This window comes from Podarcis raffonei, chromosome 2 (genome assembly GCF_027172205.1).
Source record: "Podarcis raffonei isolate rPodRaf1 chromosome 2, rPodRaf1.pri, whole genome shotgun sequence".
In the NCBI taxonomy this organism is placed as follows: domain Eukaryota; kingdom Metazoa; phylum Chordata; class Lepidosauria; order Squamata; family Lacertidae; genus Podarcis; species Podarcis raffonei.
In genome coordinates, this window is record NC_070603.1 from 54,594,529 (window position 1) to 54,882,886 (window position 288,358).

A 288,358-nucleotide genomic window follows, 5' to 3' on the forward strand; every position below is an offset into this window, starting at 1 on the left:
TTAATAAATAAAAGCAATAAAATTTGAATTATTTTTTTAAATGAACTGCGAAATTATTTTCACCATTAGTGGGCTCTGTAGGCTTTACCACAAGAAAGTTTTAAGATTTTGGCAAGGGATGTTGTTATATTAGAGTACTTCTCTCTCTCTCTCTCCAAAACATTGACCATCCAATAAAAAAGTTTGCACGTGGGAACAGCGGCAAGAAATGCATCAAAACAAAAATACGTCAGATGTAGGGATGAGAATTAAGTGTTATCATTAACAGTCAAACTATGATATAATGTGAAGAAAGAACTGGTTTTCTAGGAAGAAGATGGGGGCCGAAATTAGGTATAACGTAATACAGTACATACAATAATCTTAAGGAACGGCTTGACCCTTATCGCTGCAACCCTGTAACGCTTTTCCGATGAGTTAGCCCCTCTGAACTCGGAGTACATCGTATAGGAAAATATTTGGAAAATATTTGGAAAATCTAGTTCAGCAATACTTATATTGGGGTCAACCACAATGTCACAAAAGATGTCAGGCAAAGATGTGACACTCTCTTTTCTGATACAAATATCACTCGCTTCACAGAAACATTTTAGCGCGCCTAAAAATGTTTCTCTCTGCCCCCCCCCCCCACTTCTCTATCTAAACAGAAAACAAGATGAACCACAAGATCAACCCACAAAACAGTCGTGGGGGCGGGGGAGGGAGAAAAAAAACTTCAGTTCAGGTTCAAAAATAAAGCATCATTTATTTGAGAAATTTCAGAATGTCTTTCCAGGGAGGCGGGGGCAGAAAGTTAGTGACAAAGAGAAAGGTGTAGAGATGACAGGAGTGGACAAAATGCCCCAATTACAGGGAGGAAATATAAATTTTCCAAGGAGAGGGGCGGATACAAATACAGACAAGACATTTTGCAAAAAGAACTCTTTACTTAGTGCAGAAACATGTTTAGATCAAAGCCCGGACGAGGACTGACAGCTATATTTTAAAAACTCCTGCGGGACTGTCTTCAGTTCAAAATGGGTTCCGCAGTGGGCCAAAAGTAAACGCTTTTCGGAGGTGCAATAAAAAGTCTCACATCTGTTGTTGTTGTTTTTCTTTTAAAGTGACTCAGACTCAACAGACTCAAGTGAAAGAGCTCGGATTTCAAGCCCGCTAGACCCAGTAAACTCCAGTTCCAATGAGCTTTTATGCAGTTAGTGTTGCAGATCGTCCTGTGCGGGTGAAAGTTTTCCTTACTAGAAGGGGAGTTTTACTTTTTGACCGGGATGAGGTGCCTTTTGGCCGGCGGGGGGTGGGGGTGGGCAGACACGTTACGCCATGTGGATGCAGTGGCTCACCTCAGGCAAAAATCTATTACTTGTTGCTGGCTCAGTATGATCTTTCAACACGTGTTTGGAAATAAGACCCATGGAAATAAAAAAGTAAACGCATCCACGAGTCGTTGATGGGGGGTGGGGAATGCAAGCTCCCCCACTCCCCAACAAAGATTTCCATTCGGCATGGTTTTATTTCAGATAACCCCCTCTTCCTTCCTCTCTCCTCACCCAAGAAACAACGAACTATACTGCATCTGGAGATAGGCATGCGTGTGTGTGTGTCTGAAAAAGAAGACCAAGTCATTTCGCTGTTAAAAATAAAGCTCGGCCCACCTCCGCTTTTTAAGAAGGAATCGGGTTTTGTTTTTTCGTTTTTTTAAGTTATCCACAGCATGCAATTGACCAAGCATGTAAAAGGCGGTGGAGCAACAAAAACTACCCAAACCTGGCTTCAAATTACAATAGCGGACTCTCAGAAAATAGCCTCCCCCTGCCCACCGATACAAATCCACAAAATCTGAATAAATCTTCATTCTCTTCTCTCCCGGTCTTCTCTCTCCCCCCCCACCTCTCTCTGCATAAATCCAGATGCGGTTTATTCCCCCTCCGAACTGCATCTACCACTGCCGTTCTTATTGCGTCATTAAAAAAAAATTTTTTTTTTTAAAAAAAGAAATCAGTACCTCTCGAGTTTAAACTCTTCCAACAAAAATGACAAGTTTCATACACTCTCTGGGACGCCGGAAGACACACACTCGGGTGAGAAGAGAAACCCAGAAGGATGAAACGGGGAAAGATGGCTTGGAAGTTGGGGGGAGAAACAAACTTTTTGTGTGTGCGCGCGTTTTATTTTGGATGGTTAGTAGTTTTGATTTGCAGCCGCTCCCGCAGGGAGGAACAACAGTAAGCTGTGCCAACTGAATGATGATGATGAAAATAATTAATAAGCAATAAATAGTAATAATAATAATAATAATAATAATAATAAATAAATAAAATAAATAAACCAGGCGGCCGATGGCCAGAGGAAAAGAAGGAAGCGTTTGTTGGTTGGTTAAGGTCCATGGCTTTGTGGCTCGGTAGGGCTGTCCTTGCAGAGATCCATTTATTCCCCTCCCTGTTGCCGTCCAGCAACATCTATAGAGATCTATATAGATATAGCTATAGATATACGTATGTGATCTGTGGTCTTTGGTGCCCCTGGCGTTCTCAGTGCCCCGCCGAGTACTTCATGCGCTTCTGCTTCTGCCTCTGGTTGCAGAACCAGACGCGCACGACGTTCTTCTTGAGCTCCAGCTTGTCGGCGATGGCGGCGATCTTCTCGGACGACGGGCGCGGCTGCAGCGCGAAGTAAGCTTCCAGCGAGCGCTTCTCGGGCGCCGCGATGGACGTGCGCTTGCGCTTGCGCTCGGCGCCGCGCAGCAGCTCGGCCTGCGCGCTCCTCTCGCGACAGGCGGCCTCGGCCTCGTCGAGCCACGCTTGCAAGACGGGCTTGAGCGCGATCATGTTGTTGTGCGACAGCGTGAGCGACTCGAAGCGGCAGATGGTGCTCTGGCTCAGAGAGCCGACGCCGGGCAGCTTCAGGCTGGCCAGCGCCGCGCCCACATCGGCTTGGGTCACGCCCAGCTTGATGCGCCGCTGCTTGAAGCGCTCGGCGAACGCCTCCAGCTCGCGAGGGTCCGACTCCACGTCGCCCAGGCAAGGCAAACCCGCGTGGGGAGCCGGCACCGGGGCCGTCGAGGGAGGCGGCGGCGGAGGAGCGTGCGCCATGCTCGCCATGGCTTGGTGGAGGTGGCCCATGGCTGCGCCCAGGTGTGGGTGCGCGTGAGGGTGCATGGGGCCGGCCATCACCGCGCCGGGCTCGGGGCCGCCCAGCAGCGCGGGAGAGAGGTGCTCCAGGAGGTCTCCGCCGTCGAGGCTTTGGTGCTGCGCCCCGGCGTGGTGGTGCGGGTGGGGATGGTGCGGGTGATGGTGAGGATGTTGCGCGTGGTGATGGTGGTGGTGGTGCGAGGGCGCCGAGATGGCCACGGGGGGCGAGGAGCTGGACGCCGCCGACGTGCAGGGGACGCTGCTCATGGTATGGTAGGTGGCGTCGGGCTTGAAAGGATGGCTCTTGCCGTGCGAGACCAGGTCCACCGCCGCCAGAGCTTCCGCGCGGGCCAGCAGACTCTCATCAAAGCTCCCGAATATATTGCCCTGCAGCTGCAAGCAAGAACGCGCAGAGCGCCGTCAGTGGGGAATACCGTCAAGTCGGCATTCAAACACATTTTCTCTCTCTCAAGCACAGAGATTCCTCTTCTCAAAGCTCAGGTCATAAAAATTAATATGAAGGCGCAAGATGCTTTGCTGGAACAGACATGTGGATCAGAGAGAGGGAGGGGGAGAGGCAGAGAGAGAGAGGGAGAGAGATTGTGCAGGAGACATGAAAAAAACATTAAGCCGGGCCTGTCAGAAAATGTGCCTTCGAGCAGTCGCTAGGCTCCGTCTACGTACCTGCGGGGCTGGCAGGCACACGCGGCGCATCGCCTCCGAGCTGGAGTGCAGGCTGGCGAACTTGGCTTCCTGCAGGGCAGGGTGCACGCCGAAAGGCGCCTTGGCGTTCATGCCCAGCATCTTGGCGCACCTGGCCGGGACGCGGCGTCGGGCATCGAGGCCGCCCTGGTTCTCTGGCGGGCGCCTGTCAAAGTGAGCGGTGCTCAAGGACAACGCTTCCCTTGCCACGGCGCTGCGCCTCGGCCCCCCCGCCCCGCGCCTGCTTCCACCTCGGCTTCTTCACTCATCTTACAAGCCTTGCCTGCCATGGGACCAGCACCCTTTGCGCACGCGTGCTGCTGCTGCTGCTGGTGCCGGCCAAGAGGGAAGGGGGGGAGCCCCAGGGATGGGAGCCAAGCAGGGGGTCCCCAGCTAAGGCGCTGGGAAGGATCCTGCCAAAAGCCATTTTTTAAAAAGGCCGCCCCGTCGACTGTGATAGGGATTCCTTTCTGGCAGCACGTTAAGAGGCCGGAGAACTGGCCAGGACGAAAAAAGCAGCCAAATGCGCACCGTCCCAAGGCGACAAACCTGGCCAGTTGTGGCGCTCCGTGCGTTTTTTCCAGCTCCCGAGGGGCCCGGGTTTCAAATCATAGAATTGTAGAGTTGGGATCCTGAGGATCATCTAGTCCAACCCCCTGCAATGCCGGAATATGCAACTGTCCCATACAGAGATCCAACCTGCAACTTTGGCGTTATCATCACTTCGTAGTCTAGCCAACTGAGCTATCCATTTTTTATTTTTTTTTACAACAGCAGAATACGTAATAATTTGGAGGCTTGGAAAAGAACCGTGTCTTTTCGCTGTGCTGCACATTGCAGATCTGCTGGATATATTATAACATAGCTTTCCTCCCTGGCAACATACATAGGTTACCTCTCTCTTTTGTTTTCACAGCTACAACAGCCTAGTGAGGTAAGGTTCGGCAGAGAGACAGACAGACACCAGTCCAGGATCAAATTCTGGCCTAGTGGGGATTTGAAACCTCCCCAAGTCTACTCTGATACTCTAATCACTACACACAGAAGAGAATTTATCCTGGAATAACGAACACCCCCTTTGTTAAATGACGTGCACACACACCCATTGCCTCTGCATGCATACCTTGGCTCTGCACCCCAAGTCCTAATAAATAAACACTTTCTCTTGTTCCTCTACCTACCAGTCATGGGTGTAGCCAATATTCTTGAGGGGGGGCAGGACTTTGTTGGGGGGCAGAACTCATGCGATTGGTCAGTCAGTTAAATATTTCTATTGTTTTACTTGATCTAGGGGGGCAGCTGCCCCCCTTCCCCCCACACTACCCATATTTCTTTCATGAAGGTGGAACCTGTTTGCACAAAATTTGATTCAGGTCCAAGGAAATCTCCACTCATCTAGGGCACTGCCGGTTCTTCTCCCCAGCCGCAAAAAAATGCCTATGGGTTCCAGATGTTTTCTATCTCCTGGGTGTCATAATCTGAATCTATTAAAGGCGTTGGTCTTAAATGCTTTTTTTTGTTTCTTTTTTCTTTTTCTTTTTTGACAGCTGCACAAATCTCTGGTTCTTTTAATGAAGGATAAAGTATGTTTAGTGCTTCTCTTCGGTCGGCTTCTAAAAACCTAGCAGTGCAGAAACTCTTTCCTTGAACGGTACGTAGACTTTCCTGTGATGACTTGTGTGGCTACTTAGCCGGGGAAACAACTCGCAGAGAGAAACACCTCCTGAAAATGGGCCAATGGGAGAGACCTGTTACTGGGGGTTGGTTAACAAGGGTTGTTGACCGATCATGGGGAACTTATGCAACTGTGTACACAAGCACTGCGGGACAGGTTAGGTCAACCTAGAAAAGAGCTCGTCTGCTCTTCCTTCCCCCTGACCACGCATCATTGTCCCACCACCAATACCTTGGCTCTGAGCCTTCTTCCTCTGGGGGTTCCCATGGGATTCCCAACTGGTGCTTCCCAGCCAGTCCCTGACACACATAGCCATCATAGCTAGGAGTCATGGATAACCTTATACACGAGGATTTGTATAATCCTCTCTTAAAACCATCCCAGTGGGTATCCAGCCAACTGCTACTACTTGTGGGAACCTGTTTCGCCCAGGAACTTCTAGGCTCTGCCCCATTAGAGTTTGGGGGCAGGGAGGGAGAATCTTCATTGCCTCTTTTTTGTGAAGGGGATCTAGCTCTCTCTCCTGGCTAACTAAAGCTGTCCAAATTTTCTCTCATCTGTCTCACTCCTGGAACTGTGTGGCAAGCAAGCACAGCAGAGTAACGCAACAGGTGCCCCACGTTAGAGCCGCCACATGTTCAGAGCTGCCGCCAGGGCAAAGGGAAGCAGCTCAGAGCCAGCACAGGGCACCACAAGGGAAGGAACCACAAAGTATTTGGAGCAGGGGGGGGGGAGGAGAAGAGGAACAAAGTCTGATTCCAGGCTGGAGGAATTCATGTGGTTTGTAAGGGGGCACTCTCAGGCGCCCCATCTCAGTTGTGAACTCCCAGATGTACAGCCAGGATCAGCTACTGGAGGCCACACAGCCAAACCCAACTCTTTACCACACAATTCCTAGGAGTATCAGCTGCCCCTGCAGTTGCCATCCTGGAGGCAAAAACAGTGCTTGGTGAAGAGCAGTGATGGGGGGGGGGAATCCACCTTTGGGATCCATGAGTACAGTTCTTGCCACTTGCCCTCTGTCTGAGGTGAGGGTAGCCAATGGTTCTCAAACCCTCAGTGAGTTTGGGAATATCCCCTGCTTGTGAAGACAGGCTCCAGCAGATTGAGAAGATGAGACCAATAGCGGGTCTAATGGTAAGGAAGGAGGTTTCTAGGGGGAAGTGAGAGGCAGATGGGCCTTGTCAATCTGAGAGGTTAGCCTATCTAGAAGAATGAAAAATCAGATACCAAACCTCTGCTGCCTTGAGAGATATCTTCAGGAGAAGAAAAGTCTAAGGAGTAAACCCTACACAAATTTGGAGTGGAGTCAGTGGCGGAGAAAGAGGAATGCGGGGGGAGCGTACAGCCCCCGGCAGTGCGATCCCGGTGGGGTGCCATCGTGGATGCACCCCTACCCGCACTGGGCACCACGCCCCTGCAGGCGGCATGCCACATCCCCAGGACGCGCGTCAAGCCCTTGTGGGCAGCATGCCATGCTCCCGGGACGTGTGCCAGCCCCGCCCCCACCTGCTCTCTGCCCCCCTGCCCGGTGCTGGAGCACAAAGCTCCGCCACTGAGTGGAGTCCCTAAGATGGTTGGATGACATCTTGTACACCTCCCTCTGGCAACTCCTGCAGCCAAGTTGGTGCTAAATATGTTGCTCTGGTTTCCTTTGGACCGAGCAGCCCAGGACCTCCATACACACTGCCCAGGCTTGCACCCTGGGGAGGTCACTTAGGTGCTGCTAATGCAGCGGTTTGACTTCATCCCCAGAGGTGCACTCCATTGTCTCTAGAGACAAACGGATGCCAATAATGAATGAAGCATCTTTGGTTAATGTAAGAGTGTACAATCTCCTCTCTCCTCCCCCTGCACACTGTTCTGGAGGTTCTCCTGAGCCAGTTTTGGGGGTGGGGTGGAAAACAGGCATGTGGAAGGCAGAGAGGGCAAAATCCCCATTGCACTTTCACTTTCACTGACAGCACTCATTAGTTGAATCCTGCCCCATGTATGCCACCTTGGTTGTCATGCTATAGAAACAAAGAAATAAAACAATCCATTCATACTAATTGATCCCAGAGGTTTTTTTTAATGTTCTTGTAGTGGGCTTGCCCAATCTTAAATTGTCACCACCAGCAACAAAAACAGGGGAACATGTGTCTCTCCAGATATTCCAGGAGTACAATTCTCATCATTTCTGACCATGCTGGCCAAGGCTGATGGGAGCAGGAGTCCTACAACATCTGGAGATTCCCTGAAATAGCATTTCCAGTTACTAAAAACTGGAGGAATATCTAGCGGTCCATTCTCCATCCCAGTTCTCACTCTGTTGCCTGCTCAGGCCTCTGTGGAGACAGGACATGGATCACAACCAGCCATGCTATCCAGCAAAATCCAGGAAGGAGCTGAGTATAATTGGCCGCCTGCCTGCCTTCTTTCCAGAAACATATTAGCCGCTCTTCAACTGAAGCTCTTGGAGAAGCTTACCAAATGTGGAATCATGTACAGTAAAATATACTGAAACAGGAAACAACAGCAATAAAATTCCAGCATAAAATTAATGTAACTAACGTAGAGTTAAAAGACCCAGGCAATCTTAAAACGCTATTTGCCTGGTGCTGTTAACAGAGGGGTGGGGGATATTTTTCACCCTGAGGGCCACATTCCCTTATGGAGGCCACATACCAGTTGTGAGAGGAGCCAGTGGCAAAAGTGGACAGAGCCACAAAGGTAAAGTTTATCTTGCTTACAGTAGGCTAGTTTCTACACACACACACACACACACACAGAGAGAGAGAGAGAGAGAGAGAGAGAGAGAGAGAGAGAGAGCTCTCTATTCTCTATCCAAGAGGCCTAAACCTTCATCAGTTTTTACTGCTCAACCAAATACAGGTTATAGCCCCCCATCATCACAAGGAAACAAACAGGCCTCAAAAACATATTATGACACATATGATCAAATCATAATACACAAAGAGGCCTTATCAGAGTTCAAGGAGACATTCAAACCAGGCAAAAGACACCCAGGGTGGGAAGCAGGACCAGTGAGGGGTCTGGGGAGATTTTCAAAAGCCAGACAAAGAGGCCTTGGTAAAGATTACGGGATGGGGCGGTCACCTCTCCACAGTGAGTCCAGCAGCATCTCTCTGTTCTCTGCTGGTACAGGGCCATTAAAGCGCTACCTCCCTGCCCCCCTTCTTTCCCCCTTTAAATTCCTTAGATCTGCTGGCAACATGACAAGGCAGCCCAAGGAGCAGAGGGCCTGATGACAAGACTGCAGCACGCCATCACTTCCCATCAAGCCTTAGAACCAGGCAATTGGAAGTGGAACATGAACTAGGCTTTGAAAGGCAAAAGGCAGAGAGAGAGAGAGAGAGAGAGAGAGAGAGAGAGAGAGAGAGAGCGCTTCCTCCCAACAGGGGGGGAATCGGTGTGTTGTCGCATAGCTCCATGCCTTGATTTATGATAAAAAATTTAAAGGAAATCATTTATATTTCAAAGGGCCTAAATAGCTGCATGAAAGTTTTATCTAAAGTAGCACTGTATTTACAGACGGCCCTACCATGCTAGAGGTAATTAATAGATGGATAAATGGCAGGCCTTTGTCTTTTTGCTTAACCCTCCTGCTATTTGGAACTTGTGAGTTAAAGTAAATAGATAAAAGGGGAAATGTTTGATTGCATACAAGAGCCTTAGCAATGGGTTTCTCCTGCTCATCCAGCCGCTGCCAGCTATTCAGATAATGAAACTGACACTTGATCTTCAGTTTCATGCACAAGGACTTAAAATGTCCCTTTAACTAAGATTACTGGGGCCGGGGCATAAGATGAGATGCCATTTTAATAAAGCATATTTTTATAGGGGTCTCAAAAACAAGGCACTGTTTTAAAGACACATTCCAGATAAACACTGAAAGCTCAGGTATGATATTCAGTTGGAACAAATCTCTTGTCAGACACTCTTTGTTTTCTGATAAGAATTCCACCCAAGTGCTTCCTGCCTCCTGAATGAATGAATGAATGAATTTATGAATTTTGGCTTGACTGATTTTCTTTTTAGGCATGGACTGCTCCATCTAACTGAGCTGACTTTTTATTGCATGGGGTTTAAAAAATAAAATAAAATCAAACCTTTCAGGCCCCGTCTGGTTTGTCTAAACCCCACAAACAGGAAAGTTGAAAACCATAAACAGGAACAAGTTAAAGACCCAGATGGCTAGCCATCAAGCAACTCTGTTCACATGAATAAAAGGAAAGCTGCAACCAACTTGAGAGATCATTCTCCTCCCAGTAAATTATTGATGGTCTTTCTGGAGGGAGGAGATGGAGAAGGAGGAGGAAATAAACAACACCCTGACAATGCTCCAGTGAACTCACTCTGAACACAAAATTATATGAAAAGTTTATGGATCTATCTTTTCACGTGAATCATTTTATTATCTGACCCAGTTCAGAGATTAGGAGGAAACAGGCAGTTGTATAATGGAAGACTCTCTTTACAGTTAAACTGTATACAACTAAGGAAACAACAGAACGTGGGACCCAGAATATTTTGCCTCATAGTTCAAAGTGTATAGCATTGACATGATTTCTCTTTCCATGTGTCAGGCACACATTATACATCCTGTTCAAGCAGTCAGATGCATCAAATCACCTTAGTTGTTTTGCCTGACCCAATATCCTATTGCTCTTGATGTGCTCTAGGGGCCAGTTTGGTTCCTAAACTGGGTACTATGGTACTGTTGCAGGTAACTGAATACACACTGGCAAACACACTGAATTTTATCCTTTCTTTCCTACCCAGTGGGCAACCTCAGTGATAGGGCCCAGCCCCAAAGAAGAAAAGTAATGGCAAGGTTTCTTTCTTTCTTTTTTACCAGTGATGACCCCACAGCTAGTTATCACAATTTGGAGTGCAGGCAAAGGTTACCAATACTGTATAGATGATGAAACTTTGAGACAGTTTAACCCCATGTAGAATACATTTTAGTAATGAGCTATTTGCAGGCATTTCATACATGGATATCAAGATTTGAGTGGGAGTTAAGGTATTTTGCAGAAAACTGGATATTGTCCTTTTGCATTACATTTGGAAGATGGAATCATATGTGTTAATTATATATTTTGACGCTGTTTGGAGTTGTTTTAAATTGATATTTAAATTGTGATTATTGTTTAACTTGTGTATTATGTAGAAAAGCAGGATCAAGAATGACTTTTGTACACTGAGTCTTGTTTCACATCTGTATTGATATCTAGATTGTAGTGATAATGTTTTAATGGTAACATTCCTTAGCTAAAACAAGTAGTAATTCTCATCAAATCATATTCATTTTCATCTCCTGCCTAGTTTCAGTAATTTTGTTTTAATTTAATTTAACTTTTTGTTTGATCTCTTCTCATTGTATGGAATTATTGCAAGTCTTTTTCTAATGTATTTTTTTAACATTATCTCTGTACTTCGGGGAAATATTGTTACTGTTTTCTTAGCTTTAATATACTCAAAAATCAATAATATATATATTAAAATAGTTCCAGCAATTAAAAGACTATTTCACATACAACTGACAAATTGTTCTTTTTCTCAGGTTAAAAACATATAACTTTTTATTTTAAAAATCTAGTGGGTTCCCCTCTCGTTTTTCTACATTTACTCATGTGCTGCCCTTTGGAAAGAAGATCACAATGCTTCAAAGTGCAAGGCAGTAGCATGAAATTACACCACAAATAAATAGTGCACACCTTGAACTGAGGAAACATAGCACTCAGTTTGGTGGATCTGAACAAAATGCTGTAGTAGTAGTAGTAGTAGAAATAATTTTTTCTCCATACCCTGCCCTTCTCGGCCAGGGTTGGGCTCACGGCGGCTAACATCAAATATAAATTACAATAAAACGTAATAGAAAACAACAAACAAACAAACCAACAGTTAATTAAAATATGGCTTAAAATGCAGCCTCATTTTAGTAGTAGCCCATAAATCAAGACCATAAGGGGAGGAAACATCAGATATTCACTTGAGCCAACTATCCATGCTGGTCCTACCTGGGCCAGCAAAAAAGCAAAGGGAAAATTTATATGCCAAATCCCATTTAAGGGGTCAGAGTGAGTCTAAGCTGAAGGCCAGGCGGAACAGCTTTGTCTTGCAGGCCCTAGTCTCTTGTGGCAGAGCATTCCACCAAGTCGGGGCCAGGGCTGAAAAGGCCCTGGCCCTAGCTGAAACCAATCTAACCTCCTTGAGGCTCGGGACCTCCAAAATGTTGTTATTTATGGACCTTAAGGTCCTCCGTGGGGCATACCAGGAGAGGCGGTCCTATCTTTCCTAACCTAAAGAATTTTACTTCGCCTTGCCACCTTACAGATTCTCTGCAACCAGCTGCATGAGTAGAATTTTCAAGCAATTAAAAGCAGATAAAATTTCATTATGAACTTTGGATCAATTGGTTTGCTGGTGGTATGGTGCACTTGGGCAGGTTTGCTCAGAGTAATTCCAAAAGATTTCAATGAGGCTTACTTCCAAGCAAGTATGCATAGGATTCGAGCCTAAAAAAACACTTTCTCCCCAAGAAATATCTAGTGGCTTTTTAAAAAAGCCATTGCAATGTCTTTTACCACTGTATTTGAAAAGCACTTTCCTTGACACTAGAGAGAAGCTCCGCACAGGAGATGACATGGCTCTTCCATTGTCCAATCTGATCGAGGAAATGTCTAGTGTTACCCAGACGGTCAATTATTCATCAGCTAAATAGCCAAGCATCAATTACCTGGCTTGATTCTCTTATTCATTAAGGAGATTGAACAGCCTAGTTTAACAAAGCAAGAGGAAAGTTGCTAAGCTACAGGGGATACCTGACCAAGCTGCCCACACATGGCGAAACTTCACAGTCCAGGAGAAGGAAAAGTTAGACAAACGGCAGAGTCCTGTGGATGGAACTTAGGGAATGCTTATGAAAAGCCACATCTACCAGCAAACAGTCACATTATAATTCAACCTGAATATCTTTCCTGAGAAACTGGGGCAGGGGAAATCAGGGAAAAAGTAAAAATGCAATTAGTAGGCATACTGAAGGGTTATTCAGAGCATGAAACAGATACTAAATGGATACTAAGGGGGCACCCATTAATTATGTAACACCTTTGCAGGTGCTTTTTTCAGGACCAACCCCCACATGATCTGGAAGACACACCAGAAGTAAGGTACTCCAGTGGTAATGGAAGATATCCCATGGCTAAGGTGAGCCCTGGAGGTGTCAATTCAGAATATTCAGGGAAATCTCCCAGGAAGGAGAATCCAAGGTGGTTGGATGTGTTTCTGAATAGGGTTTTCACCCTTGAATGGGTAACTCACAGAGTAATCCAACTCCTAATACATCCAGCTGAACAAGTTTTGGATGGAGTGGAGGTATGCCTTTGCCACTGGTAGGGAAGCCCCACTATGGAGAAGCACTCCAATGTGCCTGCCCAAGAAGTAGGTGGGAGGAAGCTACCAAAGGTGACTTTCCTCACCAGTAGTAGCAAGTAGAACTCCCCTAAACAGGGCACTTTGTAGACAGGGAGAGGCAAGGCCGAACTGGCACAGGATCCACCGAGGGTGCCGACTTGCCCCCCACATTGCAGGGTGACGCGTCACATTACACATCATGTGATGCATCCTGCCCCCACCTAGTGTGCTCACTCACTCGCCAGGTCAGGACACACAGGTGTCCTGGTGCTCGTACACCGGGTGGGGAGTGGGGGGCACAGAGCTGGGCTCTGCACCCTGCCTCCTCCTCCCCATGTGATATTGGTGGATAGGAGGCAGAGCGGGCCTAGATCCTGTGTCAAGTCCACTGCCTGGCAGTTTATTTCCTGCCTCCTTACCTCCCACTCTCTCTGGCACAAGTGGCAGGGCTGTAGAAGTGGTTTGGAAAAAACCTCAAAGCAGAAAATCTATCTACGATTGGCATTAAAAAATTGAAACTACGGGTGGTGCAAACTTAGAAGTCCTGGATGACCATGTGTATTGGAAGAAGTTGATAGTGTTTGCACAGCCATTCGATGAAGCCCAGGAAAATCAACGCGGAGAATGAGTTGCATTTGGGCAGAAATGGATTACGGGTTTGATATGTGTTGTGTGACAAAGGGTGCACACATAGAACATCTGTGACTGTTTCTAAAAAAACTTTAAACCTTCCCCTACAGTTCTGTTACAGGTAACATAAGACATATTACATTCTTCTTTTTTATAGTGCGTTGAAACTGTATACTTCATTATGAATCACCCTATATATATGAAGGCACCAGAAACATACACATTTGTGGAAGAATAATTTTTGGAGGCTACTTAGGTCATTTCTTATATTTATGTATACCTAAACCAAGGACATTAATGTTGCACCTTGCTTTGTATTTGCGCTGTATTTACGAGTATGGTGCACAGGGCGGGTTTTGTTTTGATCGTATTTCTGGTCTGTTCACTGCAATAAATTGATAGTGATGATGATAAAAATATGAGAAAGGCAGTCAAAAGAAAATAATAAGGTTCAGCAGAATGGATAAAACCAGCTAGATTAAAATCAATTTACACTACATGCTGGAATGCCCAGGCCAACAAAAACAACAATAGATGCTGGAAAGTTGGTTCAGGGCAAACTTCCCATAGGAAACATTGCCTGTACTCAACCATGCTTGTGATGAATGGGTCCTCTGCAACAGGCGCGCCGAGTTGCGCCCAACGTTTTTTGGGGTGTGTGTGTCACATGTGGATGACGTCACACGCATGACGCCCCCCCCCAACACCCACCGGGTGCCCCTTCCCTCCAACAAGCTCCCATCGAAGCCTGGCTTTAGCATGTGAGGGAACTTGCTCAGAGTGAAGAGTTGGCGGCAGAGAGCTGCCGCCCTTCTCCTCAACTGGGCTGCAAGCACACAACTCCTCCGCAGCAGAAAGAGGCTGCTGGCTGGGGCAGAGACCAGCTGCGGCTGCTCCGTCCCCGGGTCAGGCCTGACCTAAGGGGCGGAGACAGGCTGCGGCGCGCAAGGGATTGGGCGCCCGGATTGGTTCACCCTCGCGCGTCCCGCCCGGCTGCCGAGCACTCAATATGGGGAGGCTGAACTCCGTGCCCCAAAATATTGAGGTGGCTGAAGCCCCCTCCGCCCCATATAGTCGGCGTCGCTGCTCTGCAGTGTTGCTGTGAGTACAGAGGGCTTCTCCACTCTTTCCATGCTTTAAAGCTCTGCGTCCAAGCACACTTTTTTTGCTCCAGAGCTGTGGAAACCTGCACTTTAAAGCTCAATCAGAGCAAACAGCAATCCACGGAAAACCCGAGTCGATGTTTGCTCTGACTGAGCGCTGAAGAGCAGGTCTTGTGGAAAAGGCTCTGGAGCAAACAACATGTTTGTTTTTCTGAGATGGTGCTTTTAAGCGCAGACCTGTACCTGGAAAGAGCAAGGCAAAAGATAAGGGCATCTAAGCCATAAGTGCCAATTTTTGCATCACATTACCAAATATTCCAAAGGGGAGCTGCAGCATATGGTTGTGGCATATTTAGATAGCCGTTTTGCTCCAGAAGCCTGGCAAATCTGGGTACTTAAAAAAAGTGACAACCCACAAGCAGACTACATGAATCCCCCGCATGTTGTCACTTGCCCTTTCTGACCCACATTCACTAGAAACCAATATCAAAACAGCCGCGTATTGGACCTGCAACTCAGAAACATGACTAGCATTAGTGTTTGGATTTGCCTGCTTCTTAACATCAGTGCTCACTGAAACCTTCATTAAATTTTGAAGGCAAAACGTAACAACCAAAGTGGGAGGACAAAAACCCCAACATGTCACCTGAAATTAGAACAATCTCTTTCCGTTTGCATTCTCCCCCCCCCCCCCGCAGTTTGTAATTAATTGTAAAAGCCAAACAGAATAGTGGTGTGCTTGACTTTGGGGAAGAATAAGCAGTTGTGCATTGGCCAAAAAGATGTGCGTGGTTTGTCACATGATTGCTGAAATCCCATGTACGGTGTCAGAGCTGACAAGCCATGGCTTCCTGTGCCATTTTAACTATGTTTTATTAAGGAGTGGGACCCGCTGGGCCTTGTAGTTGGCACTGCTTCCTTCTCACATACCAGCTGAATTCCCACCACTGCCTCAGACACTCTCTAGCTGGATGCATTACATGGTATTTTTAGAAGCCCTGCGTGCCATCTTCTGTCACATGTCTCTCGAGATTTTTCCACTGTTTTTCACCCATCAAAGATATATCCTGTTGTTTTGTGCGGGTTTCAGCACTTGGGGAAGGAAGCAGGGAGGTCTTAGATCATGCTGCATTGTTAAACAGTGCAGCTGAAATGAAACAAGATGTGCACATGTTACATGTTATGACCGAAAATATCTAGAGGTGGCTTTCAGCTGCCTGCTCCCTGCAACAAAATGCCCAAGAAATTCAACACCTCAAGCCATAGTGGTCTGTTTGCTTGCTCCCAGTTTTGGCCTCAACGTTCAATTCTACTCCTCCTGCATCACACAACCTTCTCTGACAACAGGTTTGTACTGAGCATGTGCAGGGGACACCCTTATGACTGCATAACATTGGCCACAAAAATGCCTTTTACTAAAAACTGTAAGCGTGTTATACAACTCATGGATTATGGCACATTACTAGAGATGCTCTCATGGGCTTCAGAAAACAATTTCTCCAAAGGCAAACATAGAAATCATTCCCCCCAAACCACCCCAGCAAAGTCTATGGTAGGAAAACATACATCACTTGTCAACTTCTCGAGATCATTCTCGAGAAATGGCTTTAATTAATACAAAAACAAGCCATTTATCATAGTTTCCGGTGGTAGCTGGTGCCCACTGGGCTGGTGGAGTGGAATCAGGGCCACCAACAAGAGTCAGAGCCAGAGCCAATGACAGGTGAAGCCAACTCTTTCATGGTGTGCCCCAATCCTCCACCCTCCTAAGTTCAGAAAGTGTTGCTAAGCCCTGCACTGGTTGTAAGAAGGCAGGCAGGTATGGGCTGGATGAGGGGTGTCCCATTCCATACCCTCCAACATTTCTCTGATGAAAATAGGGACGTCCTAAGGAAAAGTGGGACATTCTGGGATCAAATCAGAAACTGGGATGTCTTCTGTAAATCTGGGACTGTCCCTGGAAAATAGGGACAATTGGAGGGTCTACCATCTGCCCTAATGGATCAGCTTCCACTAATCCTTTCTACCCCAAGTTAAGCATGAGCCTAAATTTAAGAATTTATCTCTCTTAGATTGCTGAGCTTCAAATCTGCCTGTTGAAACATTTTCTAATGATAAGTCACAGAACCTAGTCCCCACCCACAATTTCTTATTATAATGGTGTGGCCTGACTCACCCTTAAAAGAAATGAATATGTATATGGGGGGAGTGCAGGTATAAGATTTACATAATATATAATATAGGACCGCAAAATGTATTATTTAAATATATACATCTCTTTCTGTGTGTGTCCTCTCTCTCTCTCACACACACTCTCACACCCACACACCCTCCACAAAGATATACTTTTCTTCACAACAAACATTCTGAAAGCTGGAAAGTTCTATGAAACCCCAAAGCTATGATGGTCTAATAAAAGGCAGCATCTTTAAAACATGGCTATCACCTAAATAGTAAGCCATTTCGAATAAACTGCCATGCGAATGCAACCACAATGAGCTCTTTGGAAGAAGCATGGGATTCAAGCACAGCAGATAGACAGACAGACAGACAAACAAACAAACAAACAAACATATACAGCCTACGACTAAGTAATGAAGGAAAGAATTCAGGAAAGCCTTTCAAACAAAAGGTGTACTTTGAGCACAAGAAGAGTAGCATCGGCATAGAGTATAACACTCACTGCTTATGAAATGGATTTCAAATGTTCCAAGGCCTGCTCTCTTCAAAAAGTGTTCCTTATCTTTCCCTGACCTGTGAATAACCCAAAGTCACTCTAAAATGTGAATCCAGAAAGTGGATGGAACTGTTGTTTGACATATTTTTGGCCACAGGAGACCATACCAGGAGTACATTATAGTGGCTCGACTCCAAATAATTTTCACATGAATTACTAAAGTGCCATAAATGTATAATTTATTAGCATTTAAATAAATCACAGAGACCATGAGTGCTTTAAAGTTATCAGCATAAAGATGCACAGAATACCAAATTATAATTACTTAAAAAAGGTTCTTCAGTACAATAACCTCATGTCTACTATATTGCATGTTCAAAACAAGATGAGCAGAGTTAAGCACCAAGATGATCATAGCCATTTTCAGACTGTGCTCTGGAGAACCCTTGATAAAGTTTATCAGGAGATACTCAGTGAGCAGATAAGGTCATGTCAGGCAAACTTCTCAGGAAGGTGGTTCACTCACCACAACCTGTCAGTGCTGCAGTTAAATAATTGTGGACCTGGGCGGGTAAAAAACTTGCGGCCCTCCAGAGTTGTTGTTAGGCTCCACTTTTCTTTCATCCCAGCCAGCATGACCAATGGTCAGGGATTATTGGAGTTGCAGCCCAACATCACCTAGACATTCCCTACTGAGTGGTCACCTGAGGAGGGGGGGGGGGAGAAAATGAGCTATTGCTTTATCTTGCTAGGAAAAAAACAACTGGGAAAGACGCAATCCACCTAGTCTAATTCTGTCGCTTACCCCATTTTCACAGCCAAAACTCAGGACAAAAATGACCCATGTGAAGAGCAACTTAGTTTATTCACTTTGACATCCTTCCTTCAAATCACTGTGGTTGGAGTGCACTGGGAAGATTATTCAATCAATCAATCAATCAATCAATCACTGCATTTGTTTTCTACCTTTTTAAAGTTAAAACTATGCTCAAGGCGGCTTGCAACATGTAAAAAAAAATACATAACTACAAACATAACTAAAGTAGTCATAAACAATCATCGAAACATCAAAAAATACACAGCCAATTTGAACAATGTCCCCATAAATCTTGAGATTCAAAATAAAGATACGAAAAATTAACGTCAACAACACCAACAACCCCCACCCACTTTTAATCATTGCGATTAAAAACTGGACCTGTCAATCAAAACAAAAGACCCTGCCCCAATTCCTTCACCCCACCCCTCTTGACTAATTTCTCAGAAAAGAAAAGAGGGGTGGGGGAGGTCATGTGCTTGACATTTTGGAAATGCGGAAGCAACAGAGCTACTCCAAAGTTGAGGATTCCCTGATTCACCCTGATGTGCCTTGTTAACAATGCAATCCAATTTGGGAATGTGAGAGTCTGCCTTGAATCATCCCAATTTACCTGGTTATTTGGAATACACAAAGAGACGATGCACACCCCTAGAATACACTGGCTGTCTTGAGAAGTGCCATGCTGATGAGAGCTTACAAACAGTTGTGGCCAATTGTGCAACTTAAGTAACGTCCACACCATACTTTTAATTCACTCCTACACTACTTTTAAAAGTCGTGGCTTCCCCCAAAGAATCCTGGGAAGTGTAGTTTGTTAAGAGTACTGGGGAGCTAAGCTCTGTGGGGGGATAAACTACAGTTCCCAGGATTCTTTGAGGGCAGCTGTGACTGTTAAAGTGACATAAGCCTCTTTATGCAGCATTCTGAACCTTCAAAAGCTACGTATTTCATAATATGTTGGGATTCCAGTATGGCCTAGATGTGGGTGTATCATAAATGCTCCTTTTTAATCTTTAAGCAAACGTGCCCACAAATACACAAAGCTCTTGCTAAGCAACCTGGCCGTGACATTGATCCAGTAGTTCCCAAAAATTACACAAAAAAGAAAAAAGAAAAGATTGAGGCACTTGCCTATCGATGCTGAAATCATGGAGTATTGTTGGCGGGAGGATCCTGTGTTCTGAACACTGTGTCAAGGCAGCCCAGCTCAACATGCAACATCAGCCTTTTCTATCAAAACACTGCCACAAAGATATAAAATTGAAATCCTCAATAACTGAAAGAAATTTATGAATGTTTATTTTGCAGTACGTCTAAATGGCTAGCTGAAAGAAAATAATGCAAACCAGTATGAGCAATGTCTAAAAAACTGAAAGATCATCATAATCTGTCTTGCTGCTGCAAAGGCGCATTTCAGTTTATATTGAAAACAAAATAAAATGGCCAAAAATATTATGAAGTGCATCACATTTCTTGGGCGGACATAGCTAGGGTCACAACAGATATTGCTTTTAAATATGTTTATCTGCAGATTAACATAAAGACTGTTCTGTAGAGTCTCCAATAAATGGGATTTGTTTTGTGCGTCGCCCTCCTCCCAGGGGATCTGAGCTCAGATTCAGCTTGCAGATGAAGATGGATGAAGTTAAGTCTGACAGACATAAATAATGCAGCCTGCTAGAAGTAACACTGTAGCATAGCTAGGCGCACCTCCTTTCAGGGGAGGTGGGATACAGGTAGGAATGGATAGCTTTTTCCAAGTGCTCCCTCAGAGAGGTTCACATCATTATCTTAGTTATCTTTATAATAAGCCTGTATGGAAGGTGGGTATTATTACCCCCACAATCCACATGGGAGAAAGAGCATGGCCATCACATAAAAACATTCACCATTTTTGTACAGTGGTACCTCAGGTCAAGTACTTAATTTGTTCTGGAGGTACGTTCTTAACCTGAAACTGTTCTTAACCTGAAGCACTTTAGCTAATGGGGCCTCCCGCTGCCGCCACAGCCCGATTTCTGTTCTTATCCTGAAGCAAAGTTCTTAACCTGAAGCACTATTTCTGGGTTAGCGGAGTGTGTAACCTGAACCATATGTAACCTGAAGCGTGTGTAACCCGAGGTACCACTGTACCTTCTTTTCTCATGTATTGCTCTTCCAATACTTTTGGGTCTTGCTCGTGAGGATGGCAAGCTCTTGTACAGACAAGGCCTGAGAGCCAACAGACACACAATGCTGACCTGAGATCTTTTGCTGCTCATAGCAGGGATGAGGTAGGATCCAGATAGCACCCATGGCCCATCTAGAGGGGGCCTGACTACAAGCAAGCCTTGAAGGCTTTTAAGCAGAGGTTGGATGGTCATCTGTCATGTATGATCTGGCTGAGATTCCTGCATTGCAGGTTAGGCTAGATGACCCTCAGGGTCCCTTCCAACTCTACAATTCAATGATTCCATGCCACGTTGGGGTTTGTAAAAGCCTTTCAGAATTTCCCTCAGTTTTATAGAGAGCATCAAGACACATCATGCCCTCAGATTACAGATTCAGTGATCTAGCTAAAGTCATTCTGCTCTCATTAACAAAAAATTAAGGATTTCTTTACCACTGTTGTTATGCAGGTATCAAAGTACTGAAGATTAGAAATGAAGGCCATTTGGGGTGGTGGATTAAAGCCAATTTAATGTGTACATAAGGGACGCGGGTGGCGCTGTGGGTAAAAGCCTCAGCGCCTAGGGCTTGCCGATCGAAAGGTCGGCGGTTCGAATCCCCGCGGCGGGGTGCGCTCCCGCTGCTCGGTCCCAGCGCCTGCCAACCTAGCAGTTCGAAAGCACCCCCGGGTGCAAGTAAATAGGGACCGCTTACTGGCGGGAAGGTAAACGGCGTTTCCGTGTGCTGCACTGGCTCGCCAGATGCAGCTTTGTCACGCTGGCCACGTGACCCGGAAGTGTCTCCGGACAGCGCTGGCCCCTGGCCTCTTAAGTGAGATGGGCGCACAACCCCAGAGTCTGTCAAGACTGGCCCGTACGGGCAGGGGTACCTTTACCTTTAATCTGTACATATTTCTCAATAATCTTCTACACAGAGAAAGATCCAGGCTGCATCGAACTTCTAGAAGTGTCCCTAACTGCCATGGCAGCTTTTCAGAAATAAAATTGTGTGTGTGGGGATCTTTACACATGTATTATCACATATTATCACAAAAGCTCACAAGCTGCTTCAAGACCAGAATGGTAAATCATTCACAAGCACAGTGGGCAACCTCGGAGAATTTAATTTCTCACAGCCTAACAATGGCTCCCTGATAGTGCACTAGCATAGGCCAGCCTAATTTAGGAATTACTGTTCTTCCGTGTCTTAGCTCTTAAAAGGTATGGCCTAAAAACAGAGGAAGCAAATATTACTCAACCTAGCAGATCTAGGTTGCCTAGATGCAGAATTGTCTAGAAAATGTACCTTACCTTGAGTTCAAGGATATACAGTGGTACCTCAGGTTACATACGCTTCAGGTTACAGACTCCACTAACCCAGAAATAGTGCTTCAGGTTAAGAACTTTGCTTCAGGATGAGAACAGAAATCGTGCTCCAGCGGCGCGGCAGCAGCAGGAGGCCCCATTAGCTAAAGTGGTGCTTCAGGTTAAGACCAGTTTCAGGTTAAGTACAGACCTCCGGAACGAATTAAATACTTAACCTGAGGTACCACTGTACAGGTAAATCTGTTTTCATAAATTACTGATGTTTTCTTGCTTTTGCCGTGACGTGAATTTCAGAATAGTGAACAATATCCTTCAGTTACTATTGTCCTAATACTTGATATCTTACTATCCCTCCCTCTATACCATCGTCATCAAGAGAACTCCACTACCCATTTTATTACAGTTAAGTTGGAGGCAAACATAATTAAAAAGCACACTATTCGTTTTATCCATGTAATAAAAAGTGAGCTTTACGGTTGTATTAATTTTATATATTATTATTATTATTATTATTTATTATTATTTGTAAGCTGCCTCCCAAACAACACAAATTCATTGGAAAGGTGAGGTAAAATAATTTTCCAGTTCAGAATAGTTGGGGCAGGGCAGTTAAGTTGTCCAAGAATTTTCCTGAAGGTTCTGTCACAAAGCTGCTGTTTATCTCAAACTGCCCTTCCTGAGAGGAAATAGCAAAATTCTGATGTAAGCATTCACATCTGTCACAGGCTTAACCAACCTGTATTACTTCAATAAAGATACCCAACATTTTACCACAAAAGAACTGCACCTTCTCTCCAGCTGCGTATGTCTGTGTGTATGAATATGTATACATATGTATTTATTAACACACACTCTGCACCAAGCACTCACGTGAGTATACCTCAGAAGAAATGAAGCAATACAGCTCTTTTTCTGATTATAATTTTTTGGGAATGGCTATTTTTCCAAATTTCAATTCAATCTGTTTTATGCCTTTTTCGTTTGTAGTTTTATGCCATTCCATATTATTTCTTTATTGCAAAAAAGTCAACATGCATCTTAGAAATTCAGAGTGTAATCAATAAAACAAACATTACATGTATGAATTTAAATGTATAAACAGTTAGAAATCCAACAATATCTCCTAATATACTATTACACAAGTTCACAATCTTGTAAAAACTATAATACAAGTTTACTATACATTGAGAGGAATTTACCATTCCTTTTCACATGATTTTGTTAAAAACTGTTGAAGCATCTCCACTGTATGTGGGCATATATTTTTCAAATCAGTTTTCAGATGCTAGGCTTTTTTATGCTCAAGGATTTAAAACAAATCAACCAAAATTTTTATACCACAGTTTAATTGACAGCTTATATAGTAGAAGCATTAATATCTGTAAAGGTTGAGGGGGGTGATTCACTGACCATTTACATTGTGGCATTCTTCTGGATTGCAATGGGATTACACACTAAGTGGTCAGTGAAGTGGTACTCCTTGTGTAGTAGCCTTTTATTTCAGATTGATTTATCATTCTCAAGTCACTTAGTAGGTATTATATTATGCTCTCCATCATAGCTTATGAATGCAGAAGTGACAATTCCACAGCAGTAAAAAATGAAGTGTTACCAGAAGTTACCTACCTAGAAACACAAATGGTATCCTACTAAGTTCTAATACACAACACAGGGAGATCCATAGCTATGTCAACATGAAGGTCACTTTGAACTAGTTTTCCTTTCTCCGTTGTATTAAGTGAGTTACTACTATGCTGCCCATCACTTACATTCTCAGTAACGTAATAGTATGCTTTCAATACATGGGTTCAGGGGCACAACTCATTTTTGTGCTTCTGGCCTGAGAAATCACATTTAAGATGTCACCAGAGGATTTATGTAAGTCAACAAATATTTTAAAAGAAAAGAGAAGGGAAAAAAAAATCCCCATTAAATAAATATTTTCCCCATGGCCCCTAATCTTTCTCGCTCCCCATGAAAAAAAAGCCAACACTCTGAGCAAGGACATCCATCCTGTTCTGAACAGTGTGCTAACAAAATGTTATTTTAAAACCATATGAAAAGGAATCCTATCCGGTCTACCTGTGCCAAAGGCTATTGAAATTTCTCTTACAGCTTCATTCACTCACTGTAATCTTCCGGATACAAAAATACAAGAATTCTTATGGAAATCTAGATGCTGGTAGTTTTAGTACACAAAAAAAGCAAAATATTTACACAATTATACAGTTTTAAGAAAACCCTGTACAATATATATATACACATATATAAATCCTTTGTTCCCTCTATCATTTGATTAAACTGTTCAGATTCAAGCATTTTGCTGCAATGGGTCAGTATATGTGATGGCCACATACTGAGTCACAGGCATTCCAAAGACATTGCAGGCAATGGGGGGGAAGAGCAAGGCTTTGCCTGTTACGGTGTGCAATATTCGTGCTTTCTTCTTCTAACGTAATTCACTGAGATTAAACATTAGTCGGAATGTAGCAATAATCTAGAAAACAAAGGTCTTTGTGTAAAGGGCAAAAAACTGCTGACAAATTACACTCCTCTCCAAGTATGACTTGGAATTTAAACTGATACTACTTTGGACTTTACAGACCACAACACACACAACAGTACCCAAAAGAATAGGAAGAACAGAGCGCTTGACTTTATGTAGCTAGCTGAGATCTAATGTAGTACTTCTGATACTTAAGAGAGGGTAAAGTACCATTTGCAGTAATATGTTTTAATAGAAAACTTCAAAAATAATAGTTTGTTTTTTTACTTGCTTGCATTAGTGTTCCAGTACCACAGGAGTTGAGAACAGTACTGTTTGCTCTGCTTCTTTGACTCTAACATTCAGAACGCTGTGGCGTAACATACTTTCCTATATAAAATGGCCCTACTGTGTACTGGCATAGTACAGAGGCACCAAGAGTGGGGGGAGGGGGGAATCTACAGGACAATGTGCTTAGGCTTAACAGAAGCAAGTGACACATGAGTTGAGTATGAAAATCTATTGCCCTGGAAAGCCAAAATAGTTTAATACGGTTTCTACCGCAATCTACCCCAGCTACTGTTAGGTGCTATAATAAAAGTGGTGTGGGGGAAGGGAGGGAAAACATAACCAAACAGCATGGAAATAAAAAGCATCTAAGTTAATCAGTCTCTTTTCAACATTTCTTTTACCAAAGTTGCTCTCTTTAGAGTTAAGCACAATATTATTAGAAGTGATGGTCTCATATCATTTTAATGATTTTTCTAAAAAAAATCATTTTTTTAGAAAATGATTTCTTTCTGTGTTAAAAAAAGAACAAGTTGCTTTGAATACTGTGGAGGCTTGACCTAAAAAGGTTAAAAAAAAAGAAGCAGCTTATTTAGCTACAAAGGACAAAAAATGAACTCAAATGGCTGGACACTTTTAAAAGCACTTAGATGCATTTACTTATACCAGCTATTCATCAAGCACTAACTGCTCTGTTCATTTTAATAGGATTCATGCAGGAGGTCCATGGATGCTCCATGAAAGTAAATGTGGAATTCACAGAGCAGTGGTAAGCTGCACCCAAAAAGTAGTAAGGCTGGGCTATGTCTGAATATTAGATTGAGAAGAACTGCCATATTAGACAAGAGCAGCTGTCATTGATGTGGACTTGTTTGAATGTGGAAATTGGCAGCATTGCCCTGTAATTCTGCTAGATAGCTGAATTGTATAATCCACAGTAAGATTTGGAGCAATTCTAGACAGGAGTGAAACTTACTCAAACTGGATAACTTGTCTGCCACCTAACTAAGGGACTTTTGAATTACCAAATTCCAGGAAATGTTGACGTATAAATGAACTTCACAGAAAACTCTCATCTCACACTCTACATTACTAAATAAAGCCTATAAAGCCATTGATAGCTTGAAAAAGGTCCATATTTTAAAAACAAAATAAACACAAGTTGGGCTTGAAAGATTGATACATTCCATCTTCAGAGGATCACAACCACCTTTGCAACACTTAGCCTTTGGCTGATCGTGGCTACTTATTTGTTAAGTTTAATATCTCAAACTCACACTTGCTTTCTTGTGTGTATGAAAATAAAAACAAAAAACGAAAACAATTTTTGGCTCATTGACTTCCTTTAAATATTTTTTTAAAAGTTTTAGTTCAACAATTCTAAAACTATTGATTCCATTTCAAGTTTCATCTTCTCCAGGAACGAGATTCATCTTCATCTTCGTCTTCGTCATCATCATCTTCAGGCAAAAATAAATCTGAAGCTTCTGTCTCCTGAATAAAGACAAAATATAATATGCTTATTTTTTTTAATGTACAATACCACAACAGTCAGTTGCAACCTTTTGGTCCGTATCAGTGATTCTACTTGACTTGAAGAATGTGGGCAAAATTTTCCCTTGGATATTCCTCTAAATATGCTACATGCCAGGGTTAAACATGCAGAGAAAACATAGCAAAAATGGAGCTGGGTGGTGAAATGTGACAACTGAATCTGAGTGCTCTGAAGTGATTAGAAAGCATAATGGACAGTGCTTTCTCAGCAGCGGCCCCTACCTTATGAAATGCCTTCTCAAGGGATGTGCTGGCCACTTCAGCTTAAAAAAACACATCACTTTTCAAATAGCCTTTATGTGTCTTATTGGTCATGCAATTGTTTTTGTGGCTCTGGAAATGGCTTTTGTATTTGCTTAAATATACTCTATTTTTCGATTATATAGCATCATAATAAACTATAAAGTAATACAGCTTTGAGTATTATTTTAACAGAAAAAGCAAGGTATAAATATCAAATTAATCGAATATAATTATAATATATTCTTGGGTTTTATGCTTGTATTTTGCTTGGCACCTTGGGTGGACTTGGTCCAGAAAGGTGGTGTATAAACTACTAAAGAATTAAAAACAACCAACTGTCCACCATCTGATTCATGCTGTGGAGTTATGAACCAAATTAAAGAACAGGAGGATTTAGTCACAAAATGGTGAGAATGCAAATAACCTAAAATATCCTAAAATATCTTAAGCATTCAGAAATGCCCTTCCAGAACAGTTCCTATAATGAGCTCAAAACAGTAAGAAGCAAACAAAAAATAGTGTTTGAGAGAGGCTTTGATAGACAAGCTGCGCTTAAACATAATTCCAGTACCTCTTCCTTGGGTTCCTCCTCCTCCGTTTCTGTGGACACAGAGGGTACCTTGGGTTTATGCCATGATATCTGTAGTCGTCGGTCTTTGAACTTTAATCCTTGGTTGGCCGCCTAGAGTAGGAATTTTTTTGGGGGGTGGGAGGGGTGGGAAGAGAAGACAATAATACAAATTATGTGCTAAGAAGCAGAAGCTATCTGCTGTTATAGCAGAAGGATCACCATGTGCACTTCCAAGAAGTCTTTCCACTATACACTGTAATAATCATGCCTATGCAAGGACTCCTGATTTAATGTGGGGTTAGATTTGGTGACCTGGAGCTGCTCTGACCTGGTTTGGACCCTGAATCCAAATTGCAGTGCTCCCAGTGTTGTAACTAACTGCAACACTAAGACACAAAGCTTTTTTTAAAATCCCTGGCTTCAAAGTTATAGTGGTCAATGAGTGAAGTCTAGCTCCCCTCCTGCCTCATACAATGTTGTGTTGCAACATTTTCTGTCTGAGCTCTGAAATGGGCTCTGTCTGTCTCCCTGTTTTGAGCTCTGAATTGATTTGCCTTGATTTAGAGTTGCCTTAACCAGATTTTGTTCAGGTTTTGGCTAAATTGGTTGCACAGCCCTAATAATCAGAGTTTATACTCTCTACTACAAGCATTTATCTGAATCATAATTTAAACAAGCTTATTCATTGGCTGAATTATAAACCAGTGATCAAATATTCAATGCCTTTATAAAAGTAGCACCCTCCAAAATATATTAATGAACCATTTTCCATTCAAGCAGATATTTTAGTGTATCTTAGAGGAGTACAGTAATGTTAGCTTATAATTACTTACATTTTCAGCTTCAGAACGGGATTTAAATGTTAGAACAACACTTAAAGGAGAATCCTCCTCTTGAAGGCCTTCAATATCTCCAAATTTCTGTAAAACACATACTATGAATAAGATCTATGCATGCTTTTCTAGGGCTGCATGTTAATGAACCCTAACTTATTGAAAGCCAGTGCAATATAGTAGTTATAGTGATGGAGTGGGATCATGGAGTTTGCAGGTTCAAATTCCTGCTCCTTGGACCATTTAATCTCTTAGCCTCAGTCTACTTCATATGTGAAGATCACACATACTTGGGAGGAGAGGCAGAATACAAAAAGTGGGAATATGAGCTCAGGTATATTTGTGTATGCGTGTGTGTGTATTTTATTAGTGACAGAACAAATTTCCAGGGGAGGCAGAAATTGCTCTCCCTCTTCTTCTAAGCATGTATGCTTCCTGCTGCTCCAACAGTGCTAATTGGATATCGCCCATATTCTTGCCATCAAAAAGGCTTATGCTCCACTTACATTATGTTTACAGACAAGAAGACAATGGTGTATTGGATACCCAGAGTGAAACAGAAGAAAAAGAAGCAGAGACCAGTGTTTCTGCTTATTGTCTGTAGATCTTCAAAAACGCTTACCTGTCTATATGTAAAGAAAGGGTTAAAATTGTGGCAGTTCAATGGTATTGGGCTCTCACATGAAAACTGGCTGGACTAGTTTGCTTCAGGAGTAAAAAATAAGTTAACCTCAAGTGACTCAAAGGTTGACTAATATATAAAGGTCATCCAAAGCAGTTTTAGACCCATGACAGTTCCACTAAAAGGTATTAAAAACATGCCTTGGACCATGTCGTGACTTGTTTGTGTAAGTAGCTTCCCAAAGATCAGAAATCTTAGGTGGAGGAGGTGGAAGTGAAAGTTACAGCTAGATATTCCTTGAGAGGGTTGATTTCCTTCAGAAGTAAGCTAAATGCAGGTGGATATGTGATGCCATTCCATTTCTAATTTCAGCTATGAAGCAGACAAGATTACCCACAAAAGCAACTAATGCCATACTCAAAATGAAGGAAGCTAAGTTTTAGGGCAGGGATCAGCAACCTTTTTCAGCAGGGGGCCGGTCCACTGTCCCTCAGACCTTGTGGGGGGCCGGACTATATTTTTTGGGGGGAAATGAACAAATTCCTATGCCCCACAAATAACTCAGAGATGCATTTTAAATAAAAGCACACATTCTACTCATGTAAGAACACCAGGCAGGCCCCATAAATAACCCAGAGATGCATTTTAAATAAAAGGACACATTCTACTCATGTAAGAACACCAGGCAGGCCCCATAAATAACCCAGAGATGCATTTTAAATAAAAGGACACATTCTACTCATGTAACAACACGCTGATTCCCAGACCGTCCACAGGCCAGATTTAGAAGGCGACTGGGCCAGATCCGGCCCCCGGGCCTTAGTTTGCCTACCCATGTTTTAGGGCAATCATAGCTTTATACTATTCTAGAATACAGTACCAGAACAATTTAATCTAATTTTAGTTACAAATTGCTGACTTACCGCAAAGTGCTGCAGCAACTCATCTTTCTCCTCTTCCACAAAGCCACCAATGGTTATTGCTTTGGGACGGTGGTCTACCACCATATGATTCACTGTACCTCTCCCTCTCCCTCCCCGACCTCGTCCTCGTCCTCTGCTTTGAGAAGGCATCGATTTTCCACGACCAGCGGGCAAGATACCTAAACGGGCAGCCTACAGACAAAAGGAATAGACTTTATCTTCCATGAACACTGTAACAGGTTTCATGTATAATATACAGCACAATTAAGATAGTATATAATTTTGAAAACTTACCTCCACCTGTAACTGGGTGAGCTTTTTCCTTAATTCTGTTGTATCTTCCCCGGAAGACAGCCTTTTATGAAAGTCTAGCTCTGCATCCAAAAGTTCCTTCTGTGCCTTTAAAAGGGAATTGGGGATGGGGTGGGGAGAGCAAAAAGCAAGTTTGTTTGCATTTTATTCCGTTTATCTCCATACCAAGGTGTGTTAAGATGCTACCTCTTGGGTTTTAATTCTTCCCACCCACTATTTAAGGGCTTAGAGCCTTCTGGGTAAAAACAAATACTTGCAAGCTCCCTTGGGCATCTTTTTGGAACTACAAGCGAGGGATATAAAATGTGATAAATAAAATATTTTAAGGTAGGCTTTGACAGTTATAAAACTCTTATTATCCAGCATTGACACCAGCTGTGAGTAGCATGTGACCCCTAGAGGTGATTGGGCAAACTGCAGGCTCTCATTAGAAAATCTGCAGATCCCGAACACTTATGGCTGCAGAAACCGGTTTGAGAAGTTGATAGCGGAATAAAAAGTAAAGTTTTAGAAAGAAAACTGAACAGATTTGTAAAATTTCAATTTCACTGTGTTTACATTGCTCCTGATATTTAAGAATAAATATCAACATTTTCCCATGGGCTGGCTGACTCAGGCCTTTTATGTTAACAGCTTCAGAATTAATAAGTTCAACAAGTTAATCAATACAGTTGCCACTTGCTATGAAAATGGAAAGGAGGTGCAAGTTAAATGCACCAAAAATGCACATTCTTAGTCATGAGGTACTTCCATTGTTCATCTCAACGATGAACACGGCATGCTTTCGCAGAGCAGAAACTTCATGGGATGCTGCCCAAAAGCGTATTGCAGATACATTGATTAGCACTGACGTGTCATTAAATCCCAATTTCCTGACCAGCAACGACTAAGCCAGCTCTGGGAACTTCCTTTGTGTGTGTATGTGTGTGGGGGAGGCTTTTGCTGGCCTTTGCTCAGAAATAAAAGCACTGTGGGCAACGGGACAACATTTAAGGTAAACATCCCTTTAGGGGAAGTGTGGGCATTCTTTGTTTTTATTAGTTATGGATCCTCTTCTCTGAGTGAGGGGAAGAGAACAGTGTTGGGTAGAGTATCTGTGCACGAGAGGCAGAACATCTGTGCGCGAGAGGCAGGCCAATTTCATTATACACTAAGTTTCTGGGGGTCATCTTACAGCTTTAATAGGAGTCAGGGATGAGAAACCAGACAGAAGGAGGTGACTGAAACCCTGTGAGGATTAATAGAAGTGGTATAATTTCACATATCTGCGTAGTTCTCTTATAATGAATATCCAAGCACAAAATATAGAAAAGATAGAAGTGATATATTGCATGGAAGGGGTTCCACATTTTGAAGGGGCTGTAGGCAGGACACGCATGGTTCATGATGGTTTGCTGGTGGAGGTCTTCTCAACACATAAGGGAGCATGACCAGAAACCTGTCAAGGCACAGATGCAGCCAGTTGCCCCTTCAACACCTGGATGTCCCTTTATGAGGATAATGCATGAAAAGGTTGTATGTTCAACGCTTAACAAAGACCCTCATGCTGGCTTTAATATAGGGCAATAAGTTTCCCGGAGGCACAAATTAGTACCTTGGGATACATATACTTCAGGTTACATACGCTTCAGGTTACATACACTCCAGGTTACAGACTCCGCTAACCCAGAAATATTACCTCGGGTTAAGAACTTTGCTTCAGGATGAGAACAGAAATTGTGCTCTGGTGGCGCGGCGGCAGCTGGAGGCCCCATTAGCTAAAGTGGTGCTTCAGGTTAAGAACTGTTTCAGGTTAAGAACAGGCCTCCAGAACGAATTAAGTTCTTAACCTGAGGTACCACTGTAGTAGCTTCTGAAATGAAAACAGCTGAGTGTGAAGAGGACCTACCTCTGTTTTTGACTTCTGTTTTGATGCTGTAGAACTGGCAGATGACGTTTTTAACTCATCTTTCAACTGAGAGATTTTTCCTGTTAGCTCTTTCAGTGTCTTCATTATATCTGCTCTTTCCTCTGGTTTTGTGGCCTTATTCTTTTCCAATTTTGATATTAACATCTATGAAAGTTAAAATAAAGAGGTGATGCAAGATTGAAAATACTTCATCCTCCACACTAGATAGAAAAGTATGCACCCTTAAAATGCTTACTAGGGGATACTCTGCTACTAAAAATTAAAATTAGACACAACCAAAGTTAATGGCGAAGTTAAATGGAAAAAAGCCAAGCATACCTTCTGACATTCTATTTGTTTCTCTAACATTTCTTGCTTTTTCTTCCTCATGTCTTGTTGCAGCTTCATTGCCTCCTAATCAAGAATAAAATGCTTTTAGTGAGCTATATGGCACATCCTAATAACAACGGCTAGAAAAAAACGGATTTAAACCACAATTTTAGGCAGTATCGTGAACAATTTAAATGTAAACATGATTCCACCAACTGCAGCATTAGAGTTTAGAAGAGAACATAGTTATCTTCAGTTACAGATGCAAGTTGTGCTGTTGGTAAGTTAGCAGAATGGACAGGTCCTGACTGCATTCATGGCTTCTGGAAAGCTGTTGCAATAAGCAATATCAAATAAATGTCTTTGGTCAAAATTCAGATTATGTTACATATTCAGATTATTAGTCCTATCACTATGCCTAGAGTTTCTATTCTCTCACACAGCACCCCAACTGCAGCTATTCTATGCTGAATTACATGATGCTTTTGACTTGCGGAAGGCTGAAAGCCTGTTTTGTGCTTGTAAAATGTGTAATCTCATGTGGGATTGGAGAAGATAAAAAAGCAATGAAAGTCTTGCTGTGCATGCACAAATGATGGATAGCTGCTGTAGAATTCGGACAAACCAACCAACATGTAACAATTCAAGGTTCGCTGAAGACCCCCCACCCCTTGCCAACCAAAAGTTTGGCTATTAGCTCAAAAATGAGTATCCCTTTAACACAAAAATATTGAATTACATTTCAAAAGCCAAGGCTCGTCACACTCAGGTCTGAATTGTCAAGGCAAAACCTATCAGGGAAAAGGAATTTCCCATCTCCTGAATTCCAATCCAAACTAGGGATAGGACTAACATGTCACACAATGAACCCCATTTTAAAAACTCATGGCTATGAAATATATTGAAATAATATGCAAACAGTTACCTGTTTCTTTTTAAAAACTTCTTGGACATCATGAGATTTATTTCCTGTACCAGGCTTTATAGATGTCTTCAGATTGGAGGAACTGTAAACCATCTTTGAATGGCCAATTGAAGTGGTAAACATCTGAAAGCAGCAATATATTTTATGATGACATGTGCTGTGGCAAGATGGAAGCTTTGTGCAAGCAACTTACTTATGCTGCTTAGAAACCATCTGTTCATAGATGAAACCAAACTATAAGCTATCTCTCTGTGATATTTTAAGGATTGTGTGAGGTTGAAGTAAAGACTCTTACCAATAACAAACAGACTGAAGGATAGTAGGACAATTTTGTCCTTAGGCTTTCAAAGATCTGGAACTAACCTGGCAGATATAAATTTCAAAACTAACCCTATCATTATGAAGGGGAAGACTACACACAACATCACTCTAAAGAGAAAGGGGATATGTAGGATCTTTTGAATGGGAATTTCCCCCAACTCTCTTAATTGAAGTATCTGCTCCTTTACTGTATTGATTACATATTAAATAGGTAGAGTTAACAAGAATTAGAGTTTCATTTTATAAAATACTTACTATAGTTTAAAGAAAATGTACTTTAAAATTTTACTGGCAATAGTAGAGAATTTTCTCAATTTTGCCGATATGATTATGCCTTCACTATTCTGTTTCTTCAGATGTTACAGATCAGTCTACAACTACTGAACTGAGCTTTCACTCTTCTCTCCTGCCTTTTTTTCTAACTCTGTTGTCACCTGGAAGGCCCCCCAAACCCATCATGTCTTTAAGGCATGAAAGCTGAAATCTTTTAATGCGGGCGAAAAAATTGGGGCTGTTTCTTGAGTTAGCACTGAGCCAGATTATCTCTGTGAATCTGATTTTCTTGATCAACCTGCGACCACTATGCAGCCCACAAAGCACTTGCCTTGACACAGCAGACCTTTTAAGGGTGAGAAGTTTCTAGTCCTTTTTTTAGGTGGGGGATGGCATGGTATTACCCCCCCCCCAAATATCACTAGTGACTCTGCAGAAAGAGTGGACTAGTGGATTTGAGGGCTTCTCTGAAAGCTGTAGTAAGACTTCTTAATGTGTTGGCCCTAGCAGGTAATGGTACAATTTGGGCTCTGTTGGACACAGCATAAAATCTTGGACTAGACAGAGAACCCTGCTCAATAGCTGGAGATTTATCTAAAGAAGTAGCTGGAGGAAGACAGTTATGATTGTTTCAAACATGACCCCTATCTGCTCTGGATTTCCCCCCAACCCTCTTTAACAGATTTGGTGATGACGCAAGAAGCACAAACCGGGGGGGGGGCGTGTGAGTTCTGTTGAGCAAACAAAAATTGCTGTGCTCATGCAATTACATTATTTAGTTAAATACCACCCCGTGATTCTTAGTTCTGGGAGAGAGGGTTGGTGAGCTTGAAACCTGCGAGGCAGATTTCACTAAGGCACATCATCTGGCCTAGCCATATCCACTGATAGTAGGGTGGTGGGCATACAGTGGTGGTGCATTGGGTTGCAAAGGACACAGTTTATTCATTTTCCTGTTGGATGCTGAATCATGATTAAGTTCAATACAGCAAGGTGAACACCCTTGACAGAACCAGGCAAACCTTAACATCCTAACCATGTTAAAGAAAAGATGTATGAATTTATGATTCATAATACACACTCTCCTTTACCTGAGCATCTTCTGAAGAAGCACTAGACTGGTTAAGCAATAAATGTTGAGCGTCTGGCTGATTTCCACCAGGTGCTCCAAGACGATGTTTAACTGGGGCCTTATTGATGACGTAAGCACCTGATGTCAGTGGCTTTGTTACCTGCATTGTGCATATAACATTGAAAAATGAGCTTTTTAATTTTGAAAACAGACCCACAGTTCTCTAAAGAGCTAAGGAAAAAGAAAAGTGATCAGGTTAAACAATGGCACTATACCTTTGCCATACTGCTGTGCATTGTTACAGCTGGAGGCTGTGGCAGCATTTGTTGCTGCAGGTGAAGCGGGTGATGAAGAGGTGGTGGCGCCTGCTGCTGCTGCTGGGATAGTGGCAATGGCTGCTGCTCATTGTTTTCTCGGTGCCATAGCACTCGTATAAACCGATTGTTCAACACTGCCTCTGTGCTAGAAATAGCTTTTCTCGCTTCATCGTTTGTTAAGTACTGAATTAGAGCAGCTTCAGGATCACTCTTGAAGGCAACCTAAGAAAACATGAGGCAACATTACATAACAATACTACATTCTAAAAAGCACCCACGGTATAATGCTTCAGTTTAAAAGGTTTTACTCCCTAATCCAAAAAGAGATGGATAGTGAACTGTGTATATATAGTATGTATCTGAGTCCCTTCTATGGATGTTGCCAATCAAACCATTTTGGACTCACAGCTGTCCATGGAGGCGCAGGTCAATTCTGTGTCCAGGGCAGCTGTCTACCAGCTCCATCTGGTACACAGGCTGAGACCCTATCTGCCACAGACTGTCTCGCCAGAGTGGTGCATGCTCTAGTTATCTCTCGCTTGGACTACCACAATGCGCTCTACGTGGGACTACCTTTGAAGGTGATTTGGAAACAACAACTAATCCAGAATGCGGCAGCTAGACTGGTGACTGGAAGTCACCACCAAGACCATATAACACCAGTCCTGAAGGGCCTACATTGGCTCTCAGTATGTTTCTGAGCACAATTCAAAGTGTTGGTGCTGACATGTAAAGCCCTGAACGGTTTCGGTCCAGTATACCTGAAGGAGTGTCTCTACCCCATTGTTCAGCCCGGACACTGAGGTCTAGCTCCGAGGGCCTTCTGGCGGTTCCTTCACTTCACTGAGAAGTGAGGTTACAGGGAACCAGGCAGAAGGCCTTCTGGGTAGGAACACCCTCCCATCAGATGTCAAGGAAATACTAAATAACTATCTGACTTTTAGAAGGCATCTGAAGACAGCCCTGTATCAGGAAATTTTTAATGTCTGATGTTTTACAAGCTGCCCAGAATGGGTGGGGTATAAATATTATTATTATTATTATTATTATTATTATTATTATTATTATTATTAAATATGGTTCTACAAGCTATTGAATTGTAAGGTGTACTTAGTTTTTCACACATGACTTTTCCATTTTGGCTTTATTTCTGTTAAATAAATCATGACACAGTGTAATATGTCATGTGTTGTTGTTCATCTGAGGTTGTATTTACCTAATTTTAAGACCTGCTAAGAAATAGATGACAGTTATTAGGTCTTCATATGTAAAACCACAGAATTCAAAGAGGGTGCGCTTTCTTTTTCCCATGACTGTATCATCGCCAAGTGGTTCTTCAAGCAAGACTCTAAGTTAGACTTATTTACTCTACCAGAGAATAATGCAGTATAGAACAAAGTGGAATATATAGACTGGTCCCAGAAACTTCCAGTCCCTCTTTACAAACCACAAATGGCATATTATTGGTTTTACCTGAATGTTGACAATAGTTCCAAATTTGCTGAAATGTTCATTAAGTTGAGTAATATTGTTTAGCTCTGGTGGTATTTTACGAACTTCCAATTTGGTGTTTGTATACTGGTTCTTCTTCGGGAATCCTGGCTTATTCTGGTTATTAGTTTGTCTGAAGAGAAAAAAGATGGATTGACTCTTAACAATAACAAAATCACATTTAAATGTAAATACATCCATTCCCTTTTATTGTCTATAACCATAATGGCTACCTTGCTGTGCTAAACCAATACCCACTAAGCCAAGCACTGTCTCTAAAAAAGACCTGTCAGATACCCCAGGAAGCTCAGAAGCCAAGTAATCTACCACTGTGTTCCCTGCTTCAAGTAGTTCTCTAACATCAGGTCTAACAGTCACAGATAGCTATTGTCTTGACTATGAATGCTATACATTGACCCTGTTATATGAAACTTTACTTCCTTTTTCATTAAAGTATTTCAACTAATATCCATATTAAGTTCCAGTCATTTCACACAATGACAGAGGGTTACATTGGGATGCAAAGAAATATGCTTAATTCCTTGACCAACACATACTCATTAGATAGTTCTGGTCAAATCACTATCTTTTAGGCACACTACATTTTATTGTCAGACTAAATTCACATGTTTTAAGGAAACCATTACATCTACAGAGTTGTGTCTAACCACCAAGGAGGACTTCTAATCACACGAGGATACAGGCTCACTGTTACATGGATTTGCCGACAAGCATTTGGACTTCAAATGCTGTGGCATTCACTGTACTGACATGATGAACAAGCTGTTAACAAAGATGACAAAGGTGAAGCAGATGTTCCTCTAACCTGCCTCACAATGCTGTTTTGGGAATAAAATAAGCAAGATTTTAAATTTACAGCAGCCTGTCCTGACTCTGGGGAATGAAATGAAAATGACCCAACTACGTTGTCAATATCTGGACATGGAAGTCAAAGAGCTTATCACTGGAAGCCTTCCTCAGCATGGTGCCCTTCAACACCTATCAGTTTCAACCACCATGAACAAGTGACTAACAAACACAATCTATTCTTTGCAACATTATCTTTGCAATGTATTCTTTGCAACACACAAGAGGAATTATTCACCATTTCTCATAAAAGATTCTCATAAGTCAAACCAAATAATTTTCAAATGAACTGAATGGGGCTCATTTTCATTCTGCCTGTTCTCTATAGACACAGAAAATTCTTACTTTCCAATCCAGGGTTTCTTTGGAGATGGCCCTTCTACAGTGTTTGAAACCCGCTTCCTGTTGTCTGGCTCAAGCACCACTCTAGATACATTACTGCTGTTGCTTGCAATGCCAATTGGAGGTTCAGTCTGGATGATAATGTTAGCACCTGGAAAGAAAGCAAAGGATTGTATGCTTGCAATGAAGTGGGAGCAAATTGTATTTATAAAATGGTGAAGTGCAAACATGTACAAAACATTTTCCCAAAGGGCTCATAGCTATACTGTCTACCATGCATAGACTTTCCTAAGAAATATATACAGTGCTGAAATATATAGGATGCTGCTAGTTCAGGGTTTCTGAGAACAAAAAATGCCATAAATAAATTGGACAAAATTAAAGATGCTCATGGACGCGGGTGGTGCTGTGGGTTAAACCACAGAGCCTAGGACTTGCCAATCAGAAGTTCGGCGGTTCGAATCTCCACGGCAGGGTGAGCTCCCGTTGCTTGGTCTCTGCTCCTGCTAACCTAGCAGTTCAAAAGCACGTCAAAGTGCAAGTAGATAAATAGGTACCGCTCCGGTGGCAAGGTAAACGGCGTTTCCGTGCGCTGCTCTGGTTCACCAGAAGCAACTTAGTCATGCTGGCCACATGACCTGGAAGCTGTACGCTGGCTCCCTCGGCCAATAAAGCGAGATGAGCGCCACAACCCCAGAGTCAGTCATGACTGGACCTAATGGTCAGGGGTCCCCTTTACCCCTTAAAGATGCTCAGACCAAGTATCACCTGCACATTAAGTTGGGTACAATTCAAAAATCAGGAACACAGGAAGATGCCTTACATCAAAACCAGACCATTTGTCCACCTGGCTCAGTATTGTCTATACTGATTGGCAGCAAGGTCCAGTGCCAGAGAGTGAACTGGGGATACAGAGCAGGTGCTCTACCACTAAGCTACCAACCTTCCTCTAAGTATGCATATGAAAAGTGTACATTGGATATTAACATAAGCAGATCAGGTGTCCATGAATACGGACCACTGCTGGAGATTTGGGTTTCTTGGGCTTATTTTACATACAATTGTAGCACTTTCTTATGAAGGGATCTCAGGGAAGATATATCTACTATTAGGCACAAACTGCATTTTAGTGAAAATATGAAAAAACTCATGCAGGAGAATCTGGATCTGATTCCAGACTACAACACACTGAACAGCACTAGTTGTAAAGATACTAGTGATCATTGTTTGCTTGACACTCTTCAAATTGTGCATTCATTTGTATTTTCTTTCCCTTTCTTTAATGTACAAGGCATGAGGGAAAGAAATCACTGCACAGAAAAAGACAGCACTGTCATCAGCACTGGGTTCATTTGCTATGAATGCCAAAGTCTGTAATGCTCCCTTGCTAAGTATGCTAAATATTCAGACTTTGAGGGTTTGGGTTTCAGGAAACAACATCTCACCTCTTGGATTTGTATCCATCTCACCAGATGTTAGGCCAATAAGATTTGGACGCTGCATTGGTGTCCTTGAAAAGAACTGTCGATACTGAGATCTACCAGTACTGGTAATACTAGGAGCCTCTGGATTGTAGCCATCTGGTTCATACGTATCTTTTGTGAAAGAAAAATATAGATTTCTGATTCATTTTAAAAAATCTTACGTGAGCAATATTATGCATTTGCTCAAGCAGAAGTGCTTTTTCACATTTTAATATTTTTAACATTTGTTTGTTTTAAAGTAGTGTTGTAAAACTTTCTTGATTTTACGGTTTTGTCTTGTGTAAACAAAATTGAGATTTTTTTTTACATTCAAGCAGTGTGCAATTTTTATGAAATAAAAAAAATTGCACATAATTCACATGTACAATATATTTATATATAAACATGTGTTAAATTTGAGCTATGTAAATATGGCAGGAACCCTGCAACATGCATGTCATAACACAATTTTAAAATATTATTATTACTGTTTTGTTGCTTTACTCACAAAGGTGACCCAAAGGGACTTACAACACAGTATAACAAGACACTAATTAGACACCAGTCAGGCTGGCAAAAATTAATCCCACCCCTTTCCCCTTTATGTTGGAAGGATTGTGGAAAACTTAGTTCATTTATTCATGTTTGGTGAGAATGCCCCTATATTGAAAACTTCTGGAACAGAGTATTCTTCATTATATCAGCAATTACAAGCCAACCTTATTCTCCAAATCCAGCCTTAGCCCTGCTATCTTTGGAAAATAGAAGGGCTCCACCCTGCACCAGAGAGAACTAATAGGCTTCTTAGTGACTGCAGCATGATTAAGAAAAGGGAAAAAAACAGGCTGAAATACCCATGAACACATGGGAAAATAATATCTGGGATACAGCAATGTCTGGGCACCTCACCAGACACAGAAGGGCAATTAAAGGCATAACAAAAAAAGATACCTTCCAAGAAAAGTGGACCTCTTTATTTAACCAAAATCTACTGCTCAATCTTCTCAGGGGAGAAGTTACATTAAGTTATATGTTTGAACATTTAATGTGTAAGCTTATGTCTAAAGTCAATGGATAGAACCACCACCATTTGATGTACTGTTGGATAAAAACCAATAAAAATTGTCTTTTTTTAAAAAAATGATGCTTATTAAAGAAATGAGACCCCACTATTTCAGATGTGCAGTTTAAACAACATCACAAGTACTGGTAGAACACAAGAGAAGTGGAAATCTTTATTTCCTTACGTTCTGATACTGAATATAGTAGGTTTTGGGGTAGTGGAGGAGGTAGTCTAGCTCCCACTGGTGCAAGGCTGGGCACTGTAGTTGTTCCTGGCTGGTCACGGCTGTTAATCAAACTTGCCTGTGATAAAGGTGGCCCTGGAATGAAACATAAACATTCTAAAAAGCTAATTATGTTTTTTCATGCTTTACCACATTACAAAATACGGCTCTTCTTTTGAGGAGCTCAAAGCTAAATTCTAATTTGTGTCCTGATTTTATATTGTCTGACCTTGGTTCCCTTACCTTTGGCCAGCACTTTGCTGCCAACTTCATTCATTCATTCAGCTGCTCTGACCATGTGGTGGGCCTCCTTACATCCCTATAACTGGCTTTCTGTCTGCTCCCATCTCCAGCATAAGCTCCTCATTCTTAGCCTCAAAGCCCTCTGACTTTTTGCCTGCAAAGTGTGTTCCAAAAGAGTTTTGCCACAATCTATTTGTTCATAATATACTAATATAACCCTACCAACAACTTTCATGATTTCAGCTTCACCAGCCTCAGCTGGGCTAAATTAATTTCTCTTAAATGACCTCACCCTCTCTCTGTCTCCTATGAACAAGACTCTCTCTCTCAAAACATCTGTGTGAATTCATGTGAGTATAGGATGGTTCCATCCGCCGTTGGTTCTGGCCCAACCCAGCTTTGTTTTGGTACCACCTCCTGCTGGTATGACGTCCCCAGATGGGCTGGCAATAAAGAAATGCAGCTGAGGCTTAAGAAGGTTTGCCACCATAGGCTTAGGACACTGGGGTTCTCCAATTTTCTACTACTAGGGCTGGAGAGGACTGACAATTGCTGAGGCCCACTAGTCACAAAATGGTAGCAGATGGAGGTAGAGTTGGACATGATTAGCTGCAATTAACAATAGCATTTTTTTTATTAATACTTAATCCTATTTGGAAATTGCTAAACTCTTTGCCACTGTGATTTCCTTGTGGCATGGAGTGTTACAATTCTATTTCTTCAAGCCAGGTACACACATCGGCCTTGGAGATTACTGTGAGACTTAGTCTTCCCATTGTAGGCAGAATTTGTTGATTCAGAAGCTCTAGGTGAAACAGACTAAACTTTATATTTTTATTCCTGCCCTCAACACCTCTCAAAATATTTTTATTCATCTCCTGCATTTTCTTCTTCTTTTCTCCTTCCACACTTAATTTAAAACTTACGCCTCTCCATTCTTCTTTCATTCCTTGAGCTTTCTCCATTCACCTTTTTCTCATATGACTGCTTCCTTCTCTTTCCAGATATTATTATTATTATTATCCTTTTATGTCTCCAATTTTCCTAAAAGACTCCTTTGGAAAAGGACCTCCGCCCCAGTAAGCTCTCTGTCTCCTGGCCACCTTTACTCAGCATGCAGAGTTGCTGGTGTTAGGAGGGCCCAACCACAAGGCTACAATATGGCCAGGTAGTGGAGAATTGAGGCCACATAGAAGTATAGGCTTGATTACATACAGTTAAGCAACGTGGTATCATAGTCTTAACCTACATATTTTAATTGTTTTATATCTGTATTATTTACTGTGCTCTAACTTAGAGTGTTTAATTTTAGCCTATGCATATTTACATGATCTCTATTGCTGTATATGTCCATATTTCTGGTCTGTGACCATAATAAATTGATTCATTCATTTATAGTGAATGGCACCAAGCCCTGGTTAAAGCTACTTTTCAATAAACTGGAGAAATTATTTTTCTATTGTAATGAACTTTCTGTGTGACCTAGAAACAGGATGAGTCAGTGGCACAACAATAACAATAGTAACAACCAGAACAACAACACAAACAGCAACAACAACAACAACGGTGTGGTCATTCTGACCTTCCTGACAGCAAACCGCATCTACTAAATATTTTCCACCTGTCCGATTACAACAATTTAGAATTTTTGATTATTATTTCATCAACCTCAATAGAAATGTTGCAAAAAGGGTAGGACTGAAGAAAGAAAACACATTATCCTTGCTGACTGATCCAAAATAAGGGGCTCATCCTTTGCTGTGCAAGGACAGGCTTTGAACAAGTCATATACACATCTGCTGCTTGTTTAAACTGGTTCTTTTCTTACAATGGTCCATTGAAATAAACGGTCTTTGAAATAATCCAAAACTGATTTTGTTTTGCATTATAAACAATCTCTGAACAATCTTATTTTCCTGCCTCCAACAGCTCTCGCACTTTTGTCTGCAGAGGATCCGCAGCTGCTGAACAAACACCCAAGCTGGTCACAGCTTCAGTGAGGGTGCACACAGAAAACGAGCCCATTCTTCCCAGTGTCAAGGAAGAGCCAAATCAAGTCCACTTCAAATTCTAACCAAATTTCTCTCTCACAATTTTTTCCACAACAGCTAAAGAGGACCTTCTATGTTTCATAAGGCCTCTGAATATAAAGGAATATGGGAAGCTGTCTTACACTGTCTCAAACCAATGGCCTTTCTAGCTCAGCATTATCTACATCTTTGGTCTTCAAGTGTGTGTATGGGGTGTGTGTATGGTGTATGTGTGTGTCAGGCCCAACTACTGCTTCACTTATCTAAGGTAGGAACAGCAGCACTATGACCATAGAAGCAACACATTAAGAAATAGGTTCCCAAATGCTTGATTGGGTTTGCTATTTGTGGATTTTCAGGAGCATCTGGCTGGCTACTGTTGGAAATGGAATCTAAATTCTTCTAATTTTTTAATTATTCATCTGTTCTAGTGAATGCCCTAAATTATAATCCTACACACACACACAGAGAGAGAGATATTTTTCAAGTATGATACTTTGTTTATCTAGCTGACCTCTTATGATGAGCTTGTACTTTGCTCAAATCTCCAAACCAGTAAATAATTCAAAGACCTTAATTTACTCCCCTGACCCAATTTATCTCAGGATTAGTAATAAGTGACTACTGTGAATGATTTTTTTTTAAATAACTAAAACACAGCATTAGTGGACTTCCCCTTAAAAACACATGCACGCAGTGGAATGTTCTCTATTTTTGGTCTGAAACTAAATTTAATCTAGCCAGTTCTTTCTACCATCTCTGATGTTTTAGAGAGAGAAAAAAGGAAAAGCTTTTTCATTATCCAAAGGTTTGAAAAAAGGCCCAACTCCTGAAGAGGGCTGCTAGTTCAGGCAAGTCCAAAAATAATTGCCTTTATACAATGAAGTAAATAGGGAAATGCTTTGACACTACTGTTACTTAGGTGCCCAGTCTGTCTGACACCTGGAGCATGACCCTTAACTCTTCACCTCCTTAGCACTACTCTATAAGTGGCTATGCAACGCAGAGGACTTCGATTAACGTGACAGAAAATGCACACCTTGGCATATACCAGCTATTCTTAAAAAGAGACAAACTTGCCCTTACTGCCTGGGAGAAAGAGCTCCAGCATGATACAAATGTGTGATCTGGCTCCTGATCTATCCGCCAACTGCCAACACCAGCACATGCTTCTATTTGCCCTGGCAGGAAAAAACCTTACACATTCTCAACATTACTGTCTCCACCAGTAAACTAATCAACAACTGTTTGCATGTCTTAAGGTCCAAGATACATTATACATTTAAGCTGCAATCCTGCACCATTATGCTGCAGCCTTAAGATCAGTTATATACCTATGCTTTATCCAATGGTATCACTAAGCAGAATGGGGGTGACACAAGCCCCATGGAGACATCCTGGTGGAATTGGTCAAAAGGGAAGGAGGCATGGGACAAGGTCATGGCATTAGAGGAACTGGAAGAGGTTTAGCAGCTTAGATGTCCGTCCAGTTCCAGGACAGTGGCTGTGTGGACAGGCAGCAGAGTGCCTTGGACACCCCGAGCACCACAGCAGACTGATGTGATCCTGCCCTGCCCACTGTCAGTGATGAACCCTCCTGGGGTGCTGCCTGGGGAAAAATGAGACAGTGAGCTAACCCTGTTGACTCTGCCTCCATCACAAGGATGTGGAGATGGCTGCATGGGTGCAAACAGCAGGCCCAGCCTATTCAGAGGAGAGCCATCTTGTTTGCCCAGCCCCATGGCTCAACCCATTTAGGGTGTGTCAAGTGTTGAGACAAAATCTTAGTTTCTGTTTAGCCATATACCTAGACCACTGCTGCATTCGTTAACCTGAAAGCTTCATAACCTGACTTATATTTATCAAACTGACCTTCACATTAAAGCCTTTGGCAAAAACCTAGTTAGGAGTCCAAGCACTGGATCTACTAGAGGGTCTGGGCAGGAGGAAAGCAGTTTTCAGTTATTCCCCCTGCAGCTCCCTCACCCACCCTTAAATGTGCTCTGGAGGGTCCTTCAAACCCCAGATTCCTGTAATGCTATGTTAGAGAAATAAAGCACCATTTATGAAATGTTCTCAGCTACTGTGCCGACTGTAGTATTTTAAAGTGCTATTTTAAGGAGGAAATCTTACTTGGTATAGGAATTCTAACAGGTGGCGGCGGCCGAGGATGTACATGTGGCCCTGGCATTCTCATGTTGTGAGTTGGGCCTTGCGCAGGAGGCATAAGCATTCCAGGAGGAGGAAGTCCTGGGGGTGGAGGAGGAAATGGAATCATGCTTGGCAAGGATACTTCATCCACTACCAATGGGTCATTTCCGTGATCATATTGACAGAGGTCACCAAGTACACAAAATCCTCTCTCTGTAAAATAAAAATAAATCACAATATAAACCATCATTAATGGTAGCTTACCTTTATCTGATTGATTATATAGATTACATATGAATGAATGAAAATAGATTACATATAGATTTTAAGCCAAAGTCTCACTTATACTGTGTGGCTGGCAACAACAACAAAATAGCTCAAAACAACATTCTTAATTGCAAAATCTAAGTAGAACAACCAGGAGTAACACTTACCGTCGTAATCTCGACAGCGTCTTTTTGGTGGAGCGTTTCTGCCAAACGAATTAGGAGCAGAATGATTGTTGTAGTAATTCGACCAGCTTTCTGTTGTGTTTTCAGGATGGTGAGCAGGTGCAATCACAGTAACAGCACTGGGAATACACTGTGCTCCAGAGGAATACTGTTCAGTAGAGTTAACGGAAGACAAAGCCACTGGGTTATATGAGCTCTCCATATCACTCCTTTCACATTTGAATTTGGCTCGATCTCTGTGATCTGGGAAAAAAAAATTGTAATAGATTAGGTAAGTTTCTATGTTTGTCCTTCGTGCTTAGAGATTCTCTGACAGCATACAGAAAATTTAACACCATAACAAATGCGAGGAAAAAAAAGTATAAGCACAACCTGGTTAATGTCTTAACAGTGTATTTAGGCTCGTTCTTGCAAGACAATGTGAATATTTGTCCTGCAACATATGCACTAACTAAACTGATTTCCTTTAGAAATAAAAAGTAAACTGTATTTTTCAAGGAATTTCAATTACTTTCTTTTGTCTTGAAAGGCTATAGCAACACAAGACCTCAGTTATTTAGGGGCAGGGATCCATTAAAAGTTAAGAAAATCTAACACTTCTTCCTTGCCAAAAGAAACCTAGCAATATAAAGCAGCAGCTTTTACCAACAGGGAAAGTATAACAGAAGGTACTGCTCTACCAGAATACACCTGAGAACAAATTAAAAAAATATATCCCTAGATTAGGTTGCTCTCAGATCACAGCTTTTAGCCAGCTTTATAACAAGTCAGCAATCACTTCTTTTCAAAGACAATTCTGTTTGTTGAATTTGCCAGAAATTCAAGATAAAATGTTCATTAAGAAGTATGACATTTCATTAACTCCCATGAAACTCAAGATTAGACGTTACTTGTCTATTATCCTTAAACGACTCACCAACATTTCTGTTTGCATCCCTTTCTTTATTTGCCTCCTGGTCTTTGCTTCTACCTCTGCTGCGGCTACGACTTCGGCTAAGTCCTCTACTTTTACTGCGACTCTTACTTCTTCCCCTTCGCCAATCGTATTTGTCTCTATACAAATCGTTCCGTTCGTAGTATCTATCATAATCTCTCCATTTGCCATCATCTCTTTTTCTCTCTCTAGTTCTATTAAGAAAAACAACACATGCAAACAGGTGGATTTAGAAAAGCTGAAAATGCTTATGGCATCAAAACAGAACAACAGTTTTGACAGAGGGAAGTTTGTATGAAGAACTAAACAACGTAATTATATCCAAGTAACATCAACATTGGAAAAAACTACAAAAAATGTTAGGTGTAATAGCCCTAAAGCAAATAAACGCCAAATTGTTTGTCTTACTAAAGGATGCTAGTACTGCATAAAAATTAAAAAAATCATATTAATATAGTTGGGGACTGCCCCCCTCCTGCATAAAACAATTATTTGCATCCATGGGCACAGAGGATTCAATACAGTTCTCTAAAATTGTGTGTATATTTACTTATTTCATTTATATCCCTTCTTTCCTGCAGCAAGCTCAAGGTGGGGTACCTAGTTCTCCTCCACCCATTTTATCCTCACAACAACCCTGTGAGGTAAGTTAGGCTAAATGTGATTGTCTGGCCCTCAAGGTGACATCTTAATGGATTATGTGAGAATCTGTAAAACTTCCCGATCATAATACAAAAGGAGGGGAGACATACATTACTAAATTTATCACAAAACTTATTACGATGTCTGAAACAGAGAAGTTTAATTGATTTGGAGGCTAACAAATGCTAACAAGTGTTAAAGAAGAATACTTCAGGTACTAACCTTTGCTCATTAGAATCTGAACGATTTTTCTGTGGGCTAGTATATTTCTTCTTTTTGCCCTCTCGCTCATCTTCAAAAGTCTCCTGAAATGGCTAAAGACAAACAGCAAATCATCACCTCACACGAAGCTCGCTCCCAGGGGCGCGGGGAAGACCCCAAAGAATATAAAAACCCATTAAAGCAATAAGAGAGCAAGGCTCGAGACAAGTCACTGTATACACATTTTAAATTTGCTTCTAGTGTGAAATGTATTGAAGAGGACAACTACAAAACAACCATCTCTTCCCATATGAACTAACCTGGACCCTGCAATCATCATCTGAGGCTCTTCTGTTCTGTGGTGGCTCCCCCCTCCCCCCAGGGAGGCTTGCCTGGCACCTATCTGTAGGTGCTAGGCAAAAACACTCCTCTTCTCTCAGGCGTTTGACTAATTAAACAATACATGGTCTTTTAAATGGGGTAGGTGGCCTGCCTTGGTTTGTTACTATGGTATTCATTTTTATGTTATTATAAACTGCCCTGTAAATCTAGGATGAAGGGTGGTATAAACATTCAACAAACAAACAAACAAACAAACAAACAAACAAACAAATGTCCATCATAATATTTTTTATAATTGTTACCTTTAAGGAATTTCATTTTAATTTTAAAACTGCTATATTTTAGGTTTAAAAAGATTGCCTTTACAGTATAACTGTGGAAGCACTCATAATTTGTTGCAATATCCCTTGTGTTCAACAAGGCTGGATTCCTACTTGGACTTTCACAAGCGAGGCGGGGCAGGGGGTCACAACAAATATGCTGTTTTATTACTTTCATCGGGTCTATGGGGAGAAGACCATGAAGACACTTCAAGGCTTTAAAATGTCAAAACTAGAATTTCAAATTGGGGCCTGAAACAAACTGGCAACCAGAGCAGTCGGGCCAGAATTGGTGTGTGTTCTATGTTCATGCTTCCTTGTTCTGGTTAACAATCTAGCTGCCATGTTCTGAACTAACTGTAATTAACTGTAGGTTACCAGAGTACAGACAACTGAAACCACGCTCATGTCTAGCTGGATAGGAACACAGCTGAGCTAGCTGGCGGAAGGCATTCTACTCATGCAGACAGAGGACCTGCACATTACCAACGTCTTAAGTCTTATTTGGATTGAGCTTCAATTTGTTGGCCCTCATCTAGTTCCATGCAGTTGTTAAAAAGAACGGGAGATAAAATCGAACTCTGTGCTTTGGAAGCTTCATGCAGCTAAACAATACCCTCTAAGCACTACCTTCTGGAGAGAACACACCAAGTAGGAACAAAGCCTATTCTCAACTCTGACAGCCTCTCTGTAAGAATATTATGGTCAATGGTATCAAAAAGCGCAGAGAGGTCAAGAAAAATTAATATGGACACATCCTCCCTGTCCCTTTCCTGACACAGGCCAACCAAGGCAGTCTCAGCAACAAAGGCAGGCCTGAATGCCAACTGAAATGAAAAATCAGTCTCATCCAAGAGTTATTGGAGCTATTTCAGGGTTATTAGTTTTCATAAGCAGAAGAGCTGAAATCTCTAAACCGTCACTGAGAGGAGCTCTGCATAAAGTGTGCAACAGTCTAACTCTGTAATCTCAAAGCCATTAGCTTTCATTACATAATGCAATTCATACTTTCTAAAAAAGTTTGTGGAAGAAAGGCAACAAAAGTGTGGCAGAATATACTGAACTGTCTATAGAAAGGGGGGGAGTCTAAACATGATTTAAGCATTCTCTAGTTAATCTTTTGATATCTAAGAGAATTTAGAATTAGAAATAAAAATCACCTTTAACATTACATGAAATACAGGCATATGAGATGGGGGAGGAGCGGGACTGTGTGGTGTGAGGATATCATGTCTCATTTGACCTTATCTAAGTATAGCCAAATACTTTGCTGTAATATGTCCACCACTTACATCAGATCAGCCCGTCTGAGCTATGAACACATTACACTTTAACTGGTTTATTCCTCCACTACTTACTCTTAAACAAGACACCCCTAGTACTATGAACTGTACAATCTTAGAACAGCCAAGGTTGTAGGATTTTAGCAAGCAATGTATGAAGTCAGACTTGACAGGATTCAGGATAGGTAACAGAATGCGGGGGTACTTGAAGTTGTGGACTCTTGTAGAGCACCTCTCTTTTCAAGTAAACTTTCTCAAAAAGCAGAAGATTGCAGAGGTCTGGTTATCTGGCTTCAGAATCAACTTTAAAACCTGGTTGCACTCCCTTAATAGGAGTTAGACACTGAGTGTGCTCACTGATTCAGCTTCATCATCAGAAGGACAAATGTAGCATGGAGAACCTTCTACCAGTTTAGATTGGTACAACAGTTACAATTGCAACTTTGCTGCATTTGCAGCACCGAAGTGACCTCCCTGGGGCACAAGCCTGGGTGGGGTGTATGGAGGTCCTGGGCTGCCAGACGACAAGACTTCCCTCTCGGCCTCGCTGAGGTTGTCCAAAAGAAAGCAGAGCAATACATTTGGCACCTGTTTGGCTGCAGGAGTTACTAGGAAGAGGCATACATGACACCATCCAACTGCCTTAGGCACCCCATTCTGGATTTGTGTAGAGTTTGCTCCTTAAGACTTTTATACTCCTAATTATGTCCTGCAAATCAGTGTGCATAGATTGTTCCTCAGGGTTTACTCCCGAAGCCTTTCATACAAATGAGTATAGCTGCAAGGTAGAGACGGTTTAGGATCAGTGTTTTCCTTCTCCTAGATGGGCTACCCTCCCAGGTTGACAAGCCCCATTTAGGACAACTGTAACTGGGCAGATAGTTTAACTTGTTATCCACACCATGGTAACCACCTGTCTGGATTATGCAAGATATTGTGTGTGGGCCTGTCTCTGAAAATTGTCCAGAAACCTCAGTCAGAATATGGCTGCAAGGTTATTAAGTGAGAGAGATGAGAACATTGCACCAGTGCTCATCACCTTCACTGGCTTCAAATCTGTTTCCAGGCCCAATTCAAAATGCTGATATTGACCTTCAATCTTTTATGGTTGCGGGTCAGGGTACCCGGAGGATTGCTTCATCCTATATGCACCCTGAAGTCTTTGTCTGAAACCCATCACTGGGTGCTTCCACCAGGTGACTGCAGAGAGCACGGTATCATATTTTTTGGTACCACATGAATACCTCTTTTGTTATCCAAGAAAATCTTTTAATAAAAACAATTTAAATAATAATAATAATCCAGGACTTTTAAAGACTTTTATAGCTTTAAACTGTTTCAACCTTATTATTTTATTCTCTTCTCCTTGTATTTTGGGTTGCATTGTTTTTAGCATATACTTTTTATTTCACTACTCAATCAATTTTATTTTGCTTTCGTTTATGTAGTAAGCTGCCTGATGAACCTTGGTACAGAGTAGGCTATAAATAAATGTAAAAGCACAGTGTTGACACCTCAAGTTTACCAAGCCATTCATCATCTAAAAGGGCTGAACTATGAAAGAAATTTTCACTTTGCTAACTGCCATACAAAGCTTTTCAAAATGGCATGCATAACTATTAACAATGGATCTGCACTACTAAAGATAGTGAAACTGTCACCTGCATGTGTGTGTCTACACATGTACATACACACACCAGCTTATCTGCTGTCTTTGGATATTAAAGGGGGGGAAACTTCTCATGTTTCTAATAAAGCTAGACTAAGGCTGCAATCCTATAATTGCCTGTCAATAAGTCACATTGAACTCAAGGGTGCTTGCTATTGAGTAGATATGTATAAGACTATACTGCATGGCTTCAATCCTATGTACACAGTGGGACACATTTCTGAACAAACATGCACAGGATTGCACCAAGAGACACAAGCAAGAGACAAAGAAATTTAACATTACCTCCTCTTTGATTTCTTCCTTGACCTGACACACAGGCTTCAACTCTGGCTTTGCTGGTTCATTAGGGGCTAGGTAATCCTTCGTATACAGGCTCTCGAAGAGTTTATCAACAAAGCCTGAGGTTTCTGGAAGAGACATACAGAAAAAAGGAATCATTCCAAAAGAGATCCTACTCCTTAGTTTTATATTAATCACACTTCTGCTCTTTTGATCCAGGCCAGTTGAGTTCCTTGTGCCTGAAAGAGCGCTGGTCTAGTTTTCTCATTAGCAAAAAGTCTGCCATGCTACACTGCAAGTCTCTTTAAAAGTAAGGAGTATTTAAAAATTAATTTGCCAAGTGACACGGAGGTCTACCATTTGAAGGAAATGAAATGTTCCACAAAAGTACACTCTTGTATGGTGTTGTCCTCTACCTAAACTAGCCCTTTGGATCTATGCCATATGTTCTCAAAAATGCATTAAAACCTATTGGTTAATCATTTTGTGTACAGAAAAAGATGGTGTAAGTGTTGGTGTAAGCAAATGGAGCTTGACGATTCCTTCCAATCCTGGAGTTCCAAAGCAGCGGTGAAGATGAATGCTGCCTCCTCATCAGCCCCATAGTTAGGAGCATATAATTTATTTTGGCTTTGCACCTGCCAGGCCCAAGAACAGGATCATAAGCATCCTCTACAACCTTCTTGGAAGCGAGCCAACTATAGTTTGTGAGCTTTCACCATAGTTAAGATCAACCAGTCTATGGTTCAGACAACTCACTAAACTGTAATTAATCTAATTACATTTTAGTCAGTGCTAAACTATGGTTTAGTATTACACTGAAATGCAGCCAATGTTTTGCGGCTTATGTTCAAACACTTTGTGATTCATATTTGTATTTCATAGCTAACACATGCTACACTAACTTAGAGATGAACTGGTTTGTGCCATAATAAAATTGTGCTCTAGTTACTTCTATTTTTTTGTCTTCATAAGTTAATATGGATACTCTTTGGCCAATGTAAAGATGTATTTCTCCAGTAATTGTGCACAGAAGTTAAAACTATCTGTGACCGGGGAGGGGGGGGGGAATGTTTCACACTCTTATATACTGCTTAATTGTAAATAGACAAAGTTCCTTTATGAATACAGTACAATTGTTTTACTGTATAAACTAACTGTTTATACAGTTGGAGCTGCTATCATATAATTAAGCTCCATCTAGGTGACCCTTGGGGGTCCCTTCAGACTCTACAAATCTATGATTCTATCTCCAGGTCTCCTACCTAAGGTTTCCTACCACCATATTCACAAAATCCTGCCATTAGCAAGAAATAAAATAAAATAAAAATCACAGCAGTACCTTTTTGCAGAAAGACATCTAGCTGATCAGCACAGAAAGCCTTCAGTTCTTTTTCTGGTTTATCTTTTTTGACCAATGCCACAACATAGTTAGCCAAGGCTGATGGATCAGCATCACATCTAAGGAAAAAAATACTGCTATCGTTATGTAACTTACAGCATTATGAGTCTAATACACAATGAAGCATTACAATGGATTCCTCTTCAGTGAAAACATGTCATTAAGCATAAATACCTCCCCTCATTATTAAGTAGCATGTCCCACAAATTTTAGTGGGCCATGCTTCCAAGTACATATGCTTAGGCTCAGAGCCTTAGAATGAAGTCTTCTAATTCAAGGGTGGATAGAACATCTTGCTATTGTTTTAATTTAACTAGTGCTCGATACAAAAATAGAATTGATACAAAAATAGAAATTATGTTGAACAAATGCTATACAAACAAACAAGCAAACCTACTACTTGATATGATTTTGACAGGTCTGTGGAAGAACTAAGAACATAAAAGAGCCCTGCTTGATCATGCCAAAGGTCCATCTAGTCCAATTCCCTGTTTTCACCATGGCCAACCTATGAGAAGCAAGCAGGGCATGACTGCAGCAGGGCTCTCCCCAATTCTGATTTCCACAGTTGAGCAAATAATCACTATTCTACCCTCAAAGTGTCCTTTCTGAGGTTTTTAATTCAGCTGAATTAAACACTTCCTCTTTGCTCCTGGATGCTGAACCACAAATGGCTTAATTACCTGGGCAACTGGGCCATAGCAAAATGGTACGACATATGATTGGAGTTTAATGCCTGGAGACTCCAGTTAAAGTCTAGATGGGACCCCGGTATGAGACTCAAGACAGCCAACTCAACAATAATGTGAGATGGACCAAAGGATCTGGCTCAGTATAAGGTAGCTGTAGATATTCAAGAAATCTAAAACATACGGTAAGTTAGAGACATTTTTCTACTTTTCGTATGTTAAATGAAGCATGTTGATCTAACAAGGACATAATATTCAAAACTAGGTTTCAGCAACTGTATTTACATACAGCTGTGACTGCAAGCATAACTCCAACAACTATCAATATTAACCAAATATGTAATTTAGCAGATTAACCAAAATGGTTTGCCCAGAAACTACTACGCACAACTAAATATACTGGGTGAAATTTAATGTTGCGCTATGATAAACATTCAATCTGCACAAGCTTATCCAGTAGCCAGAAGGAACGATTTATTCTACCCCCACCCCTGTACTAGGGGTACTCCTAACCCTCCTGATCCAATTTCAGGGGGCAAGCAGGGGGAGGAGAGTGGGGAAGCCCCATTGCACAAACAGAAGCCCCTGCTTAGGACTTTCACTCATAGAGTTTGCTAGGTGAATCCCACCCACAGTAAAGAATTTAGGAACTTTTCATGGTCATAATTATGCAAGTCTGTAATTATGGATTAAATGCCAAAATTGCCCAGAAATGCAAATGTGAAATTGCTACTTCTTTATTGTTTAATAATAAATCAGAATTTTGTAGTAGTTGAAATAGGAAATGCATATTAAAGCCAACAAAAACACAAAGGCAGTATAATTAGCACTTGAAATGTCTTCAAGGAACTGGGCAGGCATTTGAAAATTAATGCTTCACAACTCTATGCAGCAGAGAAGTACACATTAAGATTATACAAATGAGACAGAAATGTACTCTGTCTATTTACAATAAGGTACTTCAAGTTTAGTTTTAACTCACTCTTGGCATATTCAAGAGTGTCTGTAGTCTTAACTCTCTGTTCAGAACTTTAAACTGAAGTCACATATCAATTCAAGCTAATAGTTTAGTGTAGAGTACTTGCTCCCAAAGTTAAGTGCAGGGAAGTTGACATGTTAGCTCCTGGGCCAAAAAGACAATTAACAGACCAACTGCAAAAATATATATAATATAAGATTTCCATCTAGTGTCTCTGCCTGCTTACCACTGATGCAGTGATATACACTCAGAATGTAAGTGTCAGCTTGACAAAACACCAGCTTATTAAGCAACAATGTCAAACTCTCAGTATATATCCAGGATGGGGAACTGTATCTTAACAGTGGTCCAAAACTCCCCTACTCCCACGGGCGACTTTGACAACTGCAGATATGGGAGATAGCAAAGCTTTTGTGGAGGGTTGCTGTGAACCCCTCCAAATGGAGGCTCACATATATTATAAAGACACCACAGTCTCCACTGTGCCTCATTTCCAAAAAGTAAACACAGACCCTGGGTAAGCAGCCCAAGGAAACCCAAAGCAACTTATAACCAAAAGCTTGCAACTAAAAATAAAAGCACAATCAAGATTGCCCTCTTCCGTCTGAAGTGCTCTTTTTAACTGCCCTAACAAACAACTTATCAACCCCCAACATTTCAGATGTTATGACAAAGGGATGAACACAGGACGGGGCAAGATTTTGTCTCCACTGTCGCACTCCTGCAGTAAGGCACACTTGGCCTAATGCTGCATGTTTTAATTTTCAAGGAGCTGCTCTGAAGAGTAGTTCCCCTGGTTTTGTTAAAGTGATATATACTGTGGTAGCTATGCATTATAAAACAATTAGTCACCAGATTACAGTTTGGAAGAACTACGAGCAAGTGCAGAAGACAGAAAGCAGCACCCTGCATAGCCCAATAACCTCAGCACCTACTCTTTCCGTGTGTGTGTGTGTGTGTCCCACCCAAACAACCAACTTCCTCACGCGGCCCCTCAGCGGCCTCCCCGCCCCATAACCACTTATAACCTTAACCTCGTTCCTGAGGCACACCCCTAGTTGACGCCAGTTGCCCCGCACCCCCTGCCGACCCACAGCAGCTCTTCACGAACCCCCTCTTGCCGCCGCCGCCTCCTGGTACGAAGCCCATCCCCGCACATGTACCCCAGGACTTGAGGCATTTTACCAGTACCGACCCCCCCCTCACCTATTCATTCACCCCACTGACTCTTTAGCAAGGAGCCCCCACGTACACGTAACTCCTCTTCCCCAGCTCGCCCCCCCTTTCCTCGGTTGCCTCTCACCCCTCGGCTCCCTTCTCCCACATGGGAAGGCCTCCACCGCTGCCCCGCCGCCGCTGCCCCTCGCCCTCCTCCTCCACTCCCCACAACCAGCCCCCGCCGCACTCACATTGGCTCCAGCAACTTGGCCAGCCAGGATTTGAGCGCGTCCACGTTCTCTATGATCATGATGGTGGCGGCGGCGGCGCTGCTGCTGCTGCGGCTACACTCCGGGCAGCATCTCTCCGGCTCCCTTCCCCCACCCGCCGCTCCCCCGCGAGCAGTTACTCGCCCGCGGCAGCTCCCCCGCTGTCCTGTCGCCCAGGCAGGGCCTAAGAGTCAGACCAGGAACTAGCTGAGCCGAGAGCGCAGCCGAACCTGCTGGGTGCCGGAGAGGGGGGAGGGCGGGGACCCGGTCTCCCGGCGGAGCCAATCGCGTGGCGAGGCCCCGAGCCGAGCGAGCCAATCCGCGGCCGCGGGAGGTAGTGGGCGAGCGGGTGTGGGAGGGGGGTGAGTGGTGAAAGGCCGCAGCAGGCTAGGTCGAGGCAGCACGCGTGAAACCCTTTGCGGGCGCGCGAGCAACGTGAGCGGGGAAGAGGAGGGGGGAAATAACAAGGGTCGGCACCGCTCCCGAAGGCCCGGTGGCGTCGAGCCAGGCCTCGGCACGCCGTGTAGACGGCGCTCGGGAACGTGCGCAGTGACTGCGAAGGAAGGGGTTGTCTCTGAGCGCGTGCAGAGTCCAATCCCGCCCCCAACAGACACAGGCATACACACGCACACAACCAGTGGATGGGACTGCAACCAAATAAAGTATGGTATGTCCTCTGCGTTTTCCAAAGCATGGAAGGATAGTTACCATTTTATTTCTAGCAAGTGAAGGTCGCTTGCGAATTATTGGTTCCGAGCTCTGTGGAATACGTATTAGGAGTCAACGTACGTAAGAATCTTTCTTAGAGACATTGCTTTGTAAACTGCAATCCTAAACACGCGTACTGGAAAGTTCTGAGCTTGCGTGTTCTCCAATGGGGGTGGGGGCCCTCATGGCATCTAAACTCCGCCCCCTTGGTATGTAGAGATTTTAACCAAATCTCCCGGTGTTAGCTATAAGGGGTTGCCCCCTGGCCCCGCTGTGACTGCAACACTGTCAGCGATCTGGACTTAGGCTTTGGATTGTGCCGTGCAGAACTCGTCTTTTCCCAGTAGGAAATCGGTTTGATCTGTGCGTCTCTATTTCTAGAGATGTGCTTGCAAGGTGCGATCCTGCTTTGTTCTGCAATATTACGTTTAGTATCCGTTTCAAGAAAGCTTATACTGTACACACTTACCTGGGAGTAAGTCCCAATGGAGACAATAGGACTTCTAAGTATTGGATCGTGCAGCAGTGCACTCTACAAAACAAGGAACAACCAGTTCCAGTTGAGATTGATGATGTCTGAAACAAAGGATATGATAGCAAAGTGCATTACTGGATTTTTTTTTGGGGGGGGGGGAGGGAGAAATCACTTGACATACATTAAGTCCACAACCTAAGTGATGGTTATGTTTTGGGGATTGCACCTAAAACTAAAATTGTGTATAGTGAAAACCCATTGGGTTCAATGGTGGGTGGGATTGCCATAGTTACGGTACTTTTCCTGGAACCTTGCTCCCTCTTTAATTTTTCTTTTGCAGTGTGCATAAAGCTGAATACGTACAAGTTAAATGCATGTAAGTTGCGGGCTTACTGTACTGTGAAAGGAAAGCAGCAAACATAATAAAGTTGAATCATTCTTACTGATACGAAGTTTCTTTGAATTCTAGGACTTATGACACTTATGACACACTTAGGTACATGCATCTATTATAAGGTTGTCTGAAAGCTCTAGACATTGTGAAGCTGGGCACATGACGGTCCTCAGACCATATCAGGTGGGCCTCAGTGCCAGAGCCTGTCCAGGGCCTCTTCGCTTGTCTGCCCTGCTCCATAGCCATTCCATAGCCTTATGGTTAGACCAGTGTCCATACGAGCAACTCCTTGCATGCTGAGTAAAGGTGGCTGGGAGACAGATGAAGGGAAGGAAGTTCTCCTTCCTCTGAAAGAAACGAGCCACAAGACCTGTTGAAAGAAATTAGAAAGGGAGATAGAACAGGTGGAGTTTGAAAGGAAAATGGGAGAAGAAATCACAGATTGAAAAAAAATACTTTGAAAGTTTTCTGAGAGTGGGAAAGGGAAAATGTAAAAGAAAAAACATTCTCTACTTAGAGCCTCTGGTTCAGGAAATTCTACCCAAAATGGGGAGGCTGAGTTAAAATACATTGAGAGTAAATGTCTTTACTTATCTTGAGAAACACTGAGCTATGGAATTCCTTGGCACAAGAAAATGCTGTGGCAAAGAATTTAGTAATTTCTGAAGATGGATTAGATAGTAGAAAGCGAAAGTAATTGCCAACTGTAAACACCTTTGACGGGTTTTGTTTTCTGTAAACTACTTGGAAGTGGTTGTCTTTAACAACCAAGAAGTTATATACGTTTTATGAAATAAATAAAATTATGCCACATTCAGCCTCCATCTGCCACCATTTTGTGGCTGACACTGCCCTTACACTACCATTTTATGACTAGTGGGCCTCTAATTTTCAGCTGGCTCAAGCCTGTGGATAGAAGGTTCAAGACTCGCGGCATGAACCCAGTTGGTTTAACTAAACTTTTAGTAGTGTGTCATTCCAATTTATTATGTACATGAGCATACCATAGTAAATATTTTGCTTTCTGATAGCAGGCAAAGATTTGAAATGGCAGCCATTTTGAAACCACTCAGTGATGTTGTGTGTTAAAACAGTATTGTATATTAGCTTCACCTGGTTAAAGAACAACAGCATAACACCATAGCTATTTGAGGTCCTAAGCTTATGTTCTGTAAGTGCTGTATATTAGTTTCACACCCTGCTGAAGAACAAATGTATAGAATGCACAATAAATTTGTTTAATTTTAATTTTAACATTACTGTATTCTATCATGTTTTTAAGTGGACCTTAGGTTTTGTCTATGGATCTGTATAAATGAATACCATGTATAATCTGCAAACTGAACCGGTGTCTTGGGGCTAATATAGTTTCATCATGTTAAAGCTTCTGATCATTCCTTCATACCTTTCTATTTTTGAAACACAGGCTTTGACAAAGGCTTCACATGGTTTCAGCACATTTATTTTACAGCACATTTTATTTATTATACATTTCCACACAGAACACAGTGGGACAATCCCAGATGAATGGGTAAACTAACCCCAGTTAGTTGGAAGTAGTTGGCATAGTGAATTTGGTGGGATTCGCATCTGAAAACATACACACAAATAAGATTGCTTTAGGTGTCCACCATCCTCTGCACCCTGACTGCATGTGACTTTGAAGGTGCAGAAGCTGTTTCCCGTTTTTTAAGGTTTTCTACAACTTTCAGGGACTTTGAATGCTTATGAGAGAACTATGCAGAAAACTATTCTGTCAAAATACATGCATAGTCTCTGTTCCTGTTAAAGCTCTTAAGGCAGGACTCCTGCAATACTATCGCATAGCCAAAACGGGCTCTTTTTTAAGCGTGGAGGAGGAATCAAAGGATATTCCCAAGCTGTCAATTCTTCGTAGTCACGTGGACAAAGCGGGAGGGTGGAGGAAACAGCAACAAAAAGGGCCGCTTTAGCGCCCTCCCCCTGCGGAATCGGACCAAGAAAATTTAAGGTTCAGACACCCCTGTTTTTAGACATTGGTGCGGCTCTGAGCCCCTGTGCATTAGGGGAATCGTAGTATTCCGTTCTAGGAAAGCTCGGCTCGTGAAGAACCACCCGGCGAGCGCGATGCCTTTCGGGAGTCGCAGTTCTACAGCCTTGTCAACGTTTGCTTTCGCGGCGTGTGGACTCCAGCTCCCGGCAGCCTTTGCGAAAGAAGCTGATGACATCTGCGCTCCCGTTGCATTGTGGGGGAACCGGCAGCGTGGAGTGGAGGAGGCTCGAGCCGTGAGAGCAGCTGTTGGCTGAAGAAGCTCGGGAGCGATGACGGTGAATACGGCAGTTGATTTTGGGTGGTCGCGGATGAGAGGGGGTAGTTTGGGGTGGGGTGTTCCGGCTTGGACCAGAAAATGGACCCCTCTCTTGCAAGCAGAAGGGAATGGAGGAAGGCCGACCAGCCACCGACCCCCCTCCCTTCCTATGGGCTTCCTATTGCTGTGACAGCTCCGTCAGTTAAAAGGGGGCTTGTCTAGCATTTCCATGTCAAATCGCTAAACGTGTTTCACGCCAAGCAAGCAAGTCTCATATGCTTATTTTAAGATACATAATAGAAAATAGCTTATTTGTCGGGGTTGTGATTGGGTCTAGTATTCCTGTTATGCAGTGGGCTCCATTAGATTGACTCAAATTCAAGAAGCAGTAGATATTAATCTGCAAAGTTTCCCTTCAAGTGTCTTTTACCTCTTACCCTGAGGTAAGACACCCATTATTTATTGTTTAGAATAGTTGGACATACTGCACTATAGAAGGTCTCACGATTTTAAAAGAATCCTAAAGTCGTTGTTAAAAATCCTCAGCAGTAGTGCTGTGGAGAAGGGTTGAGATTTTATGCTGGAAACTTCTTTTCCTTCCTGAATGGTATCCTGTGTATCTGGTCAGCATAGTTTCGTGGCTGAACCTCACGCCTGGTCCATGGGGTCACGAAGAGTCGGACACGACTAAATGACTAAACAACAACAACAAGATGAGAGAACCATGGCAAATACAGCTTGCCATTTAGAGATGATAAAAGCTGTATTTTTTGAAGTTATATATTTTATGCAACTGTTAAAGATATAAAATCCCATCCTGGTTCATTTCCTTCATCATCTCTGAGCTCTGCTCTTTATGGGGAAAGTGTGTAATCCATTTAACAAAAGATGGCATGCCTGTTAGGGTCTTCAGGCAAAATTTGTCGCCACAGCTTTGTCTAAAGGTTGTGTTGATGGACAATTTGTATTAAGTCTTATGTACAGTATTTTATAGATACCTTATGGTGTCTTGCCTTACTTTACTGGCCCCTTATTAGCAACATTAGAGTTTCTTTCCTGGGAAAGGCCAGTGGTCTTGAGCCTTTTGGGGTGGGACAACCCCTCTACATTATTGATGTGGCTGATCTGCTGAAAGTGAACATCATAAATTCATTTTTGAGGTATAATACGTTGCATCAAAAGTTTTGAGTCTGTGTCAAGGAGCTTTCATTTTAAATGTAAGATGCCAGTTTTCAAACTAGATCAATGATAATGGAAATACGTGAGTTGGGTCTTTTTGTATTGCTATATTAGCTGCATCTACATTGGCTTCTAGTATGTTTGTGGCCCCAACTTAAAGTGCAAGTTATTGCTTTTAAAGTCCCATATGCTTTAGGAGCTGCAAAACTGCCTTCTCCAGCCTGAATCTGCCCACATATTATGGTCAATGTAGAGATCATATTATATTTTCAGGATAATTATTTTTTATATGCCGCCCATCAGACTGGGTTACCCCAGCCACTCTGGGCGGTTTCCAACAAATTAAAACACAGTAAGAAATTAAGCATTAGTGAGGATGCAAGGCGGGTGGTGGTGATGGCACTGATGATGACCACTTCTGAATGCTTTCTACCCCTGGTTCATCTATATAATGTGCTAATTGCTTCAAATGTAATACATCTGATGTGTTTGTGGTAACACTAGTCCGACTGCTCTTTGCCTCCCTAACCAATAATATGACAGGCTGGGTTCAAAATTTTCATGCTCCACTCGTCAGGAAGAATTGTCCGATTCTGCTTGAGCTTGCATAGCACCTCAGTCTCCAATTTAAAGCCACCAAGACTATCCAGCTGATGAAATGTAGTTAGAGTATGACAGATTAAAATTAATTTAGTTTCAGTGCTGTCAGTTAATATGCTGCAAAGTAGTTTTATGCAGATGAGCATTTTGTGATTAGATGTTACCTGTGTGTGTATTTCTTTCTCCTAGAGCTTCAAGCAAAAGTATCTGCATCGTAAAAGTCACTTGCTTTCACACTTTCTGTGCCTGGGCATTACTTTAATTCTTAAATTGTATCTTTTTCCAAGAGAAAACCTTTTCAGTTATACTTTTTTTATTTAAAAGCAACTCCAAACCATATTTGAGACAGTGATGTAATTACGGGCTAATTAACCAGACTAAGAAAGCTCTAAAATTTTGTCACACTTTTGAGAGACACCTTGTTTAGTCATCCTTGTAACTGAGTCCTTAACTGTCCCCATTTATTTCCTCCTGTAGACACGAGTGCATTGTTTAAGGGGTTAGGTAGGGTTAAAGTTCTAAACTAGGCACAATGTTTTGATAAGGGCAACGCCTACCTTACTTCTCTGAAATGGGATAGCTCAGTACCTCAATGTGGTCCAGTGCCTTTTCTGTCCAGAGCATGCAGAAATGCATCAAACTCTGAAGATCACATAATAAACTCTGAAGAGAGCCTCATATTGCACACTGCTGATAATAATAAATTTTAAAATGTGGTTATTTATTATTTTCTTTTGCATATGTCTCAAGGTGATGTACATAATAATGCAGACATTTTGCTTATTAAAGATGTCAAGATGAAAGTTTTTAATGTGTGGCAGCAACTAATAAATGAGTTTTCTGGCAAACTGACCTTGACATCTTGCAGAATTGATAATTCCAAAAAACACACACTAGGATCTAAGCTCATATGGAAGCATGGATAGAAATTTAAAGTATTTTCCTGTAAATGCTCATAACTTCTTTTTAATGCAGTAACCTTGAACAATGTATAGGAAACATCTTACTTGATGAATGTTGTGGAGGGTGTGTGATAGGTTCTGTACATAGGGGATTGTAATATTCCAGTGAGATTCTGTGTAGGCGTTTATTGACTTTTAAACTAATCACTTGCTCTAATAGATTTGTCTTCTTCCTTAAGGAGCGGAAGGGGACAGCTAAAGTGGACTTCTTGAAGGCAATTGAAAAAGAAATCCAAAAGAAGTGGCATGATGAGGGAGCATTTGAGGTTAACGCAGTAGATGCTGCAAACCACAAAAGGTAGGGATACTCTTTCCAGAATTATGACAAAAACTAGAGAGGGGAATGTGCAGAATATTGAAGGTTTGGTTCACTGTGGCTTTTGAGGAGCCTGAATTGGGATCGGTGTCTTGAGTCTCAGTTGTACCTGTTTGGTTGACTTTGCATGCCATTGTGAGTTCACATTTGGATAGCTATGGCAATTAGCACCATTAAAATACCTGAACGACCACTGAGGAGATTCCAACCAGTTTTTTGTATGTCAGTTTTTTCTCTAGCATGGAAACTTGAGCTATTTGTACATTTGTATCAACAGTTGCATTGTGTTCTTAAAGAGCTATGCAGTCTATAAAAGAATTTTATTGTAACACTATAGACTTGGTATAGTTCTAGAATATTAGTAAATGTTGTCCACAATTTTGATATTACTTTAGGAAGTGTTTAACCTGTATTTTGTAGAAATTGTGTGTCTCCAGCATCAACATGATTCAGAAGTCTCAGTGAGGGAAAAACTGGGGAAGATGCCATTCATGCAAATAGCAATTTTGTGAATGATCTATCTATCTATCATCTATCTATCTATCTATCTATCTATCATCACAACCACCCCCATCCCGATTGGGACCATTCTGTTGTGTGGGGGAGTTGTGGGTGGGGGTAGGAAACCATCTCATTTAGTTTGCATTCAGTGAACTGAATAAATATGCATGGGATTGTAGCATGAATGACGTAAGACTAAATTTTAACTGAATGGAAGAAGGTGTAAGGAGATTGTTGTGCGTTTATGAAAGAAACTAAAACTTGATGCTCAGCTGGTAGCTTTTCCTTTTAAATCACTTTCTGAGTTGTATGCAGTGGTGGAAAGTGTATATAAAGCGGTGCATCCAATCTTCTTCGGCACCCCCTGTCCATTGCAATGACTGGGACCCCTGAGACGCTGCTCCTGTGGATTGGAATACCCTTCAGAACAGTATACGATATAGCACAGAGAATAGCAGTGGGAAGCGGGGTGTTTGCAAAAATTACATGGCCTCTGTGCTTTTTGCTGGTGCAAAGTCACTACTGAATACAACCCTCTTTATAACATTCCATGTCAGTTTTAATTTGGACAGTAACCAAAGGTGATCATGAATAAATTAGGTTCCAGTTAACTGCACACAAAGAATTCTAATTATCCCACAAGTGGGGAAACTGTGGATGACCCTCTAGGCGGAGATAGTGAAGAACAGGAGCAGAAGACAGAAATTGGTTTAATGGGGTTCACCTCAACCCCAACTGTTATTTGGAGAGGACTTTTATTATTGTTGATGTGCATGTGTGAGCATTATAACGATAAAATGCTCAAAACATTTTTACTTTGGAAGGCTAAAGTTTTGTTGTGATTTATGCTACTTTTCTTCTGGTTTTTAATGCTGCAATGAAATTTTTAGTGCTCTATTTTATTTTTTAAACATGTCACATGGAAAAAATGGTTTGAAAAGCAGGACATAAATATTTTTTAAATTTTGTGAATTGATTATGTACCCAGAAGGAGTTAGGGTTTTTTTCTATGCAACTTAAAAGATTTTAGGTGACCACCAGAAGAACATATTTAAAGAACATTGTGATAGGTTGAGCAACTAGATATTACCTTCAAAGAACATTTCTATCACATAAGAGGGAAGACTTTTTCAAATATGATTCCTGCTATTCTACACATCTTTGTCATCTTCCTCTGGAGTTTTTATTTGCTTGGATGGACATTTAATCACTCATTTCAATAAAACTCATATTTAATTGATGACAGTGCAATCCTATGCATTTCTACTCAGAAGTTCTGCTGAGTGCAATAGGATTTATTCCCTGGTGAGTGTGTTTAGAAGTGTAGTTTAAAACTGAATCTTTAGTTGGACGGCAGACCCAATTTATGACATTTTAGTGTTCATACTGGAATCAGTGCATTTGCCACAAGTGAAATGCCCTTTACTGATGTGGTTGTATGCAACATCTTTCTTAAACACTTCTATATCACATATCCCTGAATAAGGGAATATAGAATTGTAGTATTTGTAATTTTTTAGTTTAGTTTCTGCAGATCATTTGATGCACATTTTTTTGTTTTGCAATCTCCATTCAGCAATGGCAAGTACTTTGCCACCTTTCCGTATCCATACATGAATGGCCGGCTTCATCTAGGACACACGTTTTCCGTATCCAAATGTGAGGTAAGAAATTTTCCTTGTTAGCAACAAGTCTCACCAGGGAAAATAAGTGTTCTTGTTCAGTCCTTGAGCCATTTAAATGTAGGCCAACTTTTCCTAGCCTGATGACCTCCGGATGCTGTTGGAGCACACCTGCTATTCTCCCTGCCTATTGGCCATTTGGCTAAATCTGAAGGTTAAAAGAGTGCAAAACATCTGGAGGACACCAGGTTGGGGAAGGCTCTTTTAGACTGGCCTAGAAAACTCACTCTTATCTGTGTCTCAGAGCAAGAAGTGTTCGTATATAGAGGGGCGTCCTCAGTGTTTTATATCACTGTTGACATTCTTCAGAGATCTGCTTACACAGCACTGCTTTCAAATATTTGCAAGATGTTTTTATTTGTGCTTATCCTGACTGGGGGGTAAATGGAGGTTTTAGCAGTTGTTAAAGTTTCATTTCTCATAACCTGGTCAGATAACTGTTTTATATTAACTTAAAAAAAATGTATTGTTCCCTGTGTGGAGATTTTGAGATGGAGCAAACAGAAAATGTAAATCACTGTAGAATTTTTCTTTGCTCTAGGGAGTAGAAGCTCTCTAAAATCTCTGTTGTGAAGACATTGAGCTGTATCCAACCAAGTCACTGAGCTCAGGCAATGATTTGCTCTGGGGTGGAGCAGGGAAGAGAGGGAGAGGAAATTCGATTGCATAAGCAGAAGTCTTTCTATGAACTCAGTAACTTAGCTGGGAATTAATAACTTTGCTGTTTTCTGTTCCTTTCAAGTTGTGTGTTGTGGCAGTTGTAGTACCACAAATAGCAGAATGACAGTGTGTGTCTTAAAAGCATTTTCAAAGTTTACAACTAAATGCAAGCACTTCTTAATACTTCTGAACCACCCATTTGTGTTCGATCCCACCCATTTTTCCAGTCCTGCATGCTCTCTCCCTCCCTTTATTTTTCATAAAACTCAGAAGCTTACTTGATATATGCTATATTATTGCCATTGTGATCCTGTTTCCCACAGTTTGCAATTGGGTACCAGAAACTAAAAGGAAAAATCTGCCTGTTCCCTTTTGGACTACATTGTACAGGCATGCCCATTAAGGTAAAATTAGGGTTTTGTTTTCTACTTCCTCTTATCCTGTCTGACTTTTTCTAAAAATAAAATATTTTTTAAAAAACCATTCCATTTTGTAGCAGGGGTACACAGATTCTGAGTTTAGAAACGAAGTGGTGTGTGTGACATGTTTTAGATTTGGAGATCAGTAGGTATAAAACATGCACATAGGTGTGTTGTGGTAAAAGATGTGAAAATTCTGGTTTAGCATAGCTGTTTGAATGAGTTCTTTGTCATAGTAATCAGTACTCATGTGAGTGGCATAGCAGTTGCTTCCATATATGGGTTTAAAATTTTCTCAGGACCGGCAGATCTGTTAGGTGTGCTGAAGGGTTTGGGCATCCCTAGTGGGATTTTTAATTCTGTCTCTCTCCCCCCCCCCCCCGAACATGTCATATTCTGTTTCCCCTCTGCTTCAAAAACAGTTTGCTAGGAATAGCAAGCAGATGTTCGGCCACTCATTCCAAGTCTCTGTTACATGAAAGTAGTTACATGGTCCTTTGGATCCCTGACCATAATGTCCTAGTATCTCCCGTGTTTCTGGTATTATGAAGAAAATGTAGTAGAGTAACAGCTTGTTTATTTCTATGGCTTCTAGTAAGTCAGCTCTAATTGCTGATGCAGAGCATTTCTTTTCATCATTTCATTTTGAAGCTAAAATGAAGAGACCCATTCTTTAAAATTTTTGCACACCATAAGTGAGCCAGCCAGCCAGCCAGCCCTTTGAGGGACTGGCACGGCAGATCACTTACTACGCTGTCAACTTCAATTGAAGATGTGATGCCAGGTTTGGAATTGCAGAGGAAAAAACACCAGGAAGCATCCATAAAATGAACCGTCAAAACGAGAGACCAAGTGCCAGGATGCTGATGAATATTTATTGTTAAATGAATATTTATTGGTAGCCTGGCATGTTTCAGCCAAAAGTCTGCCTTTAGGGGCTTTAAATACTTGCACAGATATCTGGAATCTGCACAAGCAAATAAGCATATTGGACCACCAATAAATATTCATCAGCATCCTGACACCTGGTCTTTCTTTTTGGCAGCAAGTTTGGAATTGACTTGGAATATCCCAAGCCTTGCACTGTTGAATCATTGATCCATCTATACTAACTGAGTCACTCCGGATTTTCCCATAGGCATGTGCAGATAAGTTGAAAAGAGAAATGGAGCTGTATGGCTGTCCACCAGAATTCCCCGATGAAGAGGAGGAGGAAGAGGAAGTGCCAAAGGGGGAAGAAATGGTCATCAAAGACAAGGCTAAAGGCAAAAAGGTATAATTTAAAATATAAATGCTTTATGGTGCTGTTGTAAGATTGTTTGCATCTCAGGGGTACAGATGTAGACTTGCATATATCGTCCATAAATGTGCAAAAATTTAATGGACATGTTCATTCTACACTTACGAATATAATAAAACTGACATAGTTTGTTTGCTTTACTTAGTCTATTTACTTTGCTTTCTTATTTTCTTTGAAGAGTAAGGCTGCTGCCAAGGCTGGCTCTTCAAAGTATCAATGGGGGATCATGAAATCTTTAGGTCTCTCTGATGAAGAAATAGTGAAATTTTCAGAGGCTGAACATTGGATTGATTATTTCCCACCCTTGGCTATTCAAGATTTAAAGAGCATGGGACTGAAGGTACTTGTTTATTCTAAACGTATAACTTTTAAAAAGACTTTTCTCTTAGGTTAATTTATTTCCTCTGAGTGACCCTGTGATGTTATGCTGTAGATCTTTTAGAAATAAAATGTTGAGTCACAAAGTTTGACATCAGCTGTTTCATAAACATCTGACTACTTATAGCAAATGTATTGGTTGTTCTTATTTAGAGGGAACATAGCTTTGAAAGATTGAGTTACATCAGCAGGAATTATTGTTGCAGGAATTCTGATGTTGGAAACGTTTACTTTTTCCGTTTTGAACAACTAATGCCCGTGGGCTATGGCTTTTTGTTTTTGAAAGTCCCCTAGCATTTATATTCATCTTGCCACATCACATGGAATGGAGGTGATGTGGTTCTAAAGTCATCTTGGAATTAGTTTCACAATTTGTGAGAACTCTTGATGGTGACACAGAGTTTCCATATAAACTTTTGGAACATCATGCAACTCCTCATTTTTATGAACTTCTAGGTAGACTGGAGACGTTCCTTTGTCACCACTGATGTCAACCCCTATTACGATTCTTTTGTACGATGGCAATTTCTAACTCTGAGGGAAAGAAATAAAGTTAAATTTGGGAAACGGTAAGATAGTCCGTTAATATATCCATTCTATAAAACTTGAAGAATTGATTGACGTATCCTCTTGCTTAGCAATGTGTACCATTTCATAAACGTGGCCTGGGGAATTCTTTGATTATAGGCTTTCTGAGCTCACTAGTCCAATAGCCAATAGCTTATTTGGTGTGAGTGCTTGTGGATAATTCTGTCAAATGTTGGAGAGTACATGTGCACCTTTAAACTTCGACTGAATTATCCCAGTTATGAAATGAGAATTATTGACATGATCAATAGTTTCCTTTTCAAATGAAGTAAAATAAATGATCAAACTAATAGAAGCAATTGTCAAAATTGCAAATTATTATCCTGCATTTTGTAAATGAGTAGGTCATTAATTATATTGGTACAGGTGCTGTTGTTTTGCACCACCAGAACCAGAGGGGTCATGTGATATACACCTGCTTCTATACTGACTAGATATATGGCATTCTATTTCAGTAAAGTAATAAAGAGAGCCTATGTTAGCCAAGTATTTTGACTTAGGTTGAGGATCTTCTGTGGGAAGTGAAAGCCAAATAGAAAACAAGAAACTGCCCTCTTCAGTCCATTCTAGACAGCAGCTTTCTCCTTGAAATTATTCAGCTATGAGGAAACCATTGAGAGCGTCTGAATTTCATTTTAAGCTGGCATTGTGACCTAAACACAAAGGATTTCCTGTTCAATCTCTCTTGCACTTATCTAAATAATGCATTTAATTTGTCTTTTAGATACACCATTTATTCTCCAAAAGATGGACAACCATGCATGGATCATGACAGGCAAACCGGGGAGGTAACAAAGGATTTTTGATTCATTTGACTACTAATGATATACTGCATTTGGACTGAGGAAAATAAAGCATTTACAGTCTATTTGAATGCTCACTTAATTATTTTAAATATCTAAATGAGAACCTAAAGGGGTTTAGGCAAAATCTGCACAGTATCAGAAAGTACTAAAACAGAAGTTTTGTAGAAATAGTTTGATATGGAAGCAGGGATAAGTTTTTTATTGAGAGCGAAAAAGGACAAAAATAAGAAATTCAATTGGACAATCTATATAGATCTTGACCAGTGCATTTGTTTAACTGGAAGCTTGCATTTTTATGTTAGATTTTTCCACACAATCCCCACTTATTTATTTTAGCTTTCTGAAAGTTTTATCTTAGAAAATATACATCATCGGTGTGATGGGATGGTGAGCTGCTTGTGCGTAAAATCCTAGTCCCTCAGAGTTTGGCTAAGTCCACAAACCTCTGTCTCTGACGGAGCTCCTTAAGCATGGCTCCATCAGTCGCTCGTTGAATCGGACAGTGGGCGTTTACGGAACTTCTTCCAGCATAAAAGCTCCTTAACGGAAACGCGTCTTCTGGACTCTCGGCGTGACAGTTTCCGGCGAGGAGTGGGTGTCCCTACAGGAGGTCTTGAAACCTCCCCACTATTTTCGCTTGAAGTGTCTCTGAGCCCTCCCTCCGATTCACTTTCCCTTGGAACTCCACTTCTCCCCCTGCTGGTCCCCTCCTCAGCTGAATGGTCTCTCTCACCCTCTGTGAGCCCTTTCACCTCCTGCGTCTCAGATGGCAGTTCCCTGACAATCGGTTATCTTAACTGCTGTCAATTAATAGGGATAGTGGCTGACATGCAGTCCATTCTAGTTTGCCTCTGGGCATCTGATCAGACTGAATAGTGGAAGAGGCGTGCTGATTATTGTTCATGTATTGTCTCTTAGGGTGTTGGACCTCAAGAATACACACTAATCAAAATGAAGGTGGTTGAACCTTACCCTGTAAAGCTAAGGTAATTATCCGCATCTTGGTTAATAAGTCTTTTTTGCATTGCGAGGTTAATTTGATTAGGAATCTCATAGATGACATTTATTATATAGAAACTGTCAGAAATAAAGGGGTAGAATTTGTAATACAAAGTTTTAACTCCTCACACGTTTCCCCTTGGGGGACTTCCTTTGGAATGGTCATATTCTCAAATACTTTTCTAGACAACTTCTCCTTTCTTTTCACAGTGGCCTTAAAGGAAAGAATATCTTCCTAGTAGCTGCAACTCTGAGACCGGAGACCATGTTTGGGCAGACTAATTGCTGGGTTCGCCCTGATATGAAGTATATTGGCTTTGAGACCCTGAATGGGGATATTTTTATTTGCACACAGAGAGCTGCCAGGAATATGTCCTACCAGGGCTTTACAAAAACTAATGGTGTAGTTCCTGTCGTGAAGGAGCTGATGGGAGAGGTGAGCAATAGTGTCATCTATTGTTAATGTGATTCATGAGGCAGAGGATGTGCCCCTATACAGGCAGACAAACTTTGAGAAATGTTTAACTTAGAACTTACAGATTCCACTAGTGCAGAAATGGCTAAGCAAGCCCTCCACATGTTGTTGGAATCTCTACATAATCTTGAAAATAAAAGTGGAGTCATCTTCAGAACCAGCATTTATGTGGTTAAAATGATACCGTGCTAAAGGGCAAATTCTCATACAAAAGCATAGCACTGCAAAAATGTATGTTCCGTATGCATACATATATAACAGAAATCTGCTACTTAATGCCTTACTCAGCTGTTGTGGTCTGGTTTCCGTACCTTCCCTAGCATTTCTCTGTTGCATTTGACCTTTTCTGTAAGCACAAAAAGTAAAATATTGTGACTTGGTGTCAGAGAAACTGTGTAAAATGAAGGCACTAGGATGTTTCATTTGTAAGTGATCCTATGGCCATAATGTGGAAGTCACCTCATCTTTAAAAATATTTCTTTTTTTGAGTAGGAGATCCTTGGAGCTGCCCTCTCTGCCCCTCTAACATCCTATAAAGTTATCTACACTCTCCCTATGTTGACTATTAAAGAAGATAAAGGTAAGGTTGCTGTACCTTCTTCTGCATCAGTTGCAGATTGTGTGCAGATATAATTATTTTCTCTTGGTGTAAGCCCATTCTAGCCCATTTCTGCATTAATTCTTTTTTTTAAAAAATCAGTATGAAAATTCATATTTAAACACATGTTTAATAACAAGATACACATTTAAATATGTATTTCATACACATTTCTAAATGTATTCTCTCCTAAAATATGAAAATTTCAAATTCATTGCAATGTTTTTTAAATCTTTGAACTATATCACAAAAACTGGAGAGGTGTGAAATTGAAGGGTTTGGGTGCAAATTAGGTTAGGTTGCTGAAAAATGCAGACCAAATGAAATTCTCCATCTGCACTAAACCAACACTTAGCGTGATGCGTACCAGACTGGCAGGTTACTGGTTCACATGCCCCTCCCTTCCCATCCTTCTACACTTCTGGAAAAAGGAGTTCAGAAGTTTTTGCTTTCAGTTTTGCTTAACTGTGGTTTAGTGTTTCGTGCAAACCAGCACTGTGTTGTTGACATTAACTGCAGTTTATTTTCAAGTCAAATTGTTTCAAACAAACTATAGTTAATGTTGACCACACTTGTTCCTGGCAGAATGTGAGAAACCTGTGGTAGGTTAATTGTGCTCTTCAACTCACCCAGGCAAGAACCATGCAACAATAATTTTGTAAATTCCTCCACTCCTCCTCCCTCTCCCATTCGTTTACTTCCATGACAGAGCCCATTAGAGAAAAGATAGTATCTTGCAGAGAAAATTACTTATTAAAAAAACCCCCAGTAAAGAGAAAGAAGTAACTTTAAAGGCTACAGGTAAACAAGGGAGACATAACTAACAAAAGGAAGAATGAGTGGAGGAAGCGATGAAATTCATATCACGTGGTTCCTGCCTTGGTGAGTGGAAGAGACAATTAACCTGCTGTAGACTGGCCCACTTATTCTGCCAGAAAACACGAAGTAAACTTAAAGCAAGAGCTGTAGTTGCTTTTAAAAAGCTAACTCAGCCGCATGACTGTAATATGTGAATAATCCCACCCTTGCTGCTCTAGTCAAAGGATGTGGCTAATTTTTAATTAGCATTAACTGGATTTACGCATTTGTTTATGAGAGAAACCTTTTGGAATATTTGCAATTAACTTTGCATTTTTAGTGTGAATTTTGCCATAAAAATGCAAATGGGATAATATGTGTTTCCTGCTTCTAAGGCACTGGAGTTGTCACAAGTGTCCCGTCCGATTCCCCAGATGACATTGCAGCCCTGAGAGACTTAAAGAAAAAACAGGTGAACCGCTTAAGCCTAGGAAAACCTCAACTTGCTGGCAACTGATGGCCACAGTTTCTACAGGCGATAGCACAAGCTATTTCTTGCAGACACAATAGATGTATTTGGGTAGGATAGCCTTCTGCAACCTGGTGCCCTCCAAGTGCTGTTAGAGTACAACTGCCATAATCTCTGATTATGCTATCTGGAGTGAATGAGAGTTGGAATCTAACAATAACTGGAAAGAGAAGGCTGGTGTAGGGTATCAGAAGGCAATGAAAATGGACAAAATCGGGCTCTTCATAAAAGCTGTACAATGCATCAATTAAGATTTCTTTAATGAAAAGATGAATCAGTTAATTTCTCATACATCTGCATGACAGTAAAAAGAATTATTTGGAGGCACAAAAGCATATGCTCCTTTATAATGCATGCTTGTTTTGGGGCATTATTATACTAAAATAGGTGTTTTTTCCTCTGTGTGTGTGAGAGGAAATGCCTGTTTTTAAAATGGTGCTTGGCAGCTGCAATTTTTAAAATTGCTTGTATTAAAAGTAATGTGCTTTCTAGTTAATTAAGGCACTTTTTTAGTTGATCAGAAGTTCAATTCATTAATCAAATTATTGCAGTAAGGGCAAAGACCTGTTTGTCAGGTTTTTGTAGATTTGATTTTCATATTTGTTTTCAATTTCTTCATAGGCACTTCGAGCAAAGTATGGCATTAAAGATGAAATGGTCCTGCCATTTGAACCAGTAAGTGCAGCAAAGAAGGATTGTGTTGGGTGTTGGAATGGACAAAGCTGTCAATTTGTATTCTCTATGTTTATTTTTCTAGTTTCTAGTTCAGTTTATTATTGTTGTTAAAATTTTTATATCTCCCTTTATTCGAGGATCACAGGGAGGTTTACAATATAAAAACACAAAATATACCATAGCAACAAAGAAAAACAAGAAACTCTTAACACGTAATTTAAAAGGCCTTGGATAATTTAATTAACCAAAGGCCTGGGAGAAGAGGAATATTTTTTCCTGGAGCCTAAAGATATGAGTTTTACACATTTCCACATCAGTGTGCATTATTTTAAAAGTCCTCATGAGAAGCATTTTAGTGTGCATTTCTCCTAACATACAAATTCCGTACACATTCTAATTTTGCAATTTTGCCTGATATGCACAGTATTATAGGCTATTCCCCCTAATATAATTTTAATTAGTATATTCATTTTAATGTACACTTTCCTCTAGTATACACATTCCGTACGTGTTATTTGCTCAGAGAACTTGATTCCAAAATTTGGAAGAGTACAAATTTATTTCACTTTGCGGGGTTTTTTTTTTGGGGGGGGGGAGTGCAAATCTGGCAGGTTTTAAATGCAAAACAAACCAAAAACTGACCTCGCCCCTAGTTGGGTGTTCATGTTGGTCACCTGTGTTATCTGAGGGAATTATGTGTTTGTGTTGGTCTGCTTTTTTTGTTATGTACGTCATAGCTCTAGCCCTGCTAAAGTACTGCACAGCCAGGGGTGCTGTGAGACTCCTTGAGAATCCCATAGACTTGCCTTCTAGTCTATCGAGAGGCCTGAGTCAGCCCTGTTAATTCTTTAAGGAAAAATGCACAGCTGTGTGACTCCATCTGAAAGTCAGATCCGGCTGTCTGATCTTTGGCTTCACTTTGATTATGTATTTTGTTGTTACTTGCTTGTTGCAGGTACAGGCCAGGCAGCTGTGCTTTTGATGCAAAATTGAAAACAGGGTGCCTATTGGATAACTTTTGAAGCCAATGCCTGTAAAATTAATTGCCTCAATAAGTCCAACGAATCTTTGATCACTGAGGAATAACAGGTTTAAGAAGCAAAACCCAACTTTGGTATAGCAAACAAACCCAAAATTCAGCATATAATATTCTGCCCATCCGTCATATAGGTGTGAGAACCTTGCATATAGATGGAATCAAACAGGCTTCACTTTAGTTTCTCTCTCCCCACTCCAAATAGTTTACATTCCCTGCCCTTCAGACAGTAAACAATGCACATACTGTTGAAAAACCGTAAAATGAAGATCCCTTTTCTTTGGAGGCTTTTGGAGTCACGGTTGAATCCCCTGCAAAACTCTTTGATTTACTTGCATGATTGAAAACAACTATTTTACAATGCTATGTGCTATTCCCAGGTGCCCATCATTGAGATCCCTGGCTATGGCAACCTTTCTGCTCCGTTGATCTGTGACGAGCTGAAAATCCAGAGTCAAAATGACAGAGAGAAACTTGCAGAAGCCAAGGAAAGATTATACCTGAAAGGATTTTATGAGGGAGTAAGTAAAAAATTAAGATTTTCTCAAGAGGGTGTGTGTGTTAGAGGAGTGATTTTTTCCCCTTTTGTGTGTGGAGATGTTTGTACGTTACCACCTCTGCTTTTTAAAATATAAGGGTGAAAAGGAATTCATCCCAATTCTGATTGCTTGGTGACTCAATAGATTTGAACACACCATTTTATTTATTTACTTGTTTTCCCAACTTGTTTTGGACTCGCCTCAGCTAGGCAATGGTCAGGGCGCTGGGAGGTGTAGTCCAAAGCATCTGGAAGGGCACCAGGTTGGGAAAGCTAATTCACTTTATGGTTTGTTTCACTGAATGCAAGACTTGTCCTGTTCTCTTTTGGTCTCTATGTGTTCCTTTGGATACATAACTAATCTGTAACTGGTACAGTCATACCTTGGATCCTGAACGCCTTGCGAGTCTAACGTTTTGACTCCCGAACGCCACAAACCTAGAAGTGAGTGTTCTGCTTTGCAAACATTCTTTGGAACCCGAATGTCCAGCATGACTTCCGCAGCTTCCAATTGGCTGTAGGACGCTCCTGCAGCCAATCGGAAATCATACCTTGGTTTCCGAATGTTTTGGAACTCGAACGGACTTCTGGAATGGATTCTGTTCGACTTCTGAGGTACCACTGTATTTGGTATGTATGGGCTGGCTAGGCTTCATTCATTTTAGGTGATTTTCAGATTTTGACCTGTTTGGATTGCCTTCTGTTGAATCTAAGGGAAGGCTGGATCCAGAAAACTTAGTGGAAGGGGAAAAAATCCTAGTGATTTGCAAACACAAGCACTAGCAAAAGATTCATGAGTACTATATAGATAGGTTTTATGGCAGTCCTTATGCTTACAAAAGTGTAAGTGCAACTACAGTGGTACCTCAGGTTGCATATGCTTCAGGTTACATATGCTTCAGGTTACAGACTCCGCTAACTCAGAAATAGTGCTTCAGGTTAAGAACTTTGCTTCAGGATGAGAACAGAAATCGTGCAGCAGCAGCGTAGCGGCAGCAGGAGGCCCCATTAGCTAAAGTGGTGCTTCAGGTTAAGAACAGTTTCAGGTTAAGTACGGACCTCTGGAACGAATTAAGTACTGTATTTTTCGCCCTATAGGACGCACTTTTCCCCCTCCAAAAATGAAGGGGAAATGTGTGTGCGTCCTATGGGGCGAATGCAGGCTTTCGCTGAAGCCTGGAGAGCGAGAGGGGTCGCTGCGCCCCGGGCTTCGTGCAGATATCTGGCAGCCCCACAAGCTCCGGGGACAGCGGGGCTATAAAGGCTATAAAGCTAAACTCTGATTTACTCATGGGACAATTTATAAAGTGTGTGGGTTTTTTAAAAAAAATGCACACAGGTATTCTAAAAATAAAAAAACTGAAATTCCTTATTACAGGCGGCTTAATTGAAATTCTGTAGTCTTCTACTGCCTGTCCACACCTTGTCCCTTTCTTCTGTTGTTTCCCTGTGTCTGTTCTAGATTGTAGGCCTCTTGGGGTAAGGACCGGTCATATCTGTTCTTTGTGAAGTGTTATGCACATATCAGAGGTGCTTTATGAATGAATGAATGAATGAATAAAATTTTGCTGCCATTTTGCACACACACACACACACACACATATATATATATATATATATATATATATATATATATATATATATATATCTCCTTTGATGTACTCGTGTTTTGAAGAATTATTTCGCTTTTGAAGTCAGGAGATAAAATTTCTAGGATTAAAACCACAGATTCATTTACAATTATTGGATCTATGTGGGTTTCTTGCAGACATCCTCTAGGAGCAAAAGGGATGGAGACCAGCTTCCTCACATATAAGCTGAACTTCTAAAGCAGTTTGTAATCTCTGCAATGACTTCCCTTTTCAGATAATGCTCGTGGAGGGATTCAAAGGCCAGAAGGTGCAGGATGTCAAGAAGCTTATTCAGAGGAAGATGATAGACAATGTGTGTAGTGGTTTGTATTGTATTTTAAGATTATACAGTGTCTTCCACAACACAGTTTTTGCTTGCTTGTCTCTACAGAGCACAGCTTGATTTTTTGAAACACAATCGTAGCCACGTGAAACTAAGCAGCACTAAGTCAAGTGTTTTGGTTTTGTTGCAAAAGAGAAATTATTATGCTTGACCTGTCAAATAGAAATAGCTGCTTTATTTAGATGGGTGCTTTGAATCCTGCAGAGCTTGCTATTTTCTTTAGTGAACTAATCCTTATCTGTTTGCTAAAGGCAAGATTTGTGGCTTTGAAAGTAACTGTTTAGGCATATTGGAGAAGAGCAGACTGTGGCGTGGTGACATTTTCTGTCCCTATAAAGTTTTGAAAAGGAAAGACCATGGGAGCAGGGAACTGATGGGGTGGAGGTCTTCCTTCCTGCAGTCCACTGGCCTATGTCAGCACAGAACTCCCCATTTCTACCCACCAAAAGTGCAGACGGGTAGAAAACCCCCAAACAGGGCATTGGGCTGGCTTGGGATCCTTAGGGCTCTGAGCTACCCCCCACAGTTTCAGGCCTGATCTAAGCCCGATATCTGTGCCAGAGACATGCTGGCATAACCTGGAACAAGCTTTTGCCTACCCCCCTGCCTTCTGTCCCAGCTAGTGTGAGCAAAGGGGCTGGGGATGCTCTGTTGGTTCCACTGCTCCATCATGCCCCATTGTTGCTTCACTTGGGCTTTAGATTGCTCTGCAGTTTTGAATTATTCCTATCGTACCATACAGTGGTTAAATCTGGTGTACTTGCACAGTTCTTTCACAAGAGGGCAGCTGAAGTACTGAGAATCATGACTTTTGTTCCATTGGCTTGATGCTGTCCATCTTTTTGAGATTTTCTTGATTGTGGAATTAATTTTTTTGTATCAGTAAAGCGTTTGCTCTGGATGGTCCAGGTTGTAGAAAATAAAGCTCCATAATATAGTCATGTAATGACAATGAGTCCCATTGTATAGACAAAGGAACACTCAGGCTTGGGTTGAAAGCCATGCACATGGGACAGTTGAGTTGCCACAGTTAGGTAGCTGCTTCCTTGAACTGCCTTGACTATTGGTGAGCATATTCCCACTCTTGTGCCACAGAAATTAAATAAACTCTGTCCCTGTCTGCTCTTCCAACAGAACTGGTGAGCATAGGTTTGGATTATTAAATTGCTATTATTAGTCAAATGGAATTCAGGATAGTTGCATGGCTGAAGCTACTTCCCTATTTCATATTTCCTTTTTTTGTCCCAGCATTGTAATCCCACCCTTTTCTTTATTTAGCATGAAGCAATGGTTTATATGGAGCCAGAGAAACAAGTCATATCTAGATCTGCAGATGAGTGTGTGGTGGCTCTTTGTGACCAATGGTGAGTTGGAAGGAAAGATGGAGCCAAGTTAGTTGCATCCCTCACCGCCCTTCATTCTAAGTCCTTTTGTCTGATTTTTAGGTACTTGGACTATGGTGAAGAAAACTGGAAGCGACAAACTTTTGAATGTTTGAAAAACCTTGAGACGTAAGTTGTGGGGGATAGGGGCAAGGTAGATGTGGGCTGACATAAGCCCAGGAAGAGACAGCAAGGATTAATTATCTTGCTTTTTTCAGGTTTGGTGATGAGACACGAAGAAATTTTGAAGCCACTCTGGATTGGTTGCAAGAACATGCCTGTTCAAGGACGTACGGATTAGGTAGGATAAAACTTTTCCTGTTGTTTAATTGGGAACTCTTGGCTATAGGAGCAATTTAATATTCTAAATGTTTTTTAAAGCATATCTGCAATGGCTGATTCCCATAGAGACAACATACTCAGAAAAATTAACATCTGTCATGAGCTGAAATCAAGGCACACCTCACTTTTCCACGCAGAAGCATATTCTAGAGATTCATATAACTCCAATGAGGAGTATTGATTCAGAAGTAGCTTGGGATAGGGCCCCCAAGTGCCACTCCCTGAAAAACTCAAGTATGCTCCTTTCCGGTGTACTTCAATTTCTAAGACGTTGAGTGAGTCACAGTTTACCATACTAATGGCTGCCAACAGAGACAAGCTGATAAATATTGAGTTGTTTTAATATGAAAGGTAAAAAGGCTCTTAAGCATTTTTTTGTTGACAACTAAGGAATGTGCTGACTACAACACAAATAATTTATTTTGCTATATTTTTAGGCACACGTTTGCCTTGGGATGAGCAATGGTTGATCGAATCTCTCTCCGATTCCACTATCTACATGGCTTTCTATACGGTTGCTCATCTCCTCCAACAGGGTAATCTCCGCGGACAAGGACAGTCTCCATTAGGGATCAGGTGAGAAGGAAAGTTTCCCAGGGTATAGTGTTTTACATAATAAAATTATAGATAAATCTCTGCCATTATTATAGTGTCTTCATGTTGATTCACACTGTGAACCAGGTGAGGAGTCTGGTATGAATTTGATTCTTTGCAGGACAACTGTAAACTGCCACATAGTTAGAAAAAATGGTTATCAGAAACCACCCTGATTTTTAATGTTAGTTCTGTTTCCCCAGGAAATGAAAAAAGTGTCTGAAAAGAGAACCAGATGGCTAATCTTCTCCTTTCTGGCAATCTGTCTGCAATCATAAATAGTTGAGGTTAATTATCCTGTTAACTGCTTATGTAGTCCTCCACTATGCATTCAGTAGATATATCTTCAGATATAAAGGCTATTATAGAACTTCTAGCAAAGGCATGGGGAACCTGTAGTCCTCCATATGTTGCTGGACCACAACTCCCATAGTCCTTGACTATTGGTTATGTTGGATGCGGATGATGAGATTTGGGAGTCCATCAACATCTGAAAGGCCACAGGTTCCCCATCCTTGTTCTATGATCAAAACTCTTTCTTCAAGCAATTTTCGCAATACTAAGTGGTCTAATTTGAGCTTCCAGCATTATTGCTTCTGTTAAACTTAAGGTTAGTCTTCTGTGGCATACAAGATGAAGGATTATAGTTTTGTATTCAGTATAGAATGTTAACTAGCTCCTGTCTTACTGCTTCAAAATATCTCTCTCTAATGAGGTTACTGCTGTGGTTGATTATGCAGTGGTTACTGCTGTGGTCAATTGAGCTTTTAAATTGGGGTGTTAACTAGATGAAGGTGGAGCATATCTTCTCTGGGTGAAGCCACAGATGAATGCTTTAGAAATGGAAATCCTAGCGATATTCAAGCACCCTCCTTCCTTTTTTAAACCTGAAGGTAACTGAAGACAGGAGGATTGGTTCAAATGAGAGCTATTTTTCATAGGAATAATCTCTTTAAGGCAGCGTAGTGTCTGGTGAGTCTTTCCTCTGAACTATTAATTGGACTGCATAGCAGTTGTCTGGCTCGCTTTTTCTCTCATTAGAAAAAGCAGAGTGAAATGAACAGAATTTTAGCTTCACAGGAGCACTGCCCTTTGCTCCCATGGCTCTAGTCAAAGTTTGTGGCTATCTAAGAAGTCATTATGCAAACCCTTCCATTGCATTTGATGTTTTAATTCAAATTTGCTGATTAAATTTCTAAAGGGAAATAGGAAATTGAGTTAAGGTTAATCCAAGCAACTTCTTTACTGACATTTTCAAAGAATGTATGTATGGCTCAAGTCAAGACATAGGCTGGAATTCAGTGTGGCTCTATTGAATGTTCCATCTGCGAAAGCATATGAGCTTGCCAGACAGAACGATTCCCCCTAACCCACATGTGCACTATTCTGGGGGTTCTCTTGAACTACCCCAAGCCAATTTGGGGTGGCACATAGGGGAAGGAGACGGGGGAAAGCCCCTTGAACAGGCAGAGGCTCTTGTGAAACTTGCCCATATGAGTCACCACTCAATCTGTATGTGACTCTTAATTCTGGACACAAGGAAATTTACAGTTGTATATTTTCCACATATACATTATACCTGGAATGGGGGGTATTTTCATACCTCAAACTGGAAAAAAAAACCATTTCTGGCTTTGAAAAAATAAATAAAACCAAAAACTTTTACTATTAATGAAGTGCAAACCTGGAATGGTAACCGAATGTTCCCACATGTGTGAACTCTATTCTCAATGGCAGATGTTGGCATCAGGTCTAGTGTGGCTGCAGCCCAGGTTCAAATTTTATTCTGTATTTTTATGCTTTGAACTACCCTGAGATATTCAGATGAAGGATGGTGTACATATTTAACAAATAAATTAAATGAATATGAGTCTTGGTTTGCAGGTTGTACTTTGTATCTATAGTCAACCCAATGTGCGCGATAATGATGGCACATTAATTAGATTTGTTACTAGTTTAAATGCTCACCCACTATTTATAGTTTGTGGAGTCAAGGGGGTAATCTCTCTATTTTGATCCATACTCTAACTTGGCAGCATCTGTCTTAAACCCATCAATCAGCCTAGCTATAACAGGTTCATTTAGGAGCTTGATGAGAAATGCTAAACTGGCTTTTTCCTGGATTACAACCTTTAACTTGTTTTCTCCTGTCAATATTGCTTTTAAAAAAAGAACGAGGACAGGAAAAATGTATTGTCATGCTAGTGCTGGTTTGTGAAACCTGTGGTCCCCTCAGGCCCAACCAGCATGGCCAGTGGTGTAGTGTAGAGACATCTGCATGGCCACAGCTTCCTCAGCCCTGTGGTGGTTCATGAATGTAGAAGGCTTATGTCATACTATGTGTAACTGAGCAGCCTAGTAGAATGTAGATGCAGAGCTTTGTACAGTGGTACCCTGGTTCTCAAATTTAATTTGTTCTGGAAGTCCTTTCCAAAACCAAGGCATGCTTTCCCATAGAAAGTAATGCAGAACGGATTAATCCATTCCAGGCTTTTAGAAACAACCCCTAAAACAAGCAATTTAACATGAATTTTACTATCTAACGAGACCATTGATCCATAAAATGAAAGCAATAAACAATGTACTGCAGTCACGCAATCAATCAGTAGCTAAACTGGGTTCCACACAGTCAGAAAAACAAACAAACAAAAAAGAGCTGCAAAACAAAAATGCAAAATAAATAGCAAAAACATACAGACTTCAGCGTAACACTCAAAATAGAGGTGTAACACTCAAAACAGAGCATGTTCGGCTTCTGAAAAAAGTTCTCAAACCGGAACACTTCCGGGTTTGCAGTGTTTGGGTTCCAAGTTGTTTGAGTACCAAGGCATTTGAGAACTAAGATACCACAATATGCAAAATTGATCATCAACGGAAGAATTACTGAGGAGTGCAAAATAAACAAGGGAACCAGACAGGGCTGCCCACTGTCTCCACTGATATTTATCTTGGTGATGGAAGTCTTGAACAATCAGATAAGAAGGGAAGCTTGTTAAAGGCATCACTCTGGGAAACAAAACATATAAAATTAAAGCTTTTGCGGATGATCTACTTGTTACGACTGAAAACCCTAAAGAAAGTCTGAAAAGAGTGCTGGAACTGATTAAAGAATTTGGAGAAGTGGCAGGCTTTAAGCTGAATATAACAAAAACAAAAATGCTTGTTAAAAATGTAACCACAGAAGAAAAGGATGACTTAGAAAAAATATTGGGCCTGAAAATCTCTTCAAAAGCGAAATACTTGGGTATTTGGATCACCCCCAAGAACATAAACTTATTTCAGGATAATTACACCAAAACTTGGCTAGAGATTAGAAAAAACTTGGTAACCTGGAGTAAACTAAAATTAACATTTCTGGGTAGGATTTCCATTATAAAGATGAATGTGCTTCCAAAATTAATCTTTTTATTTCAAATGATTCCGATAATGGGTGAAGCAGGTTGTCTCAAGATATGGCAAAGAGAAATTTCCAAATTTCTGTGGGAAGGGAAGAAACCTAGGATTAAACACCTGATCTTAATAGACATAAAAGAGAGAGGAGGCTTTTCCCTACCCGATCTAAAATTTTACTACGAGGCAGCCTGTTTCACCTGGCTAAAAGATTGGTGCACGTTGCAGGATCTGGACCTTCTGGACCTGGAAGGTTTTGACAACCGTTGGGGATGGCACACCTACCTAATATATGGAAAAGAGAAAATTCATAAAATTTTTACCAACCATATAATAAGAAAGTCACTCTTTGCTGTATGGGAAAAATATAAAGACCTGATGGAGGCTAAAGTCCCGTGGTGGACTTCTCCAGTAGAAGCCATAGCAGTAAAACGGAAAAATACTCAGGAAAGCTGGCCAACATATAAAATACTTCTAAAAAATGAAGATAACCAAATAAAATTTTTAAAAAAATTGAGGAAATAAGAGAACACATTTCAGACTGGTTCCAATACCATCAGTTATTTTAAAAATTTAAATCTGACAAACAAAAGGGGTTCTCAGTAGATATTTCCCGATTCAAATCTGATCTTGTAAATTCTAAAAGAAAAACTCTTTCCAAAACTTACCGACTCCTCCTTGACTGGACAGTCAAGGAGGAGGAGGTAACAGTGGCAATGGTGAGGTGGTCCCAGGATTTTGGCCATTCAATAACCATGGCCCAATGGGAAAATTTATGGAAGATCAATTGGAAATTCACAAACTGTTACACGATTAGAGAGAACTTTCAAAAAATGCAACATCGATGGTATCTAACACCATGGAAACTTTCAAAAATGTATAAAAATGTGTCAAGTAATTGTTGGAGATGCGGAGACTCAGGAACATTCTACCATATGTGGTGGACATGTAGGAAAATACAGGTATTCTGGGAGAGTATACATGCAGAACTGCAAAAAATGCTAAAGATCTCTTTCAATAAAAAACCAGAGGCCTGCCTCCTGGGAATAACAGATTTGGATATTCCACAAAAGAGGAAGGGTATCTTTTTATATGCGACGGCGGCAGCAAGAGTTTTGATCGCAGCAAAATGGAAGAGTAATGAAATCCCCTCTATACAAGATTGGATCCAAAAGCTGACAGAATATGCCGAATTAGATGGTTTATCAGAAAAAATAAAGAATAAGAAAACAATGCCCGACCTGAAGAATTTGGAGCAAAGGATTCAGCAGAGGAAACACAGCCCAGAATAACTAAGGAGATAGTACAAGAATACTTGGCTTGTCTAGATGTATTCAAGTCTCCAGGGCCAGATGAACTGCATCCAAGAGTATTAAGAGAACTGGCAGATGTGATTTCAGAACCACTGGCAGTCATCTTTGAGAATTCCTGGAGAACAGGCGAAGTCCCGGCAGACTGGAGGAGGGCAAATGTTGTCCCTATTTTCAAAAAGGGGAAAAGAGAGGACCCAAATAATTACCGCCCAGTCAGTCTGACATCAATACCAGGGAAGATTCTGGAGCAGATCATTAAGCAAACAGTCTGTGAGCACCTAGAAAGGAATGCTGTGATCACCAATAGTCAGCATGGATTTCTGAAAAATAAGTCATGTCAGACTAACCTGATCTCATTTTTTGACAGAATTACAAGCCTGGTAGATGAAGGGAACGCAGTGGATGTAGCCTACCTTGATTTCAGCAAGGCATTTGACAAGGTGCCCCATGATATTCTTGTAAAGAAGCTGGTAAAATGCGGTCTTAACTATGCTACCACTCAGTGGATTTGTAACTGGCTGACTGACCGAACCCAAAGGGTGCTCATCAGTGGTTCCTCTTCATCCTGGAGAAGAGTGACTAGTGGGGTGCCACAGGGTTCTGTCTTGGGCCCGGTCTTATTCAACATCTTTATCAACGACTTGGATGATGGACTCAAGGGCATCCTGATCAAATTTGCAGATGACACCAAACTGGGAGGGGTGGCTAACACCCCAGAGGACAGGATCACACTTCAAAACGACCTTGACAGATTAGAGAACTGGGCCAAAACAAACAAGATGAATTTTAACAGGGAGAAATGTAAAGTATTGCACTTGGGCAAAAAAAATGAGAGGCACAAATACAAGATGGGTGACACCTGGCTTGAGAGCAGTACATGTGAAAAGGATCCAGGAGTCTTGGTTGACCACAAACTTGACATGAGCCAACAGTGTGACGCGGCAGCTAAAAAAGCCAATGCAATTCTGGGCTGCATCAATAGGAGTATAGCATCTAGATCAAGGGAAGTAATAGTGCCACTGTATTCTGCTCTGGTCAGACCTCACCTGGAGTACTGTGTCCAGTTCTGGGCACCACAGTTCAAGAAGGACACTGACAAACTGGAACGTGTCCAGAGGAGGGCAACCAAAATGGTCAAAGGCCTGGAAACGATGCCTTATGAGGAACGGCTAAGGGAGCTGGGCATGTTTAGCCTGGAGAAGAGGAGGTTAAGGGGTGATATGATAGCCATGTTCAAATATATAAAAGGATGTCACATAGAGGAGGGAGAAAGGTTGTTTTCTGCTGCTCCAGAGAAGCGGACACGGAGCAATGGATCCAAACTACAAGAAAGAAGATTCCACCTAAACATTAGGAAGAACTTCCTGACAGTAAGAGCTGTTCGACAGTGGAATTTGCTGCCAAGGAGTGTGGTGGAGTCTCCTTCTTTGGAGGTCTTTAAGCAAAGGCTTGACAACCATATGTCAGGAGTGCTCTGATGGTGTTTCCTGCTTGGCAGGGGGTTGGACTCGATGGCCCTTGTGGTCTCTTCCAACTCTATGATTCTATGAAACCAAAACAGAAATTTGTTTCTAAATGGGAGGTTTTCAAAGAATATCTGAAAAATAAATATAGTAGTTTAAATTCTGTTGCAGCATTCGAGGAACTTCAGTAATAGTTGCTAGGTAGATAGAAGAAATTAGATTTATTGAGAATAAGTTTAATTATGAAAAAAATGTGTATTGGCAATAAGTAATATGAATTTGAAATATGGAATAGACGGGAAGTTGGGTCTTTAGTGTTAAGATCAATAGATGTTTTATTGTTTGCCAAGAAAATTATGTGTCTATGGTTATTTTTGTAATTTGTGTGTAATTTGGTATTTGTGTTTTTGTGTGTGTTTTTTTCCCTTGTTGTATATATAAAAAAAGAGAACTAAGGTACCACTGTATACTTAGTTCTGTATACACTGTATACACTGTAGTACTTATACTTAGCAGCATAATAGATGCTTAAGATAACTGTCACTATTTCTCCCCTGCATAACTTTTATTCTAATCTATGCAGGGCAAACCAGATGTCCAAAGAGGTTTGGGACTACATCTTCTTTAAGACAGCGCCATTCCCAGCAACAAAGATCCCCAAAGCAGCTTTGGATAAACTGAAGCAGGAGTTTGAATATTGGTATCCAGTGGATCTGCGTGCTTCTGGCAAGGACCTTGTTCCGAATCACTTGTCATACTACCTTTATAATCATGTAGCCATGTGGCCGGATCAAAGGTTGGTTTGAAGTACTTTCAAATCTATTAAAAATATGCCTCTTTAGCTGCAGCCATACACACAGTCACAATAAGTCTTCATTGCAAACCTCTTTTGAGTTCATCCGAGGCCTGAAAAGTGAATTGCTTTTGTACAAGGAAGAGACATTCGGAAGATCTGTGTGGGATTAAAACATGGCTATAACTTCATTAAACAGCTAATAGGCACCTGAGCATTGGTTTGATCATTCTCCCGTCCAGTTATACAATGCAGATTAACTAACACTTAGTTGAGGCTTTGGGAATGGCTATCTCCTGCTGCCTCCCTGATGGGTTGTCCTCACTCTGGCTCCAAGCCTAAGAATAGTAGTGTGTCTTGCACTGTTCATTGCCAACAGCCTTCAATGTGCACCAAGGAGTGCCTGTCATAGTTGCTTGCCCACAAGCCAGAATGTCTTCAGGGTCAAAAGATTGCTAGGCCTCAAGGAATTTGGTTCCCCAGGTGCCCTCCAGACAGTGTGCCTTGATTGATTTGGATAAGCCTCACTTTGCTACATGGGTGCCTTGAGATGCTCACCATCTTACCCCATTTTCAAGAGCTCAGTGTTCAGAGTGTGTTGCAGAATATGTATGTTGTGAACTGGACACATATATAAAAATAAATGTTTTCTGGCCCTTCCATCTTGGAGGATATGCAATCAAATTTTAAGAACAAGCACCATACAAACCGCAGCAAAGCTTTATTCTAATTTGTGTAGTTTCCCTGGGTGGCATGAAGGAGGCCTCCCGAACAACCAAGGGTTTCAGTGTCAGTCCTATTCAGCCAGGATAGTTGAATCCATGTGATCTAGGAGACAGTAGCTGGTTCTTATGTTCCATTGGTTCTGTTAACATTGTATTTCGTTGACATATATGTATGCTGTATTTGCTTTTTGAACCTTAACACATCCATTGCATTTGAGCAAAGACATAGTGCATGTCCTGCATTTCTTTTCCCTTGAAGAATATTGTCGTCCCTGTGGCTCTGCTTCTGGGCGGGCCTTTAAAAGTTTAAGAAAAATAAAAGAATCTTTTTCATGTATGTCTTCTAATGCAGAGAAAAATGGCCAGTATCTGTAAGAGCAAACGGGCATCTCCTCCTAAATTCAGAGAAGGTACTTTATTTGTTTATACTTTTGTGATGGTTAGGACTGACAGATCTCAACACTGAAAACCAGGCAGAAATCTTTATTTGGGTGGAGTGAATGAGGGTTAGAATGAAATGAATATAAAAATGTCAACGTGTGAGTGTTGGTGTGTGTTTATTTCAGGGGAGTTCAGTTTTATTATTGTTCTCATGGATAGCACATTGCTTAACTTTTCTCATCAGACAGTGGATAGGTTTCCTGTAACCCGCCTCTGTTTGACATTCCTATCCCACAGATGTCTAAATCTACAGGCAACTTCCTCACTCTGTGCGAAGCTCTGGATAAGTTTTCTGCTGATGGTAAGAAGGCATATTAGCTTGTCATTGGAAAAAAATCTGCTAAAACTGTTGGCCAGGTTATACTATAACCAGTGGCATAATAATCATCTTAAGGTTTAAAATGGAGCACATAAATGTGTGTCAGAATAAACGACATCCTCCCCATTTGACCCAAACCACACCCACCTGTCCATCACATGACATCATATGATACTAGATGTGGGGCTGGTAAGCCTCAGCCAAATTGGAAAATAAGAATAGCGGGCACACTGGTTCTTCATTTCCAGCTGCTAGTGTAAATTTTTAATTTAACCCTTTTTGTGTCAACCCAGAGCTATAGAAGAAGGCACCAAATTCAAAATGAGCCAAATTGCATCTGGAAAGAAAGAATCAGAAATGCAACTAGTGATATTTGGAGCTGTGGCTACAGAAGGAGTTTGAATTCAAGCTGGATTACAAACCGTAGCAGGAATTGGAAGCACACTTGAGAGTGTGCTCTTGATTTTTCCTTTGAAATTGACTGCCCATTAATAAATTGACTGATTAATAGGTGCCCAGCTCCACCCACCTGTCAAAGTGGCAGGGCAGGGAGGAGCTTTTGATCTGGCCCGCCAGCTAGATCCAGTTCCTCACCCCTGCTGTCCATGGAAAACAGGAGCTCCAGCTGATCAACCTTTTCAGGTTGCATATTGGGAGGTCATGACAGGAAGGACATGCCAATGCATGAGAACTTCAAAATGTTTGTCAGTGCTATTCTTTCAGCATGTTCTTCCCCACTGAAAATCTTTCTAATATGTTGTGACCAAGCCATTCTTCCATATAGGAAAACTGTTGTAGTTGCCTTCTGAAATGTAATTTCAATGAAGAGTTGCAGTGATGCTGTCTATGATGTTTTTAGCAATGTTCTCAGATACCAATGTGGAAAAGTAGTTGGGAGTCAGGCTGTACTGTCCTTTTTACAGGGCACCTGATGTTCTAACACTGACTTGGTTTCCTTCTAGGCATGCGGCTGGCATTGGCTGATGCAGGTGATACTGTTGAAGATGCAAACTTTGTGGAAGCCATGGCAGATGCTGGCATCCTCCGTCTGTACAACTGGGTGGAGTGGGTGAAGGAAATACTTGCTAACTGGGACAGTTTGAGAAGTGGGCCTGCCACCACCTTCAACGACAGAGTTTTTGCCAGGTACCATGAACAAGACCAACTTTCTAGCTTAGAAAAAAAAATGTGGATCCCCCAGGGCTGTTCTGTATAATCATGTTAAATCACAGATTCATGCATGTTGGCACTTCTCTTTTATTTTGATCTAACTATAACTTTCTCTGTTCTTCTTTTCCTCCATGCCCTGCCCAGTGAAATGAGTGCAGGCATCATGAAAACAGATCAAAACTATGAGAAGATGATGTTTAAGGAAGCTCTGAAAACAGGCTTTTTTGAATTTCAGGTAGGCTGTCCACTTTCTGTAGCACAGGATTTTAAAAGTTTGAAACTTAAAATACATTTAAAGAATGCAATAACAGTTGGTGGTAAAGCAGTTGAAATATTGCTGCCTGCTAGAATAATAGTTTTACTTGGCTCTGCTACTTCTGACCCTGTAGTGGGAGTTGCCAGGGATTTAACATGCACACAATTCAGCACTAAACTAAGACCTCTCCCACAGTGGCCGGTCTGCTTTTGCTATGTTGTGCAGCACAGATTTAGCATTATGCTAGAAGGGTAGGTAGGAAGACATAAAATTCATATTCCTGTAGCCAGTAGTCTGTTAAGCATTATACTTCCACAGGATGTTATTTCCCTTCTGACAACCAGAGATTTACAGTCATTGGCAGGCAGTAAAGAGGGAGGGCCAATAATTAAAGAAAAAATTGTTTCCTTTATCTCTCTCTTCTTTTAGCAAACTTAATTTTAATCAGGGATGGATGGATCAGAAAATGTATTCCTGCTGCCATTAAAAAGCAGGATGTTTTTCACTTTAGTCCATAAGGTGTCAGCAACTCTCCAAAATATCTGCAGCAGCATATTGCTTTGCTTAATAATGAATTGCTCTGACTCCTTTACGCAGCTGACTTTCAGGAGTGTGGTTCGGCTGGCTGAACTATGTGCATAATAATCTATCATATTTATTGCCTCTTTTTTTCCTTACTACTTAATGGTAGCTTTTTATGTGGGCCATTCAGAATGATAGTGCCTAATATACAGTTACAGTTATCCTTGACTTTTATGTCTGTGCCGATAGATGTCTTTTTTAAGAGCCATAATAATGTAAAGCTATATAATGTCCCACTGGCAGAATTTCATTTGGTCCTAATCCCAGCAGGTTTTTTTTAAAATAAAAAATATGGTCCTTTTAATAATCCATTATAGGATTATAAGTAGTTTATGTTTTAAGGACATATTAAAGCAAGGAGATTGGCTTTTATGCAATGCTTTTCCATGACAGTTAGACTGTTTTTATGGTGCTTGTGCTGGCTCTCTTTCAGGCAGCAAAAGACAAGTACCGTGAACTAGCTATCGAAGGAATGCACAGGGACTTGGTGCTCCAGTTTATCGAATCTCAGACTCTCCTGTTGGCTCCAGTCTGCCCTCATGTGTGTGAACATATTTGGGCATTGCTGGGCAAGGTATGGCTGTTTATTTATCGCTAGCGAACCGCTTTGCAGTCGTCACATGTTCCCTCTTTGTGATCATATCTCAGCTAAATATCAGCAGTTCTGCAAACCAAGCACAATCCATAGCCTTTGTATGGCCCTATTAGACTTCGTCATTATGTTGGAACAAGGAAGGTAAGAACTGTTCCTCTCTTCTAATCCCAGTGTCTGTTGTTAACTCAAATTTAAAGACTGACTCCATCATGAAAGCTTCCTGGCCTGTGCCTGGCCCTGTGGATGAAATCCTGATCCGTTCTTCCCAGTACCTCACAGAAGTAGCTCACGAACTCCGTCTGCGCCTCAAAAACTACATGGCACCAGCTAAAGGAAAGGTAAAGGCCTTTGTCCCGCACCCCCTGTCCCGGCTGTTCCTACACTGCATGGTTTTGAAGAATCATTCCGTCTGATGAGAAAGGCCTCCTTTTGTTTTCTAGAAAGGCAACAAAGAAGCACCCCAGAAACCATCCCACTGTACCATTTACGTGGCCAAGAACTATCCCCTGTGGCAGCACACTACGTTGTCTGTTCTGCGCAAGCATTATCAGGTGATCATCCTACCTAAATGCCTTCCCATTGCTTGCTTGTTGGCTTATTGAACGGTTTTCTATCCTGCCATTCTATCAGACTGTCTGCAACCGGCATGGCAAACTCGGCCCTCCAGATGTTTTGGGACTACAGCTCCCATCATCCCTGACCACTGGTCCTGTTAGCTAGGGATGATGGGAGTTGTAGTCCCAAAACATCTGGAGGGCCGAGTTTGCCTATGCCTGGTCTGCAAGGTGGCTTACATTCCAATAATAACTGTAGTAAACCCAGCAGAGCAATATAAGAAACAGTACACAGTAACAGTAGTTTGTTAAAGCCAGTAAGAAAGAAAACAAGAATGTCAGCTATCTCCCCATTTTACTTTATTATTTGCTTCTCTCGTCACTTTCTTCTCTCTGTCTCTCCTGAAAATAAAACTAACTTGGCATCAAGTTATTGAATCTAAGGGGGAAATAAGTGTTTCCAGTGTTTTAATAAGATTTTGCAGGTATTGCAGTTTGGTCGTAATGTCCTTTTTGGGTGCGTGATTATGTTTGCTGTATGACATCATTTCTAGTGATGTTTTGGAAATGGAGTTCATTTGAAAATGGGCTCAGCTTTGTTATCCTTAATCTTTTGCCAAATGCAAAGCTTAGTTAGCTGCTTATTTAAGTGCCTGTTCTGCTGCAGCAGTACTGGCTGTGTTCAGACGAGTGTAACTTCCTTATTAGGCAAGGAGCTTTGAGCTCCACTCTAGTCTTTGGTGAGTATGATAATTCTCTGGCTTTGTAAGAAATATACTAGAGCACAATAAATTCTTCTGCCTTAAAACTTGCATAACACTAAGAAATCCGGCTTGAAAAGCTGCAGTCCCTGAATTCTTAAGCTTCTGGAATTGATCCTTTGACTCTTGTGGCACAAGAACAACAGCAGCACTCAAGCAGAACAGCTAAGTATCAGAGTTGATTTGTGGATTCACTGTGTCTTTTCAAATTGCAGTAATGTGGTTAAATTAATTTCCTTCTAATTAGGAACAAGCATGTCTTTGTAACTTGGTGTCCACTGCCATCAATCCATATTGAACAGAAAGAATACTAACAAGGCAGAATGAATTGTACTTTCCCATTTACTTTGGGGCTCCTATCAATGAAGTTAAACTGTAGTGTGAACTTGGGGAGAGGTTGGGACACTAGTGCTGACAGCATGTAAGGTTTCTCTCTCCACCCCACCCTTCTTTAGTCTTTTAATAACCCTGTGAGATAGGTTAGGGTCAGAGAAAATGATCTAAGGCCACCCAGCAGCTTTGTGGCTCTATGGAACTTTGCCCAAGAGAGAGCCAGTGTGGTGTAGTGGTTAAGAGCGGTAGACTCATAATCTGGTGAACCGGGTTTGATTCCCCGCTCCTCCACATGCAGCTGCTGGGTGACCTTGGGCCAGTCACACTTCTCTGAAGTCTCTCAGCCCCACTCACCTCACAGAGTGTTTGTTGTGGGGGAGGAAGGGAAAGGAGAATGTTAGCCGCTTTGAGACTCCTTTGGGTAGTGATAAAGCGGGATATCAAATCCAAACTCTTCTTCTTCTTCTTCTTCTTCCTGGTCCTAGTCCAATGCTGTAACCACAACACCACCCTGCAGTTCTTTGCATGTGGCAGATGAAAAAGGGAGGGCAGGTGAATGCAGTGGTATGAAAGTGGTGGCAGAGAAAGTGAGAGAAACAGATGCCTGAAATTCCTTTCTCCTGCAGTCAAAGCAGAGATATGTCCAAGCATGGATCCTAGCATACCCTAGGGCCCGCCAAGCCAAAAGAAGCCCATGTATTAGGAGCTATCAGGTTGCTCAATAAACCTGCCTCTCTCTTGATCCTGTTTTTATAGTTCTAGAAGCCATTACAAACAAGAGGCTTACTGTGCTCTTTGTGGGCCACGACACGACGGCACTGCTGTGTGCAGCGTGGTAGATTGCAGCTTGTGAAGGACTGAGCTCATAGATTTTTCTAAATGATTTGGGCTGGGCATGATGTTTAGGGTGAAGTCACACATACAAAGAAAGACTTGCCAAATAAAGATTTGTGGCTGTGTTATTTTCTCTATTGATTAGAATAACTTTCTAAAAAGCAGTTTTTGAAAGGGAAGTTAGAAGGATGCTGGAGAGAAAAAAATTCTTCCCCCCCCCATGGGAATGTATCACAGTATTAAGATCTTCAAGGAGGGAAAGTTTTAGGCATCTGGGGTAAACTTAAATGAAGGCTATATGTGCTTGCTACAAAAACGAGAACTGTCATGCAGTGGTTTAATTGGATTTTATTTTATTTTTTAAAAAGGATCTCGTATGTGTTTTTGTTGTAGACCAATGGAGGACAACTGCCAGACAATAAAATAATTGCCACTGAACTCAACTCCTTGACAGAACTGAAGAAATACATGAAAAGGGTTATGCCTTTTGTTGCTATGATCAAGGTCAGTCTTCCTGCAGCTTACGGGAGGGGGGTTATTGGTTTGTTTCTGTTTTTTGTTTTTATTATGTATTTTATCTTTTTAAAATCTTGTTTTTATTTTGTATTTTTCTGTTGTGAACTGCCCTGAGATCTATGGATGAAGGGCAGTATATAAATTTAATAGTAGTAAAATTTCATCCCTTGAAAATTTGAACCAAAATGGGTAATGAAATTGGTGATTGCATTGGGTTGTGTCCAGTGGCATAACGTGGGTTGTCAGCACCCGGGGCAAGGCAAGTAATTTGCGCCCCCTAACCCGTGGATTTGCGCCCCCTAACCCTAACCCCCAGATGTTGCGCCCGGTGTGGCCGGCCCCCCCTGCACCCCCCACGCTACGCCACTGGTTGTGTCCAATTATGTTCCTTCACTCACACTAGGCTCTTTATTCCAGGGGAGGGTTCTGCGAATAGAAAGGGGAGGCAATTTTAGCAAATTCTCTCTTTCCAAAGGATGCCCCAGCCCTCTTGAGCATGTTTTGTGCGCAAGGAGTGCTGGGGTGTACAAAGGGAGGAGGGTTTGGGGGGGGGAAATGCCTCCCTCTCCTGTTCATGATAGCTGAAACAAAGAGCCTAGGACTTAAAAACCCACTTCATTGTTACCAGTTAAATTTGGAAGTAACTACCTTGGGCTCTTGGTTATAGCAAAGACTTCCATTTTGTTCTATAGCTGGGGATCACAACTTGAATGCAGCAAGATTTCTCCTGAGAAAAGAAAAAGAGAGAGACATTAATAAATACATTTGATAACTGGAGGGAAGCATGACTTTAAAAAAAGAGCTTATTGGCCACATTTAAAATCTCCCTGCATTATCAGTTAGTCAGAGTAGACTAAAATGCTAGCAGGATTTAACTGATGCACTTAAAACAACAACTTCTAAGTAATAATGACCCACATGGTCATTGCCCAAGCATTTTTTGAGCCTTGATATTGTGCTGATAATTGTTGCTGGCTGCAGTGGGTGTTGTTATATTGTTACTTTAAAACAGTTGTGATGGTTTAATGCAATTGCTTTAATAGCTTTTTTGTAAACCACCTAAAAATGATCTGACTAGAAGGTGGTGTATAGGTTTATGTAAATCAGTAATGTAAATTCCTGTGGCCCATGGCTGTAGAACAAAATTAGAATGAGAAGATGGTTCATAGGGTGATGTAAGGATACTGAATTTAATGAGTACTAAATTCACAGAAGTATGATTAACCATATATATATATATATGTATGTATGTATATGGGGTAGTGATCAAAAAGAAGAATGTGTCATGACTTTTAGAAAAGAGTGGGGTGGGTTTTTTACTACTTAAATTGTAGCCCCAGCGGTACTTTGCTTTATCTCTCTCTCTCTCTCTCTCTCTCTCTCTCTCTCTCTGTGTGTGTGTGTGTGTGTGTGTGTGTGTGTGTTTGGTAGGTTTGTTTAGAGGCACAGTCAGCCTTGCCACGCTAAATAAATGCTAGGCACATTTTTTTTTTGCTGAAGCACCTAGCTTGCAGAACGACAGTAGAAAGGGAAGACAGCTGTTGCTTATTCTCTTTATCAATGTGTGCTTTCTTTAGCCAAGGTAACAAATCCAGCACACTGTTCCAATTCAACAAAATTGCTTTCTCATACACACCTTCCTGTCAAACACATTGGTAGTAGCAGAAAGAATACTTTGCATACTTGATGTAGCAGTAATCTAACTCCAGCAGATTGTTCTTGGTATGCATTTCTGGAATTTTGCAAGAGCTGTAGCGTTTGGACTGAGATGAGATTATATGTGGAGGTTTCTATCTCAGTTGCCTCTGGCCTGCCAAGCCTTCCCATTTAACTCACCCTGCAATTTTGGTCAAGCTTCACCCACCTGCCAATCACCTGACATCTTATATGACATCAGGTGGGCAGGTAAAAAGAGGCTTCTGAAGTCCCAATAATCAGGGATGCTTCACAAGTGCTTCTTAAGACCTGCACACCTACTGGACTTCTGCAGTTCTGACAGTCAGTTGCTTCAAAGCATAGTGCAGGACTCTTTGGCATTGTTATTGGACAACATACAGATCTGTGACTGCTCTTTGGGCTATTTCTTGGATAGTGTAGATCTTTGTTTCTTGCCAGACTAGATATTGTGGGGGGGCGTTGGGGGTGTGTGTCAGTTGCTCCACAATGTTTATTGGCTGCCCAAATCACAGAAGTGAGGAGGAGAGCAGTGATACATGCAGTCACCTCCAGATGTTCTCACATAGCTCATGAGCCACATTTTAGTGATGTTGCTTTTTGTGGCAACCTCTTTGTACAGTTGGCTCGCAGTCGGTGCATTCTGCCTGCACAGGGGACAAAAGATTCCATGGCCTGCAATTTGGCCTTCAAGCTCAGTCCTGTTGGACATCTTGGTGTAAAGGAATAGAATGGCAGCTTGCTGAATACACACAGCCTGGGTACGCAAGAAGACAAGATTTTATATATGTTTCAAAATTTCTGAAATAAAACTGCTATTGTCATTTAAATGCTAAAGCTTTAGATTCTTTCCTGTTCAGAGGTGGGAACTCTATTTAATTAATTAAAAACTGTAAATTTTGCTAGGAGTTTTAGACCCATTTGCTGTAAGCAATGAATTCTTGTCAGATGTTTTCTGTCTTAGGCTTGCTCAGCTGCACTATTCAGGTTTCACAGAGATGACCCAATTTAAAATATATGCTTTCCATATTTTTGGCATCACAGGAGAATCTGGAGAAGAAAGGGCCACGTGTTCTTGATCTGGAGCTGGAGTTTGATGAACGGGCCGTACTCATGGAGAATATAGTCTACCTGACAAATTCCTTGGAGGTGAGCATTTGTCAAGGAGTTAATGGCTCAAGTCAAAAGAGCTTGAAGACACACTGAATGTCTATATATGTCTTTTTTGGTTTAAGGTTGCCCATGCACATTTAATTGTTAAGCTTGCAGAAGTTATTTATCAGTGGATTAGCTTACAAGTAGTGTGTGGGGTGGGAAGTCCCTAATAGAATTACGTGATTACGTTGGTAATCACTTTTTGTATCTGAGTCCAATCCTGCTTGATAGTTTGAGTGTTGGAAGTATTCAGTAAAAAAAGAACCTAAAGTTTTGTGGCATTTCAAAGATAACAAATTTATTATAGCATAAACCTGTACAGACATATGCCACAGTGGCGTAGCGTGGGGGGTGCGGGGGGGGCGGCCGCACCGGGCGCAACATCTGGGGGTTAGGGTTAGGGTGCGCAAATTACTTGCCTTGCCCCGGGTGCTGACAACCCATGCTACGCCACTGGTATGCCATAATATTTTTTGGGGGGGTCTTTAAGGTGCCAAGAGGCTCTCCAGATTTTAGTGACCAAGAGCACCCTAAATTGGACTTCTATATTCAGTATCATTGACCTTCAATGGAAAGGAGAGCTTTTATCAAATGTAGCCAAGTTCTCTCTCTCTCTCTCTCTCTCTCTCTCTCTCTCTCTCTCTCATCATCTTACTACTTTTTACATGAATAACGTTATTGTCCCCAGTTAGCTTGATTTTCTCTCAAGGTAAGATGGTTTGGAAATTCTCGACCATTTTAGTGGAGAATTTATTCAAGATATATCCTCTAAACATGATCATCATCATCATTGAATGGATTTGTAGCCAACCTTTTAGGGTATATCTAACAGCATCTAGCTGTAAGTCAGAGCTGCTGTCAGTTGCTTGGAGATAAATTTATGTAATGGGAAGGGCCTGATTAGGGCCAGTCTTGGGCACAACTTGCTGTCAGCAGTATCTTTCTTTAGAATCTTCATTGCTACAAAGAAATACATGAATGTGCTTCAAGAGAATTAAATGTCGGCATACTCCTGTCATTGCTGTACTATTACCCTCTGCACCACCAATGTTTTGAGCTTTCCCTCTTCTTCCTCCACAGCTGGAACATATAGAATTGAAGTTTTCTTCTGAGGGAGATGAGAAAATCAAAGAAGATTGTTGTCCTGGAAAACCATTCTGCACATTCAGAATAGAAGTAAGTTTGCAAGTCTACTTCCTTCACTGATTTCTGAAACTTTATTTCCCACTTAACTACAGTGGTACCTCTAGTTACGAACTTAATTAGTTCTGGAGGTCCGTTCTTAACCTGAAACTGTTCTTAACTAGAGGTGTGCTTTCACTAATGGGGCCTCTTGTTGCCACTGCGCCGCCAGCAAACAATTTCCGTTCTCATCCTGGGGCAAAGTTCTCAACTTGAGGTAACTCTTCCTGGTTAGTGGAGTTTGTAACCTGAGGCGTTTGTAACACGAGGTACCACTGTACTTTATTGTGCCCTGCCTGAGGCATCCGAAGCTGTCCATTTATCTGAGAGAAATGTCTAAGATGCATCATGGAAGGATGGGGGCTAGACCTGCCAGTAATGTCTGGTAAGAGCACCAGTCCTTTCTCCACTTCTCAGTGGTATCTAAGATTGCACCCTGTTAATTCTACCCATAGAACTCATTAGGAACCACTGAGACTAAGCTCCAATCCTTGGATTCCATTTCTTGATGCTAGACTGGGGACTGTTTTCTGTATAGCTTGACGCATGAGAAGCCTGCTATTTTGACATGCAATGAGTGAGTGCAGCCTGCCAGGCCTTTTGGTTTGGTCCTTGAGACTCTTCCCAGGTCACACTCCCATCCACAGGCAGCAGCCTTGGCTGGCTGGAATATGCCCTTGGGCTGGGGGATGGAGAGGGGAGTGTGTGTAGAAATATTTTACTTTTCCCTGGTGGGAATGTACAAAGGATTGAATCCAGGGCCTTCTGCATTCAAGGCAGATGCTCTGCCACTGAGGTGTAGCCCTTCAGCAAATGGACAGGGCTCCAAGTTCAGCTCCCTAAGGTAACGGGAGGTGATTTTTGGCCAGTCGCTATTGCTTTAGTGACTTCACAAGTTGATCATGAGGATAAAATGTGTGGAGGAGAACAATGAATTCCGCTCTGAGATTCTTGGAGAAAAAGTGGGATAAAAATGTAACAAATACATTAAAACACACACAAATGAATACAGGCGTCCCCCTACTTGCGCATATTCAACTCTCGTGCGACCATGTATATGTGCGACTTCCGGATATAATTTTTTAAAAGACTTAAACTTCAAAAAGGCACAGAAGGACAAAAACGGCCTGAAAAGAGTGGGGAAACTGCAAAAATGGCATGAAAAGAGTGGGAAAATGGCTAGCAATCCCAGGAGTCTTTGCAGCTGCAATTCTTTGAGGTTTAGAGGGTGTTTACATACTTTTTAGATGGTTTCCTCCACCATATGCAATTTCACATAAATGCGTGGTACCCTGGAATGTAAACCCTTGTGTAAGTGGGGAGACATCTGTATACATAAGAGTATCAACTGCAGTTGAAATGTTCAGACTTCTATATATCATTTTGTACTGGTGGAAGTAAGCAAGTTGTGATCCAAGATATATGGTAACAAGTTCAGAGTCTCTACCATCAGGTTGGATATTTGACATTTTGCCACCTTCTACCTCTTGTTTTTCTTATAGCCTGGTGTGTCTGTTTTTCTGGTGAATCCTCAACCAGCAAATGGTCACTTTTCTACAAAAATAGAGGTCAGGCAAGGAGATGGCCGAGATGCAATAATCAGGCGCTTGATGAAGATGGACAGAGGAATCAAAGGTAAAATTTAGGTCAAATAATTCAGCCAGCTAGATGTTAAAATTCCTACAAAGCAGCTTATCCAGTAAATGCTGATTGTCAAAAATGTGTTTTCTTACTCACTGGATGTTTCATGTGGTTCTAACTATAAAAGCAGCCCCTGTTCACTTGTTACTATTTGTATTGGTTTTCTGTGGCACTGTTTGTGTGCAACACACTTTACAGTCTTGTTAGTCTAAGATTTGTAAGATGCTACCAAAAGAGGCCTTTGCTACAGTGATTCTTACAGGAGGTTAGAAAAGAGCGCCAATGGTATATACATTCTACTTGATTTTATAGAAGCTACCTTTATTATGGTATCAGTAATGGCTTGAACAATGACCAGATTGTTAGTTGCGTCCCCCTGTGGTCAGAAGATCCCTGTGGGATCAGCTTGCCTTGAGTCATTCCTTCCTCTTGGAGTTGTCCGGAATCTGGAGCCGAGCCCAAGATTCATTTCTTGTAGATATGCCTGTTGATAGCAATGATCAATTACTGTTAGTGAAGATGTTGATTCAGGATGGACTCAGCAATGATTTTCTAACTAAAAAGAAACTAAATTGTATTATTTTTGAGTTCATGCCAAGACTCTGGCCCCTTAAGTAAGTAACCTCACTGGCAGCACAGCCTTAGCATAGCCCACCATGAATGTCTTTATCCCTTTCACTGAAACTAACCTCACAGTGTCTGTTGCAGCAGGAGGAGCTTCATGTTGGGGAGCAGGTATATGCATTTGGTACGAGAGCCCCTATTGTGCTCTGGAATGCTGCTGCAGCAGGAACCCAGAATTTCTGGGACAGGTTGGAGCCACAGCCAAGGCCATTATGAGCCTGAGCCAGAACTTCACAGGACAACTGTGTTCACCTGGGGATTTCTAAGCCTACTTCTTCCTCCCTCCCTCCAGATCTGAAGTCAGCCCCCTCTCCACCAGCTAATGTTCGCTTATTGCAGACCTGATCCTGCAACTTAAATGTGAAAGATGCATTAATCCATTTCAAGTCCCCTGAGCCACCCACTCCCACTCAACTCACACTTTCTTAATGCATGAACCACATTATTTTCAAGTCTTAAATTTCAAACTATACAGTGTTAGAGGTGGTAAGTATTAGCTCCATCTCCCTGAAAGCACTTAGGGTTCACCAGCAGTAATGACTTGTAGCATAAAGGCATTAAAGCAAATGCACATTCTCACTCAAGAGCCAGATTTGACATCCATAGCTGCTGTGAAAAAATATCTCTTTCTTTCTTGTAATATAGAAGTTAGCTTTAACAAATTATTTATTTGTCAGTTAAGGCTGAAAACAAATTTGTAAAAATTGCGTTTAAAAATATAAAATGTTACCAATTCTGTGTCCCAAAGTTCTTGAGATTATTTACTCTTGATGTTCCTTTGGTACCATTTTCAATTTTCACCATAATGTTCTTTAATTCTAAACCTTAAATTTGGTGACTTTGTTTTAAAATTCAGATTGAAAGTCTTAATTGTCAGATCTAACGAATATGCTCACAGAAAACCCTCATGCTGGCTCCAGTCTGCGCCATCAAATGCCGTTGACCAAAACAAAATTGTTTTGCGTAGTTTCTGAAAGATGCTCGGGCTTTGACAAACCTCCTGGGAGAAAGAGCTTGGTGACTCAAGGATTATTTTTGTTTGCAATGGGAGTTGCCAGAGGTGGGTGGGCGGGGAGTAAATGTTAACAGGGTTCTGCAGCTGTGGTCTCCAGGGCCAACCTTGCCCTCCTGAGTGATCAGAGGTGGTAAAAAACTGTGTGGATGAGCAACGTTTGTGTATTCCTCCTCACCCCCTGTACCTCTTGTCTAAATGGTCTTTTAGCAAGCTTAGTTGCTAACCGGGGGCGTTATCCAGTTAAGGTGTCAGGGCACAGCAGGGCTTTCCCCCTTCTTCCCTGCATGCGCCCTGCACCTTCCCCAAATCTGCTCCAGAGTTTTGGAGAAGCACCTAGAACAGATTCGGGGAGAAGCCTGCTGCAAAAGTGGAAACCCTTGTACTAAAGGAATGCGTTACTCAGCTGCACTTTAGATACAGCCCCAGGAGTAAGCAGCTTTTACAGAAGGTGTATTTTGAGGTGACTTCTGTTTACATTCTTAAGTGTGTCCTCAAATTAGAACACGTTGAGTTCCTTCCTGTTATCCAGTTGCTAATGGCCTTATTTTGCAGGCATTCCACCCTTCTAATTAAACTGTTTAAAGGAAGCAAGGCATTAAGCCTGAAGTTCAGGTTGCTCTGCTGAACAGAACTGACAGAATTTCTTTAAAAAGCAGAGACAATTTCCTGTTTGCTTGCTGGCTTTGCTGATTCCAGCAATTGTGAAAGAATTATGTCTTGGTCCAAACTTTTCACGTCGTATAATTTATTTCCTCATCACTTTGGCGGCTTGTGTGTTTTGATCCTAGGAAGAGAGACAATTTTTATATTACAGTGTGAAGTTGTGTTTTCAGAAAAGAGCTGAGAGGAAGAAGTCTATAACTTGTCTTGCAAAGCAAAAATGGAGTACTGCACATTTCAGGCTCGGGCAGGCAATTACTAGAGATGCACAGCTTGATTGTTTGAAGTGAATGAAAAGCAATTGAGAGTAAATCAGTAATTCTTCCAAATCGTTGTTTCCAGAAGATGTCACTGTTAGGCAGGCACTTGAAAAGATTATCTGATAAAAGCTAGTGGTGAAAGAGCAGCAACTTAGGCAGACTAAAATAGCTGGCTCATTAGGAAAGTTCTGCTTCGCAGTTCTTACTGAGAAATCGTTTGAACTTATTTAAAGGACTTCTTTTTAAAAAAGCAGTTGCATCTAATAACAAAACCGAGACAACATTTCTGCTTGTATTAAAACATTTTCCAGTTTTAACCATCTTTCCTCTCACAATTCTATGCAGGCGATGTTCCTCCCTCCCTTTTATGTTGAATATTTCTGACATAAAAGAGAGGAATGAGAGATAAAGAAGGGTTGTTGGGGAGGAAGTGAGATACGAGATGGAGAGTATACTGTAAACTACTTGGTTCTCCGCGGAAACATCTCCATACATTTTTTATTTAATTCCTCTAGATTTTCTTAATGTCCTCTTGACCCCCCCCTTTTTTTTACTTCCATGCCTCTTTGGCTGTTAGTCATGCCTGAAAAAGAATGGCGTATAAGTGGAAACTGCAAGGGTGTTTAACTTCAAATTGCAGTTAAAGCTGTTGCCAGACTTCCAGTGGGCTCCCTGACCCTGCTCCCCTGGCTGGAAGCCAAGGTTGGTTTGTGAATGGTGCCCATAGCCTGCCACCCAGATCCAGGGGTGAGTGAGTGGGCAGCAGGTTGGGCTGGTGAGCCTTGGTGCCCGTGGCCAGAACCCAGCCTGGGCAACCACTGGCATCAGGCCTGATTGCAGTAGAGAAGAGGAAATTACATAGTTCATTTGTTCGGGGTTGAAGTGGGAGGACACCTTTGACTTTTTTCTCTAGAGCCATTCTTCCTCTTGCTTGCCCGAGTGAATGGCCGCAGATCTCTGAACAGCTAATGTAAAACTTCAATATTAATAGATAGAGGGCACAATGCTAAGGAAGTGGCTGATGTTTCTCCGGCATCGTAATTTGCATGAAGGAAAGCTACTGAAAAGTTTCTGTAAGCCATTTTGCTTTGTACCGAGTTAAAACACAAAACTTTACATAGTAAATTTATTCAACCTCATATTAAAACAACCATAAAATTACACCCCCCCCCTCAGTGTTTCTGTCCTGCTGTTGCAGGAGGGCAATTGGAGGTCTTTATGTATCCCTCTGTAGTTGGAAGTGTTTGCTCACTTTTTATGCTGAGGCACACCTCGGTGTCAGTGCATTCATGTTGGATATTCTTGAACCCACACTGCCTTTTAATTAAGTCTTGGTTATTAAGGGCTTCTGTAGCCTTTGAGGCAAATGGCCTACACAACAGCTTGTAAACATCTGTCAAGGCGCTATTTAAGCAATTGGGGCAGTTAGAGTTTCAGCAGCCCAGGCTAATGCTCTCTCCTTGCTAGGTACCTTGCCTGAACTGCCTTGTGATTTGTTTTATTGTATAAAAATGCACATGTCTTACAAGTGTATTCTTTCTCTCCCCGCCCGCCCTCCAGATCTTTCCAAAGTGAAACTAATGCGTTTTGATGACCCTCTCCTGGGCCCACGCCGTGTTCCTGTGCTCGGTAAAGAAGATGCTGAGAAATCTCCCATTTTAGATCAAGCTGTCTTTCACATAGACCTTGCTGAAAAGCGGGTTCGTCTCACTGAGAATGGACGAACAACAGATATTGGGGATACGCTAGTCTATATCATTAATTAGATTTTTGCACCGAGCTGGGTTATGAATGTTTTAAATACGAACAGCTTTCAAGCGATCTAGTGGACCACAACAAATTTAATTTCTCGCTTGGGGAGGGGAAGGAAACTTAATCTTGCATGTAGATCAGGGTCCTTAATTTTTAAATGTGGTATAATAAATATATTTTCCATCCCCTGTGACTTTCTTTTGAAAATAATCTCACTGACCTAAATCAAGACACAGTTCAGAAACACCTTTTAAAAAATGCATGAAAAATGACACACACAAGTGTGTGCAATATGAACATCTTAGGGCTGTGATAGACTTCTGGTGTTCATGTTGGAATATTCAGGGTTGAAAGATGGTGGAGCCATACATGCATGTGGTTGCATTTCCTTAGCAGCCTACTTAATACAGTGGTGCCTTGCAAGACGAAATTAGTTCGTTCCGCAAGTTTTTTCTTCTTGCGAGTTTTTCGTCTTGCGAAGCACGGTTTCCCATAGGAATGCATTGAAAATCAATCAATGCGTTCCTATGGAAACTGCCTTCAGACCAGGTCTGGGGACAGTCTGTCCCCCGACCTCTTCTGAAGGCTGGTCGGGGGGACAAGGGCTTTTCTTCCCACCGCCAGCCTTCAGAAGGCTGTTCTGAAGGCTGGCGGTGGGAAGAAAAGCCCTTCTCCCCACCTCCCACCCCGCAAGCTCCGGGGACAGGAGGGCTTTCCTCCCGACTGCCAGCATTTTAAAAGCCCCCAGGACAGCGGAGACTTTTCCGCTGTCCCGGGGGCTTTTAAAATGCTGGCGGGCGGCAGCGAAGCGTTCGCTGCCGCCCGCCAGCATTTTCAGATCGCCAGAGGTCCAGGACCTCTTCTGAAGGCCGGCGGAAATTTCCCTATGGGCTTTCTTCTTGCGAAGAAGAAATTCGTTTTGTGAAGCACCTCGAAAACGGAAAACACTTTCGTCTTGCGAGTTTTTCGTTTTGCGAGGCGTTCGTCTTGCGAGGCACCACTGTATATAAAAAAAAGGCAGAGGAAGGAGAGCAGTCTGGAGAGGCAGCAATTTCTGAGGAGCCATTCCACTGCTTGTGTTTTCCACCCTTGACTTCATCACTTTGTTCTTGCACCAGATCCATCCCTCTCTTGTTCTCTGGCCCTTTTTTGCAGTGGTGGGTGGGTTGGAGGGAGTCCCTTCTGGTGACTAAGTGAGGCATGCACAACTGCTGTGGCAGAAGATGAAACCTAGCAAGGCTCAGGAGGAGTTGGGATCAAAGGGAAGTCATGGGCTAGATGAAAAGGCTCCATGGGTCTATTGTGCTCCCTGGGTCAGCAGTTCCTCATCTGTACTGCACCATCAATCCCTTCACCTACCTGTCTACTCTTTCCAACTCTATAACTGAGGATGGGAAGCTGTGTCTGACCAAGCTGTTCCACAGCTGGATAACTCTAGCAGGGCACCGTCTCCACTGCATTCAGTCTAAAGTGCTGACCTGGTTCTATGGTGGTACTGTGATATTAGTGTGTTAGGGAGGGGAGGTGATAAAGAAGGTAAAGGTGGGCATTTCACAAGAGCATGTTTCAGTTTTATTTTACTTAAATGGGGTACTTCTATTACCATTTCCAAAGCATCGTACAATTTTACCAATAAGTTGTACAAGTAAAATACTTAATGCTGGCAGTGGCAAAAACCGTGCTGAAAACAAACAAGACTCAAAACACTAATTGTGGAGCATACTTTTATTTTAACCTGACACTTAATGTTATCAATCCCAGGTCTGATCTGGGTTGTTATCACTCTCCCTAAATTCTACCTGCATCACCTTGCAAGGCAAAAGCACCTAGAAGATGATTGATTGATGGTGTTTTAACTCTACCACAGCAACAACTGGTGTGCTGCAGCTTGGGAAGTTGAGCTGGTTTGAAAACAAAAGTTGGAACTTTCTCCTAAAGCTCAGAAGCCATTGTAAAGAATGCCTTTATAAGAAAAAAATGCATGTGGTAGTCAACGTCAAAGATAAAAGCTGGTGTAACAAAGTATGATGTTCATCCACCAAAATGTCTGATTTGGAATCAATGTAAAATGCTGTTCACAAACACTTCTTGAATTGGGAGTTTCTTTCCTGCTTCCAGAAATTGTTTGAATGTTTGAAGGTGGATACTCGGAATTGCACCCTACAGTCTTCCTACAAAAACCAAATTCCTCATACCTAGGAAAATCTTGCTTTGCCTTTTCTTTTATAAGTCTCAGCTCCTTGGGAGTCAACATAGTACACCAAGAGGAGGAAAGGTTAAAGTAGGATTATGTGCACCCCATCAGAAGAGATGCTTTTTCATTGTTTGCCATTGCAAGGCATGCCCACTCCTTTGCCTTTGTGGGTCTGTTCATTCATTGATCTTCCATCCTCAGAAGCGCAGCAGGCATCTCAGTTACTTACTAACCAGTTCCCTTTTCCTACTCCAAAAAAAGGAGACAAGTGGGTAAAGGCTACATCCTCTCTTTTCTCCTCTTTTCAATACTTTGATCATGCTCTCTGCAGCCAGCCAGGCTGCCTCCCAGCATCTCTCTAACTATAGCATGCCAGCACGAAAATGAGCAGTTCTAACTCTGCAATTATGCTGTCTACTGAATGCCTGCCTTTGCGGCAAGAGGAGCCCAAACTGTGGAGGGAGAACAAATTACAGCCAGGGCAGAAGGCTAACTGCGCCCTGTGGCTTGAGAGAGCTGGCAGAAACAGAGGTGGCCTTGGCCCAGATCCCCTGTTGGCACACATAAAACTCTGAGAAAGGCAGCACAGATTGTCAGCCCAGCCAAGGGAACCAACAGGCAACAGCACCATTGTTTTGCAGATGATGCTGTCTGCAAGGGAGGGAAATTATTTTAAAAGGAGGGAAAGGGTGGCAATGTGCTACCTAGTAGCCACAGGTATTACAATATGTACAATTATGGCTCTGAAAATTACCTCTTTTTTCAGTATATAAGATGCCCCTATGTATAAGACCCTATTTTTTTGAACCCAAAATAAAATCAATATTTTAAAATAGTTAGGGTTGCCAAATTTCAAGAGCCTGAGCCCAGCCACCCACACCTGAACCCATATGCATTCACCCATCTGTGTGTAAGATGACCCCCAATTTTTTACTTTTTTTTTGCAAAAAACATCGTCTTAAACACAGAAAAATACAGTATATCTAATTAGACTCCTGCATTGTCTCTGTCCCCCCGCCCCCGCTGCCTGTCTACACCTTTGGATGCTCTGAAGTTTGACCTTGTCAGAACGGTGTCAGTCCCTCTCTCAGTTTGCATTAGCATTCCTGCGCAGCCCGTGTTACTCCTGATTCTCTCTTTCCCAGTTCCTCCGGGGCCAGGCCAGCTCAAGAGCTGTTCTGTAAGTCATTAACGGGTCATAGTGCAAACCGTGTTCCTGTTGTGTAGCTGCGGTGTGCAGTGGCCGGTGGGAACAGTCGACACAGTATATTTACAGCAAACAATATGTGCTACTGCCAAATGGCTTGCTTGTTTTCCATAACATACAGAACAATTACTGGCCTTTGCAACTTTTAAAAATGTGAATGATTAGAGCAGGGGCCAAGTGCGGACAACTGGGTCTCTCTGCCTGGCCCTTGGTCACATCCCTCACCAGCCCTATTTCACACCCTCAATTGTTTTCCATGGAACTGTATAGTTAGAAGGGACCTCCAAAAGTCAACCCCCCTGCAATACTGGAATCACAGCTAAAGAATCCCTGACAGCCACCCAACCTCTGTTTAAAAGCCATAGTCCATTCCACAGATCTTAATGTCACAGAATTCTTCCTAACATTTAGTTGGAATCACAGTAAATTCTGTGTGTCTGGAATGTGCCCTTGATCACTGACAATGCCTCTTGCTTGCTTCAATGCAATATGGAGAGGGGCATGAGAGTGCCAGGAAATAGCTCACCGGTAAATTTTATAATCCTTGCTTTTTTTTTTTATAATCCATGCCCACCATTGTCATGTGACCCATGTAAGATTGGCCGGAGGTTCCCTGCCCTCGCTTTTTGCCATTTCTCTCTGCTCCTTAATGAAGCGTGTGGCAATGAAGAAAGCAATTAAAAATTACAAGGCATAAAAATAGTAAGGATATAAAAGCAAAAGCAATGAGCAGCAACAATAACATTTCATTAAAACATTTCACTGGAGGGAAGGCCCTGTCTTTTGTGCCCCAACACGAACCACTTGAGTTACATTTGCCATTTTATGGCTCATTCACCAAGCTGGGAGACATCCTTTTGGAACTTTTCACAATTTCTTTTGTTTTAACAGTCCTGAACAATTTAATATAAACAGCAAACTTGGTCACCTCACTGCTCACCCCTGACTCTAGATCACTTAAAAACACAGGTCCTAATACGGAGTCTGGGGAATCCACTTTCTATTTATTTATTTATTCCTGCTCTCTGCTTCCTGCTATTTAGCAATTTCCTGACCCAGAAACTGGATCAGGCTTCATTCTACTTTGGAATCATATCAAGTATATAGACACTTGTAGCAATATCAATATCTAGTTGCAAATGAGCTGAATTCTAGGCTGTAGTGTTTATGGGTTGAGGTTTGTAGATAGTTTCTCCTCTCCCTAGAAGCAACACTTTCCCTTGTTTGATGTCGGCTTCCTGTAGAAAATTGGAATCCAGCAAGAAAAAGTCTACGGTCAACAAGATAAGCAGGGGCAGACCAGACAATGTCTGGCAGCAGAACTGGCTGCTTTATCTTTGTCACTGAAGAACTTGTCTTTGGATTAACACATAGAAATAAAGGGATAGGTTTGTATTGATGTTAGAAAGGGAAATTAGTACCGGTACTTGTTGTAAAAGCTCCAAGGATTGTTATCTACTCTTCTGTTCATTTTGGACCCAACCTAGCAAAAGAAATCTGTGCTGTGCATTCCTGCTGATAGAAAGAGGAAGGGGGGGGGAAGAGACCCATCTGAAATGGACCATTTCTTGAAATGCTTGAGCAGCAACTGAGAAGCTAAATGGACTGCTCTGTGTGTTTTATTGATGTCCAGGAGGTGGCACTGTAAGTCAGGAACTTAGCCCCTTGGACCTGATAAGATCTAAGGATGTGGGGGTGGGGAGAGAAGAGAGATTTATTGGGGATGAAAATCTCCATACAGTTTACAAAACTGTTGACACTCTATTGGTCTGTTGGAAGAAATTGGAGTAGGTTCATTTTTAACAAGGAATAATCTGTCTATGTGTCTATCTATACATACTGATGTAAAGTAAAATGAAGTGGATGAGGAAACAAACTTGTTTTATACTCTAGAACAATTTGAATGGGAACAAGCAGCCAAAGTCCAGAAGCAAGAGGGATGGGCTCTGACATAGTGGCAGCAGGCAAGAATAGGCAGTGACAGTGCCTATTTCCTGGTACTTTTCCTATTTTATTCTCTTTTTGTCTTTTCTGGGGCTGCATTTAAAAAAAGAATTGTGCACATGTGCGCTAGTTTCTGTCCTCTCTTCTAGGCCTTGTTTTATAAACAAGGAATACAATCTATCAAAGCAATGAATTGCAGGGAAACCCCATTGCAACGAATGGGATTTCAGTAAGTCCTGGCTAATTTCCATCCCACTGCTCTCAATGTGACTTGATTGCCACTAACTCCTTGTGTGCTTGTGCCCTAAATTTCTGAATGGTAGGTAGGAACACTGACTAGTGCGCATGCATGTACAGACAGCCTCTTTCCCATTCATAGAGGGTGACAGTAATGAGGAGGGGTCAGACCTAGCATGCTTGTTTCTGCAGCCTCCCCTTGCTTGTTTGATTAGTACACCATGGTAACACTTGAAGGGGGCTCATGTATACAAAGTATTTGTGAAGAGAGAGGAAGACCCTCTTTGATATCTATGTAATTCAGTGTGATGTCTGTGAAGCAGCACTTATGCATGTTCAGTTGGATGTGTATAGGTGCTCCATGCAAGCTCACAGAAAGTCTGATTGTGTGCGGTGCCTAAAGGCATTCAGCTAACCTTGCACAGGTTTCCCTTGGCATACAGCATGCAGTACAAGTTGAAGGCAAACAAATACATTTCCTTCTCCTGAACTTCTAGTTAATGCATGTGTCAGTTTAGACCACATGAGGGCACTGTGTCTGTAGTGATCAAGCCAACACTTGTTTCTATGCCTCTCTGTTTAAGTTAATTCCAGCTCGGCCATCTTGGTTTGTTGTTCTCTCCAGACAAGGTGTCTGCTATTTTCTCTCTTATCCCCACTAAACCTGTAAATAGTTCCTGCATGCATAAAGCCTTTAAACTCCATAAATTGTAAATGATTCCAATACAATTCACCCAAGCTGCAAGGTCTGCTAACTGTATACAGAGAGAGGTTGAGGACACAGGGGCTGTGCATGCATCATATTAGAGGCAGGACCAGTAACGAAGTTCCATGTCTCACACATACCTTCAAGAGAGCTAATGAGTCATGGTATGGGGGCAGGCTCAGGCAGTGAAATAAAGTAAGAAAATAAAGAGATGCCCCTACTTTCATCTGTGAAATATTAGTGGATATGTAATTACATTATATTATCTTATTTTTCCCTTTAAATTATGTGATGGCAGGACACATTATCATGGGAACATTGGGCTCTTTTAAGGCTCCCCAGGTGGGGCACAGCTCTTCCTAATATAGAAGGCTTCAGGCTGAAAACTTTCTCCAAACCAAAATGCATACTGAATGGAGTTATTCCAGGGATACCTGAGCTAGCAGTTTAGCTTTGAGTCATCTGTAAAGAGCAGCTGGCTTGCCATTTCTGCTTAATATACACACCCCTTAATTTCTTCATTTTCAATTCCTCCCTCCTTAATATGAAATTTTATCTTGTCTTCATGGCTTTGTTAACTCGGTTTTCTAATGTTGATTTTCTAGAGTTCTCTGATTAGGCTTCTGAAAGGCTGGTAACAAGCTGCAAGCCCTAAAATTGGATCAAACACCACATTGAAAAAGTTTCAGTCTCAATTTAGCCAAACACTGAAGCTTCACACAGTTGCATTTCCACAATTTTGACATTTTAATATTAAGCCTGCTTTTCAACATTTTGCAACTTTATATTTCAAAGATTAGAAGGCAGAACAATAAATAAACCTTGCTGCGTGCATGGTCTTACCTTGAATTTTAATCTTAGCTCAGGTGTCAAAAACTTTAATATTCCAAAAATCTCCAAGTGGCAGTTAAGTAAAGGTAAAGGTACCCCTGCCCGTACGGGCCAGTCTTGCCAGACTCTAGGGTTGTGCGCTCATCTCACTCTATAGGCCGGGAGCCAGCGCTGTCCGCAGACACTTCCGGGTCACGTGGCCAGCGTGACAAAGCTGCATCTGGCGAGCCAGCGCAGCACACGGAACGCCGTTTACCTTCCCGCTGGTAAGCGGTCCCTATTTATCTACTTGCACCCGAAGGTGCTTTCGAACTGCTAGGTTGGCAGGCGCTGGGACCGAACGACGGGAGCGCACCCCGCCGCGGGGATTCGAACCGCCGACCTTTCGATCGGCAAGTCCTAGGCGCTGAGGCTTTAACCCACAGCGCCACCCGTGTCCTCAAGTGGCAGTTATTAAACACTTAAAACAAAAACACAACCTAAAACCAGTAAAGCAACAATATAAAACACAAAACTTTAACTACAGTGCCATATATATCTCCCTTATTTATGTAATACTTTTTTCAATATTTCCATGCTACTCAAGAACAAATGTTCTCTGGGCAGATTACCAGCAAAAAACGCCTAAGGAGTCTTGCCAGCAGAAACCCTGCAGAAGGATGTCAGCAGTGGGGCTTTCCCTCTCTACCCCCCTGCAATACCCCCTGTAATTGCTTTTTGGGGTGGGGGTCGGGACAATCTCTAGATGCATCTCACATGGGGTGAAGAGAGGGGGTTCTTCCATCTGGCAGGCTGGAATGCTTGCGCTGGAAGAATGTATGTGCATTATTTTGATCCATCTGGAAATTAAACCCAAAACAAAATGAAACCAGCAACACAGAATAACTGCACAATAGCTCCAAGAAGCACCAAATGATATTTAAGATTGCAGCAGATGAGATGCACTGGTAGATATAGAGTCAACACTGAAAAAAAATCTCTAGTAGCCATCAACCCAATTTCATCCGGTGGTGGTTGCCACCGTGAGAAGGAACATTTAGCATTTCTACAAACAATATACACCATCTGTACTACAGACAAAAATAGTATCAGAGCCGGCCCACCCATGAGGCAAGACGAGGTGACCACCTTAGGCGGCAGGGTCCACTGGGGCAGCAGATCCCAATGTTCACTTTTCTTCCCCACCTTGTTCCTGCTGGCAAGGAGCGGGGTGCCATTTTGGAGTCTGCCTCGGGTACCAAAATGTCACGGGCTGGCTCTGAGTATCATACCACTTTGAGCAGTCAGAGTGGTTTAACAATTGCAATCAATCAATAGGGGTATCCTAACAACTCTCAGCATCCTTAACAAACCACTGTTCCCAGGATTCGGGGAAGCCATGGGTGTTTAGAGGGTTATGATACTGCTTTAAATGCATAGTGCAGACAGGGCCATATTTGAAAACAACCTTCTATCATGCATCTCCATATGTTAGTGTTATGCAAATCTACTAGGATCTGTGTTTTCATGCAATAAATATAATTTGGTTGGAGAATTGCATGGCAAAATTTAGAGAAGCACAAATTTGGGAGGGTGTATTTGTTTGTATATTGTTTTGGGAACTGAAAATTAGATATGATCACATTTTAATGTGAAGCAAACCACATTTCTCCCCCATTTCTTATCTGCTGCAGCAGATTGTTTCCAAACACAGATTTGACAGAACTTCATTTCCCATGTATATCCTTCTAAAATATTCTAAAGATGGTCTTTCTATCTTTAAATCAGCAAAAAAATGCAGGCAGTAAAATGGGTGTTATTGGGGTGTTTGCAGTTCACAACAGTAGTCTATAAAAAGTTAATTTATTGTGACACTAAAATGGAGAATGCTGTGATGTCATCAGTCTTGTGCAAACATTCTAGAAACTCCCGTTTCATTGTTCAGTCACAGCTGGATCTTTTGCCTACTTCCTTATTTCCAATGGACAAGCTTGTAGGCTACTGCTTTACTACAGCTGAGAAAACCCCATTGTCTGAGATTTTACCCTCTTCACTGGCTCTTCCTTTGCCAGCATCTGACAGCTGGAATGGCTCCTTGCATATGATGCCGTAAGAAATAAATTAGCTATTTATTTGTTTGGGAAGCACGGTTGGGCCTGCATTTGAGATGGTCACAGCTGGCTTCCCTATTACGTGTGGAAATCTGTCTGAAGCCTGGATAACTGCTGCCAGCCAGTGTAGTAGACAATTCTGAACTAGACGGAGCAACGTTCTGGTTTGGGCTAAAACCATTTATGCTGTTCCTTTCTATCCTCTCTACTGCTGAGCTCAAGCAGTTCTTAAGATAAATACATTGAAACTGTTGGTATAATACTATGGAAATGCTTTTTCTCTTTGATTTGTGTTACAAATCAAAGCTTTTGAAAAACAAAACTTAAATTTAAAAAATGCTTCATTCTGTATAAAAAAATTACGCTAATTTACACAAAGCATATAAAGCAAATTAATGCTAGGTTTTGTCACATATTGTCAGGTTCCTAATGGATTATTTGGTATATTTTTATGCCACCCTTCATCAAAATTCTCCCACCACCATCACATTAGATTCACAGCAGTCCTCTAAGGTAAGTTAGTCCGAAAAGGGAGCAAATGGCCCCAGTGAGCTTCATGGCACAGTGTGGATTTGAACCTGCATCACCCTGGTTCTGTTGTCCTCCTAACACCTGCAATACGCAAGCAACCCCTTCCTCTCCAACCATTTCTCCTCAAGGACAAAACCAAAGGGGGGAACCTGTGGCCCTTCCACAACTACAGCTCCCATCATCTGACTGTTGACCATGCTGGCTGAAGCTGCTTTGAGTTGCATCCCAAGAAGATCTGGAGGACCAAAGGATGTCCATCTTTACACTAGACAAGCTATGCCTGAACAAGGAATGCGAGCACAAGTAGAGGTGCCACACTTGCCTGGTCCCTGCATACTCCATCCTTGCCATAGTCTTGTTGCTGAGCAACAACGTGCAGAGCTCAGTGGAGTGGGAGGCCAGCCAATCAGAAGAGTCTCTGAGGTGTACTTGCCTGGAGGCAGAGTCAGCACCCAAAGTCCAGTCCAGTCCATTCCTAGGGTCAGGTGGACTGCAATCTGCAGGTTCACAGATCAAGGGTAAAGATGAACAGGAAGCAGCAAGATAGGACCAGGAACTACATGTTCTGTTTCCAGCATCTGACTGCTGCTGGAAGCTCTGCTTAAGAAGGCTGGAGCCAGCTGGTTCTCATCCATGCCTTCTCATCTGTGTCTTTGAATGCTGATCAGCTGCAGGTGGAGCCACTCCGCCTTCTCCCCCTTCAGGCTGCTGTTCAGCAGGTGAAGCTGACTCCTGGTCCATGACAGCTTCCAACATTCACATGTTGAGCACATTCAGCTGAATGCACTTAGAAGCCTTCATGGAATCGAGAGCCTTGATGTCAAACAGATTTAAATCGAGAACCCTGGTAAATTTAATCACTTATAATTCCCATTCAAGGGACGTGGATGGTGCTGTGCTCTAAACCACAGAGCCTAGGGCTTGCTGATCAGAAGGTTGGCGGTTCGAATCCCCGTGATGGGGTGAGCTCCCGTCGCTCGGTCCCTGCACCTGCCAACCTAGCAGTTTGAAAGCACGTCAAAGTGCAAGTAGATAAATAGGTACTGCTCCGGCAGGAAGGTAAACAGCGTTTTCATGCGCTGCTCTGGTTCACCAGAAGCGGCTTAGTTATGCTGGCCACATGACCCAGAAGCTGTCTGTGGACAAACGCCAGCTTCTGGCCTATAGAGCGAGATGAGCGCAGCAACCCCAGGGTCGTCCGCGACTGGACTTAATGATCAGGGGTCCCTTTACCTTTAATTCCCATTCAAACCTTGTACAATGTTGGATGTTCAGAGGTGAAATGCTCAGTGGCTGATACATGCAAGGTCAGTCAGTGGTGGTCCATTTTGCTCCTGTTTAGGCTATCAATGTCTGAATAGGCTACATTTCCTTAAAAATACGAAAATGGCTAATCCTTGGTTTCTGACAAAAACTCTTTATTATTTGAAAGACTGCCTTTTCTCTTGTATTCATCCTTCATGTAAACAATTTCTATAACTAGAGATAAAAGACAGAAAAGATAATTGGTGAAAACCATAAAACCAGGCTTCAGTGAAAATGCCTGCTGGAATAAAGTTTTCAGTCAGTGCCAGAAGTTCGACAGGGAGGGGGGTTGTCTGACCTCAACTGGAAGGGAGTTCCAAGGTATACGGGAAACCAGTGCAGGTTTTTGAGCACTGGGAAAATATGCCAGTGCTGTATATCCAGTAGATCATGGTGGTTTGCAGGAGAATTTCTCTTGCAAGTTGCAAAGACCCCAGAAGCTCCCTCTGCAGTAACTGTGAGCAGGGTCTTCAGTGTAGTTGCCCCTGCTCTGTATTCTTGTCAAAATATGGAATGCGCCCGCTGTCTGCGCTTTCAGGAAACAACTGAAAACATTTTTGTTCTGGCAGGCTTTCCTAACTGGATAAATGGAACTTGACCATGGGTGTCTATTTTGTAGTGTTTGAGTTTTGTTTTAAATGCATTTTTAAAAATGTATTTTTTTGATGTTTTTAATGGTATGTCACCTTGAGACGACTGTGTGGATGCTGATAGTAATATGTTTCATGCCACATATGCACACCTGTTGTGGCATCATATGGCCCTCTGTAGCTTTTCCAGCTACCCTTTTAAGGTCCCTGTCCAGTAAATTCCTCTGCTTATCTTAGTGCATACACATTTTTTCACAGACGGCCAGGATATAAGTCAAGTCGTTATCAGGCTGCAGTGTTTTGCACAAAGTTAATGTTCAAAAACACCAAGGTCTGTGTACAGGACTTCCCTCCAGAGTGTTATAGTTTAAGACTGAAAACTATTGGTATTGGCACATGAGGCAGCTACCTTGATTTAGTGCTACTTTGGGACGACTATGTTCTTCCGCTGTGGTGGGAGGGTGGGGGAAATAGTCCCTGCAGGGCACTGGAGTGTCAGTTTAACCATTGTGATTTACAGAGATCCTGCAGTTGTACAAAAGTGCCAGAAAAGACAATTCAGGGGGAAGAAACTAGAAAGTGAGAGAGATCATTTTGCAGGAATGCCAGAGGAGTTCAATCTCAATTTTTATTAACCTCCTTGAAGTTTCTGCACCTCCCTGGTCCACTCACAAAAGAATTTGGGTGCCTCAGATTTTTTTAAAAATGCTTTTGGTGATTTTACTGGGAAGGAAAAGTTTGCAACTTCAGGGGTAGTCTTTACTGACCCCAGTATCTTGGGTGGGGAGCAGTTTTCTGCACTCGGAGCCTTCATTTCATTAGGTTAATGGCAGCCACTGAGCAGGAACACACAGAGAGAGGGGGAAACATTTGCCTATCCAACTCCAGATACTGGTAACGCAATCTGTGGGAATGCAATTTTTCAGGGCCCTGTCAGAATTTATATTGTGCATTTGTGATGATTTGTGTTCATGACAGTATTGGGGTAGGTATATGTGACCCCACTTTCCATACTGTTTGCGCCTGCAGCGGTTTCAGGGTGAACATGCTGCTTCATTTCCAATCCGTGCTTGCCCGCAGCTGTCTGCTGAAATCCTGTACCACAATTCTATACCACAAATGTTCCAGTTTAATTTTTGCCCTGCTTTTGTTACACTATGGTGCTCCTCCAGGTGGTAATAATGCTATAACATTGGGGAGAACAAAACTGAAATGATGTGTGGCCAGTCCTGTAAAAATCCATCACCAATGCACTATTATTGTGTCAATGACATGTTGAAGAATGCACCCATTTTTAAAAATGCGCCAATTTGGTGGCTCCCTCTGCTCTCTGCTTCTGCTGTTTTCTAGTTACCTTGTCCCCTCACTCTGACTGCAGTGAAGATTAAAGAGGAGTCACCATTTTCAGCTATCATCTACGCTTCTTGAGCCATTTCTCTGTTGTTTCCCTAATGGAAGATTCCAGTTAGAGCAACAATTGAAGAACATCTGCAATCATTCTGGCAGGCCCATGCACCCTCTCCTGTCCAACTCCCCAATCTTTCAGGAATATAGAATGGAATATATACATATATTAATCGTACCATTCAAGTAAATTCCCAGGATGCGTCACAGTAATAAGTCAATTTTAACAGCAAATCTATGTGACATATCACAAATTGCTTTTTATACATGCCTAAGTTTCAGAATAGATTGATTGTGTAACACGGAGGACTACTGTTTAGGACAAAAAAAAATCCTCCAAAACTACAAAGGCCTGCTGGGTATGCCCCATTGGGTCAGCATCACCCCCCTTCTCTGATGCACAGGCCCTTCTTTGGAGGCAAAACTGAGCAACAGAACAAATCCCAGTAGATAAGTCACATCAGTGTGTACACACACACACACACACACACACACATACACACACATCTTTCAAAATACCATTAAGTCCTCAATCCTAGTTAAAACGAATTTCTTGAAAGACAGAGAATGATGCCAATAAGCTGGGAAGGGTAAAAATGCAACTTTGAAAGAAAATCCACACGGGCAATTCACATTCCCCTACCTTTTAAAACTATAAATCATTTAGCGCATTCACTGTATTGCTAGATCTGTGCTCTGAACAGTTGGCTGTTGGCTTTTTTAGCATGGAAAAGGAAAATTACCATTAGGCAGGTGAATACAGAAAAATGTACCTAGTTTGTATATTTGTCCTTCAAGTGCTTTGATCACGGGTGATTTCTTTCTTCACTAGAGACTAAAGGGCACTGACAATCAGGCATTTTTATTTGTTTATTTTTGTTTTTTGTAGTGAGCGGAGGGTGGGAAACAGTATTGACACAAACAGGGAGAAATTGAATTCGCAAAAGGGGATGATTGCTATAAAACAAAGCAAATGGGTAGCACTAAAAAAAGGAATCTCTTTTCTCCTGCCTCTTTCAGACTAAAGATGGCGAGGTTTATGAGCTACCTTGCTGCTAAACCCCAGGGTCCCTGCTATTTGTGTATATATTATACATCTATCTTATTCTTTATTTCAAAAATCAGGAACAAAAACTCAAGAGGGCCTGTGACAACACAACCAACTCGCGCTAGTGGTGTCACAACCACCATCACAACCATCGTGCGTACTGGAGGCAACTGGTCCACTGGCCTGTTTGATGTCTGCAGCGACAAAAGAGTCTGTAAGAGTTTCAATTGCTTCTTTCAAAGTTGTATCCCAGGTGTGCACGGGAGAGATGAGGTTCTTTTTAATAGACTTCCTTCAAGACTGGTGATTGAAGAGCTTCATCCCATAAAAGTTGCTGTTGAGCTAATGGAGTTGAGATGATATTGGAGGAAAAAAGAGTAAAGGGCTGTCCTTGGATCCTTGACCCAGGTCTGCCTGTATCCTCATCTACTGTGTTTTATAACAAACTACCCATCAGAAAGCAGGTTGCTTGCTCTCTTATCAAGATATTGTTGTATTAATATTAAACCTGATTTTCACTACTATACTTCTGAGGGATAGAGAAGGTCACATTATGGTTTCCTTAACAACCGTCTGCAACTCCGGGGAATGATTGCTTCCAGTGAAGTACAATCCTGGCTCCAAAAATATTGTTGTGAAACTGACTTTTAATGGGTTTGGCTTCGTTCAGTTCTAGACATCAGATATAACAGAGCTGAATGAAAAGGTGGCCTCCTTTGTAATCATCTTTGGCATAGTGCATCTTATATCTGTCTTTAGTCTGCTTGTGGAGTACAAATCATGTGGGTTATCCATAAATTAATGGCGGGGGACACACTGCACTCAGCTGTCACCTGTGGCTCCTAGGAGCTATCAGCATGTGACAGCGGCCACACCCTGGGAAATGGCTTTGACTAGCTGACTAGACTAGGTGAGGGTAGCCGATGGGTCTCAAACCCTCAGTGAGTTAGGGACTTCCCCTGCGTGTGGAGACGGGCAGATTGAGCAGACAAGACTAATAGTGGGTCCAATGGTCAAGAAGGTGGTCTCTGCATGTGCTGTAGAGGGAAATAAGGAGCAGATGGGTCTTGTCAACCTGGAAAGGTAGCCCTTCTAAGAGAAGGAAAACTCTGATCTTAAACCACCACTGCCTTGCGAGATATCTTCAGGAGAAGAAATGGCTAAGGAGTAATAACTACACAAATCTGGAGTGGAGTTGCTAAGATGGTTGGCTCATTCTGGCAACTCCTGCAGTCAAGCAGGTGCCTAACGTATTGCTCTGCTTGCCTTTGGACCATATCAGCGAGGCTGGGAGGGGGGGTCTGGGCAGCCTATGACCTCTGTACACATTGCCCAGACATGCGCCCTGGGGAGGTCACTTTGGTGCTGCAAACACAGCAGTTTGACTTCCCAGAGGTGCACTCCATTGTCACTTGAGGCAGATGCAGTGCTATTTTTCTAGAAAAAGAGGTGTTGAAACTAACAATTTACACCTCCCTTGTTCTCTTATAATGGCAATGGTGCCCCCCTGAGAGGTGCTGGAACTGAGTTCCAGTGAGTTCCAGCTGAATAAAAGCCCTGGGCAGATGTCAACAACAACAGCAGTGTATGGAGGATTCCACCCTATGGTAGACAAGGAATTTGGACATAGTGACATGTGGGTCCCTTCTAACTTCATAGTATGAGCATACAATGTACACATACAGTTTTTGTCATGTGATCACATCCTTCCTGTGGTTGTGCTTAATGACAGGTGTGTGTGGTTCACTGTGCAGCTTGTGTCTGGAATGCAGTATTGCAAGCCGATTCGGGGAGTGCTTTTGTTTCCCTCTGCTTCTGGGTTCCACCTTGGCCTTGAGAGTCGGCACCAGGGAGAGTCACAAAATACGTGTAAGTCCATGTAAGTGTTCTGTCCAGCTCCCACAATGCACAGTGTAGGAGTGGTGTGTTTCCTACCCTGTGGAATTCCCTGTGTGTGTGTGTGTGTGTGTGTGTGTATCTGATTCCATCAGTCATGGTCTTTAAGACATCTCTGAAAACCTATTTTCTCTGGACATTCACTGAAAAGTATTGCTACATTTGCCGCTCCTGGGTGCTTGTTGGTTTTACCTCAGATTTCTGGGTTTTGTTGTGTGCCGACCTGTATTTTCCTATAGCTGGCTTCTCTTAAACTGGTTGCTTTCTTGTAACTGTGGAAAGGACCATGGATGCTGTGGTAGAGCGCACACATGTAAAAGGTCCCCAGTTCAATCCCTGCCATCTCCAGGTTGGGCTGGGAATGCCCCCTGCCTGAAACCCTTGAAAGTTGCTGCCACCCGGTGTTGACAATACTGAGCTAGATGGACCAAACATACAAGGCAACTTCCTGCGCTCCTGGTTTTAACAATTATTACGAATGAACTTGTGTTTATTCATAAGAATGTTCACACACAAATATATATAGGTATGCACAATTGTAAGTCACCTTGGAAGGGGCGTAGCATGGGGAGGGACGCGGGGCCATAGCCCCAGGCACATGGTTTTGTGGGGGCACAAACCAGACACACCCATGCAGGGATCCCTGCCCTGCCTGCCATTCAGGGTCTCTGGGCCACTGGTGGAAGAAGGGGGGGCGGGGGAGCGCACCGACCCCGGCACCATTGGGGAGGGGGGTATCATCGCAGCTGCCCCCTGGACATGTGTCGCACCCCCCACTGTGCCAGGCACCACGCTCCTGTGGGCGGCGTGCCACGCAACTGGGACACGTGCCAGCCACGCCTTTGCCTGCTCTCCACTCCCAGTGTTGGAGCATGCAGCTTCACCACTGCTCTGCCCCCTAGAGCCCAGTCTGGCCTTGCTGCTGCACCTGCTGCACCCAGGCCCCCTGGCCAGTGTTGGGGGCAAGCACTGGTTGGTTGACCAGGCTCCCCGCTGTGTGCCCAGCAGCAGTGAGGGTTCAGCTGGTGCGACAGGTTTTGTTCATCTTCTGCTCCCAGACCCTGGCCTTGCCGTGTGTGTGTGTGTACCCGGGTGCCAGTAAAGGATGCAATGCCATTGCACCTTGGCAAGGTTCTAGACTTGAAAGTAGGCTAAGAAATATCTAGGAGCACAGGAAACTGTTTTATACTGGATCAGACCATTGGTCCATCTAGCTCAGTCTGTCTACACTGACTGGCAGTGGTTTTCCAGGGTTCCAGGCAAAAGTCTCTCCCTGCTCTACCTGGAAACGCCAGGGATTGAACCTGAGACCTTCTGCTTGCAAGGCAGATGCTCTACCACTGAGCTATGGCCTTTCACAATCTGAAAGAAAGCCAAATCTGGGCATCAACACTTCGCCCTCTCCCCGCTGTTGGAGGCCATAGCTGTAGTTTCAAATCTGTTGGCATGGCAGGGGGATCTTTAGTTTGCTAATGAATGACTTGAAATATTTTTGAGGGTGAAAAGTTCAGCATAAAATCTCTGTGCCTCATAGTATGCATCCCTTGCCTTTCCAAAACCACCACTGTTCCACTCTTTATGGGGCAAATATCTCTTATTCTGCTGGTGTGGTGCCTCCTTAAAGCCAAGCAAATGCATTAAACCTTTGGAATAGCCTTTTTTTCTTAAGGAAAAGGCAGTGCTTATGTTTATAATGGCATGCCAAGCCAATACCCATATTTTAAAAGTAATGGGAAAGAGCAGCTCTGTTTTTCTTTGCTGTAGCTTCAAAATTGCACGGCACATTTTAAAATATCCTTTTGAGGGCGAAATATACATTTGCCCCATATTCAGGAAGAAGGAAGGGAAAAGATGCCAGAAGGAATCAAGGAAACGTAGTGTATTTTCTCACATAGCTTTTATCCCGATAAGCAAAAGGCAAACGTTGTCATATTAATTTAACATTTTGTGGGAGTGCATTCTGTGGTGACTGGGCCCCATTGGATGGTGGGGCAGAAGATAGGGAGGGTAGGTGGAGCCAGAGCCGCTGTCAGACAGAGCCCCTGACAAGATGGCCGCCAGGTGGGGGCTAGCTGAGAGCAGACTGATGCTGGTGGGGCAGGACTCTATTTGCCTCCACTGAGTGCATTGTGAGGTTGAAACAGTGGCGTAGCATGGGTTGTCAGCACCCGGGGCAAGGCAAGTAATTTGCGCCCCCTAGCCCGTGGATTTGCGCTCCCTAGCCCGTGGATTTGCGCCCCCTAACCCTAACCCCCAGATGTTGCGCCCGGTGCGGTCGGCCCCCCGTGCACCCCCCACGCTACGCCACTGGGTTGAAAGGACATCAGTTCTGGGATGTTTGTGGGATACTTTAGTTAGGATGTGTCTGTAGTGGAAGTTCTCTACTCTTTAGCGAAATAAACTTGGAAGTTCAGAAAAGGCTATCTACCCAATGAAACAGGAGCAGTGTATCTTAGGCTGGGCTAAAGGCTGGAGTGCCAGGACTGAGTGCATGTGAAGTAGTGGAATGTAGGCACAACATGCGCTGCATGAAGGAGCAGCACATCTCCACTGAAAGAAAAATGACCCTGGAGCTGCACCATTGCGCTCCTGAACAATGAGTATGTGGCAAACAGAAGGTTGCACCCCAGGGAATGAGGTAGAACCACCAGCACCCACCATATTGTGCCATGGACTTGATAAGGTCGCTGTGCATATTTTCACAGGGAAATATCTCCATCAAAATGAGAGCCAGTGTGGTGTAGTGGTTAAGAGCGGTAGACTGGTAATCTGGTGAACCGGGTTCACATCCCCGCTCCTCCACATGCAGCTGCTGGGTGACCTTGGGCTAGTCACACTTCTCTGAAGTCTCTCAGCCTCACTCACCTCACAGAGTGTTTGTTGTGGGGGAGGAAGGGAAAGGAGAATGCTAGCTGCTTTGAGACTCCTTCGGGTAGTTATAAAGCGGCATATCAAATCCAAACTCCTCTTCTTCTTTCCCATCCATGTACATTTCAGGAAATTGGGGTTGTGGTGGTGAGAGAAAAGCAGTGTGGAACAGAACATGTCTCCTAGGTAGATGTGGGCATGGCATTGATTCTGCACAACCACTTCCCCCTTTAGCCATCAGCCAGTAATCAGCAAATGGCAACCAAATCAGCAGACATTCCCGGTTTGGCAACCCCCTGGCGTATATATACCAGGCCTCCTCAACCTCGGCCCTCCAGATGTTTTGAGACTACAATTCCCTTCATCCCTGACCACTGGTCTTGCTAGCTAGGGATCATGGGAGTTGTAGGCCAAAAACATCTGGAGGGCCGAGGTTGAGGAAGCCTGATATATACTATGCGACACCACCCTCAGCAATATGTTTTCTGTGGTTTAGAAGATATATTCTCTCACACTTTTTTCTCCAGCAGCACAAGGCTGGAAATCTAACTTACCAATCTGTCCTGCATTAGGCTGGGTGGGGAGAACCAGCTCAACTTTTCTGTCACTGAAAAGGAGCAACACTATCAGTGTTTGTCTGTTCTGTGAGACCAAGGGCTGTAGTTTTCTGGCTGAGCATAAACCCCACTGATCACAGTGGGATTTAGCGCTGAATTAGACACACACAGAATTGTGCTGCAGGGTTGTTGTTTTTATAGTCAACAGTGTCTGGTTGTGGGGCAGGGGTAGCACCATGCAGTTCAGAAACCTGTGCTACCAGGGTGTGGGGAAATAGGGAAATGGCTTGTTTACTACCTTTAAAAATGCAGGTGTGATATTCATTTCAGTGCTGGAAAATGTGCGGAAAGCCTTGATCCCATGGTAAAAAAGAAAAGAAAAGCTGGGATGGGAAAGGCACATGATCAGACAAAACATTATTGTGTGGGAAGATCACCATAAAAAAGAGAGATGAATGAACAAACATTTTTGCCTCACGGGGAATAGGATGTGGCTAATGACTGGCTGATATCGGTATCCCCATTGCTTCTCAAGTGAAGAGGCTGCAACTAGTTGAAATGTCAGGAGCTGGGAAGCAGGTGTCAAGCTGGAAAATGAAAAGGCCAGTAGCCCTGGAAAGCCTCAACAGCACTTTGCTAGTCCCCACTGAAAGGAGGGCTCTGCAGTTTAATGTTGTAGTTTTTAATTGTCACAGAGGAATGTAATGGGTTGCCAACATCTGGATCTGGATTTTATGTATAAATGGAGTAAACAGATGATGTATGATATTGTTTAGTGTGGAAGAAACTCATTATTTCTGTCTCTCTCTTTTAAAAAACGGTTGGAATCAGGGTGATGAGGTAGTGTACAGAGAGCCTAATGAGACCAGTGCTTAGTGACATGGAAAAATGGTTTCTCAGTCATCCTTGTGTGGAAAGGTTCTCTTCCTCTTCCCCCCTGCAGGGAACCCTGTGTGAAGACTGGATGGCAGTTCATTGTTGCTGGCCTTTTGCAGTCTGTCAAATGGCCCGGGAAATGAAGAGGAGACCTACATTCCAGGTCTACGAAACGCACACATCTCCTCCTCCTCCATTTGAAGATGCCCTTGTTTGAAAACCTTCAGAGGTGATTGGCTCATGATGTTTCTTCCTCTTCCCCTTGCAATGACAAATTTGGTTATATTGTTAAATAAATAATGCATTCATGTGTCAGATCAAGTTTTTTCACTTTTGTGTTTCCATGAGAGAGACACTGAGACACTTCCATCTGTTGGTCTTAATTTGTTTAACGGTATATTTGGTTGAAAAGGAAAAATATACTAGACATGGTAAAATAAAATAAAAAAATCCCCAGATGCCTAAGATCCAGTTTTGGGACAAGTACTCTTTGGTGAGAGAGCTCCAGCAGAGAATTAATATCACAAAGCATGCAGCACAGCAATGTGTGGAAATATAGGCTGTTAGACCTTTAAAATATCCCCTTCTAAGTTGCTTCCAAAGTAGCATAGAAAGAGATCACACGTTTGGTAAGTTAAAAATGCTTTACTTACAAACTCTTGAAAGGTCTGATTCATGTTCTTTTCCATACAGCAGCAAGAAAAGACAGGCAATATAACTTAGGTTCCAAAACACAATATGGTTTGCTTAAGCCATGCAGTCTAAGCTTGGAGCATCCAGCTTAGACTTCCTTCCTGGTAGGTTTCACATGGTCAGATAGAGAGAACGAAGAGTTTTGTAACCTGTTATGTGTGCCAGCGTGGTTGCTCGAGAGCAAACAGGCAAGACTCCCCCTTGGTCTTTTCAAGGCTTTATTATCTGTCCAAAACGTTCACAATGCAGATCAACTCAATTCCATGTCTGCTCAGTCGCTAGCAGAATCTGGGAGTGGGCGGTCCTTAAACTTTCCCCAGCAGAGTAGTCTTTTGACCCACATCCTACGCCTCCCCTCTCTGCGCGTAAACCGACTGCGCAAAGAGGGTGTGGGCAGAGGGGGACCTGCCTCCCCCCCGCTTTGTTCATACTCGGTGCTGTGGCTCTCCATTGCATCCTCCGAGCCCTGCACCCCTTTCCCACTGGAGGCGTGGCTTCCCTCCTCCACCGAGGAAGTGCTGCTTCTCACGATCTTTGGAGACTCCCTGTAACCCAACTGCCCTTCCACCTCTCACCTCCGAGTTGATGGCAGTTCCCTGACATAACCCTTCTTCCCAAAATGTGTGGATATGACCTAGCTAAGGGTTAACTCTGAGCTTTGTGGAATTCTGTGCCGGCTTGATTATATCTGTTTCAGTGATTATTTGAACACCAGCTTCATTTCAAGCAGGGGAGCAGCAGAGTTCAAGGCCTTGCTTATGTGACTTTGCCCTTCCCAAATGGTTAGTGGGCGGCACCTTCATTCAACATATTACTCTTCCTTTCCACCAAAGGTGCAATAGTCACTGTTCCTCGTTCTTCTCTCTTCTTTGAGGAAAAGGCAGTTATTAAACCAGGAAAGTGGGTGTATTTTGCAGTCTTTAAAAAAGATCCATCACTGTAAAACGTGTCCACCCCCTCTCTGAACTCCTCTCATCCATCTTGCTCTATTTTGGGTCTTTCTAAGGAACCTATCACCATGGCATCAAAGCGCTGGTGCATCCTCCACAAGTAGCCGGCTTTAGATATCTCCTGCCCTGCCTCAAAATAGAGGCTTTTTGTAGAACAGCATGGAACTATTTCATCATCGTTTTCTTCCCTTCTTCCTGCTTTTAAATTCATATGACTAGATGTAAGCAAAAAACAAACACTCCCCAAACCCCAAGCATTTTCTTTCCCACCTGATCCTGCTATCACTGTGGGTGGGAACACATTCGATGGTGTTCTCATTATATGGGTGACAGTTGGACTGCACTCATCAAAGTTTCAGTATCCAGCTGATTTTTTTGACAGCAGAAAGTGGCACTTGTCCTATGGGCCGTATGAAATGTCTCTCATCTTTCAGAGTGCATCTGTGTACTGGTTTCAAGAAAAGGAACCAATACACATCCAGCACACACCACACCCCTATGGACCGCAGCCCCACACTCTGTAACTTCATCTCGCACTATCTATTCATGCATCCTTTGGGTCCAGATAGCAGTTCTGAGATGAGGCGCCAGAAAGTTACTGCTCAAGGTGCTGAACCAGAAGTGCAAGAGCTTTTTGCTTGGCTGTGCTCCCAAGTGCAAGTGTGGTGGTCAAACTGGAATCGTAAATGAATTCCCCAGGCATTTCTGATCCATGTAATCAGCGTAGTAGCCTGTTTCCTTGTTGCAGATGGTGTCATCACAATGGCAGAAACAGCCAGCGCCAGTGCAGGCATGTTCTTTGTGTATCTGCAACATTGTGCCTGAACTGGGACACCTTTAATGTGTTGCTGATGATTTAATGTAGCTTATTATCTGTAGGTGCAGGATGGTCCAGAGCAGAGGTAGCTGCCAGATGGTGTGGATGAGAACTTCCATAATCTCTGACCCTTGGCCATGTTCACTGTGGCTGATGGGAGTTGTCATCCAACACAGCTGGGGACCACCATGTTGGCTTAGAGTAGGAGTGGGGATCCTTAGCCCCCCAGATGTTGCTGAACTCCAATCTCATCAGCCCTAGCAAGCATAGCCAAGGGCTAGGGATTATGGGAGCTGTAGCTCAGCAATATTTGGAAGGCCAAAGGTCCCCACACCTAGGCTAGAAGTTGTAGAGACCTTGAAGTCCTGAGAACTGGTTCAATAGCTACCTGAGATTTAGCAAGTCTGCGCAATAAAGATGTGCAAGATGAAACTCATGGGTTGGGGTGTGTGTGGCTTTAGCTGGATATGCTCTGATTTTATATTTGATATCTATTTTAGGAGTTCTGGTTCCCTGCAAACCTTATATCTGTCCTTGAGAGCTTAGAAGTTTCTCAACAATTCTGAAAACTAAGTCCTCAGGGGCTTCTTTGAAATCTCTCAGCAGGAGTGGTTAAAACTGAGAAAAAGAGAGAGAGCTTAGTATATTTCTATTTAGCTATCTTATTTTAACCCCTTGGAATGAGTATGTTGCTGTAGGAAGTACTCCCATAATCCTTTTTGGCCTGATTCTTTTCCTGGAGGATAAATCTGAAGGTTAACTTTTTTCCAATTATTATTACTATTGCTTGCCTGAAGATACTGGAAAGAAATCTTCTGTTGAGTCCCTCACAACATCCCTCAGGATTGTTTGGCGGCCTTAGAAACTGCTTTCCCCCTCTCCTTTCCAGGATGGAGAACCTGTGGCCCTCCAAATATTGTTGGGCTATAACTTTCATCCAGCCCCTTAGGCAGCATGACCAATGATCAAGCATCCAACATCTGGACGGCTCCAGGTCCATCACCCCAGCTCTAGTTTCTCCCAATTGTCAGTGGAATGTAGTACATGAAAGAGATACCATCTTGGGGGGGAGGTGGGGTTTGGCAACACAGCCAGTTGCTTGTTTTTGAGCCATGCTTGCTCCATCCATCATATGGATATTACTGAGCAGGGATGAGCAGCCTGTATGTGGATTGCACAAGTGTCAGGAATGTTGTTGTGCAGCAAAAACAGTACTAGCCTAAAATATTTTCCTGCCGGAAGAGAAACCCAAAGAATGCCCCTTCCAGTTTCCCTCCCTGACCTGTTGTTGTTTCTTCAGTTTATATCCCACTTTTCCTCCCGAAGGAGCCCAGGGCGGCAGCTGCACAAATGCTAAAACAATTAACACATGTCTAAAATCATCTAAAAACTATGTACATACAGATGCAGACTGGGAAAAATCTCGGCTTAAAAGGCTTGTTAGAAGAAGGTATTCAGTAGGTGCCAAAATGTCAACAGAGGAGGCCCCTAATATTTAACAGGAGGGAATTTAAAGGGTAGGTGCTATTATGTTAAAGGCCCCAATTCCTATGCTGTGCAGAAGGGACATCTTGAGAAGATGATATCTGCAGGAAGCCCTCACCTGCAGACCACAGCGATCTTTTGGTTATATATGGGCTGACACAATCTTTCATCCCAAGTTTACTCACTCTAGGTCAAGGCGCAACCCAATTGTGGCTTGTAACCCATCAGTAGAAGATGTATGCAAATTATAAATTAATATATAATTTGGACCAGCAACACCTCCATCCATCCTTATTCAAGATGTGTGGAGGTGTTGCTGGTCCAAATTATATATTAAGCACCATTAATCTTCAACTTTTTCAGCATCCTGGGGTTCTTGTGAAGGCAGACATCCGGGTCCAGTTGCATGAACTGGGTTTGAGATTTAGGAAACCTGTGTTTGTAATTCTAGATCTGCCTCAACATGGAAAATAGCTCTGCTAGGATAAGTCACACTCATCCTCCCTTCTTATTCTGTAAAATGGGAAGAATCATGAGTTAACTTACGTGTTGGGAAAATGAGATACTGAGTGTAAAGCACCATGAGGTTGAAAAACAGGGCATACATGGCAAATAGCAATTCAGTAATTTGAATCGACATGGTGTGGCTCCTTCATGCTTTAGCTTAGTCTGCTCTATATTCAGGGGAAAGCTTGATTTGGGAAGGCAATGAGCTTTGTTTTCATATCTGCCACAGCACCAGCACTGAGCAGCTGCTTCCGATGAACTGGAAAGGTTTTTCTTTATTTTCAAATGACTCCTCTTGGCGGATAATTACAGTAGCATATAGTAAGCTAAAGCTTTCCCAGTGCCAGGGCTCCTGCTGTTTCAAGGCAAGCAATCATAAGGTTGTCATGGTTTTGCATCAGACCTGTCAGATCTTTGGCCCATGGGCCTCATCTGATGCAGCAAAACTGCCCTTCCAGCTCCGCAAACCCCGACATTGCCGAATTAGCCAGCTTTGGCTTTTGAAACAAGCACACTAATGCAAATGGATGAAAGAGGAGTCTCCCCCCCAAAAAAAAAATAATGCCAGCCCCACTTTACCATGTTTTTCTGTTGGCTTCCCCCAGCTGGCATCTACCCACCACTATTTTCAGTGAGCAGAGCATTTGCCAGTGGCTCCATCTGCATATTTTTTTCTTGAGCAGTGGATATTTTTGGCCTAAGTGAGTCTCATGAATGTGTATGCACATTATATATAGTGAGGAACTCAAAGTGACCCTCTCTCCCAAAGACCCGGTTTCGGAAAGAGTTTATGCCGTTGGATGCTTTTGTGGACGCAGAATGAAGGCTGAGTATCCCTGGTGCATAAATATATTATTATTATTATTAGGTTGACCAAGATACATTCCGATTCCAAAATATTTCTTAGCAATTGGGCTGTGACACCCTTTGTCCAGTTAACAATTCTGTGTGTTTTTGAAAGAGCAAATGGTAGGCATGGGCCCCCCAGTCCACATCCCGGTGTGAATAGGCAGGGGATTACAGACCTTTCCTCCTCATACATGATCCTGTAAGGGAACCTTTTTAAGCCTGATGGCTGTATTCCTTTGTGGTCAACCTTCCAGGGCCACATGCCAGTGGTGGGTGAGGCCAGAGGCAAAAATGGACAAGGAAACGAATGTACATGAAGAACGTTGGAAGCTGCCGTATACTGAATCAGACCATTGGTCTACCTAGCTCAGTATTGGCTACTCTGACTGGCAGCAGCTCTCTAGGGTTTCAGGGTCTCTTCCAGCCCTACGTAGAGACGCTGGGGATTGAACCTGGGACCGTTTGCATACAAAGCAGATGCTCTGTCACTGAGCTACACCTCATCCCCATTTAACTTTGCCCAGTACGTGAGTACTGACGTACACCCCTCTCTAGCCTCCTGAGAAGCAAGAGTCATTATCAGAGTTCAAGGACACATCCCACCCAGGAGAAATCACTCAAGGGTGCAAAGCAGAGTTGGTAAGAGGTGTGGCCTGAGGAGAAGATGTGGTCTGGGGAGAGTCTGAAGGGCTAGTTAGAGAGGCTTAGAGGGTTGCATTTGAGGACCCCCCTGCTGCTGTAGAGGGATATACGCTCTCCCGCCAAACACAGCTGCATATGAAAGGCGTGCGTGAAATACACCTGAAACAAATGTTGCTTAGCTAGAATCATCAGCCTCATTTATCATTTTGCTAGGGTGGCGTTGTGGTCTAAACCACTGAGTCTCTTGGGCCTGCTGATCAGAAGGTTGGTGCTTCGAATCCCTGTTGCTCTTTCCCTGCTCCTGCCAACCTAGCAGTTTGAAAGCACGCCAGTGCAAGTAGATAAATAGGTACCGCTGTGGTGGGAAGGTAAACGGCGCTTCTGTGCGCTCTGGTTTCCGTCACGGTGTTCCGTTGCGCTAGAAGTGGTTTAGTCATGCTGGCCACATGACCCGGAAAGCTGTCTGTGGACAAACACTGGCTCCCTCAGCCTGAAAGCGAGATGAGCGCCGTACCCCATAGTCACCTTTGGCTGTACTTAACCATTCAGGGGTCCTTTACCTTTACCTTACCTTATCATTTTGCTCTATTCATTAAGCATTCAGTAGTTTGTGAACTTCCCCTCTGCACTCTGTATGCACCGGGAAGATTAAAGCATACTTGACTTCACAAAACGAACATGGGTAAATAAAAGAGCACAATTCTACAAAGGTCAGAAAACTGGTTCTGCGAGCAATATGGGGATTCATTTTGGCTCCGAAGGTAGGTTGCCTCCGAAATAGGGGTCAATGTGGCATTTTGCTACAAATGAAGATGAAAATGTGGTTGATGTTAAGCCAACGGGTACTCCTAGCAACCCCTCGTTCTGATTCCAAATGAAAACTCTTCCCCTCAAGTGTTGTCCAGCCTGGAGTGAGCGGCAAACATCTATTGTGTGACTTTTGTTCGTTCTGTGCAATCATCCAAGAGCGTAAGTTCCCAACCTTTTATTGAAACGACACAGCAGGTTCCATCACAAAATCTCATGCTCCCTTGCTTTGGGCTGGAATGCGTGGCTTTTGAACTAGCAGTGGGAAGAAAAATAAACAACGTTCTATCACAGAGCACTATTCTAAACATCAGTCGTAGCTGGGTTAAAATGACATGGCGTTTCTGATTCTGCCTTATTGCTGAGGCTAGCTAGCCAGCGAGATCGAGAGAGGCTGGGAGTAAGCAAGCACTGTGTGTGTGAGACCTGCTGATAAGGTAAGCAGGTGAGCCTGAGGAAAAGAAGGGCCTTCTGCGGGGTGGAACTGGCTGGTCTTCCAGTAGCATCATGCTGCTGCCTGTGGATAAAGATGGAGGCAGGCAGAGGAGTGGCTACAGACCAGGAGGACCTGGGTGGAAGCTAGATGGACAATGGGGTGGATGGGTCAATCCATGTCAATTTCAAATGTGTTCATTCATAAGTCCCTTCTGTTCCATTTTGCAACAATCTGATTTCTTTTTATATAAAAAAAGATTGTACAAGAACTTGTATTTAAATAAATATTTAAGTATGTATTGAAATATGCAGTGCTTTTTCTGGGGGCATGCAGGGGTACACATACTCCTAAACATTTTGTGGATCTTTGTACTTTTGTCCATTTACTCTATTTATTTTTCCTGATTTGAACTACAAAATGGTGATTTTCTTGAGTCAAAATGAGAGTACCCCTAAACATTTTTTAAAGAAAAAAAGCACTGGAAATACGTATACATACTTGAATACTTAATTTCTTTCTACGTATGAATTTCTAATAAACCGTACATTTAAAAAAATCTTTTCTGTATATATATGAGTTGAGAATCCTAAGAATATGTTCTGATCTCTGTGTTAGTTTGGTAGGTGCAAATTAGGTTTAGTTTTAAATGTGAACCAAATGAAGTTGTCCTCCACCCCTAGTCCACTTCCAGGTCAACTGGAATGCTTACATGTGACAAGATGGGATGCTCACATGTGTAACCTGCTCTTATGCTAATTTACTCACATGTAAATCCCATTGCTTCTAATGAGGCTTTGTCCCAAGTAACTGTGGGTAGGATTTCAGTCTTAAACCATGCACCTTCCTCCCTAAGTTCTCAGGATGAGTTTCTCATATCTTAAAGCATATTTGTGAATTTGTTTTTTGTTTGTTTGTTTGTTTTTGATAACCTGGAATTAGTTTTGGTTTTGAACCATAGGGTTATTAGGTTTGCTTGGTGCAATTCACACTATAATACGTCAGCCAATCCCATGGAAGCAGGATCCAAAATTCGTGGTTAGGAATATGTGGTTAATGGATTGTGTTTCATTATCTCCCTTGATTTACTACTGATGAGGCTGGGAAACATTTTATATTTCTAAAAAAAGAAAAGAAAATCTGCTTCAAAACCTCATATAAATTATCTCCACATACTTTAAATGCATACTGCGAAGCTAAACAAAATATAAGGAGAATTTGATAACTGAGCCAGAGCTGGGGGTGGGTGGAGATAGGAAGTGGTTTCATCCACTATAAAATTAAGAAAACCAAAGTACAGAGAAGGCAAAGGAAGGTATAGAGAAGAAGTCTTTTTCTGACAGGTTTGCTTTTCCGATTGCATTGTACAGTGCTGAACCTTTCTTAGAACAGTTTGTCTTTTGAATAGCCTGCCATACTCACAATCTATTCCCCTCTCTGTCATATTTTTATCTACTTGTGGCAATGGAATTAATTTTGTGGTAGTCTTTGCATATGGGGAACGACACATCCCTGATGCACGCTTGCAGCTTCAGTTGTAGATCAAAGCCACTCAAAAAAGACGCTTCTGTTCAATATGGGGGGGAAATGGTATCCAATCCACTACATAGCCAGCAGTGGTGTAGATGCCTGGAAGAAGCCCAGCTCTTCTACGAGACTTACATTTGTGTTGACAGATTGGATCTGAGATCTATGGCGTATGTGGTGGCTGTTGTTAGCTTCACTTTGGACATTTGTTGTCATTCTCCTCTGTAAGCAATCTAAGCTACGTTTACCCATCTCAGTTTTCAGAGATACTATTATAATGTTTTTTTGTAGGAAAGGTCAGGTGGCCTGCTTGGCCAGAAAGGTCCAGTGATGAGGTCTTGGGATGCAGCATCCTCCTCTGAGAAACTGGACTAGCGATGATAATATGGTGGGAGTAGAGAGCTGATATCTCAGGGCTCTTGGGTGCTTCTGTGACCCCTCCTTGCTCATTGGAGATGGTGGGTAAAGGTAGGGAACTGTGCCTCTTGGATGGTGGTGGGCTGGAGTTCTGAAATCTCACAGTTTTCACTTGCTGAAAGGGAAGAGAAATCAGGAGTTATTTCATTCCAACAAGGCTGCCACCAGCATTGTCTTTGCTGTCTGGGGACATGACAAACAAACAACTTTTATATTTTCTTTTACAGCCAGTTTTACACTTTCTTCAGCTAAACATTAGAAAGTTGGAGGGTCGAACACGACTAAGACGACTAAACAACAACAAATAGAGGAGGACATATTTCTGAAAAGTACATTATATGTGTCAGCTAATATAGTCAGCACTGTTTCCAGTCACCTTTGCCTTTCTCGGAATCCCAATAGATCATCTACCCATTTTACAGCTGAGTGGATTTTAGAGTGTCATGTGGTGTAAAACCAAGTAACATATAAGCTTAGAGTTTTGAGAGATGCAAAAGTTTCCTCGACTACTTGCTTACTGGTCCACTCCACTCCAAAAGGTACTAAGAGTCAGCACAAATACATATTTTGGCTTAGTAGTGGGTGATCTGTGCATCAGAAAGTTCCTGATTCAGAAATCATCAACTCACTAGGTGCATTTAAGGAAGTCATCATTTATTTATTTTATCATGGAGACAACTCTGTGTTACAGGGTTCTTGTAAGGAACAGAGGGGGAAAATGTATGTGAAGTTCTTTGATTCCTCACAAATGCTTTGTAGATGCTTAGTGATTATTTATTATTTTGCTTTTGTATTATCTATCTTTACACCTTGTGTCTTCTATTTCCTTTTGGCCTGGGTGTCTGAGACGATGTATCCCAAAAACCCAAGCTTCAGGAAATAGAAGAACTTTACCACATATTCAGCAATTAGACTTCCTGTGGCCATGATAAATCATGTCCACAGTTTCCATCTTTTCATTTCAATCCACAAACCCACCATGACATGGAAGATCTTTGCCAGCAGACTGCAGAGGGAAGTGAATGAATATCTTGGCAGGTTGAGAGTGAGAGAGCGAGTGAGCACTGAATGTTGAATTTATGGTGATGTTGGGTTAATGAGAAACTAACATAATGGGGAGTATGCTCTCACAACAGGGATATGCTCCTTGAGAAATCATGACCGACACATACAGGAGCATGATATAGAATCTTAGTCCTGTTCTGTCAACAAAAATAGTCAATGTAATCATTACATTGTAATGTTGAGTTCTTCGGTGAAGACCTTCTCCACCTACCCTACCAGGTAATGGAACGTTGACTAGGATTTGTCCTGTCCTGCAGTTCTAATATCCCGTATCTCCACCTGCACCCCAAAGCTTTTCATAATCACGCCTGCAATATAAAAGTACCCCTGTGGTGAATTAGACCCACTGTTACCTTCTCAGTGGTGTTCCTGGATGTGTCTGGCTTCACCAGAATGGATGGTGGAGCAGATGCAGGTGGCTTTAGAGACGATTCATTTTTTGTAGGCAATTCCTTGGTGTCCAATATTACTGAGCTACACACAGAAGGAGCTCGGCTATTCCCGCTTCGGGGCACTAATATGAATGAAGAATCATGGGAGGAATTCGGCCTGGCTCCCGTGTCAGCCGTGCTAATCCCTCGGGGCAGAGAGGAGATATGTTGATATGTTGGAGATTGCTGCACTCGTGTTTGGGTGGCAGGAGTTCGCCTGAGGGAGTTGACAAATGGAATAAGAGCTCCTGGTTGCAAAGGTTTCTGTAAAGATCCATCTGGGGAGGCAGAATTCAAGAAGAGATGAGGATTAAAAGATGATAATAACCCCTTTGCAGCTCATTTTTGAAATTTTATATAAAAAGGGTGGGCCAAAATTGCTGAATTGCAGTACTTAGCTGAATTTTAGTCCTCAGGCTTGTTGGAAGTCACTCCAAATACTTTTAGAGTTTTAAGGGTAGACAGAAAATTGCAAGGGAGCTATAATACACTGGGAAAGCACATGCTCTGTATGCAGGAAGTTTTAGGCGTGTTCCTTTATATCGCCAGTTAAAAGAACCTCAGGTACTAGGGTGGGGAAAGTCTCCTTCCTGAGAATGTGGAGAGCACCTGCCTGCCACTTAGACGGGATAATACTGAACCAGATAGACCAGGTGGTCTCCAGCCTGGAGGCACACTTGGAAATTTTGGAAACTGCCACGGGCACTACAAGATGACCCTTGTGGTCCCTTCCAATTATACCATTCTGAGACTCTATGAAAATTCCCACTTCTTCTCACAGAAGAAAAATGAACAGTGCTTAGAACTTCCTCTCAAAAATGCAGAACACTGCACCAAAAGCAAGCAATTCCTAACCCCTTTGTGCCCAAACCCCAAATTTAAAAACAAAAACCAAAACCGAGAGGGATATAGGGCCTTGGTGGGTGCTGGGAGGGGGGATGTCCAAGGGCACCATGGGGTACAAGGATGCCATGCTGGGGACCCCAGAGATGGACCAAGGGCTTGACTTGGTATGAAGTGGTGCCATCTATTTGGTCTTCACTAACTTATTAATGGGACATCTAAATTATTCAACTGCTGACTGAAATTTACTAAAAAAGCTGGTTGTATTTGGTGTCCCACAGCTTTTTTTTTTTTTGGTAATACTTGCAATTGCTCAACCAGTTTCTGTAGTTAAAAATGCTTCCTCTGTAAACCTGCTCTCTTTCCTTCTACCTTTATTGGAAGCTTGCTACTTTTATTTTCTGGTCCTTCACCAGCAGGTAGAGGGTGTTTAACAAGTGGAGTTTCCCGCAATCACTTTAATCCCTCTGACAGAAAAACCTTCATCTACTAAATTTCCTACTTTCCTTATACAGCTAAAGTAACAGAAACAGGGCCAGTAAAAATATGGCAACCTATTTGGTCTCCACCATGTACATTTGATACAAAGTCCTTGTCTTTGCTTTCAGAGATCTCCATGACTGTGATCGTAACCCATTTCCCATCCTTTTCCACATTATAATCCTGAATATGGCCTCCAATTCTTATCATCATTCGTCACCCCAAAATCTGCTCCTTTAAAAGAGTTCACACATTTGCCTCCTTTTCTGTTCTATCTTCCTGGAGCAGCTTCCTAGAGCACCCATCACTTTCTTCCATTACTGCCTCAAAATGCACCTCCTGTGCATTTTGGTGAAGCCTTGGATTTAAACCCTTCCTTCAGACTCTGGTTGAAATATAAGCCCAAATATGTGTCTTATATATTTGCTCACATCCACCCCCTTCATGTTTTTCCCCATGGACATGGCTTTTAACCTATGTCAATCTGTAGGAATGAACGTGAACTCTTTGTCATCTTCCCCACCCCATTTTTTCAATTTGTTTTCATTATTAAAGACACCATTTATTTCATAATCAATTCATAGAAATCCACTTGTAGATTTCACATTGGCTTCACTGCCCTTGTTTCATGGTGGCATTATTTCCTTTATTTGTAAAAATTGGTTTTAGGCAGGAGATCTGTTTTCAGTGGCTGTTCTCATCAGTTGCCACTTTATTGATTCACAGTGCACCACACCTTGTAGTGTTCTGCAGCGCCCTGTTAAGGAAACACATACAGAAAGATTCCCCACAATCGTGGTCACTACTCCTCCCAAATGCCCACATTCATGACACCTAGGGCATTGTGGGTAAATAACAAAGCAGCCGCTAGCACTGCTGACACTGCTGGAGATATATACGCAAGACCTGGCCACACATCCCACTGAATATTCATACAACTAGGCATGAATACAAATGGGAATCCCAAATGCCTTCCATTCCTCTGTGTATTCATTTCGGAACAAAGGGAAAGTGAACTGAATGGGCCCTCATTTGTTCTGAAACAAGTGCACACCTCTATTACTCTTTAAAGCACCACATGCAATGATGGTGCTATATAAATAATAATAGTTCTGTTGCCACTGAGACCCACCTGTGGGCCATTAAACAATTCAAATATCAACATTTATATTTTGGACAGCTATAATCAACACTGCTCTGTAAAAACCTTGGTGAACTCCATATTACAACTACATATTTGTAAATTTGCTGCCAACACTTCTACTTTACCCAGGCAATCCCAGCTTTTCTTAATGGGAAAAAGTAAACAAAGACCCCAAATATCCAATGAGATACACAGAGGTTTAGCTCTGTATCAGGAAATTTTTAATGTCTGATGTTTTACAATTTTTTATGTGTTTGTCTCTAGCTCTGGTTAGTATATCCATGCCTTTGGCAAGGCAAGCTTTCAGCCCAGCTGTATGCATGCAACCAGCTCTTCAGGAGGCTTAGCCTAACATTTCTGCTTATTGCATCAGCCCCAAGTTTCAATGAGCTAATTAAAGGCTTCTAGTCATCTCTCAGCCACTTGGGAACAGGTTCATATGTCTCTCTCTCACCAGGACTTACTCTTCCTACTGCTGCCACGTCCTCTCCTCTGCGGAGTTGTGTGCCCTGAGGTGCTTGGCACAGAGACATTCCTCACAGGTGAGGCCAAAGATGCGGGCATGAAGGCAGATTTCATAGGTCTGCTTTGCCTTGGGCCGTTCTCTGAGATGCTTCCCTGGGAGGAAAGTGAGGAAGTGGATAATGTCCAAGTTGCATAGAGGGAAGGCATCCTTGAATCAGGGAAGCTTGAGGACTTCCTGGTTGTTTAGGAGAGTCAAATGGGAGGGAGAGAGAGAGAGAGAGAGAGAGAGAAACAGATAATTAGGGAGCAAATGCAGCTGCACAATTCAAATCCAGGAGTTTTGTTACCTAGTTAGAAAAAGAAGGGCAAAGTGGGAAATCCGATCAGCAAGCATTTGTACATTCTGAAATATCCTTCCACTTTAATCTTTCTCCAGAATTCCCTCCCCCCCCCCCCCCGCTGTGCAGGAATTTCACAATAATTATATTAATGAGAGAGACTATGTTCCGACAAAACAACAACAGCAAAATAATCATCACCATACCATCTTTTAATGATATAGACCATGCAATATGGCACATAACTAATGGGCATTTGCATTACATTTCAGAATGTTAAAGAATATACCTCACAATTACTTATTACTCTGGTTCAAATCTGCAGCACAAATGTTTCTGTGGTGTGAGAAAATTTGAATGTGTACAAGAAACCTCCTGGTGCTTGTATGCTAGTGCTAAGAATAAATCCTCAGAAAAGGGTGATCTTTCATTGTTAGCTGATAACATACTGCCCGAGGTTGCCTCTAGCCTGTTAGTATTTTGAGAGAGGGATTCAAACACACACTCTGAAAATTTAAGTTATGGCAGTTGGAGCAGATTAATGTGCTTTGTTGCCCTAGTGCAAAGTCCTTTCAAAAATTGACTTTTAGTGGTTAGGAAAGTGATGGGGAAATGCACTGAAAAGTGTGGAACGGACAAATGATTAACGGGAAGACACAAGCAAATCAGGATGAATGCTCACTGTCGTATAGCTTCCCCCAAACAAATCAGAACAAATGCTCAATAAAGACCAGACATGCCCTAACCTCCATAAAAGCTTTGTGCAAGGATGAACGCTCAAAGAACAGGTTGTTTGGAGGAGCCCACACCCAAATGTTTTGTGCCCTTGAGACGGCTGTAATGTGCACAAATGTTTACAATCTGTGGTTGTGTACAGTGTCCTTTTTCATAATTGTACATGTAAAAAAAAAAAAAAGGTTACTGGATTGCAGGTATGGGGCGATGGTGGCACAACAGGTGGAGGTGACAGTCTCCCCCACTGCTGTTTCTGATGTTGGCAGGTATTTAGCCAACAGTAAAAAATGGGTGGGTGGCGGGGTGACCAAATAATGGACATTTTTGTGCACTAATGTTTCAGAGAGCAAAGTAAATAACTTTGAAGTAAAAAAATGAGGAGTTGGGAGAAAGCAGTGAAGGTAATAAGTATGTGCAAACGTATCAAGAGTTAATTTCATCTTTTCTAGTTTGCATAGAGGGGTGAGCAGGAGAGCAGCTGCAGGATTTATTTTGTCTATCAAAATTTAAGACAGCAGGGAAGCAGATATAAAATGTGAGCTCTTGGTGGATTCAAGCTACTCTAATCTTTTTCTCAGGGAAGAGACCAGCGCACCACTAAAGATCAAATTAGCCGTGGTGAAATTATCTTGCTTCATTTTATAAACTGCTGCTTTTCTGTTTTGCTGTTCACAGTTTATGGTGGTGAAAAACAACAACCTGCGCTGCTTAATAGGCAAAAAATGACGGGCTGTGATCTCCCAATTCTCCTTAACTGCCTGAGTTAAATTCAGATGGACCGATTGATGAAGCACCAAGAAGGGCAGCGATCCTGAAGGAAATATCTGAGGGAGGTTTTGTGCTCTTTGCAACTTGTGGTTCCATTTCTCAAGCAATGCCACCCCCCCCTTCCCCAAAGTGTGTTGCTGTCACTTCTGATTATTTCTTTCTGCATCTGCTTTCCCTGACGAGGCCACATAGCACTTTCACCTAAATCTGTTAAATTGCTGAGAAGGCCATCAATCTTCCACCTTGAGCAGGGTGCTTAAATAACCTTCCTAAGTGCTCCTAATTTGCTCAGGAGAAACTGAGCCATGGAGAAGTGTTTGTGCCAACTCTTCTGAGAGAGGGGCCGGCTGGGGGAAAGGCAGCAACTTCTGTCACTCCTTTGTTACCTTCCCGTCGTTGTTCTGTGCTCTGGAAAAAAATGATTTATGATTTAATAATGGGGCAGCAATTCATCAAAATAACCCAGGCATCCATTTATTATGAGGTGATTTCCAAAGGAAGACACACAATAGCAGGCCTTTAAATTGGTGTTCATGATGGAGGCACTTTATGAAGCTGCTTCCGAAGTCTCTGGGCTCTGCTTTTGATTGTTTGTTTGGTTTTATTGGTGAAGCAGGGCCATGGTGTTTTCAGAGGCCATATCCTGGAGAAATGAGCCAGAGAGATGAAGAATACTCACTAGTTCATTTCAATGTGAAGGAGTTTAGTGGATAGCAGAAGGGATAATTCTAGGCCCAAAGTAGCTGTGGTGTCTCCAATTTAAACAGAGCAATTTCATGTGGTGAAATATAAGCAGGGGAAGAAATGAGTAAAAGCGTGTCCTCAGTAAAAGCAATAACATGGATAGTTAGGTTTCTACTAGGGCATTCCATATCTCTGACAAAAGACTAAAACTTGGCATTTTTCATTCAGTTTTCCTGTACTTCATATTGGGTTGTTCAGATATTACGTTTGCGGTTGAGATGATCACAATCAACTTAAGCTACACTGTGCCTAAGAAAGACAAATAGTTTTTTTGAACTTAAAGCAAGATGTGGAAAGAGTTGAGACCCATCTGAACTAACTCTGTATTCAGCATCGTGGTTGCCAGTGCAATCCTACACATGTCTACTCAGCCGTAATTTCCACTGAGTTCAAAGGGATTTACTCCTAGGCAAGTGAATATAGGATTATGGCCTGAGATGCACTGGCCAAATGACTCGGCTTGTCCTTCCTTTCCTTTCCTTTGTTTCTATTGCCCATTTTGTCAGGCACAAAATATGACAAGGCCCCAAGTAAGTCCATAGAGCGTTTGTTTTATTTTGTTCTGTGAAGCTACAGATCTCCTTATGTAGGTTTGCCATATTTCAAAAAGTGAAAATCCAGACACAAAAGCTGTTAAGATTCCCACCCCCTCCCAGACATTTTAACCAAATTTGAAAATTCTGCCTAGACGCCATTTTGGAAAGACGAATCCAGGCTATGTCCTGGGAATTCTGGATGTATGGCAGCCCTATCATACGTTTTTCACCATTGTGAAACCCTGCATTTATGTTTACTTGCACTTCTCACCCACCCTTCCTGCTGTTCCCCTACATTAACCCCCTAGAGTATTCCCTTCCCATCTCATGCAGCGATAAAGCTCCCTTTTCATCTTCCCAACCCCATTTCCGAAGCCGCTTCTATTCTGCACCTCCACTTTGCATCCCTGTTTTCACCTTCAGCCCCATGTCTCCTTGCCTCTCCTTTTGTGCAACCCTTCCTCCTTGCACGCAGATCACCACCATGGTGACCTCCTTGTCCTGCAACTACCAAGTACCCTTTCCACCTAGTGCTTCTGTCCTGGAGAATAACATTCCTTTCACATTGCATTACCTATTGCATTGTAGAACTGTGGCTTTATTATTATTATTATTATTAGTAGTAGTAGTAGTAGTAGCAGCAGCAGCAGCAGTATGAAGTTCCAGATTCAATGTACAGTGGTACCTTGGGTTAAGTACTTAATTCGTTCTGGAGGTCCGTTCTTAACCTGAAACTGTTCTTAACCTGAAGCACCACTTTAGCTAATGGGGCCTCCTGCTGCCGCCGCGCCACTGGATCACGATTTCTGTTCTCATCCTGAAGCAAAGTTCTTAACCTGAAGCACTATTTCTGGGTTAGCGGAGTCTGTAACCTGAAGCATATGTAACCTGAATTGTATGTAACCCGAGGTACCACTGTAATTATTCGGAACAGGTATTTCATTAACAAGCAAAACACCTATATAGGTGCAACCTCAATCAACTGAACTGAACATCCTCTAACTGACAAGATAACCGACAGACTTGCTCTGAAGAGTCTATTCACCATAAAGATACAAGTAACCTATGTCACCACTGTAAGTCCACAAAGAGAGAAGGGATTCCAAACTTCAGCTAAGGTGCTGGGAAGATCAGTTGCAGAATATGCCTTATAGGCTACAGGTAAGCATCAGTTTCTAGGGGGATGAGAGGCATGGAGTGGGGAACATACCCAAAGATTCCTGCATTCTCCTAACTAGGCTCTTGAAAACCTGAACAACAAAACCTGACTTGTAGCAATAGAAATTACTGTTTGTTTTTTAAATATGCATGGAAAAAATAAATGTTTTGCTTTGTTTTGTCACCTGCTTTTTATGTTTCAGTCTTGGAGCAGGGCAATAATGACATAAAATACTACTACTAATAATATACAGGATAATGAAAACATTATACAAAAATTACAGGCTCTATAAAAACAAGTCCAACAAATAACATTTAAACAATGAAGAACTCCATAATAAAACAACAAAAAATAATGAAATGACAACTCCCCTCGTCTTACTTGACTGACCCTCAAACAGGTAGGAAATTGTACTGCATTTAGCAGTTTCTAGTGATTTCAGGCAGAACTGCCTTTATTATGAAGAGGAAATCTTTCAAAGACTGGATGAGACTTGTAAGGTGAATCACAGCAGAAGCAGGCTAAAGTCCACTGTGGATTTTAACTCAGTATATAACCCCCCCCCCCGAATACTTTTTTAAAACACACACACATCAATATTCTCCATTAAAATTGCACTTTTCTAACTTGATTCACAGCCTGCATTTGACTAGATTTCTACATGTCATCTACTTCCTTGGAGTAACTTCAACAACTCACTTTTATGATGGCATTGGCCTCTTCTACTCTCTCACTTCAGAGTAAGGGAGGTACTCAGTGTAGGCCTATTGAGCATAATGATCTGGCTGAGTCATATTCATTCATTTCATTGGATCTCCTCTGAGTAAAACTTAGTTGACTCCTACCATAGCAGTTTGGTGTGCGTGAGAGAGAGCCATGCTGGTTTGTTATGATTACATATGAAAATGGAGTTAGCTGATCTGGGGAGTTGTTCATCTTTGCACATATTCTGCCTGCACTGTCATCTATCTATCAGTGTCTATTTGTTATAGGTGCTGCTGGAAGCTAGAACAATCCACAATTAATTTGTCATGAGTCCAACCTGCTGAAGAGGAGCCATTCCTAAATAATTACATCATGGAATTGTCTGCCCTCTTTAAGCAACAATGTTATTTCTTACGGCCGGCATTTCTATAGTCTAACTCAGCCTGGTGCCCTCAATAAGTTTGGTACTCCAACCCCTATCAGTCACAGCCAGTGGTAGTCCTAAACTTCTGGTGGGCACCAAGTTGGAGAAGGCTGGTCTAAGTCATGGTATCTCTTATTCTATCTGACTCAATCAACATTGTTTAGATAGATGTTTTGCTAATTTGTTTCTGGTGACAAGAAGACGCGTGCTTCCGTCAGTGGTAATTAAGCAGTAATGGCAATGAACTTCAAAGGTAACTTCACTATCCAAATATAAACTTCCTCAGAACATGGAGGCTCAGTTTGGATAGGTATCATGATTAATAGCTATGTATCTTGTTGCTGGTAAGGAGGATGCAGGAGGACACAAACAAGCTGCATCTTAATTCACCCTTTGCTTTTTCACAGTTTCTGACTCCTTCCTCTTTTCCCTCTATTTTTTATTATCTCCACTTGCCCCTTCCTCTCATTCTTTCTTCTGGGAGTCTCTATGGACCAACATCTGAAGGACAGACTGGAAAGGGACTACAACTATAAGGATCTTCCACATTTTTTTATCCAACACTATTTTAAAGCTTATGTGCATTAGTGTTCATTGACACATGGCATGTGAAACATCCTTGCTTTTGTCTAACCTGAACCTCTGGTTGGCAGCGGTGTAGCTAGCTATTCGGGTGCCCGGTACAGCGTGCGCGTCCTGCAGCCGGGTGTGGGGCACGCTGCCCATGGGGCACTGTGTGGAGCCTCTCTGCTACCTCCCCCTCAGCTGTAGGGCCGCTGAGGGAGAGGCAGTGGGCAGACAAAAGCCCCATGCTGCCGGTTCAGGCAGCGTTGAGCCTGCAGGTGCCCAAGCCACCACGTCACTCCCAGGAGAGACATGTGGCTTGGGCATGCTGCAGGCCCTGTGGTAAGTGCCGGCCCCCGCAGTGTGGTGCCCAGTGCCAGCCGTGTTTTGATACATTAGTTGACTGAGCTAAAAAGTTTCGTGAGCCCATTTTTTTTTAATATAAAAAACCCCCTCAGTTTCATGAAGCAGTTGGTCAGTTTCATGAAGCGACCATGGCCTCCAGGAGATGTTCTAGAAAGAGGCATGGTGACTGGGAGCTGCTCATCCCATTCCTCATTACTTGGTGGTTGATTTTATGGCTTTAACCATTTTTCTATTCGGCTTCCTTCTGTGCTAACTGTTGGAGAAGATACACAAGACCCTTCTTTCACATTGAATATAAAAGTGAGTTCTCATTAGCATAAACACAATGGTAGATATTTTTAGCTTCCTGATGACTCATCTGAAATATCCCCTGGATGCAGGGGAGCCGACTTGGGCTCCGGGTTATGGGAGCCCAATGCATGTGATGTCATGATGCCACGTGTGCCCCCCAGCCTCAGAACCTGACTTCCGGTGGCACCCAGAGCCCCCTATAGTTGGTGCCCTTGCCTGGATGGACCAATAAATATGCTGCATTGTAAAAAGGTCAACTTCAAATGTAAAGGAAGAAGTCTGCCCTGTGGGTCAGTTTGTGTGGCCAATATGGCAGCTCTTACAGATTCAGTGGATGCTAGCAATAACACTAATGCTAGGAATAACCATGATTTTATTTTTCAGACATAGGTAAAACTCCCATACAGTTCATATGATTACTTGCAAAACAGATGAAATAAGGGGTATTGTGCCATAAAGTGTCACTGATGATTCATACTAACTCTTGGATGAACATCTCATTCTGTTCTCTGGGCTTTAGCTGTGTTATCTTAACAGAAACAAAATTAGCCCTAGCATTGATTCATCGCTGAGCCACTACAAAGCTGTTTTGTGCTAGGTCAATTAACAAATTGTTATAATAAATTTAGAATTTTGCTTAGAATTTTTGTACTTTAGAGTTTCTAAAATGTGTGTGGGCAGATCTACAGCCCTATTTCCGTCATTATCCAGTCATGTTGAGCCAAATAAAATTCAATTTGGGCTGCAGAAGTCCACATTGACACTTTTTTTGGTGTTACAGTGGTACCTCGGGTTAAGAACTTAATTCGTACTGGAGGTCCGTTTTTAACCTGCAACTGTTCTTAACCTGAGGTACCACTTTAGCTAACGGGGCCTCCCCGCTGCCTCCGCCCCGCCAGAGCACGATTTCTGTTCTCATCCTGAAACAAAGTTCTTAACCCGAGGTACTATTTCTGGGTTAGCGGAGTCTGTAACCTGAAGCGTCTGTAACCCGAGGTACCACTGTACTCACATATCTCCCTCTACCCCCATTGGCAATATATAAAAAGCATAAACCAAACCTGAAAAGTGGAGCGACGTAATTGCTGGGGAAGATTCCAACCTTTCCTGTAACCAGCGACATTCCTTTTAGCCAGCCTTCATGGTATTTTCCCAAAACACGGATACCTTCTCCTTTTTGCAACTCTAGTTCGTCTGGACTGTGAGCTGTGTAGGAGTGCAGAGCAACACACCTGGTGAAACAGAATGAATTAAAGAGTGACGCTACGTACTCGGAAGAGGCAGTTCCATTTATGCAATGCGACGAGGCTATGACACAACTACCTGCTCCAAAACCACGCTGGGATCTGTGGCTGTGACTTCTGCCAAACCAAAAGCACCGTGTCTGAGCCCTCTTCAAACAACGCTTCTGCTACACAATGCAAGAATGTCCCAATAGCTCCTGAATAAGACTGAGGGAAGGCAACTCATCAAGAATGCTGAATGGATGGGTAAAAAATGTACAGGGCAGGGCACTCCCAAATGGGCTGGGTTAATGTGCTCCGTACCAAAGCAATAAAGTCAGGATTCAGAAATGCACTGAGATGCATGAGTGGAGGAAGAGACGAACACCAGCCCAAACAAGAGGTGTGGTGAACAACACAAAAGTCATGCCCACACCACACATTTAAGACACACAACTTCCCTCAAGAAATCCTGAGAATTCTAGTTGGCCAAGAGTGCTAGGAAGTCTCACTCTGTCATGGGTAAACTACAGATCCCAGGATTCTTTGGGGGGAAATGTGTGCTTTTAATGTATGGCGTGGATGTGATCAAAGGAAAGATATGTAGCTGAGTATAAAACAGCTATGTAATTAGTTGGCAAGAACAGAATTCCTTTCAAAACCTTTAGCAGTAGGACAGTCTTCGCCCACCTGGAATCCTCCAGATGTTCTGGACTTCAACTTCCATCAGCCCCAAATGGCACATACTGGGAAGGCTGCAGCAGGGAGGTTACACCTAATGATTCAGCACCAGTTTTTTGGTCCTCAGGTCTGTTGCCTGGGTACCTCCCTCCTGTCACATGACATTTCAGTAGCTAACCACCCAAAACTCACCCCCACCCCAGATATGTCATGGACATTCAGTACAGCATGAGACTCTTAATCTCAGGGTCGTGTGTTCAAGCCCCATGTTGTGCAAAAATTTCCTGCATTGCAGGGGGTTGGACTAGATGACCCTCGCGGTCCCTTTTCAACCCCACAGTTCTATGATTCTTCAGGTTCTGCAACTCAAAAGCAATCACATTTACTAATGGGTCTCATAATTCTGGGAGTTGAATTTTAAACCGATCTTCTTGCCCATGCTAAGTGTTTTGTATGCCCATGTGGGGTTCTCAGAAGCCAGTTTAAATTTCAGATTAACCTGAAAGAAGTATCTCTGTAAAAAGAGTTGTCTCAATTTTAGCTGGTGCTTGTGGGACGGTAACCCCACAAGGGCTTCTTCTTCATCCTCTTTTCTGTATTCGTTTACTCCTGTGAGCGGGTGGGGATGGGGGACTGGCAGCATGTGGCATGGTTGCTAGGCAACAACATCTCCGGCCCTAGCCAAAGGCCCTACCCACCTAATGAATAAGGACTTAGTTTTACGTACATATTCACTGGCAGGTGTTGCTGTAAATGAGGCAGGGTGACAATGGCTGTCGGCTGCCCCAGGGGCCCAGGGGCCGAGTAATAGGAAGTGCTGACCTGTAAACAAGAATAAAAGAATCCAAATGAGTGCCTTTATTATATTCTCCCTTCAAAGGAAGTGTGCCTGAACACCAAGAACCCACAAGCCACAGGCCTCGAGGCAAAGCAGTGCATCCTGTTAAATGGAAGAATCCTGATTCACTCTGCTGTCTCTGCGGTCAAATGTCTTAATGGGGCTTTTAAATTTTTAGTCACTGATGGAGCAACGAACACGTTCAACTGGTTGGCTTGTTTTCTCATGTCTGGGATGATGAGGATTAGGCGGTCATCCCTGAGAGACTTGAAATGTGGCTTCCCTCAAGGTTCCAGTCTGTCACCTATGCTGATCAATGTATATGCATCCACTGGAGAAGCCGCAATTAAGCACAAGATTGTGTCACATATGCCCACAAGCAACTCTGTGTGTGTGTTTAATGGGAAAACAGTGAGGGAGACTAAAAACCCCCATGCCATAGTCCAAGTCTTTATTTGATGCCCTGGCTGCTATTTGTAAAAGCTGCAAAAGAGTGAAAATTATATTCATCTATTCCTACACATTGTCATGTGTACCATAGTTTGGCCCTGAGCAGCATTTGGGCTGAAAATGAAATGAGAGACCACTTGCTAAAAGGGGGGTTTTAGCTAAAAATCAGAGAGCTGTGTGTGCTGATATAGTCCTTCAGTTCCCAAACTAATGGAATTTTACTCTTCAAACCAAGTCTCCAAGATGTAGTGCTTACCAATAAGGATGCTTTCTTTATGTTTCAACAACAAACAACAACAACAACTCACTTCTTCTTACAAATACAATAAGGATACACTTCAGAAAGTAGTTTTGTCCAAGTGATTTCTTTGCATTAAGACAGATAGTGGGTTTCCTCCCCCCTGTATGGGTACTTCAGTGTATTTCTTCAGGGTCTACTGCTCCTACTAGTTGTTCCTTATATGAAATTATAGTTTTTATTTATATAACACTACCAGTGTTCATTGCACTCTTCAGAGTAACATAAGCCCAAGAAAGACGGGCCCTTGTCCAAGCAGCTTACTGCCTATATTTCATTAGCTACTGCCTTTGTTTCTGTGCTAGGAAAGAAAAAGATGAAGCATTTGCATTGCCCTGTTTGGCTCTTCTATGATTAGCTTTAAGGATGTTGCTCAAATGCTGAGGCCAGTGAAAAATATATCATGATTGAGAAAGTGACTTTACAAAGCAAAACACAATGAAAACTGGACTGCATCCCTTCTCTCCAACTGACTGCTGCCATGACCGGGAGTCCTGATGCTATCATCCAGAAAACATGGGCTGGGTTCAAAATCATTATGATGTTGATCTGCAAACCAGGAATTTCCCAACACCATTTAGGATTTTTTTTAAAAAAATAAAAATAAATTATGAATTATAAGCCTTTGGGATATATGGAACGATGAGAGCAAGGAACATGATTGTTTGGAGGAGCGAACAAAGAAACATGTTCATTAAATTTCAGCAGGAATCTCCAAGAAAAGTTCATTTATATTGCAGGCTATATATTCTCAGCCAACATAAATGCCTTTTCCACTTGAGGTAGATGCCTTGTTTTTCCTCTTTTCTTTCTTTCTCTCTTCTATCTTGAAATTAAAGAGTGCATTAACAGACGATCCTCTCCAGTAATAGGTTATTGCAACCGAGGGTGTAGAAAAGCAACTTTGGTTGCCCTCCCCATCTCCTTTCCTAATGGATTTTCACATTCCCATCCCACCCTTATGTCAATTGCAATGTTCTAATGCCTTAAGAAGCACTGTAGGATTGAGCAAGCAAACCTAAAATACTTAGAGGAGTTGCGCATTTTCCTGTTCTGTAAAGCATTTTGTAATTGACAAGGGTTAAGGCAGCAAAATTCCCACACATCCATTATATTGAATTCTTCAGGCCTTTAGTGCTTATTCAGCTGCATAGCTGCTAAGGCAGCCCTTTCTCATCCCACATTCCTCAGTAGCTTCCTAGTGAAATAAGCATGGAAAGAGCTTAGACAGTGATGGCAAATAAGCAGAGACTGTTTTATGTTGGATTATCAAGATGGGTTTCTGCCTGAGTGCTGGAAATACAGAATGGTTTTCACTGGTGAAGAAAATGACTCAGCATTTTAGAGTGAGACCAGGTTATCATTGCCACAGGTTATTCTCAGTCATTTTCTTCAAGTGCATTACAGGTTGTTCTTTATACTACCAACACAGGAATTGGGCCACCTCCTGTGCCTATTGCGAGTAGTTCAAATGCCTATCCCTGGTCAAGCACAGTACCAAAGCCGCAATGCCAGCACCAAACTCTTATGCTGGAGAGAGTCTATAGCTTCTGATGCATGACAGATGGCCACCCAAACTCTGCTTAAAAACCTCCAAGGAAGAAGTGTGTCCACCATCATCTGAGGGAGTCTGTTCCACTGTTGAACAGCTCTTACTGTCATAAAGTTCTTTCTGATGTTTAGCTGGAATCTCCTTTCTTGTAACTTGAAGCCATTGGTTTGAGTCCCACTCTGCAGAGCAGGAGAAAACAAGCGTGTTCCGTCTTCCATGCAACAGCCCTTCAGATATTTGAAGATGGCTATCATATCATATCATCTCTTCTCAGTCTCCTATCCAGGCTAAACATACTCAACCCTCTCAACTGTTCCTCATAAGGCTTGGTTTCCAGGCCCTTGATCATTTAGGTCACCCTCCTCTGCACATGTTCTAGCTTGACTATATCCTCCTTAAATTGTGGCACCCAGAACTGGACATAGTACTCCAAGGCACTGTAAGTTATCCTTATGAGATTGCAGAAGTCATAATTGAGAATCGTGAGCTTGGGGATCCCACCTTGAATTCCACTGCCCATCTCATGGGTGAAGGCAGTGCTGGTGTATGCACTTGCCTGTCTCTGCTGAAGCCACTAAACTACTGATTCCTCACAGGGATATTCACAATGGAGCCCCCTTTTCTCTTATGTCTCTTGCGAAAAAGAGGAAGAGATGGAAATACCCCCTGTAGTCCAGCCTCTAATCCACTTTTTATTTGCATGGAACCAGCAGAGAAGGGTAATCAGCCCAAGAGTTCATGTCACTCATTTTCTTATCTGTATTTATCCCAGTGTTAGAGCTGTCTGCAAAACCAGCCTGTATTTTTTTTTAAGCTTTTAGCAGATAAGTGATGTTGCTTGCCTGCCTTGAGAGACGAATGGTCACTGAACAGCACAGTTAACTTATCAGAGAAGACACAGGCAGGCGTGGGTCTCTGAGAAGAAGCTAAATCAAATAAAAATTTCCTAGAAAATGCCCATTGGAAATGCAGGTCGTATAGAACCATCAGGGCTACCACAAACATTTAGCAGATAACTAGAGGGCCTCAGCAATTACTCACCTCATGAACCGCTGCTGTTTGTTTTGTGAACTTAAGCTTTAGGAAAGCTTAAGCTGTATAAATGGCAAAGCAAAACAACACCCACTCAGTACAAAGACTACCTGCTACAATGAATTCTGACTAAAGAATGATGTAATTTAGTACACAATAAGTGTAGTTGGCTATTAAAATGCACACCAGCTTTCTGCAGCCAGAACCTGGTTAATGTGGTACTCTGGTACCATACCCATGTACAGTGGTACCTCTGGTTACGTACTTAATTTGTTCCTGAGGTCTGTTCTTAACCTGAAACTGTTCTTAACCTGAAGCACCACTTTAGCTAATGGGGCCTCCCGCTGCCACTGCATGATTTCTGTTCTCATCCTGAAGCAAAGTTCTTAACCCGAGGTACTATTTCTGGGTTAGCGGAGTCTGTAACCTGAAGTGTCTGTAACCTGAAGCGTCTGTAACCCGAGGTACCACTGTAATGAGGAGAAACTCATTTGCCACCATGTGCTGAAAACATAGAAGACAGCTATGTATCTTGTTTTTCTTTAACCCAGGGGTCAGCAAACTTTTTCAGCAGGGGGCTGGTCCACTGTCCCTCAGACTTTGTGGGGGGCCAGACCATATTTTGGAAGAAAAAAATGAATTCCTATGTCCCACAAATAACCCAGAGATGCATTTTAAATAAAAGGACACATTCTACTCATGTAAAAAAACACGCTTCCCAGACCGTCCGCAGGCTGGATTTAGAAGGCGATTGGGCTGGATCTGGCCCCTGGGCCTTAGTTTGCCTACCCATGCTTTAACCAATGCAATTTTACTGCAATGGCAGCCCTGAGAAAGCAGAAGCTTATCTCTTCACTTCCGCCACTGTAATTGGAGTGGAGGTCCATCCCACTAGAAAGAGGAGTCATAGGGGAAAAGTCCCAATTGGATCAACAGGGACTTTTCATGTAAGGGGTGTGTGTGTGTGTGTGTGTGTGTGTGTGTGTGTGTCTGCATGTGAAATATCCATTCTGGTTGTTATTGGGGACTGGAGAGATAAGGCTCCTTCCCTTTCTCCCTTGCCACTTTCACAGTGGTGTTCACATGTTACATTCCATGAGTATATATTCTGTGTACCTGTGCGCACACATAGTTGAACTGTACACTCATACAGTTACTCACAAATAATGTACAGCAAATGAACAGTTTGTGTACCAGAGTATGCAATAGCTGAGTTGTACAAATCAACAAGTATACATTCTTTTACACAAACACATGCATACGTGCAGAGTCACCTTGTATGTGTGCTCAATGTAACAAGACAGCAGGCCTAGTGAGAATTGGGCTCCGCCACTTCTGTTGTGGAGGGATGCGGGTGGTGCTGTGGGTTAAACCACAGAGCCTAGGGCTTGCCGATCAGAAGGTCGGAGGATCGAATCCCCGCAATGGGGTGAGTCCCCATTGCTCAGTCCCTGCTCCTGCCAACCTAGCAGTTTGAAAGCACATCAAAGTGCAAGTAGATAAATAGGTACCGCTCCGGCAGGAAGGTAAACGGCATTTCCATGCACTGCTCTGGTTTGCCAGAAGCGGCTTACTCGTGCTGGCCACATGACCCAGAAGCTGTACGCCGGCTCCCTCGGCCAGAAAGCGAGATGAGCGCCGCAACCCTAGAGTTGGTCATGACTGGACCTAATGGTCAGGGGTCCCTTTATCTTTACCATTTACGTCTGCTGTATATTAAGCACATGTCCAGTGCAGCCCTTACTACCCAGTATGGAGGTGGGTGGTAATGGGGGGAGATTCCACTGGAACATGATATTTCCATAAGGATTGTACATAACACATATTGATCCAATCTAATGCATTATTTTCTATGTGTCTTCTTGCCCAAAGCCTGCTTTGAACAATCTTTGCAAGGTTGTAGACTAATTAAGTAGCAAATTAAAGAACACAGCACACAAGGTCTCTTCACACATTTAGTAAGCATGTAGGGTGCAGGGAAGAAGGATCTTTTGCAGGTCACCCAGTTGAATGTAAGACAGCCTGCAGCCGACTGCTTATCAGGCTCTCTTCAGCTAAAAGTCTGGGTGCTTAGGGCAATGCCTGCCATTACAGCCATGTCCTCTTTCACACGAGAGTGCTACAGATCTGCCCAAAAATGTGATTTTGCCATTTTACCATTTTACCATCCAAATGACATAAACTCAACAAAAAAGTGAAATATCCATCACTGTTGGGTGTACGTTCTTTGGCTTTAGCTGACTTAAATTAATCCTCCTTACTATAGGCTCAGGACTAAATTACATGTTGCACACAACCGCCTGTAACAAAGCCCCAACTTTCTTTACTGAAAAGCAGTCTGTGGAAGCTGCAATTTTGAGGAGTGGCGGAGGACAGGGAGTGCTTATTCTTATCTCCAACCCGCTATTTTTCAGCTCAAAATCCCCTACAGCTGCTTTTCAGGGGTTTAACCATTTTTAATTTTAACTAAGCCAAGGCTTTGTTATGTGAATTTTTGTCCTTAGTACACAAGGTCTAGGATCAAATGAGGTGACAGTGCTGTTGGTAGGAGAGGTTCAGCAGGGGAGGGAGGAGGCAGAAACTGTCCAAGGGTTGGTCAATGGGTAGGTAGCCTGTTTGTTTGTGGCTGTTCCATGAGTAGCCAGAGAGTGGTATGTGAATGGCATGCATGAGTAGGGTCTGTATGAGCCTTTATGAGCATTGTGAATGAATGAATGAATGTTTATTCAGGGGACAGCATGTGAGAGAGTGAAGGGGAAAACAGATGGAGAAACATTCAAGAACCCCACATTTGGGGATATCAATAAATAGCCAATAACATCTAACCTCCCCACAAACTTTGTGCCAAGAAATCAAGATGAATGTTCAAGGAGTAGGTTATATGGAAGTTATTGGAATCCTGATAAAAAGTTTAGTTTCCAGGACAGGAACTGTAATGTCGGAAGAATGACTTCTACAAGTACCTGACAGAGTGCATCATAAAAAATATAATATCCTCAGAGACACTTGTGGACACACTCCCAGGATTAAAGATTACAATGCTTAAGGCAGGCATGTTTCATAAAGGGTGATACTGTTGTGTGTTGTCTCCTCCTTGTTCCTCCCAATGCACTCTTCCTCCACCCTAATTCCTTTCCTGTGCCCACAAATTTACTAATTACCCGATCTGGCCCTTTGCTCTTATCTGACGTTTACATCCTACCAGCACTGCCTATTGCTGCAGTGGGGAGAAATTCAGGAGACACACTTTTCTGAATTGCTTTCAGGAAAGGGAGTGAAGAGAGATCGCCAGTAATGGAAAATACTTAAGAATTTCAGATCAGCAAAAAAAGAAAAGGGGAGAAAAAGCAATTATAGTGGAATTTATCCACGGAGCCAGAGTTAATATATTGCACACATTCTCTCTTCTCTGCCTCCCTTTCTAATGCCAAGGTAGTTGGAAGTTTGGACCTTTGCCTCTCATCGCTTCAAAAATATGTGGCTTAATTATCAGGCTGGTGCATTTATTCCTCACTGGCATTTGAAGCAAGTGCTTATTGCTCAATCACAAATCCTACCACTTTCTCTACTGGCAGTAACAAAATAGGGAAACTGTGAATCTCCCCTTGCATTGCTCTTGAACTTGGAGCAAGGCAAGATTAGCCAGCCTGCACTACATTTTGCATCCAAGATAATTGAAGGGACTACTTGTAACCATCCTGCAATTGCTACAGTGGCTTCAGTGGGGTTTGAATTATTAGAGGATTGTGCAGAATGCTTCAGCCACACATGCAGTTGGATTTATGCTTTCTGTTCTCTCCAGTAGCAAGCCTTTACATAAAATGGCAGGACACTATTGAAGAAGAGCAGATAAGCTTTGTGGTGTCCATCACTTAAAAATAAAAGGGATGAACATTCCTTTGTTTGAATGGCCCAACAGCGAAATGCTTGTTTTCTTTACATAGAAATGAAACACCAAAAAATATTAAAGTAAAAAAATGAAATAAAAAATGCAATGTCCAGTGATGAGGAGAAGAGTCAGAACACTTGGGGGGAAGTATCTCAGCTTCTGTTCTTCCTCCTTAGTTCTTCAGAGTGACAGTGAGGATCATTTATAAGGGAAAAATCAGCTGTAGAATTAACAAGTGGAACCTGGGACAAGCAAATTGCAGTGCACCTCACCTCCTAACAGAAGCACTCTATTTCAGATGGTTAGCCATGACCTTTTCCAAGGTTCTATAAGCTGTAAAGAGCTCAAGCACAAAGCTGTTCCCCCCTGTTTTCTATTTCCTACTGATATTCAGCATTCCTCATTGGACTGTTGTAGTTTCTTAGCCCCGCAAGAGGGTTGGAGAGGCCTTTTGCCTCTTTAGTTTTTATAAATATTCTGCAAACCTAGGAGTTACCCTACCCCTTGTTTCACAGTGGCGCCATTTTGACTCCATTTCTGTTGGCAGTTACCACCTGAAAACAATAAGTGGAGCTACCTTAGGCAATGAGCATTAATAAACACTAACCACAAAGTATGATAATTTAGAGGGGTTTTTTTGGGGTGGGGTACTCTCCAACAATTGTCCTAACTCAGCCAGGATAGCCACAGAGATATGTTCCAGGGATATATTTATCTGCCAATATTCAGGAAGCAACTTATTTTTGGAATTTCAGTTCCTGCTTCCTCTGTGTCAACAGAAAAGCATTTATTGTGTTAGGTGACCCAGAAACTACAAATCCAGAATGCGGCAGCTAGACTGGTGACTGGGAGCGGCAGCCGAGACCATATAACACTGGTCTTGAAAGACCTACACTGGCTCCCAATATGTTTTTGAGCACAATTCAAAGTCTTGGTCTGACCTTTAAAGCCCTAAACGGCCTCGGTCCAGTATACCTGAAGGAACGTCTCTACCCCCATTGCTCTGCCTGGACTGGGGTCCAGTGCCGAGGGCCCTTGGTGGTTCCCTCGCTGCGAGAAGCCAAGTTACAGGGAACCAGGCAGAGGGGCTTCTCGGTAGCGGCACCCGCCCTGTGGAACGCCCTCCCACCAGACGTCAAATAGAAAAACAACTACCAGACTTTTAGAAGACATCTGAAGGCAGCCCTGTTTAGGGAAGTTTTTAATGTTTAATAGGTTATTGTATTTTAGTGTTCTGTTGGAAGCCGCCCAGAGTGGCTGGGGAAACCCACCCTCACCCTGATTCTAGGTGCTTCAGGTACTTGGGTCACATCAAATGTAGAAATTTCTAATGTGCCTGTTGTGGTAAAGTGATGTTTTTTCAGGTGTGTGTGTGTGCTGATGCAGCTTCTTGCCAGGGGTGCAAAGGACCCTAATGGAAGGCATATTTTAAGCTAAGTCCCAGTGCAGTCCAATAATAACAGTATATCCCTCCTGTCGGCAAATAATAACTGTCAATCAATAATAACTACAATCATTTCTTACACCTATCCCTATTTGACTTTTATGTCTTTCCCCTGGATGCGAACCCAAATTAACTCAAGCCAACCCTTTTGTTTCTTTCAGTAAGCCAAATTAATTTGGCCTCTTCTCCTCTTCCTCGTGTACAGAACAATGAAACAGTGCTGCAAAAGAGGGAAGAGAAAAGAAAAACCCACACTACAGTATTTTCAAAAGCAATTGGTTTCAGTGCAGAGGTGAGCAGCTGCCACAGAGAGAGACAGACAAAGCCAAAGACTTGTGGGCGTTGCTGACTCGGGCAGTTTCTATCATTTATAGGAGCAAAGCTTCATCTTTTGAGGAGTGGCGCCCTGCGGCAGAGAGTACATGTTGACTTCTAGGGCTTTAAATGACAGCCTCACCTATCTTGAGAGAGGATTTTTTGCTCCCTACTTACTTCCAGTCCCACAGAGAGAGCATAGCTGTTTTGGACATATCCCCCCCACAGGTTACTCAGGATATTATTACACAGCGTGCAGGATGACTGTAACACTGTCACCCACACCTTTTGTTCTGAGCTTATTTTCTGCTTTATTTATCCACAGAAAAACGTAGGACTTTTCGGCAGCCCTCTAGAGAATGAACAGAAAACTCAAAAGAAGATACCATGAGCGCAACTGTTTTTTTAGCCCATTTACATCTCATTACACCCTACCACCTTTCGTTATAATTAAAGGGTGCGTCGTACATCCTCAGTTTTATTAAAGGTTTGTTTGTGTATTGCAGAAGAGTGTAAATACTTAGCATCTTGGATGTTTTGCACTCAGGTACAAGAGCAGGAAATGCAAATGTATCTCATCAGCTATAAAAAAGCATGTATATTAATCAGATACTTTTGAAAAAACAACAGATGGATAAATATATAACTGGGAAAAGCCTGGGCTCCCATTTTAGCTCAGGAGAAAGTCCTCCTGAGTTCAGTGGAGCTTACTCCATATGTAGCACACACAAGAATGCTGATCTAAAGAAAAACGCTCAATAACTGATACATGTATGCCCATAGCTGTCAACTTACAGATTTGAAAATAAGGGACCAGCAGCCTCGAAAATAAGGGATCAGCAGCCAAAATAAGGGATTTTCCAAGCACAGGTATGTTCAACTTCTGAGCCCCTCCAAGCCAAAGGCAGAAAGCCTAGTCATCAGCCAAACGAAGCCTCAAGCTGTGGTTCCCACAGCGCAGCAACCCGGCAAAGGGGATGCAGCAAGGAAAACCACCGTCACCTCTCCGCTGGGAAGTGCTGAGCAAAGGCGAGTCCCCAGGCAACGCGGCTGATTTGATTGGCACAAGGCATGCAAGCTCCACCCCCCAGTCGTTCTTAGACTCCTTATTGGGTGAGCAACGCAGCCAAGCAACACAGTTGGAGCCTCCCTCCTCCCTGGCAGGCAGGGAGGAAGGAAGAGGAGCTGCTTCCTTTGAAACCTGGGAAATTTAAGGGACATCATCAATAAGGGACAGCAGCGGGACACGGTGCTGGGATAAGGGACTTTCCCGCCAAATAAGGGACAGTTAACAGCTATGTGTATGCCTTTATAATCCACATCTCTTGGTGTGTTTTGTACTTGTCATACTTATGTCTAAAAGTGGTCCTTAGTCTGTTGCAGCAGAGAAGAGAAAGTCTGGTGGCATCTCAAGTCTAACAGGGAAATCCTATGCCCTGTGACTCAGAAGTCAGTCCCATTAGGACTGCAGGTTAACTAACATAATCCTACATGAACCTTTGTAGGCAAGAACACACTTCATGGTACATCTGATGCAGTTGCTTCTTGCCTCCAAGCACTCATGCCACAAACAAGTTGAGGTGGCTTTCACACACAGAGGTTTAATTTCTCCTGTACTATTTGTGTGAATATGTGATTACTGTCCATACAGAATAGAGAGAGAGAGAGGAAGAGAGGCATTTGTAATGCAAATGAACATCTGGCCAATGTAGGTTGCTTATTTGCATTTCAAAGAGGTGCAAAAAAACCCTTTAAGGCTGCATTCTTGGGCAATTTACCTGGGGATCAAGCCCTGCCGAATTTAGTAGATTTCACTTCTAAGTAAACACACAGAGAATTGAGCATGCTCAGCTCATGGAAGTTCATCCTACGAGCATTAAAGTGAAAGTGTCCTATTGAACTGAGTGTGCAAGTTTTCGAATGGTGCTGCAACCTTATTGGCATGTGAGCAGGAGGCAGGCATCCCATACATCAGGGGTCGGACCAGTATTATCAGAGCTTTCCAAGCGATAATGTGACAAAGACGGCAGTTTGGTGCAAATTACAGTGGAAGGTCTTGGTTATAGGCAGGTGACTTTGTTATAAAGGACTAATTGGCCCTTGCCAACGAGATGGGAGAACAGTTGAAAGTCCCTCTGAGACAGTTTGTAGTTTGCAACTGGGTGTCAAGCGACAGTTTCACAGCATATTCATCTGCCTCCTTTGCCCGCCACAGCTGGGGGAAAAGATGTGACAGCTGGCCGAACTGCATGGAGAATTCCAATCAGAAAACAAATGGTTGTTTGCAAGAGGCCACCCTTGGGATTGTTGAGCCAAAGGCAGAAATAATGGAGTCGCATCTGGTGTTAATTAAACAAAAGGACTGCCGAGGCCAAAGATTAAGAAATTACGAGTTAACTCCCCTTCCTCTTGAAAAGTATGAGTTTTGGATTGTAATAATGAAATTTAATATGCATGTTGAAGGTCCCCTCCCCACCCTTTTTCATTTTCATTCTAGACCCTTATTCATGCATGCAATCATGCAAGTGAAGCTTCTGTTTTGAATGAAAGCTGGAATTTAGCGGTGACATTTCAACAGGGTAAGTACAGCTAAGTATGCTATTGTCAAACCCCCTCTGTGTGGAATTTATGCTCGATTATGTTCCCCATTCCAGTCCTACATATATTTATTTGAAAGGAAGTTCCATTGGTTTCCCTACTTCTAAGTAAACAGGTTGAGGACTAGCGCAGAAGCTAGACTATGTGGCACCAATTTGATAGCTGGCAAGTAACTATAATTTAAGGTGGCCAGGAGACAAGGGTGCTGCATCATTCTTTAAATGGTTGTATAGAAGAGGGAATTTTGCATGATAAGCTACACCTCTTCTACCCTCTTCCCCCTCCCTGATCATTCTATTTCTATGCCTTCTTACCCCTGCAAAACCAACTTTCATTCTGATCCAATATAGACCAATGGGTCCAAAAGGGGTTCAAAACGGCCTAAGAGTAGAAAAGAACTTCACAAGGTATAGTGCAAAATTTTAATTAGGAACTATGAGCCTCTGCAATAAAGGAAATGGGCATGTACAGAGTCCATCTCCCTTGCCAATGTGGTATTTCTGTATTTAATAACATGATTGCGCAATACAATCTTTCTTTCTTTTTTAATTTTTTGATTCCTAGTAACAGTGATTATGATAAACATTGGCTATATAATGATATTTATTGAGTTCATCTCATTTATATTTATATTTAATATAATCTCCTGGATGAGTCTTAACCCATGGCGTACTGTGGAAATGAGTTAACCCCTTTTTTGCACAGATCCAAATAAAGTAAAATCTACCATAAGATGATAAATCAAATACACATGAAACACACATGAGCTCTTTGCAGTGGAGCCTGTTCTCTATGAACCAGTGACTGCATTTTAAATTCAGCATGCCATATAATCCTATTCCCATCTACTCAGAAGAAAATGTCATTGAATTCAGTGGGACAGACTCCTGGATAAGTGTACACAGGATTACAGCTTAAATGTTCCCAAGCACAGAATTTCCTCCGGAAAGTAACATAAGTCAACAGTCAAGACAAATTCTGACCAGCCTTATGCTTCAGGGACTAGGCAAAGAAATGTACAGTGGTACCTCGGGTTACATATGCTTCAGGTTACAGACGCTTCAGGTTACAGACTGCTAACCCAGAAATAGTACCTCGGGTTAAGAACTTTGCTTCAGGATGAGAAAAGAAATCGTGCTCTGGCGGCGTGGCTGCAGCGGGAGGCCCCATTAGCTAAAGTGGTGCTTCAGGTTAAGAACAGTTTCAGGTTAAGAACGGACCTCCGGAACGAATTAAGTACTTAACCCGACGTACCACTGTATTCGCTTTTCACTTGAAATAATCGTATCAGTTCCTTGTTCCATTTTTTCTATCAGTGCAGAAAACCCTGTAATCATACCTCCCTGCTTTTTAAAAGAAAACATTTGCATTTAAAAATCAAGGATTGTATTATTATAAAGGAAAAACTAACCTCTCAAAAGAGCCAAAAGGACTCACTCCATAAAGCTGGTATCAATGTGGTCAGTCTTGAGCTACGATGCTGGGGAAACTGAGAGCCTCACAACTCACCAGAGCACAAAAAGCAATTTACCAGGTCCACACCCAAAGCTCAGGAATGCATTGAAGGCCAAACACCTCCTGGGTGCCTTCAGGAACTCAGCTTCCTTATTAATTTCTGAGGTAGTTAGGATTCTGAGGAGGCATTTAGAAGCATCTCCTGGGTGAATTTCATAGCTCATTCTGCCAAAAAAGTGACTGCCTCCCTCCAGCCCCTCCATTTAATCCCCAGCAGAACTCCTATACGTTTTACTAGTTTCATACCCTCCATGTGTCCTAATTTTCCAGAAGCCACCCCGGCTTCTGGTTTGATTTTGGAATGTCCCTATTTCCCCTGCCAGTGCTGCCGCTGCCAAGCTCTGGGAGGAGAATGAGCTGGCGCTGGTTCCAAGCAGCAGTGGCAAGCAGGGTCAGATTTAGGTTTGATGAGGCCCTAAGCTACTGAAGGTAATGGGGCCCTTTATATGTTCAGCTGTCCTTTGCCAACAACAAACTGTCATTGTTTTTTATGTTGAATATATGCTATATGGTACTTTACGGACCTAATAGGTATCTAAAGCCATTTCCACGTGCAGAATGTAGGTACCCTATATATAGAAATAAGCAAACTAGTGATATTTTAGGGAGCAGGCTAACAGGCGGGGCCCATTACAGTCATACCTCGGGTTGAATACGCTTCGAGTTGAGTGCGTTTTGAGTTGCGCTCCTCGGCAACCCAGAAGTAACGGAGTGTGTTACTTCCGGGTTTTGCCGCTTGCTCATGCGGAGACACTCAAAATGACATCACGCGCATGTGCAGAAACGGCGAAAAGCGGCACGCGCATGCACAGATGTGCCATCACTAGTTACATTTACCTCTAGATGCGAACGGGGTTCCGGAACGGATCCCGTTCGTATCTAGAGGTACCACTGTACTTACATCATAGTAGCCTACACAACACAAAACACTGCTGCTGTATGTAGGTTTTATTTTATTTGTTTTTTAGCTTGTATTTTAGAAATGTACATCCAATTCTTTTCCTTTAAATTTTTTGGGGGCCCCCAAGAGAGTGGGGCCCTAAGCTATAGCTTGTTTAGCTTATACATAAACTGGTGGCAAGGCAGCATCTGGTTGCCTCTCATGGCTGCTGCTGCCAGTCTCCTCCCTTGGATAACTCACAGTGGCTGCTGGAGAGTGAGCAAGGAGAGGCTGCCATGGAAGGAAACAACAAGGACTTTGAAGTGCAATAGTTTCCAATTGGGAAAGAACCAGATCTGCATTCATTCATTTTGTTCCCTTTAGGAGCACTACTCAAGTTGATCTGCTATAAACTGCAGCAGCCGGACCTTTGGCACAGAGTCACTATATATATATATATATATATATTCTCCCCTCCACAGCCAAAAAGCCAGTATTGTTATAATTTCATTTTCTATCTTCAAGTCGAGAAACGACTGCAATAAAACAAACATCTTCCTCTTTTACCATTGTTCTGCTTTATTCTAAAATGACGGTAAGAAGCAAATATTTGTAATTAAGTTAAGGCATGCAAATTAATAAATATGGTTAGCCGAAGCTTGAGTAAAGCTCAGGGAAGTATGTGTCTCTTGCTATATAATTAGAGTCTTGTGAAATGCATCATCATCTCGCATATGCCATCAACAAGCTGGCTTTTTTCTCTGTGTTATCTTTTTAGCAGCTCTTTCCCCATCCCATTTTCATTATATGTACAGCTCAGTTGTGAATCTCCATCCTGGATTAATGAGTGGCAAAATAGTTCATTGCAGCCTGTTCTAATCTAATGTCATTAATTCAGCTTTAGAAGAGCACTGATGTGACTGAAAGCTGATAGCTACTGTTTTTCAATGACCAGCATGCTTGCCTACCTAGGCAAAAGTATTGCAGGGTGTTCAAATTACAGAGAGAGGGAGCAAAGGGGTCCTGGCTTGCTTATCATTTGTACTAGCCCCTAACAGAAACCACTGTTTTAGAAGGCTATGCAGAGGCGAAACTAGGCTTTCTTTCACAAATACTCAGTTCACCTCCCCCCACCCATGTTTGCATACACATGTGCACACACCTGAACACAATTGTTTTTAGAGGGCATAAAAAGTAGGCAATATATTATCTGAATACAAAGTTGTACTTTCTAATACATTCTTTTTTATTTGGTCCCTTGCATTTTCTTTCAGCCCCCTTCCTCTTAGGCAGGCAGGCATGGTAATATGTACCAAGCCAACCACCCTCCCCCCATAGAAAAGCAGTAAAGACCATGCCAACTTGCCAATTTCCTCTGAGCCTTTTACTCCAGAGCACATTTTTTGTAGCATGGTTGAGCTGGAGAGACCAAGTGGCCTGACACAGAATCAGGCAGTTTCATGTGTAGCTGCATGTCCCCCCCCCATTTTCATATTGCTAAGGAAAGGCAGCCCCCCACTCTCCCCACAGCTCCGCACTCTGCATGTCACGCCCTTCCCACAGGAAAGGCTCTCCTCAGTGCTAAGATATAAATATAATAATAAGAATGGAAACTGAGAATGATCCGGCACATATCAGAATGCAAGTCGCATTGAACTCAGTGGGACTTACTTCTGAATAAAAATGCTTATAATTGCAGCATAAGACCTTATCCAGTTAAGGAGGTCTCGTCTTTCCATCAACGTCAACTAGTCCAACCCCCTTCAATGCAGGAATTTTTCACCCAACATAAGGCTTGAACTCATGACCTTGAGATTAAGAGTCTTATGCTCTACTGACTGAGCTATAGAAGGATTAGACAAATTCATGGCAGGTTATTGATGGCTAGTAGCCACAATGGCTATGTTCTCCCACAATCGTTGGAAGCAATTTTCCTCTGCTGCTGCATTCAGGTCCTGCTTGTAGCCTTCTCATTAGCATCTGGCTAGTCATGCGGGTGGTGCTGTGGGTTAAACCACAGAGCCTAGGACTTGCCAATCAGAAGGTTGGCAGTTTGAATCCCCGTGACGGGGTGAGCTCCTGTTGCTTGGTCCCAGCTCCTGCCAACCTAGCAGTTCAAAAGCACGTTAAAGTGCAAGTAGATAAATAGGTACCGCTCCGGCGGGAAGGTAAACGGCGTTTCCGTGCTCCGGTTCGCCAGAAGCGGCTTAGTCATGCTGGCCTCATGACCCGGAAGCTGTACGCCAGCTCCCTCGGCCAATAAAGTGAGATGAGTGCCGCAACCCCAGAGTCGGCCACAACTGGACCTAATGGCCAGGGGTCCCTTTACCTTTACCTTTAGTCATTCAGAGACTAGGATGCTGGATTAGATAGGACTGATGCAGCAGGGCTATTTTATATTTTTAGGACATTAAAAATGGTAACAGGACATAAATGAGGACTTATTACTCCTGCCCAGCCACACAGATGGGAAAGGAGTGCAATTGTGTAGGATTAGGGCCAAGGCACTTGGGAAATTGCAGCATCAGCCAGCTGGGCGGCGGTTGGAGGAGTGGATTGGAGCGAGTCTGCAGAAAACTGAGGGACCTTCATCCACAACCGACTAGGGAGTCAGAAGCTGTGTGGGAGATGAGGCTGCGACTTGGCTTACGAGAGGGCGGCAGTCCAACCAGAGGCAGTGAACTCACCTTAGGTAGCAGTCAAATATCTTTAGGGCTCTTGAGAGCAGTGTGAATAGCAACAGAGCAGGGAGAGCTGCTCCACCTGTAGCCCAAACAGTAAAATGGCTGACAGGCTAGGAGCCTCAGTGGAGCCCCCTGGAGGCTTCACCTGGGGCTAAAGTACTGGCTAGCCCCCCAATAGCTACAGCTCTGAGGCTATGGATGGGTGATTTTGCTAAATCAAAAGGCGTAGGGGACTAGTTGGGAGTTTGCTAAAGGATTTCATTTAGGGCTCCTTATGCCCCGCCCCGGAATCTGATCCCTGGCATTACGTCTATGAGCAATGCATACAATTTGCCCTCAAACAGATTAATAAATTGCAAACTAGATTCTGGATTGTTGCAATCTACGTGTCTCTTTGGGAGCCAGTTGCGTTATACTTAATCCTTTGTTCACTGATGACATCTGGGCTTTTTCTGGGCGGAAAAAGATAGGATGTGAATTTCCTCAGACTTTGGAGCCTTGTCACTGGCATCATTCTAGCGAACGAAAGGCATCCACTTATATGGGCTGTTTTCAAGGAAAACAGTCATTTTTAGTCCTTGTATCTCTGGCTTCCAGGAACAGTTGCCAGGTTGCAACATGGAATAAAAAACAACCCTTTACATTTAAAACGGCTGCTGAATTGAGAGAATTGGGAGCTGAAGCTTCTGCTGTCTATTCTACCCATGGTCCTGTCATTCCTTTCCTCCCTGCAGTAATGAGAGGGATGCCTCACTGGTAACATGTCATAGTTGACAGGATAATGAAGGCAGAAGAAGGCCTGGTTGCCTCTTCCCCTCATTCAGCAGCAGTTTTAGAGGCAATGGGGTGGAGGAATCTCTGGGTTGAAACCAGGGTTCCCTGGTCCCAGGACTATCCATTTCAGAGGATTAATTTTAGCTGGACTGTCCTTGTGTCATTAGGCTTAACATCTAAAGAGGCCTAAAGAGAACTGTTGAAAGCATTACGGGACACACCCAAAGTCCTATTTCACAATAACATTACTTATTGTTTTCCAAAGCAGCAAGGAAAATGCATGTATGTGGCTAAAGACTTTGATAGGCTTTATCTGTGCTGAAAGGGGAAATTTCAAATTAAGGATTATAACATTTATCCTATTTGGAGAAGCTGAGGCACATATGTATTAAATGCAGGGGTTTTTTATGCGGGAGAACTTCCATCAGCATATTGTGTTTTGTTCTGGATTATTATTATTATTTTAAAAAACCAAGTTATCAGTTTTTTAACAGGTGGAAGAAACTGAACACCAATGACTGATTAATGAAATATCGTATTTTTCACTCTATAAGACACACATGGCCATAAGACTCACCTAGCTTTTAGAGGAGGAAAACAAGAAAAAAAATATTCTGAATCAAATGTTGTTGAAGAGGATTTGCGTTGCTTTTGCTGAAGCCAGAACAGCAAGAGAGATTGCTGCGCAGCAATCCCTCTTGCTGTTCTGGCTTCAGCGATAGCTGCGCAGCCTGCATTTGCTCCATAAGACGCACACACATTTCCCCTTACTTTTTAGGAGGGAAAAGTGCGTCTTATAGAGCGAAAAATACGGCAATCACTCTGTTTTCACATTTTCTTTTTGTAAGCAATATCAAGAAATCGAGGTGCACATTAAATACCTCAGAACCAGAAATGCCTTTTAGGGTGTTAAGCCTGAACTCTTCAGCTCAGTTTAGTGCAGTAGTCCTACTAAAGCTGCTCTGGAACTTCCTACTGTTTGGGGATGTAGGGAATGTGAACCAAATAGTTATTTCACACCATAATGGACTATCTCATTTCCAAACGTAATCTTCACACTCTCTCTCTCTCCATCCTCATTTTTCCAGTCTCTCTCAAATAACAAATAAGAGCACAAATGAATGAAGAGTATTAGCCTTTTATTTCAACTCCTCCTTTATGAATCATTGGCGGCTTGAGTGACTCATAAGGCAGAACTTTCAATTTCAATGAGAGAGGGGGGGAAAGTGTCTTACTTGTTGGATGGTACAATGTCTTGTGGGCATTGTTAAAGCTGGTGATTTATCTCCCTCCCCCTCCCCTTCTTTGTCTGACACACACATGTCTTAAATTGAGTCTTTAATCTTTATTATTCTTGCTCTAGTGGTTTTAAGAATTTAAAATCAGCACTGATCTAGAAGAATGAGTAGTTCTTATGTTGCCCTGCTCTTAGTCAGCTAACCTTTATGCTGAGGTATATGAAGGTATGTAGCAGGATAAGCTGGTTCTACAGGACTTAAGGGACTTTCAGCACACTGCAGAATATATCCTATTGCTTGATAGTAAGTCCCTTTGATTCCAGTGCAACTTAGGATGCTTACAGACAGTCACTATTTTCAGGTGGCATTCAATCATATACTACCAGCAAATTCACATTGCACAATAATAGCTGGTTGGGAGGTATTGTGTAACAAACCAACTTCCTCCAAATACTGAACATTTTACAATAAGGAAATTGATGGGAAAATGGATTGGGAAGTATGGGAAAATGCTTGCTTCGATGAAACATCATCTAACCTCCATGCAAACAAATCAGAATAAATGCTCGTTAAATAGCAAACATTTTCTAATCTCCCTGCAAACATCTCAGGCTGAATGCTCAATAAACAGGTCATCTACATACACCTTTATTTCCATGAAAGACTCACAGAGTTGGAAGAGGCCCAAATGGATTGTCTAGTGTAATCTAATACAATAAGTCCTGAGATCATGAATTCCACCCAGCTTTTTGTTTAAAAACTTCCAAGACAGGATACTTAACAAGCTTATGTCATTGCTGAACAGCTCTTACAGCTGGGCGGTACTCAACCTTTAGTTCAGCTTTGTCCCTGAAAATTAAATCCAGTTGCCCAATTCATCATGGAGCTCTGCGCCCGATTAAGCCCATGCACATATCCCTTCACACAGGAGGTGAGAACTGGTGGCCACTGGTCTAGACCGGGCCAAGCAAGCCTTCCTGCCCAGCCAGGCAGTCTATCACCTTCTCCTGGGCCCCACCTCCTCAATCCTAGCTGGCTTCCAAATTCCAGAGATACTTGCAAGCCACATAAAGTACAATCAGAAAACTTGACGGGTGGAGAAGGGGAGATTGTTCTCAGTGGAGGTGGCAATCCAGAAGACAGACAATGTATGTGCAACACCTATCTTCTATCTTCCTCTATCACTTTTCCTCCCCCACGTTGTCTTTGGAAGTGCTCACTCACGGGGGTGGGAAATCTGCTATCCACCCTCGACGGACATGAAGAGATCAGATGAGGGTAGTGGGGGCATAGTGTCCCACACCACAATGAGCACTCCCAAAGATGAGTAAACGAAATGGTGTGGAAGAGGAACTCCCAAAGACAAACAGTCCTCTCTGAAGATTACAGTGTCTAATCGTATGCATATTGTTTTCTTAGTGCTCCCAGCACCTTCCTTACAAGCAACACTAAAAAAGAATGAATGTGGATTTACCTGAACAGGTGTGCTGTATGGGAATTCTATTTTCTCATGGTTCTGGGTTGTCACTGAGGGGTTGCTGGAGCTGATGAGCACAGGAGAGCTGATGTCTAGAGTCTGCCGTCCCATGGGTGAATGGACCATCCTGTTGAGCGTATTTAAGGCTGTTGTGATAGAGAACTGCTTCACGCTTTTCCTTCTAGATTCGGAGAAAGTGGGTGACTCTGTGCCCTTTGTTCTGGGCAAGGATTTTCGCAAAGGTGAACCATATTTCAGCTGGGAGGATTGGTGACTTTTGCTTGTCTGAAGAAGTTGCCGTGCTGTCGTATTCGGCTACAAGAAGGGGGAAAATAGGGAGATGAGATTTTGCTGTTGCAGGAGCCCAAGAATTCAAAGCCACCCCAACCAACAACTCCAGGAAATGCTTGCTTTGGAGTCTTTGTCTACATGTTAATGACATGTGAAGGGCATGTGTGTGTGTGTGTGTGTGTGTGTGTGTAGGGTTTGACCTCGCAAAGTGGACTTGGAAATGCTCTGTGATTGTGATTGCATTTTGATTGTGATGGGCCATGTTCTACTCCAATCTATTTTTTCAAATACTTTGCAGGATGCAGTGAACTCTGGACACAGGGCTGAGCATTCACAATATCTTGCCAAAATCCCTGAAAAGCCAGGCTGTGGGGATTTTCCCACAGAACTAATGTATATACAGATGAACTCAGTCTCAGCTTAGTCTAGAGTTGGGCCTAATTTCTGCGTATTTTTATGGCTTAGGTAAAAATAACACTGAGAAGCAGTTATTAGGCTTCAACAGGTATCTGGATACCTGAAAGGTCATCTCACCCCATATATACCTAGCCAATCACTATGCACTGCAGGTGGATACCATATTATGAATAGGTCCAATCCACACAATATTGGAATTGGGTCTTTAGTGTTGTGGCACCTGCCTCTTGGAATTACCTCCCCTTAAAATACAATCTGTATTGTCTTTTTGGTACCCACTTCCTCTACCAGCAATCCATTTAAGTTGCAATATTTCACTGGAATTGTTTTTAAGTTTTTCTTTTTTTTATCACATGATTTTTGCTACCCTGGACTCCTTTGGGAGGAAGGGTGGAAAATAAATTAAATAAATAAACGAACAGGGGTTTGGTTTTTTTTGGATGTAAATGGGACTGTGCACCCCAAGCTGAAGAAAACAGCTATTACATGGGACCAGTTGCCCTTGACAACAGCTAGACTCAGGCCTCATTTGAAAACAGTCCTCTATTTCTATCATAGTAGTTAATCTTTACATCCAAATCGCTTAGCTGCCTGCTGTGTACTATTATAACGATAAGCACTGAGATATTCACCCAGTTGGCATTTGACACAGACTTGTAGTCTTGAGATCTAATATTATCTACCAACTATCCTGTGGCAGGAATGCATTTCATTCTGCAGTCATATTTGACATTCTGGAGTGTGTTTACATAGGAAGTTTACTGCTTGGCATGTGGAGGAGCTGGAACACTTCAGGCAAGAACTTTGTATGCAGTCTATGCTAAAAAGGTAGGTAAATGTTACTTATGGATTATGGATGGTTAGCTCTGTCAATTTTGGTTTCTCTCAGTTTTTCATTTTTCCAATCTCAAGTTTGTTTTGCCACATGTCCACATTAAAAAAGCAACAACATTTTATTCAAGTTTTAAATGATGAACACAATGCCAATACCAAGAGAATATAGAGCAGAGGTCAGCAACCTTTTTCAGCCATGGGCAGGTCCACCGTCCCTCAGACCATGTGGTGGGCCGGACTATATTTTGAAAAAAATAATGAACGAATTCCTATGCCCCACAAATAACCCAGAGATGCATTTTAAATAAAAGCACACATTCTACTCATTTAAAAACACACTGATTCCCAGACCGTCCACGGGCCAGATTGAGAAGGCAATTGGGCCGCCTCTGGTCCCCGGGCCTTAGGTTGCCTACCCCTGATATAGAGTATCTCCTTCCCTGCTAGCATAAGTGGACATTCGCATTTCTTTATTGTTCTTTTCTTCTTCTTCTTCTTCTTCTTCTTCTTCTTCTTCTTCTTCTTCTTCTTCTTCTTCTTCTTCTTCTTCTGTGGTCTCCCCCAACCTGGTGCCCTCCATGTGTTTGGACTACAACTCCCATCAACCCCACGCAGAAAGCTTCTTTGGGCATAATGTAAAACAAAACTGGCAGGTGTGTGTGTGTAGGGATGGGGTAGGAAGATGATACTGTTAGAAAACACAATGGTATTTGTTACTGTCTTTATGGTGAAATGATGCAGAGTCTTGTGGCACTTTCAATATCTATTGTGCCATAAGCGTTCATAGACTAGGACCCACTTAATCAGATGCAGTAGTGTAATTCTCAGTTGGTTCTAGGGGTTCACTCCTCCGAATTCCAGTTTGCAGCACTTACAGTTTCACTTCCTATTTTGAGTCTTTCCCCACCCCAGCTACTAATGCATATGTGGGTATTGGTAAGCCACAGCAAAAAGGAGGAGGACGAGGAGGGGAGGAAGGAAGGAAGGAAGGAAGGAAGGAAAGATCTTTACATATGACTCCATCAATATTTGGTGTGCTTGTTTGCTTGACTGGTGTGTGTATGGACTCCGCAGCCCAACCCGTGAAAATAATATTGATGCCACTGATCTCATTAAGACCGAGTATTTGCTATATTATGACCCCCAATATGTAAACAGCCCGTATGCATTGGTCACACACTACACAGAGAATCTTGATGCAACCATATGCCTGGGCTCATCAGTATTGGTCTCTCTACTACCTTCCACCCTCCCTGCCCCCAGTATTTATCAATATGCACATGTGTAGTGTTATTGGAGAAAAGATGTGACTGAACTCAAAGAAGTGGCAGCATTCTTTACTAATTCTATACAAAATTGGGAAATAGTCCACGTAGTTCACTGCCACCATCCGTCAGCTGCCTTGAGAGCACAGGACAGATGCTTTTTTTATTTATTTAAGGTTGCTCCCACCGACTAGTCCTAACTCCCCAGTCAGCTGAGCCTCAGTCAGCCCTGTCCCCTGTTTATTTCCTTCCCCCTTCCAATGGATGGATGCGTCAGAACTGCCTCAAGAAGCCTGGCTTGTTTCTGCTGGAAGCCTCTCTCCTCCCTGTGCTGGCCCTGCAAACCCATTGTCTGTTAGATCTCATAAAGATAATCTCTGAGAACATGTAGTACATGTGCAGGCAATGACAGCTATTTCCCTGAGTAGCTTCAGAACATTGTTCTTACCTCCACAAACAAGATGGGGAAAATTCCAGTTCTGTCGCCTAACTTGCCCTCTGCCCAGTTCTCATCCACCCGGCTGATGACAGTAATTATATCACCCTGAAAGGCAATAGTAATAGCATCAGTATTAATAATAATAACAACAGACAGTTGTCAACATACTTCTCCGTGCTTGATAGATAACGAATGGGTTTGTCTCTTGTAACACAATAAGAGATGAATCATGCTAGCCTTGGCCTTTATATCATTAAAATATGAAATAATGCATCATTTAATGATCATTGCAAAGTCAAGAAGGCACTCCCCATTGTGGCTTATTAAATCTCACCTACAGTGGTACCTCAGGTTACATACGCTTCAGGTTACACACTCCGCTAACCCAGAAATAGTGCTTCAGGTTAAGAACTTTGCTTCAGGATAAGAACAGAAATTGGGCTCCGGCGGCGCGGCAGCAGCAGGAGGTCCCATTAGCTAAAGTGGTGCTTCAGGTTAAGAACAGTTTCAGGTTAAGAACGGACCTCTGGAACAAATTAAGTACTTAACCCAAGGTACCACTGTATTTGTTTTCAAGGTGGTATACAACCTTTTTTATGTTAAAAAAATATATCAATAATAAGGCAGCAAATAAAAGCATAACTATTATTTAATATTTTGTCCCTCCAGTTTGTAGACCAATATTATCCTAGGAGGAGCAGTTAGCTGGAGATTGCAGTGGGCTGGCTCTGGTATGTGAGTCCTGACAGGTCACCAACAATGTCAACCCTTGCCCTAGATTGCCCTGGAATGCCTTCTAGACTACTGCTTGAAGCAGCTCACAATAACAATGTGTAGAACAGTAGTTTTAAAAACAAGATGAGTAACACCCCCCGCACATGGTTACTCATATGATTCCAATTCAAAGTGATGGTTTTGACCTTTAAAGCTCTTTACAGCTCAGGAACTCCTGATTTGCACCTACCCAGACCATTATAACTTCATTGGAGACCCTTCTCCATGTCCCTCCTCTGAGGGAAGTTCTGAGGGTGATGACAAGGGAGAGGACCGTTTCAGTTGCTGCTCCTCATCTGTGGAATGCTCTCCCCAGTGAAGTGCACCCAACACCCTCACAGACATCTGATCAGCATCAGGGAGAGACCTACCTTCCCCCCTTTCAGGCACAGCAAGTGGTGGGGGCTGAGGGGTCTTCAGCCCCCCCAATTTTCCAAGGAGGGTGCTGGGCTCCCCCCCCCAATCCTGTGGCCCTGCTCTGCCTCCTCCTCCCCACCAATGGAGGAGACCGAGCACAGAGCTCAGATCTGTGCTCCCCATTCCCCACCTGGTGCATGAGCGCTCGCATGCTAGGTGGGGGCAAGACCTGTCACATGATGTGTCATGTGACACATCATGTAATACATCCTTGCAATGTGGGGGGCAAGTCTGCGCCCTCATCCCCTTTGATAGACAAAGCTTCTGTTTTATTATTAGTGTGCTTCCCTTGCTTCCCATGGCTGTTCTGGGTGTGTGTTGCTTTTGGTATGTTGTTTAAAAATGTTAATGTTTTATATGAATTTAAATTTTGGTATAATGTATTTATGTTTATGCTTTTAAATGTAAGTCACTTGGGGACTTTTCAGGTAACATGCAACTAAATCATTTAAATAACAACAACAATACATCCAATCTCTCATTGACTCTGAAAGAGTACACGCTCTCTGGTAAAGATTTGTTTCATCAAGCTCTTTGATGGATGAAGAGAGAACCTGTAAGGTGGGCTTCTCTATGTACAGAGTTGCATATATGGGGTATCACAACCAAAAAGGCTCTGTATCTTATTGCCACACTTTAGATAAGGATGAGACATTTGCAGCAGGACTTCTGGGATGAAATTAGAATAGGGGAGGGATGCACAGGAGGAAGTGACCTGTGTAAAATCTACCTCAGGCTTAGGCAAACTTGGCCCTCCAGATGTTTTGGGACTACAACTCCCATCATCCCTAGCTAATAGGACCAGTGGTCAGGGTGATAGGAATTGTAGTACCAAAACATCTGGAGGGCTGAGTTTGCCTATGCCTGATCTACCTAGTAGATTTTTTTAAATTAAAAAAACAACCCTCCTCCTTTGAATATTATGTCATGTCATAAACTGTGAAACTCCCATTACTTTAAAAAAAATAAATACAGGGCAGGGGTTCTCAGAAATCCATTAAGCGCAGGCCAAGGTGACAGGATGAAAGCTGGGTTCACAATGAATTCAAGGACCATAAAGAAGCCCAAATAGTCTTTAAATCAGAATACAATTCTGCCCATGATAAGCACATTTAATGCTCAAATGATGGCAACAGGATGCTGATGGCAAACACGTTAAATGGATTTTGTGGACTCTATATATGCTTGAGTGGGGAGAGAATATCTTTCTCTAGTGCTGTTTTGAAAGGGTGCTTGGAAGCCGGGTTAAGCACAGCCACAGCCAAGAAGTAACCCTGACTCATGTAACTTCATAGAACCTTATATTTCTTGGACCCCTGTAGGAAGGCCAGTCTTAAGTACAGCACTTGAAAAGTATGAATCGCACCTTGCTACAATTCACTCAGCTTGCTTAAGCGTGGCAAGAGATAATAAGGGCACAGCCTTTTTTGTGCTAGAAGTTTTCAAAATGGAGAGGCAAGAGTTGAACATCCCCTCCTTGTAAGTTGCAAAGTTGGTATCACGTTGCCAGCCACGGGTCTGTTAATAAATTCTTCTCCCCTTGCTGAAATGTGAAACAGTAAATCCCAGCATTCTAACCATGCCACAGAGGTGGAGATGAGCTCTGTCTCCAGCAGCAAATAAACAGAATGAGTAACCACCGAAACAAAAGACAAATAAAGGAAGAAGAAAAAATAGCAAAAGGAACAAATCACAGCACATCCAGATGGCATGAAATGGAGACAATGTCTGCAGCTAGCAAAAGAAATTGTCCCTTTTCTGTGTCCCCTGTGTTGTTGTCAGTGATGTGGAAAGCCACTTTCAAAAGTGTTGATACTGTCGAAATGAGCAGCAGCAGATGCTGCAGTGAAAACTGGCGCTCACAGCTGGTTCCTCCTCATCCCAGGCTGTGATAACAACTGGCTGTTCGATATCTGAGCCATCCTCCTGCAGCTCCCCTTCAAGCTACCCCTAATCTCAAGGCTGTGTGGGAAAGATCCTTAAAGTGTAACTCGGCCTCATCATTCAATTTCCCACAGCATGGCCATAGACTCAAAAGTGAAGCTTGCTCTGTGTTATACTGTGAGCCAGTTGCTCCTTTACACACTACAAAGTGTTCCTCTTCTCATCCTCAGATGCTGAAGGGCATATGCTTAGGAAAAACTAATGGCAGTCCTATTAATCATACTTTCTGCTTTCCACCAAAGCATGGTGGGCTGCTCTGAAATACTGGTTAAAGATTTCCGAATTTGGCCTGGGGAAGGGATTACTTTTACATTTAACCAGGAAGGAGTCTATTAGCTCATGGTTGAAAACTATGGCCCAAAAAGTCTCCTCAATTGGAGTTTCATCATCCTTTTTACATCATCTGGGTTATGATATTGCCTTAAATCCTTGAGGCAGAGGTTATGGGATATTGCATCTTCGCTCTCAATCCATGCAACTTGCGAACCGTTTGTGTCTGGAATTCAATATGGGCATGATTTTCAATTACCCTTGTATCTTACGAATCTGTCAGTACCCTATTATTGTTGACTGTTTGCCAAAGCCAGATTAAATGTACTTCCATCTGAAGTTCTAAACGGCAGACTGACCGGCATACCTTATCAGAATAGACTCTGTTTATGTTCTTAGGATGTTGGTTGTAAGAAGCATATCTTTCTACACTGTGGGCTGTATAAACAAGCCAGGGATCAATTAATTAATCAATTAATTAACCTGGAAACTCTAAAACTTTCCATGTCAAGTATCTTCTCAAAGGTAAGTCAAATGATATTACCCTGGCTGTGGCAAAATTTCTCTCGTAGGTAATAAGAAATAGAAATCTGCATTCTCTTCATAAAACCTAGTGACTGCTTGGTATCTTTTCCTTGTATCTCTGCTGCATTTTGCTTTCGAAACTGTTTTTGTGGGTCTTTGGACCACAGTAAAGAATGTTTGATACAAACAGTGGGGCAATTGGAAAATATTCAGAGTGCTTAGAGGACGAAATGACCAAGGCACCTAGCCATCTTGTCTCTCCTTACTCAATCCTGAACTGTTTTGTTTTATAACAGTATTGGGTTAATTGAGTCGTCATCATCAATTTTATATAGCACTGAAATTGTAAAGGTGTCTCAGAAGTGGTTTACAAGTATAAAACCAACTGTAATTACATGGAAAACTTCAGCGCTGAAAGTTGTGGTCAATTGATTGTTATGTTACATGTCATGAAATGTGCCCAGAGGCAACCCAACATGCAGACTCACAGAACTGTGGGTCATGGGGTGCCCAATGAAGAAAATACGGAGCAGTAAAGTGGTAGGAAGAAGTTGGGGAAAGTTGTGGTTATATTTGAATTGCTGGTGCTACAAGTATATGGGCATTTTGATATGAGCATTTTTCTAGAGAAGGTGGGCTTTGGAGCTGTGCTCACATCATTCAGTCATTATTTTACATCTTGGTCACTATACGACCCACAACAAAGTCAGACCCAGTGGGCTTTTGTGTTGGACTGTTCCAGGAAGATTTTATAAATCAACCTTTCTGTTAGCCAAATGCCAATCTTCGTTTTGTGAAAAGTTGATTGGGTTTTTTCTTTCTCATTAAATGTTCAGTGCTGGATTTTATAAGAAGTCTTCTTCAACTCCTCATAATCATTTATATTCATGATTAAAATAATGCAAAGCTTTTTCAATGAGGTGGCATTTTGTAAAAGATTGGTTGCAGCACAAAGCTTTGAGATCCTTAGATGAAAGTTTCTGTGGAGATGCCCAAATCTATCTGTTCTTGGGACATCCATGTATATCAGCATCCCTCAACCTAGTGCTCTCTAGATGTTTTGAACTGCATCAGCGGTCCCAGGCAGCAGTTAGAAATGATGGGAGTTGTAGTCCAAAACATCTGGAGAGCCCCAGAATGTTCACAGGGTGTATTATTTATTATAAAAAAATGGAAGATTTACTTAAACCATGGGCAGCAAACCTGTAACACAGATGCAGCAAGTGACAAATATACCTGAGCTGTGTGGGGCACTAACTGAGGAGCAACAGTCTCTCCAGATACTGTCTCATGCTGCACTGATACCTGTTCTCCAGTTCAGCAGACTAGAGACACTGTCTTAAGGCATCAGGGAAGGTTGCGTATACCCAACAGAGTGTATTAAAATGGCACTATTTCAAATGGGATCAAACTTGTCTACACTTGCTAAAAAGGTTGATGATCACTGACTTATACCTTAGTCATCTGGACGGTTGTTGGTATTAATGGTTGTAACTGAATGAGTGAGCATGCCTGTTATATTGTGCCCTTACACAGGACCACTAGGTATACTTCCCTAATAAAGACTAGATAAGAGCCACGATAAATCATTGGTCATCATCTGAACTGGGCATGCTTAAATGAGATCTCTGTCATGGGCGAGTGAACATCAGACTTACCTTATGAAATGGCAGACAGTCTGTTTTTTCATTTCTGTTCCTGGACTTCAGATCAAAGTTATAAAGTGCTCTGCACAGGGGGAGTGGCTGTGGCAGCTGCTTGATAACTTGCACTGAGTTTGTTGGGAAAACGCCACTGACCCCATTGATCTCTCCTAGATACCAGTTTTCATCCAGCTGACGGTGCAATATAATGGTGTCACCTTTGTTGAACCTCAGTTCTCCGGGGTTGTGGCCTCTGTAGCTGTACAAGGCTTTTGCCTGGGGGACCTTCAAATAAAAGAAACAGAGAAGTGACATAGCTTGCAACAATCTTGAACCACGAGTGATTTGGGGCAGTTTATGTTGACTTCAAGATCAGGACCAGTGTCTTGGAAACGAAAACCATTTCTCCATGTCTTTAAAATGACAGGACCTAAAAAGCAGCAATTCTCATTCATATCAGTGTCCAATATGATTTCTACCAATGAGTAATGTCTATTCTTCTCAAGTGATTTCAAGGAGTTGAAATTTGTCTTGTGAACTTCAACACTTCTTCTGATGATTATTTGGGGTTTAACAAAACAGCTTTGTTTGCATCCCCCTATTTTGTTTTCCTTACTCTGTTTTTTTTAAAATATTAGAATCAGATGTTTTTTGATAATGCTTTACGAGAATCACAGCTTTCATCCTCACAGGTCAGTGTGATGGCAGCATAAGCAAGGTTGACTGTGCAACAAAAGGTATTCTGAGAACAAAATTCAAACTTTCTTGTTGCACAATCAAGCACATTAATAAAAAGACATTGCCTGTCTTTATATGACACACAACCCAGTCTAAGGGCTTATCCACACTTACCCCTCCTTGCTCTTTCCAGGCATTGTCAATGATTTAAACCTCCATGTATGAGCACTTACAACACTTTATTTATTTATTTTTGCTCTGGAGCTTCCCCCACGAAAACACGCTCTTTAAAGCTCAATCGGAGCAAATGTCAATCTGTGGGAAACCCAAATTGTAGCTACAATTCAGCTTTAAAGAGTGAGTTTTTTTGGGGGGGGGAAGCTTGGGGCAAAACAAACAAACAAATGCTAGGACACAGAACATTAAAGCAGTTAAAGCATGGAAAGTTAAAGTCGTTTAGATCTCATTGATTTTCAGTGTATCAGACTGCAATACGCTTTATAATTCACAAGGGTGTTACTGTTGTTATTCCCTATAAAATCAAATGGTAAGATTTTACTGAAATCAGAAGAGTTAAGGCGTTTGCCTCTTTTCTTTTTAAAAAAACCACAACTTTTTTTTGCCAGCTTCCAAAGTAAAAATGGCTGTTGAGTTGCAATATCTAATTTACTGATCTGAATCCTATTTTATCCACTCTGAAACTTTCAATTTACTATACAATAGACCGGATAATTTAGTCTGGTGGAGCAAACCCAGAGAGCTTCACTGGATTCATTGTCCCTGTTGCAGGCATGATCTGAGAGCAACCTACTCCTGCGCCGCCGCCCCCTCCCAAAGAAGCATAGCAGAGATAAGGAGAAGGGTGCCGATCACTACACAACGGCTTCAAGTGTAGACCTCCCTGGGCCCATCAGGCAGGGAGCACAGGTATCTGCATCCACTCGAAAAATGAGGTTGCTATGCTCCCAGTGCTAGGAAGTGATTGAACGATACAGTTGGATGGAAACACCAGGCAGCATAAGAGACCTCATGAAAGTAAATGGACATGCTGTAGCTTCCTTTACACACCTCATACACAGTGTATTCCAAATCTATCCTGAAATTGCTGGTGAAAATGTAAAATAGTTACAAAGTCAAAACAGCTGCATGGAGAGGACGACCCACAATGCACTGCTTTCCGGTGATAAAGAGGACGAGTGGGGACCAGCAGAAAATGTTACAGTGTAGAGTGATTCCTGTTCGCTATTTCAGTTACGCCATTTCATTTCCTCTCCTCCCTCAGTTTTCAATCCCCCTTCATCAGTCCGCTAGCCATGCCCACTGAACATGCTCAGTCTTTACTGGAATAGGTTAATTTGTGTGTGTGTGTGCGTGTGCGCGCACCCTGATAGTTTTCCCCTTTTTTCAATACTTCTGAAAACTTCAGTGTTCCCCAGAGTCTAATGATGCCTTCTACCAGTGCATGAGTAGTGCCATTCTGTCTATGCAATGTCAGGCACCTGGAGAATTGAGATTGCTATTAGAATGTAGGATAATTAGGCAAAAAAAATAATTTTTAAAAATTGGTCCTTCTCTATCTGGACTTTATGATAAGTTCAAACTTGAGGTGGAAGTTGCTTAGCTGCTTAGCTGTTTAGCAGCCTATGCCAATTTCATTTCTACTCATTTCAAAATTATATTCCTTCCCATTTTTCATATTGTTCTGCACTGCTGTTGTTGTATTATATATATATATATATATATATATATATATATATATATATATATATATGATGGAATCATAAAACTGTAGAGTTGGAAGGCATCCCAGGGGTCATTTAGTCCAGCCCCCTGCAGTGCAGGAATCTCAGCTAAAGCATCCATGACAGATGGCCACCCAACCTCTGCTTAAAAACCTCCAATGACCTTCATTGGTTGACACTGACTTTCCATGTATTTTTCACAATATGTATTTCTTAATGCATTCTGCCTTAAAATATTCTATGATTCTTTTGCACACAGTTGATCCTAAAACATTTTTATATGTATTTTGGCATGTTTTTGGAACTGAGAGCTGTATTGCAAAATCTGGAGAAGTGTGAAAACTGAAGGCTAGCTGTGTTCCAATCTATGAGCAAGAATAGTCTGGGAAGCACGAATTAGGTAAAGTCACTTAAAAATGTGAAGAAAATAAAGCCATCAAGTATCCCTACTTTCATTTACCAAATTCTAGGGAAAATTATCTGGAAAAGGGTCCTTGCCACCCAACTTGTCATCTTCCCAGAGACATCTGGGCTGGCTGCTGCTGGAAAGTTTTCTTTTTGGTTTTCTTTAAATAGCCTCAGATCAGGCCTTGGGCTGTATATACACTATGCCTTCAAAGCACATTCAAAGCACATTCTTTCCTCTCAAAGAACTATGGGCACTATAGTCTACTCCTCACAGAGTTACAATTCCCAGCAGCCCTTAACAAACTACAGTGGTACCTCAGGTTAAGAACTTAATTCATTCTGGAGGTCCGTTCTTAACCTGAAACTGTTCTTAACTCGAGGCACCACTTTAGCTAATGGGGCCTCCCACTGTCGCCACCATGTGATTTCTGTTCTCATCCTGAAGAAAAGTTCTTAACCTGAGGTACTATTTCTGGGTTAGCGGAGTCTGTAACCTGAATCATCTGTAACCTGAGGTACCACTGTACAGCACCCATAATTCTTTGAGGGAAAGAACGTGCTTCAGATTTGAAGGTTTAATGTGCATGAAGCCAAAGACAGCAAAGCAATGAAGAAATGACTGGAAAGTAAGAAGTTGATAATGATGTTGTCTGGATTTCCTGTGAAAAGGGAATGAAGAAAGGAGGGAGAAAATGTGTTGGAAGCAGTCATGTTTGTTTTTTTTAAACTTAGGTGGCACACCATTGGTCCTCTGGCTCCCATCACCCCATGATGGCTGGGATTGAAGAGAGGTGGGATCCAGAACATCTGGAGGGCACTAGGTTGGAAAAGATCCTGACTGAAAGCCTCTGAGTTCAAATGAATCACTCCCAGGATGCAGATGGGAGCAAAGCATCCTAAATGAGCTGCAGTATCCAAGCACACATCCTTTCTTTCTTTACAAACAGAAAACCCTGAAGAGCCAAAGGTCAGCAACTGCCCCAGCTTAACCTGTTCATTTCTAGTCTAAAGACAATCCCTACCAGTGGATTCCAGGTCTGTATTAAAATACAAGACACACACGATGCCTTTAACAGGCATTTTGAGCCCAAGTGGCATAGACTAAATATATAGTCAGCTCTACAAATGCCAAACTTCCCACCTCCCATGTTTTAGAGAACAGATTGATATTAACTGTTCATGCCAAAGACAGCAGATGCAAATGGCTTATGCTTTTTATAGCTCAACGTTAATTTCCAAAGCCCTTAAGCTTAACCCTCACCTTTCTCACATTTTGCAACTTGAGAGGAGAAATCCTATTTTGGGTATACATTAGTTGGCAGGGAAGCTAAAGCCAAGTATTACAATATGGTACGGTTATGCTCATTGTGCCTTCCGTAGGTTTCAAAACTATACTGCTGCCATCAGCAGAGAACCCCCGAAGTATGGAAAGGAAACAGAGTGCTCTACAATAAAGGGCTCCCCACACAAGGAGAAATCAAATGCTCATAGGCAGGGACTGAATGAATGATTTTGGAGAGACTGTTGCATTGTCATTTTTAGGCAAGAAAAGAGTTCCTGTTACTCTAATGAAGTCTCTGACATTCCTTAAACATTTGGAGTCCAACAACTTCTGAAGGTCCACACTCATACCCTACTGAGGTCAACAAGCCACACTCCTGGGGAAGTATGCAAAGGATTGCAGCCTTATGGCAGTCCCACTTCTTCTTCTTCTTCTTCTTCTTCTTCTTCTTCTTCTTCTTCTTCTTCTTATTCTTATTCTTATTCTTATTCTTCTTATTACCCTGCCATCTGGCTGGGTTTCCCCAGCCACTCTGGGCGGCTTACAGCATATATAAAAACATAGCAAAACATCAAGCATTAAAAACTTCCAAATACAGGGCTTCCTTCAAAGGTCTTCTAAAAGTTGTGTAGTTCTTTATCTCCTTGACAACTGAAGGGAGGGAATTCCACAGGGAGGGGGACACCACCGAGAAGGCCCTATTAATTTCCACCTAGCATTTCCTGTAGCAAATGCAATGTTTTGACTTAATACCTTAGTGGCTTCCAGTTCCTGAGCTCCTGGTTGTGCTTCTCAATAGTTTGCCAGCACCACTGGAAAATGTGGTTTGGTTGATCTCATAGTTATCACTAGTATCACTACTGGGACAGGTGGGGGTGATGGACATTATTATTATTATTATTATTATTATTATTATTATTATTATTATTGTTGTTATTATTATTATTATTTCTATACTGCTCTTCATCCAAGGATCACAGGGTGATTTACAATATAAAAACACAAAAATACATAACATAGTAACAAATAAAAACAATACAGTCTCCCACAGTTTCAAAGGTCATAGATGGTTTCATTAGCCAAAGGCCTGGGAGAAGAGGAATGATTTTGCCTTGTGCCTAAAGATATGTATTCAATGTTCATTGTTGCAGATGGATGAAGATTAATCAAAGTGATTAAAAAATAAATAAATCTGACTGTTCTTCCTTTTAAATATTACTAACTGCTCACACAATGATTCACTGTTTCCAAATTGCCCTCCCACCATCCAGCACCAGCACAGCCTGTCAAAACTGAAGCTGAGAGAACAGTTTTTAAAAATACCATTTCTTGAAAAATGCCGTATTGTACAGAACCAAATCAAATGTGCCCAGCAAACTTTGAATTTGATGGATTTTGTAAGTCTGCCAGTGCTATTAACTGCATAGTTTTCTTCATCCATGTCACCTGCGGATTTGATGGATGCTTTTGGATCGCATTTTGTAATTGTTGTTCCCTGCCTTGGGAATCGCTGCATTGAAAGGAAGATTATAAATTGCCTAAATAAAGAAAGTTGCAAAGTAATGAATTTTGCTTAGCCATACTAACTAACTGTGAGTGCTGCAAACTGCAAGGCATGTAGGAAGTGGCCTTATAATAACTCAGGCCATGTCTCCATCTAGTTCAGAGTCATCTACAACTTTGCACTGACTGGCATTGGCTCTGCATAACTTAAGACAGGATTCTTTCAAATTCCCAACCTGAGATGCCAGGGACTCAATACTGGACCCTGCAAAGCATGGGCTCTGCCACTGAGCTATGACTTTTCCCCAAATGTATAGCCCTCTCCTCTCTGCTCCAAGCATGAAAGGACTTGGTACCTTCTGTTTCTCATTGCACATATTTATCTTGGCAAAACCATGCAAGCTCCGAAGTGGTACCTGGTTTTTCGTCAGGCAGCATGGAAATAATAGCCAAGGCTTAGTTCACACAATCAGTTAAATGAATTGTAAAGCTTGGCACGTCCTGCGTTGTCTTTATTTACCACCTAACTCCCTGGGAGAATGGAAATGATCCATGACAGTTGATCTGAAACTGATTTTAGCTTTGTTTGCACTGGCTTAAATCCACAGCCTGGTTGGCCATCAGATACACGCCGACACAAAAATCACCAACAAAATCTGCCCACAGCCAATACATTCCAGGGTGCAAGTGTAGCACCAGCCTCTGCATTAGGTTGGTAGCTTTTACACCAGATCATCTTATGCTGCACAATTCCTGACTGGTTAATTCCTAAGCAAACAGTTGCTGGAGTGCATGCCTGCTTAGGAGGAACTATATCCCAGAAGCACTCTTGAAGTTAGAGGAGCACGAGACAAAGTTCGGTGAAGTATTTCATGTAATGCTTACCTTTAAGCTTGTTTTTTAATACATATTTGCACACCCATCTCCATCCTCCACCCAGGCAAGCAACTATTATTGTCAGAGTAGAAGGGCACATTCCCATTCAAACAAAAAACACTCAAGGAAGATGTGAAGAAAGATCAGTTACCTTAGGAGGGTGGGTGTGGCTGGGGAGGGGGTGTGGTCTGTGGAGGATCCAAAGGCCAGATACAGAGGTCTGTATACAAATTTAATATAATAATAATAATAATAATAATAATAATAATAATAATAATAATAATAATATGGAGGGCCACATCTGACTCCTGGGCTTGAGGTTCCCCACCCCTGGTGTAGAGACTAACAGCAATTTGGTACCTCTTTGGTTCAATTGCCAATTCATCTTTTAACTTGCCTTAGACTTAAGCAATGTTGGTAACATTTGAGCCTACAGGTGAAACTCGGAAAATTAGAATATCGTGGAAAAGTTCATTTATTTCAGTAATTCAACTTAAAAGGTGAAACTAGTATATGAGATAGACTCATGACATACAAAGCGAGATATGTCAAGCCTTTATTTGTTATAATTGTGATGATTATAGGGTACAGCTGATAAAACCCCCAAATTAACAATCTCAGAAAATTAGAATATTGTGAAAAGGTGCAGTAGCTATTCAATCCATAACATCTGCAATGGGTTGAGTAGGAAGCACAATCATGGGGAAGCTGCTGACCTGACAGTTGTGCAGAAAGCCATCATTGAGACCCTCCATAAGGAAGGAAAGCCTCAAACGGTAATTGCAGAAGAAGTTGGATGTTTCCAAAGTGCTGTATCGAAGCACATTAATGGAAAGTTATGCGGAAGGGGAAAGTGTGGCAGAAAAAGGTGCACAAGCAGCAGGGATGACCGCAGCCTGGAGAGGATTGTCAGGAAAAGACCATTCAAACGTGTTGGGGACTTTCACAAGGAGTGGACTGAGGCTGGAGTTAGTGCATCAAGAGCCACCACACACAGACGGCGCCTGGAGATGGGCTTCAAATGTCGTATTCCTCTTGTCAAGCCGCTCCTGAACAAGAAACAACGTCAGAAGCATCTTGCCTGGGCTAAAGAGGAAAAAAAAGAACTAGTCTGTTGCTCAGTGGTCCCAAGTCCTCTTTTCTGTTGAGAGCATCTTTTGCATCTCATTTGGAAACCAAGGACTCAGAATCTGAGGAAGAATGGGGAGGGACACAATGCCAGATGCTTGAAGTCCAGTGTGAAGTTTCCAATGCCAGATTCTTGAAGTCCAGTGTGAAGTGTTGATTTGGGGAGCCATGCCATCAGCTGGTGTTGGTCCACTGTGCTTCATTAAGTCCAGGGTCAACACAGCTGTCTACCAGGAGATTTTGGAGCACTTCATGCTTCCTTCTGCAGACGAGCTTTATGGGGTTGCTGACTTCATTTTCCAGTAGGACTTCACACCTGCCTACACTGCCAAAAGTACCAAAACCTGGTTCAGTGCCCATGGGATTACTGTGCTTGATTGGCCAGCAAACTCGCCTGATCTGAACCCCATAGAGAATCTATGGGGCATTGCCAAGAGAAAGATGAGAGACATGAGACCGAGCAATGCAGAAGAGCTGAAGGCTGCTATTGAAGCATCCTGATCTTCCATAACACCTCAGCAGTGCCACAGGCTGATAGCATCCATGCCACGCTGCATTGAGGCAGTAATTGATGCAAAAGAGGCCCAAACCAAGTATTGAGTACATATGCATGCTTCTACTTCTCAGAGGTCCAATATTGCTCCATTTGCAATCCTTGTTTTGCTGATTTCATTTAATATTCTAATTTTCTAATATTGTTAATTTGGGGTTTTTATCAGCTGCACCCCATAACCATCACAATTATAACAAATAAAGGCTTGATATATCTCACTTTGCATGTCATGAGTCTATCTCATATATTAGTTTCACCTTTTAAGTTGAATTACTGAAATAAATGAACTTTTCCACGATATTCTAATTTTCTGAGTTTCACCTGTATATGTAATGGTGGAACAGCCAGACATTTAAGCTTCTGACATGTACAAATATCAGTGGAGCTTAAAAAAAAATTCCAACACATCCTGTAATCCATTCATTTTACATGCAAATCTGGATATTAAAAAAAAATACCCACAACAACTATTTGTAAGAGTATCGCTGAAGCAAGAATAGCTTTTACATTGTGTTCATTGTGGTATGTGAAAAAGCTTCTGTGTTACTATACAGCTGCAAAGGCAAGAAGTTTTCAATAGCTTATATGTATACTGCCTTGGAGGTTTTAAAAATCAAAACCTCTCTTTCACTTCTTCTTAAAGGATTCCTGGGATAACAGGCACTGCATGGCTAACATGGAGGTAGAAGCCCTGTTTCTGCTTGGCCCAATCCAAACTGTTTTTTTTGTACCTCAAAGTATTTTAAAAGAAGGGATAGCACGCTAAACTGTTTCCCTGAGTTGTTGCTGTTTTTTTTTATAAAAAAAAAACTTTTAGATGTTTTAAACAATCCTCTGGTCCTACACTGGTGCTTCAAGTAAATTACTACCACTGCTTTATGCTGTTTTCAATGGAACAGCATAGTTCTGGGTCTCAGATTCCGCTGTATATAATTCTTGTACTGTACACAAAGTTATACAAGAATTATGTGGCAGAATCTGAGAAATGGAACTGCTGGAGGGAAAGCAAAGCGATCGCTTCTTGGAACTTCCCAGGAAGCCAGAATTCAATTTCCTTTGCCAGCCCAATGACACCCCAACCTCCCTGAGGCTGATTAGAATCCTGCGATTCATTGCCGCCTTGTGTGTAACAAAACTGTCGCATACGTTTCTTCTTGAACAGAATGCCTCTGGGCGGGGGCAATCTGGAGTGGAGAAGCAGTCAGGTACATTACCCCTCTCACAGCTGCGCATTTTTATGCTGCGACATGCTCTCCTCGAGATTGTTCTTCTTCTCTCCTCTCCACCTCAATGCTTGCATCCTTGTAGGAGTCAGCAAACAGCCTTTGCAAGTAAATAGCCAAGCATGAACATGGAAAGGACCCACAGCAAGGCATCACTGCTTTTGTCTTCTTTGTTGAAATGGTCACATCAAGGGTGAGAAACCAATGTCAGCCGAAGGGCCATGTTCCCTTTGGGAAGCCACATGCCAGTGACAGTGGGTGGAGACATGAATGTCCATTTTAGCTTTCTGCAGTGGGCTAGTCTTCACACACACTCACACATAACTCTTGATCATCTATACAGCTAAGCAAGAAGCATGTCAGGTTCCACATTTCACCCATGCAAAAAATTCAAGGAGCTGGTAAAATATGTGTCTTGGGCAGAGGGTATGTGACCTGAGGATTTGTTGGCCTGAGGTAGTCTGGGGGGGGGCTGAGGCTGACCATCCATGGTTTATGTCCTGCCTGTTGTTACCTCAGAGATGTTCTACAGAAGCAAGCCAGTTTCTCCTACACCTCCTTCAAATGAGAAGTGAGGAAAATCCTTGGGGAATGTTTGGGCTCAGCCCCAGAGGTTGTCCTGAAATACAGCCATTCCTACCATTAGGCAGAGTGAGGCAGTTGATACAGGAAGCTGATTGAGGTTTTGTGAATGAGTAGCCAATTACTAGTTACTGAGGCTGCTGTCCTAGGTATGCGTATCCGGGAATAAGATCCATTGAACACCTATGCAACTTACTGCTGAGTGGATATTTATAACATTGCATTGTTAACTTATTAGTATCATATTTTTACTATCAGAGAAGGGGAGGTGCAAAAATCTGGTTTTAAAAAAAATCACTTGAGTGGCCTTGAGTACTAAGAATTGAGTACTAAGATTCCTGCATTGCAGGGGGTTGGACTAGATGACCCTTGTGGTCCCTTCCATCTCTAAAGTTCTATGATTTATGATCTTCCCCTGTGTAAGGAGTTTTAGATTAACTGTTTGCCCAGTCTTTAAGGACTGCCTTTATACAGGGCAAACACAGATTTGGAGCTGCAACCAATCCTGGTGCCCCAGATGTTGCACTCAGAGTTAAATGTTCACATGTGAAGAAGCTCTTTGATCTGCTGATTTCATGTCACCCAGGGACAAAAAAATATCCACTCATTGCAATACTCCCTCTAGGATGTCCCAGAGGCAGAAACTTTTCTTGAAGAACACACCTTTGATACTGTAGAATAGATCAAAGTCAGTAGTTAAATCTGCTCTCATGGTGAAACATCAACAAATCTGGGGCTGCAATAATCTTAATTCTACTTAAAGTAAGTAAAACAATGGAACTTCTGAGTAAGCATAGCTAGAACTGAGCTGTATCTACAGATCATTTTATTTCCCTGCTCATGTACACAGACATCAACAAAAGGAAGTTTGTATCCTATCCTACCTTTCAGATGAGGGCACTTGGGCCCCTCCAAATTGGTGACATTTTGCTATCAGCATCATCAGCATCATATTTATTACCCACCCTTCACCAGTAGGTGAAGGTTGCAGATGTCATTATATTAGTGTATAGCAGGCATAGGCAAACTCGACCATCCAGATGTTTTGGGACCACAAGACCCATGATCCCTAGCTAACAGGACCAGTGGTCAGGGATGATGGGAGTTGTAGTCCCAAAACATCTGGAGGGCCGAGTTTGCCTGTGCCTGGTGTATAGCGTATTAGTGGCAGATTTATACTGGACCATCTACACATAATTCCACCTTATTTGTTTTTTACTAGTCGCTGGGTTGATTTTGCTGCCCAGAAACCCTGAAAAGGCCCCGTGCTGAGCAGCACACAGTGGGAAAATCAGGAATTAGGTCACAGCCTAAGTCACCAGCCAGCCAGCTAACTGTAATGTGCACAGCAATGTTTCTGTTCCTCTGGGGCTGTTTTAATCCTTTGCCATCAAGTATTCAAGAAAAAGAAGAAATAGCCACTATGACTGTGAGTATAGTGAGTGTTTTAAAAGAGTAGAGGGTAACTTAGGGCAGAAAATTTTTCAGATCACTTTAAGTTACCTCATTGTATTTCACCCTTTAGCAACAAGCATCAAATCCTGCTCTACTCTCATAATGACGGCAGAAGAAGGAAACGTTTACTTCTTATTGCAGGCAAACAAACAGGCTGGCTCTCTTTCAAAGCAGCAGAGACCATCCCCATATGCAGTGAAGTTTTAACCACACTCTGGACTGGGGGGGGGGGACTCTAAAAAAATATTAGGGAGGGCCCAAGTAAGCCCCACCCTGCATAATCGATCACATGACAGGGTGCATGCACACCATTTGAATGGCAATGTCCATCAACTTGGGGGGGGGGCTGGCCGCTAGGAGTTGGCTCCCATGCTCTGGACCCAGACAGCCAGGTCCAAGAAAGACAGGGGTCAATAGGGCATGTGGCTGGACCTATAGCCACCAGACCTTGTCTACACCAGCTGATTGCATAAGCTGAAACCAAACTCACAACACATCCTTGATAGTGGCATTGGGTACTTCAACTGGAGCTGCAACGTGCAAAATCAAGATCATTCTGAAATCACGTGACTTTATCCACAAAGTGTGTAACCAGTTGGCCATAGCGGGTCTTTGAATGCCCCAGAGCCCCACCCCCTCACAGTGGGAGTGGGCAACCTATTCTTATATTGCCCCTATTCTTAAAACATGCTGTCATTCTTTAAGTGGAGGGTGTTGTTGTTTTTTATGCCACAAATTATAAAGCTAAATGGCCTTAGAATAAACGTTTATCCATCTTTTAAGGTCTACATTGATTCTGAGGAGACCTCCTTTGCCCTGAAATTCTTCCTCTTGCACAAAATGTATTTAAGTAAATAATCCCATTAAATATTTTCACCTGCATAGCCTGCATTAATGAGACAAGGTAGTCACAATCACCAGAAGCTGTTGCTGTATGTGCAGGAGTTTCTTACTTTTCCTCATTACTTTCAAAGAAACTTTGGTTAATTGCTCACATTGACCTACTTTGCATTTATTTAATGGGAATGTGATGTACAGAAGCTTTTCTTTGAGCAACCAATTTGGTCACAGACATTTGACTATTAACTGAACGCACACACTGCTTAATGAACATCCAACAAATAATTTTATAGTTTTATAAAAAATGATGTTCAGGCTGATGCCACCATGCCAAGCAAATTGTACTGATACATGAGGCTTTGAACTTGAAACTTGTTTACGCCGCTGCAGCTGACCAACAGAACAAGCAACCTTTTTAGTGAACATCTCGTTCTACTAAAGCCCATTCAGCTTAAGCTCCACTATAGGGAAGCTTCCAGAACAGTTTTCAATCTTTGTGGTGGTTTGGCTTATATAAAGAATTACGATTCTTGAGAGAACTCTTGAGCATAGTTGATTTCCCCCTTTAGTGTTCTCCAATGACACTCAGAATTGCCGACCCAATTCTGAATGGAGCTGAGGGGAGTTCAGCCATCTCTATCTGAGAAGGAAATATCTATAATGCTTGCTTGGGCTCCACTGAGGGCCAATCCAGAACTAATTACATGGGGCTGTTTTTAAAGCAAGTTGATGGGAGATGGGGTACTCAGCAGTTTCCTGAGCAATGAGAAGCAGCAGTGCAGGATTTTCCCCCAGTTTGTTTTGGGATGAGAGAATGCTATAACCTTTAGAGCCCAAACCAAAGACACACAGCCCTTATCTCTTTTTTTGAAGCCAAGTTCAGAATCCACAAACTTTATTTTTCAGTCCCAACCAGTGCATCACATCCCAGTAGCTTGGAGCAGATCCTGTGTACCAAAAATTGTTGCCCACAAGGGTTCAGTTCAGGAATGGCCAGTGTGGAGGGATGGAGACATTACCTGGCCTCTTGGTACCAACATTGCTGCAGCTTACTGGGGGAAGGGGGAAGGAGCAAGATGGCAGGCAGGTTGGCGTGGTGCGGGCACTCTGCTGGAGCCAATCCATTGTTCACACTGTTACATTTGCTCTGTGCCAAGCTCCCCACTGCCTCACCCATCTGCCTCTCCCTACAGGGAAGCTACAGTGATTCTAGTGCCAGGAGACTAAGCCCTGTGCAATATACTTGGAGTTGAGAATGGATTTCATGCTCTTTATTCCGCTCATAGTGGTGAGGAGGAATGGAAGTTCCCCCAGGATGTCTGCTATATATACATTATTTACATAATGGGCCCCACGTGATTGGCTAATTCCAGGATTCACCTATAGGCCAATCAGGTTGGAGATTCACTTCCACCTGGAGCTGGATTGGGTGGCTCCTGTGGACCAGTCAGACTGCTGCATTCTGAATCCTATTGTTCTAGGGCCAATCAGACTGCTGCATTTTGGATCCTATTCAACTCAGTACATAACACCCTGTCACCCCTTCCTGCCAGCCATTCCTGGTATTGTTGTAAGGGAGAACAAAACAGAGGTATATAAAATTATGAGTGATGTGGAGAAAGTGCATAGAGGGGAGTTTCTGTCCCATCCTGTCCCCCAGAATACTAGAACCAAAGATGGCTCAATGAAGTTGAATGTTGATAGATTGAACACAGACAAAAGAAGGTACTTCTTTGCATAGTTCAACCACTGAATTGACTCCCACATGATTTAGTAAAACCATTACATTAGCCTCTCAATAATTTCAGAAAAACATTTCATGCCAAGTGTTCTCTGCACCAAGGGGTCTTTGACTTTTGGTAACAGCTGAAAACAATTTCAGAAGCATTCAAAATTTGCCACAATTTCAAATTTAAATCTTAAACCAAAGTTTAAAATTTGAATGCTTTAAGCTGTAATCCTATACTCATTTATCTGGAAGCAAATCCCATTAGACTCGATGGGATTTACTTCTGAGACTGCATGTATTGGATCACACTGATTGTCTTGTTAGTATGCCTTGATTATTTTAATTTTTTGCAAGTGTCAGACATGATCTATCCTAAGCTGTCAACTTCTCAATGCTAAATGACAATGGATGACTTCTATCAAATACAGCCAAATATGAAATACTGTTTCATGTCCATGGTCCTGTGCATACTAACTGTCAAAGTCAATTAAATGTTGTATCTTGTCAAATATCAGGTGTTGTTACATATCAAATCAAAGTCTAATATTGAAATCAAATATCACTGTATGTTAAATACTATGCTCAAATGTTTTAATAAACCAGAGAAGATTTAGTCAAGTGAATATCTGAATAAAAAATTGCAGAAGAGAATTTTTGAAAGGAACACTGGAGACAAATTCATTTCAGCTCAACTTTCAGCTCTATCGCTGGTGGTTTTAGGCTTTCCAAGGAAAACAAAAATAGATTTCTGGCCTCAGTTGAACAATGGTGATGATCTAATATGCTAGATTTACCCATTGCATAAAATAGAGGGTGAGAAGGGGGCAGAATACATATTGTGTGAAGAAAGTTGCTCAAAGCTTCTCTTCAGAGCTCGAAGAAATGTGCACTGTGATTTTGCTTAATGAGCTAGTTGCAGGTTTTGTTGACATTATATTTATTATAAGAGTCCCAGCTCATATTATTATTAGATTTATATAAAAAATAGGGGGGAGGGTCACTAAATTAAGAAAGAGATATCATGGAACACCCTATTTGCAAAATTTTACCGTTCCAAAATACAGGCGCGCTTTCACTTTTGCAAGATTGAATATACTGCCTTTGGCTGTACTTGAGGGTTGATTTTTTAAAAAATCCACTGGAAAAATGGTTATGTCCCTGTGGAGATGGCAGTATTGAGTCAGTGGCTCATGTGCTTCTGGCTTGCACTCTTTATAAAGATTTGAGGAGTGAGGTTGTCCATGCTGGGTTGCTCTACCATTGCTACTGTGTCCTTTCTTTTAGCGTATCAAGATGACAAGGTGACAGCAACAACTGCAAGGCTTTTTTTTTTTTTAGCGGGTTAGCAGTTAGAATAAGACCTACTATTTGATTATTGATGTAAACCCCCAAAATGTATTTTCTATAGTTAAGTTTTTACCTCTACCTTCAGTACATTTTATTTTATGTTATTGCTGTGACTAGTGGCTGATGCAAATAAAGATTCTTCTGGTTCTGATACATAAAGACATCTCATTGGCTAGATCATCCAACAGTTCACCCACAAAGCCTTGAGTCAGTGAAATGCATCAAGAAGAGGCTGCATAAGAACGATTTAATGTAAAACCATTTGTGAAAGGAACAAACCCTACAGGTGGTTGCTGCTTGCAATGGCCCTTCTTGTGATACTCAGCAATCTGAAGGAAGGGAATAAAGAACCCAAGCCAAATAAACAATGGTGAGTGGGGGAAATGCCACCATTTTCTTGCTTATCCAACCTATAATGTTTAACTCTTCGATGTATTGGCACAGATTGACGTAAGAGAATTCTAATCTGGGCCACTTGAGATTGCAAGGGCAGCATATTTTTAGATGTTCCCTCAGATAACAAAATGCCCCTGATATAGAAAAATTCTGACTGCAGTCCTATGGGAGGAGTTGTCCTGTGTGGACTGGGAACTTTAAAAATCAATTTTCCCAAGGGACAGAAAAAAAGCCACCTTCTTCCAAGGTATTCTGTGAATAAAACGGTTTAATTTGGGATGTTTTTGTTATAATGAGAGGTAAGTACAGTCGCAGACAACTCTTGCTTTACAGGCCGAGGGAGCTGGCGTTTGTCCGCAGGCAGTTTTTCCGGGTCATATGGCCAGAATGACTAAGCCACTTCTGGTGCAATGGAACACCGAAACCAGGGCAGCGCACGGAAACGCCATTTACCTTCCTGCCGGAACGGTACCTATTTATCTACTTGCACTTTTTGGCATGCTTTTGAACTGCTAGGTTGGCAGGAGCAGGAACCGAGGATCGGGAGCTCACCCCGTCATGGGGATTTGAACCTCTGACCTTCTGATCGGCAAGCCCAAGAGGCTCAGTAGTTTAGACCACAGTGCCACCCGTGTCCCTATAATGAGATATAAAAAGGTAAAGGACCCCTGACAGTTAAGTTCAGTCATGAACGACTCTGGGGTTGCGGCGCTCATCTTGCTTTACTGGCCGAGGGAGCCGGCATTTGTCCACAGACAGTTTTTCTGGGTCATATGGCCAGCATGACTAAGCCACTTCTGGCGAAACCAGAGCAGTGCACGGAAACACCATTTACCTTCCCACTGGAGTGGTACCTATTTATCTACTTGCACTTTGAAGTGCTTTTGAACTGCTAGGTTGAGAGATAGGGAGCATCAAAAGCTACCACCTGCTACCTTATCATTTTAGCTGGGGATGCCATGCCTTTGGTATTCAAAACATGTGCCCTACTTCTGGGCTTCAGTCCCTCTCTTCCCCAAGTATAAGCCAGAGGAGTCTGGTGCATCATCTGCTTGTGCTGGGAACAAGGCTGTTTTGCTTCACCTGAAACTTGGAGTCATGTGGTCAACCACCTGTAAGTCCAGCTCTTGCTCTTGTTGGTGGTTAATCCCATTGGACAGGTATGTGCATTGCCTTGAAAGGCAAGGTACATTTCACAGAAAGACAATTGACAAGGAAATAATAAAAAATTACCAGTCTCTGCAATCATACGTGGCAGCCATTAACCGTTCTTTGGAAGCCATAGATTGCACTTCCAGGATGAAAGGAGAGGTTGTTATTTACATAGTTTGTGTGATCAGCTTGCAAAACGCCCACATGTCTATTGTGGAGGAATGGTGCCATTTTATGGTAACTTCATTATAATTTCAGTTCTGTTTTTCTGCTTTTTAAGCAATTGAGATAACTTCAGTCTTGTCACCTAGAACAATACTGTCAAAAAGTGAACTTGTCATTTCAATCTTTTCCTATAATTATTTTCTGGGAATTCAAGACAGTTGGAGTTTCTTAACTTTCCTTTCTCCTCTTAGAAAAACTGCAGAGCTTCCTGCAAGCAAATGGTCCTTTTGCAGATGTCTTCATGCAGTGCATCAATTATTTTTGGTATTCCTTTGGTTGATTTTAAATTTAAAGTTCATATTGATGAGAAGGCTAAGAAGAGGCACAAAGTAGTCAAGCTGATCCATTTTACTGAGCTTTTTTCAATCAATCTAGGTTTACAGTCAGTCTATGGAGGCCTACGAAGTCAGAGACTCTAACTAAGGGCTGATCCACATTTACCTGTTGCCCTGCTGTTTCCAAGCACAGGTCTGTGCTTTCCTGGTTTGAGTCTGATGACACTTATTATTTTTTCCTCCAGAGATTTACCTGTGAAAACATGCTCTTTAAAGCTGAAGCACAACAAATGGCAATTTGGGTTTTGAAGTGGATTGCCATTTGCTCCCATTCAGAGTGGTTTTTCATGGGGAAAGCTCTAGAGCAAGAAGAAGAAGAAGAGGAAGAGGAAGAGGAAGAGGAAGAAGAGGAAGAGGAAGAGGAAGAAGAAGAAGAGGAGGAGCTTGAAAGCATGGACCATGCCTGGAAAGTGCAGAGGAAAGGTACACATGGATAAGCCCTAACATTTTTGCATTTGCACATTCAGATATCTCACATAGTCCTCTTAAGGTAGGTGCCTCCTTTTGTCAGGGGCTGGCTGGATGAGGAAGAGTGGTGGGAGCTGCCCGCCCAAGAGCCCCCCAGGGAGGGCACAGAAGATGATGATTTAGATCCCAGATCCTAGTGGTGGAACACTGAAGGGATGTAGAAGGGATGGTGGGAGGTGCTAGAAGCAGGGGGTTTGGGTGATCAAGAGGGTCAGGAGAAGAAGGGTCTTCCAGGACAGGGTTAGAGGCAGAGAGGATTCAGAGGTTGGCCCTCCTCCTAAGCAGCAGGACCGTCCCAGTCCTGCTGGCTCACCCCCCCACCCCGATTGAGGAGAGTCCTGCATGTTGCTGAGCAATGAACCAAAGAGGCCCAGAGGAGCAGCTCGTCCCCTCAACACAGCCTTTGTGTGCTTGGGAAGGATCCAGAGTGAAAGGCTAGAGGGGGAAGGGTGGAGCTAGTGGTCAGTTTAAGCAATGCCTTAGCTGGATTAAAGCAAACCAGAGGATTCTGCTGTGTTGTTATTTTTTGTTAATAAAGAGCTAATTGTATTCCATGCCTTCCATGTGTGTGCCTGCCCTGTGGTTGATTTGGCGCCTTGACAGCTCCTTGATACCTTGGCTATATAAACATAGTCTAAATGGCTAATTTTTGGCCCAGGACCATGTTTACCTGTCCCAGTCATCTAGGGGTCACTTCACGCTTGCACACTTCACACACAGACACATAGCCAAGAAGGCAGGCTGTGTACCTCTGCGTCATCACCCCCTCTCTACTCATCATATTATTAATTTGATGGCTGGAGAGGGATTTGTGTTTGTTGTATCAGGACACTGAATGTACACAAGGCAGTGAATTAATTGGGGTTCATTCCTCAGGGAAGATTTCTTCCTTCTTTCCTGAGAAAGATTCCCTTTTTTAAAAAAGAAGCTAACTAGCTTTTACCTGATTTTTTACTGAACAGAACATATTTTTAAAAGCGCAATTAGTTGTAACTCTAGGTTGCATAAACTGGAGTGGTTTTCAGCTGGTTCAAACCAAACTGAAAGCTGAAACTTTTAGCTGAGTGCTTTTTTCACCTACCAAACCACCTAACCATTTTAATCTAGGAAAACTGAAGTACACTGAGCTTGTTTTTAAAGGCTAAGCTTCCCCTTAAAACAAAACAACTGAAGCTGACTCTTCCATTAGCTAGATCTGTTTTGTGTGGGTCATTTACTTTCTACCCCTTCACCAAAACTGGAGTTTTGCCTAGTTTACTGCATCCCCTCAAGCTTCTCTGCCAGGGTAGAACTGGAAAATAGATTTTTGCGGGTTTACCACCATTAGAGTGTGGCTGAAAAAAAAAGCTAAATTCCTTTAATTAAAGAAGGACATTTTGGCTCCTCTCGCTTTCTACATTCTATAGATGAGCAATATTCACCTCAGCTCTTTTGAAGTGATGTACACATCCTTCAGAGTGATTACTCGGCCCATTTCCGTCTACTATCTTCAGTGTGTTGCAGAGTGTGGACAGTACTGCGTTTAAAATTAGCACTTTGAAGCATGGGCTTCGTATGAGTACACACTGTAGGGAGCACCTGGCTGACTGTGGCTTTCTAAGAGGTGTACTGATGTGGGACTCATTTTTCTGAACAGTGTTGTGTGAAACATCCCTCTTTGGACCAGACTATTATATTGGTGCAATTTACAAGGTAGCACTAAGGTATGAGGAAAAAGCAACAGAAAAAGCGTAGATTCTCTAGGTGTGGATTCTTCAGCCACTTCCACATGCAGTGCTTATTCTGCGCTCCCAATGAATTGCACCACACACAGCCTTGCCTTTGGCAAAACAGCTTATGAGTGGCGAGCTCCATAGCTTGTTGAAAAGAACAATTCAGGAAAGGAAGATATGCAGCAAGAGGAGTTGAGCATGGAAACAATGTACTGTAGATATTCTGTAATCTTGGCTGCTTTACTTCCCTTGTTTTTATGTTTGCTTTTTGCTGTTTTATGGCACGTCATTACATTTTATCACACATACCCTGTTGCTGTTAGCCACCATTTGGTGGAAAGGTGCCATGCAAATTTAACAAACAAAGCATTCACTCTTCTTGGTGGGAGGTAGTTTTATTCCTTTCCATTTCTTCTTCAACACTGGTCGTCAAGCTAAAAAATGCCTTGGTCCCTCTATCTTGCAGTAGACAACAGATCTGGAGAATAGCTTCATTTTAGTTGTGCAGTTACAGTACCTGCTATTTACCAGGTGTGAGTTTTCAAATATAAGACAGAGAATCTAGAAAACAGGAAAATGTTTGCCTCATGGCAGCCATTGCCAGCAGTGTCATTGGTCAATCATGAATATGATTATGATTGATTAAACTTCTATACCACCCTTCATTTGAGGATCACAGGGCGCTTCACAATATAAAAATGCATAACATAGTAACAAACAAAAACAATTCCCACCCCCTGCATATACACACCTGCTAATCTTCTCCCATTTCTTTCTGTTTGAGTCATTTCTTTGGTTACAAATTAACTAAAAACATTTCTCTTTCTCTTTGCACTTCTGCAGCTTGCTCTGGCCTCTTTTTCCTGTTTTCCCAAGTTTCCAAGTGCAGACCCTCCAAGTATCCCTATTTTCCAGGGACAGTCCCAGATTTACAGAAGCCCTCCTAGTTTCTGATTTGATCCCAGAATGTCCCACTTTTCCTTCGGATGTTCATCAGAGAAACTTTGGAGGGTATGCAGTTATGCGACCCCAGAGCCAAAAAGATAAGTAACTATACAACCTTTAGAAGACATCTAAAGGCAGCCCTGCATAGCAAAGTTTTTTAATGTTTAATGATGTTTTTTAATACAGTCATACCTCGGGATGAATACGCTTCAGGATAGGCATTTTCGGGTTGTGCTCTGCGGTGACCCAGAAGTAACGGAGCACGTTACTTCTGGGTTTCACCACATGCGCATGCGCATGTGCTCAAAATGATGTCATGCACATGCACAGAAGCAGTGAAACGTGACCCACGCATGCGCAGATGCGCAGTCGCGTCTTACATTCGCTTCAAGATGCAAACGGGGCTCCGAAACGGATCCCGTTCGCATCCAGAGGTACCACTGTATGTTGGAAGCCACCCAGAATAGCTGGGGCAACCCAATCAGATAGGCCGGATATAAATAATAAAGTGATGATGATGATGATGATGATGATGATGATGGAGGAAAAGGACGTCCCTATTGTCATTGCAGAAATGTTGAAGGGTATGTAAGTGTTAACTCACACAATCAATTGAGGGCCCCTTCCGTCTGGTGCTGTTTTGTGGGCATGCCCTGAAGCATGTCATTGACCTAACAGTAGTGGTGGATTTATACTGGACCATCAACATGTAATTCTGCTTTATTAATTATTCTGTGGTGCTTCCTTAATATTATTGCATCTTCAACTACAGCACAACAAAAGCAGGACAAAAATAAAATAAACCAGAACAGTTGTGGCATAACGAATTACAGGGTTTCAGCAGGAAGTTATAGAACATGCACTGTCTGGATACAAAGCAATAGGACCACCCTGAAACTTTTCCAGGTGCAAACAGTATTGGAAGCAGTATTGCATCTGAGCTGTTTCCTAGTTCTGCTGGATCTCTCAGCGGCGTTTGATACCATCGACCATAACATCCTTCTGGACCGTCTTGAGGGGCTGGGAGCTGGGGGCACTGTCATACGGTGGTTCCGCTCCTTCCTCCTGGGCCGTGTTCAGAAAGTGGTGGTGGGGGATGAGTGTTCAGACCCCTGGGCTCTCACTTGTGGGGTGCCTCAGGGTTCTGTCCTCTCCCCCATGCTTTTCAACATTTACATGCAGCCGCTGGGAGAGATCATCAGGAGGTTTGGGCTGGGTGTTCATCAGTATGCGGATGATACCCAGCTCTACCTCTCTTTTAAATCAGAACCAGTGAGGGCGGTGAAGGTCCTGTGTGAGTGTCTGGAGGCGGTTGGAGGATGGATGGCGGCTAACAGATTGAGGTTGAATCCTGACAAGACAGAAGTACTGTTTTTGGGGGACAGGAGGCGGGCAGGTGTGGAGGATTCCCTGGTCCTGAATGGGGTAACTGTGCCCCTGAAGGACCAGGTGCGCAGCCTGGGAGTCATTTTGGACTCACAGCTGTCCATGGAGGCACAGGTCAAATCTGTGTCCAGGGCAGCTGTTTACCAGCTCCATCTGGTACGTAGGCTGAGACCCTATCTGCCTGCGGACTGTCTCGCCAGAGTGGTGCATGCTCTGGTTATCTCCCGCTTGGATTACTGCAATGCGCTCTACGTGGGGCTACCTTTGAAGGTGACTCGGAAACTACAACTAATCCAGAATGCAGCAGCTAGACTGGTGACTGGGGGTGGCTGCCGAGACCATATAACACCGGTCTTGAAAGACCTACATTGGCTCCCAGTACGTTTCCGAGCACAATTCAAAGTGTTGGTGCTGACCTTTAAAGCCCTAAACGGCCTCGGTCCAGTATACCTGAAGGAGCGTCTCCACCCCCATCATTCGGCCCGGACGCTGAGGTCCAGCGCCGAGGGCCTTCTGGCGGTTCCCTCATTGCGAGAAGCAAAGCTACAGGGAACCAGGCAGAGGGCCTTCTCGGTAGTGGCGCCCGCCCTGTGGAATGCCCTTCCAGCAGATGTCAAAGAGATAAACAACTACCTGACATTCAGAAGACATCTTAAGGCAGCCCTGTTCAGGGAAGTTTTTAACGTGTGATATTTACTGTATTTTTGGTTTTTATGGAAGCCGCCCAGAGTGGCTGGGGAGGCCCAGCCAGATGGGCGGGGTATAAATAATAAATTATTATTATTATTATTATTATTATCTAGCTGCCCAGATACCATCAGGAGTAGAAATAAGTATAAATGCATAATTAAAAGGATGCCTGGGGTACTCTCAGTGTGGTGCATTCTCATGCGAGTGTTAGATGCTGCTGCTGCGGCGCAGCCAGCCAATTGCATTTCTTTTTTTTTTTTAATAAATTTTTATTGATTTTCCAACACATATTAAATAACATACAAAACAATACAAAAACAAACACACATATAAACATGTATAGTTTCTTAACCTTCTTTTCCTTAAACCTTCTTTCAGCGACTTCCCCATACCTCCTTTTTCTGCATCCTTGTTTTAAAATTTTTCCAGCAACCTCTAATTTTATTTACTTATGGCACTTCCTTTAAATCCTTATTCCCATGTCCAATTGTTTATCGCTGCAATTCTATTTTACATTACTCAAAACATTTTAGCACTCATTAATTTTACAACAGTTCTTAAGGTAAACTTTAAATTTCTTCCAGTCTTCTTCCACCGTCTCTTTCCCTTGGTCTCGGATTCTGCCAGTCATCTCAGCCAATCCCATATAGTCAATCACCTTCGTCTGCCATTCTTCCAGTGTGGGTAGTTCTTGTGTCTTCCAGTACTTTGCTAAAAGTACTCTTGCTGCTGTTGTCGCATACATAAAAAACATCCTATCTTTCTTTGACACCAATTGGCCTACCATGCCCAAGAGAAAGGCCTCTGGTTTCTTCACAAAAGTGCATTTAAGCACCTTTTTCATTTCATTATAGATCCTTTCCCAGAAAGCCTTAATCTTAGGGCATGTCCACCAAAGGTGATAAAAAGTACCTTCAGTTTCATTACATTTCCAGCATTTGTTATTGGGCAAATGGTAAATTTTAGCAAGCTTGACTGGGGTCATGTACCACCTATAAATCATTTTCATAATATTCTCTCTTAAGGCATTACATGCCGTAAACTTTATACCAGTGGTCCATAACTGTTCCCAGTCTGCAAACATAATGTCATGTCCAATGTCCTGTGCCCATTTAATCATAGCTGATTTAACCATCTCATCCTGTGTATTCCATTTCAACAGCAAGTTATACATTCTTGACAAATTCTTAGTACTGGATTCCAAAAGCTCTGTTTCTAATTTCGACCTTTCCACCTGAAAGCCGATTTTCCTGTCCTGTTTAAAAACTTCGTTTATCTGGTAATAATGGAGCCAATCTCTTACTTTGAACTTCAATTTCTCATAACTTTGCAATTTAACTTTTCCCTCCTCATACTCTATAATTTCCCAATATTTCGGCCATTTAGATTCCATGTTTAATTTTTTCACTTCCTTAGCTTCCATCGGTGACAACCACCTGGGTGTTTTGTTTTCCAACAAGTCTTTATATCTAATCCATACATTATATAGGGCTTTTCTAACAATATGATTTTTGAAACCTTGGTGAATCTTAACCTTGTCATACCATATATATGCATGCCAACCAAACCTATTATTAAACCCTTCCAAGTCCAAAATGTCTGTGTTCTCAAGAAGTAGCCAGTCTTTCAGCCAGCAGAAAGCCGCTGATTCATAATACAGTTTTAAGTCTGGCAGGGCAAACCCCCCTCTTTCTTTTGCGTCAGTTAGTATCTTAAATTTTATTCTGGGCTTTTTGCCCTGCCAGACAAATCTAGATATATCTTTTTGCCACCTCTTGAAACAATCCATTTTATCCACAATCTGCAATGTTTGAAACAAAAATAACATTCTCGGCAAGACATTCATCTTAATAACAGCAATTCGGCCTAACAAGGAAAGTCTCAAACTTGACCATATTTCTAAGTCCTTTTTCACTTCTGCCCAGCATTTCTCATAGTTATCTTTAAATAGGTTCACATTCTTAGATGTCAAATTTATCCCCAGGTATTTCACCTTCTTTGCTATCAATAAACCAGTATCATTCTGGAATTTCTCTCTTTCTGCACTTGTTAAATTTTTATCCAATACTTTCGTTTTCTGTTTATTCAGCTTAAAGCCTGCTACTTGACCAAATAATTGTATTAACTCTAAAACTCTTCTCGTACTAGTGTCTGGCTCTTGTAAAGTTAAAACTAGATCATCTGCAAATGCTCTCAGTTTGTACTGTTTAGCTCCGACCTGAACCCCTTTAACCAGCTGGTCCCCTCTAATCATGTTTAATAAAACCTCCAGGACTGATATAAAAAGCAATGGGGATATTGGGCACCCCTGTCGTGTCCCTTTTTCAATAGCAAATTCTTCTGTAACCACATTATTTACAATCAATTTTGCTTTTTGTTCAGAATAAATTGCACTTATACCGTTCTCAAAACCTTGGCCTACCCCCATCCCTTGGAGATTCTTTTTCATAAAACTCCAAGAAATATTGTCAAAGGCTTTCTCCGCGTCCACAAATATTAGTACTGCCTTAGTGTTAATATTAACTTCCAGTAACTCCATAATGTCTATTATGTTTCTCACATTCTCTGATAAATGTCTTCCTGGAAGAAAGCCCGCTTGGTCTTTATGAATCTCCCCCACCAAAACTCTTTTCAATCTTTTTGCTAAAATGTCTGCAAAAATTTTGTAATCCACATTGAGTAATGATATAGGGCGGTAGTTCTTGACCTGGTTCTTCTCAGTCTCTGACTTTGGTATAAGTGTAATATAAGCTTCTTTCCACGATTCAGGTGCCTTTTTCCCCTCTAAAATTTCATTACAGACCTCCTTCAGCGGTTGTATAAGCCATTCTTTCAAAGCTTTGTAATATCTGGAGGTTAGTCCATCGGGTCCCGGAGATTTTCCCAATTGCATACTTTGAATGGCTCCCTCAATTTCTTGATCAGTAATCTTTTGGTTTAAAATCGCTTTACTTTGTTCAGAAATTTTTTGTAATCCATATTTTTTAAGAAATTCTTCTATTTCTTTTTCGTTCACCGGCCCTTGTGCATAAAGTCTCTTGAAATAACTCTGAAAACAGTTTCTAATCTCATTTGGTTTATAAATGTTCTTTCCTTCCACTTCTAGGTTTGTAACTGTATTCTGTTTTTGTCTCTTCTTCAGTTGCCATGCCAGGAGTTTCCCACATTTATCAGCCGATTCAAATGACCTTTGTCTCATTTGTTTTATTTTCCATTCTATCTCTTGGTTCATCAAGTCCATATATTGTCTCTGATAAAACTTAATTTCTCTCAAAATTTCATGTGACTTTGGTTTAGATCTCAATTTCTTTTCCCCTTCTTTTATCTTTTCCAAGATCTTATCCTTCTTCTCATTATGTCTCTTCCTTTTTATAGAGTTCTGTTGTATTAAAAATCCTCGCATAACGGCTTTACTTGCGTCCCAAATTACTCTTTTTTCCACTTGTGTTCTCAGATTTATCTCAAAGTAGTCCTTCAATGCCTTCTGGGCCTTTTTATACACCTCTTCATCTCTAAATAGGGAGTCATTCATCCTCCATCTAAAGGATCCAGCTGTTGTTGTGTTCATTTCCATCTTTACGGCGTTATGGTCGGAGCAAGTCTTTGGGCAGATTTCTACTTTCTTTATCTTAGATGCCATTCCACTAGTTACCCAGATTTGGTCAATTCGAGTCCAGGTCATTTTTGCCTCAGAAAAGAAAGTTCCCTCTCTCTCAAGAGGATTCCTTGTTCTCCAAATATCAATCAGGTTCATGTTATCAGTCATTTCAAAAAAGGTCTTAGGTAGTCTCCCATCTTTGGAGACCACCTGTCTTTGTGCTTTGTCCATATTCGTAGAGACCACTCCATTCATGTCTCCCATTAAGATTACATTATAATCCAAATAATCCATTATGCAGAAGAAGCACACTTCTTATGCAGAAGAAGCACACTTACTTTGTTTGTAGGTTATCTGACACAAAATGTTAAGGTATGCTCCTGGAAGTAGGGGTGCAGTGTTAGGAGCTACCCACCAAAACATGTGACAAACCACCCGCCAAAAATATGCCCTAAAGAACTGCTTTATTAGCAGTGACTGTGGTTGTAAATCATCATCATCATCATCATCATCTTATTTATACTCCACCCATAAAATTTATATCCCACGCATTAAAAAATGTAAAACGTTAGACATTAAAAATTGGAAGTCCAGATTAAATGGAAGAAGGAGATAATGGAGATGGAGATGGAGAAGAAGAAACAACATAGGCTGGCATTTTGAAGATGATGATTTCATGTAAATGGTATGAAAAATGTTTGTGAATGAACAGCAGTTGTTGGATGAGCAGTGTATCCTACAGTAAACCCACCGCATGGAAGCATCCCCTGAGCTAAGACTTAGCATCAGATGATGCCTTCCAAATGGTTTGCCTCAGCACACCACTTTTTCAGTCCTCAGGTTGTCAAGCTTTTCACATTTCAGTTAATTGCTTCCTAATTATAGTACACAGCAGCGACATGCTAAAACGGGTTGCAGAGGGAATGGAAAGTAAACAGTGTTAGGATGCACTTTGACACGATGCAAATCACACAGTGTTGATTCTGAAGCTGAGGAAAAAAACACTTGGCAAGTTATGTGCCGTTCTTTTCACTGATACTTCTTGGCAAAAGAAAAACAAAAAAGTGAGTATCTTTTGCAATGCCGGGAAGTTCATAATGGTCAAAATGGCTCTTATCTTGACAACCGTCTAACCATGTCCAAAGCATCCATGAGGAACATGCAATGGATTCCTGGCTCTAGTCTTGCTCATGTTACACTGAATGTGCAGCGAATGCAGGAAAGGGTTGGGGAGCTGGATTCACACCTATTGGCCCCACTCCAGAATCTGCATTTCCAGTGGAAGGTCTGAATGGATCCAACACATGTATAACTGTATAGGGGTAGATTACATAAGTGCAATCATGAACTTTTGCACAGAAATCCTACACGTGTACAACTTGCACCTATGCAGGCACTATCCAGATGTTCTGCTCAACATGCAGAGGTCTGGCAACAGATCTTGCTGTCCTCTCAACACACATTCTCTGTACCCTCCAATGTTGCACAAACAGAGCTATTAGTCTTATAATCAAACAAACTAAGGAAGGGGAGGAGAAATAACTTACTCTCCTGAGCAGTGATATGGAGGGGAGGGGGAAGTAACCCTCTCTTCCCTGCTGCTTTTATTCTCTGCAGGTTGCCTCAAATAGATCACTCAAAAGTAGTAGATAAGAGACTAGTTTATTCCTGCATTTTATCCTTCAGACGGCACCGCATCGTCCTCAGGCATGATGATAATATTATTATTTGACCACAGCAGAAACGGAATATTGGAGGTTTAGTGCAGCCAAGGCACTGTGGTAGAAACTTTAATACAATCAGGATTGCTGTGGGTGGTGGGTGGGGAGACATCAGCAGTGGCATTAAGTAGCAGGTTTAGAGAAGGAAGGGAGCAGTTATCTGGCAAGTTTCACAAGGCCAGAGTGAGGGTTCTGGACAGATGTTGCCTTTGTAGCCTTATCTAGATAGCCTCTGCCCTGCTCTCAGAGTAGCACAATTAATTTCTTGGATGATTGATATCTATATTGCTAGCTAGCAATTAGTTTTTCTGGAAGGTCCCTTTCATGATGGGTTGGGCTCTGCAAAGCCCAGCTTCTCAAAGCATCCTGCTGCTAGAATACTCCATATACCTCTTTCCTCTGTGGCATGTTCAGGTGGAAAAAGGCTCAATCACCAAACGATGGCTCGGTGACTAGAATCAAGCAACCCTAATCACAAACACATGCCTTCTCCTCCTCCTTCCGCCTCAGACTCCCCCATGTTAGTGATAACTATGGTTTATTGTGACATCCCTGGTTTCTATAATCAGGGGGTGAATTGAAGGCCCAAAGAGTGGAAAATAACTCATTCCTTCATGCTTAGAGATTAGATAGTCTAAACCAGGTTTGGAGATCCTGATGCCCTCTAGGTGTAACCAGACTACAACTTCCATCATCCTAGATTATTGCCCATGCTGGCTGGGGCTTCTGGGAGTTGGAGTCCAACAACATCTAGAGGGCCACAGGTCCTCCATCTTGACTATGTGCTCCTCCTACTATACACCACTGTCTACTACTATAAAAACAACAAAGAAACATGTGGCACCTTAAAATGGCATCTTAAATCTATTTTGGTAAGCCACCTGTAAGGTGCATAGGAATCTAATATATAAACAAGTACAGTGCTATCAAAAGTCTAAATTAAATTTTGCCAACCTGGTGCCCTCCAGATGTTTTGGATTAATCTTCCCACCAGCCTCAGTCAGCATAATTGTGCTGGCTGGGGTGTATGAAAATTGTAGTGTGGCTCTCAGACTGTACGTGGCACATCAGGTACAGTGGTACCTTGGGTTACATATGCTTCAGGTTACATACACTTCAGGTTACAGACTCCGCTAACCCAGAAATAGTGCTTCAGGTTAAGAACTTTGCTTCAGGATGAGAACAGAAATTGTGCTCTGACGGCGTGGCGGCAGCAGGAGGCCCCATTAGCTAAAGTGGTGCTTCAGGTTAAGAACAGTTTCAGGTTAACAACAGACCTCCAGAAGGAATTAAGTACTTAACCCGAGGTACCACTGTACTTGAAACGTCCCCTTGTTTTTATGGCTGCAGTAAGAAAGGCCATGGGGACTGAAAGTTGACTGAGCATCTGGGAGGCTACAATGCATGCATAACAGGCATACCATGCATAGCTTGGGAGCTGTATGTCGAGCAGTCTCTCTGACGTCAACAATAGCAGGTTGACCTTTCTAGCATGCAAACATCAGTGGTGTACTGAGCTACATTCCAAGACAAGTGATCTGTGAAGGCCAGTTTTGGAGGCTAATTTTGGAAGAACAAGTTAGGCAAATCCCATCTGTGCCTTCAAAAGAGGGAAAAAAGGATGTCTTTGAAAGATAAGAAAATATTGCAGCGTATATATTCAGGGGTTTGTGAGAAGGTGGCAACGTTGGAGTTGAGTGTATTTTTATCTCAGCAGATGATTTATGTGTCTCATCAGTAGCACGGGAAGGGTATTATTCTCTTGCTCACACAGGGAAGGTTGCATGCAAGGAAGGCCCTCGCAGCAGAAGACTTCCAAAGAAACGTTTTTATATCTAGGTGAACTATTGGCATCTCATTGAGACAGCAATGGGATTTATCTTTTGGACTGGCCCAGTTTGATCCAATGTTAATTGACCTAGATCATGTTCATAACAACCCCAACAGCTCTTTGTAATTAATGGGCAAGATCCTTGACTGGGTGAAGGAAAACAAAGGGAATGAACCCTGCTATATCCACGGAGGCAGTCCTTGTGCAGCAGCATCTCTCTCTTTGTGTCATTAGCTTCGTGTCAGTGCTAGATTTCCTCTTTCTCCTTTCCTTTGATTCAAGGCTGGTTCTTCCTTCGTACGTTAGTGTATATATTTCACATGGAGAGAATGGATTTAATGGGTCTAAAGCACCATCTTTTAAATTATTTAAGCTCCCTTGTGTTCTGCTCTTTCCAAACCCTTTGTTCATCTTGGCTAGATAAAGTGAGTTCCCTGCAATTTACTCGTGTTTAGGAGGAAAGGCTTTCTTTTTTAGAAGACTTTTAAAAAGCAAAGTCTTGTTTCTCTGCCTAGGCATTAAAGATCTAAAGAAACTTTTCGATTCTTTTTGGTAACAGTCGATGATTGCCCCAATTTTTGTGTATGCTAGAATTCCTCCTGCTCTCATGATTGAGCAGCCCACTGTACATTATTAAAGAGTCTCTGTCTCCCATTTGGAGATGGCTGAACATCCAGGATGGGAGTGCGCTGATCAAAGCAGTGCATCAAAACAGAGAACTTTCAGAAAAGTCTGAATATTTTTCAGATGACACTGCATATCCGGATGAAAAAGTTGCAATGTTATTGTCTGTGGAAGGAAAATTCCCAGTTCTTTTCTCCCGTTCCATCACAATCATTTATGTTATACAGTTCTCTGCGTTCATAGCACCTCGCATACATGATCTCAATCATTTTAAGTCAGCTGTCTAAGGCAGGTCAATATTGTCACTGCTGTATTGCAGTGCAGATACAGTGGTACCTCGGGTTAAGTACTTAATTCATTCTGGAGGTCCGTTCTTAACCTGAAACTGTTCTTAACCTGAAGCACCACTTTAGCTAATAGGGCCTCCTGCTGCTGCTGTGCCGCCGCTGCACGATTTCTGTTCTCATCCTGAAGCAAAGTTCTTAACCTGAAGCACTATTTCTGGGTTAGTGGAGTTTGTAACCTGAAGCGTATGTAACCTGAAGTGTATGTAACCCGAGGTACCACTGTACATGGCAGCAGCTGGGTCTGAGAAGCAGTAGCTTTCAATATGCCACTTACAATATATATCTACCCTGAAGTGAGTCCCACTGGATTCAGTGGGGCATAGTCCCAGGGTTAGTAAATGGGCATAGGACAGCAGTTTTATTGAGACCATAACATAGGTGAGATTTGAACCACACACTTTCTGGCTCATGCTCTTAACTTCTGTACTAGCTCCAATATATTTCTCAGAAATGATTGAGTGGCCTTAGAGGGCATGACTGCATTATTATCCATCCTCTGTTGCTGTTAACCTCCCAAAGCTGGCAGTGTGACCCTATACACTTTCTGAAAGTGTGTTTTCTGTTTTTGATACCTAGCACCATTGTTACTAATGGTCATTATCTTAGCAAGTTTTGCCTATAGAATGAGGAGTGTCTTGGAACTGCATGACATTATATTCCTTCAAGTCTAGGCAAGTATTAGTGGTGTAGTGGAAGGGGGAATAAAGAGAGGGCAGCTTGGGGACTTTTTCCAGGTCAGGAGTGATGATTTAATCTGCTGCTGCACTGGGTGATGGAAGGACCATCCTTTCTCTAGGATGTGAATTAGGTGAGAAGGAGACTTTCCATCTTGTGACAGATTAGCATAGAAGCAGTCAGAGGATGAGAAAAATGATCAAGCAGGGAATGGATACTTCTTTCCTTTCCTTTAATGGGGTTCATGCTTCAGTCAAGCAGTTTAAGCAGCGACACTTATTAAAAGCTAAAGGCTGCATTACAGGTGGCTTAAAATCGTCTGTTGAATCTCAATGTGTTTTACAAGTTGAAATTGATGCAGTCAGAAGTAAGCACCCACTGAATTTGAAGGGGCTTGCTCCCGGGCTCACCAGCTATGCATAGGATTGCAGCCATGTTTATCCTAATAAATTAGGTATTGTGCAATATAGTGCTGCTCTTTGGTGTGCATGTGTTTATGAGTGTGTGAATATATATGTGTGGATCTCAATTGTGGCTTTGTGTGTAAATCTGTATGCATCACATGTGTTTCGGTTTGAGCACAGGTCTTTATGAGAGCCTAGCATGCTGTTTTGTTTACAAAAATAAACTAAAACTTGAATGTCTTTAAGAGAATTGAAGAAACTAATATTTCCTGGGAGCTTAGCTGCCAATCAAGCATAGCAATGCTAAGAAAGTCATAACCATGGGGTTCATTTTAAGTACTGTTTATGTTTTTCTAAACATGGCAATTGGGGATGATGTGATGATAAGTTCCTGAACTTCAAAAGTCACCACTACTGTAAATACTGGACAATTTACATTTCTTCTGGTGTCCAAGAGCCCCTATCCCACCTTTAATTATTGTATTAATTAATTAATTGTATTAATTAACAAAACAACATCTGACATGTCACTATTTTTACTGTTTTAAAGCAGTTTCTCAAATTAGTGTCAATTTTTCAGCAGGCTTTTGGAAAGTTTCGATAGTGTGTTTTCCCCTGCTATGGGATGAAGTCAGCACATGAAGTCAACTTTAATTTTTGTTTACTGAAGAGACATTTAAAATGAAACAGTAGAAATGGAGGCAACAGAAACAGCAGTGGTCCGACACGACAAGGCAGAATAGTGAGATAAATTTCCCCCAAATACTGAGAAAATACATAATGTGACCTCTGACAAGCATTTGAGAATCACATTCTGGGAAGGAAGTCTCAAAGATTTTTGACAGGGTCCAAATATTTTTGTTAACCTAAACTTTCAAGAAAAAGCCAGGTCATGGAAACTGCACAAAAATGAAGATGAATTAATATTTGATATAGTCCACAATTAATTCTTCTTATGTATCTGTAGTATGCAAGAACATATTCCTTCACCACCCTTCTTTAAGGCTAAACCAATATGATTCTCATATTTCTTTGTGTGAACCATTTCAGGAGTGCCAAAAAATTCTTTTCTGCTTGAAAGTTTTTTTAGCGTTATTTTTTTTGTAAAAAAAGAAGGGGGGCTTTCCATTCATTTATACTGCTTTCAATTGCTCTCGTTCTCAACTGCATTCACTTGCCTCATGTCATGTAACCATATATGATTGACTACCTCCTATTATGACATCATCTCATTTATTATATGATCTGTCATTGGCTGGGATGATCTATGTGGCTAATTCAGGAAAGAGAAAGAAACAGCAGTTAGGGGGAAAGATGATGAATCTTTGCTGTAGCCAGAAAGAAAATACTGCATGGAAGTCGCTATTGCTGATCAAAAAGTAAAAATAGTATTTGGTGCAGCACTCTTATTTTTAGGTTTCACAGACCCAACTTTTCACTCTTCCCGATCCCTGCAAAATAGATCTTTGCAGAATGGAGAGCATTCTCTACTGGGCAGGGTGCAAACTACTTAACATGCATATACTAGAACTTAAACAGCTTTTGTTTCATTTTATTTCAGTAAGCCTAAGTGGGCATAAGTGGTGGTATGGTACAGAGAGTACTTTATGTCCCATAGTGAAGAATCAGACGCTTCTGCAGCCTTAGTGGTTCCTTGAGGCTTTTGAAAGTGTTCCGATTTGAACAGTATGTTCAATCAAAATAAAACAAGATTGACTTTAACTGTCTCCAGGGAGCTGCCTTCTCAGAATCAGGAAGGTGTGAATTGAATGTCTGCCAACATTGTCTCGTTCACTTTCACCCTATTGCCAAACCTGTGAAGAGGTCAATTTCCCTGGTGTGACTCTGTGCAAAACTGTTTCTCGCAGATATGGCCTGTAAGTGAACGGCGTGCTGAGATCCAGGAAGCATAATATTTTACTGTGCACAGGAATGTGTTGCGTCTGTATACAATGCCAAACGATGGCTGTAAGAAATATCACTTGGAATGGCAGAAGCTGTGCTTGGCATGGGTGGGGCTGCCTTCTTGCAGGTTTAGAGCCAGGCAAGGATGAAAAAACAAGGGGGCAAAGTTTAACAGAGGGTGCTTTAAGAGTTCTTTAGAAGCCACATATGCAAATATGCACCAAGAGGAAATACTCAACATATGTAGGAGAGTGAGATCTCCTTGGGAGGAGGTCATGTTTTTTCACGAGCTCTTACAACTATACCCTATAACCTTTTTTAAAATGTGGCTCTTTTTGGGGGGTGTTATTGGGTTATAGTTTTTCTTTTGATTTTTATATATTGCGATCTTTTCTGTTAACAGCCCTGAGACTTCCGGGCAGTATATAAATTCAATAATTAATATAATAATAATAATAATAATAATAATAATAATAATAATAATACAACTTCTTGTTGAGAAACATTAGCACGGGACCATTGTAACATATACTTAGAATGCAGACATGAAATGAGAAATCAATACACTTCACGTTATTACTTTCTTATTATAGGGACTTTTGGGGAAAAAATGATAATCCCTTTGTTATCTAGTCATTTCAAGACAAGGTCATTTTTCAAAGCCCTGTGAGATTGGGAGGGAAATTATTGCAGAGGTTCTGACAAGCATAAGGAACTAAAATCACCCTAGGGAGCACTGGCGAACACCTTGCAAGGCTCCTTTTGACGCTATAGAGAACAACATTGATGGCTGTAATTATTTTTGATGTCATTTAAAATCAACTGAAAAGGTCTGGCTGACTTGAAAGGGTATTTTGAAATGTCTTCACATACAGAGAGCACTCTTCATTATCCGAATGCCTCATCAGATAATCCAAACATTTGGAAGTTGTTCACACAGAGTTATTATGGGAGAGGACACATTGTGGATTAGATAACTATAATTTTTGGATTAGTGGCAGCCATATGGCAACGTGACTGGCGATAAGCCCTGGTCCTGACTGAACACCAGAGGGTGAGGCAAATCCCTGGGCACCCACTCCTAATAGCTGATCTGCAGGCAGTGAAGTCAGTCTGGATTTTCCTCCGCTCTGATGTTAAAACCCTAGAACCTCTCACTCAGTTACCTATAGGAATGCTGCTCCTGCTTATGCCCGTTGGCCCTCGCCTGGGGTCTTGCAAACCAGGAAGAAATGCTGCTCAGAACTGCTACTCTTATTCTGACATGTTCCTCCATCCTTCCATTGGCCCAGCATGGGATCCACAGAACACCATAAAGGGAACCAATGGCTATAGCTATAAAGCAAATCAGTACCACAATCTCCTCCTCCTCTTTCTCCTTTGTGCATCTACTTGCTGGAAGCAATTACGCGAAGAGACCTGTCAACTCCACCAAACATTACACTGCAGTCTGCTGGCTCATACTCCCTACCTTGCAATTTCTAATGGTTTCTGTCCCAGGCATGAAGCTATCCACAGTGCCATTTAGCAAAAGAAATAATTTCGCAACATGATTTTCAATGGTTGTGTTGTCTCTTTCCCCCTTCCACTATTTGAAGCAACTGCTACGCATCTCTCTAATTCACAAGACTAGTTCTCAGAGCTTTTTTTTTTTAGATCACCACATTAAAGTCAGCCTTTGGAGACTGGGATTGAAAACTGGCCCACTTTTTAATATCCCTTGTACTGTATGTGCGCACATGGTTAATATCCTGCAACCTTCATTCAGTCTTGGTTCTCTGTACCATTTGCATATACAGTGGTTCCTCAGGTTACATACGCTTCAGGTTACATACGCTTCAGGTTACAGACTCCGCTAACCCAGAAATAGTGCTTCAGGTTAAGAACTTTGCTTCAGGATGAGAACAGAATTTGTGCTCCGGCGGCGCGGCAGCAGCAGGAGGCCCCATTAGCTAAAGTGGTGCTTCAGGTTAAGAACAGTTTCAGGTTAAGAACAGACCTCTGGGACAAATTAAGTACTTAACCCGAGGTACCACTGTATAGACATTTCTTGTTGCCCAGATGTTACATGGCCATTAAGTCTTGAAGGCCACGGTGGGTCTATTGAACCATGCACTGCTGGCAAATGTTTGCAAGGCTGCTGCATCCTGACTTGAATCTAGTAACCTGAAAGCTGTTTTGAAGATTTCATCATCCAGATTATGAACAACTAAAGCATGTCAGCATCCAAACACTAGACACTAGAAATTAGATGCTGACATTCTTGAACTGTTCTAAATATTTGTACGTTAAAATGAAACCACCATGTAGGTGGCCAGGCTTGCTGAACGGCATTTCCCTCGCCTTTGTTAAGAGTCCAGCCTTCCAAACACTGTCATATTTATCACAACGGGCTTGTGCAGGAGCACCATGTGGGCAATTCCACCCTTGATGAAGAAAGTAGAATTACACAATGAATTTTGCAGGTGCCTTTGCAATGCGAATGTGACAAGAAGGGTGAAGCTGGCCTGGTAACTATCTAGCAAGCGATGATTGATCTAGGTTACAGATAATACCAAGTTTGACAGGTATGGCGCTCACCCATTTTGACTTGTTCTGATTGCTTATCTGGACTACTGCCCTAATGAATTAAAATGATGCCACCCAGAATCAAAAGATAATAAGATAGCTGAACATAATTTTTTTTCTAGGTTACAACAACAAAACCCCCATCAATGTGGCATAGTGATAAGAATGTTAGACTAGAACCAGGGAGACCAGGATTCAGCCATATGAAGTTTCGTTGGTGACCTTCAACCAGCAATTATCTCTCCACCATGTATTTAAAAAACATTTAAAGCACATTCCCCTGCCCCAAGAATCCCGGGAACTGTAGGTTGTTAAGGGTGTGGGTAATTGCAGCTCTGTGAGAGGTAAACTATAGCTCCCAGTATTTTTGGGGGGTGCTTTAAAAGTTTGATGCATATGCAACCTCAGCCTGTCCTACCTCCCCGGGTTGTTGTGGGGATAAAATGGAACAGGGAGACCCATAGGCATTGCTTTGAGCTCCGTGGAGGAAAGAAAGGATAGAAAAGTAGCAAAACCAGCAACAACCCATTGAGAGTTCCTTCGCATGCATTTCTCTTGAATGTTGGTAAAGGGGAACTATAGTAGGGTTGTTCCAGATACATATTACTCCCAAGGAGTACAGTTACATAAGGGCTAACCAGCTGCAGAAACTCCCTGAAAAAAGTGATCTCCAAGCAAAACTGTTGAAGAAGCATTCACAGCCATATGTACGTGATTCTCACAGTCTGCCAAGCACCCAAATCCAAACACTTTGTGCCTTCACATAATTGTGAAATCAAACATGGGGGGAGGGGGGAATCCCACAATGAGCTTTTCGTGAAAGGCACTTGAGGATAGAAGAACTGGTGTGACAGGCAGGAGGAAGAAGAAACTAGAAACTAGGGCACAGCTGACCTACTTTTTACCCATACTCAGACCCAGTCACACATCTAGCTAAAAGTTCTAGTAACTTGATTCTAGTCTTATTACAGATATATATTTTTCCTACTCAGGTTGTACTGGCACAGGACAAAGCATTCCTTCGGGTTTTTTTTTTAAAAGGTCAGTGAAAATCAACCCTTTCTCAGTCGTCGACAGGTGTGAAAGTAGTTTGGCTCTGCCAAATGTATAAATCGTCCGTTCCCTGGTTTAATCTTGGATTGGAAATAGAAGTACGGCAATGTCACCTGAAAAGTCTCAGCACAATTTTGAGCTCTGCTGGAGATGGCAATTCCCTAAAAGCCTAGTAGCCGGATTTGTCACATGAAATGGTTCCAGCTGGAATAAGTTTAAACTTAAAAGGGAGTTGCAGCATAAATCCAGTTGAGATATCTGGGTTGTTGGGGAAGAAAGCACCCAACTCTATACACAAACTGAATACATTAGACCCTTTGAAATGAAATGTGGCCTACAAAAGTGTGTCCTGCTTGATAAAGTTAGCAGTAAAATAAATGGACCCTCCTTACCCCTTCCATAGGGATCCTGGGCCTGGCAGTCAGCCTGTATTGATTGAGTTGCACAGCTCTTGGCTCTTCCTGGAATCGCCTGATGGAGGCAGGAGAGGAGAGGACCCCAGATCTTTGCAGCGAGCCAAACTTCATCCTGTTGGGTCCAAATCTGATCCCATCCAACAAGCGGATCAAAAGCAAGTTGGCTGGAAGCTCCTCAATGCTGCAGAGGACCAGGGCTCGGCATTCAGGGCACCGAAGCTCCTTGTGTGACTTCAAGATCCTCTGGAGGCAAGGCTTGCAGAAGGTGTGCTGGCAGGGGAGTACTTTGGCCGAGACGTCCAGCTTCTCCAGGCACACTGGGCATTCTAGCATGTCAAAGAAGGCCGAATCATCCATACTCCCCTCTTTTCAACGAAGAAATCCAATTTCAAAGCAGAGCCAGAAAACTCCACATGATGTTTGCCGTGACCAAATACGTTGCTCAGGAAGGACGCTTGCAATTGTTAGAATCCGAAAATCGCCATCCTGTGAGGAGAAAAGAACAGAGAGGGAGAGACCAATTGCAGCACCTGACTACTTTGGTATTATGAAATGCATGCCACCTACAAGTCGAAGCAAAGCCTCATGAGCTGATTTGTATGGTGTGTTCCAACCCCCCAAAACAAACAAAGTTTGGCATTAGTCATTTGTGAATATAAGTACCGGTAAGCAGAATCATATCCATTGGCTGCTGTGTGGCAGGAAGGAGGCAGCTGCATCTCACACACTGGCACAGGTGATTATAAAAATAAAAATTAGAGGACCCCATAAATTCCACTCAAAGTGAGATGTTGACACCAGGGCATCATGCTCCTATTCAGATGTATTGCCGAGGGATCAGCCCATCTTCAAAATGGCATGCAAAGAATAACTGTGAAAGCAGTAAAAAATGATCACTCCAGAGAAAAGCCAGAAGGTGTTCTGGTAAAACACATGGCTGAACACATTCCTGCCTCCACTCCCCTTTTCTAAACAGGCCAACACTGAACAGGCATCGCTCTGTTGGCCCACCCACAGTGCTTCACACTCTCTCAAAAAGGCATCTCTCTTCATTCTCTAGATTTTCTCATCTGCAAGTCACTTTGACGGCAATCATTACTTTGGCATACCTGGGAGTAAAAGAGCCTTGCTTGACTTGAGGAGACTGGCAGTTTTTGTCTCTTGCCTCTTCTTAGCTGACTTAATCATCCAAAGGCAGCCTGAGAAATCAGTATTCCTCCCACAGCAGAAAAAGTGACTCAACCTGTTTGGCACCTTTCACAACTGTACACGGAGCAGAAGTGAAGCAGATAGGTAAATTCCAGATTCAAGTCCTGGCCTGCAGAAACCAGCACCGACCCATATCACACAGAGGAGTAGGTGTGTGTGTGTGTGTGTGTGTGTGTGGCGCTGAATAAAGACAGATCTAATGTTGCTAAGTTCTCTCTCCACCCCTTCCTTAGAAAGAAATACCCCCCCTCCCACAACTCAGCGTTAGACAGTTCAAATCATTATCCACTGAACAAGTTTCACCCTGATGAAGAAGGGTCATAAGCTTTGGGAGTTAAAACCTTCTTCCAGAATGCTTCTCCTCTCTGAAGAAGGAAGCTGTGGAAAAAGAAAAAGAAAAAGAAAAGAAACTGGAGCAAGCTACTAATTTCTGCAAGTGCTACTGACCTTGTGTTCATGACCCTCTTTAAAATGAGCTCAGCTCATGAAATAACAGCTTCTGATCTGGCTCTTTCCCTTTCTTTCACTCCCCAAATTGCAGCTGCGTTGAAAACTTTAACTAGGTGCATTACTCACTTAGCTCAACTTAACACGTGCTGCCTTGTTAACTCGTAGGTTGCCAAGCTGATCCTCCTACACATATTTCAGGCAAGGGGGAATGGCTAAGTCTGATTCTGAACCAGGAGTGGGGCTGTTGAGTGTATATATATATATATATGCGTGATGTGAGCTATTCTGGCTCTGTATCACTGTAACATAGATCATTAACTGGGCTCAGCTACTTTATTAACATTTTTTAAAAAAGCATTTTATGAAGCTTATCCTGTTTTAGGAACAGAGGAGGAGGAGTGTAAAAGGATGACAGAGAATAAAAAAACACAAAACAAGCCTCTGCACAAAGGACTAGAAAACACCAACTAGCATGATAAATGCATTTTTTGGGGATTAAGAGGGTGAACTGAAGCTGGAGCTGTAATTGGAATTAGCTGAAAAGAGTATGATTGTGCAGAAGTAAGCTACTTTGCATTAAAAACATCACTCTCTGCAACATTATTACTTTTCCAACAAAACAAGATAGGAGAAATCTAAAATAAAAGCCTCCAGGTGATTAGTTTAGCTCTGGAGAAAGAAACAGATATGCTGCTTCTGAAATGCCAGCCTTTGTTCCAGCCTCGTGTGATCTCTGTAGGACAGTTAATTTTGGATGTTCTCCTGTGGGATGTTTGTTCTCCATAATAAGAACTGCTTTAGGAAAACCTTGACAGCATTTGAAATCTCAATTAAGTTGGCTGGTTTTTGTTTTGTTTTTTTGTTCTTGTTCTAATGCATAGCAGAGCTTGAACTACATGCAGAGGACAAGCTGATGTAGGGCAACTTGTGACACCAAGGATGAAATAAAGTATGAAATAAAGCAAGAGACATAGAAGTTGGACCATGAGAGATGACCATGAGAGTCATCTAGTCCAGCCTCTTGCAATTGAGGAATCTTTCACCGAACGTCGGGCTTGAACCTAGAATCCTGAGAACAGGAGTCTCATACTGAGCTATCTGAACTGATCCTTTGCCCAGCTGTCTATCCTTTTCGAGGACAGTGGTAGCTACCAGTAACGCAGAAGAGTTTCCAGAGGTTGTTGTCTCTATTTTGTAATATTTCCACCACTGGAATATTTAGAAAGTAATCCTAAATCCACACTACCGCCCATAGCATGGCAAGGCTTTAGGGAGTTGGGGGGGCACTGCTGTATCTACTGCCCTGCCACACACAATGGACAGGGTACAAGGCGGGGGCAGGCAGATGGTTGTGCCAATCTGGATTGTGCCAGATGCTGTCATGTGACAGCAGTGGGGCCAGCCAGATTCTGAGTTGCCTCTGCCCTGCCCCTTCCACACACATTTGCACTTTCCTGAATTTCACAATGCAGTTCTCCGGTTGAGTAATACATTCAAAACCTCATAAAAAGGTAAAGGTAAAGGACCCCTGACAGTTAAGTCCAGTCACAAACAACTCTGGGGTTGTGGCGCCCATCTCGCTTTACTGGCTGAGGGAGCCGATGTTTGTCCGCAGACAGTTTTTCTGGGTCATGTGGCCAGCATGACTAAGCCGCTTCTGGCGAAACCAGAACAGCGGAACACTGTTTATCTTCCCACCGGAGCGGTACCAATTTATCTACTTTCACTTTGACGTGCTTTCAAACTGTTAGGTTGGCAGGAGCAGGGACCGTACAACAGGAGCTCAATGTGTTTGTTAGCCAAAACAGCATACAGTACCCACACACATTTATTAGGAGAAATTTGCATTAAAATGTTGACAAATTTTAATGGGTATTTTTTTTTAAAATGCAAATCGCTGTGGAAATGTGGAGAACTGAAGACTGGAAAAACGAGAACCAAAATTGAGGGTTTTGTCCATCCCTATAAAAAAAGTCAACAAAACAAAAGAGAGCAACAATTGTTAGGTATAAGGTATACTATAGCACCTAATGCAGAACCTGAAAAGTAAGGGATCCCTGTCTAAGAAAAAGAACTTGCTAGGATAGAGGGGGCAACCATACTACATATTTTGAAGGTGTGTGTGCACATGTGCGCATTCATTAAATACTCATGTACCTATGAAATTCAGAGGATTTCATTGAGCAGTGAAGTTTAGTCCTCTGCCTTCCCTCATTTCCACATGGAAATTAATGCATGGAGGTGGGGTTGCATTTGTGCCCACTGGCTCCAATCCAGCTCTTTCTGTGTTCAATATGTCGTTTTCAAAGAAAGCCTGTGCTCTTACACCTTAGAATGGATGGGATGATCATGCATGTTCAGATGTATAGGCATCTGTGCAAATGTCACCTTGAGCATGCAGCAGTCACAGATATGACCTTGATCCCTCTCCCCGTAGGTATGCACCAAGTCAGAGGTTGACTGAGTCTGACCTTATGTGATCTAGAGACCCATGATGAAATGAATTAATAATAATGTAAATGGCAATGAACTGGACATCATGGAGCGAGCAATGGAAGAATGGGAAGAACAGGCAGGAGGGAGGATATCGCACAGCATTTCTCTTTGGAACTGATACTTTCAAAGGATTCTGTTATAAAATAGTCCCAGATTTCATGGGGATCTTAGCAGACAAGTTCCTTTTTTTAAATATCCCCAAGGATAGGGTGTATTGGTTGCTAGTTACTAGATGCTACAAATTATAGATCTAAAGCTAACTGCTTGTCCTCCCACCCATAAATACTCCACGCAAGTCCTGTATCGTTGCTCCCTTTGAAGGCTGGCAGAAACAAAAGTTGTACTTACCTGTGTTTTCAGACTTTCAAACTAATGCCTGGGAGGAGAGGAACTAAATCATATTGGCTTGCGTGAACAATTGTTCCAAAGTTCCAGAAACTAATAATTTGGGGGTTGTTTTTTCCTGCTTGAAGTTATAATCCAGTAATAAGGCAGTGTTTTAGGTAGCATCTGCATCTGCTGTTCCACCCCTGGTATGTCTAAGGAAATAACAGGAAAGACCAAATGAGGGGTACTATACAAGCTTGTGATCTGAAACGGCAACAAGTATCCTCTGTAGCAGCCAGCAAGCTAGAACACTTATTAGTGAGTAGATGTACTCATGAATAAATGCTCCAGGAAAGGTACTTCCACTGAAATATAAGGAAGAGTTGCTATGTGTGAAGTATTTCCTAATCACTCTTGGCACCTGTAACAAACTACACTTCCCATAATTCTTTGTGGGGAAGCTATAGCTGTTAAAATGGTATGAGAATGCTTTAACTGGTATTAAATTGAACCCTGTTTCTACTTTCAGATTGATATTACAGTGGTACCTCAGGTTAAGAACTTAATTTGTTCTGGAGGTCCGTTCTTAACCTGAAACTGTTCTTAACCTGAGGTACCACTTTAGCTAATGGGGCCTCCCATTGCCGCCGCGCCATTTCTGTGGTCAATCAACCACAAGGTTCCATGAATTGGGATGCTGGGGAAATTTCATTGAAAAGAAATACATCTAAATGCAGTGTAAAGAAACAGCCATGTTTCTGTTCTGAAATGCGATTATCTCAGCAGTTGGAGTTTTCCAGAAAAGGTTAGCATGGGATTTACTACTGAATCACAGGCCCTTCCTCAAAAGACATGGCATGGCTTGCTGTTGATAGCAGCATATGATATACAGTGGTACCTCGGGTTAAGTACTTAATTTGTTCCAGAGGTCCGTTCTTAACCTGAAACTGTTCTTAACCTGAAGCACCACTTTAGCTAATGGGGCCTCTTGCTGCCGCCGTGCCACCAGAGCACAATTTCTGTTCTCATCCTGAAGAAAAGTTCTTAACCCGAGGTATTCTTTCTGGGTTAGTGGAGTCTGTAACCTGAAGCGTATGTAACTTGAAGTGTATGTAACCCAAGGTACCACTGTATAGGCATTTTGGAGAATGCAACCGGACCCTGTTCCAGTTTCTTTTCTTTTTCTTACATATATTTTATTGAACAAATTTAACAAATCAAATTATAAATCAATATAACCAATTACATTTCCCCCCTTTGCCCCCTCACTCTCCCACCCACCAGAGACTTCCTTCAGCTTCCCTCTCTGATTTGTTTATACCTGTTATTCTCTGCATGTTGTGAAATTGTACATATCATTGCCTTGTCTATCATATATTCTACTAATAAATTTGTGGATGTTTATTCAAAACCTGCCAAGGAGTCCAAATCCATTTGTTGTCTTTTTAAATCGTTTGTAAAAAGTTCCCATTCTTCCTTGAAGTCACAATTGTCATTCTCCCGTAATTTATAAGTTAACTTTGCAGACTTCCGGGTTGGCGCCATCGCCTAATGGCGGATTCCCTCCAAGCTCCGGAGGGAATCGGCTCAGCAGGGGTTGGGTCCTGCTGCGGCGGCGACGCGGGGACCCTCATAAACCACAGGCGTTGAAGCCTGTGGACCTGGTGACTCGGCGGGCACCATTTGCGCCCCCCTGACCCGCAAAGGAGCCTTTTTAAAGGCTTCGGAACGGGGGACGGAGAGTGGCGTGGTGCTGTGAGTCGACTGCTTCTCCTGCTGAGTGAAGCCGCATGCCATGGACGGAGAGCGCTAACTTCTTTCTTTGAACATTTGGACTAAAAGTAACAACCCGTGAGTAATACGGAAATTGGAGTTAAAAGGGAAATTTTCTTTGGGAATTAGGCACGATCGGGTGAGGTGTAAAAAGGAGGTCCGCCCACCCGCCTTGTAAACATCGTAAAGCAAGGATTTTATTACTAAGGTTGTGAGAATACCTTTCTTCTTTGTGGAGAAAAGCAATTAACTCTACGTTGGGGCAATTTAAGTGATTGTGCTGGAGGATAAGAGCTAACATTGAAAACGGAATTCACCCCCCCCCCAAGACCCGGGAGCGATCTTTGGGAGAGCCTGCGGAAGAGAAATAAAGACTTTGACAGCTGTCAAACTAGCTGTCAAAATTGGGGAAAAAGGAGAACTTTGTTTTTGCTATCTTTGCTGGTTATTTTTGCTACAATTTGGTAACAAATTGTTAAAAATAAAGAGAAAAGACTAATTTGACTTTTGGGTTGGAACTGGAAGATAACAAGAAACTAGAATCCCTCTAGAGGGGATTTAGGACATTACAAAAATGGCTGTAAGTGGAAAAATACTGGCTGAACTGGAGAGGTCTTTTCTTCTCTTGGGAGAGTTACAGAAACAGAGTGATGTTTTGACTAATAACGTCACAATACTGAAGGGAACAGTAAACAAAGTTGCTGAGCCTGGGAGGGACTTGACTCAAGTTTTTGCGGATGAACAAGAAAGTCTTGCAGTTGACCTTAAAATTTCAGCAGCCGAACAAGATAAGAAATTTGAGAAATCTGAGAATGTGATGAAAGAGGAACAGGATGATTTGAAGGGAAAAGAAGGAGGAGCTATAATGCCACAGATGGTTGAGGAGAGCCAGAGGCCGGCCAAGATGGATATAAAGGAAAATAAGATCAGGATGATGGAAATTTGGTTTGAATTGAAGAATGGAAAATGGAGAGATCTCCCTACGTGGAGATCTGAAGACATATGGAATACAAACCTGGCTAAAGTGGAAACTGGAGCTTTTGGGACATTTGGACTTAAGAGAAGTAAGAAACAAGATTTTGGCTCCACTTTTAAATATGGAGGCCCGGCTGGAAGAAACATGGACATTATTGGGACAGAGCTTCTTTGAGATTTGGTGTTTAATATAAAGGACTATCAAAAAAACCGGCAGAGAGGAACTGAGAGAGAATTGAGAGCCTCGGATGTGAGGTCGCCAGGCTGACTGCAGATGGACTGATGGACTTTTTGTTGGGGTTCGAAACCGGGAAAAGGGTGTGGTGGGGTCCTGGGAATCCGAAGGGTGTATAACTATATATTGTTTTAATTAATTTGGTTTTGCCATTAACATAAAAATGGGGATTTTAGGGAAGGGAATTGGGGCCGACCTTAGAAAAAGATTTTTAAGAATAAGTATTGATGTATAAAGATTGAGGTTCTTAAGTTAAAGTTGGTTAATTAAATCGATGGGGTGAACTTAGAAAAAGACTTTTAAGAATAAGTATTGATGTACAAAGACTGAGGTTTATAAGTTAAAATTGGATAATTGAAATGAATTAGAGAAAATATGGTAAAGTTTGGGGACAAGAACTTGCTGAGCTAAAATTGGAACTGGAATACAAGAAGGGGAGGTGTGGGGAAGTCAAGGAAATTGGTCATTGACAGTAAGAGGTGAACTTTAAGTGTTTTTAATTGTTGTTTTTCTTTTATGGTTTTTAATGGTTTTTTTATTTTTTGAAAATTTCAATAAATATTTTATAAAAAAAAAATTATAAGTTAACTTTGCTAACTCCGCATAGCTCATCAATTTTTCTTGCCATTGTTCTTTGGTTGGGATTTCCTCATTCTTCCATTCTTGTGCTAACAAGACTCTTGCAGCTGTTTTAGCATACATAAATAAGTTCTTTATTTTTCTTGGCAGGTCTTGTCCTAAAATCCCTAACAAAAATGCTTCTGGTTTTTTTACAAATGTCATTTTAAACATTTTTTTCAATTCGTTATATATCATCTCCCAAAAATTTTAAACTTCTCTACATTCCCATCACATGTGATACAAAGTATTTCTTTACACTTGCAACATTTTAATACATTTTTACATTTGACCCAGTTTTATACATTTTTGCCATTTTTACTGGTGTAATATACCATCTATACATCATTTTCATATAGTTTTCTTTCAAAAGAGAGCAGTCTGTCAATTTCAAATCTACCTCCCACAACTTTTCCCAGTCCTCAAATTGTATATTATGTCCAATATCTTGTGCCCATTTGATCATAACTGATTTTACCTCCTCATCTTTCCCCCCGATTCTAGCACTATATGCTTTCTATATGCTGTATACTATATGCTTTCTTCAGCAGCTTCACTTCTTCTTCTATAACCTCCTTTTGAAATCTAGAAATTGTGTAGCCAAACCCTTTTTTGTTACCTTCCTTGTACATCTCATATAATTGTCTGTAATGCAGCCAACTTTGAGCATAGTCTTTGATTTCCTCATAATCTTTTAATTTCCATTTTCCTTCTTGGTCTCTCAGTAAATCTCTATATGTAGGCCACTTCCCCTTTTTACCAAGTGGTTTGAGTAACGAAGCTTCAGTTGGTGATACCCACCAAGGTGTTTTTTGTTCTATTAAACTGACCCTGTTCCAGTTTCAATCTCATATGTGGGCAACAGTTTAAAAGTTTAGCATAACCTGGCCTTGAACACCAGTACCTGAGTCCCTTACTGAATTACCTTCTGGAAGAGATACCCGAGCAGCAGAGAGTTGGCCAGAGTAAGGTCTGCTGGTGAGAACAATATTGCCACTTTCAAAATTGGGCAGAGCATGCAAATTACTGAACTACAAAAAGCATAGTGGTCATGTCCCAGTTTCAAAATTGTGGTGGTTATGTTGTGAAACCCACACACCTTGCCACAATTCCTCCTACATAGTTCCTGCACATATATCAAAAAAACAGTTTTGGCAACTGAGTTCCACATTTGTAGGTGGCTTATCCTTGGCTACTTCTACTAGTATGTAAAACTACTCTTAGGTAAAAAAATATACAGGGCTGTAGCAAATGGAACCATTATGCGTGCGGATAAACTTAATCTCTCTCTTTCTTCCCCACCTCCTTCACCACCACCAAATCTGTTCCAGAGGGATGAGGAAAACCCAGAGGAGATTTCGGGGAGAGCATATGTGAGAGAAGGAAAGGGAGGTGAAGTTCCACTGTGCTAGCACAAATAATTTTGTATACACCATTTAGTTGCACAGTTGGACCCTGCTAGAGTCACCAGTTTTAGGCTCCTAGCACTTTACGTAATGCTGGTGTTAATCACCGTCACCAGAACAAAACAAAACAAAACAAAAATAACAAAGCAAATTACAGTAGCGGACTGCAACAGCAGGAGGTTCAAATTATACATTATGTACAGGAAGCACCCATTTTAATGTGTCTGACAGCAGACTTGGATAAATTGGTAGATGACTGCATTAGCTGTTAATAATAGACCAGAAATGAAAATGTAAATTTTCATCAGAGCTGTCATCTTTAAAAGGACATTCATTCCTGATAGCATGGATGTAAACAAAATGCTTGTAACTTTTAAGCCAGGCAAGGTCTTTTCTTCAAATGCTTTTCCAGAAAAGTGACTGTCAGTGCAAATTAGTCCAATTACAGTGCAAATTAGTCAAGAGATTCTGGTATCTCCAAAAAAATTAGTCTTTTTATCTCACCGCTTCCCAAAGGAACTCAGAGCAGTGCATGTGTTTTTTCTTTCCTTTGCCCACACAACAAACTTGTGAGGTGGGTTGTATCCACAAAGTGTCTGCTTTGTGGCTGAATGATGATGCAGGGGTTACATTCCAAGACACTACACATTTAAGTGCAATTGCGTACATTTGAAACACCATGGAGAAAGCCTGCAAACACCCCTTTCCACCCCTGCTCCATCCCATCCCTTTCGGTGATGTTTTTGGGTCACCTCTGGGTTTGGCATGATGCACGTGTGCCTAAAATGGCTACTATCTATACTAATTTCAAACAGTTAATTAGTTGACAAACTCAAGGTATAAATTTTCATGTGTATCAACTCTCACGGGGGCACAGAAATCAACCAAATCAATCAATAAAAATTAAGAGCGCACTAAGGAAGCACCACCTTGGGTGGTGCTTGTTGCCATGCAATGGTCAGGATCATCCCTGTCCAACTCTGAGGCTTCAAAGTTGGAAGGAAGGCTGGGCACTTGCCAAACTTGCTAGAGCCTGGGAGCACAAGCTGCGTTGATGTCAAAGCTTGGCTCTCCTTGAACCCCACTAAGCACCAAATTTTGGGTGTAATATTTGGAAATCTAAGGGCGTACCTGAGAATACAATGTATGAATGTCACAATCTGGCGTTTTTGAAAATGTGTGTGTTATCCAGCTACACTAATGAGAGAGCCAGGATTGTCTGGGGCTGCTTGCTTATGTGTACTCTTAATCTATATTTATTGCTGGGTAGCCTATGAAAGGGCCATCGGACATGCATCGTAAAATGTATTTGGTTGTTGTAGTTTTGTAGTGTGGGGAGCTTCTTAGCACCTCCTGTAACTTACGATTCTTAATTCAGATTTTTTTTTAAAATAAAAAAGGCGGCCATGACAGTAAAATTTGTGGTGCAGGCATGCTCCCTCTTTTTGTCCTTCTCTACCCTACCCATAAACTTTCAAATATATATATATATATCAAAGGTGTATGTGTATATATATATATATATATATCAAATATTATCATGCCAGTGGTGCACTCCGTATTTGGTCAGGCACCAAAGGGAGGAAGTTCTTGAAGGTGTGGGGCCACCATAGAAAAGGCTATGTTCCTCTTAGATCTAGGAGGCAGATTGAGATCTCAGCATGTGAGAAGGATGGTATGTATATCAGACAGTTTGGACTGAAACCATGTATGGCATTAAAGGATAAAACCAACACTTTAAATTCAGCTTGGATGCACACTGGAAGCCAGCATAGCTGATATAATGCAGGTGCATTATACATATATTTATTTGTTATTTCAATTTCTAGGCTGCCCTTCATCAATTTATTGATCCCAGGGTGCATTACAATATAAAACAAAACAAAACAAACAACAAAGTCATTCTGCACCTTAAACAAACTTGTTCGCATTTGAAAGCATACATATTGAATTTCAGAGCAGATAAACAATTGATTAACGGAATCCAGTCTCAGTTACATTCCTTCACTGAAAAGGCCTAAGGAAATAGGTTTGTCTTCAGCTAGCCTTTCGGTCTGCCCCAAGAACATTTCCAATGCTGTCCCATTGGCAGGTCTCCCTCTCTCCCGATTGAGTATCATTTATGCAGTTACCTGCAGTCCTTTGTTAAAGATGCTGGGAACTGGATTTCTGTGAGGGGTGAACTACAGCTCCCACAGTTCTTTGCGGGAAGCAGTGTGCTTTAAATATGTTTAAAATGTCGTGATTTAAATGTACACAACATTGCTCTTTCTGTTGGTGGTAAAATCAAGATTTTCTTTAAACTGGAGGTGAACCTTTCTTCTTGATCCTCTGCCACTTATTTCTGTGATTCGTTAAGGCGAAATGGCTCAACTCAGCTGCCAAATAATGACAAAACCCAGTGCAGGTTCTGTGCATTTGAAACGATTCCTGTCACTATGAAATGTGCACGCATCTATATGCCTATTTCCTTTGCCTCTGATGATAAATCCACTTTAACGTTGTCCTTCAAAGACAACACAATTTTATGTCTTACAAACCCACCCCGTCACCATTTTACTTGAGTAACTTTCCCGTTACATTTCATCGCAGCAATTGTTGCTTCTCATGAGGTGCTATCAATGTTTCATATCAAGGTGTCCTCTTAAACTGTAATGTGAGAGAGCCAACTAGAACTGTTGAATTATACATCGCCTAGCTGAATGTAAGCAGCCTTTTTTTGTAAGTCCAAAGCTATCCCTTGCAGAACTAATTTCTGGGAAGCACCGTGAAAAACCCCTATCTATGGATGAGCTTCAGATGAAACTGAGCCCCAGGCATGATGCAAGATCCCGAAAAGTCAGATTCAAAATCTCCTCTGCCTACAGTGGTCGAGTTTTAAAGCAGGTATATGAAGATGGACAGGAACTTGAAATCCCACAGGAGGAATATCCTCATAGTTTTCGGCACTGCAGCTTTGAACCCAAAGACGACTTCTTTGGGCTTGGTGAAGCCCCAGGATCCGGGTTTTGTCCATCAGCTAAAATGAATGCGCAGAGGATCAGTGTATTCAGAGAAGGGAACAAATACACCCTCACGGGGAGCCCTTCCCTCTTAAATGACCACCAGGCAGAGGAGAGCCATATGGTAAGTAATGTTTGTTTAATAATGACCCATTATGGAAATGATTGTAAAATGGCAAATGCAGTAGTCAGAAGCAGAACCTAGTTCTCATGTTGGCCAAGCAACTCTTCCTATGCCTTGGTGTTTAGACCCAGGTGAGCAACAATGTAGAGTTGCCATACTTCAAAAAGTGAAAATGTGGACAGAAAAGCTGTTGAGCTTTTCTTTTCTTTTCTGCTAAAGTTGTTGAGCAGCCCTAGCAACAATGGAATGTGCAGTATGAAGAACAACCTGCGTAAAATAGCTGGGAAAGGCTACAGAATACATAGGAAACAAACAAACAAACAAACAAACATCAGCCAGAAAACCACTGAGAGCTTTAAAATCAATATCACTGAAGAAAATGGCAGGATTTATGAAGCACTTTATTTAGTTTCATTCCTTATTGTGAAAAGTGAAATCCAATAGGACACAGACAATGCTTTTAGGTTCTGCAGCACTTTTTCTTCAATGAGAGAAAGCATTTTGTAAAACATGAATGATGAAGGAAACAGCGTGACTACCTTTTTGCCTTCTGCTTCCTACAACACAGGTGTGTTTCAATGTCCATTTATATACATGGGAATGAAGGTGCAACAGACCTAATGCTGGAAATTTCAAATGGCTTTTGATTCTCGCTGACTCTGAGCCACCAGGTACTCAGAACCACTGCAGAATTAAAGACGATGGTGTTGACCACCAAAACCTTACATGACCCAAATACCTGAAGAAGTACCTCACCCTGACCTGTATCAGCCAGCCTGTTTTCTTAGATCTGGTGGGCAGTTCCTTCTCATTGTCCCACCACCAGGAACGGTACATTATATGGTGGTATGGGACAGGGCTTTTTCTGTGGTGACAGCCTGGCCTATGGAATCTTCCCCCCCCCCCCAGCCTGCTGTTGCTGTTTCAGGCGAACTCTTTTTTCATCTGTTTCCCTGGACTTTGGGAGGTTATTAGTAGTTTTGTCACTGCTATGAATGAGGAGTCCAGGTTGTGGTTCCTTGGGCTTCTTAAGGATCTGCTGTGTTTTTGCTGCTGTAATAAGTTATGATGAATTGGTTTTATTGTAATGTTCCTTTTCTTCTTGTATTGGCACCTGCCCTGGAATCATCTAATGAAGGGTGGGCTAGAAATGTTCTTATAAGAAATAAAATGAAATGAAATAAAATAAAATAGATGCATCCATAAGTAAAACCTACAAAAATGAATGCTTTGAAGCACACCAATGATACTGACCCAATGGAGCATGTAAGCATTGTAGAAATTCCAAGGGACAGGTGGATCCAGGTGATACAGATACCTGAGAGCTTGCTCCAGCTGCACTCCCCATCCCAAGATACACAGGGCAATCTACTATTCATGGTCCTGTGGGACTCTAGTTATAGGTGGATATTGTCTACAGTGGTTTTTAAAACTGTGTTTTAATGTTACTTTTAAGTTGCCTTAAAAAGGAAGAATTGCACCCTGCAAGACAGGATAGAAATAATGGTAAAAGATGAAAGAATGAATGTCTCCTTGCAGGCCCAGGACCCGCACTCTCCCCACCTCACCAACCAGGCTAGAAATGAAGGACACCACATCATCAGAATGGGATCGAATCTGGCCACAACTTTATTGACTACAGATGAAGAGGTTTGGCATAGGCAATGGGTAACCATTTACTTCTGGCCTGCCTGCCGGAAATAACATCAAGGGTCAACCCGACAATGGGGATTCATATGACTTACGTCAAATAGGGGGATTCTGGCAGGGATCACTGCCTTGAGGAGTGCTGAGGCCCAGGCCCCTGTCTGGGCATATGGACAGAAGCAATTCCTTCAGGGATACCCTCCTTCTGGAGGGGGAGCTGAAGGTACAACCTCCCCTCCATCCAAGACTAAGGTTACCCAGTGCCTAAACTGCCAAATTTGTGATGATTGCTATGAGGTAGGCCAAACCCTCAGGCCAAAGCCAATTCGCCTGACAGGCAAATTCCTACCCGGCTCTCAATATGGCAACCATCATTGCCACAGCAAGGCCAAAGCAGCTGTGAAATGCATTGTTGAAGGAGTGTGTGAGTGTGTTGATGTGACGAGGTGAGCCAAGTATCAAGGGCTGGTGCAGGCTGGCTTAAATCCCCCCAGAGTGGACCTGAGGGAAGCCTAAATGTTCTATCAGGCTCGCCCCTGGGGGCGGATCCAGCCCTCTGAGCCGGCTAGCCATTGGCCAGTTCAGCAGGCTGGCATGGAGCCTGCTTCCACGCCAGGAGGGTGTGAGCCAGAGCTCACATGACAGCTGGGGAAAAGTCCTCTGGCACTACTGACTCCCGTTGTGTTCAGGGAAGGAGGTGTCACCCAGCCCGCAAGACCGCCTCGCCCATGAAGGGGTAAGCAGACTTATTTGGACCATTCCCACTTCACCATTTCTGCTTCCCATATCCAGGAGCCACTCACTATAGGAAGTACCAGTCACTGTTGCTGGTTGTGGGAGTTTCCAGGCAAGGATGGGGAAGTTGAGAAATGTTAGGAGACTCCTATTCCCTTCACAGAGTTAAAAATTTCCAGTGTGGTATACAGTGGTACCTCGGGAGGCGAATGGGATCCGTTCCGGAGCCCCATTCGCATCCCAAACGGAACGCAAGACGTGAAGGCGCGTCTGTGCGTGCGCGGGTCGCGTTGTGCCACTTCTGGGCATGCATGTGACATCATTTTGAGCGTCTGCGCATGTGCGAGTGGCAAAACCCAGAAGTAACGCGCTCTGTTACTTCCAGGTTGCTGCGGAGCACAACTCGAACGTGCTCAACCTGAAGCACATTCAACTCGAGGTATCAATCCCAGGGAACTCTGGAAATAGCTCTATGAGGGAAGTAGGGATCTCCTAACATCTCTCAGCACCCTTAACAAACTACAGTTCCTGGGAATCTGTGGGGAGAAGACAGGACTGTTTTAAGTGGTATGACATTGCTTCAAATATGTACTGTACCGCAGATGGGGAACTAAGAGAGCTGTTGGACTTTCAATTTACATGTTCCCTGCTTCATTTCAGAATCCCCCTGTTCTAGATATTGGGAAGATTATCATCTACACTAGCAATCTGAAAATCATCCGATCACCACTGACTAAGAAGGAGCTGGTGAGAAAAATCATACAGGATGAAGGACTCGATGACTGGTCCTTCACATACCACGAAGGAAGAGGAGAAACTTGCAGTAACCCAAGTGATGAGAACATAAAGGAGACTGAATGTGAGCTTGTTCACAACGAGCATATGCAGGTAACATGCATGGTACATTTGGGAGCAGATGCAGGCATTAAGACGTAAGGTAGTGGCGTCTCCCTGCTCTAGAGATGTAAAAGTATATGTTTGTGAATTAAAAGAAAAAGTGTTATGTACTGAGTTGAATAGGATCCAAACTGCAGCAGTCTTATTGGTCCTAGAACAATGCAGCAGTATGATTGGTTGGCAGGAACCACCCAATCATTCTCCAGATAGAAGCGAATCCACAACCTGATTGGCTTACAGTAGAATTCCGGAATTAGCCAATCATGTGCAGCCCATTGTGTAAATAATGTATATAAAGCAGATACTTTGAGGGGACTTTCATTCATTCCTCCTCACCACTATGAGCTGAATAAAGAGCATGAAATCACTTTGCGACTCTGAGTATATTTCAAAAAGGGAAACGATGACATCCTCCAAATGTTGTGATACGAAACCTGTCAGTTCCAGGACTTATGGCAGAGGTGGGGAACCTCAGGTCCAGTGGCTGAATGTAGCCCTCTGTTACAAATACAGTGGTACCTTTGGTTACGAACTTAATTCGTTCCGGAGGTCCATTCTTAACCTGAAACCGTTCTTAACCTGAGGTACCACTTTAGCTAAGGGCGCCTCCTGCTGCTGCCACACGATTTCTGTTCTTATCCTGAGATAAAGTTCTCAACCCAAGGTACTACTTCCAGGTTAGCGGAGTCTGTAACCCAAAGTGTTTGTAACCCGAGGTGTTTGTAACCCGAGGTATCACTGTAATTGAAAAGTAATGCAATGGGACTTTATAGCATGCTAATGAATAAAATTAGTAAACAAACTGATCCTCTAATTCAGAATGCCGTGGCTTTAAAGCTTATGGGATATCCAGTTGGGGAATCCATTGTGCTTAAATTAAATCAATGGCAAGAGATTGCTTTGCAGCTTCAAAATTGTATAAAAAGAATCTCTGCCTCATTGATAAAGTGAACATTTCTAAAGAATTTATATTTAAAAACAAGGCATCAGGGTTCAAAACAATGGACTGACTTATGGGACTTGAATGGACATGCAAGAAGGTACCAAAGGGATATTTCAGGATGGGGGACTTTGGCCCAAAACAAGGTACATAAATGAGCCGTAACGTTGTGGGTGGTGCTCAGCTATGTGTTGCTTCCAGTAGACCCATATAAATCAATGATCATGACTAAGTTAAGTCATGTGCGACTAGTCATTAAAATTCCGAAATCAGACCTGTGCAAATTGAGGAAATGTGTGTTCATTTATTTTGCGCAACCTGTACGAGAAACAAGGGAACATTAGCAAGGAACTAGAATCACAGGGAGGAATAGATATTAGTATTCCCACTAATATTTATCAAGCAAACAGAAAAGCGAGATGTTCAAAAACCATAAGAGCCATACACATCTTAGAGGGATTTAGCCTGCCAATCGGATTTACTTTAGGTAAAGGATTCTGTGAACTGGTGTTAAGGAAGCTTATTTTGATCTGTCCCTTTGTATTTCAGGAAGCAAACGGTGATATCAGTTGCTCCCAGTGTAAGGGATCAGGCTCTGCACCCTGCTCTGTGTGCCACGGAAGCAAGTTTTCAATGTTGGCGAACCGATTTAAAGAGTCCTACAGAGCTCTGCGATGTCCAGCTTGTAATGAAAATGGCCGGCAACCCTGCCGGACCTGTGTTCAATGACTGTATCTACTCTCCGGCTACCTTTTACTTCCCTTGTTTGCTTGTTTTGTGTAGAAAAAGAATCCTTCAAGTTTTTATGTCTATTGTATTTACCTCTTTGCACTCAGGCTACACCTGCAAGTATAAAAGTGTTTGTATGCAGTGTTAGTATGTTACATAAGGCTGTACCCATTTAAAAACAGCAATTCCCTTCCATGACATTAAAAGTGCTATGGCTTGCTATCAGCTTGTTAACAAATTGGGCCATGATCCAGCCAAGTCTCATTGATTTCAGTGGATGAGATTTAATAATAATAATAAATAATAAATTTTATTTATATCCCGCCCTCCCCAGCCGAAGCCGGGCTCAGGGCGGCTAACAACAATAAAACAAAACAAAAGTACAACACAAACAACACTCTAAAATCATTCATTATAAAATTAATTAAGATTAACTCTCCAAGTGAAATCATTTTTAAAGGGCTTAAGTTTGGCTGAATCATGTCCTGGGTTCTTTTATTTGACTCTCCTGTTCCAATTGAGAAACTCTAATTTGTGTCCCCGAAGTAGCAGCATTGAATAAGTACCATGCTAGCAGCAGCAGCAGCAGAACTCAAATGAGGAAGCCAAATGAGAGAGAAGCTTTTCCTTGTTGCATAAATTGGGTTATTTTTCATAGAAATAGTCTCACCTCCTCCTATCCCCTTTCCCACAAAAGATATTGAAGTTTTGCACCTATTGATAACTATATCACAACTCTTGAACACATGTTTACCCTAACTTTGCATATGTTTAGGCTAATGGTATTCCTCGTAATTTGTAATCTGATTTCCTGGTTTCAGGTTATGGGTATCGTAGGAAAGAAATGAACACTCCTTTTGCAGCTTGCTAGAATAAGGATCCTTCTAGATTCAATCAATAGCAGAAGCATCTACACCTCAACTGATAGAATAAATCATAACATGTTATATGATTTATAATTTCACTTGCCCTTTTACTTTGAACATTTGTGAGCTTTTTCAGTCCACACCCCATTTTGCATATAGCTGCACATTTATCCCTCCTGAGGTGCATGCCGTTTCTGCAGATCTAGCTCATTTCAATTTTATTGTTATTAGAGCACACTGTGTTCTTTTCCTGTATGATTTAGGCAGCACCTCCCAGTTCTAAACACTACCACAGAGAAGGAGGGAGGGAAACACCAGTGCAATGGGGGGGGGGGAGAGAAAATGTGTATTTTATGGCCTTATTCAGAGAGATGCTGCCACTGATGTTAATGGGGGAAGTTCTGCCTCTCTCAGGATTCACTTGTTAACAAATGGAGCTTGTGTTGTTTAAAATGTGTCCCCAGTTGTAATTTCTAAACCATGAACTCTAATTAGTTTAGATGAAGAAGCAGTGCTGAATACTTAGCATGCTACCACTTGCAGCGCCAAAACCACTACAAGTAAGGAAGTAAATGAAAGTGCTTTCTACTGTTACTCTGTTAATGTCAAGGCTGGCTTTGCTTACATATGAGATCTAAGGCTCTTGATGAGCCAAGAGATCTCTCACATTGTTTGCCTGCTGAGTTTGCAAGGATAGCCAGTGTAATTTATGGTCAACTGTGTACTTTGGGATGTGTATGTTAGAAGATTTCTCTGAAAACAGCGGTATTAGTAGCACTAATGCCATCATATTTCTAAGACCTGACTGAATTCTCTTAATGTTGAAATTCTCAAGTACGAATCCCATTCTGCTTTGAAGATCGTCTTTGCAAATGTATAACTACTGCTAAGAATTTTCTCAGTTCTAAAAATGCCTTGAATTTTAATGGAAGCATGGCTAGTGGACAAAATGGGGGGTGCTTCAGATGTTATCCTTCCATCCACATAGAACTTATGACCCCTGTTGTATTTCATTTCTGAATCATTCCATGTCAGTTTCGCTTCACTGCTGACTCTGAGACTGAAGCCTACCTCAAATACGGTCTGTGACTTGTGAAAAGCCAGAATAGCACATGTTTACAATGGGGGGGGGGGCAGCTACGTATACCCTATGTGTATGGAAACTTTGCCTCTCCATAAGCAAAACAGGAGTCCTGTGTGCAGCATTGACTCCTAGCCAATGGCCAAGACACTCAAAACACTCAAACAAACAAACCACTCAAAAATCATTTTCCTTCAGGACTCCAAAAAGATTGAGTGCTGCACTGGATTGCACCAGCTTCAGGTTACCACATTCTGAAATGGGCATGGCAGCAGCTCAGCTTTAGGCCTTTCAATGTGGCTATACATCTTACAAGCCATGCAAATGCCATGAAATGAAAACTTCACATCAGTTCCGCTCTGAATAGATGCTCTGAAAAACATGGGAGCTCAACTGAGCAGCTCAAATGCAAATTACATTTCTGAGCAAGAGGGATATATAGTATTTGATCCAAGGCACTGAAGTGTCAGTTGCCTGGTGCAGAACCCTTTGCAGTCAGCTATTTCCCACTTTGCAGTCACCCTCATCCCCAGGGACTCCCCACAACGCCCCACAGGCTCACTTCCTGAAAAGGATGTCAGCTGGGGAACAAAGGATATTGGGGAACAGACTGAAGGGCTAACAGCAGTGATTCAGTCCCACCATGTGTTCCACTGCTGGTGCTTTTAATCACACCCCCATCCTCTATTGTTACCTATAGGTGTCATTGGGGCAGATCTGCTTTTGAAGATAGAGGTCCATTGCTGTCACATCTGCTGAGAACCTCAGAGGCAAAATTCACATTTGGCAGCATTCTGGCCCTTTGAACGCCACTCTAAAAGGCAGCCGCATCATTATGACTATTAAATAATAAGGCTAAGGCATTGGCTAAGAGGTTCTAAATACAGTAGTGAGTAAATTCTAGGAGTATCACTGGGATTGCCTTAGAGAAACAAATTTGGGTCAGGCTTTGGCTGTGATCTAAAAGGTTTGTAGAAGCACTGGCATCCACAAGAGCTTTCCACTCAATTCAATGGGGATAGTTCTGCACACATATGTTTGGAGATACACAGTAAAGTTCTCACATGAAAATACTCCATGCTCAGGAAAGAATACCCTCTTCACACAGCATCATGTATGCCTAAGGAGTTTTTCAATCAGGTCTCAGATATGTAATTGCCATTGGTTAGATTCCTTAATCATGGCTTAGATTGTACTTTTCTGAAAATTTCCAAATGTATTATTTGGAAATACATCCCACTGAAATAAATGGGACACACCACCAAGAAATGTGTTTATGATTGACATGTTAGTGATTTTGTGAATGTTTTTGTTGTTTAATTGTTGAGTCATGTCCGACTCTTCGTGACCCCATGGACCAGAGCACGCCAGGCACTCCTGTCTTCCACTGCCTCCCGCAGTTTGGTCAAACTCATGTTCATAGCTTTGAGAACACTGTCCAACCATCTCGTCCTCTGTCATCCCCTTCTCCTTGTGCCCTCAATTTTTCCCAACATCAGGGTCTTTTCCAGGGAGTCTTCTCTTCTTATGAGGTGGCCAAAGTATTGGAGCCTCAGCTTCAGGATCTGTCCTTCCATGGGACTCTCAAGAGTCTCCTCCAGCACCATAATTCAAAAGCATCAATTCTTCAGTGATCAGCCTTCTTTATGGTCCAGCTCTCACTTCCATCCATCACTACTGGGAAAACCATAGCTTTAACTATACGGACCTTTGTTGGCAAGGTGAATGTTACTCTCTTGGATAAAAATAATAAAACTGCAAGGTTTCATGTGAACCTTGTTAAAGCTCTCTTTTTTGTTCTATAGTAATATTAAGCCTTTCATGCTTCTCTGTGGCAAGCATATGACCCAGTAAACTACCCTGGGGACTTTTCACAGGGTGGAGTAAGAAATGCATAAAACCAATAAAACAATACAGCATTGAGACAGAGACAAGTACTGCCTAAGTGCCATTATTATTCATATAAGTAAACACGAACAAAATATTTCAACACGTATTTGCCTATCACAGCCAAGCTACCTGTGACAGAAATACTGAGCCTAGCATTTGCACAAAAGGAAATGTTTTACCAGGCTCATAAATATAAAAAAGAATGGTTCCTGGTTTTCATCTCTTGGTCACATTGCAACATGATCAAAAGACATAGCATAGCTCTGTACCTGCAGCACACTGAAATGCGTAAATTCTTCCTGTGGGGTTATTATTATTATTATTATTTCCCAGAGATGTCAGATGGCACAAGATGGCTGGAGCACTTCCCATAGGTCCTGGAAAAGATCTTGTCCAGCAACAGGGGCAACCTGGATTGGGAAGCGGGTAGCTTGTGCCCGTCAACTTGTCACTCATGTCACTGGAGAGACATAACAACAGGCCATGGACCCATTTCTGCAGGTCCAGCCACAAGCCTTAACCCTGTGGTTCTCAAACTGTTTTCTAGCACCACACTGATTTTTTTTGTTGATAAGAAATACAATGGGAAACAACAAGAAACAACTCCTAGCAGTGCTTGATTTATAACAACATAGAACACAACTACGTTATAATATGAAGATGCGACATCCAGAAAGTATAAAGCAATGAAGATACTTAAGTACATGAATCATTCCCAAAATATAATTATAAACGAGCCTCTTGCATAGTACCTTAAATATGTAAACAAACTCAACGAGACGAGTAAGCTTACTTTTGCTGGGTAATCTCGTTTATATTAGGTCTAATTTGGGACAAACTATCATTTCCTCATCAACACAAAGAAGCCTTTCTCTTTTCTGATCTTATATCATATTTGCCAGAAAAGATATCCATCCTAACTGTTGATCAAAAGCAGAACATTGTGAGCCCTCCTTGCCACCTCTCTTTCTCCCCCCCCTTCATGTCAAAAGCCAGTGGTAACACTTTATCACACACTAATGAATTAGAATTCAGGGTGGCTGAAAGGGAAGAGAGATAGGGTTACATAGGTAGGAACAGGATAGGGGGTCCCCAGGGACAGGAAGCAAACTAAACCCTGGTCATAATGGTGTCCTTGAGTGTGTCCCATTAATTTCTCCATGTACGCGAAGGGCTGCCATTCAAGTCTAAGTTCTGCACTTATGGTTTGACTGCAGCAAATGTGAAAGCTGCCTCCCACCACTGTCACTGGATGGCTTCTCTCCAAGAAAGTGCAGCATCTTCTCCTCTCCTCATCTACCTACATTGCTGCAGTATAGAAGCGCTCTCTCTCTCTCTCTCTCTCTCTCTCTCTCTCTCTCTCTCCAGTCATGACAAGGGGCATTTTGCAGGCTCCATAAAATTAACAAAGTGTGACAACTAGCTAGTCATTAGGGAGGTCCAAAAATTTGAGGCTAGTTACAAATGACAGCATTTGGACTAATGTCGCTGAGAGTTGAAGCTATGACTATATTATGATCTAAGTGCTTTAACTAAACTTCTAGATTTTTTTTTGGGGGGGATATCCATTTCCGTTTTTAAAAAACACTAAGGTTTTGCACAAGAGTGTACAAGATCTTCCTATTGGTGTTATATTATAAGCCCGATGTATGTACTGAGATTGGTCTCCCAGATAGTCCCCAGCATTTACTGTGAGAATATCTCCTCCAAACTGGGCATGTGGCAATTGGTGGAAATAGGTTTCTTTCTTTGGTATCGGAGGCCACTGGAAACAAAATGGCTAGGCAGGGGTCAGCAAACTTTTTCAGCAGAGGGGTGGTCCACTGTCCCTCAGACCTTATAGGGGGCCGGACTATTTTTTTTTGGGGGGGGGGGAATGAACGAATTCCTATGCCCCACAAATAACCCAGAGATGCATTTTAAATAAAAGGACACATTCTACTCATGTAAAAACACGCTGATTCCCAGACTGTCCGCAGGCCGGATTTAGAAGGCAATTGGGCTGGATCCGGCCCTGAGGCCTTAGTTTGCCTACTCATGGGCTAGGCTGTGTTTGGGTGGGAACACAAAGAAGTTGGAGTGCTGAAATAGAGCTCATCCACTGAAATGTCACCATGCCCACAAAAATGGGGGGGGGGGGAGTGTTCCACACTAGCAGTGGCTGCAGACTGTATAACAAGTTATTTTTTCATTTATCAGATGCATTTTAAATGTGAAAAGGGGGCTGGCATTATGATGAAAGCAATGTTATGTGGATACTGCAGAAAACTTCTGGGCCTGACCAGGACTGACTTGACAATAAAATCCTCCCTAGAAATGCCCTTTAAGGTGGCACAAGAGTCTCTGTGCAAGAGACTTAACTCTCTGAAAACTGTCGCCTCACCAGAATCCTTTTCCTTGTACACCCTCTAAGGGCAACAGAACGCATCTGCATAGGCAGCCCCGTCCTAAGGAAGTTTATTCTTTGTGTGACGTGCTTCCAAGTTAAATGTGCACAGGGTATACGCACTCTTACCCGAGAGTTAAATCCTACTAAAGTCAACAGGGATCTACTTCTGAGTAGACACGCAAAGGATTGCAGTTGGGTTTCTCTCTTGGCGTGGTGATTCTCACAATGCCTGTGGAAAATGCGGTACTATGGCTATTTTTAGGAGTATATTTCTGTTTTCAGAAAGCCCGGGGTATTGTTACATTTTCTCTCAAGCATTTCCGCAAACTTTGACCCTCTGAACAAGAATCAAAGAGAGAGAGAGAGAGGAAGGGGGCGTGGCTTCTGGCACACGTGGGGGAATTGGGCTGCGTAATTGGATTCCGGAGGGGGCCTCTCTCCACTTCGAACGTCATTAAGGTTCTACAGAGAACGCACCTTCCCCCGCGAGGCAGGAACGTAAAGGAAGTAAAGGAACGTGGGAGCGGCCACGCGCCAGCGCCGAACACGTGTCGTTGTGTTCCCGCGTTATGAAGTCCCCAGAACAAAAAACAAAAAGCACAGTTCGGTTCAAAACAACAGCGCAAGGGTCCAATGAGTTCGTAACCGTAGCGAACTTTCTTTCCCCTGCCCGCAACCTCCAGAGAGGGCTAAGCCGCTCAGCCTGTCTCGGCGCGCGTTTGCATTGTGACCTAGGGAGGTGTTACTCGGAAGGCAACGCTGCGGCCCGTTGCAAAACGACGTAGCTGGAGAGCGGGTGTTTGTGCAGAGAGGGGGAGGGAGGGGGCTGCCGGAGCCTGCGCGGGGAAGGGAGCGGCCTGGCCCTTCAGCGAGCCCCGCCGGCGTTTGGGAGCAAGCTGGCAGGAGGGGGCCCGCACGAAGGGCGGCGGCGGCAGCAGCAGCTGCTCGGCTCCCGCCATGGGGGTGACCGTGGAGGCGCGCAAGGTTTACAGATACCCCTTCGAGCAGGTAGTGGCCAGCTATCTCCGCAAGGTAAAGAAGGGGAGCTCCTTTTTTTTCTTTCCCCTTCCCCGAAGCTGTGTGTCAGGCCCCGTTTCCTTGGGCTCAAGGGGGTTCATTCACAAGTGTGTGGGGACGGGGGGGGGGAGAGGATAAGGAGGAGAAATGGCGGCAACGGTGCGCCCCAGCCCAATCTTTATATTGAACACTCTCCACGCACGCCCTCTCCAGTCTGGCAAAACTAATTGGAAGTGTTCGCCAGCCTCCGATTTTCTCCTTTGGTTGTAAGCAGAGCCCCGACTTCAGTGTCCCCTTGCAGTTTTCTGTTGCTGGCCACGTAACACGCGGTGAGGCCGAGCCTTTGGGGTATTTTTTGGGGGGTGCGTGTTGCGTCGCGGGTGGGGGCCGTGCTATCTAACCCAGCTTCCATCCTCCTGGCTGAGACAGAGGCTCTCCGTGTTTATCAGATGGGGGTGTGAACACGCCTCTGGATCTCTCCTTCCCACTGCTGCCTTTCGCACGTGCTCTCTCTCCGGCACGTTTTTCGCCCTGGCGATTGCTGGTGGGCGCTGCTGCTTTTCTCGCTTAGTTCTCACGAAAGTGCTACTTAAAAATACCGAGGCGCTCCTGCCCACTCCTTTGAATTGAGACAAGGTTTTTTGTGTCTTGCAGGGTGTACTCAGGATTTTTATTGAGGGGAGGCCTTTTGTTTTTTCGAGGGGGGGCAGAACCTCAGTTAACTATGTATATTTATGTATTTTTATTGATGGGGGGGGCAGCTGCTCCTTCCCTCCAGCTACGCCCATGGTGTCTTGTATAGCTTCCAAAGTGCTTGTCTTCATCTCCTTAGTGGAGCAGCCAGGATGAATTCAGAATCAGCATTCAAGATGCCCTTCACAGATTGGAGAACTGGGCCAAAACTAACAAGGAATGTCAATAGGAGCAAATGTAAGGTTCTGCGCTTAGGCAGGAAGAACCAGCTGCTCAAATGTAAGATGGGGTACACGTGGCTTACTGGTAATACATGTGCAAAGGATCTAGGGGTCTTAGTGGACCACAAACTAAACATGAGATTTCAACTAAATATCAGGAAGAACTTTTTGGCAGTAAGAGCCAACTGTGGAACGTACTCCCTTGGAAGGTGGCGAACTCTCCTTCCTAGGGTGTTTTTAAGCAGAGGTTGGATAGCCATTTGCCACTGATGCCTTAGCTGAGATTCTTGCATTGCAGGGGGTTGGACTAGATTGCCCTTGGGGTTCCTTGCAGCTCTACAACCGTATGATTTTATGCTCATCCAAATACCCTTAAAGGGAAGCCACACATGTGATGTATCAACAGCAATCAAATGTGGGAGTTACAAAAACATGGATGATGGTCCCCAAATCTTAGTACTGTACTGCAACTTGTATGGTTTTATGCTGGTTTTACACAGACTTTTGTACTGGTGCTGCTTTCATATTGATTGTATTTAGTTGTTAATTGCATCTGTGTTTTATAGTTTTTAATTTGCGAACTGCCCAGGGGACATGGTTAATTAGGCGGTATATAAATGCCACAAATATCTAAATAAATAAAGCAATGAAAATATGGAGCTGATAAAATGCACTTGTGCCTTTGGCTATAATCTGGCAGCAGGCCATGGCCCAAGAGAACACTAGCCTGTAAAAAATTATTCACAAAGGGGAGCAAATAATATCCATGCATCTTGTGTGGAGTGTAGACCCTGTCCAGCTTCATCTACCTGCCACAGGTGGCCAAACATGGTTGGAGAAGAAGCTGTTGTGTAATAGGGCACAATGATACCCAAGCCTGTATTCTTGTTCATATTTGGGGGGGTAAGGTTTATCCCTTTTATGTTATTGTAGTCAATTAACATTCTTCTATCTTTTTGATGTATTTTATATTTTGTTTCATGTATGCTTTTACAGATGTAAGTCACTTTGAGACTTTTTGTTGTTGCAAGTGATGAATATGTGCGATCAATACTACTACTACTAATTAATACTGATGTGGTTAGGATTACATAGTTAGCCATGGCATTCACATCTGGTTCCGGTTTGAAACCTTGGCTCAAATGAAACCCTTATCTTGGGTTACTTAAAAACAAGAATGCCAGAGGTGGGGTCTGAAAATGACCTATTTTTTGTATTTCCAAAGTGGGATTATTGGAGCTCACATCTGGAAGCAAGCCCTATTGAAATTAATGAGTTTATTTTTAAGAAGGAATGCACAGGATCGTATATTAATTTGCTGCTTTTGTCAAACTGTTTTGCTACCATTTAATAATGTGCTACCATTAGTACAGTGGCCAGTGAACACATTGCCTTCAGCTCCCAGAGGAAACCTCAGTGGCCTCGTGTGAACAGTTGGGGCAGCCTTAGCTCAACCATTCCTGGGGATGCTTAAGACTTAGGTGCCCCAAGGAAAAGCGGAAGATAGGAATCGGAGGCTGGAGCTAGTGCCATCTGCTTCTGAAGTTGGCCTGAGAATATTTGGTATCATTTGTGTGTTAATGTTAATGTAAACAGCCTTGGATGCCTTGGCAATTAAGGTGGTGTATAAATGCAATAAATAAGTAAATAATAAAATGAATACTGTACTGTTATGTTACTGTTTATTGATACATTGTATAACCATATTGATAAGATGTAACTATAAAAGCATAGTTTTTTGCACTGTCATCTTAAGACTGAAACAGACTGCAGGATGTGCGAGAAACATCTGTATTCCCCTATTTAACTGCAACCAGTCCTGAGGATAGAGTGGCTGCAAACCCCCGTCCTGGCTGGGTGGTGGTTGCAGCCCCTTGTGCTGCCGCCATGCCCAGGCAGCCAGAACGTGCAGGGGCAGCTGGGGGTTGACGTCCACTCCTGGCTGGCTGCATCACAGGACAGGATTGCCCGCCAAACAGTGTTAGAAACAGATATGAAAGCCGAAAGCTAAACCTATGAAAAAAAAGACAGTCACGGAACCAAGAAATTACACGAAACAAAAGAATTGCTGTGAAAATCCCTGAAACGAGAAGTAATCAACTATAGAATTGAATTAAATTAACAAAAATAAAAAAATTACAAAAAATTAACCTAAAATTAAACAAAGACTTAACGAGATGCCGGCTACAAAACTCATCTCACTGAACTAATCAGTTTCCTTAGAAGGAAATAAAGAAATTCTAAACCTTAAATGATTTTAAGTGATATCAAACAAGTTTCACTTTTTTATAACAAGAATAGAAAGCTGAAAATGAATGAACTGCACCTTTGTTCATTTTTCACATGGCCTAGTCTTTCCCCTGCCCACTCCCCCTAATATTCTTTGGAGGGTCTCTTCTCTAGTCTTCAGAGAGTGGCTGGAAGTGGGGAGGCAGAGAAAGGTCCTCCTTTCCTTCCACTCTGCAGTTTTACTCTGAAATTTTAGGTGCAATACTGCACCCAGAGCTCAGAAACTGCTTGCGCCAATGAAATTCTCTGTCGCAAAATGCACCCAGAACAATAAGAGTTTCAAACACTGCCGCCAAAATGCCTATGTTCAAACTAACCAAAAAAATGTTTCAGGTATGCCAAAATGGTATGTGTGCTATGCATTCAAATAATTTAGGGCATGCATGCACTCCTCACTAGAGCTCCATCAGTTCACAAGTCATTACTGATGTAACATAAATGAAAAATGGGTGTCATCAGCATACTGGGGGAATTATCTTGAGTGCAAGTAATATAAGACTGTCATTCCTAAGCCTTTGGTGCTTGTTGTGGAGCTTTAGGGGGAAGCAAAGTCTTTATGGTGTGTGTGGTTTTTAGATGACAAAAACCAGAGGGAGAGACCTTTATTATTTTTACCTTTCCCAAACCTCCTAGATAAGAGATAAGGCACTGCCTCTACCTTGGGACTCAAGGGAGTAGCAAGTATTTCTCTTGTTTCTTTTAAATAAATAATAGAATTACAGAGCTGCAAGAGAACTTGATCAATGGCCTGCTCAATGCATGGTGGGACAGCAGTGTCCCAGACAGATGACTCCACATCCTTTACATAAATTCCTCCAGGGAGGAGAAGCTCTTGCTGTTTCTTCTCTAAAGTGCATCACAGGCTGGGCTTTACTATCTCATTTGGCCTTGAGGGTTGGGGAAGGTAAAACACACCAGGAGTTTTCTCTGTGTCTTTTTTACTTCTTCATAACCCCATTGCAAGTGGTAGAGATCCCAGCCTCTCCTCGAAGCTTCAAGCGCACACAGAAGAACACTAGATTGACTCTTGGGGGCGAGCTTGAGGTTACACACAGATGCCTAATTCTCCCCTGCCAATCTTTTAAAATGAAAAAGGAGCCTTAGGGAGTTGCCATCTTTCTTTTGAGCGCTCCCCCTTACATGCTGGTCTTACCTGATAGCAGCTGGTTAGAAAGGGCTATTTTCATTTAAGAAAAAAAGAGAGAGGTTACATGCATCTGTGTTTGATGTCTGGCTTCGGTGTTCAATTCCTATGTGTATTTTCCTATTCTTTTATTGTTAATCTGAATAGAAGTATAGAAACTGTTTAATTATAGATGTTCATAATATGGTGACTTTATTGCCCTCTAGCTGTGGCTTTTGAGAAATGAAACTGAAGTTTAAAAGTAATTGCTATTTCTTTGCCAGTTTTTTAATCGGCATACTAAGGTCAGATGACCCTGCTCAATACTATCTCTCCTCTGCTCAAGGGGTACAAAAGGACAACTTTTTGAGCAACCTAGTACTTTTTATTCAGTGGAATGACTTCACTGGCAGGCTTGTAGATTTTGCACCATTCTTTCTCTTCCTACTTTCTGTTGATGCTGAATCTAAGAGAATGGAGAGGCACTGCCATTGAGGTGTTCTTCCACCTTACATCTAGCAATGTAAGCTTTATTGCAAACTGCTGTTACCAGTTTCATTTTTATCTAGCTTTACTTCTCAGCACGTGCATTTCTCTTGTAATTAATGTGACCCCCATCTTTACAGATCATCATTGCATCTAGTAACAGTGCAATTCTTCATATGTGTATTTTGCTTTTTAATTTAACCTAAATCTTTGTGTGAGGTATTTAGTCAAACAATTCCTATTAGTTTGGGTCTTGCCTTTCCACTGTAAGCTGCAAACCTGCTCAATTAAAATAAATTAGGTGGTTATTTTATTTTTAAAAAAGGCTGATTTCACCCTTTGATTCAGAATTGTCCAGGATTTGTAAATGCTATGTATGTCAGCTTATTTCATGCAGTATGCTGCTGTTGCCTACACCAGATAGGTCATTTATTTCTGCATGATCTTTTGTTGTTGGGCATACATTTAATTGTTCTTTCTCTAGTGATGGCCAATTTCCTTGGTTCATTTAGGTTGTTGCTTGCAACCCTGAGATGGTGTTGGCTCTACTACTCCAGTCCAGTATACTGACAAATCTTTTTCCTTCTCATTCTCATTAGGATGCAGCTGTGGTGTGACCATTCTATAGTTTCACATTTTCTGTCTCTGACAGCAGCAAAATATTAGTTTGGATTATTTGTTTTCTAAAAAACCACAAACACTGAAGATGAATCAGGCATCATCCATAAGGAAATAAAAATCCAGAAATCCATAGTTGGATAATACCTTTATTAGGACCAAACAGAAAATGTGTCAAGCTGTTATCCAAGATGCATGATAGAGAAAGGACTATGGTTCACCTGAAGTATGCTTCAGGTGGCAAAAAAGGAAGGTTCACTTGGCATTTGATTCAGAGGCTGTATATGTGTGTTTGAGGAGTGGTTGCAAGGGAAAGTAGCATTTACTCCACAGCAGTAAAAACTGAACTTCTGTGTGCAATATGTATCTGTAAATAGCCTGAGAGGTATGATTGTGTGGGAAGGCTATCACTCCATAACTGAACATTTTGACTTGATCTTGAACACCAGATTGCACTGAGACAGACCTGTAGTTTTAAACTTAAAAGTAACTAGGTAAAGGTAAGGTAAAGTGACCCCTGACCCATTAGGTCCAGTCATGGACGACTCTGGAGTTGCGGCGCTCATCTCGCTTTATTGGCTGAGGGAGCTGGCATACAGCTTCCGGGTCATGTGGCCAGCATGACTAAGCTGCTTCTGGCGAAGCCGTTTACCTTTCCGCCAGAGTGGTACCTTTTTATCTATTTGCACTTTGACGTGCTTTCGAACTGCTAGGTTGACAGGAGCAGGGACTGATCAACGGGAGCTCACCCCATCGCAGGGATTCAAACCGCCAACCTTCTTATTGGCAAGTCCTAGGCTCTGTGGTTTAACCCACAGCGCCACCTGCGTCCCTTAAAAGTAACTAACAATATTGAAAACAGAAAGCATTTTAGTTTTGCTGCCCAAGAAAAGGTGAAACGTGTCTGTGCTTGGTCATGGGAATGTGAGAAATGCTTTTGAAGGGTTGAGGCAACTAATTTCTGAGGAATGCTAACTTAATCCTTGTGAGTAAACTGCATTTTTTCCCAGCATTTGAGCCATAAATTCTGGTTGTTAGTGTGTGTGTGTGGGGGGGAACGGACATTTCTTCTCTGTCTGTCACATCCACTTAAATACGTTGAGTGGCAGCCATTGTCCCCACTGTGGAAGGACATGTGGATCCAGAATTGTCCTCCACAGTCACTTACGGACTCATTATTAAAACCATGTTTATGGAAGACAATCTTTCTCGGTTACGAGTGATCGCCGAAGAAGATTACTAATTGAGGAAACCACCCACACCTATGATGCTCCTACAATTTTTGTACCTAATTTTGGTGTGTGTGTGTATGAGTTGCTCCTGAGTGTTGACATTTGTTCTGCACCTTTCTTTCCCAACATGCCTTTCTTCAACTGTCAAAGCTTTTTTTTCTTTTTTAAAAGGATGAGCAGTCTTTCCTCCCATGACAAGCCGTTGCATAATTCTATGATTCTGTATCTTCACTGTCATCACACTCCTTTGGCTACTGTAAGGACAGCAACATAAAGGGAGCTGCTTCAATTGCTCAAAGCATGCACAAGGACCCCGTGGAATCTCATCTTTGCTCTGTGCCATAACTACTAATGTAGAAGGAATGAGATCTGAAGCGGGTGGATGCTTCACCTTGAGTAAAATAAAATACCAGCCACTTTAGATAGATTTTGAAAATAGCAACTTGGTTTCTAACTTCTACTGGTTTGTTTGTTTTTTGGTCTCGTCAACCCCTTACTGTGTTTGATATGTGTTCTCTTACTAGCTGTGCCACGCATTTACTAGAGTTTACTTTATGATACATTTATTTGCTGTGATATCCTGGAAGCCTGAAATCGTTGGAACTGATTTCTTTCCCACTGGGATTTAAAAGAGAATCCTTCAAATATATTTTGCAGTCCTGTGATGCTTCCATTTTTTTAGTTGCATTTGAGCATGTGTACTTAAATATCAACTCAGTTCCTGTGTTGAAGGATTTTGGTTATCATTACAAATTATATTAAACCATGCTGAATTCTCTGTGCAGTCAACTAGAAGACTAGATGGTTCTCTTGCTATGATTTAATTTAAGCCATTTATGTGTTTGTGAATGTTATATAGCGTGCTTGCATTGTATTTTGGTTTTCATCATATTCTAAGGATTGCGTCTTCTCTTAACCTTGTTGGAAGCCCCATTTGAAAAGTGAATTCATGCTGACTTTTGTGATACTTACTTTATTTTGTCTTTGTGGAAGGTTTGTATGGAAAACAAATGTTTTTCAGAAAAAGCGGTACATAAAGCAAAAACAATATTAATCAGTAATTGCATACTATGCAAACACAGTGTTTCAAAGTAACCCATCTTTTTCAACAGAGCAGGAAAATCACCATTATAGCTCATCATATGTCAGAATTCAGTGATGAGCACTACTTGATCTTCACACCAAGAAGTGCTTTCATCTCCCTCTCAAAACAGCCTCTCACTGTATCATAAGCAAACATCTTTATAGTGTCACTGGAGTGGAGTTTCAAAAGCAGTTGTGACCTGGTGCTTTGTAGAGGATGGTAGAAGGGGAGAGAAAGAATTACAGTCCCAATAAGTAATCCCAAAGTCTTCTCCACATGCAAAGCTTGCTGAATTGTCGGCCTCTTCTTAATGTAGCATGGCATCTGTTAAATTTTCAGGAAAATTGAATCTTTTTAATACGTCTAATTAATATATTGGAGCACCCAGCAAAGTGAATCACATAATTGCAATAAATCATAGAGATTGCTGTGACCTGTGGGTGATCTTAAAAATGAAGAATATATCTAATGTATGCTCATTATATACTATATACTATTCTGCAGGCAGGCAGAAACAGGAGCCACCTGTGTGGTTCTGACACAAGAGATATTATACCACAGAGAAGTAGCTCCTATGCCTCTGTGATAAACATGTGGTCCTAACCTTTTCCTGGGTCACTGTAAAACCTTTTGTATCTTTGGTCTCTGATGGAAGAAGGTTTTGCTGTCTAACTTTAAAACAAAGTTTCCAGCTTGGTGATATAACACACTAGTATTCAATATGGGTCCAACCTGGGATGCTTGTGATTGGTACCTAATTTGTAGCAGGTTTACAAGACACCTCATAAGGACCTCATTCAACTGTGAAATCTGCTAAGCAGTCAGTTTGGAAGCTTTGGAAGACTGGATGAGCATCAGTTAATCTGTAGGAATTCCAGGAATAAACAGCCACAGTGCATGTTTTTCACATTACACACACCCCTTGCTGATTGTTGTCTCCTACTTGCAAATTGGACAGTTGCACTTGAACAGTTGACCACGAGATGGCATCATATCATTTTTGAAGGCTGTGGTCTAGTTGAAGAAGTTTTTTGTTTTTGGAAAGAAATGTTAACTGCTCACCAGTAAAACAGAACTTTCAGCTAAGCTCACTCATCCATATATTTCACCTATGCAAAGCAAATGCCCACCAAGCAGTGAAGAATGCTACCATTCTACATTTCTCTGGGACTACCTCCTCCCCCCCCCTCTTTATACATGTAACTGATAGCTATATGTAGCTAAATTGTTTTCACATGAAGGGTTTATATGGTAATCATCATCTCCAACTGTTACATGGTACAACTGTATGGAATGGAAATGTGATCTCTTTCTTGCTTTCTCTTTTCCTTGCTCAGGTGATTGAGGCACAACAGGTCATACACACATAACTCACCAGTTTAGAATGCAACTTAAGATGCTAGCATCCATGAAAGTAGCTGATATAATGGTAGAGTCAAAGGATTGTAGAGTTACCAAGGTCACCTGGCCCAACTCCCTGTAAGGCAGGGGGGATCTTTTTACCCAATGTGGGGTTGCCACTTTTTGCCCTCTACCCTGAGATTAAGAGTCTCTTGCTTTACTGATTGAGCTATCCCAGCATGAGCACGTCACCTATATATCCAACAGAGAGTTTATTCAGCTTGATCAATCAATGCATTTCTTCCTTTTGGGTTTTCTGCATTCTGTTTATAAACAAGGTATTATGGACTTGGGGAAAGCTGTGGTGCTGCTAATAGTTAAAGCATCCACATGCTCATAAGCTTTTAATTCATCTCCCTTATATTAAGCTGTGCACAAAATTGAGTCTATTCCTAGTTAAATACTTGGGTAATAGAGTCTGCTATTTAGTGGAAGACTTATGCAAATGGATTTTTTGTTTCACACGAATGGGTCTTATAGACTGTAAGTTTCATTGATAATGTAATTAGACTGTTACTTACCATTTGAAAGCAGCAAGCTGCATGGAAGCATCAGATTTAACTGCCATATACTTCACTTAATGAAACTTCTTACAGTGAACATAGAAATGCATAGTTCAGTTAGTATCTCCTCCTTGAGTTTTACCGTGTTTTCTCATATGGCATTTATATTTACTTGAATACCTGGCTTTTATCATCACTGTACAACCCATTTACTACTACTATATTTTATCTAATATCAGTTTTGTGCTGTCTTTCTGTCCCCCGCTTCCTGGTTCAATTTCCAGAGAAGGAGATTGGAATATTGTTCAATTTTGAACACATTTGGGGAGCTGTGGGTTTTCTTTCTTCCTTTTTTAAAAGCCATATCATGGTTTCACTTTGTGGTCTCAAAACACAGTTGGAAACAAATCACTGAGCCCCAGCTTCATGTGTTATGGGAAAACACTGTTGGTTTATATTGAAAGTGGGCCCCTTTTTTGGCATGCAACAAGTCTCTTCTGTGCATTAGCCCGAGGTTTGCTGCAGCTTGTGTATGTGAAAAGAAACCATGGTTTCTAGCTGTACTTTAACCTGGCCAATGTGTTAAGAATGAGAGATTTAAAACATACCCTGTGATCATATTGACACTTTACCCTGTCAAATAGACACACTACTACTCCAACATCCCACATAAAATGAAATGCCTAGGGTGGTGGCAGAGGGGGGAGTTGAAGTATAATTACTATTCAAATTGTATCCTAAAATGGAAAGAGGTGGATTCTGAGTTTTGATACAGAAATTCAAAGGCCGGGTTTTCTATTTTTTCTATTTCAAAATTGATTATTGGTTGTGTAGGGAAGAGAATGATATTGGCTTCTTTTAAGATGAGCTTTAAGGCTGTTAAAATGGATTGAGCATGCAAGAGTATGCATTTCAAATTCCCCCATGCAACTCTTAGGGTAGATTCACCCAGTTGTTTTCCTCACACCACAAAGGGTTTTAAGTCCTTAAATCCACCCTGGTGTGTTTCCAGTTTTTCATCACGGCTCACAGATGTGCATAGCCTTCATCTGAAAAGCCTGGGTTCATTTGATGTGGGTAGTAGGTGGAGTTTGGAAGATATCACACTAGTTTAAAATTCCCATCTCATTCATTTTATTGTTTTGAAGGCACCTTGTAACCTAGATCACAATTTTAAAATATGTGCTTAATGTGTTTTGTGTGGCAATAGTGAAGAGAGTTAACTGACCATTTAAAGAAGTTTGTTGTTTTCCTGAGGGAAAATTTCTTAATTGGCTTAAACAATCACAGCAAACTCCTAGCATAAATCAGCCACCACACTCAGATCTGTTGAGAAATACCACGCAAATTCTAATGGGATTTTATCAATGAGTAGGAAATTTCCTTTTATGTACCTACTTACTGATGTAATTAACGTATACCTCTTTCAGGAAAAACATTTCGCAAAGTGTTTAGCACATAATAAATTGTGATGTGTACTCTCTTGCCTTTTCCTTTAGTATCCAAGTCCCATGGAGAAGCATGTCACGGCTGTAAAAACAGTAGAAGAAAAAACAGGTAAGTTGGACACTTCACTGTTGCTTAGAAGGCTCCAGAAAGTTTTCAGTAATTTACAGGTACGTGAGAGCAGTAACTAAGGTTACTCACAGGTTTGGGGTGAAATGTCATCAGTATGTTGTGACTCTTGGCTCTACCTTGGCGCTAAATGGAGGGGGAAAGCACACTGAAACTAAATCTAGCTAGAAGGGGTGGTTTTGGCTAGGAGTTCTTCCAGCTGGGGGATAGGCGCACAAGCTTATTCTGTGTGGTTTGCACTCTTGATGAAGGATCAGGTATGCAGCTTGGAGGTGCTGCTTTATCTTTTCTGAATGTAATGGAAATTATTCCTTGTACTCACCTCACACATTGCTTGAGGCAGCTGGCACAAATCATCCCCTGACTTAAAGGGCCTCTGGTTTAGGCAGATGATACTGAGCCAGTAGGGTTCTCTTTCAGCCTTCTAGTCCTCTATACTTGTGCTGCTAAGGTTGTGAGGTAAATGGAGATAGGAGGAAAGGTCTCCCTTGCCTACCCCAGAGTACCTTCGTCTTCTTTGCCTGCCTGGAGTACATGTCTGGGTAAGTTTGCTTAAATAGAAAAGATTTTAGCAAGAATACAGTGAAAAGGCCTGCCTAATGGTGAGGGAGTTTGAGTGTAAAAGCTGCCACACTAAAACACCAATTCCTAACAAGTTCAGAATAAATGTTATGGGGTAGCTGTAAAAATGCCACTTCCAGAGATTGAAGTGGTTTTGTGCCACCCATGGGGTGAGCCGATCCATTGATATATAGATGTGGGTGATTATTGAGAGATAATTTTTAGCGGGGTGAGCTCCCGTCGTTCGGTCCCAGCTCCTGCCTACCTAGCAGTTCGAAAGCACCCCTAAGTGCAAGTAGATAAATAGGGACCGCTTTCTAGCGGGAAGGTAAACGGCGTTTCCGTGCGCGGCGCTGGTGCTGGCTCGCCAGATGCAGCTTAGTCACGCTCGCCACGTGACCCGGAAGTGTCTTTGGACAGCGCCAGCTCCCGGCCTCTTGAGCGAGATGAGCGCGCAACCCTAGAGTCGGTCACGACTGGCCCTGATGGGCAGGGGTACCTTTACCTTTACTGAATTGCTTGCATCTTAATTTGGGAGCTGTGGATCAGGTGATCTCGCATAGAACCTCCTGAATTCCTCCCCACACCCAACCATTACCCATTACTAAAGTTGCAGTCAGAATCCATAAATATTCATCCCTGTTTCTGAGATTCAGCCTCTGTGGCTCAGAGCACTTTGGAGACAGCAATTTGCAGACTATCTCCCTGGCTCTTGTTCTTTCTGTGCATTGCCCTCATGCCTCAACTGGCTCTTGAAGACAAATTGCCCAGTTGCCCACCATTAGGAAGCGGTTGCAGACCGAGTTTATTGCAGCCAGACTGCTTTTTGTGTTCTCCCAGAAGAACCCTCTTCTCAGCCAAGTCTCTCATACTGAGATGGCAGAAGAACAGAAAGTAGGAGCAGCCCAGATGGAGGAAAGGAATTAGTGTTGTTTCCCCTCCCCAATGCAGATGCTGCAAAAGGACTACATAAAAGGTGATCTCTGCTGCAAGAAGCTGAAGCTGAGGCAGGCAGGGCTCTCAGCACAAATCTCCCCTTTCCCATTTTTCACACCATTCACTTCAGTCTTTTGAGAGGTCTGGGGTGGGGAGTTTAGTTATTCTCCCCCACCACTGAAAAAAAAGAGAGGCTCAAATTCTGGATTTTCCATTGCATATTATATATAATAATAGTTTTAGCCATCCCTTTCTCTTGGGAAATACCAGTTTATGACCCCTTGTAAATGTGTCACATTGGGAAAGACAAATATACTGCCAGCGTGGTTATTTAAAGCCTACTGGAAAATGCTGCCTCCCAGGAACAAAACCAGGGGAAGAAAAAAAACACAGATAAACTTTGTACGGGAGAGATTTGTCTCTTCCTGAGAACTCCTTTTCCACCGGGCTGTGTGCCTAGTCAGATCATCAATTAACATCATCCTGAGGCTTCTGGACTTGATTGGGATCATTAAATATTAACATGCAAAGTGGGTTTGGAAGCCAGTCACGTTCTTATTGTAGCTCAATAACTATAATTTGTGAAGGGTTTTAGAGGCGGTGGGGCTTTTCTTTCTTTTTTCGGTAGGGAGCTTTGTTCTTGTCACTGGCCCAACTCATTATAAAAATAAATTCTAATTGTCTGAGAGAATTGCTTTAGGCCTCAAACATTGACAATGGTGGGTGGAGAGGTATTTTGTACTCTTAGGATGTATTTCAGAATGCAGAGTGAGCAGAACAAGCCATTTTTGATCTGAAGTGCTGACCCAGGAAGATATTTGAAGCTTGTAGCTAACAACACGAGAGCCTCGAAAATTAACTCCCCAACTGCTACCAGCCGAATCGTAGAGCAATTCCATTGCAGTTCTAGCCAAATCTGTGAAGCTCGGATTTGGAATTGTGTGATGCTTTGTCATTGCCAGCATAGATGCCAATAAAATGTTTGAACCACACCATCTGTCCCCTGCCCAGTAGGGTTTTTTGTATGTGTTGAGGTGGGCAAACATACTATAGTTTTTGGACTAAGCATATAACCCTTTAAACGTTTTCATCATGGTCCATCTGGCAACTGGGCTGGAATCCTTTGGCTGCTGAGAAGAAGGGACATTGAATCCCTCTACCACATTTAGGCTTCCTTGCCTTCCTCCTTGCATCTATAGTGCAAGCATTTGGTTTTGTTTTCTTACTATAAAAAAAAATCTCTATTTTCCAAAATAGCACTAAGTTGGTTTGTTCTTTTATGCTCAGATTTGTCTACAGGAATCATATACCGGAGGAGGATTGCAACATGCCAGAATGTAATTCCACACTTTTTAAGACAGGTAATTAATGTCAGTCAAGGTTGATTCATGCTGGTTTTTAAGGATATAGGGGGAACGGTGCAGGTTTGTAGCCACAAGGAATGAATTGTCCACTTGAACTAGGAAGGTTCTAAGTATCCTGGGTGGACCACGTGAGGATAGGCAACAGCAGCTCATGTGGGCGAGGCGAGGAGGGTGTGGGGAAGCGGCCTTGTCCTGGTGGAAGCACTGTGCTTGGATGGGGATGGGGTGGAAGTCAGAGAGGCTTCTGCAGGGCTTCTGCCACCAACACTCAGAGCCCCCTTGACCTTGCTGCTACCAATTTGCCCCATTCTTGTACTTACAAGCACAGCAATGCTGCCCAGAGGATGCTGTTGCTCCCCCCACCCATATGAGCCACTATTGAGGATGGTACTGTTTGAAATCCTGTATCCTTCCCTTAGTTCCTAAAAGAGCATTTTCCAAAAACAACTCTTACCTGCCATTTTGAGAGCTTGAAAAGGAAATCAAAACAATGTCCTTATAATCTAGGACTCTGTTTTTTTAAAAAAATCATAACAGGATAGTGATTTCTTCCGTTTAAACTTTCTGTGTCCTAAAGTTGAAGCTTGGCAACTCTTTGGATTTACATTCTGCTATGTATCACCTTCCATTTCGTGAACTGTTTACTTGCAATCTTTATTCTGTCTGTCAAAACTCAAATGATTTCTCTCTGTCACATTTCTGTTTGCCTTTTTTTTCCATGCCTCGTCCAGATGGGGAAACATAAAAATTCCAGGTACCAAACAGAATGTAAAATGAACCAAATGTTTTGGCTGTTTATGTCGTGAGTGCAACAGTCGACAAATGTCTTCTGTTAGAATCCATTACTTTAAGCAGGACATGTAGGCAACTAAAATGTCACATAAATTAAGCTGATGCTTAAGATGCAGCAGTTGGCAAAATCTAACTAGGCACCGAGCCTTGAGAACAAGTCCCTAAATGTTTGCATGGTTTCATCACTAACAGCTAAAGTTTTTAATTTCTGTATTAGCGTCAAGAGATAAATGTTATGGGTGGCTTCAGTCCTTAATCGTTTTATTGTGTGAGGATGGAAACAAATGCTAAGTATAAACAAATTCCTCATTCTTTCTTCAAGCACCTTGACGTTATTTAAACATGTAATCATTATGTCTAACAGATCAGTGTCCTGAAAGTGCCCGAGGTCTACCTAGAAGAAGAATCTTGGCTTAATAAGCAGGATAGAATTATGTCTATGAAGACTCGGTGCCTCACATGGACACAGTATGCTACTCTAAAGGAAGAGTCAGTCTTCAGGGAAAGTTCAGAGAATCCAAACTGGTAAGGTGTAACTTATTTATATGCACATTGTTGTAAATGGCCTTCTAGTTAATTTCTATTTATTCTGTTTACCAGGCAACACCAGGAGGATCTGATGGTTGCTGTTTAGATAATGTAGGCAGCCACATTGTAGCAAGTAGCTTTCAAGCCAGAATTTCACAGCTGATACCGAAATTAGGTCTGCACAACTTGTGACCCACCAAGCCAAGTGCAGGCTGGCGGCTGGGCATGCATAACCGAAGGCTTACTGAACTTCTTCCAGTGGCCTGCCTTAGACTTCCAAAACAGGCTCTTTCTGTGTGTTAGCCGAGCCATGAAAATACATGGCTCCTGTGCTATGTCAGAAGTTGTACAGGTAAAACTTGCATAGGCCAAACATAGGGGAAAATATAAAAATATGAGTAAGCATTAGGTACATGGTTGCCATTGTCCTTAGAGTCAAGTCTTTATATTTTTCCTACTGCAGTTTTGATATGGTAGGAAACAGAAGGGTTGCAAACTTGGTTGTGCGTACTTTCGCTATTAAAAAAAAAAGATATTCTGTGCCAAAGTAGTTGTGAGTCTGTCTCCAGTATAACTTACAGAAATTTGCATATTATATTTACCTTATTGATGGGCAGCAAGTGTATTCTGCATGGTTGGGTGCATTTAGCTCTGTTGTGAGTAAGAACTCCAACTATAAAAGCATAGTTTGTTTTGGATAGAATAGGTCTGAGGCCTTACTTTACACAATGAGATGTGAAAGCTCAGGAAAACCCCAGAAAAACCAGGGGACTGCCCCCATTTTTCCAGTCCCCCCCCCCAGGCCTTCACACCTTTATATTCACCCTGTGCTTGCCTGCTAGATTACTCTACCCAGATTGAGAGTAGGTTGGACCAATTTAAGTCCAGAAAGTTAAAGGGCTGTTTAGTGGAGGCAGCTGAGACAATGAATGAAAAGTACTTGGTGACAGTGGTGAAGTTAAGGAGGAGGGATTGGTTTGGCAGGTTTGCTTCCCTCTGCTTTTTCTCATGATGCCAGTTTATATATATATATATATATATATATATATATTCTAATTTTCGGGTAGAGATCTGTTCTGCCAATGCTGGCTGGATGTTTTAGGGCGACTGAACTATATTTATTGAATTTGTTCTGGTAAAAAGCAACAAATGTAATGAACCCTCAGTAAGAGTAGAAATGGCACCCGTGAATAATTGGGCTGTAATAAGAAGAAATATGTGATGGAGCGTAAAATGATACTGAATGACACAATCCACTATTGTATTGTATTGAACTTTATTACGGCCATTGGCCCATCACACGACAGTTTCCCATACCAACATAATGTACTTAAACCTCCAAATTTAAAACCGCCAAAACTTACAAAAAACAGACAAGAACCAAAGCAAAACAGAAACAAAACACCAACATCATACATTACAATAAATTTGTAACATAAACATCGACACAATCCACTGCAAATTCTTCTACTGGCTCACTGCAATAATGCTTCAAAAAGAAAACAACAACAACCCAGGAAGTAAAAATAAAACTAAACAATCTCCCCAAGTCAATAAAAAGGATCAATAAAAAAATATTGCAATTGGAAGTGTGAAGACATATGGGATGTATTTTGGATAGCTGTTCTTATGTGTACTCAGTTTTATTTTAGGAATCTCTTCAACAGCTTATTTAAATCTAAAGCAAGTCTTAGTCACTTCTGCTCATTTATTCCTGTATACATATAACTAGGGCCCTTTTCATCAATGCACACCCTCAAAAAGTGAACTTCACCCTTCTACTCCAGGCCAGCTTCTACACAAACACTCTCACATACGCTCCATCTTCCATCCATGCAAGCAGCAAGCATCATCTGGGTTCAAAGATGCAAAAACCCTCAAGGAGTGTGCATAGCAGGGCCACCTAGGGGGTGTAGTTCTGGGGAGAGGAGATGTGGCCTGCGGGGAGTCCCATGGGCCAGGTAGAGATGTCTGGGGGACTACAGTTGACCACTTGGCCTGAGGTTCCCCATCCCTGTTCTAACCAGTGGGTTGGGGCCAATTGCTTGGGGTGACATTTGGCTTGGAAGACATGCAGTTGGCTTCACCTGTGTTCTTGGAATATGACAGGAAGGCATTTCCCACAATGCTCATGAGATGAACTATTGAAAGCCATTTCTGGCCATTAAAGAGGCCTTTAGGGCAGCCTCTCACTAGATAGTGGTGTAAGCCTTGCAGGGAAAAGTACCGTATTTTTTGCACCATAACACTTACTTTTTTCCTCCTAAAAAGTAAGGGGAAATGTCTGTGCATGTTATGGAGGGAATGCCTACAGGTGGCATGCCTACGGATTTTCCTCCTCTAAAAACTACGTGCGTGTTATGGTTGGGTGCGTGTTATAGAGCGAAAAATACGGTATATGAGTTTTGCCCCAGGTGAACTTGTTTTGAATTCTGAGCGACCCTTTCCCATTGACATCCTACTATTTTTGCCTGGAAATTTATACTAACTCCTTAATAAAGTATATAAACAATAAGCTTTCAGGTTATGAAAGAGTGCAGAATACCTTTTTTAACCTGCCCACAAATATGTAACCGCTTTATGAGCTCAGATTTTATGCAAAAAAGAAAAGGAATAAGGTAGTGTAATACTAGTCCTTCAAATTGGTACCAGGAGTGGTTCTGAAATTTTCACTTCACTTTTAGGAAGAATGACGTAAGCTCTGAGTACTGTCAGGAAAGTGGTCTTTGTGAATTTTATAAACAGAATTTGTGCCTCATCAATCAAGTGGAATATCTAAGCGACACTGGGACAATGGGCAACAAATATAGCAGACTGAAGTCTAGTGTTAACATAATGCTTGTACACATTGGAAAAAAACAACTCTGGTCTCAAACAGTAACTGCTCCGGTATACATGACTTAAAGCTTTGCTCTCTCATCCCTGGAGACCGGAAGAAGCAAAACATGCTCCTTTTATTCAAAATCCCTTGTAGATTTTCTCTTTATAGGGAGTCTCACAGTGCGTTTCATCTAGCTCGCTTCCTTCTTGTTGATAACTTTGCATCAGACCATGTGATTTTAACACACAGCATTTGATGAGCATGTTGGATTATCTGTTACCGTACTTTATATATGTTTTTATAGTTTTAATTCATTTTTAGTCTTAGCGTATTGGGGTTCCTGTACACAACTTACAGGTGGCTGTAAGTGGCATACAAATTATTAAAATAAGTAATAAAAATATAACCCGCGGGGGGGGGGGGGGCGTAAGTAGAGATGGGAAGGCCTGGGAAAAAACCAGAAAAATTGGGGGGGGGCAGGTTTTTCCCCAAAGCCGTTTTTTCCAGAAAAAATGAAAAAAATAGTTTGATATAGTTTGAATATTCTGCACCCCCCCCAATTTTTCCTGAAAAAAATGGCTTTGGGAAAAAACAGGGGGGGGGACTTGTATTACCCCCCCTCCCATTTTTCCATCCCCCCCAGGCTTTCCAGCACCCACACTTTGGAGCTCCCTGCCGGCTGACACCAGAAAGGTGCTTTCACTGTACTCTTTCTGGCAACTGCTCAAAACATTTTCATTAGGGCCAGCCCAGCTGAACACGTAGAAGCTGCATGCGATTTACTTCCTTTTAACCACTGCTGACTTTAATCATCTTTTGAATACTCTTAAATACCTGCTTTTAACTGTGTTTTATCAATCATTTTAATGTTCTGTTGTATATTTTTGTAAATTGTTTAGAAGCTCTCTTACCATCATGCTGTTTATAATATATAATAACAAATTCAATTTAAAAAACACACACACTCCTTTTCCTTTCAAACAGAGTTTGAGTCTTAGCGCAACATACTATTCAGTAACTGGATGTTGGTTCCTTCTGGGCCTGGCATGCAAAAAAAATTCCTTATGCTTTGCCCTGGCTGTCCTCAACCAGAGATGGGAAGGCCTGGGAAAAAACTGAAAAAATTAGGGGGGGGAAACAGTTTTTTCCCCATTTTCCCCCAAAGCCATTTTTTAGAAGTCCATGAGAAAAATGACAAACAGGAAGAGGAAGAATAAATGGAGAATGGTAGCAGTAGTTCAGAAAACAAGATAGAATAAACTGCATGTATATGTTGTGTCTTCTGTTTTTGTTTTTTTTAAGCACTATTCAAAGGGTAGACCTTCTGTGGAGCTTAAATATTGAGGTAGACCTTAACTTTATTTGCTGTTGGTGCTAAGGGGCAAATCTGATTATAATTTATGTTGATGGTTTCTTGCTTTTTTTGTTGCTTTTGAGGGAAAGGGGCATGGTTACCTGTTTTATTGCAAGCATAATACATACACTGCATTTCACGCAATTTGTAAAACTACTCCACACTGACCCTTTTTTCAATTTTTCCAAAATTTCAATTTTTGGGGGGGGGAAACGGGGGGGGCGTTCCCCCCCCCATGGCTTCAAAATTTCCGAAAATTTTACATCTCTAACCCTAAGCGATTCCATGAACCACCAAGTTGCATTGCAATGTGGAAATAAAAGCACCACTGACAAATTTAGCCTTTAATTTGTAAAAAGTATAAGGCACCCATGCCCAGGTGCAGCAATATATCACTATTTCTCAGCATATGCTGCACTGACAGTATATATTCAGTGTAAACATCAAAGGGTTATTAATTATGGTACTTCAGGTTGTGTAAGCTAGTGGCCAGCTGGGCTGAAGAGGAAACCTCTTCAATGTTACTGCAGAACACAAATGGCCAGGTATATATTTCTCTTTTCAGCCTTTCCTGAAACATCTGGTATATGTCGTTATTGAAATGTGGTGTGAGTGGAGGGAGACAACAAATGCTCTTCGAGTTTCTTCCAAAATCTGGTGTTCCTATGCAACACAAGTGAAGCACATGAATTCACTGCTGATATTCAATGGGTAATATTATTATCAATGGGGCAGAGCAGGAAAATGTTGCAGTGTATTCTCGTCTCCTTACAGAAGTGCTTCTGTCCTTTGTACTTACCTCTTTAATAAGGCTCAATATTTGGCCTTAAAAACTATTACAAATATAAAGTAATCTATGATAGAATATAACCAAATCTACTGTATCTTTTTGGAAAGTTGCTTATTTGGTTGCTATGCATCTTAAAATATTGTAACCAAATATTGCATAGTTTTTCCTAAGCTCAGGGTGCAGGTTTTTGTCTGTATTAGGATAAAATTGAGCTCCGTTTTCAATCAAGATAGCAGTCTGAACCGTTCATTGATTTTAACCAGTGATTCCAAAACTGCTCCGATTTATTATTTCTTAGAATTCCTAAGCAATGCTGGGTACGAGGCTGCTATCTGTATCCTTGCACAAACATGAGAAAATAACAACGGTACAGCAAAAGTCACAAGCCTGTAATATATATTGGTAGCCTTAATACTTACTACTGAATTGAAAAACAGCTTTTTAGAAACTTAGATCTTATCAACAGTTCTGGCAGCTAGGTTACTTGGTGGTGATGGATTTGATGAAGGGTTCTGGGGTGGAAACACCCATGCATTTAGGAAGAATAAATTTGTGACAATTTCCAGTTCCTGTTACGTTGTTTTAATGCATGTTTGCCTGGTGTCTAAGGTTGTTTTGTTTATTGTATATCAATCAATGTTGCACTATGTCTCATACATGGGGGGGGGGAGTTTTTTACAGTGTGAATTTTGCTCCCCCTCTATTCTTCTCACTCATCCTGTTTTTTAAAAAATACTCTGTCAAAAGTGATGCCAGAATATATGAAAGGCAGTCCTTGAAATTACAGCAGCAGCACTTGTTCCCTTTGAAATTACAGCTTGCTGAAGCTTTGTTCTATATCATTAAATTTGACTGAACCTTGCCCCTAATCTGCATTGCACAGAGGAATGTATTTTTCTCAGTAGTCATAGAAAAACAGAATGTGGAAAGTCAAACTTGGTGTGCTCTCTGCTACTAAAGCTCTCCATATACCTGTTTATGAAACTGGAAATATGCTTGGTAGGGAGATCAGACAATTTGGTCTTTGGATCTTGTTGGCAAGAAGAGTTTCTAGACCTTCTAGAAATCTCAGGTGGGAAATCTGGCTTTAAAAGGCCAACTTGAGAAACAATTTGAATGTTGTAGATCCATGACTATAGAAGATTGGCTTATTTGTTAGGCTGATATAACAATGAGTTGTTTATTATTATTATTGAGAACCAAACTTTGGTTCACTGCCACTGGGTATTGGGCACTGGTATTTGGACAAGTCTGATTTATCTCCAGATTTTGTAATTTGTGAAGCATGCCATCTCAGCAGATGTTAAATGCTCAGTTATAGGTAGCACTGTGCACTACAGATGTACAAATTGTGATATATTGGAAGCAGAATCCAGCTTCCTAAGATTAATAGGCTTTTTTTTAAAAAAGAAAATTGCTAGTCATTATGATTGTGAAGATATGCTTTAGTTTGTGGGCAGTTCTTGACAAAATCCCCAAAGCTATAGGGGAATGTGGTGGGGAATGTGTGACCTTCCATATGTTTTGGCCTCCAATTCCCATCATTCCTGTGTTCGCTGTGGCTGATGGAAGTTCGAGTCCAACAGCAACTGGAGGGTTACAGGTTTGCAACACCTGCTGTAGGAGTTGCTAAGATTTCCAGGGAGCTGAGGTTCAGTGCCTTGCCTATTCGCATCATTAAAAGAAGCAAAATACAGTGGTACCTCGGTTTGTGAACTTAATCTGTTCCAGAAGTCCATTCTTAAACTGAAACCATTCTTAAACCGAGGCGCTCTTTCCCTAATGAGGCCTCCCGCCACCGGTGCCCTTCCACCGTTCGGCTTCCGTTCTTAGACCGAGGTAAAGTTTGCAAACCAGGACACTACTTCTGGTTTTGCGGAGTTTGTAAACCAAATAGTTCGTAAACAGGGCTGTTCTTAAACCGAGGTACCACTGTAAATGATAGAAAATAGGGTGTGTGTGCTGAAGGATACATTTTGCAGGAGAAACAATGCAGAGTTTCATAATTTATGCAGGTGCAGAATTTGGATTCTTCTTTTTTAGCAGAAGTATACAGTGAGCAGTGAGCATGATTCTGTCTGTAGATGTGCTTTGCTGGATGAGAAACCTATTTCTCCAGTGACTGTGTATAAAATTGTACTGTTTCCTTCATCACATTTTCATGAAGGCACCCACTATTTCCTGTTTGTCTGACTGAACCTTTCCTTCAAGTCTCATGCATTGCACACCTTGAAATGCCATTTGCTACCATAAAAATTATAATATGCAAGAAAAGATCTGTAAGATTGTAACGGTTGAGCATTTCCCCAAATGCCAGTCTTGTCCATCTCTTTTTCTTTAGAGTTCTCATACTCCTGGGTTGATTCTTCTTATGAAATTATCTTGCTCTGAATGAGTAACAGTATGTCAAACAGTGTGCTCACATGAACAGTGCAATATGGGGAAAACAATCTGTGGGACAGAAAGTGGAAACTTGCTGGAGCAGATGCCTCCCCCCTCTGACCCCCACCCCAGTTCTGCAGATGAAGCCAGTGAGATGCTTCAGTTATCAGAGCAGTTTCATGACATGAAAAGAAGATGGACTGCTAGTGACAGAAGAGACGGGGGTTTGTTCAGAACCCCCACTGAATATTTTATCAAGAACTTCTCAACTGATAAAGTTTCAAAACTTTTCTTTTTCCTTTAAAGGCGTCCATGGTAAGAAATCTTATCTGAACTAAAACATCAAGACTTTAATTAAAGGATCTTTAGTATAAAACTCCAATCACAAAAACAATTAAGCCAAATTTGCTATACTTTTAACTAGTCAATAATTCAGTAGTTGGATCTCGCTAATAGACTTCTCTCTGCCACTGTGTTGTTGTAATGATGGCGCATCACCCGGCTCTGCGTTGCAAGGATCAATCTGAGATCAATATTTTCTGTGAGCTTTTCGTGTCTTTCAGAGGCTGTGAAAAAAAGAAAAAGAAATAGCAACATTGGGCTTCTTCTCACAATTACTTTATCAGGTTTAATAACCCCCCAAATGCCATTCGCCTTTTGTTGCCGCCTCTCTTAGGAAAAACTTCACCCACTAGTTGCTTGCATTGATGGGATATTATTGGTTATTTCTACAGCACATTGCATATGCAAAGAGCTTTTTTCTAATGCAACTCAAAACAACTATGTGAGTTTAATGCTTCCACTTACAGGGATGCTGGGTCTTTGAACTGCTTCAGAGGCAGAAGGGAATAAGGATCAAGCCATTTAAGCATAGGAAGGGCTGTTATCTGTCAGGGATGTTGTAGTTGCCTCTGCTATTGCAGATTGGGGTGATACTCAACTCAACTGTGAGCTCAAGTATTTCTGCTTGCACAACAGGACTCCTCCCCCCCGACTTGCCCCATTCCCTCCCTAAATTGGAGAGAACCTTTAGAACAGATTTAGGGGGCGCACAGATTGAGAAGAGGGGGAGAATGTTCCATTACGCAGGGGGAAATCCTTGTGCTGATGGGACAAGAGTCTTAGTGTTGTGCTGGATTCCACCCCCTGCACTGAGCAGATGGTTGGGCTAGGTTACTTCCAGGGTCCCTTCCAATGCTGTGATTCTTATTTCATGATGTGCAGCATCTCTTTCCTATGAAATAGGCCATAGGATGTCTTCCTGCCTTTAAAATAGTCCAACTACTCCCCTTTTTGGAACAAGGGGGAATGGGGCCAATGTGTTGCATGTCATGATAACTTTTCATTTATATACTTCTGTACTGCACTCTAGATGAGCCTGGCCTGGAATGATTCAGAAACTTCACAAGGATGGAGACAGTTTGATTACCAGTGTTTGGTTACAGGAAACATAACATCAGTACTTTATGAGCTCCAGCAGCTGCGAGTTTGTCTTTCCACAATCAGATTTAGTAGCAGCAATTTACTGCAATTGCATGCATACTGGAAAATCAGTGGTGACATGGAAGAAGACTTGTTCTGTTCTGGCCCTGAGATTTTGAAACAAGCATCCACGTGTGTGTGTGTGTGTGTGTGTGTGTGTGTGTTTAAATATGGTCTTTATTCCTTTTACAGGGTGAAATTTTATTAGAGAACCACAGTACCTATTGGGAAGGAAAGAAAATGTTTAATTGCATTTCTGTTTTGTAGGACAGAATTCATTCAGAATGGCAAAGTATCAATAAGAGGGTCAGGTCTCCTGAACTGTTTCCTGGAAGTTTTTGCACGAACCTTTTTAAATCAAGGAGTCGAAAGGGTAAGCTCTTTAATTTAATTTAATTTTGGAAAAAAAAGTTTTTTTCTATGTTATTGATACATTATGTGTCACCCTTAGTGAATGTTCATTATGACTTTTTTCCCAACTCCTTGCTCAGTAATTTCAGTTGATGGGTGTTTGGCAGCTTCCTGTGTGAAATAACTCCCATTATGTATTAATTTAGATTCATAGCCTACATCTACTTCTGGGCTCCTGTCTGTGTTCCATTTCTTTGTAATTTCATTCAGATGGGGACGTGGCAAATGTGTGAAACACAGGTGCTGAACTAAGTGAGAATGTTTATGAGCTAAACGAGGATGGTCCAGCTTTTCATGCCAAGTGGGCCACAAGAGTACTTCGACATGGAACCGTGCTTCTAATTTTGGGGCCAATCACAGCTGTAATTTTTACAGTATTCCCTAGTCTCTGTTACTCAAAGACATGAAAAATCACATCCAAATCCAGCTACATGTAGTTGCTAAATACTACTAGAACATGGGTAGGCAAACTAAGGCCTGGGGGCCGGATCTGGCCCAATTGCCTTCTAAATCCGGCCCACGGGTGGTCCGGGATTTATGTGTTTTTACATGCATAGAATGTGTCCTTTTATTTAAAATGCACCTCTGGGTTATTTGTGGGGCCTGCCTGGTGTTTTATATGAGTAGAATGTGTGCTTTTATTTAAAAGGCATCTCTGGGTCATTTGGGGGCATAAGAATTCATTCATTTCCCCCAAAAAATATAGTCCGGCCCCCCCACAAGGTCTAAGGGACAGTGGACTGGCCCCCTGCTGAAAAAGTTTGCTGACCCCTGTACTAGAATGTCTACTCCAGGGTAGTAAGGTTTATAAGTGCTGTATCTCCATGACTTTATCCAACCTGCAATCTGCACCAGCCACGTGGTGTGAACGTTTTAAATAGTTCAACAATGTTATTGGGGAAAATAGTTCCCAAATATAGCTGACATGAATGAAGGGCACTATAGGTGTTTCTTATTCCTAGAGTGTCATTACATGGACATGGAATTCAGGAGCATTTGGGCAGAGGAGGGTCCTCAGGGCAGGGGACTGAACTATGCAAATATGTTAAAGTGAAAAAAACAACAAAAACCCCTTTCCTCTTTCTTTCTCTGTGTATTCCTCAACCTTACTTCTCCATAATCTTGTAGATTTCATTCAGACATGTGGTAGCTGATAAGATAGTTATATGAATAATTTAAAAATCTTGGCACAATTATTCTGAGAAAAGAAAACAATTGATTTCTGGCACCTTTTTGGCGTTCTCCGGATAAATGTCAGAACTTTTAAAGATTGTGCAGATAGAACTGCATCACATCATGGGAGGAAGTGATGGATGCCACATGAGCTCTTCTTTCTATACCTTTTCTAAATAAAGAGAATCATTGATTTTTTTAAACCCCTCTAGTCTGCAGGCATTCAGACTTCTGTTGTTTATTCTGCCAGATAAACCTGGAAACTCATTTTGTCTGAATGGATGCTTGACATTTTTGTTGTAGTTATAGGTGGCTCAAATCTTCTTACAGCTGTAAGTATTTTCTGTTGCTGTTCTTTGGGAGAAAGCTTTGCTTTTTGACCTTTCCATTATGTCTATACACGGCACAAGCAAGGCAAGGAATTCATGAGCAACCCACAGTTTAGGAAGAAATAGATGGATGCACTGTACTTACGAGGGACGTGCTTTAGATTTTGAAACAGTCACCTGATGCACCTCAATTGGGAGAATTACCTGTATTGTTATAGAGGTTGGAAAACATGTATTGTAACATTTAAACGGTGCTATAAGTATATATTTATTTGTCACGGATGGATATACTCTTCAAATCAGGTAGTGTTGCCACATAATTTAGACCCATTCGCCAGATTTGCACATAGCACTCTGGCTTATTTTGCCAAAGTGTGAATGGTTTGAAAATCCAAACCAGCCCAGTAACCTTGGTTTCGTTCCTGGCAAACCACCTTGTGAAGCCATGACTTGTTGGTTTATGAGCCACAGTTTGTTTCAGCTGATTTGGAGCTAAGTCTGAACCCAGTAGCCTTGCTTAACCATGGTTTATTTGGCTACCTGACCTCAGATGCTTGCCCAAACTACAGAAGCATGAAACTAGGGCAGTTAGAAAACAAGCCAAGCCTTGGAGAAACAAGCTGTAGCTTATTTACTTCTCTGTGAGGCAACTCACGTTTTCTGAAACAATCCATGGTTAAAACAAACCCTGGTTTAGCCACTGCTTCTAAAAACCCATGTGTTTCTAAAACACGTAGTTAGGCTTCATTATCATGTGACTCATTTAGAGGATCTCCTGACTACTTTGGCCTTCCCTGGCAAATATGACCATACTTGCTAGGGATTATTAGGAAAGGCATTGAAAATAAAGCTGCCAGAGTTGTAGTTCTCTTATCCAGATCTATGGATCTGGTACATTTGGAATAGTGCGTGTACAATTCTGGCCATTCCCAGAAAGAATATAGCAGAGCTGGAGAAAGTCCTGAAAAGGTCAACCGAAATGATTGAGGGGTCAGAGCACCTTCCCCACAAGGCAAAGCTAAAGCGTTTGGGCCTCTGTTTTTTGTTTAGACTATGGAGTGAGGGGCATAATAGAGGCTCATAAAATTTATGTGTGGCGTGGGTAATAGAGAGAAGCTTGTCTCCATTTCATAATAGCTAGAACTTGAGATCGCCCAAGTTGAAATTGATTTGGAGTAGATTTAGGACAGACCAATGAATAAATAATTTATGGGGTGTGCTGCAACGAGATGTGATGGCCACGAACTAAGCTGGGTTTAAAAGAGGATTAGTCGAACGCATGGTAGATTGGTGTGTCGGTGGTTATTAGTCATGAGAGCTATAGAAGACCTTCGCGTTCAGCGGCGGTGTGCCACTGAATACCAGATGCTGAGAAACAGCAATAGAAAGAGCTCTGATGGAAGGAGGGAATTGGACAGCTCCAGGAGGCATCTTGGGGTGGTGGCAGGGAGGGGACACATGTAATATAAATTTCGGGCTGCAGGTTGCCCACCTCTGCTTTGGCATCTGAGCCAGGAAGTATTTGAGGGGAGTGAATCTTGTGTGTGTGTGTGTTCTGCGACTTGTCAATCAGAAAAGCTTTTAGTGACATGAATAAATAACAGCTCAAATCCAAGAGAAGTATAAAAAAAAATTTTTATTATCAAATTGGTCAAAAACATAAGATGGAAATGGAGTACTGTTGGACCCACAATGTCACTAATGGCTTTTGTAATAGATGACCTATAATTGAATGTACAGCAAGGAAAATTTGAGATTGTGAGGAGAAGGGATATATAAATATTAGAATTTAAGTGACCATGACAGGGTGATCTGCTTTACTCTTTAAGATCAAACTGATAAGTATGATAAATTTTTTTTTTTTGGGGGGGGGGGGACTATATTTGAAAAACTGCAAGATTTTTTTCAAATATGACTCAATGAGTTTCAGCAAGTCAAGATTATATGGCAGAATACCTTCAGGAAAAATCCTTAGATAATTAGGGAATATTTTCAGATAAATTATTATAATTTTTACCTGAACACGTATACTAGAGAAACGTTTTAAAATGTTGTCTAGATTGTACATTACATATATGTAATGGTGAGAATTTTAAGATCAGTTTAACTACTTGACCTATTATGTCTTTTAACATATGTGTTAAAAAGTGTACTTTTTGGAGACATGTTGAGAGTAACCCTATGCATGTTTATGAAGAATCCCACTTTCTTTAATGGGACCTGCTCCCATGTGTCATTTGTCATAGGATTACAGCCAGTACCAATTTGCTAGGCAGCGAGTCCCATTTAACTCAATGAGATCCACTTTTAAGCCAGCTAATTTAGGATCATGTTGTTGTTAGGCCTTCGTGTACCAGCTAACAGGGAACCAATGAATATCTGTGCAAAAAATATATGTGAGAAAGGAGTGTAAAAAAAAAAAAAAGACCACACATGGACACCCTTTGTTAGATTTTGTGATGATAACCAATTATTTTATGTCAAATACTGTTTTAATATGTATTGTGTATAATTCAATATGTAATGAATTCAGTGGCTATGTCCAGGAGGCAGAGGGTAGTGGGGTTCCGCTGCCACGGAAGTCCAAACTGCACCTACTGAAAGTGCAGACTGTTGGGGAGGCACTGCCTGTTGTTTCCCCGCCAGAGGTAGGAAGTGTATGTCCTTGAAACAAGCCATTTCAGAGGCAAAGTAGGGCAAGGCAACAATCTGCTTGATCCTAAGCTTGATCCTAAGCTTGTTCATTTGCTGCAGAGAGCCATGGTGGAGTGCTTGCCTGGAGCTGGTGCAGCAAAAAATAAGAAACACCCACCCACCCACTGTTTTCTGCCCTGACCAGCAGAGATTTGGATACAGTGCTTTGTTCTACCTCTCTAAGCAACCTTGGGGCAGCATTAGGATTGCCCTGCCCATTAGCAGATATTCAGTTGCACTGAAATAAGTGGGAACCTTATGTAACTAACTGTGTCTGAATAGAACACCTAACTATGCTGTGAAGTTAGTAATCTGACGAGTTTTTGAATTAAAAGAAGAAAAAGTTTAAAAAGTAAAGTAAAGGGCTTTTAAGCCACATTTCAAAAGATGGTTTTAAAAAAATTAAACATAATTTATAACATTTTAATAGGTAGGAATAGGTTCCTTTACATTTCATGTGCATCATGTTGTAAGGTTAACATTCTGAAGCTTGATCTCATGTGTCAAGATTTAAGCACAAGAGCTTTAGTTTAAAGGAATATATTGATCAGACTTTGATTGAGCCTCGTCTAATCGAAAAGAACAGTGGTGCTTACTAATAGCTGTCATTTAATGTTTCGTCTTCATTTCATAAATCTCCCTTCTCTGCTTCCTTAAGCCCCTCTGTCAAACAATTTCCCTTAAAACTGCTGTGCTAAGTGGAGAAATGAAAAAGCAACTGTCACAGTGTGAACATAATTGATTCAATAAATAACATTTTTAAATTCTCAAGGCAAACCTCGGGGTTTTCACTTATGTCAATTAACTACTTAGTAAATGGTGGTAAACTTAATTTGGACAGATGGGCTGAGCTAGCCCATTCTCACTTCCTCTGGAAATGAAAGAGAAAGCATTTTCCCTGATTTTTTTTTAAAGTAATGTTTGGCTTGAATTTGGAAAGCATCACTTTGAAAACCTTTGCATTACTTGATGATAAAACAAACTGAATGTTGGTCTCTTCAGGTTATTGCTGTTTGGGAGTGATTCATATTTGTCATGATATTGCACTATGAGACACGGAACCTGCTGTGTCTTTTTTTGAGGGGGGCATTCTTCACTATGTGGGTAGAAACTTCTCTTTTGCTAAAAGGGAACAGAGAGATCCTGTGACTGCAGAGCTTTCACTGCAAAACAGGTAGCATGTAGTTAATTACCACAACCAATCTGCCAAGTTGTGGTTTGCATATTGCCAGCATACTTCTCATAGTTGTAGCAGACTTAGTCCAGGGCTGAAATAATATTCTGCACTATGTAGATGTGCAGGTAAAGAGGAGATTCCCCATCTTTACAACCCACAAATGACAACAAGGCAAAAAGATGCTCCAGCTCTAGTTTCACTGTACTTAAAATAGCATGTATGAGTTGTGAGTAGGCACACAAATCTGGAGTGTCCAAAAGTGTGACCCGATGATCACCAGAACTTAGAATCCCAATTCCTATATGCAAGGCATGGACTCCACTGCTGAGCTATTGCTGTCCTCAACCATGTGATGCATTCTCCTTCCTTCCTTCAGATCCATTGATGTGAGCTTCAGTGCACCATTGCACTGCTCTGTCATCAGGTTGCCAGTATCTTTGAGTTAAGGAGGATAAACAGTAGGGAATGAAATGGAGGACAAACTATCCCTGGAGAGGTTACCTGTTTGGTCCCCTGTCACTGAAGCAGAAATCAAAAGTCTTATTGAGAGACTTCCCCTAGACGAAGCTCCAGGATGGGATATGTTGCCCCACCCCAGTCTTTCATATGGACCCAGAGTGGTGGGCACCAATCTTGGCATCACAGTAAAGACTGATATATTTTCTTAGTGATATTGGTCTTGATCTGCTTAGATGATCTCTAAACAGAGAGATTCAATTTGTAAAGCTACCGTGTGCTGGTAAAATGTTCAGACGCTTCAAAATTACTGTCTGTGTTCTTTTTACAGGGTGTTACGATAATGGAGAAACTTCTACAAGAACAGTTTGGGAGCCCCTTTTTGTAATGAGGAAATGTGAGTGTCTTTATACTGTTTCTTTTATAAGAATGTGATAATCAAATTCAGTAGTTTTCATAAAAGTAATCCCTCCCCCCATATATTTTTCATGGAGGACAATGTATGTATTCTTCAAGTAGTTCTAGAAACGAGAGCAAATGGCTATTGATTGGTTTGTTATAAATGTTCTCCTAAGACACACTTTTTTGTACCTTACAGGAGGAGAAATCTCCATGTGTCTAAAGTGGAACCACAGCAATATGTCCTCATTACCAGGCCTGCTTCTTGCTGAAGTTAACTTTATGGGTTAGATTAACGAATAAGGAAAGACTGAGTTGAAGGAAGACAATTGCCTACAAACTAAGCAGCACATGTGGAATGGCACAACTTAAAATCTGTGAACCAGTGTGATCATGGCGAACGAAAGTATGGTTTGGAAAAATACATCACTGTGTAGTTGCTCTTTAATCTCCCATAGACTAATCATCAAAAAGATTCCCACCCACCCCCTCAAAAAAAGAAACAAGATTTTACTCTTGTTTTAATATATGGTCCTTTGTTCGGGGCAGAGAATCTATTCCACAGCAGTGCAACTGAAATTGAGACATTTTATTAACAGGTACTGTGAATCTATTCTCATGAAGGCTCTACGTGAACTGCAAGATTATTTTAGTTTCAAAATTCTTGTATTATGCAAATACCATTCTTTAAAACCTCCAAAATGCTATTAATGCATCTCCAGTTTGCCAATGTATCCCTCTAAAATGTGAACTGTTGCCAAACCTTGCTAGTTTTTCAAGCCTACAAAAGCTTCTCAGAATCTTTATTAACTTAATGCTGAATTCCAGTGGTAGCCCCCTTTAAAAAGCCGGAAAACTTGTTTAGTCTTTCAGTGCTTGTAACTAGGTAATTGACATCTAATTAAGTGGTAAGTTGACATAAGGGCTCAGGTTTTCGTTTCTTTCTTGAACATTTTGGGTGACGTTGTTTTTTTAAAAAATGTGTGTGTACACCATTCTATCTTCAGATATGAAATGCTACTTGAATGCCCTTTTCTGAAATAAAGGAGAACTAACGCTAGATTTGCAAATTACTAATAATGCATAATGTGTGCCACAATGCTAATAAGAAGTACTTAAATGTCTGCATACATAAAAAAATTCATTTTTATTTGCACAAAATGTTGTCAGCGTTATACATTAGGTGAAGTGCTGGGAGGACAATTAATAACCGCGATCTGGTAACTCCTCTGCACTGGATAGACATTGTAAACATGATATGGTCTGCTGGGTGATGCTTAGGTACACATTCAGTGTTAGAAATATTTAAGTCTTGGTTAAATAAAATATGTTCTGGAGCAGTAGGGAGGATTATGTTGTTTTGACATAAAACCATGTCCTTTTCAACCTTGTCACCTGCAGTTTTATGGCTGAGATTGCTGGAGCAGTCTGGATTAAATTTAGATTTACCCGGCACAGCAGTTATGTCAGGTCATTTTTAATTCATCTCCTTTAGCAATGAGCCAGCCTAACCAGTCATTTGAACAGCTATTTGACAGCTGGCTAATGGGACTGAAAAGTGTGCCAACTGCCCTGCTGGCTGCCTCCCTTTCTTGCTCCCTCGCGCTAAGCACGTTGAAAGCAAGAAGAGGAAAAATAGACACGTGTTTCCAAGCCTTCTCAGTGCTGAGAAGCAACTGAGCCCTTAAGAAGGAAGGATCTAAGGATCTGTGATTTAAGTGTTAAAATAGGAATGCAACAAACAGGGAAGCTGGGTGTGCATTTGAACTGAACTGGAAGCAGGGTTATGGTATGAACATTGCCAGTGACAGTACCTCATAAAGTACTGCAAGCGCAGCACTTGGGCACTAAAGCAAATCTGCTTTTGCCCTTTAAGTGCTCAGATGGGTCCATAGCACTGTTGTGAAATAGCATTTGTTTTGTCTGGGAGTTCCCCCAGAATTCATCTGCACCAGCTACCTAGAACATACTACCTGTTAACCTAATACCTGCTGACCGGTGCAATTGCCTTGGCTCCAGATGAGCCCCTTGTTCAGCACCCTACTACTCTCAGGCCATTTGGAAGAGGACAGGATCTTGTGCAGTAGAAATCTTGCACTATTTAATGCAAGATTTGTCAACCTGGTCCCTACCACCCACTAGTGGGCGTTTCAGGATTCTAGGTGGGCAGTAGGGAGTTCTACGGCACAAGCTGAATCCTCCCTCCATCGAGCACTGGTGGGCGGTAAGGACATTTTACCATCAAGAAAGATGCATTAGTGGGCGGTAGGTATAAAAAGGGTGACTACTCCTGGTTTAATGAGTAACAGTCTTCCAGCTGGAGAGGTTTGAGATCCAAATAATGCTGTTGCAATCTTGTTTCAGGGAGTGTATATGTAGTCTCTGCAACTATATTAAGGTCAGCCTTCTTGTATTTTTTAGTTTTTTAAAAAAATAAGGCAAGAGAGATAATTACTTTGTTGAATTTTTTTTATAGTCCTCCTTGAACACTATTGTATGTCAGGCTCATTAGATTCTTCCTCACATTATGTCTCTGACTTGCTAAGTTGTAGCTAACACCTGCTTTACATGTACTCATTGCATTCCAGGAAGCTAGAAATTTTCATTTTTATATAACAACAGAGTTTGGAGGAGCTCATCTGCTTTTTTCCAAGCAGTTCACAGAGCCTCTCCTCTTCCCATGTGGAGATTAATCTCAGTGTTTAAAAGGGGAGCATATTGTACTGTTGACGGATGGCGCAAATACATTTGTATGTCAGGTGGTGCAAATATGGCGATGTATCAGAAAGCAGCTTTTCTAAGGCCCTGTCTAAACAGTACAGTAATCTTAAAGTGCCCTCTGTGTGGCTGTTGTGTGGAGCAGCGTACCATACGGACTCCTGACATCCTATTGGCAGTTGCAGGAGGATGTAATGGAGGCACAGCAATGTGAAGGCGTGGGAATTCTTCTTGCAATAGGTGTGACTTGCATGGCGAGCCACTGTGCGTCTCTGTGGAGACTGTAAATGTATAGATAGGTCTACCTCAAGTCACACTGCATGGACCACAAAACCTTTTGGCATGTATGTTCTCTAATAGCAAGGCCAACGCAATATCACAGATTGTTTCAGTTAACCACAGGCAAGGTTGTTGGGTGCCTTGTCAACTGCATGTTTGTTTGCAGATTACAGGGCCTGCTACTGGCTGCTGAATGCTTGGATATAGCCCTCAGCTTTGTAAACTACAAAACAGCATTGAAATGTAAGAATGCCTGAACACTATACTTGATGTCTAAAAGCAACCAACTTCATGAAGTGCCTTTGACATCTGTGTCTTGATAATGTGATCTAGAAAGAAATACAGACTCGTCCCCACCTCCAGATGTTAAACATTAAAAATGTTTTGAGAACTTAATTCTTAGCCCATAATCATTTGCAATATTTTTACATTAACAGCTATCTTTCATTATCCCAGAACTTGCTTTGCGGTGTATATGTGTTGCGAATCAATCGTTAAGGGAATGGGTTAATGAAATTATAAATGATGTTTTTCACATCCATTTCTGTAATAATTGTACAACTCATTAAAAAAGGTGTTCTGATCATTCATGATGTTTGCCCTTCAGATATTCTTATTGATATTCCATACACTCTGTTTCTCTCCTAAAACGTATAACGAAAACACACACACCAAACCAGGTTTCAAAATGAGTTCCTTAGAAATTATAGGCAAAACAGCATAAAGGATGACTCCTGTGCAAAAAGCAGGAAGGGTGGAGAATAACAAGATGGCCACAAGGTTATTCTAACTTGTCAGGATTGTGAGTTGAATATATTAATGAGGAAAGAATGCCTTCCTCAAAAATTTTGCCGTTTTTCATTCAATGTCTTAATACTGCACACAAAATTGCTTTGATAAATATGCAGTAGAAAAGTCACGAGCTGACATCTGGGGCTGTCGTTCTCAAGGGTTTGGTAAAGTAATAAAATGGATTAGCGTTCTCTTTTTTAAAAAAAAATATTTCCTGGTGAAATATCTCCCAAAATCAACCATTTTGAGGACAACTGATGCTTAGACACCCTGATAAGTTAGGATTTCAAAATCTGAGTGTCTAACTTCAACAGACTGATTCTACACATATAACCCCAAGACAGGTCTTGGTGAATTTCATAGTAAATACAGTTATGCATATATTCCTGGGAGGAAGCCCCATTCAGCTACTGGGGTTTACTTCTGTGTTAAGGTGTCTAGCACTGTAGTACTCTGGACTATTGTTCCAGGAAATGCAGCATGTTTTTGTTGGGATACTGCCAGGGAGATAGAATCCATCTGAGCCCCCAGCTCGGTGCCGGACGATCCATCGACCTCCCTTAGTCACGCAGTATCTAGCAGTTATAGCGACACGAAGCCTCAAGAAAAGATAGCCACATTCTTGGACTTGTGCACACTCTATCAGCAGAATTCACACAACAGAAGTTGCACAGCATGAGAGCAGAACATGCATATTTACAGTTTATTTGGCGTTGGTCAGAACAAAGAAGGCATGACCGTCTGCTCCGACTGCTCAGGCAAAAACAGGCAAAAACGAAAAAAACTTACAACATAAACATCCTGTGAGACAGGAACTTACGCAGGCTGTTATACAAACATCCTGCTCCCTTTTAAGGTGGAACGGAAATATCCTAACATCCTCCCCCTTTCCGTGTAACCTGTAGTACCTGTGGTTCAACCCAATTGCAACCTTTGTGCGTAAACCTTCAGTTGTTCTCTGTTAACAACCTTAGACAACAGATCAGCAGGAATTTCATTTCCTGGCATGTAGGACACCTGAATGAGTCCTTTCTGAATACACTCTCTTGCACGATGTAGCTTAATCTGCAAGTACTTGGTCCTTTGCTTGCAACTCTCCGAGTTCAGCAAAGCCAAACAAGATCTATTGTCTTGATACACTTGTATAGGACATTTCACAGAAACCCCAATGTCCTTAAACAGTTGCATCAACCATTCACAATCCATGAGTGAAAATGACAGAGCATTGAGTTCTGCTTCACAGGAACTTAGGCTAACTGTCGTCTGCTTTTTGCACAACCAGTCAAACAGGCAGTGGTTGTACATGTAGCATACTCCAGAAGTGCTTGTACCATCCGTGGTGTCACTTCCAAAACTTGCATCTGCAAAGATTTCAAGACCTCCAGTCTTCTGACTGGTGAACCTCAGCCTGTAGTGCATAGTCCCTTTCAAATACCGGGCTATGCGCTTCAGAGCTTTCCAATCCTGAACAGTAGGATTGTTAGCATGTCTGCTAAGCAGGTTAGTGCTTACAGCAATGTCAGGTCTCGAACATCTAGCAATGAAATTCAACTTGCCTAGAATGCATCTGTACAGCGTTGTGTCAGAAAACGCTTCAGCAGTACTGTCTACCTGGTAACCTGTCACCATCGGTGTGTCTGCTGGGTTTGCATCAACCAAATTCAACCTGGTTAATACATCAGCAATTTTCTGTGTTTGGTGTATCAGAAAATTACCTGCTTGGTCCCACCTGCAGAGAAAGATAGTTGGATACCTCACCAAGATCCTTCATGTCAAAGTGCTCCTTCAGCTGAGCTAGGGTGCTTTGGTAAAAAGCCTGATTCTTCCAAAACATCAGAAGATCATCAACAAAACATAAACAATACAGTTTGTTTTGCCCCTCCTCCTTGACAAACACACATGGATCAGCTTTGCCCTGGTGAAAACCTAGAGAAAGCAACGTTTCAGTGAGTTTTGTGTTCCAACACCTGGCACTCTGCTTGAGACCATATAAGGATTTCCGCAGTTTACAGACCATTCCCTTCTGTATCTGCATCCCGTCAGGTGGAAGCATGTACAGCTCCTCCCCCAAAATCCCGTACAAAAAAGCTGTATTAATGTCATGATGGGAAACATGCAGTTTCTCCTCCGCAGCGATCTTGAGCATCAGCCGAATGCTCTCATATTTGACCGTGGGTGAGTAGGTCTCGTGGTAATCCTGCCCTGGTAGCTGTGAAAAACCTCTGGCAACCAATCTGGCTTTGTGTCTGACAACCTTGCCATTCTGGTCTGTCTTGGCCTTGAAGACCCATTTGCTGCCAACCAGTCTCATCCCTGGGACTACCGGTACCAGCTCCCAAGTTTGGTTCCTGTTCAAGGAATCAACTTCAGCCTTCATGGCATTAAGCCAAGGCTCAGCATCTTTAGAGGTTAACTCCTGGACCTCTTTGAAGCTTGAAGGTTCCCACACCTTCTCTGAGCTACTAAGAACAGCAGTTGCCGTCTTAGCAAACTCATCAGCAAATCTCTTTGGAGGTTTGCCTTTGGTCGCCCTTTCAGACCTGCGAACCAGACGCAAGTCTTCTGGACTCATCTCCTCCTTCTTAGGAGAAAAACGACCAATGGTGAACAGTGGTTCTTCCAGTTCATTGTCAGACTCATCAGATGGTCTGACTGAGGCCTTTGCGCTCTTGTAGTCTGCTGTGTCATCACTGTCACTGACAGCAGCAGCAGCGCCGCCCACTGAACTGGAATCCGAACTCTGATCATCATCATCATCATCATCATCATCATCCTCAGTTTCCTCAGCTTTCTCAGCATGATCTGCTTTCTTCACATCACCTTCATCCTCCTCTGGGTAACTCTGGAAAATTCCCACATTTTCCCCCCACTTAGGATTGTACTCAACACTCCTTGTGAACTTTATGGATTTAGAGTTAGTCATCCATACCCTGTATGCACCTTTTTCGTACCCCATGAACAAACCATGTGCCCCACGCTTCCCAAGCTTGTTGCTTTGTGGGGTGTGTACCCACATGTCAGAACCAAAGATTCTCATGTGTTTGACATTAGGTTTCTTACCAAACATCTTCTCATAGGGAGTGCAGCCAATGGGTGATGACAGTCTCCTGTTAAAAGAATAAACAAAATTCGCCAGAGCCTCCCCCCAAAACTTCTCAGGGAGATTGGCATCATGCAACAAGGTTTTTATTCCTTGCAGCAACGTTTGATTTGCTCTCTCCGCAAGCCCATTCATCCATGGCGATCTAGGCGTTGACAAGTCATGCTGGATTCCCTTCTCAGTCAGGAAAGCTTCAAACTGCTGAGAAGTGAACTCCCCGCCCCGATCAGTAAACAGACAGCCAATACGTTTACCGTGAGCATTCTCCAACCAAGCACAGAATGCCTTGAACCTAGGAAATGCTTGCGATTTCTGCTCGAGCATAAACACATGAATGTACCTGGAAAAAGAATCAATTAGAACCATGAAGTACCTTGCTCCTCCTAAAGAGGGCGCTAGTGGACCAACCAGGTCTGCGTGAACTAGCTGGTAGGGTTTGGAAGCCTGCCTGCTAGACTCCTTGCCTTTTGGAGCAACCTTCACCTTGTTCTCTGCACAAGATACACATTTCATGTGATATTTGCAAGGTTTGATGTCCAAACCTTCAACCAACTCAGGCATCTTGGCTAGCGCTTGCCAAGAGAGGTGACAAAATCTGCGATGTGCATCGTGAATGCATCCTGCATGAAGAACCTTGTTAGTTTGTGCAACACAACAAGAATCAGCATTAGATATAACAGCATTGTCATCATAAGTTAGACAGAACAAACCATCCATCAACTTTGCATGCCACATGTCCTCTTTGCCTTTTCTGATGACACAGACAGTCCTCTTGAAGGAAATCTCAAAACCACGCCTAGTTAGCTGTGGGACACTAAGCAAATTGTCCGCAGCTCCTGGAACAAAAAGTACATTGCTAATGGTCGTATTCAGACTTGCAAGTTTCACAGTTCCAACTCCTGTAGCTTGCAAAGTCCTTCCATCAGCCAGCTGGACCTCTCCATCTTGAGGTGTGAAGGAGATAAACAGATGGCGGTCTTTGCTGAGATGGCGCGTGCAACCTGAGTCAATTACAAACCTGGCCTTGGCCTTGTTTCCCACCGGCGTGGGCTTTTGCAGCTTGCCTTTAGCCTTTGGTGAAGCTGTGCCAGCAAACATAGCCTTGTTTTCCACTGGCGAGGGCTTTTGCAACTTGCCCCCCTGCTCCTGGCCATCAGACGTGCCTTTAGCCTTTGGTGGAGCTGTGCCAGCAAACATAGCCTCGTTTTCCACTGGCGTGGGCTGTTGCAACTTGCCCCCCCGCTCCTGGCCACCTGCAAGCATCTTGCTCTGTTTACATTTGGTCTTCCGGCCTCTGCAAAGGCTCTGACCTTGGTTCTCACGAGAAACAGAGCTCTCAGCTGCCGACTCCTTGGCTCCCCCTGGAGGCTGGAATGCTGCCTGGGATGACGTTATAGTCTGCTCCCCCTGCAGCTTGCAATCGGTGCCCTCAGCATCTCTGCATTCACTCGCATTCTGGGAAACAGCCAGGACCTCCGATGCAGTCAAACTCTGGGCTGGGATGACTGGCAGATGGGCTATCTTCAAAGCATTCCACATCTGACGTGCAGTCGTGTTGCCAGCTAGCGTAGCAATTTCCTCCAGAGAGACGGACAAGACTATTACGTCTATGGCTCTCGAATTCTGAGCCTCCCATCTCCCTGTCAGAGGAACTGGAGGGGCTTCACAGACAGTATGCCAGACTCCAAACTGACGCAGCAAACCCTCACACCATCTTGCCCAGGTCTCATAATTGTCCCGATTTAATTTAGGACACTCAGCAGCTTCAGAGGCTTGGAAAAACTCCATTCCAGCTCTTAACGCCAGCCGTGAGGCTTCTTCACTTCAGAGACTCCTTATCTTGGCACCCATAAATCACGAAGCCTGCTTGGCTCGGTTCCCAGGCCAATTAGGCCAGCCGGACATCAAAGAGGCTGCCGCGGCAACAGAAAAGCCTCTGCTTTCGCTTTTCCCACACATACCTCAGCAGTCTGTCGCAGTCTTACTCTCCTGCAAGTGCCGTGAATCTGGGCCCGAAACCTGTTGTTGGGATACTGCCAGGGAGATAGAATCCATCTGAGCCCCCAGCTCGGTGCCGGACGATCCATCGACCTCCCTTAGTCACGCAGTATCTAGCAGTTATAGCGACACGAAGCCTCAAGAAAAGATAGCCACATTCTTGGACTTGTGCACACTCTATCAGCAGAATTCACACAACAGAAGTTGCACAGCATGAGAGCAGAACATGCATATTTACAGTTTATTTGGCGTTGGTCAGAACAAAGAAGGCATGACCGTCTGCTCCGACTGCTCAGGCAAAAACAGGCAAAAACGAAAAAAACTTACAACATAAACATCCTGTGAGACAGGAACTTACGCAGGCTGTTATACAAACATCCTGCTCCCTTTTAAGGTGGAACGGAAATATCCTAACAGTTTTAACTTTTAGAGACAGGCAGACACCCCTTTCTACCTGTGGCATGTATGTAGAAATTCAAGGGACTGTAGAGGGAGGGACTATGAACAAGTTAGGCCTCATGGAATCTAGCCACAATGCAGGATTTTAACTTGAGGCTGTAACTCCATCTAGCATTTATCGCTTACCATTCTTGTGGGGCTTCACTGCATTGTATATGTGGTTGTGCCCTATAAGAACTTCAGTAATTGCAGTTGAGCATGACAAACATCACTGTTACTAATAATGAATCCAAGTGGCGAGTGCCAACAGATGTGGAGCCAAAATAGGGCCTCTGACAAACAAGAGGGATGTTTCAGCATTCTTGGCCAGGCTGGTGTATGCAGAAGTACAAAAAAAAATCTTTAAAAAGAAGTCCTTCCCCAGTAATGGCCCAGTGACGACTGGGCATGCTTAGTAGCCACAGAGAAGGAGGAATGAATTGACCCACTTGATTACCATTACAGCTTATGGTATCCCTGGAGGAGGGGATGGCGGTTTGGCACCTTGAAAAGGAGCATTCCTGTTTGGGGATGAGAATACCTAGCGACATTTTGTGCTAGATTCCGTTGCTCTTTACTCAGATACATAAATTTGACTGATATCTAACACATTTCAATGCAGTATGTCAGAACTAGCGATGGTCTGCTCCACTGAAATAAAGTACCTTTCACAGTCATATATTTCCTAGAAATGGTGAATAGAAATGCAGAATGACCTGTTCTGAAACTGTCACTTGTTTCGTTTTCTAAGCGAAGTAGCAAATACAAAGCCTTCTGTTTATCACACAATTAGACTGTGTACCTTTTTGCAATAATTTAATCTGGCGGTTCTCTGCAACCCACATAAGCATTCATTCCAGCCCTCTTTTTCCTGCCCCCCATTCCTTCCATGCACAGGGTAGAAATATGCTGGTAACCACACATGTCTCTGATACACAAAATATGAGTATGCACAGCCGATGAACCCAGGCAGGGCGAAAGAAGGTATTATTCCGGGAATCCTTGTCTTGAGTTCTTTTGTCTGATACCTGCATACAGCAACTATATTTTGAAAAGGCTTATGTTAAGATCTTTTGTATTCTTCGTCTGATACCTGCATACAGCAGTTGCACACAACAACTATACTTTGCAAAGGTAGATGTGGAACATTACAAAGAAAAGTTCATCTTTTGCAAGTACTGCTCCTTAAAGTTGTGTTTGACACCTGTATTCACAAAGACATACATGGAACACAAAAGCTTCTATTTGGACATTACGTATATAAAAACTGATCTATTTGTATTTCCTGTTTTATATGTTGGTCTTTAATTGTTTCTACTCAATTAGATAATGTGAAAAGAGTTATGTTTATATGATGTATAAAGAATTCATATAGTTAAACACAGCCTGTTACATTGTGGGTATATTTGTTAGTTGGATTTACGTAACTATAGGTTTGATAGTGATGGGTAACCACACATCGCCCGTACAACATATGCTCCACCAAAGGGAAAGCAGTCCATCAGCATTGCAGGCGCTGTAGCCATTGTCCGGTCTGTTTCATTGTCTGTGGCTCCTTAGCAGGTCAGGGAGCTTTGTGGGCACTGCAATGCTGGAAAGGGCATGAAGGAGCGTTCATATCGGCACACCTTCTCACCTTGCCATTCCACAACAAGAGGAGAGAGTCTTGACAATATCCCCTCTATCTGTTGGGAAGCCCCCTGGAGCATTAAGGGATCCTTCTGTAAGTTTCCTTGGGTTCACCATTTCAGTCGTTCCCCCATCTCTGTGGAGGTGATAGCTGCCATGAATCCAAATATCACCAGCAAGTGGTCTGACCATGACAACAGGGTCTCAGATACACTCATTTCCACCCCTCTCCACTTGGAGCAGAAAACAAGTCAAGGGTGTACAATGCACACCTAAGTATGTATAGTTAGAAGTAAGCATGTTCAGTGGGGCTTACCACCAGGAAAAAGTGCATTAGATTGTAGTCAATTCATTCTCTCTTTTTTTCCAATGAACTCTTCTTTCAGGAAACAATATGTTCTTATGCAGCCGGTTTCTCAAAAGCAGTATACAGATCTTTTTGGCAGGGACCTTGATGTATGATCAGTTTTAGCTGTAGAGGTTAAGGCGGTAGCACACAGTTAAATTAGTGTGCAATGTCACAGAAAAAAATGACAGCCTGTCATGTAATGGAGCCAAATGAGAAAATGAGTGGATCCTGCCCATCATTGAAAATAGTAACTGAACACTTTATGGACAAACAAGAAAAGAGGTGCATGTAAAAGAATTCTGAAGACAGGATTTGCCAGGTTTTTCAAAATTAAAGAAAGGTGGCGTGTGTTGTCAGAAATGTCTGCCTCACAGAGGACAAGGAGTATATTATTTGGGAATTGAAATGGGCATCTGAAGAGGAGAGTGAAAACATGGAAAATTTAGGGAGAACAATATGACAAGCAAATTGAACCACACTGGTAAAACTGGAAAACGGAACACGAACAATAAGTTTGTAACGAGCCCTTTCCATATGTTCACCTTTAAATTACAGCCTGCAGATTAGAAAAACATTTTGTATCCCTATATTTCTCTGAGAGCTGCTATAAACAGTGTCCATCTTGGGGCATTGCACCATGAGCCTCTCCAAAGGGGTCCACAAGAAGGGCCTCATTTGCAGATCTCTTGGAGGAAGGAAATGGCACCGGCCAACATGAAAAAGTGTAGAAAGGAGAAATCCTGAGAAAATATAAAGGCACAACACTAGAATATAAGTTGGGGAGGGGATCCAGTCTCACTAAATGTCTTTGATTCAGTGTAGTCTGTCTTATACACTTTGCATGGCCTAACTTTTAACAAGCAAAAAATTGAGGTAAATTAGGTTTTAGGATCCATATGACTGCAAGCGCCTTTCATTTATTGGTCCAAATCAATTGCCTGCAACGGCAAACGGCATGATTGCTTTGTCCTTCAGTGAGCAACCTAAATTGCTTTCCTGTTTTAACTGTACCTTTTTGCATTTGAGCAAATGGCATGGAAATCAAAGAAATTCTAGTCAACAAGGGCAGAAGGAGTCCCTGAGGATGCTGCAAAGTGAGTTTAACAGAAAACAGGAGATCTGACAGATGAATTCCTGAGGGGAAGTAAGTTACAAAAGAGATAGGAGGTTGGTGGAAAGAGAAAGTTAAATTTGTCACAATATTGTTTAGACTCTAAACTTTAGAGTGGTTGCTTTTAAAGCCATCCGCCTGTATTCTTTTCACAGTTAAAAGTGTGGTGAGTAATGGGGAGGGTTTCTTGGGACACACTAAACTGAGAGCAAACCTCAAATGCTATAATGTACAGTGGTACCTCGAGTTACAAACACTTCGGGTTACAGACTCCACAAACCCGGAAGTAGTACCTCTGGTTAAGAACTTTACCGCAGGATGAGAACGGAAATTGTGTGGCAGTGGCGGTGTGGTGGCAGTCATGGATGAGGAAATATTCTTGAGCATGCCATCTGAATTAAAATTCTGCATAGTTTAAACAATTGACTGCATAGGGATAAACAAAAAGAACAGCTGGAGGTGAATCAAACCAGTAGTGTACCATCTGTTCACCCCTTTATTTAGACTGCAGCCCTGTACTACATAACTTGGGAATAAGCCCCACAGAACTCAACAGGACTTTTGAGTAGATATGATTGCACTGTTAGTATATTATGGCTACCTAAGTTTCTGAAGCTGTTGAAACTGGAGCAACATTCTATGGTTGGATAGTTTGATATCACTTAAATTAATTAATATAGACTCTGCATTGTTACCTTGTGTATCAGTTTTATATTAGCACTCTTGTCATGGCTTCACCATACAGCCAGTGTGGTGTAATGGTTAAAGTGTCGGACTAGGACCTAGGACCTGCGTTTGAAGATCAAACGCATCCATTCTTAAAGAAATTAGCCCTGAGTGCTCACTGGAAGGACAGATCGTGAAGCTGAGGCCCCAATACAATAGCCCTGAGTGCTCACTGGAAGGACAGATCGTGAAGCTGAGGCCCCAATACAATAGCCCTGAGTGCTCACTGGAAGGACAGATCGTGAAGCTGAGGCTCCAATACTTTGGCCACCTCATGTGAAGAGAAGACTCCCTGGAAAAGACCCTGATGTTGGGAAAGATGGAGGGCACAAGGAGAAGGGAACGACAGAGGACGAGATGGTTGGACAGTGTTCTCGAAGCTACAAACACGAGTCTGACCAAACTGCGGGAGACAGTGGAAGACAGAAGTGCCTGGCGTGCTCTGGTCCATGGGGTCACGAAGAGTCGGACACGACTAAACGACTTAACAACAACAACAACAACAGGACCTAGGAGACCAGGGTTCAAATCCCCCTCAGCCATGAAACTCGCTGGTCTTGTGCCAGTCACTGCCACTCAGCCTAACCTACATCACAGAATTGTTGTGGGGATTAAGCAAGGAGAAATAGAGCCATGTAAGAGCCACCTTGAGCTCCTTGAGGAAAATGGTGGGATAAACACAGATAACTGGGACAAGGGTGAACAAAAATATGAAGGTAAAATGTGTTTGTCCGTACTAGTTTCTCCTGTAGGATCCAACTTCCTAATTACCGTAACTTCTTTCCCATCACAGAGCCCTCGCTGTCCCATTTTCTCAGCTACGTCCTATTCTCTGCCTCCACAGATGGACATGTTATGTGTGCCGTAAGATATGACTAATTCAAATGAAAGTTTAACACAGAACAGTTTGAAATGATGAAAGCTTGCATCAAATTCTCTGAGAAGGAATGACAAAATTAAATATAACCAGAAAGCACAAACCTAAGATATACAAAGTTGCAGTAGCAGAGATTTAGGAATGATAGAAAGAGAAAATAATGCATAAGGGCTGTGGCCTAAACCCCGGCTGAGGAATGGTAGGGTTAAACAGGCCAGCTGTGGTGGAAGGCAGGCAAACAGCAATAATCAAGCATGAATTGGCCTCCACGCTGTCATAAAATCATAGAGTTGGAAGGGATCCCAAGGGTCGTTTAGTCCAACCCCCTGCAATGTATGTCACTTCCTGCCCTTGGAACACCAAGTTTCAGGGCTTTCCATGGTCTGCCCTGCTGGCAGACGTTCTGCCTATCCGTTCAGCAAACAATGGGGAGCTCTGTGTTGGAGGAGCAATGCTGGTGTCGCTGGAGGCCAGAAGGGCTGGGCAGAGTGATGTCAGCACCAAATCCAGGGCCGCTACCCTCCAGCCTGGTGAAAAGGGTGTTTGGATTTCAACCTTAAATACTTACTTTGTGCCCAAATGATTTCATAACATATATCCAGATTCCAAATGTCACAGGAGTTGTTTCTATTTATCCAGTGCATTTAATTTAATTGCCATTTTTCCTGTTTACATAGTGGAAGACAGATTTGGCCTTCCCAAATCCAGCGATTGTTTTTACACTGGCAGTCTGAACCATACAAATGAATTAAAACTCCCAGGTGCTTTACAGGAGGCCAGGTGACAGCCAGCATTTAAAGTGTGTATGTGCTCCTCCATCTCTCCATCATGTGTGGTCTATTTAATTCTTTTGCAAAGTGTGTGTGTGTGTTTTGCTATACAAACATTCCAGCAAGAAGTCAAGATGGATCATTTTAATATTAATGATCCCTTACCTAAACTAAGATCATGGCCACTGGTCCCATCACCTCCTGGCAAATAGAAGGGGAAGAAATGGAGGCAGTGAGAGATTTTGCTTTCTTGGGCTCCATAAACACTGCAGATGGTGATAGCAGTCATGAAATTAAAAGACGCCTGCTTCTTGGGAGAAAAGCGATTACAAATCTAGACACACCTTAAAAAGCAGAGACATCACCTTGCTGACAAAGGTCCATATAGTTAAAGCTATGATTTTCCCAGTATCAGGAGACTCTTGAGAGTCCCATGGACTACAAGAAGATCAAACCTATCCATTCTTAAGGAAATCAGCCCGGAGTGCTCACTGGAAGGACAGAGCTCCAATACTTTGGCCACCTCAAGAGAAGCGAAGACTCCCTGGAAAAGACCCTGATGCTGGAAAAGATTGAGGGCACTAGGAGAAGGGGACGACAGAGGACAAGATGGTTGGACAGTGTTCTTGAAGCTACCAGCATGAGTTTGACCAAACTGTGGGAGGCAGTGGAAGACAGGAGTGCCTGGTGTGCTATAGTCCATGGGGTCACAAAGAGTTGGACGTCTAAACAACGTCTAAACAACAACAACACCTAATGAGGCATTTGAGCTGACCTGAGGTTATTGGATTTTCAGCTATCCTTATGGCCTTGAAGAATTTTCTGTCCTCAGGGAAGGAATACAGATAAGAAACAAGCCACTTGGCCTATTTTCATGCTCAGTGAGCTCATCAGCCTGAGCACCAGCCCGTGTAGACTGGTTTCAGTCCCATATCATCTCACTGGGAGCTTCCAGGTGGAGAATTTTTCAGGAGTGTGGTTCACTGATTCTATGTGCCTGACCCCTGCAGGATCTCATAGGAAGAGTGCAAATCCCCAGGCTGATTCGTCACTGTCGACCAATCGGAGACCAGCAGCGTTCCTCTGCTTATTTATGTACATAATGCCAAAATAGGATCCTAAACAGTTTACAAAATATAAGAACCGTTTAGAGAACATTGTGCACAGTAGTTAAATTACACAGCAAAACAATCCCATTAAAACAAAAATGCTCAGAATGAAAACGTAATTAAGATTTAAAGCATTTATGCTCTGTTTTTTTCCGTAAAAGGCTAAAACGATAAAGCCACCATTTAACAACTTAAAATAAAACCACCAGCCTTCTATCAACCCAAAGACGTCTTTTTGTTTTGTTTTTACTGTCTTCTGAAAGTCCATTAAAGGTGGGTGGGTGGGTGTGGGTGAGAAATGTGAGGAGAGGGCCCTAATCCAATCCTGCTTTTCAAATCTGCGTGCTTCCTCTACTCCAGCCTAAAGGGGGTTAACAGAACTGCCAGCTTCTTTCTGTTCATTCCCCCACCCCATCCCCACAAAAGCCAGTTTGAAAATGTGGGTGGACAGTAGCAACTGAAGCATCTTTCTTTCAGACAAAACAAAAAAAAGTTATACATTTCAGAAACTTGCCATGCATAATTATGGTTGATCTTGGAAGAAAACAGAATTATACTTGCTTTAAAAGAAGCCAATTATCAAGGGTTGATCAAAAGGAGACAGTGCTATGAAGATACACTTTTGAAGCACTCTGAAATGATTTTTTTAAAAATAAATAAATAAATCACATTCCTTGCTACCTTGTAAACAAAAAAACGCTTTAAAAAGCTATTGGAGGGGACACCACGAAAGCGCAGGTCACTAATACTGTCTTTGAAGTGAAGAGGCTGTAAATTTCCACCATTTTGTTTTACTTTTTTTTTTATTGCTACCTGCCAGGTATCTGAAATACAATCTCTTTCAAAAGCTCTTACTTTATGTCTCACGAAACAAATTCCACCCCCTTCCCCTTGAATGTGCAAGTAGGGTCCTATTAGCTGTGGTGAAGAGCATTTTTATCCAAGGATTGTAAGACCCAAGTAGCATTGCAACGGTTGTCTTATTTGCTACCGTCTCCTTACCCTGTTAATGCCACTCTCTGTTCAGTGCCCTCCTCTCACTTTTTCTCCTAGCCTCCCCTCCCCACTCATTTTCAGGTTAGAAGTCAATTCCTTTTCACTCTTTCAGTTTGTTTTGTTTAGGAAAGAGCAGTATGAAATATAAACTGAGGAAACCAGCTTTTTTCTGGGCACCTTTTACCTTGCGTTGCCAGCTTTCCTACTGGTCCTCCAAGGACTCAGCTATATAGCTGCAAATAAAACATTTTAAGTGTGTTGTAAAGTGCATTATACAAATGTGTCTAGAAGGTGATTGTGAATCATGGCAAATTCAAGATGTTTTTCAAAATGTTTTTTACAACAGCATTTTCACAACATTTTTTTATATGTGTGTAGATTCAACCTAAGTGTCCTTATTTCCCAAGGACAGTCTTGGACAGAAGCCGTCCCAGTTTCTGATTTGATCCCAGAATGTCCTGCTTTTCCTTAGGACGTCCCTATTTTCATCAGAGTAATGTTGGAGGTTATGGAGCTATGCGACCCCTGAGCCAAGGAGATAACTATACAACCTTAAGAAGACATCCGAAGGCAGCCCTGTATAGGGAAGCTTTTAAATGTTTAATGATCTCCTTAGCTTTTACCACAAGCAGAATTTGAGTGGTTGCAGCTTTCCTTAACAAAGCATCTCCATGAGAGATAACTTCACCTGTTCATATGTGCACTTGCTCATCAAACTGCTGGTCAAGGGACAGAAAAGGTGGTCTCTCTGCTTGTTTTGGTTATAAAATCAAGTTCACTCATGATGATTTAAAATGCTGGCCTCAGTGAGCCAGCCATATAAAAGCACTGGCCTTATAGGCCACAGTTTAGCCTAAGATGATTACAGTGGTACCTCAGGTTACATACGCTTCAGGTTACAGACTCTGCTAACTCAGAAATAGTGCTTCAGGTTAAGAACTTTGCTTCAGGATGAGAACAGAAATGGTGCTCTGGCGGTAGCAGGAGGCCCCATTAGCTAAAGTGGTGGTTCAGGTTAAGAACAGTTTCAGGTTAAGTACGGACCTCTGGAACGAATTAATTACTTAACCTGAGGTACCACTGGACAACGAGTGCTTAATGTTCACCAGAGTTGTAGCTTTCTAAAGCCACTCCTTTAAACATTCCATAGGAGATGCTGTTTCACTGTTCCAACAATCCTGCCAAAGAGTCGCCCTTTTCAAATTGATTCTATGCTATTTTGAAAACCAGGGTAGAGTTGTTCCAGGAAACACGCCATCAAATGAAAAAAGTGCTTCTAGGTGAGCTAAGTGCACCTTTAATCCTCACTGGCTCTAATGATCCATTTGCAGCTGGAAGCCAGAAGCAAGCACCTTTTGCCATAACCTTCCACATGTTACATTGATGATAGAGAAACTCTTTTCCTGTACACTTAGAAGGAGCCTTAAAACCATTCTTGTGTTTGCAAACCAAGTTCAGCCCAGGCCTCTCTGATGGCTTTGACAAGGACAAGAAAGCCGTCATAGGTAACCTTTTCTTTCAAATAGGGCCACCTCATGGGACGCAGGTGGCCATTTTTAAGTGGATTGTTTGCCATGACTAAATCCCCTCTTTTCCCCATCTCTGAATCTGATTCAAGTATTATTAGTATGAAAACATTTATCAAATGTAGACACTTGCCACAAATTTTGTTCTAAGAAATTCTGATGGTGAAAACATACCTGTTTTTTCAGGTGTCTGGAGATATTTGACTTATTGTGGTTTCCACTTGTACCTAAGGTCTTTGTTTGATCTGATGCTGTCAGCCCAAAATTGTTTTATATTGCATGTTAGTTTATTAGTACTATATGGTTTGTTTGATAATGATGATGATGATGATATTTCTCACTTGCTTTTTACTGTAAAGCTCCAGGGTTATGACAGTATAAAAACACATTATAATCAGTCAACATAATTTATAATCAGCTGAATAGGTTGGTAAAGAGGTGAATGTTTTACACTGGAAGCCATACAACGAGGGTGCTAAATGCACCGCTGTGGGGCAGAAATTCTACACTTTTCCAGAAATCATCCTGTGATTCCTACATAATGAAGAGTCACCTATAAATTTGGTTGACAAACGCATTGCTAATCAGGTTGGAATGCCCATCTCTTAGCCACTATACTAGCTCTTTGCTAGTTTTTCTACCTGCACTGCTCTGTCCTCTGTCTTTATTTACAGTGGTATAAAACAAGCAAATAAATGGGGGAAAGTACACCTCCACTTTTCACAGTTTGTTTACATGTAGGGAGAGACATTTTGTGCACAACAAGGCAATGACGTATCTTCCACAACGGCATACAAATTAATCTGGCTAACCTGACCCAGCAATCCACCCCCTCCCACATGTAAACAAGCCACACTGCAGCCAACTGAATGCAATCAAGCAAGCTCTGGGCTCTCTAACCCAGGCTTCCTCAACCTCGGCCCTCCAGATGTTCTGAGACTACAATTCCCATCACCCCTGACCACTGGTCCTGCTAGCTAGGGATCATGGTAGTTGTAGTCCAAAAACATCTGGAAGGCCGAGGTTGAGGAAGCATGCTCTAACCTCTCACAATCTCTCTCTCTCTATACACACATACGTGTGTGTGTGTAAGCAAAGGACTTATCCACATGCTGCTGACACAAACCCCTACACTAACACCATGTCTTCTGTATTTATTGTGAACATAGGAAGCTGCGTAATACTGAGGCAGCCTCATTGGTCCATCTGCGGTTTACCTGACTGGCTGTGGCTCCCCAGGGTCTCGGGGAGGGATCTCTCCCAGCCAGAGCCGTCTTTCCCATTGGTCTTAGTGGTTCGTTGTGCCAGGGCACCGGCCTCTCAGGGGCACCCTAGCGAGTGCCAGCAGCCTCCCCTTTCCTTGCATGCCCACCAGCTGCACCCAGCCAACTATATGGCTGGTGGGCATGCAGATTCCTTCCCAAGCCTCTGCAGGAGGAGAGTGATCCCCAAAGAGGCTTAGGATGGAAGCTGTGCAGCTTCCCTCCCAAGCCTCTGCATCTGCTAAAGACAGCCCTGCTCCCGGTTGTCGTCCTCCTGCTTCTTGGTGAAAGGCAGCGCACAGCCTTCCTGGGCTGCCTTCTCTGGTGCCCTGACGCCAGAAAGCATATCTGCCAGGACGTTTTCTTGCTTGGTCACCGCCACCATGCCGGGGATCAGAGCAGTGAGGGAGGCAGAGGACATTTTCCACTGCCCCCTCCCTTGTTTTGGAGTTGCCAGGGGGACACCGGAGGGATCTTTGCACCACGGCGCTGGATGTGCTTAAGACAGCCCTGCTCCCAGCCCTACCTGGCGAGGCTATGGATTGAACCTGGGACCTTCTACATACAAGGCTGATGTCCTACAACTGCTCTACACCCAGCTTATGTTCTTAAAGGTAAAGTGACCCCTGACCATTAGGTCCAGTCATGACTGACTCTGGGGTTGCACGCTCATCTTGCTCTATAGGCCGAGGGAGCCGGCATACAACTTCCGGGTCATGTGGCCAGCATGACTAAGCTGCTT

At 42.2% G+C, this 288,358-nt stretch overlaps 7 protein-coding genes across 18 annotated transcripts; 4 read left to right on the plus strand and 3 right to left on the minus strand.

Moving 5' to 3' along the window:
- Positions 1–2,287: 2,287 nt before the first annotated feature.
- On the minus strand, positions 2,288–3,929 carry POU4F3 (POU class 4 homeobox 3). Of its 2 annotated transcripts, XM_053376681.1 has the most exons (3): positions 3,810–3,929; positions 3,339–3,518; positions 2,288–3,275 (listed from the first exon to the last, which is right to left on the minus strand). In XM_053376681.1, the coding sequence occupies exons 1-3, from the start codon at positions 3,927–3,929 to the stop codon at positions 2,526–2,528; spliced, it is 1,050 nt and encodes a 349-aa protein (XP_053232656.1). In that variant the 3' UTR covers positions 2,288–2,525. The 2 variants fall into 2 exon arrangements, with proteins under 2 accessions (XP_053232656.1, XP_053232655.1); XM_053376680.1 differs by having other exon boundaries at positions 2,288–3,512.
- A 20,988-nt stretch (positions 3,930–24,917) lies between these two features.
- On the minus strand, positions 24,918–55,302 carry RBM27 (RNA binding motif protein 27). Of its 7 annotated transcripts, none has more exons than XM_053376670.1 (21): positions 55,062–55,302; positions 51,925–52,043; positions 50,586–50,710; positions 46,708–46,799; positions 45,826–46,037; positions 44,892–45,152; positions 44,440–44,670; positions 39,995–40,150; positions 38,730–38,879; positions 37,288–37,435; positions 36,058–36,208; positions 34,543–34,806; positions 34,287–34,427; positions 32,602–32,724; positions 31,686–31,760; positions 31,347–31,511; positions 29,441–29,545; positions 29,147–29,338; positions 27,602–27,688; positions 26,769–26,879; positions 24,918–25,894 (listed from the first exon to the last, which is right to left on the minus strand). In XM_053376670.1, the coding sequence occupies exons 1-21, from the start codon at positions 55,118–55,120 to the stop codon at positions 25,808–25,810; spliced, it is 3,054 nt and encodes a 1,017-aa protein (XP_053232645.1). In that variant the 5' UTR covers positions 55,121–55,302; the 3' UTR covers positions 24,918–25,807. The 7 variants fall into 7 exon arrangements, with proteins under 7 accessions (XP_053232645.1, XP_053232644.1, XP_053232647.1 ...); XM_053376669.1 differs by having other exon boundaries at positions 51,925–52,058; XM_053376672.1 differs by having other exon boundaries at positions 39,995–40,129; positions 55,062–55,301.
- Positions 55,303–55,543: 241 nt separating this feature from the next.
- On the plus strand, positions 55,544–102,468 carry LARS1 (leucyl-tRNA synthetase 1). 2 transcript variants are annotated; one of them, XM_053376668.1, is made up of 32 exons: positions 55,544–55,746; positions 61,865–61,983; positions 64,079–64,166; positions 65,168–65,248; positions 66,402–66,536; positions 66,742–66,903; positions 67,398–67,510; positions 68,254–68,317; positions 69,254–69,321; positions 69,545–69,770; positions 70,302–70,389; positions 71,601–71,677; positions 72,356–72,409; positions 73,826–73,966; positions 75,850–75,927; positions 77,236–77,321; positions 77,403–77,468; positions 77,558–77,640; positions 78,119–78,257; positions 85,025–85,237; positions 86,312–86,369; positions 86,638–86,701; positions 87,682–87,865; positions 88,034–88,124; positions 89,161–89,301; positions 89,520–89,660; positions 89,763–89,873; positions 92,198–92,308; positions 95,039–95,143; positions 96,230–96,325; positions 97,834–97,966; positions 102,092–102,468. In XM_053376668.1, exons 1-32 carry the CDS (start codon positions 55,744–55,746, stop codon positions 102,295–102,297), a joined length of 3,525 nt encoding a protein of 1,174 aa, XP_053232643.1. In that variant the 5' UTR covers positions 55,544–55,743; the 3' UTR covers positions 102,298–102,468. The 2 variants fall into 2 exon arrangements, with proteins under 2 accessions (XP_053232643.1, XP_053232642.1); XM_053376667.1 differs by lacking the exon at positions 55,544–55,746 and adding an exon at positions 58,847–58,963.
- Positions 102,469–111,318: 8,850 nt separating this feature from the next.
- On the plus strand, positions 111,319–122,888 carry PLAC8L1 (PLAC8 like 1). The gene is made up of 4 exons (XM_053376682.1): positions 111,319–111,490; positions 116,448–116,584; positions 118,103–118,239; positions 122,635–122,888. The coding sequence occupies exons 1-4, from the start codon at positions 111,363–111,365 to the stop codon at positions 122,782–122,784; spliced, it is 552 nt and encodes a 183-aa protein (XP_053232657.1). The 5' UTR covers positions 111,319–111,362; the 3' UTR covers positions 122,785–122,888.
- A 6,592-nt stretch (positions 122,889–129,480) lies between these two features.
- SH3RF2 (SH3 domain containing ring finger 2) lies at positions 129,481–214,045 on the minus strand. Of its 3 annotated transcripts, XM_053376677.1 has the most exons (11): positions 213,913–214,045; positions 213,366–213,519; positions 212,233–212,742; positions 174,475–174,744; positions 168,896–168,991; positions 165,638–165,955; positions 145,384–145,478; positions 143,814–143,984; positions 136,122–136,357; positions 133,113–133,468; positions 129,481–131,809 (listed from the first exon to the last, which is right to left on the minus strand). In XM_053376677.1, the coding sequence occupies exons 3-11, from the start codon at positions 212,611–212,613 to the stop codon at positions 131,531–131,533; spliced, it is 2,202 nt and encodes a 733-aa protein (XP_053232652.1). In that variant the 5' UTR covers positions 212,614–212,742; positions 213,366–213,519; positions 213,913–214,045; the 3' UTR covers positions 129,481–131,530. The 3 variants fall into 3 exon arrangements, with proteins under 3 accessions (XP_053232652.1, XP_053232653.1, XP_053232654.1); XM_053376678.1 differs by lacking the exon at positions 213,366–213,519; XM_053376679.1 differs by lacking the exons at positions 213,366–213,519; positions 213,913–214,045 and adding an exon at positions 212,920–213,206.
- A 9,765-nt stretch (positions 214,046–223,810) lies between these two features.
- On the plus strand, positions 223,811–230,107 carry GRXCR2 (glutaredoxin and cysteine rich domain containing 2). Its single transcript, XM_053376686.1, has 4 exons — positions 223,811–224,871; positions 226,411–226,521; positions 227,914–228,141; positions 229,640–230,107. Exons 1-4 carry the CDS (start codon positions 224,530–224,532, stop codon positions 229,817–229,819), a joined length of 861 nt encoding a protein of 286 aa, XP_053232661.1. The 5' UTR covers positions 223,811–224,529; the 3' UTR covers positions 229,820–230,107.
- Positions 230,108–236,876: 6,769 nt separating this feature from the next.
- PRELID2 (PRELI domain containing 2) lies at positions 236,877–268,360 on the plus strand. Of its 2 annotated transcripts, none has more exons than XM_053376684.1 (7): positions 236,877–237,053; positions 248,212–248,269; positions 251,072–251,145; positions 252,305–252,465; positions 261,565–261,670; positions 267,869–267,934; positions 268,136–268,360. In XM_053376684.1, exons 1-6 carry the CDS (start codon positions 237,003–237,005, stop codon positions 267,923–267,925), a joined length of 507 nt encoding a protein of 168 aa, XP_053232659.1. In that variant the 5' UTR covers positions 236,877–237,002; the 3' UTR covers positions 267,926–267,934; positions 268,136–268,360. The 2 variants fall into 2 exon arrangements, with proteins under 2 accessions (XP_053232659.1, XP_053232658.1); XM_053376683.1 differs by having other exon boundaries at positions 236,884–237,077.
- Positions 268,361–288,358: the final 19,998 nt, after the last annotated feature.

What these genes read in the sequence shown, in the direction of transcription:
- POU4F3 (XM_053376680.1), bottom strand. Translation starts at nt 3,929, where the DNA reads ATGCTGGGCATGAACGCCAAGGCGCCTTTCGGCGTGCACCCTGCCCTG. An exon ending in TGTGCCTGCCAGCCCCGCAG is followed by an intron (nt 3,513 to 3,809) that starts GTACGTAGACGG and finishes TTGCAGCTGCAG; the next exon opens with GGCAATATATTCGGGAGCTT.
- RBM27 (XM_053376669.1), bottom strand. Translation starts at nt 55,120, where the DNA reads ATGATCATAGAGAACGTGGACGCGCTCAAATCCTGGCTGGCCAAGTTG. An exon ending in AGATGTCTTTCTGCAAAAAG is followed by an intron (nt 50,711 to 51,924) that starts GTACTGCTGTGA and finishes TGTCTCTTCCAG; the next exon opens with AAACCTCAGGCTTTGTTGAT. An exon ending in TGCACAGCAGTATGGCAAAG is followed by an intron (nt 34,428 to 34,542) that starts GTATAGTGCCAT and finishes TGCACAATGCAG; the next exon opens with GTAACAAAGCCACTGACATC.
- LARS1 (XM_053376667.1), top strand. An exon ending in CCTTACCCTGTAAAGCTAAG is followed by an intron (nt 69,322 to 69,544) that starts GTAATTATCCGC and finishes TTCTTTTCACAG; the next exon opens with TGGCCTTAAAGGAAAGAATA. An exon ending in TGGTCCTGCCATTTGAACCA is followed by an intron (nt 72,410 to 73,825) that starts GTAAGTGCAGCA and finishes TGCTATTCCCAG; the next exon opens with GTGCCCATCATTGAGATCCC.
- PLAC8L1 (XM_053376682.1), top strand. Translation starts at nt 111,363, where the DNA reads ATGGACAAGCTTGTAGGCTACTGCTTTACTACAGCTGAGAAAACCCCA. An exon ending in GGCTCCTTGCATATGATGCC is followed by an intron (nt 111,491 to 116,447) that starts GTAAGAAATAAA and finishes TTCAAAAATCAG; the next exon opens with GAACAAAAACTCAAGAGGGC. An exon ending in GGGAGAGTCACAAAATACGT is followed by an intron (nt 118,240 to 122,634) that starts GTAAGTCCATGT and finishes TCCCCCCTGCAG; the next exon opens with GGAACCCTGTGTGAAGACTG.
- SH3RF2 (XM_053376678.1), bottom strand. Translation starts at nt 212,613, where the DNA reads ATGGATGATTCGGCCTTCTTTGACATGCTAGAATGCCCAGTGTGCCTG. An exon ending in TCCCCATCTTGTTTGTGGAG is followed by an intron (nt 165,956 to 168,895) that starts GTAAGAACAATG and finishes CCCTTCTTGTAG; the next exon opens with CCGAATACGACAGCACGGCA. An exon ending in CAACACCTGCCAGTGAATAT is followed by an intron (nt 143,985 to 145,383) that starts GTACGTAAAACT and finishes CTGTTTCACCAG; the next exon opens with GTGTGTTGCTCTGCACTCCT.
- GRXCR2 (XM_053376686.1), top strand. Translation starts at nt 224,530, where the DNA reads ATGGATGAGCTTCAGATGAAACTGAGCCCCAGGCATGATGCAAGATCC. An exon ending in AGGCAGAGGAGAGCCATATG is followed by an intron (nt 224,872 to 226,410) that starts GTAAGTAATGTT and finishes GTCTCCTTGCAG; the next exon opens with GCCCAGGACCCGCACTCTCC. An exon ending in TATTGACTACAGATGAAGAG is followed by an intron (nt 226,522 to 227,913) that starts GTTTGGCATAGG and finishes GCTTCATTTCAG; the next exon opens with AATCCCCCTGTTCTAGATAT.
- PRELID2 (XM_053376683.1), top strand. Translation starts at nt 237,003, where the DNA reads ATGGGGGTGACCGTGGAGGCGCGCAAGGTTTACAGATACCCCTTCGAG. An exon ending in TGGCCAGCTATCTCCGCAAG is followed by an intron (nt 237,078 to 248,211) that starts GTAAAGAAGGGG and finishes CTTTTCCTTTAG; the next exon opens with TATCCAAGTCCCATGGAGAA. An exon ending in TTCCACACTTTTTAAGACAG is followed by an intron (nt 251,146 to 252,304) that starts GTAATTAATGTC and finishes TATGTCTAACAG; the next exon opens with ATCAGTGTCCTGAAAGTGCC.